Below are 288,358 nucleotides of genomic sequence, written 5' to 3'. Positions count from 1 at the left end.
GACTTAATGAAAACCACAGGAATATAAGCGACAGATAGGTAGGCAAGTAAAGTAGAAATACAATCATATCGAATATATTTATATAAAATTCTGATAGGTCCTTGTATGAATAAGTATGAAGTCGTACCTATTAGATATGTGTTAATAATGACAGTTCCATTATCAGATATTTGGTACACCAAATTAATTGAATCTATAAAATTTGCTTCACGAACAACGCGTTATTTTTTTGTAATTTCAATGTTGTACGGTTATCTCTTTCCAGTAAGATAGCTCACGGTGAATAATTGTGCTACGACAATATGTAATACGTACGAATTACATATAACCTCCTAGTGTACCACTTTGTGAGTGCATTTGTCCACCAATTATCCTCTCACATATAACTATTATTGTTAGTTATTTTGATTAATACAATACGTAGTATAATAAGTTGTATTAACCACAGTGTAAATTCGTAATTGGATACGTCACTAGAAGTTTCTAATACATTTACACTCACCCTTAATAATAGAAAGCACATCACATGTCAGCAATTTTGAAGACGGTTTTCCACATTACTATAATATTATAATAATCGTTGACGTATATTATAGTGAATATATATTTAACGCAGGGGTTGGGGAAACTTCTAAGGTATTATACCAAAATATATTCATTTATTCTTCTTATTAATCCATGCCCGTTCCTTAGTTGTTGCATATGGATACCACGTAGCGTACCCAAGTAGTATCCATATCACTCATCAGTCTTCATGCATGTTTTATCCAGGTATTTAGCAGTTTTTTTTAAGTAATAGAAGAAGTCCTGGTTGAAATTCTTATAAGACATCCGTAGTATATTCTAGAGATAGATCCAACATTGCTTCTTCATACTTAATGTGATGAGAGGCTGTATATTTGTAGTTTATAAAGATATTACCACTTTTTTTATTACTTTCATGTTGTTTTGATTTTTCTATATTCAATCATGCACATTTTGTTTTTATAATCATTTATATATATATTTTTTTTCGACCATGTCCGATCCTAATAGGATCAGGGCCTCCACAGAGTAGAGGTTTGTATTAACAGATTTTGTTTTTACGAGTAATGGATGTCACCTACTTGCTCAACCTATCAAATTGAAAAACAATATGTGTACTTGCCAGTCCCAGGATTTGAACCTAGGACCTACGGCATGATAGTCCAACGATTAAGCCGCGCGGCCACCGTGGGCGTATAATTTATATATATATTATATATAATAAACAGTTATATAATCATTTATAACTGATTACAATAGTGTAAACAGATATTTTAACCAGATACACAATTTTTGCCTGTATATTATTTTGATTCACATATTTAGACTGCAAAAAAAAATAAGAAACGGAAATCACACCCTTTAACCAAAATTAATTACCTATTATAAAGTTTTCATATGCCCCCGTTCAACGTTAGTTTTAGTGATTTTGTAATGCTGCGGGTAATAATCTTATACCTAGGTACTCAATTTGTTGGGGCAACATGATGGTCGAACGACTAGCCCAGGTTCGAATCCTGCGTCTGCAAATACACAAATATTTTTTTTTCAATGTATGTTTTGAGTCACAGTATGGACCTAATATGTTGAGTAAGTGGCTAACTTCCATTTATAGGAAAAACAAAACAAATCTGTAAATACAAACATCCGCTCTATGGAGACCCATATCCGGAAATTTGTACGTAAACAGTTCACCGCAGGACACTTATTCGTGCGCCACAGTACGTGAAACATGAGTTCGTATGACATTTAATCAAATGACGAGTTCTTCGTTAAACATTTCAACGTGGAGTATATTTGTACGTATGCTACAACATGTGGTGAATTTTATGAGATGTCTTTACTAGGTTAGGTTAGGGTTAATCTAATTGGAACAGTACTATTTGCAAACTATCGCCGCATTTTGTAAGATACGTACAAATATATTCCACGGTGAAATGTTCAACGAAGAACTCGTCATTTGATAAAATTTTATACGAACTCATGTTTCACTTACTGCGGCGCACGAATAAGTGTCCCAAGATGAACTGCATACGTACAACTTATATGTAACCAGTGGCGTAGCAAGCGGTGAGTGCGCATAATTGGAGTTTGTTTGAACGTGCAAAAACAAAACTTGACAATTTTTCGTCATGTCAAAACTAGTTATAATTTAATATAATGATCAACGAAACGTTTTTCAGAAAAAATATTAGTACTACCTACATAATTATTTTGTGCTCATATTTTGCTTTACGAAATATTATTGCACGCATTAGGCCAATGTTTCTCAAACTGTAGGGACTGCAAAATTAAATCTTGTCCATTATATCTGTAGTCAGATGGCAAAACATGATAATATTTCCGTTTTTTTTGGCAAATTGAGTTATGTATACCTTCAGACTCGACTCAGTGCGACTTAAAAGATATTAAAATATGGTATGTCTAGGTACTCTATAGGTTGTGATAAATAAGCTGTGTCAATGTGTGATTTGTTCATTGCTTGAATGTATTTCAAAGTTTAAATTTGCTCTCCTGAATATTTAAGAAAAACTGATATAATATTGTGTTTTGCTAGTCGCCATAGACCAAGGCTTTGAAGCTGTGTTGTGCTGTGCTATGTGCTATGATAAAAATTGAGAAGCATTGCTTTAATCCAATATATTAAGTATTAGTAGATTTACTGAAATTTCAGTAAACATGGCAACACTGCAGTGTCATCTCTCCTGTTTGAGGATTGTCGGTAAGGGTATTTTGATAATTTCTTACCGTGTCCGAAAACTTGGACGTATACAGTACGCCGTAAGTATCACAATTCACCGTGAAATGTTGTATCGGAAATATATGGCCGTACATTAAAGACCGTCCAACCTCTTTGAGTCGTATATTACTGACATAAAATTCATTTCTAAATAAAACACGGTTTTTGTCGGTTTACATTTCACAGGGAGACAGCAGCAAACAAATTTTGAAAATAGCCAATATACTGGATTATTTGTTAGGTTAGGTGTTTATTCTTGAATAATTCATGAATTTTGCCAAAAACAACTATGAAAATTGAATTAATGTTCATATTGAATCTAATAAAATTTGAGTCCGTATAGTGTACGGTCATCTCTTTCTGATAGAAAGCTCACGGCGAACTGTGCCACGGTGAAATGTTTTATGTACAATTTGCATGTAACCGTCGCGATCAGTGCTTTATAATAATATGACAAATCAGTGCCGATAACTCTCAATAAATCAACTGGATTTATGTAAAATTCTAAGATAATCTCAAGAGCATAATTCAGTGAAACGGCAAATAGTTTTCAACTATATGTGCGACGAAATTTCGGACTGGCTGCCAATTGGAGACCGAAAGTCGAGCTGTGAACACGTCAATTTGTTTCGTGATGGCGTTGGGGGAATAATTTTGAAACCGTTTAAAGATGTCTAAAAAACGTTACACATTTACTTGAAAAAGAAAACATGTCAATGAATATATTATTATTATTATTACTAATAGAACAATAAACATAACATTAAATGGACGCATGTTGAATTTTTATGACAAATGATGTGTTGTTTTACACGCGTCGTTTGCACAATCTTCGCGTCGCGTAGTCGCGATCGTTTTAGACCGTGCCCCAGCCTTAATGCTGGGGTTCCGCGGAAACCATTTGACACTACTGTCGAAAATCACAATGCCCTTATCTTAGCGATATGTAGGGGGGCCCTCTTTAGGATGTGGGGGCCATGATTATCAGTTAGAGTTTTTAGATAATTTCTTACAATAAAATTGTTGAGTTTTACTTTTGACAGGTAAAAGAATCTGATGGTAATCAATACGCATACATATCAGTGGCGAAGACTCCATACTAGGCGATTATTTAAAGCCTACCTTCTTAAGAACAATATTTTTTAATTTTAACTTGACATACTAAATAATATAATCCACCGGCCACTATAGCGGCCACCGTGGGCGTATAATTTATATATATATTATGTATAATAAACAGTTATATAATCATTTATAACTGATTACAATAGTGTAAACAGATATTTTAACCAGATACACAATTTTTGCCTGTATATTATTTTGATTCACATATTTAGACCGCAAAAAAAAAATAAGAAACGGAAATCACACCCTTTAACCAAAATTAATTACCTATTATAAAGTTTTCATATGCCCCCGTTCAACGTTAGTTTTAGTGATTTTGTAATGCTGCGGGTAATAATCTTATACCTAGGTACTCAATTTGTTGGGGCAACATGATGGTCGAACGACTAGCCCAGGTTCGAATCCTGCGTCTGCAAATACACAAATATTTTTTTTTCAATGTATGTTTTGAGTCACAGTATGGACCTAATATGTTGAGTAAGTGGCTAACTTCCATTTATAGGAAAAACAAAACAAATCTGTAAATACAAACATCCGCTCTATGGAGACCCATATCCGGAAATTTGTACGTAAACAGTTCACCGCAGGACACTTATTCGTGCGCCACAGTACGTGAAACATGAGTTCGTATGACATTTAATCAAATGACGAGTTCTTCGTTAAACATTTCAACGTGGAGTATATTTGTACGTATGCTACAACATGTGGTGAATTTTATGAGATGTCTTTACTAGGTTAGGTTAGGGTTAATCTAATTGGAACAGTACTATTTGCAAACTATCGCCGCATTTTGTAAGATACGTACAAATATATTCCACGGTGAAATGTTCAACGAAGAACTCGTCATTTGATAAAATTTTATACGAACTCATGTTTCACTTACTGCGGCGCACGAATAAGTGTCCCAAGATGAACTGCATACGTACAACTTATATGTAACCAGTGGCGTAGCAAGCGGTGAGTGCGCATAATTGGAGTTTGTTTGAACGTGCAAAAACAAAACTTGACAATTTTTCGTCATGTCAAAACTAGTTATAATTTAATATAATGATCAACGAAACGTTTTTCAGAAAAAATATTAGTACTACCTACATAATTATTTTGTGCTCATATTTTGCTTTACGAAATATTATTGCACGCATTAGGCCAATGCTTCTCAAACTGTAGGGACTGCAAAATTAAATCTTGTCCATTATATCTGTAGTCAGATGGCAAAACATGATAATATTTCCGTTTTTTTTGGCAAATTGAGTTATGTATACCTTCAGACTCGACTCAGTGCGACTTAAAAGATATTAAAATATGGTATGTCTAGGTACTCTATAGGTTGTGATAAATAAGCTGTGTCAATGTGTGATTTGTTCATTGCTTGAATGTATTTCAAAGTTTAAATTTGCTCTCCTGAATATTTAAGAAAAACTGATATAATATTGTGTTTTGCTAGTCGCCATAGACCAAGGCTTTGAAGCTGTGTTGTGCTGTGCTATGTGCTATGATAAAAATTGAGAAGCATTGCTTTAATCCAATATATTAAGTATTAGTAGATTTACTGAAATTTCAGTAAACATGGCAACACTGCAGTGTCATCTCTCCTGTTTGAGGATTGTCGGTAAGGGTATTTTGATAATTTCTTACCGTGTCCGAAAACTTGGACGTATACAGTACGCCGTAAGTATCACAATTCACCGTGAAATGTTGTATCGGAAATATATGGCCGTACATTAAAGACCGTCCAACCTCTTTGAGTCGTATATTACTGACATAAAATTCATTTCTAAATAAAACACGGTTTTTGTCGGTTTACATTTCACAGGGAGACAGCAGCAAACAAATTTTGAAAATAGCCAATATACTGGATTATTTGTTAGGTTAGGTGTTTATTCTTGAATAATTCATGAATTTTGCCAAAAACAACTATGAAAATTGAATTAATGTTCATATTGAATCTAATAAAATTTGAGTCCGTATAGTGTACGGTCATCTCTTTCTGATAGAAAGCTCACGGCGAACTGTGCCACGGTGAAATGTTTTATGTACAATTTGCATGTAACCGTCGCGATCAGTGCTTTATAATAATATGACAAATCAGTGCCGATAACTCTCAATAAATCAACTGGATTTATGTAAAATTCTAAGATAATCTCAAGAGCATAATTCAGTGAAACGGCAAATAGTTTTCAACTATATGTGCGACGAAATTTCGGACTGGCTGCCAATTGGAGACCGAAAGTCGAGCTGTGAACACGTCAATTTGTTTCGTGATGGCGTTGGGGGAATAATTTTGAAACCGTTTAAAGATGTCTAAAAAACGTTACACATTTACTTGAAAAAGAAAACATGTCAATGAATATATTATTATTATTATTACTAATAGAACAATAAACATAACATTAAATGGACGCATGTTGAATTTTTATGACAAATGATGTGTTGTTTTACACGCGTCGTTTGCACAATCTTCGCGTCGCGTAGTCGCGATCGTTTTAGACCGTGCCCCAGCCTTAATGCTGGGGTTCCGCGGAAACCATTTGACACTACTGTCGAAAATCACAATGCCCTTATCTTAGCGATATGTAGGGGGGCCCTCTTTAGGATGTGGGGGCCATGATTATCAGTTAGAGTTTTTAGATAATTTCTTACAATAAAATTGTTGAGTTTTACTTTTGACAGGTAAAAGAATCTGATGGTAATCAATACGCATACATATCAGTGGCGAAGACTCCATACTAGGCGATTATTTAAAGCCTACCTTCTTAAGAACAATATTTTTTAATTTTAACTTGACATACTAAATAATATAATCCACCGGCCACTATAGCGGCCACCGTGGGCGTATAATTTATATATATATTATGTATAATAAACAGTTATATAATCATTTATAACTGATTACAATAGTGTAAACAGATATTTTAACCAGATACACAATTTTTGCCTGTATATTATTTTGATTCACATATTTAGACCGCAAAAAAAAAATAAGAAACGGAAATCACACCCTTTAACCAAAATTAATTACCTATTATAAAGTTTTCATATGCCCCCGTTCAACGTTAGTTTTAGTGATTTTGTAATGCTGCGGGTAATAATCTTATACCTAGGTACTCAATTTGTTGGGGCAACATGATGGTCGAACGACTAGCCCAGGTTCGAATCCTGCGTCTGCAAATACACAAATATTTTTTTTTCAATGTATGTTTTGAGTCACAGTATGGACCTAATATGTTGAGTAAGTGGCTAACTTCCATTTATAGTAAAAACAAAACAAATCTGTAAATACAAACATCCGCTCTATGGAGACCCATATCCGGAAATTTGTACGTAAACAGTTCACCGCAGGACACTTATTCGTGCGCCACAGTACGTGAAACATGAGTTCGTATGACATTTAATCAAATGACGAGTTCTTCGTTAAACATTTCAACGTGGAGTATATTTGTACGTATGCTACAACATGTGGTGAATTTTATGAGATGTCTTTACTAGGTTAGGTTAGGGTTAATCTAATTGGAACAGTACTATTTGCAAACTATCGCCGCATTTTGTAAGATACGTACAAATATATTCCACGGTGAAATGTTCAACGAAGAACTCGTTATTTGATAAAATGTTATACGAACTCATGTTTCACGTACTGCGGCGCACGAATAAGTGTCCCACGATGAACTGCATACGTCCAACTTACATGTAATTGTATGACTGATTTGAACTATTTGTAATTTTTCTGACGAATCGATTATGTTATCTCAATAAAAAAAGCTCTGTTTAAGGTATTGAAAAACGTTTGATTTAATGCCCGACGATAAAATTATAAAGAAAAAAGAAAAAAGATACGGCTTTTCCAAGCTACAAGCTAACCAAGAAAAACGCTAGGCTGCCAGAGCTTTGTTTTGTTAATTTATTTTATTTTGCCATTCTTATCATTAAGTTCTATATTATTTTCCTCTCTTTTACGTTCACTAAGTGCATGGTATCATGCGATTAATTTCCGGGCGGTTTCTCCGGGAGTCAATTGCACACTCTTGAAGCCAAAGGATGCGGACCATTAATACGGCTACTTGACCTAGTATCTAGGTAAGGGGTGGTATTATTATGACGCCATAGTTGAACGAAAGTACAATTTACCGTTCATTTTTTTAAATTATGACTAATGCTCATGTGACGTGATATTTTCCGTAATGTATTCCATAAGCTAAATGTGTATAATAATCAGTGTTGCCATCTTTTTAAAGTGGAGTTATAGTACAGAGCCTCCAAAATTATAGTATTTGGGGAAAAAATATAGTACGCGTTGTCATCTGTTGAAAATGTATTGGTTTTTTTTTCTCAGAAAAAAATAACGCAGAATTCGAGAAACTCTGAGACCCCTTTTTATTTAGGTACCTCTTCTGACAATGCTTACCGAAGAATTCAAGAAATTTTATTTTAAACTAAATTCAAGGAATTTTTTTACGTCTTTCGAGCAATTTTTTTTCAAGTTCTCCAAATCTTATTATATTGCAAAATTATAGTACTTTGCACCAATTTATCGAACGGAAATATCTAAATTTTAGTACGTCGTTTTACATATTTTTTCCGATATTCAAAATTATAGTATGTTGGGCCTACTATACCTGTTTTATATCGTATATAGTACGCGTACCAAAATTATAGTACAAATACGATAATTATAGGATGGTTGGCAACACTGATAATAATACATATTTAGCCTGTGCACGTTATATTGTTGTTATTTCGATTTCACATAACTTTATATTCCATGTACACAGTACATGTAACTATATGTATATTTCATCTACAGAAGAAATAAACAGGAAAGATAAATCTTGAATCTTGAGAATAAAATTTTCCGATATTTTGAGAATTCCCATTGACAAAATAGTGTAATATGAAAAATTTGCCTAAAAAGTTCTCAATTCTGAACGGAATATCTGAATTTCGTCGGTCAAATTGTATTTTAGTAAAAATGACAACAAAAAAAAAATCTCGAGAAATCAATACACCAATCTTCGAATACTCGAAAAACAAATATTCTTAAATTCAAGAATTTTCCAATCTCGAGAAATAAAAAAAAAAAACGAGAAATCAGAAAACTCTTGTCAAAGCTCACATTGAGCTAGTGTGACGATGATGGATATGAAATAATTATTGGTGTATTACCTACCTAAATAATAGTTATTATTTAAAATAAGGTTTATTGAATACCTACCTTCTTAACCGCTGCCTGAATTTGTTTGTATTTTTTAAAATATTATAAATTTAATTCACGGAACATCCATTATAGAATATTAAAGCTGGAAATATAGGAGATACAGCTCGCGAAGAAAGAAAATGCCTAGTGTCATTTTACATCGCAATTTTTTTCAGACGTGAGAGGAATACCTTGCCTGTGAAAAAAAACAAAAAATTTTCTGTCGCGATATTCTTTTTAACTCGTGTATTGAAACAATTCTCTTTCACTGAACAAAAAAAAAAATATTAATCATCAGCCTACCTACTTTATTTAATATTTTTAGGCATTGTTTTTATTTTGAAATAGACCTGCGTATTTTTATTCATCATGGTAGGTCGCAAAATTCTCGGTAATTATATCTTAAAAAGTGTATCATTAAAATTGCCTAAAACTAAAAAATATAATACAATAACTAATAAAAGAGTGCAATGTTAAATAATTAATTGGTCGGACTGCCATTTGTAATAGGTACCACCTTTAAATATCACACTAATTATATCTAATGCCCAACTAATGCAAACGCGTCAGTCGCGTTGTCAGCACTAAATGAGTTAATAAAGTTCACTACGTGTGCTTCAAGACCGACTATATTAAGGCCGCTGATCGCGAATTACGATGACAGTTGATTGATTGTATTATGATTATATTAGAATTTAATGCGATAATCTATTTTAATAAATGAAGATTTTTTATTGTATAATATTTCGTTCAAGTTATTACCATTTATTTCAATATGCAATAACAATCATTTCAACAGTTTACCATGTTGCATTGGAAGTTTACAGTTTCGTGTTACGGCCTGACTATAATAGTGGGCCTTGGGCGTCCTTATATGTACTTTTCAACTCATTATAATTACCTGAATCATAATATGTATATATATATATAGTTCAGATTCAAATTGCAGTTCGTATTGGTTAGTTTTTTTTAAATTTAATTAAGCACTACCTTAAGTAAATACATAAAAACATATATTTCTATCTATAAAATAGCTAAAAGCATTCCTAATAATAAGATAAATAACCGATCCTAATGAGATCACAATATGGGCCTCCACAGAGTGGAGGTTTGTTTTAACAGATTTTTGTTTTTACGAGAAATGAATGTCAGCCACCTGCTCAACCTATTAGGTCCATACTTTGACTATTACACAAATTGAAAAACAATATATGTATTTGCCAGACCCAGGATTCGAACCTGGGACCCGCGACGCTATAGGTCGACGCTTAAGCCGCGCGGCCATCAAGGATGCTAACTCATTTAGTGCTAACAACGCGACTGGCGCATTTGCAGTAGTTGACCATTAGATATAATTAACATGATATTAAAATGTGGTAATTAAAAAGTAATTAACTGGTCGGCAGTGAATGTGTTAATGTTTTAGGCGGGGTTTAATTGAAATTTAAAAAGTAACGAACACCATTTGCAATCTTAGTTCAATGAAAACATGAAGTATGACTGACAAAGTTTAGTGTGTCGAATCTCTACAGCCTACCTCCACCCTTCGCCACTGCTCAACCCACATCCCATTATTTTTGTGTTTTCTGATAGGTAATGATATTTTATTATGTCTTTACTATTACTCCACAGCCAATATATAATTTTACTCTTATGTTAGTTTTACGTAAAATTATTAACTCATTTTGTATTCAACACCTACTGCGGTAAGTAAACTGAACACTAATCCAACAACATAATAATATTTGCTTACAGCCCGCTTTACACGGTGCGACGTAAGAAAAGTGGAACACAACATTCGCGATTATTAAGACGACGTCTTAAAGGATTTCAGCGTACGGTACACATACAAAGATTCATTTCTAGACGTCTGCCAGGATTGGCGAATCAAAGCGAAGTCGCGACAAGACGGAGCAATCTCGCTTTGTGGGGATTGAGTCGGATCTTTTTGCTCGATATCAAAGGTACAGAGATATGAGACGGATTAAAAGATCAATGTCATCTTGTTGAATATTTTATCTTTGTTACGTCATGTTATGTGTAACCGGCTTTCAGCTACATATTATATTATACCTGTATATTATTTATTTACTGTAGAACTATTATATTAATGAATTTTTATTAGTAGCAACACTAAATTACCTAATACAACGGTTATATGTAAATTGTACGTATTACATTTTTCATCGTAGCACAGTTCGCCGTGAGCTTTCTTATTAGAAAGAGATGAAAAAATGATACGTTATTCGTGGAGCATTGCAAACAATAATGTTCCATCGAGAATGTAAACGTAACCTAACCTAACCTAACTTAACCTAATCTAACAAATAATCCAGTATATCGACTATATTCAAAATTTGTTTGCCTCTGGCTTTCTTTAAGCCGACAAGAACCGTGTATTATTTAGACATGCGTTTTATATCAGTACTATATGACCCAAAGAGCTTGGAATATATGACCATATATTATTTTCGATACAAAATTTCTCGGTGAAGTGTGATACGGCGAACTGCATACGAAAAATTTCCGGACACGAATACAACACGGTGCGAGAGTACTGGGGCTCATGGAGGTCCTTTTACAAAAAAGCAAGTGACAAAAATAATATAGTCATAATATAAGCATAAGATAAGTATTTTCTTCTAAGAGGTCGGCCATCATCAAGGAGATCCGTGGAGTTACACTCATACAAATCACAAAAGTTTTTACGCCAGGAAATGTGGCGTCGTCTTCTGCTGGGTATAACATTGATCTTTTTAAAATGACAAGTTGGAAATAATATAACTCTTGTCCGCTGACAATGCAGCCTATGATCTTACGTTATGGTTTTGATAGTACGCAGAACTTTTTAGTCCTTTTCCATTCAATTGAGAACGTCAACATTAATTATTGTCACCATGCCTTTACTCAAGTCTATAAGGCTGGGAGGGCCTTCCAAAGGGCGGGCCGTATGGCTGGTGATGGATGGGGCTTAAAAGTAAGGGCGCTTAAGATCGCCTATGATGCCATTTATATGGGGTCGCCGCCTACGCTGCTAGTGCGTGGTGCTTGCGTATCCCGAAAAGTGTCAAACTTATAAGCACTCTTTTAAGCGGACAGCGCAGCGCGCTGCTTTCCATAACCAAGGCCTACCGAACAACTTCTACGGGCGCGCTCCCGGTCCTGGCCGGCATTCTCCCACTAGATCTGCACATACAGGTCAGCGGCGCGTCAACGATGCTTTTCAAAGGCGAGGAGGCCGTTGTTGGTGACTTTCACCTAGCCCCGCCTCCTCGGCTTGTTGCTGAAAAAGTAACCTCGTTGAAGCGGATAATACGTCTCATGACGCTTGACGTGGCGTGGAAGACCTGGAAGCGACGGTGGGATGAATCAACCAAGGGCCGGCACACATATATGTTTTTTCTAAATATTAAATGGCGATTGGAGATAACCAAATATCTGACTCCCGACCATCACACCAGTCAATTTGTGACTGGACACGGTGGGTTCGCTGGCAAGCTCTTTGAGCTTGGACTTGTAAGCCGTCCGACATGTCCATGTGGAGGGTAAATTCAGGATGCCAACCACATCGTCTGAGAATGTCTTAGAATGTGCTCCAAACGGGAGGAGATGCTCAGGTCGGTTCAACCAGCTGTTGGGCCCATCGGAAGGCCAATTATCTTGCATTTAAAAAAATTGCGGCATCTTACCGCGGGCGTGAAGATCTCTTCACATAATTTTTGCTGTCCGTATGATAAGCTTCATTATTTTGTTTTATATACACTAGAATCATTTTTATTTTCATAATTCCCCTGTGCTCTTCTCTCCCCGGTACTTTGCATTAGAAAGTAACTTTAAATTCAGTCAGAGGTCACTTTGAGCGTAGCAACCTTAGTCCTGGGTATCTTCTCCTAGGGCATTCCCGGCCTAAAACTTAACTAGATGCTTCACATCGCCAATGTGTAGGGCCACGTGATACGCTCGATTAAGACCGGGTGTGGTGCGTGGCGGGTTTTGGTTTGGAGGGATTAACTTCAATGTCACCAAGCCAGTCCAAGGAATTTTAAGGATGCGTCTGCACAGCCAAAACCTCAATCCTTCGTGATAACTTCTAGTTAAGCGCTTATATCTCCATTATATAGAAAGATATTAGATTAAAATATTTTAATATAGTAGCATACTGAGTATATGGGTTTCCACATATTAGAGGTTATTTTTAACACACATTTAGTTCGAGGAATAGTATTTAGCCCAACCTATTGTGTCCATGTTCTGGATTGAAACACACGCTGAGAATACAATTTGTTAATTTTGATTCGGCTATAAGATTTTAACCCGTAGCTCACGTTTTATTAATTGTGTGTTTAATGCGGAGTAAGATCCCATTGGGTAGAGTGAATGGATATAGTGGAACAATGGCTAAGGCGACGTACGCTGTTAATATCCAAGATAAATAGTACAATTAAATTTCAATTACTACTTAACCAGTTTGCAATTTGTATTCTTAGTTCGATGAAATCAAATAAGTATGACAAAGAAAGTGAAAGTATAGTGTTGCACTATTTATGTCGGATCTCCACAGCCTACCTCCACCCTTCGCTACTCTTTTATAATAATAATTTTAATTTCTTTTTCTTTCGACCATGTCCGATCCAAATATGATCAAATATGGGCCTCCACAGAGTAGAGGTTTGTATTGACAGATTTTGTTTTTTACGAGAAATGGATGTCATCCACTTGCTTAACCTATCAGGTCCATACCCTGACACACACAAATTGAAAAACAATATGTGTACTTGCCAGACCCAGGATTCGAACCTGGGACCCACGGCGTTATAGTCCAATGCTTAAGCCGATAGGCCACGTGGCTGTTAAATAATAATTTTAATATTAAAAATAATCTAAAAATTATTAAATTTATTGTTAAATATAGAGTTATGATTTCAAAAAATAGTTTAATTTAAAATAATACTTTGGAGATTATTGATAGATTTTTAAAAATTAATTTATTTTTGATTTACAAGATCAGAGTTTTTATGTACCTATAAGTACTTATGTATTTCTTCATGAGACACTATAAAGCGGCAGTTTGGAGCTCATTTTCAAATGCTTTTTGAAATTCGATAACTTACTACTATATCACATTATAAAAAAAAATATGTATTACTATTTTAGACGTAAATCTATGGACTATACCTAAAAATGCGGTTTTTTTATGTTGGTTTATCTTTGTAAAACTAAAAAACATACATCGTATCGGTTGATTTATATTATTTTTAATTTTAGTGGCACACGTAGACATCAGCTCTAAATGAATTTTGGTGACATGCTAAAGAAGAAAAATCAAGGTTTATCTAAAAAACACTCTTAGAACAGAACGTCTTAATTCTACTCAGACCCATTTTCCATTCAGCTCCTCAATATTATTATTGTTGCCATAAAAAAATATAAAAATATTTTGTCTGAAATAATTTAACCGCAAAATAGATTAGCCGATATGCGCGGCGGGAGCTAGCTACTTTTCCGGCACCGTTCGTTGTTTTTAGCGGTGTAAATAATTTGTTCCTGAAAATTCATAACGAAATCTCGTTTATATAAATCAATTAATCCTGCGAGTGAAGAAACAAGTCTGCGCCGGTACTAAGAATATCAAAATGTTGTTTATAACCAACATAATTATTACATTAAAGAATTAACGCGATTTTATATTGTGGACATTGATTCATGCAATCAATAAGATAATTAACACATATGAAATATGATATTACCAAATAATGTTATAAATATATTGAGTAGACGAGGGGCTAAACGAGGATAGTGTACAAAAAACGAAAAAATAATACAATGGAAGTCTTTACAACTATTGAAAAGAGGGACGGGGGTGCTTCTTACATGTGATGGGGAGTGATAAATATAAAATACTGCCACTGAAAAAAAGGAGACAATAAAATACCCGCAGGACTATTTTAACATATCAATCACGAAATTCTTTCTCAGGACAGATGTGATGTTTCATGATGCTATGTACCGTGTGATTAGTCTATTTTTTGATAGCACCATAAAGCTTGCTTTATTTTTTATAACTTTATAATGTCTGTGGACGTTTTAAATAAGTTGAATATATAATTGTTTTTATTATTTTAATACATATTTACATAAAAAAACTTACTGTCTCTTCGCTTTTTTTTACAACGTTTTACTTAGCTCGTATTCTTATTTATCCGGTGGTTCTTTGTCCGATACAAATCTTGCAATCGATTTTTAACTAACTTTCCAACTAGCTAGACATTTCAAACTTTTAGAATATATCAGAACACGATGCCAATGCATTTTTTTAATACTTTTAGCCATCTTTAAGTAGAATTGAATTCATTTTCAGTTAATTCTGTTTTGTATGAAAAGTTATTTTAACACCATTATTGGTTGCTAGTAGTCTGGGGTCCTAGCAACTAAAGTATTAATATATTATACGTGCGTTACTGTGGAAATCAATATGAATGTCAAAATGTCATTTCAGTATTATTTCTATAAAGTACATATGTATATGATTCAACAGAAAATTTAAAAACGTGAATCGTGCAGGTGTTGCAATACATAAACTTTTCACCCTCAATATTTTAAATCTATAATTTTTTATGAGTTTAAGCTATTATTACAACGTTTTTCTTAGCTCGTATTCTTATTTTCCGGTAGTTCTTTGTCTGGTAAAAATCTTGCAATCGATTTTTAAGTAACTTTCCGACTAGCTAGACATTTGAAACTTTTAGAATATATCAGAACACGATGCCAATGCATTTTTTTATTACTTTAGCCCTCTTTAAGTAGAATTGAATTCATTTTCAGTTAATTCTGTTTTGTATGAAAAGTTATTTCGACACCATTATTGGTTGCTGGGGGTCTGGGTTCTAACTAAATTATTAAAATATACGTGCGTTACTATGGAAATCAATATGACATGTCAAAATGACATTTCAGTATTATTTCTATCAAGTACAATTTTTTTTGATCGTTTAAGCTAGTCAAGTCAAGTTTATATGATTCAACAGAAAATTTTAAAACATGGTATACCTATAAAAAGTTCTTTTTATCTTGTAATTATATTTGATATTGCTTGTAATAATTAGTTATTAGGCGTTTTTTTATTTATAATTTTATACCGTTTATTATATTATTACAGCGCATTGGCAAATATCTTCAAAATCAATAAGAAAAAGTGATAAAATGCTATGCTGAATTCCGAGTGTTAAACATCCCGGGTTCTGAATATTCTCAAGTGTGATGTTTTCGGCGTGGGCCCGTATGGGAACGGTAACTTTTTACAACACAAAAGTGGACCTCCAAACAAACCGACCCGCACCACACTCGGACTTAATCGAGCGTACGTTTCGATGTAAAGTATCAGCAGTAGAGTGAGGTTGCGACGCTCTCAAATGAGCTTCGACTGAGTTTAATGAAAAACTTAATTTAATAAAAAGTGCCATGAGAGAGAAAGGTACGGAAACTTGATAAAAATAAATTAATTTAATGATATATAAGATACAAAAAACAAAGCTAAAATAACACGGACAAACAAAACTATGTGAAGAGATCTTCACATACGCAATAAGATGTGTAAGTTTATTTTTTATTCAATTTAACTTATTTTGATAAAATAGTTATTCGCAAAGTCTCTTCTATTCATCAGCCTCCATTTTTTTGTATTTTTCAAATTTTTGGTCACAGTATCGCATTCGCATTTTTTAATTATTCACTGTGTTTGCAAAAAAATATATTTGTAGCCCAACTGTGATTTTTTGACGCAGGTGACGCAACCGATTCGTCAAAAGATTTAAAATGGGGCCTCGAAACTGTTCAAACCAGTCATATAGTTGTTAAATTATATCAAGTATTTCGCACAAATTTTGTATAAAGTATATCCCAATGCATAACAAAATCCCTGCAACTAACCATTAAACAGATAAGTACCTATGTACTTGTGAACAAAAAATAAGCCACTCATTCTATTATTTGTGTCATAACTGTCGTCTTCAATATCTAATGGTTGGGCCATTTATGTTACCATTCTACTCCTTATCTCTTCGCCCACCTCGTAATCCCCAGTGTTATTGTCACCAGACAATCAATAATCAATTACAGGTCATGAGAGACGGTGTTACAAAGAACATCGAGTTGGTTCTCGATAGCGGGCGTGAGCGGGCTTCTAATAGCTTTTCGTCGCTTAAGTGATTGATTCAATACATACAGACTCATTCAGAATCTATCATCATCATTCATACACCCTCACATATACTCCATAAAGTGCGTGAGTGTACGAACCGGGTGACCTAAAACAACAATACCGCGCGAGCGAAAGTTGAAACCAGACCACGGAGCTATCATGCATCATCACAAAGGTCAGTGTCTGGCATTCTGTTCCATCGCCCCCCACCCCTAGATCCGACCTCCTCATCTTCCCACAAAATAATTACAGTCCACTTAATAAACTCAACCACCTAATATTTATAGTAAAATGATATGATCCTAGGAAAAAGATACATTGAGATTTGTAATAGGTTTTTTATAGTTTTTAGTTTATTTTTTATAATGGGCGACCTCAAAATCATTCAGTGCGACGGGCCTCCCTTAATTTGTCACTGTCCTGAATGTGCTTTGCGATATTTTACGTTTATTATTTGATACCATGAATATTTCCTTAGAATAAATTCGTACAATTAATGAATAATTAATATTATATCCTACTGTAATTTGAGAACCGCTCTTCACGAAAGCCCAGGGGTCTTATTAGGCCCCTGCTCCCTTTTGTTCGACTTTCTAGAATCTTACCCCCCCCCCCCGTTATGTTTTGGCCTCAGTTTCTTGAGGTTAATCCCACGGCCTACCCTCTGCCGCCCCTCTCTCTCATTTTGCGAAACTTTTGTCATTTCAAGTGGGACGTTAGAGTTCGCGATAAGAATTAAAAAGAACGAGAGCCTTTTTGAAGCTTTTTCGGTATTTGGGAAAGTGATTATTTTCAGTATAAATAGTTTAGATATATTTGGTTTTACTAAATGGTGATGTTTAATAATAACATTTTATTTAATTCTTTAGTTCGAAGCAGACTTGAGAGTGGGTCTATTGTTTGGACACCGCATCAGTTGCAGTATGGCCTTATGGTGGAGAGGGTTCACAAGAAATTCTTGAGACTCCTTACTTAAGGTCGTATGGATACTATCCGTGGCTTTATCCAACTGACTTTCTCTTAGGCATGCTTATATACTACAGTCTGCAATTTAGAAGAAATCTTTATGTAGCTACGTATTTTTTCGACTTATACGAGGTATAAATGAGAAGTCTGCCATTCTGAGCAGTGTTGACCTATGTGTCCCTGATAACTATCTTAGAAATAGAGACCATCAGCTGTTTATTCTCCCAAGGTGCAGAACCAACCTGCCACTGGTAAAGCCAATTGGGAGGGCGATAACTATGTTCAACGAAATTGCTTCGGGTGTTGATATATTCCACCTACGTGAGGATGAGTATAGGTGGACGTTGTTTTATAAATTCTTAAAATAGGGTCTGCTTAACTCATCCGGCGTACTTCCTTGTACCTATCTAATTTATATTTTTTGTATTTACATATTTCTACTATTTAATAACATACTATCTATCTCTATACTGATCTATCTCTGTTTTTATGTAATACTGTTTTATATTTCTTTGTTTCTAAATATCATGTTGTGAACGTCTTAAACTTATAATATGTAATATTCACAATATGTTAAAAATAAATTAATCGAAATGCTTCATCATTCAATAATTGTAAAACTTAGATTGAAAGTATATTATTTGAGGTGTTTGCAGTGACTGACAGATCCGTTTTTATAAACTTAATTCTGTCAAAATAGGGTACTGCAAAAACTTGTGCGTATGCAGTTGGCCGTATCGCAAAAAGTTTTGTATCGGAAGCATATCGCCTTATAGGATTGCAATCAAATCATGTCTAAATAAGTCACTTAAAATACGTAATGAAAACCATCGAAATGAAAGGAACACAGAAGACGATATAGATAAGTAAGTAAATTAGAAATACAATCATATCGTATATATTATTTTATATACAATACTTTTGAATGAATCAAAAAAGTAGGATAGCAAGTAAGTGCTCGTATGTATTCATATAATACAATAATTAATGTTCTTATTGAATTAAATAATATTACTGTCGACAATTATTTATTAAGTGCCCTTGAGTACCACTGTACGACGTCATTTGTCCAGCGGTTATCCTCTTGTCGAGCGCCATGTCCAGTATATTTGATTAGCGACATCTATCACATTGCGAATTCTTGTCTGCTGCCTTATTTCTTCGTGGTCTTTCCACGTTATGCCCAACATGCGACTTTGTGGTACTCATAATTTTTGGATTTCTCTTACATTAAGAGTCTACGTTTCACACGGATATTATGTGAGCACTGGTCGCATACATTGGTTGAAAACTTTACGCTTAGGCCACAATTATAATAATAGGAGGTCATTTTTGTAGATACTATTCAGGTATGTATATGTCATTGCATAAGGAAAATATTCACCTAACATTCACTATATCATTAACTCCCTTCAAAGATAGGCCGAAACAGGTTTCTGACGATCTTATAACAATACGTTGGCTACAATCTAGATAAATATAGTGGCTCTCGTGGTGCAGTTCATTCGGATGCTATAAACATATATTTATGTGATTGTTTCACTTCTATTACTAATTAATTTACTATTTCACTCCACTACTGTCATTGGGCTTCTTGTTGCTTGTTGTAGTTTTAAAGAGAATACAATATTATATGCATATTAATATATTTTTATATTATTATTATATTTTATTATTTTTATTTTTTATATTTTTATTTATTTTTATATTTTTATTTATATTTTTTATATTAATATATTTTTCTTTTGTCAATATTAATATTATGTTTTATTAATTGTTGTATAAAATATCAAAACATTTCACCTGTCCCCATATTCTGAGAAGTCAAGGCTGAGATCACGCCGTGCGCCGAGAAAAGCAAATGAAGACATTCGGACCTCGTCGTCGATGAGTCGCTTGATTTAAAAATTCTCGAAAATTAACATTCATAATTTATACAAAAAATATTGTAATCAGACGCTATCGTACGTGTGAGGCACTGACTAATTTTTAGGCTCCCTACGATGGGTGCCGGACGAAACCCCGAAGGCCGAAATCCCGAAAGCCGAAATCCCGAATGCTGAAATCCTGAAAGCCTAAATCCTGAAAGCCGAAATCCCGAAGGCCAAAATCCCGAATGCCGAAATCCCGAATGCTGAAATCTCGAATGGCCGAAATCCCGTTTCTTACTGTTTGTATTTTTTTATTTTTCGGGATATCGGCCTTCATGTTTTTTTTTTCTTTCTAGATGCCTTTATTGCATTCATTTATTTGCCACGCAAACTACTCTACTTGATGCTAGTCAAATGAAAATTGTGCCGGCTGAGAGAATATATCTTATTGAAAACTATTCTTCTACCCGCATTGGGTATTGTTAATTTGAATTCGGCCAGGGCCTATGAAACCGCCTTGCAAAAACCCTGGAAAATTCTTTGTAGCGCAAGGCGGTGATGATTCTGATGAATATTTTGTCGTATTCATTGGGAACTGAGGACTGCGATTTGTAGTCGAGTTTTTTTCCCGTGGTAAAAGAATGTCGTATAGGACTGATATTCTGAGCATATACTTATCCTGCCTTATATGATTGCAGTCACTGGATCTGAAAGGCACGAATCATCATTACATGTTAACATTTATTATTTTTATTCTTTTTATTACATCATCAATACAGAAATTAGAAAGTGCATCTCTTCCGGCCTCGTTTGCCATGGTCCCTGGAAGGTCTCGAATGTGGCCTTCAGGATTGCGGCCATTCGGGATTCCGGCCATTCGGGATTTCAGCATTCGGGATTTCGGCCTTCGGGTTTCCGGCCATTCGGGATTTCAGCATTCGGGACTTCGGCCTTCGGGATTTCGTCCGGCACCCATCGTAGGGAGCCTAAGAATTAGTCAGTGCCTCACACGTACGATATTTTTATATTTTTTGTATAACTTATAAATGTTAATTTTCGAGAATTTTGAAATCAAGTGACTCACCAAAGACGAGGTCCGAAATGTCCTCATTTGCTTTTCCCGGCGCTAATTCTGTTTTGTATGAAAAGTTATTTCGGAAAAAAATCGTAAAAAGTAAAAAGGAAAATTTAAAAACGTGGTATAGAAAAAGTTCTTTTTATCTTGTAATTATTTATAAATAGTTTCGAGTGCCATTTTCTTTCGGATAAATCAATTGCATCATCCGAGTCAAAGAGAAACGTTGCTTATCAGTAGATGTTGAGGTACGACCGAATAAATGAGCAAAAAGACACCCCTAACTATTATCTAGCATTCTTACAACTGACATATTAAAGTTAATAACAAGGGTCAACATTGTACAATATGCAGATAATTTCGCACTCTTTTGTTCGGGAAAAAGAGTACATGAATGTCAAAGGTTAATGCAGAGAAGTCTTGACGAAATGAAATTATTATTGGAAACTCGAGGCCTCAAAGTAGCTCCCAACAAAACTAAGGTGGTACTTTTTGCCAGAGGCAAGAGGCAAAGCAAAACCAGCTTAATTTAAAAATCGACGGCACTATAATAGAAAGAGTAGACACTTATAAATTTTTGGTATGAACCTGGACTATTATAGACTAACGTGGAAGCATCATAATAGTCATTGCGCGAACAGCCTGACACAACCTCAGAACATACTTAAAGTACTGGCGGGAGGTGGGTGGGGTGTGCACCCCATTCATATGAGAAGGTTATACACGGCACTCATTAGAAGCCGATTAGATTACGGGAGCATGTTTTACCACTCCGCTGCCGAAACTAATTCGGTGAGGCTAGACCGCATCCAGTCCAAAGCATTAAGAATATGTGGAGGATTTATCAGGACAACGTCCATTCACGTGCTACAAGTGGAACTCAGCGTACCTCCACTGAATGTCAGGAGATGGGCACTGGCTACCAAGACATGGATGAAGTGGAAATCTATAATATATAACCCCATATTGGCAAAGGTGAAACTCCTAAAACGAGCTCATGGAAAGCAATACATACTATGAGAAACGAAAGCTCCCACTACTGGTAGGAATCCGTAAAGCCACAGAAAGTTGGGAGGTATTGAGTACAAAATGCCTAGGTATGTATTTGCTGAGGAGGCCAGTTGGTACCTACGACCTCAGCTCTGTTATCAAACTAGATGTCAAAGGAATAGACAAACAAAAACGGAGCATAGTATACGATAAAGCAAAACAACTCGTTGAAAAAATGCTGATAGAGAGATACGCAGGATGGATCCACCTTTATACAGATGAGTCCAAAGATGAGAATAGAGCAGGAGCAGCTCTTATGATACCAGAAGTAGGTATAAACAAGAGTTGGAAGCTAAACCCAGCAATAACAATAATGACAGCGGAGCTCATCGCGATAAACGAAGCAATTAAATACACTTTAAGCGCAATCCGCTGTTATATTAACAGACTTCAAAAGCGCTTTACATCATCTTGCCGCAGCAACTCGTTCACATAACAGTAAAACCATATCATACCACATCCTTGACCAGATCGATGCCAAGAAAAATAGAGGAGGAGATCTATGCCTTTAATGGATCCCATCGCACATGGGTATTGAAGGCAATGAAAGGGCAGATGATATGGCAAAGGAAGCCGGCCATTCAGGGTTACCATATCAGTGGATACCAGAAAACCTGGACTAGAATGAGGCTATAAAGAAAATGTGTCAAAGTATGTGGATAGATTTTCACCATAGGGCATCATTAGAGAAGAGGAAATGGAGTAAGTCTATTCTACCATCACCATGAAAGGTGACAGCGAGTCACAGTCAAAGCCTCGGTAAAATCACAAAAAAAAAACTAATATCTAGTAGGTACGGAGAATTTTGTTTGTCAGTGAAACTTGAGTTCACTTTAGATAATTATCTGATTATTTCTAATGTATAGTACTAATGATGTGGTGTGGTGGTGAGGTAATATAATTCGATGTCTTAAATAACATGTATCTAAAACTAAACGCAGTTTAGTAAGCTCAAACCAGTGTAGAAGTTCATGGTTACTTAATCGGATATAAGCCATAATCTCAACAAAGGTTTAGTGGTAAGTTGGTTGGTTGCATTATTAGATAGGTAACTAGATAATACTTGATGTCGATGTTGTATTTTCCTATTAGGGTATCGCGTGTAGAATCGCTATATTGATATGATGGGGTTGAAGCCCTAGCCTAACCAATATTTCGGAATTAAGATTTCTTGGAATTCTAGTTGTTAGGATATTGATTTGTGGAATTTATTTGACACATAAATTTAACGGTAAATATAAAAAAATCAACAGTATCCACCGACACATTGTTGTAATAATAAAAAGTATCGGTAACTACGACGTGACGTGACGTTTGTAGAACGTCTGATTTTTGTAGTGAGGTATTTATTTGAAAAATAAGATTACAGCTTGATACAATTATTATGATATAAGTATTATGAAAATAAATATTTAAGAATTAGCGGGTAAGAAACAAGCTACGATTGTTCGCCATTTTCTGCGCGCCGTATTTAGCTAGATTGGTTCATCTAGGCAAGACATCAGTCACAGTTTACACTGATTGTTAAAATTAATCATACCATAAAACACAACAAAATGATAATATCTTTGCTAAATTAAAATTAACTCCTAATTATAAGACTGTCTTAAGTTCTGGCTTAATTCATCAAAAATCTATTCAAATAATATCTCTATAGATTTTTCATATTATATCGCTCTTCTATAGTAGAGTTTACAACACTTTTCGAATTGCTAACCTCTTTTAGGGCACATTTACAGTTAGTAAAAAAAATTAAAATAAAAAAAAAAACTATTTAAACTATGATGACGTCTGTTCTTATAGAAGCAGAACATAACTACACGTATTATTATCATGTCACGTAGATACTGATGAAATATCATTTAAATGCGATGTTTATTCATTATATACAAGCAGAGAGTTGGACCACATAAAATTCCAAACAAAATTATACGTACTGGAGAAATCCTATATAAATTCGATGTTTGTTCTTTTACGTTCTAGCTAGAGCCGCATGACTCTAAAATTTAAGAATGGTCACTGTATGGAAATTGTAAGATGTATGACGGTGAATCACGATCATCCTAAAATTTGTTTTCTCAAATTTTCCTGATTGTCTGCGTGCCTTGTGGTGGAACGGTTTTCTAGTGAACTGTTTTACTTCTTCACTTTACCTGACCGGTGTTTGTCTTCTACACCTTTTACGAAGCTTTCTGGGCTACGGAAAACATTCTGTCTGAAGAATCACGTAATTCACTGGTATTTATACAGAAAGTTGTTTTAATGGAATGCAGTTTCCTTTGATTTTCATCATTATAAAGAAATAATCGGTAAATCCATAATAAAAAAAATCGAAATAAAATATTCAGGACTATGATGATGGCTGTCTGGTAAGATAATATTTCGTGATAAGAAGATATAGATAATATAAAGAATAACAAAGAAAAAAGTGACAAAATACACTGAAGAATGAGGAAATGCTTACAAGTACGACGCATTTCATCATGTTTAGGGGATCCCAAGGGACTGATTCTCTTGTACCAAGTCTCCGTGTCACCTAATAATTCCGGTGGAATTTATAAATGGGTTAAGTATCACTAAAGAATTTGAACTATAAATATGAGTAATATGCTTCAACTACATTATCATCACGTTATGTGCTGTCACAATAAGCTGCCGCTACGGGGAAAAGTGTGTAATGCTATTTTTATTGTTATTTAAAATGTTATCAGACTGATGCTCCCATTCCGTAGCACATTTTGAATCTTTAAATGTAATATTGTCAGTTAGCAAAATCTTCCGAAATCACACAGAACAACAATGAGGTCACCTCACGGGTATCGCGCTACATCATGAACCGCACTAGTCGGTGATTTTTTTTCTATTTTCTGCAGGCCTATACATTTTCGACTTACGTCAAATTGTTGTTTGTTTTTAGTGGTTTTCTCTGTAGATTTTCTATTAAATTATTATCTGTAGTCTGCTGGTTGGGTTTTGTTCAAAATATTATTATCTATGGATGCAATATCGCAAGTAATTTTAACATATACACACGTAGAAACTGTTAAAATTAATTGAAATTACAATGAATAATTCAAAATATTAATACACTATCCATCATTGAATTTATAGAGATAGTGATCATTCAAAATATTCTGCGGAATGACGAAACCTTAAACTAAATTTGTCGCCATGCCAGCATGTGACAGTACGTGACGTGATCATAATGTAATCGCAGTATTATACGTTAGTTCTGTTATGACATTCGACATTATTTTGCAAACACATGACTCCAACTCCAAAAATATTAAAATCGCTCAGTTGCCATTCCAATTTTCTTGCTATATATATGCTTGCTATGTATATTATTGTTTGATTATCTACTCATCGTGACAAATTGACTTTATTATATTTCCTGCAAATTGGTAAATAAAAGGAGGAACTCCGTTTACAATAAAGAGAATGTAAATTAATACAAATAATTTTATTAATGGTGATATCACACACTTTAACTTTTAACTTTGAAGTAAATTTTATATAAGAGAAAAATCGACAATTTAATTATTAAGGAAGAATTTTAGATATGGTGGAATTTAAGAGTGACAGGAATCCTTGTGTGATGCGCTCTGTATTTTTCTCGGAGTTGTGTTGGTCGATAAACCCTTTGTATACCTCTCGCCAATTACCATGTAAATGGTGTTTACTTTTTTCTTTTGCCATTTTTAACACATTCAGTACGATTGACAAAGTCGTACACTAAGTGATTCTTTAACTTTAAATGACTGCCCGCTGGAGATTTTCAATGTAGCAATATCATCTTGTTGAACTTATTACTTAGTGAACTTTATAAATAATATGTAGTCCTTAAAAGAGTAGTGATTCCTGATGTGGATAGTGGAAAACGAGAGGGCAATAGACTGGTCAAAAGCGTCAATGATTATAAATAAATACGTCAGGTGTTTCACTAGTACCCGTATTTATTACAACGTTTTTCTTAGGTCGTATTCTTCTTTGCCCGGTGGTTGTTTGTCCGGTCTTGCAATCGATTTTTAACTAACTTCCTGACTAGATAGATATTTGAAACTTTTAGAATATTGCAAAATACGATGCCAATGCATTTTTTAAATACTTTTAGCCATCTTTAAGTAGATTTGAATTAATTTTCAGTTTATTCTGTTTTGTATGAAAAATTATTATGATACCATTATTGGTTGCTAAACTACTACTGCTATCTAAATTATTAAATAATATAGGTATATGTGCGTTACTATGGAAATCAATATGAATAATGACATTTCATTATTCAGTATTTCTATCAAGTACAAATTTTTTGATCGTTTAAGCTAGTCAAGTCAAGTTTATATGATTCAGCAGAAAATTTAAAAACCTTGTATATAAAAAAGCTCTTTTTATCTTGTAATTATGTATGTTTTAAGTGTATAGTTAAATATTATGCTTCAGTATAATATTGTTATGTTTTGATTGTGTAAGAAAAAATTGCATTTTCAAGGTACGGGTATAATGTTTGACATGAAATGTACAAAGACGGTAGTCATAGAAAGTTTGACTATCTTTTTTTGTTTTTCCAGATTTGAGAATTCTCGAATTCGAGAAAAAAAATCTCAAAAATTAGATATCAATAATTTATTGATTTCTCGAGAATGTCAAGAATTCTCGAGGGACATGTGATTTCTTTTTTTTACTCATTTGAGCAAAATTTTCTGAAATGTATTCTGAATTTTGTATGAATGATAAAATATCCGTCCCATTTCGTATTTACCATTTCTGACCAAATATTTTTTTTCGGTAACTAAGAAATTCCATTCTGGTCCAAAGTCGGTAGCTTTCTTTTTCCGTTTCAAATTCCATATCTTATTTTTCTACTTATTTTATTCCAGTAAGTAACAATTTCTAAAATATTCGAGATTCACATGGATGCTTACTCGATAAATAAGAATTCTCGAAATTTAAAATATTTATTTTTCGAGATACGAGATTCACATTTTCTGATGATTTTTAGAGAATTCTCACAATCTCTATTGTCACTGCGTAGGTATATCATTTTAAATAACTTGTAATAAAATTAGAGTCAAAAATACTATTCCAAGCAAAAACTAAAATTAAAACATTTTTTCTTCTTTTTTCATCGGTAGCAACGTTTTTGGATATGCTTTTTAATATTTTTTTACGGGGCACGGTTTTCAGTCATTCATACAGCGCATATTCATGTCTATGCTCTGAACCGAAATGCGTAATATACGACATGTGTATTTAGTTGCCAGGTGTGGGATTGAAACTTGGGACGCACGGTTTCAGAAACAAACATTTTACCATTCGTCTAATGCGACACCTGGATAAGGTGATCATTATAGCATTCATTGGCAAATAAAATAATATATTTCCCATCTAATACGCTTTATATTATCACACCTGATTCGCGATATTATTATTTACAATAATTCCAGACGTCGTGTTCTAATATCAGCTGTTTGCGAAATTTTCGCGCCGTATTTTCGCGCGTTAAAATTATGACACGCCTTAATAAAGTTAACACCAACTTTGACAGGTAACGCTTCAAGGCTATGCTAGAGAAAATGCTATAACTAGCGTTTACTGAAATTTAAATGTTCATAATAATACAAAGGCTTTGCGCGTGCTGTATTTAGTAAAGCTATTCTGTATAATGTATAATATAGCTGAAATTATTATTGGTGTGCTATATACCTATACTAATTATTATTTTTCTTTATGTCTACTCTGGTTATTTAAGAAACTCTGTTTTTCAAGTATATTTCTTTCAGAGTTTGTCCTCTTCGCCATTTAAGAAATCCATATCATGCACCTCCAACCATCTTAAATGTTTAAAATAATATGTATTCCGTATTATTTTTTCTTTATGATCTAAATCGCAATGCTATAAAAAAGGATAGAGAAGATCAAAGTCTTGACCACACTATAGTTGATAATTTTTCATATATTAGAATATGTACTAGTTTTATAAATTATTGTTTCCTTTGTGTATATTATTTTTATATCGGTATTCATATTGCTAGAGTAAAGATAAACAGAATTGTCAACAGTATCCAGTTCTTGAAGTGTGTATTTATGAGCTTCGATATGTAATAAAAATAAATAATGATGATGAAATAATATATAATAATATAGCCATTTTACGATGAAAACCTTCCGGATGCCTTTCGAGCCCTGCTGTCGCTCGTAAAACAGATTTGCAACGCATTTGGTTAACGAAGCGGATCCCAGATGCATGCAGTTGATTTTATTTGAGTCTATTCTATACACAGGGCGGCTATCGGCGGCTATCGCCGGTAGTTTGTTATATTTATGTTTTAAGGAGGTTAATTATTACAATAAATTAACCGTCTAAACTTTCAAAAAGTGTCATGTTTTCACAGCCCTTTTCTTGGGTGTGTTTAATTTTAGAGAAATATATACAATTGATAGTTTCCTCAGTTACCTCAATACATAAATACGATAAAAAACCATCAATAGCCGCCGATAGCCGCTTTGTGTATAAAATAGACCCACTTATAGGAACAATGAGTTTCAGATCAATACCGACCTTCTTGTCAATTCAGTAACAAGCTCTCCTAATACTTTTCCACTTACACGCGATGTGTAAATAAAATATTTTACACAACTTTGTAGTTTTTCCCCTGAACATCCACACTTTCCCACCAAAAATAATCCATTATTTGTGATTCTACATCATATTCGTCAAAAGTAAGAGGGCGGTTTATTAGTATTACAAGAATAATTATAAATTAATTATTGTTATCCTCCCTTATGTATCTACCCATTAAATACCTTATTACAAGCCAATCGCCCAGTAAAAAAATTCCCTTTTCAAATGTGTTAAAATAAATTCCAAATGTGTATGGTTTCAGACTAAACCTAAGACTGTGAAAACATACAATCTTTTTATTCTGAACGATATGTTTTCAATGACACTCCAACAGAGAGGAAGACAAAATAATATAATACCTACATTTCGTTGGAATGCGGATAAGAAAATTGAGAGCGACACAAAAAATTTGTACTGAATAAAAATACTTTGAAATCCAAAACTATCTGATGACAAGTGGTAGGTAGGCACTTTTTTATTCTAGTAACACTATTATAAATATATAAACATATACATACATGTAAGTCATACTTTTTAATATTCTCTATAATCATTATTTGAGAACTACTGATCATTAATACCATGGCCCCCACATCCTGAACCAGGCTAGGATCTTTGGCGGGCCCCCCTACCTATCGCTAAGGCTAAAGGCAGTGTGACGCTCACAGTAGCGTTTTCCAGATGGTGTACGTAAGCAGTAAAATTAATGTGTATATTTAGTGTTTTTTTGCATATTTTAATACATCCATTTGAATCATGGAGTTGTCGAGTATCGATACACAATTAAAATTTTTATCGTATAACCACATAATTTTAAATAATAACATTATCGAAGGAAGCAGGCGACTTTTTTAATATTAAAGCAAATTTGTGATGTGTATTTCACTTTTTGGTGTTCTCGCCTCACCGGGCCCCCAAACTAGAGCTCTGTCAGACCCCCCTTGTGGGGGCCATGATTATTACATTATGTAATTGTCTTGATTTATCAATTTGTCGTTCTGTAACGCATGAGAGAAAACACATGTAAATGTGTAAGAGACAACGAAACAGGGAGAAGATAATATATAAAAAGGGGTAATACAGAAAATACACTTAAACGTGTGTAAGAGTGAAAGACATGGTTACAAGGAGAATAATTGTATTAAAACGGCTAATGTGTGAGAAAACATATCTTCGACTCATGCGAATACACGATGTAAGGTTACTAAGTATCAGTCGGCAATTTCCGTTTTGATAATGTTGAAATTTCCATGAGCGTCGAGCTATTTACGTGGTTGGCCGGCTGATACGAAATTAAAGCAATTGAAAAAAATAGTGTCAAAAAGTTTTCTTTAAAATTTTCACATTTCCCGGAGTCTTAATCTTGCAATTGTTACCAAGTTAGGGTGTAATGAATCAGATGTGAAGGTTTTTGGTACACGTCAACCGAATTCACTTTACCGGCGAAATTGTTGCACCACATTTAAAAGAGTTTCACAAGACATTTCACTGTGTGCAGATTTTCTTATAATATATTAAATTATGAAGGGAACTTTCAAAAACATACCATCTAAGTGCTTTCATCACAGAAAAAAACTAAACAGTATTAGTAAAATCAATATTTAAATTTGGCATTTACGATTTTTTTAAGCAGACCAGCAATAATTAAAATACTGACAACACAATCCACTTGTCGTTTGGCGCCATAACCTAAAAAAATGTTCGTTTTCATGCTGAAAGTCGAAAAATAGGCCACGTGCCAATTATAATTTAACACCTGTTTCGACTAAACGTGCATCATGTATATCGTTTATTTTTTTGAAGTTATACTTCTTTTGGCGCGTTTGGGAAATCAGATCAGAGTGTATTTTTGGCGTGTGACATGTAACACATAATTTATTTTTTCACACGAAAAAAAAACGCACTCGATTGGATTCGAACCACCGATTGTTCGGTTATCAGCCTAACGCACTACCTTATCGTACTGCTGATGATATTATACGTCACAGTATGATGCTGCACTAGTGACGATTAGACAGTATAAAATTATAGTTTAGAATTGTTCCGTTCCGGACTTTATTATTGTCGGCCATTGGCAATTCCTTACGTAAACAAATGATTAAACGTCAGAGTGACAGTTGGTACTTAAAAACAACGAGAAACCATTATATAATTTAGTAATATAAGTTAAAGTGCATAGAAATAAACCAACGGCGTTCCAATAAGCGGTCCTTTTTCTTGAGTGTGTAATTTAACAAGATAATTAAGAGCTAGTCCAAGAATCTAGTTTATCACAAGTTTTGTTTTTGTGTTGTTACGCCAAAGAAGAATAACTTCTAACGCGCGTACATAAGTACACACACCGATTTTTTTTCATTTAATCCAAGTAAAAGTCTAATAGTAACACATCAGAATTAAATACACCTATTACAAAAAATAGTGCATTGGACAATACTCAAACCTGCATCTATCAGATTCCGCGCATTTCGCTTTACTAATATAGTCATATACGCCTTACCGAATTACAACGAAATTAACTTATAACCACGCAATTTACTAACATACTTATTTTTCGTCAATATTGGCTACTAGCTTTTACGGTTGGTTGAATTTAATGGATATGATGAATAGCTAACATCAATCTATAATTACCTCCTATCGATGGAGGCACACGTGTTACGTGTGGATCTGCTAAAGTTTTAAATTAATATTTATTTTAATATTATATTAAAAGGCAGTTCAAAAATATTGTTTTCAACAAATGTATATAATATTGATCGATCACTAATTTGAGATAAAGCATTTATTTTTCAATCAATTACATAATTTGAAAAGAAGCAGAAAGGAGGTAAACGAAATTTCATTTCCACGCCCCCTCAACAAAATTTTCATTCTTCATTTTTACGGGACATTTTCCCGTGAAAATGCAAAGAAGCTGAACTACTATAATTATAATAAAATAAATAGAAAATTAAATTTAATAATACATTGGTATTAGAAAATGTGCGGTATATTCTCAGAGCTCTGTGTAGACAACGTAAACATGAAATTGACCAAACACCTCGTGAAATACTAAACAACAAAATAACACAAGAACACTATGAACACTCTCCCGAGGAGCAGAACTAACCTGCCATTGGTGATGCCAATTAGGAGGGCAATAACTCTGTTCAACCAAATCGCTTCGGATGTTGATATATTCCATCTACGTGAGGATGAGTATAGGTGGACGTTATTTTATGAATTCTTAAAATCGGGTCTGCCTAACTCATCCGGTGTACTTTCTTGTACCTATATACTTGTATTTACACATTTATACTGTAGAATAACTTAATACTGATATATCTCTCTTGTGTTATGTACATAACACTGTTTTATTAATATTTCTTTGTTTCTAAGTGTCATGTTGTAAACGTCTTAAACTTATAATTTGTAATGTCCACAACATGTAAAATAAATAAATTGAGATTGAAATATCTAATTATGGCAATTAATATTCGCTGCGTCCAACGCAACTGGTGCGTTGCTCATCAGGTGGCCATTAAATATAATTAGCATTTTATTTATATTATTATAATATTATTTAAAAGGTCCGCAGTAAATGGATAAAAATACAGTGAAAGATGAAAGTTTAGAAATAGGGTTTGCGTTATTATATTGTTTTAGCATGTTTGATCCCAAGAAGATCAAAAATAGGCCTTCACAGAGTGAACCTTGTAGTACCAGGTTTTGTTTTTACGATAAATAGATGTTGTTCAATCTATTGGGTCAATACACTGAGTCCAAATGCACATTGAAAAATAATATGTATTTTTATTTGCCAGACCTGTGATTCAAACTCGGGACCCACGATACTATTGGCCAATACGTTACCGATCTACCATCGTGGTCATAATTATACTACTTTAGGCAATAAAATTAAGGAACACAAAGAGCGCCAACTATCCTTAAATAATATTAAACGCACGTTTCGTTTACGTGAATTTTAATGCACATTATGAGACACTTTAACATGTATTAAGTTTATCTCATATTGTTCCGCAATCGAGATCTGTACGCTGTTATACCACATACAGTAAGGTAAGTCAGTTCTTGTTAATTGTGTCTTCCTTGCCTATAAACTATATCATAATATATCCCTTCAACAGGTACTTTTTGCAACTGCCATTAAATAAATTTAGTGAATAGAAATAGTTGAGTAAGAATATAAATAATATTTAATCATTAGTATTAAGGTTAGTCGACGCATTGTTTACCACGTTTTTCTTAACTCGTATTCTTGTTTGTCCGGTGGTTGTTTATCCAGTACAAATCTTGCAATCGATCTTTAACTAACTTCCCGACTAGCTGGACACTTAAAACTTTTAGAATACTTAGACTTTTATAACATATCAAAACACGATGCTAATGCATTCTTTTAATATTTTTAGCCATTTTTAAGTAGAATTGAATTCATTTTCAGTTATTTCTGTTTTGTATGAAAAGTTATTTCATAAGAAATCCATGATCCAATCCACTATAATTGGTTGCTAAGGGGGTTGTCTTAGCAACTAAATTATAAATATATATTTGTGCGTTACTATGGAAATCAAAATGACATTTCAGTTTTCTACATTTGTTTGTTTGTTGCAAAATAGCAAAAAAATGATTTTTTGACAATGGCCTTATTTGTCTTAAATTATTAATACATAGAATGGTCAAGTTTATATGATTCAACAGAAAATTTAAAAACGTGGTATATAAACAGTTCTTTTTATCTTGTAATTATTTCAGCATATCTTTTATAATCTCTATATATATAAAAATCTCGTGTCACGATGTTTGTGGTCGAACTCCTCCGAAATGGCTCGACCGATTTTTATGATTTTTTTTATGTATATTTGTAAGGTATGAGAATAGGTCAACAAGTATATTTTATACCGCTAAATGATTAGGGTATCTCTATCCAGAAAAATTTTCTTTTATTTTTTTGACAATTTTTTTTTTGTATTTTTTTTTATTAATTAGCATAGAAAAATACCTATAAGCCAAAATTTTCACTCTCCTACCCTCACCCTCCCATTTTTAAATCGCGATTTTATTATTTTTGTATGAACAAATCGTATTTCAAACAGAACGAAATTATTTATGTTGTTGAATGACAGATGGTGCTACGTTCGAGAAGAATTCAAGAGAAGCGTCGCGTCATTTTGACATTTCATTTGGCATATCACAACGCAGTGCGTGCAAAATTTTGTACGATTTATTTTAATTTATCTATTTTTATGTGCATGTATTACAGTGCACAATGCCAGCAAGACGCAAGGGGGGCCATTTGGGCCGTCGAACGAATAAAGCAACAAACATGTGAAATAGTAGAGCAGAAAGAACAGACAAACAAATCTAACAAGATAACAAAAAACGTGCGTGTAAGCATGTCACAATTGCGTGCATCTCAATCACAAGAGGCACGAGCTGAACGAAATCAACAACGACAATTGGAACGGAGCCAAGCGCGCCGGTTCGTAGTTGACACACGCAGAGCAAATGACCGACAACGCCAACAAGTACATCGAACATTTACATCCGCTTCGTTCCTTCGTCTCGCATTCGAGTACGAGCCAGATATTGAATATTCCGCTCATCCGAAAGTGCTGATTGGTGTATGGACAAAGAATGTCCTCATTGTCATGCGCTCAAATTCAAACATGAGTCAGTCGGGATGTGTTGCGCATCAGGAAAAGTGCAACTACCAGAAATTGAGATACCACCAGAACCATTGAACGGCTTGCTCATCGGCACGGTTCCAGATTCAAACCTGTTCCTGAAGTCCATTCGCACATTCAATTCATGCTTCCAAATGACTTCGAACGGAGCAACAGAAATAGTTCACAATACTGCGGCAAATGGTCAACAATTCCATTCTACGTTCAAAATCAACGCGGCGGTGAGGACATAAATCATGTGGATGCACGTTGCGGCTACAAAAGCCTCAATTCGCCTAATGCCAGGCGCATCTTCGGCGAACTGGACGCCCTGTTGAATGAGCACAATGAATTATTGAAATTCTTTAAAGCACACATACACGAATTGCAAAGTGACAATCACGCTATTGTCATCAATCCTGATAAAACACCAGCTGGAGAGCACGTACGTCGAATCAATGCGACTGTTGTTGACGACATTGCTGGAATCATGGTTGGCGACCGCACATCGATGCGAGAAATCGTGATTCGAAGAAGAAACAATAATCTGGAGTTTCTGGAAATTTTCTGGAAGGGACAAGACGGATATTGCATAAACATTAAACAACGAGATCCTGTCACAGGTAATTCATTCATTATGAACATCATTACTCATTTTGAATTGAGAAAATGAATGGTTGATGTTTTTTGTTTTTATCGACGGTCATCGTCTACAGCGCTCTATTCCTCTTTCTGTCATAGATCCCATCCCCACACACTTACAATAGATTCGTTATTTTTTTATTTAACAACCAAAATATTCACTAGAAATAATTTATATGGCAGAACAATGTTTGCCGGGTCAGCTAGTATAATATAAGTTACATATGTATTATAAGTATTTTTTTTCTACATCGTTGTGAAAATACAATATTTAAGTGGTCAATTTTTTCATCCCAAATTGGTGCCCGCGCAAAAAATAACGATACAGCGACGACACAAAACCTTAAGACATGTCATATTCAATATAGTTGTCAAAAGCGCTTAAGGTAAAAAAGAGCTGCGACCACTCGAAACATTTGTGTTTTTTCTCCAATTTCGCTGGTCTGCCGATCTTGACAATAATTTACGAGGACTGAAAGACGTTTAGGGGACCCTTTTCAATTTTCTAAGATGATATTGTACGCACGAGAAAGGAGGTTTGATTGCAGAAGAGCGCTGCAAGAATAATACGTATCGTACGCATTTTCTATTGCTTTATGTCCACCTTTGATTGAAAACTTTTGAAATATTGTGACAATATTATTATTTTATACATAATTTTACGTTTTCCAAAAATTTGAACGTATTTGTGCAATTCCAATTTTAAAAACATTAATATAAGTCTATGAACAATAAAAAATGAAAATACATTTAAAACAAATGAAAGTCATTCGCATGACTTAATGAAAAATAATAAATGTGTATATTATTATAATATATTGTGCAGTTTTCTTAAAATAATGGAGATTATTTTGCAAGACAAGAATCAAGTTTATTGGAAGGTTTTAGAAGACAATTATTTGCTTATTTGGATGACCTCTTACTTATTATTAATTGTGGAAATAATACTATTACGGATTTTTCTTGAAAGTTGTAAAATCACGATTTTGGTGGGGAGAATTTTATTTAATATTTTTCTATTATTATAAAATTTCGAATAATAATTGTATTTAGATATTTTTAGTACTTACGTCTTTGCGTGAGATATCCATCTATTCTTATATATAATTTTACATTTATCCTAGTGAAGTAAATAGAGTGTCAAGTATATTATTATGATGCACGTTACGTACGTCACAGTAAGCTGCCACCACGGTCAGTGTGTCATGTCGTTTTTCTTGGCGTTAAAAATGTTATCAAACTGATACTCTCAACCCGTAGCACATTTTAAATCTTTAATTTTTACATTGTCAATTAGAAAATTCTACCAAAATCTCCAGAACAACAATGAGGTCACCTCACGCGTACCGCACTGCATAGACACCCGAATGATCAAATGAAAGTTTTTTTTATCATTTTCTATATGCCTACATATTTTCGACGCATGTTTTTTGTTTTTAGGGGTTGGTATTTTCTACAAAAATTTTGTCTATTATCTATGGTTTACAGGTTGGGTTCTGTTTAAAATATTGTATATGGATGCAATATCAAGTAATTTTAACGTACGCATAGGTAGAAGCTCGGCGAGTAAAATATCAAACATGTTTGAAATCCAACGAGCCTGGTCTGCGGATTAAAAAGTCCGCAGACCTGGGGTGCTCCACGCGAAAAAAAAGTCCGAAGACTGTAAATCGTCTGACTTGCGTGCCAATGGAGCGCCGGCATTAAAATTAATTGAAATTAGCATGAATAATGAATAATAATTATTTAAATATTGAGCAAATGGCCAATAATGATTTACCCTAAGAAATCTTTTGTCAAGTTGTGTTCGCAGTTAAAAAATTCTAATGTAATGCATTTTGATTTAAGTGTAGCCCTGAAATTACATATTGGAGCGCAGATATGTAGCGTAATATACGGTGTGAATTGATATTCAGTTTCACGTTCATAATATTATATTATTTGGGCTTCACCAGGATATAGAATTTTTCAATGTGTTAGCCCAATATAATTATTTATTAGTAGCATTGTTCTATCGAAAACCAACGCTTCTAATATTTGGGTTCCGGGCGGCCGCAGTGAAAAGAAAAACACTTCACAACAAAAGGTTGGCGTAGAAATAAAACAAAACAGAGCACTAGGGTTGCCAGTACACTTCAAATAATTCCCTTTCCCTAATGAGAAAACAGCTTTTCCCCACCTTATGCCAACATTCAATTATTAAGTCTACTGTTTGCAGTGGACCTTGCTTTGTTTTATTGACCGCATTTTTTTCCATTACGTTCAAACAATAATAATTATTATTAGCCAAATTAATTTTATGTCATGGTAATCCCGTAAAGTAATTTGATAAAAGTTTTATTGAATAATATTTAATTATCTACGGTCATTGTCTTTAGAAAATATCAATTGATTGGGAATGGGGCGATTCGACGCCAAAAACTGAATAACAGGCACCTGGGCGTCGCTACAAAAGAAATATATAGGATTGGAACTTGAAACAGTGAATAGACAAGTCAGTCTAATGAAGATTCAATATTTATTTATTTATTTATTTATTTATTTATAAAAAAGAGTATTACGGCATTACAGCTTTTGGCCAATGCGCCATAATACATAATACATACAAATATATAAAAATATGTTAATTACAAATAACAACTAATATGACAAGAAAGAGGAAAAGACAGCATGTGTAAATATTAAAGAAATATGATAATATATACAATTATAAATTTATCCTATTTAAAACGTCTACAAACATTATATAATTAATAAAAAACAAATCAACCTTTATGGTGCCATCAAATAAGCTAATTGCACGATACACAGCATCATGAAACATAACATCTGTCCTGCGACGAGGTATCTTGAAGACCGTGGAGCTGCGAGTGATATTGGTGGGAACATGAAAATTAATATTTGCCAGTATATGCGGATTGTAAATGAACCCACGAAGAAGTAAAAAGAAATGCTTTAAAAGAACAATCACTCTTCGGGTAGACAGGGATTGCATTGATAGCATACCCAGAAGAAAACGAGTCGGGAAATTCATTTTATTGTCATTATCATAAGGAAAGAACCCGTATGTTCTTAAGTAGAGAAATCTAAGAAATCTATTGTGGACTCGATCCAGCTTAATTGTGTGCATGAACCTATTAGGACTCCAAATAATGCTGGCATATTCAAGAATACTCAACACAAATGATACGTATAATGTACGTAGTACTCGGACGTTTTCGAATGATTTTGAAACCCTCATAACAAAACCAAGCATTTTGCTAGATCTAGTACTGATGTTAAGAATATGCTGATTGAAAGTGAACTTTGTATCATACAATACTCCCAAATCTTTTATCTCCGTTACCCTACTCAATATTATACCAGACAATGTGTATGGGAACAATAAGGTGTGCCTTGAACGATTGAATGAAATAATATTACATTTGGAGGTAGCGAATTCAAGTTTATTTAAGATAGACCATTGCGAGATAGCATCTAAGTCAGACTGCAACATCGCACAGCACAATGGGGTTTCAATAGTTCGAAAAAGTTTAAGATCATCTGCGAATAGCAAACAAGAAGAATTGGTTATAACTTTGACAATATCATCAAAAAATATTAAAAACAAAATTGGGCCAAGATTTGAACCTTGAGGAACACCAGAGTTTGTTCTAAAAATCCGCGATTCATTCCCATGGTAATCAACAAATTGACGGCGATTTTTCAAATAAGAAGCAAAAAAACATATTATACTATATGACGCGCCAAATGTACAAAGCTTTTGTAATAAAATATCGTGATCAACACGATCAAATGCCTTGGAAATATCTGTGTACACAGAATCAACTTGAATTGACTTATCCATAGAATTTGAAATAAAATTATTATACACTATAAGATTTGTTACTGTGGACCGCCTAAGTCGAAAATCATGCTGCGAATCGGAGAGGCGAGAGTCTATTTGACGGTTGATGTGTATATGTAATATTGATTCAAATAATTTACATGGAGCCGAAAGAACTGCTATTGGCCTATAGTTAGAGATCTCTGATCTAGATCCCTTTTTATGAAGCGGCCTTAGGCGGGTTATTTTCCATGCATCAGGAAAAGTGCTGGATGCTATGATTAAATTAAATATATGTTTAAGCGGAAAGGATATATGTTCGTAACAGCCCTTAACCACATAAGGTGGCAAGCCATCTGGACCAAATGAACTTTTGGGAGACAAATTTGAAAACCCATATTCCATATCTTTCTCGTCAAAAGCTGAGATTTGAATATCTTGCGTTGCAGACGAAGGACCAGCAGAATCGGGGTCAAGTAGCGGTTCTATTGAGCTATAAAGTGATTCAAAATGCTTAGCAAATGCATCAGATATAACATGGTTCTCTATAGGATCATTATTCAACGTCATCATGGCATTGTCTTTTGTAGTACTACTGGAACTAAGCGAATGAATATATTTCCAAAAACAATTAGGATCTGAGACAATATTTCGACCAATCGACGTTAGATATGATTTGTGAGCCGAAGAGATGTCACACTTCAATGAGTTTCTAAGACAGGAAAATTTACTATAATCTGCAGTCCGTCTATGTTTTTTCCACAGTGCATGATAATATGCCTTTGACCTTAGATTATAAATAATTTCTGGCGTAAACCACTTAGGATATGAGTACTTCGGTAGATGAACGAGCCGGCGAGGGAAACAGGAGTCCAGACTATTATAAAATGTATTATAAAAAATAGCTAATGCCGTGTTTACATCAATTTGTTCATATAAAGAGGTCCAATCTGTAGTACTCAAAGAATTATACAGCGCTAAAAAATTTCCATTTGAAAAATTCCATTGCGGATTATGCCTATTCAGTGGAGGAATCGACGAATCATTTCTGTGCGATACATGCTTAAAAGATAAAATTGTGCAAGTAGAGGGATGATAGACATCTTCAGGAACGAGAGGCTCATCACACGCGCTGACCACCGTGCAACCAACGTTAGATAGCACCAAATCAAGCGTCCGACCGAGACTATTTTTCACAGAAGAAAATTGTTTTAAATTAAATAAATTATTAAAGCTGGTATAATCAGATTCAATTATACCAGCGGAATACAAATTAAAATCTCCCAAAATAATTAGTTTTTTGTTGGGCAGTACCAAATTTTCTATTATGTGAAAAAAGTCACTGTATGTAGTCGCTGAGCTGCCGGGAGGGAAGTATACAGCGGCCAAGTACAGTGAACAAAAGTTAAAATTAACTTTACACAAATTAAAATCAAAATCATATTCAGTTAAATTTGATCTGGTTGGATATAAAGTTTGTGTGGATAATGCTACCCCATTTCTAATTGCCAGCAAAACGCCCCCACCTCGTCTACCATTTCGACGGTCTGTTCTATGCACAGAATATTCACTTCCGAACAGCTCATTGGCCGATATGGTGTCGTCGAGCCATGTTTCGCTTAGAGCAATTATCGATGGTCGGGCACACAATATACCCTCTTTAAATGTATTTACTTTAGTTTTTAGGCCTCTTACATTTTGATAATAAATCTCGCATGACCGAGGTGCGGAAGTTGTTGAATGATGCTTATTATCAATATTATCAGTCTGTCTTCTAGAGTTACCGACAAAAGTTGTTAAGTCGATAATTTAGGTATTTAAAGTTATTAACGAATTAGTTGTCTATATATAAATATGTATGCTAGAAAAAAAATCAAGGTCATCCGATATATAGAACAAGCACAGATATATTATTAGCATTATGCCTGCTTTTAGAGGGCATCTCTAACTTTCAAATTACAATTGCTCCATAACATGATTTCGAGACTTAATAACTTTTGGCAGTAACCTCTGTTTGATGAATGACTCTCCTAATTGATTTCACTCATCTCGATCATGTACCTACACTGCATTACTACGCACTTTCGTATAACTTAACTATTACGTCAATTCAGTGAACTATAATGTCTACCATTCAGATTTGTTCATGGATTGTAAATTATTCGAAGTATGTGCTAAGTCCATTTTAATTTGAAATTTTTAGCGAGCGATTATTTGTTTCCTTGTTAAATCATTCCATTTTCTGTCCTTTCGCGTTATGCCAAGCAAATATCTTTCCATACCACACTGTTATATTCTAAGTTTATATATCTCTGAGTCTTGTAAGAAAATAACAATGTTCCTACTCTCCATTTTTACAGATTCCTTTGTCATTCCAATCAGTTACCTGAATAAATCTTTAAAGGAAGCCGTAAATATTTCTAGTGAGATTACGTCACCTTGTACATTTTTATTGATTGATGTAAGATATGAAGCGCCTAGTTTCAAAAGCTCCTAAAACAATTTGTGAAAATTTTTGAGTTAGATAAATGTATTTAGATGGATATTTTTGTTACCTATATGATGGCCAAAGATTGAACTTTAAAAAACGCCAAAAACCGTCAATACGTATGATGTATTATTGGTGTAAATTTCAAAACCCGCTAAAATGGTTGGGTGTCCTTTTCAAATACCCCTAAAATGGAAAACCAAAATACTCTTTAGAATGTAACAAATTAAAAAATAAATACATAAAGTTCACAGATTTAATAGATACGATTTTTTCTCATGTTTCTCAAAACTACCTAAAATTATTTTTATCATTTATCTCAAAACTACCTAAAATCGTTTTAGAGGCTTTTGAAACTAGGCGCTTCATATACGCGATGGCTAATAGAAGTTGATAGAATTCCTTGATACCAACTTCATTGGGTTTAGAATTAATTTATGGAATCGAACTCCTATATCTCTATGTGTTATCTGATCTATTAACTTCTTTTAAATTTTGGATATTTTAGTGGTAGGTGACTAGAAATACAGACAATTGTTGAATTTTTCGTATTTTTTTTGAAGAAGATAGAGATTACACTGGACACAAATTTCCCAGGTCTTCTCTACATCCTTTTTGTAAAGTGTGGTAATGCTGGAATTTTTATAAGCCTCTGTTATATCTTATTGTACATATTATGCAGACTGTGACTGTCTTTAAAAACACTTCATTTGATGCTAGGCATCGTCTTTTTTTATCATACGTATTGAAAAATAGATAACAGTTGAATAATCCATTAAAAATATTTAAGTTGTATATATTATAGTTAAAGTACCTATTTGGATTATGCGTCTTATTCATATTATGAACTTGCATTGCGAATGGTTTACTATTTATTTTACAACGTTTTTCTTGGCTCGTATTCTTATTTGTTCGGTGGTTCTTTGTCCGGTACAAATCTTGCAATCGATTTTTAACCCTTCTTCCCGACTAGCTAAACATTTGAAATTTTTAAAATATATTATCAAAACACGATGCCAATGCATTTTTTTAATACTTTTAGCCATCTTTAAGTAGAATTGAATTACTTTTCAGTTAATCCTGTTTTGTATGAAAAGTTATTTCGACAATATTATTGGTTGCTAGGGGTCTGGGGTCTTAGCAACTAAATTATTAATATATACGTACGTTACTATGGAAATGAATATGACATTTCAGTATTATTTCTATCAAGTACAAATTTTTTTGATCGTTTAAGCTAGTCAAGTCAAGTGTATATGATTAAACAGAAAAATTAAAAAAGTTGTATATAAAAAGTTATTTTTATCTTGTAATTATTACTGAATATGATTGCAGATATTATATAGTTTACAATATTAGATATAGAGTCGGGTTAGAATAAGTCTCCTAATATCAAAAGGTCATCCATCATTGGATCGCTTTAAATTTAAATTCTACTAAATAAATTTATTTGTATTATTACTCAAAATATTAATTACATTTTGGTTAAAAGATTCAGGTAGGTAATGAAATTATTTCGATTAGAAGTCAAGGTAGATGTTAAACATTTGTTTACTGTGGATTCTGTAGTCCTTGACACAGGTCGGTAGCCCTAAATAAAATGGCGAATACATTGAAAGAATTTATCCTTATCACAATTCAGCGAAGGACAGGAGGATCTTTTCTAGTACTCTCGTGATTATCCATCTCTATGTGGATTATCTGAATTCTAAAGAATTTTTCGCTCCTTTGTTTTGCCGATTCCAGATAAGAAACCAGTAAATTGTTTTTTTTTTCCTCTACTGTTTCCTTATCGCCTTCGGCAATGATCAAGTCTTATTAGTTAAGCCCAGTCCAGACCAACATACCTACATCTGAACGCAAACAAATCATAGAATTGATTGTAAACTTTGCCACTTCACAAAAAATGCACGTCCGCAAACATTTGTTTGAAAGTTAACGCGTGTCTACACTTGAAAACATTACTACCTATCAATATATGTAATAGATTAAACAGTGTGCACTGTATAAATGTACACACTCTCATCAAAATTTCACGAAACCATGCGTCAAAACTTCTAATGAAATGGTATAAAACCACACTACTTGTTAGAATACAAAAAATGGGTATTTATAGAAAACATTTAAAAGGTGACGCATCAGTGAAACGCCAAATAATTTCCAACTGTAGGCGCGACGAAATTTGGACTCGCTGCCATTCACTGAGAGAATCTCGAGCCAGAAGCACGTCACTTTGCTGCGTGATGGCGACGGGTCAATTAATTCTAAAATCGTGTAAAGATGACTAAAAACGTTACCCATTTACTTTAAAAAGAAAACATGTCAATGAATATATTATTATTGTTACTAATAGAACAATAAACAGAACATAAAATGAACGTATGTTGGATTTATATGAAAAATAATATTTCGTTTGACAGGTGTCATTTGCACCCGCGACTCGCAGTCCGCGCATCGCCTAGCAACGATCTTTTTAGACCGTGCCTCAACTAATGCATGGCCTTAATCACTGTTTTTGGTGACTAGTTTTGAATACGAAGTTTTTTTTTGTTGCTTTAATGGTATAATTATTGGTAGTGTGCTCGGTTGTTAACGGAAAGGTTGGTGGCTCGTGATCAACCGTGACCGTTTTTTATTCTTCGATATTATTGAATCGGCTGTGATCGTTTTTTAGCTACATATTAAACGAATACACTCTACAACAAAATTGGTGTACTTGTATACTTACTTCACCCTGATACGTCCCATGATTTATGAATATGGCAAACACGAAGTCGCGTCACTTCCCTCGGTCTATCGCCACGTCTTAGCGTCCAGCGCGTAGATTGAGTGTCCTAGGTACTATAATCGTATATTCGTAATTGTATATCACGCGTGAAACATTTACAATGATATGCAACATTAGAGATTGCATAATATGCATGCCGTAAATCTATGCAAAAACTAATGACTGCACATTGCACAGTCGCCATGACGTATATACAGTGAACGTAGCGTATGTGTGTTTCTACACTTCATCAGTCTATATTACTTACCTACGACCAACAATAGTAAACATTTTCTAGTTTTTAGACATTAATTTTACCATGAATATTGCCATGATGGAGTGACAGGTGAGTTAACTCAATACAGATACATACATGCAATAGGGTATATATGTCAAAAATTCTATATACCTAGCAACAATCTTAATTTGAAGTTCGAGAATTTATGTTATTAAAAATAAATACTCGCCTAGAGTTCATAACAGTGAGTCATTTAAGACAAATTTGAATTTTTGGGTTTTCCCACGTTTTTTAGTTGTGTGTCGAATGTTAAAATAATGTGTGTGACAATTATCGCGCAAAACAAGTAGAACTTATCAATTACTATTAACGTGAAAATCAATTATGTGATACATATTATTGTTAATTAAAATACGAAAAAAATGCAAGCCGATCCTAATAAAACCTATTTATTACTTTAGAAGAATAATAGAAAAAAAATTTACTAGAAAATCGTCTTGTTCTCATACGGCAGCTTTATGTAAAAACTATGAACACTTGTAATGTAGGGTCGCGCAATGAAAGTTGAGGCGATCACAGATACGAAAGATTATGTGTATTGGTGAATTTATGAAGAATACAGTATTCCTTTTTTGAATGTGCTGTGTGAGTATTCCGTCGCCTCAGCTTTCATTGCGCGACCTGTACGTAACTAGTCAATTCACTTATCTCTCATAAAAATGAATTTCACTTGTTTCGAATGTACCTATACATTATTTAAAAATTGTCTTTTTTAAGTTTATTTTCTTGAAATGAATAACACTTTGCAAATGCAATCGTTTATACTTTAGAGTAACCAGTAATCCCGTCGCAAAATATTCCACTCCCGGTGGGTACAATGGAATAAAACCACTATAACGTCTTTATGATATTTCATTACCTAATTTTGGTCTGACGTACGTTTTATTTAGACGATTATTATACTGTACAGTGGCTAAACAATTGGAAAACTATCGCAATAAAAAACTCAGGGCTCGAAGTGAAACGGAACAGACCGAAACGCAGCACCGATTTGTAAAATCTTTGAGACCATCGTTCCGTTTCCCGGAAAATTTATAAATTCCATTTTGTTTCGTCAATTCTTAAAATATATAAATAATTCATTTACATTTATCAGTCGCAAGGGGTGAAGGAAGGCTGTTAAGCTTCTTCATAGTTCATTCACACTAAATTTTGTCAGTCAGACGTATTTGTTTTTAGTGAAGTGAAGCTACAATGTGTAGATAGTGTTAGTAATTGTTAGTTTTTAAAATTAAATGAATATATACATTTAATACAAACGTTTAATACGAAACGCGTGATAGCGTGTTGTTACATTTCAAATTGAGTATTGTGCTGCCGAAGTAAATACGCATGGTAGGTGTGAGTATATAAATTAGGAAAATCTAACTCATTTTATTATTTTCGAAAAGTTATCGAGCGCTCCGGTTCGTAAAATTTTCTATTTCGAGTGCTGATAAAATCTTAATAATATACTTAGAAATTCATAGTTATAAGTATTGTATAATAATAATAACTATAAAGTCAAACTTTTAAAACTCAATAAGTCCCCTTATGTCGGATTTCTACAACAAAACTTCTTGATACATTCCAGGTGTAAAAATATGCGCTTCAAATGGCTGAGTAAACTCTCAGCTAGGACACGCGAGCCATTGTATTGTCCACACGTTATCTCACGTCACGACTCTGCCGTCGATTGCAAGTCACGTCACGCCCGCGTCATATGCTTCCTCGGTTTTTCCACCGTATGTCCTGATCTGCGGGAAAAATGACCCGGGCTGGGCGATAGCATGATCAATCTATCTTTTTATTCGTGTGACTTTTCTTAGCTTTGGTAAATGACCATCAGATTAGTTGTAAATATAATACATGTAGATTTATTACTCAAATGTATTTAATTTCACTAAGCAAACGTTAAAAATTATAAGTTAAAGTCATTTTACAGCATGGCATGAAAGAAAGTAACATTTATTAAATAAGAATATTATACTTTCCTACGTAAGATTATTGCGTCGATAACTGAAGTTAACAACGCCAACAAATACAACTGCCTATCACCAAGTAATACATATCTCTTGGGTTTCGAAACATTTGGAAAAGATAATGATATCAGAAATGGTCGTCGGTTGGCAAATGAACAAGTGAATGCTGCTTAGTTGACCACATTTATTTTCATAAAAAAACATTCCACTACGAGGAGGGTCACGTAACGGCTCTAATTCAACCAGTCCGTGATAGACCTCAGGACAGAGCACACGTAGGTACATTACATATTCACGCACACATTTCCAAATTAACACCTGTATATAAATAACTCAAATAAACCTAATATCAAAAGTGCATTCACCTGTTTCACTAGGTCACCTCAATTCCACACATGTACATCCAACGGCCGGTTACATGTAAATTTTACGTAAAATATTTCACCGTGGCACAGTTCGTTTCCTTCTTATCGGAAAGAGATGACCGTATACTATACGGTCTCCAATTTTCATAGCTGATTTTGACAAAATTCATGAATTCATGAATGAAAACCTAACCTAACATAACCTAACAAAAAATCCAGTATATTGGCTATTTTCAAAATTTGTTTGCTGCTTTTCAGGAAGCCATAAAGTGTAAACCAAAAAGAACCGTATTTGATTTGAACATGAATTTTATGTCAGTATTATACGACCCAAAGAGCTTGGACACGGTCTTTAATATACGGCCATATATTTCCGATACAATATTTCATGATAAAGTGTGATACGGCGAACTGCATACGTACAAGTTTCCGGACACGAAAATATTATTATATATTAGAGCTACTTCTAACTTGATTATTTTCAAACACTAAATCACTCAACTTTCACCGATCACAATGGTAGCCACTTTTCTATAGACGTCGGCATGGCGTCGTCCAGTTGACGTCGTACTTCGGAAAAGCGACGCGTCCCGACGCCGCCTGATTAAATAATTTCATTACTTATTCTTGTTAGCAGAGTTTAACGTTAACTTTTATTATTACGGTCACATTGATAAGAAACTATTTTATTTTATCGGTGGATGCTACTTTTTTGGACATGTTGAATCGTTCCTGTTAAAGAATATACTTACATATTATTGTAGTCACAAAAACACGCTGTATCCATTTAAAATTTTGACTGTAGTAAGATTTAAACTTATTGTGTTTGTTCATTTATTATTTAAAATGTTTAAAAAGCTGCATTCATTATATTGTTGACTGATTAAACTATTTGCACCAACTTAGAAATATATTCTATACTTATTAGAAAACAAATTGGTACATCAGAGTGGGATTCAAACCTTTGCTTTATCAATTAAGCAACTTAAACTATAGTGGATCATATTGAAAATAACTAATAACCACGTCTCCTTAGCAATCGAGATCTTAACCTAGGTCTGAGACTGCGTATGGTACGTTGTTATGTGCTCTCAATTCTTTTCTATGGTATGGAAGTATGGACGCTAAACCAAGAGATGTCACGGAGACTTGAAGCTTTCGAGATGTGGCTGTATAGACGCATCCTCAAAATTCCTTGGACTGACCGGGTGACAAATGTTGAAGTTCTCAATCGAATGGGGAAGGACCGAGAAGTTCTATGTAGTATCAAACCCAGGAAACTACAATACCTCGGCCACATTATGAGAGGACAAAAATACAGCATTCCCCAACTTGTCATTCAAGGAAAGATCAATGGGAAACGTAGCAGAGGACGGCGCCGCATTTCGTGGCTTAAAAACCTCCGTGATTGGTACGAGTGCAGCTCCACCGAACTGTTCCGGGTACCAGACGACAAAGATAAGATCGCCTTGATGGTGGCTGACCTCCGCTAGGGGATGGCACAATAAGAAGAATAACCACGTGTCCGATGTCTTATAAGTTCGTTAATATTGCCGATCAATTGATTGCAGTTATCAGCAAGTGCATTGAAACTACAGTTTTATTTGTTAACTTTGGCGTTAACTAAGGCACATTAGCTCGAATCCAATGTATGCTTATTTGAGTTCCCCATCGGAATACATTTCTTTGTACTTTATGTGCATGCTCTAGATATCAAGTATATAATATATACACTTAATCCATTGTTAACTCTAAATACTAAATTATTACAAACTTATCAACTTTTGACAGCCAAGCCCACGATATTATGTTTAACCCGACTGTAATATTGTATTATTATTGTTCTGTAAAGATACTCTGTTTTACCATTTTTGTATTATTTTTATAACATTATGTGTGTCATAATCACTTTTTCTATAGGTTGTATAAATTTATTCATTTTTCGTTCATATTTCCAAATAAAGATTATTGAAAAAAGTTAGAAAAAATGTAATAGATTTTTGAGTTTCCACCGCGTGTGTTTCTTCTCTCTTTCCTCAACGTATCTCTTGATAATGGCCTCTGCAACGAGCTTAAAACGTCGAGGAACGAAGAAAAAAGTACACGCCGTGGAAACCCAAGAATCTATTACGATAAAAAACAAACGTGAATGTCTCAAACATTATATTTCATAAAATGATTCTGAATGCATGTAAACTGTAAAAAAAAAACACACAAGTCAGTTAGTGAATCATAATGAAAATAATATGCAATCTCCACAAGTATGCTGATGTTTGTAAGTGGTATTTAATTGGGTCATGAACGTTGTAATAATTAATTATTATTGGATGAGCTACATTATTTCTTTCATTTCCTTGAATCTTGGAAGTAAATATTTATAATTCAGATAGGTATCCTGCAGAACATTTATTAACATATTTGCTCTTAACAATTTTTTGCGTGGTTAATGTTATGATCTTTTCCAATTTCAACTGTTTTTTACGTCAAACTTATGAGATATTAGGTTCAAGCGCTGTTCGACTGATAAACGCACAGTCTGAAAATATAAACATATTCAGTGAACGAATCGTATTGTATATACAAAATGATAATCTAAATAATAAGGATTTTTTGTTCTTATCTAATATAATATTACGTTTGTCTTGAATTATTTGTAATGCATTTATTAAAAAAAAAACAAATGAAAACCTGTAAGAGACAGTAAGAAGATGTCTTATTAAACATACACGCATAAACGCAAATTCTGAAATAGGAAAATCGGAGATCGGTTATTTTAATCGGGTCGTGAAAAAGACATATGATACTCACGTAATAATTTGACAGATACTTACGGTGAAGTAACAGCATATCGAGTAATTAGAGGATCGAGAATTTAGTGTGTTATCCAAGTGATTTAAGGTTAATTATAATAGGGACAGGGTACTGTAACCTTATGCAACATACATAATCAAACAAAAAATAGCAACATTATGGATGAGGAAGAACCTCCGTCATCCACCATCAGCTAAGCACTGCCGTGTGACAAATGAACGAATTCAGCAATGGGGTGCTCAACAACATCAGAAGACTAGACTCCACCATACTGATGCAGCAGCTCACAGACAAATAATTGAGTTTGGAATACCAGAACAAGTACAATAAGATCGAACATACACGCAAACGTGTAAGAGAGGGAGAGACAAGGAAAAGACGTATGAGAAGTTGACAGGTATGTTATGTATCCGTAACTCCCCTCTCTATGATATCTTCCCAATTAAAATAAAATTGTCTTTTGTTTAATTCATCGATACCCTAAGTTATTAATTATGTACCATTGTTAGGAATATTCTATCGGTGGGATTTCGACTATTGATATTATACCTACTCAATATTATATTATTTATCAACCCCAATTTATCCACCCTATCGCACTGTGTTACTACACACATATTACTTGCTTAATATTTCATAGTTATGCTATTGTAAATGATTCTAATATCATTCAACTCGGACCATTTAACTTGTACAAACTTAACTCAACTCTGCTCACCGAGTTGTGTCACTGCGGATCAAACTCTCCTGAGTTCTTTCCTTTTTATTTTTACAGCATGTAACTGTAAATTGACACATGACGAATAAACATAATATCTGGAAATTTATTGAGTCTTATTACTGACATAGGTACACCTTCCACTGGACCACGTGAAGGATCGGGACCCATTGGTAAGGATTTCCGTTGCCGAAAATATAACAAGTAGTACTGCCACGTGGTAATATTTGCTAGTTCTAAAATGTTTGTCTTAACGTCAGCTGTGGTGTCATATGCATTGTAGATAAATTTATGCTAGAATGTATGTGTATAAATAATGAATAAATGAATATTTTTTTGGATCAAGCTGGATTTTAGGTGGAAGTATAAGACATTCAACCAGCGGCAGATTGACTACGAGTGATGTTGATGACCTGAATTAAATTACTACATAGCCTGGACGTTTGGGTAATTGCAAATTTTATTTGAATATAATTACAGGAGCGGCTGGATATACAACAGGTATGTTAGTTAGCTGACAATTACTATGAAATATTATTATCCCATATGTTGATTATACAATAATACATAAATATGTTTCAAAAAATATTGTTATACGCCTACTTTGGTAGGCTTAATTTGATTACATAGGTATACCCACAGTAAAAGGGCGCTCTAGTTTTTAAACAATGCCCGTTTCCGTAGCGTCGGTGGCGTCGGTCGGCGTGACAGTAGGCTGATAATGCGCAAAGCCTCCGACACTCATTTCAATCGCAGCCGCCAAACACACAATGGACGTTGGAAAAGTGACGCTAGAGTTAATCCAAACTTTGCTATACTATCGTGGTAATACTGGAAAATAAAATGAAAATAACGTATACAGATCAGTAGGTAACTTTAATACACTATAGTAGGTACATATAACGCGTCGATCGCAGGATGTTGTTTATTATATTATTACACGGAGTTTTAAAAGAATAAGCCAAAGCATTGACGATTCCTATTTGTATTTACCTAACCAGCTTACGTGAAAGTCGTTTTCAAATTAATCATGAGGTAGCCCGAGTGACCCCATTGTATTTCATTACTCGCGACCTGCTGCAAGAATTAGAGAAAGATAATATGACGCGAATCCTCGCGTTTTAAGCTGATGTGTAGTTTTTTTTACCGTCACGGAGTATGCTGTTTGGAGAGTAAAATAATAATTTGACAATGATTGCAATGAGTCTCTAGATTAGAAGAAGACCAAAATTTATCATTTTCACGACGAATAAGAGATCGAGTAAGTATATGTTTTTGATAGTGAAAAATATGTGTTATCGTTTAACTCTCTCGCTACTGTAATGTCACCTTAGGTTGCCAAAATATAAACTAAAAATATGTCAGATAATATGCACTTCGTTTTATTCATATTTCAGCCATTTCTATCTATCATACATTATAAATGCACATTACAAATACAACGTCGCGCTCTATTACGAACAAAAAAGATAGATGTAAAAGTAGAGTATGCAACAAAATGAGACATACTGAATTATTAATGGATTAATTCATTTATTTATTATCTTTTATTACATTTTTGATAATTTTATAGATGTAACAAAAAAGTCAAATAATGATTATGAAACCTTATTAGACTTGTATACCTACATATATTACAAAAATAGGCATTTCCAATCTTGCAATATTGTCAATCTCGTACGGAAACCTAAGGTTACATTACCGGAATGGATGGAATTTATTAGCATTATTTAATGAGCGTTAATTATTTTTAGCTAAATATAATACGTTCATTCAAGTTAAAGAATTAATATAAGACATTGTGGCAGATCACTGTCAACACAAACATAGACCTCTACAAATGAACCTACCCTTAATCTTAATCAAGCATATTTCGAGTCTCTTCGTTTGATTGTGAAGCATCAATTTTTTTTACTTGGAAATGTATCAGGTGTAGATACCCAAAACTGACGTCGCCACGCACTCGAATGAGTATAAATTTACTTCATGAATGGTCACACCTGATAAAGGGGCATGAAATACTAACAAAAAATATACAAAACAAATGTTGATGCTTCAGATTTAAACGTAGGACCTCGTAATACACTCGATTAAGGCTGCGTGCGGTGCGGGGCGGATTGTTTTCGCTGGTCCACATTTTTGTTGTGTAAAGTAAATACGTTGGACTTTAAGTAGTGTGGTCTTCTGGGCTCAGGATTCGATTTCCGGTGAGGTCACAATATATTTATGTGATTTACTAAAAGCCTGTGTATTTGTGATTAATTCATTTATATTACTAACTACACTACAGTTTCACTACACTACTGTCATTAGGCGTCATAGCCCGTATTAGTAATAAAAAAAAGAAAAGAAAGTCTCTAGTGAGATAAGACTGGGTTTTTATGGCGATCTTAAAACTGGGTCAAATCACAAATTGCAAAGGGGTGGAACATTAATATCTTCATCGGGTAACAGTAATATATATCTAATAGTAATATATAAAATAGTACATAATATATATGTGTAAATATTACGTTATACGTAACTTTCATATCAATGTCATTAAAGATAACATGTGAAAATAATAATAAAAGGAAGTGTAAAACAAAAGAATCAAAATTAAACGTCACCCTTTTTATTTTTGGAAAATGTAATATCTCATGATCAAAGATTAGCGGTTGGATAAAAAAATATGTATGTCTTTCCCTAATGTAGATTTTCGCGGTAATGTTATGGGGAACACGAGCTATCATTCTCACAAAACCAGCCGCTTCTTGGAATCTAAGAATGAAGTCAATGTTTAAGTAGATAATGATTTCGTAAAACACAAAAAAAGAATATTGACTAAATTAATGGATAGCGTGAAAGAATCTAAAATGTTTATTTAAGGTGGAAACCGCGTTGTATATTTTTGACGTTCCAATTATACACCGTTTCTAAAACTGTATAACTTAGAAACGATAAACGTTGGCTAGTTAGTCATTCAAAGGCCGCCGAAACATTAAAACCCGATTCTAAAATAATCAAGGAAGTGGAGGAATTTAGCGTAAATAACTGGCTGATGTATTTTATGTGTAGCGTTTCGGACAACAGATGTTGACCACTGTTTCTCTTTCGTAATATGAGACTAAAACAAAATCTAGTCACGAAAACCAATAAACATTGATAATTGAGAATTTTCTATACTTGGCTGTAAATAATTAGGAACCGAAAGGCTTTACCTCAGAGTAATGAATGATTTATAGAGAGGGCCTATTTTTCGGCAAAATGAACCCGTGTTTGTAGCGTATAACCTACAGTAGATCAACGATTTTATTATTATCAACTTAACTATGAAACGTTATACGAGTACCATCGTGTTACTTCTTAGTATGACTACCAAATTTAAACAGAACATAGTTAACCATAATAATATGTTCTATTAAAAGAACTAAAAATAATTACGACTAGAGTTGGGTTTCGGGAATTTCCCGACGGGAATTCTCGAGAAATTTTCGAGATTTTCAATCCCGAATTTCGAGAATTAAAATTTTTAAATTTTCGGGAAATCCCGAATCTCGAGAATCTTTTCTCGGGAATCGGGATTTCTTTATTTTATTCTTATTTACTATATTCTATATGAAAAAAGTAGACAGAAAACACAAAACGTTCACATACCTGATCGGGGCATTTAGCACAATTAAGCCAAATTCGACTCAAAATGAGCGCAATTTTTCAACGTTAGAGAATTTTGTGTCTCAAAAACTTACGTGATTGTCAGACGCAGCGATGTTTGCAGTTTGTGTTTTTGAAATTATATTTTAATAAGTAATGTTTTAAATTATTTTTGTTTTCCTACTTCTATTATTTGCTTGTCTTCTTACATAAATAAAAAAAATCATATTTTTTGGAATTTGTCAATTTTACACTGATTTTAGGACTTTTTACAGGTTTTTTTTTTTTAAATTTCCTGATATCTCGAGAATTCTCGAGAACTTTTTTCTGGAAATCCCGAATCTCGAGAATTCAAAATTTCATCATTTCGGGAAATCCCGAATCTCGAGATTGAGATTTTCTCAGGAAATACCCAACTCTTATTACGACTAACTTTATATTTAATACAAAAACAATAAATTCTCGCAGTTCTTAAATGCATGGAGTCAGCCAAATTAATTTTATTCCGGCGACGTTTTCAATTTTTTTTTTAAATTCAGCTGTAGAAATTCTATCTTACTCTAACGCATAAAACGGAGATATAAGCATGCTGAATGCTTACTCACTCTCTCTTATGGTTTGTTTTTGTTCAGGCCTTGGGGCTTTACCTAGTAGTGGTTCACCCTTGGCTGATAGCGATGAAAATTTCGTGTTTGTTATATATTTATCACGAGTAAATAGTGCCCGAAGATGACGAAAAGTAGATTCCGGGTCACGAAGCACGATTCAAATGAAATAGTACATTATTTTAATAAACTAGAAGTTTACTTGAAATTCAATCATCGATAGTATTAATTTCTTGTATAATATCTCATTAAAAATCAATAACAATTGTAATACTATACTATGACGTATTCCAAAAGTAAGGACTGTCAAACGTAACGTTTCTTAACGGTACCGAAATAGAGGACAGCAATTATATCTTGGGTTGCGGCGATTTGGAAAATCAACACTCACATAGCGACACTAGTGCCACTGCGCCGCACGCCCAGTTACAGTTGTCGTATTACACACTTGCAGGCTGTCAAATGTCATTGTTACATAAAATATTTTTAACAAACTGCAAACGCACTGTACCTTTGTGCATTATATAATATAAAATGTTATATATATAATTAACGCGATATATTATATAACAATATTAATTATTTACCGCAATATAGAGATTTAACGATAACCGCCTTGTGTACAGAATTGATCCGAGAATTATCGGAGTTATCTCGTATCAAGAATAATAACGAAAAGAAGTTAGGTATAATAGAGTTCACTAGTTGAAGTAGCCCTGCAGTAACATTAAAAATGGTTGGGATATCTCTATTCAGGTATAGTCGAAAGGTCAAACTCTTTAGTTCGTATAATATAAATACCATTATCTGTATTTTAAATTAGACAGAAAAAGATGTTTCACATCTGGTGTGACTTCATACAACATAACATGAGCTAGCCATTTGGGGAATAATGTAAATAAAGGTGGCATTTGACGATTATTGGTTCGTTCTTTTTAGTTAATTGAAATAAAATGTATGTAAACTTGGCACAGTTCCCCGCATCAAAATCATTTACACAAAATAAAATCCAACAGCATTGTTAGTTTTATTTAAAAGAAAAAAATAGGAACGTATAATATAATTAAAATAAAACTGAATCACCGGAAGTTTGGTCAAGACTATTTTCTTTACGAATACATACAAAAAAAAGTCATGGATTATTTATTATTTACAACCGAGATTTTTATTACGAAAGTATTTGTATGTATCAATTCGAATTTTGAATACCTCAATAGTAATATCTTGATTTATGTAGCATGCTTGTGAGACTATTTATAAGTCTGAGTTCCTTCTCAATGTAGTACACGATAAAATAAAACGTCTCTTTTGCAATTGAGACATGTCTGGGCATCCGATTATAAATGAATGTTAATGCATACAGTGCTATACATACTATATTTCATTGTAATATAAAAATATATATTATACCAGCTGTCCGAAACAACTCTAATTAAAAACGTATCATCCACCGAGAAAGTACATTTAGATATTTCTGAGAGCTTCCAAGTTATTCCACTGAATCAGCACAGCATCACTTCGATATAATTACATATTATGCTGGTGTAGTTCATTTAAATTTCTTTGAAGCAGCTTGTTTACCTTACCCACTCTCATGCAGTTTTGTTAGATAATCAATAAGGCCAGTTTCAGACGGGACACCGGTGTCGCGCTCGATATACTATGGGAGGCCTTTGTATTCGAATAAATGGGCCTTTGTATTATGTTTATGAACACCAGAGCTAATGAGTCAACGCGTGTCCGGTACACTATTTCGTCGGCCGATACATTCTCAGGCCGCCGATACACCGCTTTTATTACCGCAGCCAGTTATGTGTTCTAATTTATAACGCAAAATTATGCGTTGACTCATTAGCTCTGGGCGTTCATAAACAATACAAATGCCCCTTTATTTGAATACAAAGGCCTCCTATATTATATCGAGCGCGACACCGGTATCCCGTCTGAAACGGGCCTAATATTTAGGTCTAACTAAGCTCGCAAATAAACAAAATAAAAAATTATCATTCGTAGACAGAGAAAATACATTTCAAAATTTATCAAGCCACCCAAGTTGTTCAGATAGATTTTAAAATTTATAGCACTCAATAAACAAAAAAAATACGTTTTAAAATGACATTTTCTGACAGTGGAAAATAAATTGTCAGATAGATATTCGTTTATCTTTCGTTTGACAGTATTTGCGACCTTCTTTTGTCTCTTTTGAAAATCTTTATAAAATGAGAGGATATCAAAATAATTCGTTATAATCGATTCATATAAATATAAATCGGAAAATACCCTTTACAAATTTAATGTATATGATAAAGCTTTTTATGATAATTTATATGATAGAGATTTTAAATACATACCTATACACCGAGATTAAACAGATACAGGTAGAATTTTTTATCTGCGTTATCTTCGATTGAGTGTATAGCATCTTGCAAATGGACATATTTATCTTCAGTTTCTTAGATTGACTTATTCATGGAAGATCGAGTTATTGCTTTTTTTTGATGAAATTAACGTTTATTTAGTATAGTTATTAACTTAACTGTATCATCAAACTCAGTGTAGTGAACAAGTGACTAATATTGACGATCTCAGTTGAATTGGAAAGGGCCGAAGGATTTTGCATTGCATACAAATACAATAGTATGTCGAATACATTGTGATACGACACAAGTACAACAATCGTAGGAAAGAATAACAGTATAGGTACAATACATATATTGATTTCGGTATTTTAAAGTGCAGAATTAACCTGCCATTGGTAATGCCAATTATTGTGAAAGCAGTAACTGTGTTCAACCATATCGCTTCGGATATTGATATTGTATAATAATGAGTTTAGGTGGATGTTGTTTTATAAATTCTTAAATTGGGTCTAATTGGTGCAATTGGTATACTTCTATATACGTTTTTGTTAATTATTCTAGTGCGCAACGTGACATGAAAAGGTGCATGTTGGGCATAACGCGGATAGACCACAAAAGCAACCAATGGATTCTAAGGGAGACAAGATACGCAATGTGATTGTGGTCGCTTAGATGATGAAACTAACGGACATGTCGTTCGTCAAGTGGACGACCTCTGAACAAATACCGTCATGCTGTGGTACTCAAAGTGCACTAAACGAGAATTAAAACAAAAATATATTCATCGTATAGTCATAGACACCATAATAAAGGTAAGGATGGTTTGCTGTGATGAAGCATAATGAAATATATTTAAAACAACAAAATAATATTTTAGTAGATTGAAATGATAAGTAGTTTATTAAATTAGATGTTATATTCTCAAACTCGCAAAATGTCAATCAATCTAGGAAGATAATATGCCGTTGACTAGTTTCATAGGCAAAATAATAGATGTTGACAAAACTAGTGACCAACTAGTTTCCCTGACAGGTCATTAAAGCGAGTGTGGCTAACTAAAGTTGGTAATTAAGATATCATACAAATTTCTATCTCTCCGTCTGTCTATCTGAATCAAGATTGTGCGAAATGTGCTGACCTAAACCGTAGAGATGGTAAGAAATAACGAAAGTATTGGAATATATTATTATTCGTTACTTATTATTGGTATTAGTCCAACGGAACAGCAAAAGAATTATGAATTTTTGTATAAATAAAGCATTAACGTTATCATGATAAATAACTAGTTATATCACACAGGTATTTTTTTAGATACTGAAACACAAACTTACCTAGAATCCCCTAAATTGCAAGATGGCGACTAAAATTTAAATTATTATTATCATCTGATTTAATTGATTTTCAGTTTGAACATGTATTGTGTAGTGCTAAATACAAATTAAACGTTAAAATAATTAATAGTTTTTGAAAGTATTTGAAAGCCGATAAAATACCAAGATGGCGGCCAAAAATTGTGTGCGTTTGTGTCTGATTCCAATAGGAATATTTTTTACGCAGTTGTTGAGTTAATTATTGTCAATGGCAGCCGCGCCAATACATTGATATCAGTGCATTCTTATTTGTGAATATTTATAAACATTATGATTCGATACTCAAATACGGATCTAGGACGATTTGGCGGCGACACAACTGGACGCCACGCAATTCGAAAATAAATAGACGTTAGGTACTTATAGGCACTTTTAAAAAAATATTTGATATTAGATATTATTTATATTTAAATTATTAAGTATATTATGATTTGATAGTTGGTGAGAATTTAAATAAATGCACACGTAAATAATGATTTAATCGTGCATATATGTTTAACTTCTAACGAAAAAAGAGTTTTTTATTTTTATATAAAGCCATAGGCATGGTAATTCTCAATCCGCAATAAAAAATATTATGTTAAGAGTAAAGTGAATTAAAACTACTAATTATTAGATAGAAACTGATTACAATTCCTCGGCTACGCTCTGTTTACGTGTCTATGACAGTGCGGGGTCCAGTTGTCCTGGCGTCCAATTGTCCCATTCCCTCAAATACCGTTACCGATCGCAAATATATTAATTTGTATATTTTAGGGGATAATCCAAATTTTATTAAGTGTGAAGATGGTTTTAGTTTAATGTGACTTATAGTAATAGAGCCCTATGCACAATCTATCGTCTTTCATAATTACAACAAAATTACAACAAAACACTATCCAGAAAGCCTTTCATAGTTATGATCGAGTTGTCTATGGTCCACCAAATCTGCAATAGCTTCGTTCTGTTTTTCTATTGAAAATATTACTATATATAAAAATTCTCTTTTTCATAATTTAGGTAAATTATTTTGTAATTGTTAAACGATGACAAAAATATGAAAAATATACAAAATTAATTCAATAACTATAAACACACAATTAATATTTAATAAAAATGATTAAATGTCTCCGCAATTAGTGAATAATATAAGTTATTTTTTGACTATGTTTTTCCCGATACGGTAACACTTGCCGTTGAAATGTCAGATTTTGTCATTTACAATTATTACAAATATATGCCATGATGTGAATAATTATATAGAGTGATTAAAACTAATATTACCATGTTGGTGTGTAGGTAACTAAGTACTTATATATTTCAACTACCTATCTATTGGTTTAATATTACATAAATATACTAGCTGACCCGGCAAACGTTGTTCTGCCATATAAATTATTTCTAGTGAATATTTTGGTTGTTAAATAAAAAATAACGAATGTATCGTAAGTGTGTGGGGATGAGATATATGACAGAAAGAGGAATAGAGCGCTGTCGAAGATGAGCGCCGATAAAAACAAAAAAACATCAACCATTCATTTTCTCAATTCAAAATGAGTAATGATGTTCATAATGAATGAATTACCTGTGACAGGATCTCGTTGTGTTTATGCAATATCCGTCTTGTCCCTTCCAGAAAATTAGCGGATATTGGAGAGCGTCGTATGAACGGTGTGTGTCAGCGATGAACTCCAGATTATTGTTTCTTCTTCGAATCACGATTTCTCGCGTCGATGTGTGGTCGCCAACCATGATTCCAGCAATGTCGTCAACAACAGGCGCATTAAATCGAAGCTCGTGCTCTCCAGCTGGTGTTTTCTCATGATTGATGACAATAGCGTGATTGTCACTTTGCAATTCGTGCATGTGTGCTTTGAAGAATTTCAATAATTCATTGTGCTCATTCAACAGGGCGTCCAGTTCGCCGACGATGCGCTTGGCATTAAGCGAATTGAGGCTATTGTAGCCGCAACGTGCATCCACATGATTGATGTCCTCACCGCCCATGAAGTAGATTTCTAAAAATTTATATGGTTCGTTTGGCATTGGCAGCAATGAGCCTACTTTGTGGTATACTTGGCCTTTGATTTTGAACGTAGAATGGAATTGTTGACCATTTACCGCAGTATTGTGAACTATTTCTGTTGCTCCGAACGAAGTATTTTAAAAACATGAATTGAATGTGCGAATGGACTTCAGGAACAGGTTTGAATCTGGAACCGTGCCGATGAGCAAGCCGTTCAATGGTTCTGGTGGTATCTCAATTTCTGGTAGTTGCACTTTTCCTGATGCGTAACACATCCCGGCTAACTCATGTTTGAATTTGAGCGCATGACAATGGGGACATTCTTTGTCCATAGCACCGATCAGTACTTTCGGATGAGCGAAATATTCAATATCTGGCTCGTACTCGAATGCGAGACGAAGGAACGAAGCGGATGTAAATGTTCGATGTACTTGTTGGCGTTGTCGGTCATTTGCTCTGCGTGTGTTAACTACGAACCGGCGCGCTTGGCTCCGTTCCAATTGTCGTTGTTGATTTCGTCCAGCTCGTGCCTCTTGTGATTGGGATGCACGCAATTGCGACATGCTTACACGCACGTTTTTGTTATCTTGTTGGATTTGTTCGTCTGTTCTTTCTGCTCTACTATTTCGCATGTTTGTTGCTTTATTCGTTCGACGGCCCAAATGGGCCCCCCTTGCGTCTTGATGGCATTGTGCACTGTAATACACGATAAATTAAAATAAATCGTACAAAATTTTGCACGCACTGCGTTGTGATATGCCGAATGAAATGTCAATATGACGCAACGCTTCTCTTGAATTCTTCTCGGACGTAGCGCCATCTGTCATTCAACAACATAAATAATTTCGTTCTGTTTGAAATACGAACGACGGTTAAATTTGTTCATACAAAAATAATAAAATCGCGATTAAAAATGGGAGGGTGGGGAAGGAGGGCGATAATTTGGGGTTATAGGTATTTTTTGATGCAAAATAATAAAAAAAATAAAAAAAGAAATTTTCAAAAAAATAAAAGAAAAAATTTTTTGGATAGAGATACCCTAATCACCTAGCGGTATGAAATATACTTGTTGACCTATTCTCATACCTAAAAAATATACATAAAAAAAAATCATAAAAATCGGTAGAGCCATTTCGGAGGAGTTCGACCACAAACATCGTGACACGAGATTTTTATATATATAGAGATAAATCTGAATAAGAAAAGTTAATTCATAATTCATTGACACTGACATTTCAATTCGATAATCGGTTTTACTAAATTAAGACATGTACAGAATCAAGAAAGTAAAGGAAAATATGTCGTATTAAATGTCACGGATATTAATAGTTGTTCAATACCCATATTGAGATCAATTGTTAAATGAATTTGAGTGTATTGGCCGTTTTAAAGACACGTCAATTTATTTTCAGTGGTAAATGGCAATACGGAAGGGGGGCAAGGGGGCGAGTTCATAACAAAAGTAGTCTATGGTTAAGGAGTCCTTATCTCTATAATCTATAGTTAACAGATGGATTTCGGCTACTTACAATTTTTACTGTTATTTTATGGTAAGTACGAATTGAGCATCGCGCTCATAGTATTAATGAAATGATTGATATAGATAATATGAGATTTTTTCAGATTTCAGCAGTTAAATTTGTGTAAACAAAACTGGAGTAATTTTAGGATGTACCTTGACATTCTAGCAATTATTATTTGGAAAAGAAAGAGATACTAAAACACGAATTTATAAAACTTCCCGCAAGGCAATTATGATAAATGGGATGGAACCTAGAGAAAATAATTATAGTAAAAATAGGTGTATAATATTGTAGTCTAGAAATGAGGAAACTAAGATATATCTTAGGCAAAACTCACATAGGTATATAATACAAGGAACAGATTTGAGAAAATTGTCAAATTGAGGATGTGATCAGATAAGTAGAATTAGATAAGTAGACCCACGTATGACTCGATGGCAGTGGCGAAGGGTGGAAGTAGGCTGTTAAGATCCTCCATAAATAGTGCGCACTAAACTTTGTCAGTCATACGTGTTTGTTTTCATTGAAATAATACTACAGTTTACAGATGGTATTAGTTAGTTTTTAAAATTCAATTAAATCCTGCGAAAACCAAGCCATAATAGATAATAGTAAAAAAATACTTGTCTATCTATAAAATATCTAAAGTTATGCAATTAAATTATATGTAACTTTGGATATTTTATAGATAGAATAATATTTTTTATCTATTATAGTTCGGTTGAGGCAGGACTCAATGAAATGAACTAACAATATGTGTAATATGTATTCTTAATCTAACGAAAACAAATAAGTATTAATGAAAAGGTGTGCACAATTTTGTCGTATCGCCCAAAATATGCCAAAACTATTATGGTTTGATTTAGGCAGGGCTTTATTTATTTTTGTAAGTGAAAATAGTAATCTTAGTTTAATAAAAACAGAAACGTGTGAGTAACAAAGTTTAATGTGCACTATTTATGGCGGATCTTAACAGCCATCAACTGGTGAAAAAAAAGGTTCAGACGGTTGGGCGAACTAACCCTTTGCGATCGGGTAGTCATAATAATGTTGGTTTTTAGTCAAACCTTTCTTGCACTAAAACTGCGGGAAAAATAAAATAAAAATCAAATGGATTAGTTTATAATAATGTTAGTAATAATATATATAATATGATATATCGTGTGGCGTCTAAGGTTACTATTAATTCTTTTGTTAGCAGTGAAGTACCGAGGAAAATACCGAATATTTGTTAGCGATTATCACATCGATACTAACGCACATGGCACCAATTGCGAGCATGTTGTCTGTGTCTAAAAATACATCTGAATAACAATTAGCGAAGAACTGAGATCTCAACAGACGGTGCATAGTAAGAGGAAAGTTGGACCCGGTGCCAAAATTCGAACCCGGATGGAAAGTCGGAAAACACAGGCCAGCGTGGACGAACTGATGCGAACTGCAGTGGTCTACTCTTACATGTCAGTGAAAATTTATTATTGTAGGTCATAAGAATTTTTGTACTGTTATACTTGTATAAAGCAAAAGACATTGTATTTCAATCGTTTTATATTCATAGGTGGTTATATTCAGTATGGTTTATACATATTATATATAAAATAATTATAAGCCTAAAAATAGTTTTTTCTTCTTCTTTCTTTCTATACTTATAAGTAGGGAATCCAATCCCGAGTAAAAATTCTGATCCCGGGATTGGCCTCGGGGTTGGCATTTTTCCATAATTAATATATATTTTTTATATTCACAAATAACATTGATAAAATCGGACATTTTTATTATTAATATTGTGTACGTTCAATCTTGAAAATATATAAGTTTAATGGAGTAAATAATATTGTAATATAAATAAAAATGTGAATTTAATATTAGATTGCTGTTTCTGATAGTAAAGACTTAATGAGTGGGTTAGCGAGATTTAAAATAGTAAAGCAAATCGTGGTGTATGGCCTTTCCGCTTCATAAATCTAATTAGTCAGCCAAAAATGAAACTGCCGTAAAACATATGAGATAATGGTGGAATTACTTTGTTAAAAGTGCAAAGCATTGTTTTTTTTCCCAATATTTCTCATTTTTATCAATTTATGTGAAAAAAAAATGAATCGGCAACTTACATAATATGGGTATAAATCAAACTTCATTCAAACTCAGTTTATTTCTAATTTAGTTATTTGTTATTAAAAGAATTTTTTCAGTTATATTTTCATTTTTATTTTATTTTCCATAAAAATTGATAAAAAAAATCAATGCCGAAATCTTCGGGATTATGTTTACCAATCCCGGGATTCATAGGTATCAAAAATAGCTCTGGATCCCAGGATTACTTTTATAATATATTTTAAATTTCAATATTTTGACGGATAGGTGCCAAAAATATCGTAACGACGGTGTCAAAGATTATCGATAGGTGCACGAAAGAAATCGAAGCGACGGAATGTTAAACGACAATACATTTTAATATGATAACTTAAGAGCATACTTCAGTGAAACGGCAAATAATTTTCAACTATAAGTGCGACGAAATTTTGGACTCGCGGCCAATCGGAGAGCGAAAGTCGAACTGTGACCACGTCAATTTGTTTCGTGATGGCGACGGAGGTATTAATTCTTAAATCGTGTAAAGATGACTAAAAAACGTTACCCATTTACTTGAAAAAGAAAACATGTCAATGAATATATTATTATTGTAACTAATAGAACAATAAACATAATATTAAATGGACCCATGTTGATTTTTTATGACACAATATGAATATAGTGAGTCTCAGACATTTCGCATCGAGTTGAATACTGCACAGTAGATGTGCACCCAGCAGCCCTATGTTGAAACTTGTGACATGAAGTCACCCGGCGACATCATTGTGACGTACTACCGGAGTGAGTCAATAGTCTTCGCTACTCTAATACTGGCGTTATTCATTATCCTCATACACAAATAGGTGTTTCAGCATAATAATATCTATCGTGAGCCGTGTGCATTGGGCGGCTCGCCTCGATGCGTGTATTGAGCATACGTCACAATTACGTCATGCCGTCGGGTGACTTCATGTCACAAGTTACAACATAGGGCTGCTGGTATTTAAAGCCAAAGTCAGACTAAAACATGATAGTAAGATAATGCATTAGTATGTAGACTAACTACTTGTTAATTCAAACCATGAATAAAATGCTTTTTCATACAAAGAAAGAACATATTAATCGAATCCAGATTCACGCACAAATATGTATGTAAAAAATTGGTGCAAAGCTGATCACTACAGTCTTACGGCATCACTGGCTCGTTTAGGTATAATAAATGATCCTAAAATGTCAATGTGGAAGCAACAATGAAGATATAAATCACGTTATTTAGCATGTTCAATTTATTGTGGTCAAATACGAAGGTTTCTTGAATATTTGAGAAGTCAAAATTATTATTTAAATACTACTTAATGTCAAGGTGTTTATAGCTCAGCCAAACATCAAAGCGGTTTTGCGTAAGTATCTAAATGTTTCTGAGAGAACCTGCAAGTATAAATTATAACACCACGCGGTTGAAGCTAATGCTATGTAATACTAATGTAAATAGAAAAAATATTGTAAATAATACTAATGTAAATAATGTACCTACATACCGGTGGCGAGGGATGGAGGTAGGCTGTTAAGATCCCTACATAAATATTGCACATTGAACTGTGTCAGTCATACTTATTCGTTCTCATTGAACTAAGAATACAATTTGCAGATGGTGATGGTTAGTTTTTAAAAATCAATTAAACCCTGCCAAAACCAAACGACTATAGTTCGGGTATGCTATCATAGGCAATCTGGCTAAAATAGTGCACACTTTTTTAGTCATACTTATTTGCCTTCGTTGAAATAAGAATACATTACAAATGGTTTTTTTTTTTTTAGAATTATTAATAACCATGTCCTTGCTTTTTCGTACAAGGTGGTTGTTAGTAATTTTGAACAATCACAAACACCCAGGCTTTAAGAAATCCTGAACGGGAATCTAACCCAGAACTCCCGGGTGGAAGGCAAGCGCCTAACGCACTGCACCACGAGAGCCAGCCACAAATAGTGTTGGTTTGTTTTTTTTAAAGACTATAAATACTAAACCATTGTCGATAAAAAATATTCTTTTTCTATAAAATATCTAAAATGATGCCATTAAAAATATACGCGTAATTTTGGATATTTGATATAATATATTGTAGAATATTTTTTTTATCGATTATGGTTTATTTATATTTTTAATGAATTTTTTTGACTATAATTATCTACTTTGCTTGGATAAGGCAGGGTTTAATAATTGAATTTTAAAAACTATCAAATACTATCTATACATGTTTACTCGTTTAGTGTGTACTATTTATGTCGGATATTAACAGCCTACCTCCACCCTTAGCCAATGCTACTTACCCAATATATATATATATATATATATGGTTTTGTAAATGTACAACTAAATACGTTTTGGTTTAGACTTGGTTGTAACTAAATAAAAATAATATGAATGTAAGTATGTCGTGGTGATGTGAAAATTGCTCTTAATTCATTTTTTAAATTTTATGTATAATATGTCACTTGTACGCATTTATTCCTCATCACTTCAATTATTTTTTTATGTCAAAGGCGTGTAAAAAATGTACTATTATGAATGCTTTTTGTATATTTTCAACCGATACACATATTATTAATATGACAAGATTAATCAACGTAAACGCACATCTCCGCTTCTTCGAGCTAGGTTTATCCTGATGTTCACACCTGTCACTCACAAATTACGTACGCTTTCATCCATCAAAATGATACGTCAGACCAAACTTGTTCGTCCATAATGTATGTTAGTATTTATTTTATGAAATGTGTTTAATGTATCATATCTAGTAATTATTGGCAAACTGTCGAGAGTCATACGATTGTAGATTTTGATACTTCTCCCGTGGGTAGATAAATTCACTTATTGTTTTACAACTAATGGTGTAAGCCAGTGGTTCCCAATCGGGTTACGAAAATTTGTAAGATCTTCCGAAAAGAAAGTACTATAAAGCAGAGAGTTGGAGCCAATGTCATTATTAATGGACAACGCACTCAATACAGCTGCTAGCAAGTAAATTCGCGCATAGCGACATTCGCACATGTTTAGGTAGACGTCACGCAATTTCCATTATGCGATATCCCGCATCGGGAATTTATAGCAATATCACTTTTATTGTAATGGCGTTAGAACAGTGTTTCTAGTGTCAATTTTCATTTGAGCAAACCCGTTCGAACTGAACCATTCGGCAGACCCGACAAAAAGCATCGGGAATTTATAGCAATATCACTTTTATTGTAATGGCGTTAGAATAGATTATGCCATTCGGCAGACCCGACAAAAAAGTGAGTGTCATTTTTTTCCAGATGCTTCGTCCATATTAATGTCATTGGTTGGAGCGGACCCTTTTTTGGGTTGCTCCGCTCCGGGTAAAAAGTTTTAATAAGTAATACATAGAAATATAAAAAATAAGTAGTTTTGAAAAAAAGGTTATTATTCATCCTTTTCATTATTGATTCTATTAAGCAAAATTTCCGGCAGAAAATCGTCTTTCAGTATCTGCCTCTTCTGTAAAAAAAGTGTGGTTATTTATCACTCAGCATTATTGACGTATTTCAAATAATTCCAGTGTTGCAGTGTCAAATATAATATTTTCATTGGATTTTAGAACGAAAATTTAATAATAAAAAAAATATCCGGAGCAACTGAGCACTACAATTTTTCGGTGCTCCGGCTCCGTTCCTGCTCTGGGTAAAACCCCATTGCTACACTGCACCGCGCTCTTGTTCCGAGCTCCGCATCCAATGCTCTGATGTGAAGGTAATAATGTAATCACAGAACTTAACGTGACCTATTTCTAAAACTACAGTATTTAATAAATTTAGATTAGATATTGCACCAGAGTTATTATTAAAGTAGTATTATATCCAAGGAACATTGTTGTAGCAGTAGTAGTTAGTAGTCATTATTGAATTCAACCGCCTACTACGCACTGGTCATTTTGTTTCTCATAAAAATTTAAAAAATCACACGTTAACGTTACAGGTATATTGAAGTATTGATTTGTTGTGTAAACCTAATAATTATTAATAAAAACAGTAAAATTTCCCATACGTTGAATATTTTAGCAGAACACTAAATTCACGGAGAAATACTACTAATATAACTCTTTTGAGTAGATTTTGAGGGCCATACAAAAAGATTGGGAGAACTACAAGGTTTTAAGTGTCAATTTTTGGCTCAACTAAAGTAATAATGAGGCAGACTTCCAAGGAACATTATCTAAATGCTATATTAATATTTGTTAGAATTTTTAATTAAAAGCCAATACTATCTAAATATGTGTGGTACCTACTACATAGTTCTATCGTTCTACAAGGTTATATGTGTCGCTACATTTCAAAATCAGCCAAGTCCACCTTTATGTATTTTTGATTTTTTTGTGAATTGCTGAAGAACTACTGCTTTCTAACATTTCTGCATTATCAAAATGTGACGTTTATTAATTTTAAACATTCTATACTCGAAATAATAATATAAACTTTCACCCTTGTGACTGTGTATTTGAGAAAACAAAGAGCTGTTTTTCTCCTATTCATATATATTATGGACTTGGGTGATTTTGAAATCTAGCGACACAATATATGTGCTTTGACATTATTCGCACAGTGCCAATTTAATATGAATACATTTTAAAGTTGTTAAGTTGGTTTTAATTGCAACTAGAAGAGTAAAATCTTATTGTGTTGTATTTTAAATTTATTATTAATACTTCATGTAGTATATTTAACTATTTATAAACTAGTATTGACATAAAATACTTCTACAATTATTGACAACAATACATTATTGTTCGTTACAGCCTGAGTAAAATATCTTTAACTCTCTAGTGGTCATAATAAAAATTTAATTAAACAAAGTTTTAATTTTTGTAGAACGAGGCGTTTATAACCTGAAATAATCCATTACTACGCTTCATTAACAATACATTAAGATGACGTATGTTTAGTTGTGGTATTCAAAGTGGGGTGCGCAACTTGGTCTGAACAACTTTCGATATGGTCTTGAGATAGATTACTCTACGAATTAAAAAAAACTTTTAATAATAAAATTGGATGGTAGGTACTGAAAATTGAGTATATTAATTAAATAAGCACGGCAACTGTTGCACTCCTACTGTTTGACTATACGTACTTGTGTCAGATATGCTTTTCTGCGATAGCGGGTATTAAAACCAATAATTATTATCAAAATACATTTTACATGGAATCCAACCTTCGTACTGCGATGTCAGAGAACTTTCTACCAGAATTTTCAAATAATATTAAACATATAATTCAGTGTCATTATTCAAGTTAAATTAAATCGAGGAAAATAAATATGCTGTGCTGTATGTATAATTATAAGCTATATATAAATACATAATGACTTTCGTCTTCATGAACGTCATGTTCAACTGCTTTGCGGACCAAAAATAGATCCTCATCAATGGCACTCAACTCGAACAGGTGAAAAACTACGCTTATCTAGGATAACAAGTATCTATAGTTGGATGTACATTTGATGAAAATGTTTGCAGAGTAAAGCTGGTTGGAGTGCTGTTGGCCGCCTGAATAATGTCTTCAAAAGTGACCACCCACTGTGCCTAAAACGCAAAGTGTTCAACCAGTGTGTGCTTTCCCGTAATCACATATGCGTGTGAAACATGTACCCTAAGTAAACTAGATATCCAGAAACTTAGAGTAGCACAGCATGGTATGGATAGGTGCATGCTGGGCATAACACGAAAAGACAAAAATAGGAATGAGCGGATAAGGAAACTAACGAGAGTTTGCGATGTAATAGGGTTTGCTAAAAGTCTCAAATGCCAAAGGCCTGGACACGTAGCTCGAAGAAGGGACAATCGTTGGACAAATCCAGTCATCCAGTGGTACCCAAGAGGTACAAAACATCCGCAAAGTAGACTTAGAGGCCGCTGGATCGATTAAATGAATAAGTTCTGCGGAAGTACGTGGAAACGCAACGAGAGAAGTGGACTCAGCTTGGAGAGGCTTTCATCAAGCAGTGGATTCAGGTTGATGATGGGAAATGAAAGAGCGACAGAGAGCTACGTAATATGAGATAGAGAAAGCACGTAATTTTCCAACTTAAAATATTTTTTTTGAGGTGTTAGATTTTTTTTTGGAAAATCGTTACGGGTGAGGAGCAATAAGGATTTAAAATGTTGTTATTAATCCGTTATTACTATTATCATTTTCTTTTATTCCTAGTAAATCTAAACTATTAATTATTGTAAGTCTCATTCATTTTCACAATGAGGAATTTTAAATCGCTTTTTAATGAAGTTTTGTTTGTGAATATCATTCAACTTTATTTTGAATAAAAATTCTTTTATGTATTTTTTACAGACTCCACATGACGCCATGAAATGTGTAAGGATACATTATAAAATAGTTATGCGAAACCGTGGTATATAATATTATAACTATATAAACAGTGTAGTACGGGTTTTCTATCATTAAATAATATGTAATAAAATTAGGAAATTATTATTAATAGATTTATCACAGAAATATACGCATTTTTTTTAATTAACTATTTTTTATTAAACGAATAATTTACAAGATTTAAGAGTCAATTTTGTCGTAATTAGGTAAAGTACATTCGCTGAAGTTTGACAAATGCGGTTTCGTGTCCCAATAGGCACCAGGTGTTTTCGAATTATGTAAGTGCACATAATTTATATTTCACATGACATTTTATCTGATTTTCTAAATACTGAATGATGGTTTTTACTATAAAAAGCTGCAAAAATCTTTTTATGTATTATTAGTCTAATTGGGTAGGTACCTACGTAATTTTAATGCTATTTATTTGAAAACGAGTGGCGCAAACAGAGAATGAGGATGGTGGTAAGTAGATATTTTGAGCACGTTTCGGTGGTAAAAAACAAATTTTACTTCAGTCGTGGAAATTCATTTTGAAGAGCGGCAGACACTCTTTACTCACCTTTGACTTTCGTCTACTTTCGACTCGATTCAATTAAGATTTAACGCGTCACGTACCGCCACTGCCTCGAATGATATTTAACTAGAGCCAGATGCGGACTGGGGACATATTTCTGATAACTCGTTCAATAAAGGGTATATTATAAGTATTTGCACGAACGCCCACGATAGCCGAGCTATCAGTGGCGAAGTGTGAAGGTAGGCTGTTAACATCCGCCATAAAAAGTAATAAAAGTAAAAAAATAATATTCATTCATCGTAAAAACAAAACTGTAAATGCTTCATTTTAAAGATATCAATTAGATATTAATGTGTAGCGGGCAACGACCTTGGACCTTGTCAGGGTTATTTCGACAACGTTAGAACCAACAAGTCAGTTATCGCACAATCGTGTGACATTCTTCCATGGATTCGACTACCTCGGGCTTGGTCATCAAAATGCTTCGAAGTTGCAACAATGCAGAGGTCAGCAGACTTCCCGATTGGAAACTATATCATCAACGACTCTAAAAATTTACTGAATTTTTATGTACTTATGTAAATAGCGAGTCATTGAGAAGTTATTTCAGTCTGTTCAGTAATCACAGCCCTTTAACATAGTCAGCCTTATCAGTATACCAGAACACTATATCATAACTTTTCCCTGTCATTTTACCATTGTACTTATTTATTTGTCAGCAATAAACTCTTTCCTCGATTGATTCGAGCCACTCTAAACAGGCTTTCATCTCTACACCCTTCATCACTAAAAATAGATTATTCTAATTACAATATTAATTATAAGGTATTACGATTACAATCTTTTAGTCACAAAATTTATAATAGAATATTCCGCAAAATTTTACTGTCTAATTATTTAAAAAAAAAAACACATGAGTAAATATTATTTTTAGAAGTGGGTAAATTTTCTTCTTAAATAATGATTTCTTTGCCACAATATGCCTCGTTAGCAAGGATTGTATTTTTGTAAACTATCATTAATTATTTATCATGATGAAATTAGTTCCACCCTGGATTGAATATCTACGTAAAATAAAATCTCTGAAAATTGACGACACACTACGTGAAATTAAATTTCGTAACTAGGTAATTGTAGAATACGTATATTTTATAATATTACTTAGGGAAAATAGCTAGTCGTAACAATTATCGTAAGGGTAACTTATATTTAAATTATGCAAAAGTATTTAATTACTTATAATACTATAATACAGGTAATTAATATAACTGAATTGCCATAAGATTTAGGTATAATAGATTCTTATTGATTTAAAATACATATTTTGAAAAACCTCAGATACCTACTTTTATGTATGGAATAGAAAAAAAACATAGAAAACAATGCATGATCATAATTTATTATCATCAATTGTCAATGAGTCATGGAAATAATTATAACAAATATATCGAGATTAAAGGAACAGCACCTCGTAAGTGAAATTTTATTCTAAATACGTTTTTTTGTGTTGAATATATTGGTAGTATCGACATCTACCGACGAAAGCTGAAAATTCTTAAAAAATAGTTTACTCCTAAAAACGTTTGAAACGATATCTTGTATCTACTATAAAACTATTGAAATGTATACTCGTAAATGCAGTGATGTCCTTTGGGGTAAGCAGATTGAGCGTCGCTTAAGGGCGGCAGTTATTTGAAAGGCGGTAAATCGAGGAGAATCATTTGGTATATTTTATAGAAATAGCTACTTAAACTTAGTAATACCGAAAATATTTTTACATTAAAAAAATCAGCTCACTGGTTGAGTATATCTGATTTTCGTATAACCTCACGCTGTTTTTAGATCTGCTTTCACATTTCTACCTGTATGCCTTATGGTCAACACAATATGTTATAGGTGCTGAAAATAGCTAAATGAAAACAAAAAAATGTCGAGAACTTCTTCGAGGACGGTGATACCCTGGAGCGCCGGTGGCCGCAGCAAAATCCTCTGGTGGCCGCATGCGGTCAGTACATAGTTGTTTTAAGTCGATGTCTTAAAATTATCCAACCCCCGCAGTGTTATCAATAACACATTTTTAAATCCATAATTAGCGCCTGTATACGTGCATGGATTTACTTTGAGCAATAATGTGTATTTTAAATTATCACAATAATAACACAATTTACTGTTTACTCGTGAAAGTGCTGACTGTCTCGCCAATCTCATTCTTCAAGAGTAAGCGAGACGCGATGTTGTCATTTTATGGTGATATTTGACAGATTCAGACAGGATCGGACAAGTTTGTAGATAATCACGTGTACCTATTACGGGGTATAATACCCCGTTTACATGTGCATGGATTTACTGCTGACAGGACATATTATCACGGCCATAAGAAGAAAATGCACGTGTAAATACGGATTAAGATTGCATGCATGTATCGAGGCAGTTCAGTAGCTTTTGAATTTTCACGCAAAAATTGGTAGGTACTTGCATGGCGCTGGGCATGTGCAGTAGAACGATAGTGGCGGACCTGCCGTAAGAAATACGAACTACACCACACACAATATTTTGACGTTTAGCGATATCTACGAACCTGAATCTGTCAAATAGTACGATACGATGACGACATTGCGTCTCGCTTACGCTTAAAGAATGAGATTGGAGAGACAGTCAGCACTTTTACGTGTAAACATTTATTATCGCGATAAAATAAACACTATCGGTGCAAATAAATCCATGCACGTGTACAGGCGCTATTACGAAGTAAATAATATGTACCGAGATTAAACCAATGCTAAATTTAAAATATATTTTCCAACAAATTATTGTTATTTGTCTCAAATTTGTTAGATAATGCATTCTATAAAATATTTAGTATTAAAATAATGTTTATTGTTTCTCTATTCACCGTCATTTCCATTCACTTTTATATACAGAAGGTCATAAAACCGGAGTCGAGGAGTGCTCCAGTAGTCCCATCATCAAAAGGTTAGTGCCTGGAATTCATCCCACTATCCAGCTTACTCCACTCAAAGTCAACATATTCAAATGCAGTCCATTTATTATTACCGATATGTACTTATTCTTTTTATATGTCGGCCATAATTACTAGTCGATTAATAATAAAAAATAAAAGTATGTTATCGTAATCCTGAATCAATTCTAATATATTGTATTCCTTATAATATGTACTTAATACAAAATATATTATTATTTCTTGACATATTGTTGTTGTTTCTTTAAATGAACCGAAATGAAAATCAATTGTTCGAAAGCAAACACATTGTATTTGAAATCATGCGAGATTCCCAAGTCTTTAATCATCAAACCAGAATAACGAAGCGTGTATGTCGAACAAAATTTCTTTTTGTTCTGCAAAGATGGCCCACTTAAGAAGACATTAGTGGAAGTAGGAGTGGGGTGAAATAGCTTCTTAAACGACATCTAACTTTTGGGAGTGATATGTTTTGTTTGGCTCAGTAAATGCTGCTCACTGATTGACACCAACTCGAATAGCATGGAAATAGACTGCACAGTGACCTAGTCGGCAGCCCCATGAAAACATTACATTATTATTTATACTTTGTCTTGTCTTTATGTTATAAATTGAATCCTCGTGAGGTATCTGGGAATGGGCTCATTTGGTACCGTCGGCTAGGCGCCGGGACAACTTGATGTCAACAGAGATGAATGAAAATGTTACATGTAAATTGTAATCATTTTACATTTCTTTATATATAATATGGCTGTATAGAATTTAGATAATAAAAAAATAGCAGTGATTGGTAGAGCATTACACACAATAATATTTCACTTTTAATAGGTTTAATAAGTACATTAATTCGGTATTGATTTGCTATCAAATATCTGATAATAACGCTGTGTCGGAAGCGAACAAATACAGTCTGCATTCTTTCAATTGACTCGTGATTTCAGAAAAATTGCAACATTTTGTAGTCGCGATCTATTATGTATTTTATGATAGTTTAATTTTATATTATTATCTGTCCATTGTTCTCCATTAAAAAAATACTAAAATAATTAGAAAAACGAATGCTTTTTATGCTTAATAAAATATGATTTTATTCATCGACAAACCGAAATTGATAGTTAAATTTTGATCTTTGCATTTAAAAAAAAAGAATGACTGAACTTTCAGGTAATAATATTATATTAAACTGTTTTATTATAATACGTCATATTCGTGGCAAATTTAGCACGGAACACAAATTGTTGCGATTTTTTCGAAATTACGAATCACTTAACTAAACTGAAAACTTTACTTTAAATTATAAATTTAATATAATGGGCGTGTTAACAAAAATAGTAATAATTAAAAAAAAATGCTATAACCACGAACTTACAATGTAGAAAATATTGCTTTATTCTCAATTTTAACACGAAGACGTTCACAATAATACTCTTTTATGGTAGGACTAGGTATTCATATTATATTCTATGACGTGGTCATTAAATTAATGTTTCTTAAAGCCAAATTACAATAGCAGACTGAAATGAAATGTCACTCAACGGATCTATTCTATACACAAGGCTGCTATCGGCGGCTATTGAGGGTGGTTTATTATATTTATATATTGAGGTATTAGTATTGTTACAATAAGTTGGCCGTATATACTGCCTATCTCGCTATAAAAAATAACACAACCAAGAGAGCCAACCCGATCACTACCAGGGCCGAGTTAACTCATCAATGCATGTATGTAACGTCAGGCCATGGACGAGTTAAATCGTGCGTTTTTGTAAACGTCATAACTTCTGAATAAACTGTTTGTGTATATTTTCTAAACAATATTATTTATTATTTTAGTGTGGAAATATTCACGATAAACTCGAGATACCTACATGTTGATAATATGGTAAGTTTTTCACAAATTTTTATTATTTTGTTCCTATTTCATATTTTTTAAGAGATTTATTTTATTTCAAAAATAGCTGACCTACAAGACAGTGTCCACCTGGTAAAAATCGGCTGGCACTTTTTGACAGTTCAGACGGTTAACTTATTGTAACAATTACCCGTCTCAATACATAAATATTATAAACTACCCTCGGTAGCCACTGATAGCCGCAAATAGCAGTATTGTGTATAGAATAGATGCGCTGAATCATTCACCAAAGCCGTGGTAAAAATATAATTATTCATATTTTTTGCTCACGATTCAATCGAAGATCAGTGACAAATATTATTGGGCTGAGTATATTTTAGGTACAGTATGTTCTCGGTAATCGTCGACTCAACTGTCACTTATCGTCGTTTGAGTTATTTGCGACAAAAAGTAATTGTTCTATTTGATCACGATTCTAGGAGACGATCCTAAATGACATTTCAAGAACTGGGGTAATGGGTGCAGATGATCGGCGCAAGATTCTGCAAGTGTAATGTGGGCTTAAGGGTAAGCTCTACAGAATTGCCCTTGAGAATTGAAAATATGATTTTTTTATATGTGGTCCGGAATTGTTGGTCTACTAGCAATATACAAAGGTCGCCGACAATGCTTGTGTCAAATGTAAATGGTCTCTAAATTAAATTTAAATCATAAACACGGTCGACGTGAAGACAGAATGGGGTGACCAAAAAATAATATCTTCTAATATAGGTAGGTACGTAAATGTTACTAAATTCAATTTGTTAATCAACTGTTTGGGAGAAAGTATTGAAAGCAATATGATGGTGACATTTTCAATTATGTGGTTACCACAATATAAACTTAATAATATATTAATAACTTTTTAACCTGAAATTGTCCGAGAATTAAACATACGAAGGATGTTGAAATGCATATCTACCTACATTTTTATTTCATGTGCTATCCAAAAAACATTAATAATGAATAGTATTTATTTTTAATGTTTAGGACCAACATATTAAAAATAATAGGTACTTATTGCGCAATTTTACTTTTATACAACTAGTGAAACAATAGGTAGGTAGTACCTACCATTATTTATGTAAAGCCAATGGACGAAATAATTTATATCATGAGTGCCTAAAAATAATTATTAACATACAGTCACCACACACATTTACTTTTTATTCGCCAGTCGGACTGGCAGGCAAAAAATAACGTCAGGGCTGTCGAATAATTATTTTGTACTTTTTAAGTTTTATTTATAATATTTATATTATTTAAGTTTTGTCCATCTAATATCCACTGCGGTTCACGTAGTGGCATGTACCTGTTTTTCTGGGGTCAACTAATTCAAAAAGTAAACACCCATAATAGAATTTTTCCAGTTTTGGTTGCATTATATTCCAACTCATTTCCGATTTTATTAATGGAAATTTCTCGGTGTACATAGTAAACAAACCTACGAATAAAAAAAGACGGGAAGGAACACATTGATTCATCGCAGTAAAAACTGGCAACCAAATTCGCCATTTTGGAAAGCGACGATTTTGCGTAAATAAATATCACGTGGTCTGCACGTGTGCGGTAAACTTCGTATGTGTTTGTAATTTTGTGTATTTTATATTTGTGTATCATGCATTGTCGGCCATATTTTCCGGCCTTTCTGATTGCCGTGATTTTTTATTCGTAGAAACAAACAGCATTTTTTATTAGTTATATAAAGTCAACTTTGAGCTTTGAGCCGTGCTCACTCATGAATGTAATTCTTCATTTAAGTAAGTCTATATAAATTTTGATGTTATCTTGCAGAGAAAACAGTTATCTGACCTTTTCACTATATTATATACATGCAAATATAATGTTTTCAAATAATTGATATGGATTATATAATATATTCGATCGTATTATTTTCTCGAAATCATAAAGATACTATAATAGTATTTGAGTATCAACCTATGTTCAATTTGAATTGGGTTATAATAATAATATACCCGTAGATATATCAATAGTATGTTTGCCACGATATCCACCCAAGTTATCAGTATGTACTTGCACAGGTTTGATTAAAAACTATGATGAAATTAACATTTTACAAATATTATATTATTTTGACAGCCCTGTTTTCTGATCAGCGGACACGTGCAGCTGTTTATAAAATAATAATGTAAGATTGTCCACAATAATAATAATGTAGAAGGTCGATAATAGTAATAATAATATATTTTTTAAATAAAATCTCCGATGATTAGTGATTTTTGCCAAAAGATCGATTTAAATTAACGTGCGTACGACGCCGAGGTCCATTTCATACTAAATTATATTTGAATACCGAGCTCTTCAGCCGCCCCTTAAGATGAGAAAAAACAAAATATCTTAATGCCATAATATACTGTAATGAAATATTATTAGATATATTATGATGTGAATCAATATAATATATATATATATATTAAAATTCAATGTAAGTCAATAAATGACAAAATTCTCACAGTAATAGGTGATATTGCAAGGGATGATTTTCTATCAATTTAATAAAGGATCCTTTTAGATTACATTTATTGTGTGATTTTAAAGAGTAGGTATGTTCCCACAATGTTGAGAAAAATAATAATAGATTGCGATGTAATATCATGGGGTCGATAGTTATGATACTTTTCTGTAAAATCGATTGATTAGATTAATGGGATGCTCCCCTAATCATTGTTTGTGTGAATATATCGCAATGAATGTCTATTGAGTATCTAACCAACCTATATAAATATTGAACACCTAGCCAATATAACGGGACTATTGTATCAGATCCCATACTGTTAACGTATTAATGTTAAATACCTCTTTATACAATTGTCTAATAAAGGAAGTATTTTAATAAGATTATATTGTGAATTACTAATTTGAACTAATTATAGCAGCCTGGTCAAAGAGTGCTATAGCAAAACCTACGTATTTTCTACAAAGTCTGGTATATAGACTAAGCCAGCGATACTCAACCTGCGGCCCGCGGGCCACATGCGGCCTTTTAAGCTTTTATGTGCGGCCCGAAACACATTTATTATCAGGAATATCGTATATCGTGAGATTCGTTTCGACTTTGACGCACAGATAGTGACACCCGAAGAGGATTGTCATTATGGTCCACATCAGATCTGGTATAAGAGTGTTGCTATTGCACACGATTAATTTAAAAAACACGCATAATTTTTAAAAATCAAAAATGTTTTGTAGAAAATGGGGGGTTTCATGATTTTTTTCGTCACACCAGTAGTGATGCGGCCCGCGTTACTTTACAAATATATGTATTTGGCCCGAAGAAAAAAAGGTTGAGTATCATTGGACTAAGCTTAAAGAGAAATTCCAATTTCTTCATTCGACATCTGGGCCTAGGGATATCATATCGAGAGAAAGTATTATTACTTTCTGACGACCCTACCTAGACCTTCAATGATGTCAATTAAATAGACTTTCGATAATAATTAGTTACTTATATTGATATGTAAATAAATATTTGAGTAATTAATAGAACCACACTAAAATAATATTCTGGAACCGTGACCAAATTAGAGGTTTAATACTTAAGTTTGAATTGTTAAGTTCTCTATTTTAACAGTACAATCTCTTTGGTATAATCATATTATTATTGTGACTGTTGTCTGGATATTGAAAATTGACGCATGGACGCGGACCCTTTTTAGGCGCGTGATACTGCGACAAACACGTGGAATATTCACAATATCACGTGTGCGAATAATACTTGAATTTAGGTCACGTGTCGCGAACGTTGGGATCATAGAATACCAATGACCGGCTTTTGTTTCGGAATAGAAAAGATAGTTGACCAAGGACTTTTTTAACTCTTTCAATCTATTGATAAAAGTTTTTGTTTTATGGGGAAAACAAAAAAGTGCTATCTGCGAATAAATACCCAACGTAGAACGAGATTAGAATCGATGAACGAACTGAATATTAGTTTAAAGTTCCTGTCATCATTATTATAAAGCAAAATCGCTTATGCTGACTGCACGGCAATCTGATGTGGATTTTGGGTTCATGAATGGCTTCCTTTAAAGAATTAATTGTTGAATATTTACACAAAAAATAATAAGTTTATGCTCTGAATCCAAAGACATATTTATAAACCAAAACGTAATTTGAAAACCGCAGGTTTCGAGCACGCGATCCACGGCTTTAGAATTGAATAATCTGTCACTAGTTCACGGCAGGGAAAAGAATATTTCAAGGTTTATTGTAGAATGGATAGGTAATAGGTTGTAAAATGCATTGTTTTTTTGTTGTTTGTTTTTTTAATTAAGTAAGTACCTATTTCTAATATTTTTTATAATATAATCGCGCGATAAAAACATTTTCTGTTGAGGTTGAGCGCTTGCAGTGAAGCGGAAAACTGCATAGAAGCTTTCACGTTATACGTAGGCAAACAATATAATAGATACATATTCACGCGGTTGCTTATTGTTCCATATATATTTAAATATTAAGTATATTACATTATGGCATTATTATTTTGGTAGATCAAACACAGTATGCGAGGAACTATTATTAAAATTTAGAGATTATTAATGAACTGCTTGATTGAAAGGTTTGATATCGAATAGTCATTGTATCTAATACAATACAATAATACCCCGACTTATGGGAACTTGGAGTTCCGCGAGTGTTTATTCAGACACTTCATGCCGGTTCCACCCGAAAAGCACATGACAATTGCATGCTTGATAGAAGGTCTCAGCTCAATTGAAAAGGGCATTAGAAAACATAGGCTCCGACAAAGAACGCGTTATAGCTACAAAGCAAGGAATACAAAAAAATATTAAAATTTTGCGTGAAAAAAAGGAAGTCATTGTATCGTCAAACAAATTTGTTAGATTTTATGAAGCTATTGACATCGAAGTAACCTTTTTACGTAGTTCATTTATTTTTTCATGTTTATCGCACCCCCAGTAAAATACTGTCGTAAGTCTGAAATGGGCGTTTTCGAGTTATGGATGTGGTTGGATTCGTATTTTTTTTTGCTATTTTAATAAAATACTATCGTATCTCAAACTCAAATAGTGTCGGAGAGAAAGCACTTAATACAGTACATTACTTTCCGAAAACTGTTGAATAGATAATAAAATAGTGTTGTAACTAAGTTACGACAGTATTTTACAAGAAGCTTTCTAAAAAACTAAAACAATACTTTTCAAAAAAATACTGTTGTAACTCTGTTACTACAGGAAAATCTTGAGATACAGCGTAATTTTCTCACTAATTGCATGGATATTATTGTTCTAAAGTATTCAAACAAAAAAAACTGGAAGCAGCAGAGGCAACAATTTTTGCTATCAACAATTAAATGGAAGTAAAATACAAGAAGTATGCAAAAAATACTTTATCAACACATTTGGGGTGAGTGAAAGGTACTGCTCCACTGCATGGAAAACAAGAGATCTTCTTTCCGGAACGCCAATTCCAGAACAAAGAGATCACAAAAATCACAAAAAAATAGTGATGTTTAAAAAAATGATATAAGAGCTCTCATTAAGTCTTTCCCAGTGATCGAGTAACATTATTTGCGTGCACAGACGTCCAAATTGTATTTAGATGGTAAATTAACAATTGCTGAAATGTATCGGTTATACAAAAAACAACAAGCTGACAGCAATATGCCATTTGGAAAAGAACACTATTATACGCATCTATATTTAATGACGAATTTAATATTGGCTTCTTTAAGCCTAAAAAAAGATTTGTGCGTTGAATGCGACCTATACATTAATTCTTCACCACCAGATGAAAAAAAACAACTTCAAGAAAAATATGAGACACATCAACCTGGAAAAAAGAGGCAAGGGATGAAAAGATCAAAGACGTAGCAGAGTCCCGAACTAATGGCCAAAATAGCGTCATTAATGTAGCTGTATATGATTTGCAGGCTGTTTTACCGCTTCCTTGTGGAAATGTGTCAACTTTCTATTATAAACGAAAGTTTGGCAATGTACAATCGTACAGTCTATAATTTCACTGAAAATATTGCAAACTGATACATGTGGGACGAGAGTCAAGCTGCATGAGGATCCAATAAAATTGGTAGCTGTGTACTCGATTACAATGCATGTAAAAATATCACCACAATGAGCATTTTATTTTTTACAGTGACAATTGTGCCGGGCAGAATAAAAATAAATACATTGCTGCAATGTATTTATATGCCACCGGGAATTCACAAAAAAATACAACGATCTCTCATAAGTTTTTGGTCACCGGGCATAAACAAAATGAAGGCGATATCGTCCATTCTACAATTGAGCAGCAGAAAACCAGGGTTCTAAAAAGTGGACCAATATTTGTGCCCAGCCAAATGATTACCATTGTACAAACAAGTAATAAAACAGGACAACCATACATAGTTAAACCCATGACGACAAATAATTTTCTCAACATGAAAAAACTAGCAGATGAAATCGGTAAAAATTACAACACGGATGAAAATGGAGAAAAAGTTTTGTGGCAGAAGATTAAAGTTATAAAAGTAGACAGAGACTATCCATACATTATTTTTTTTAAAACCAGTTATCATGAAGAATGTAGGAAATTGAATGTTCGACAACAGCAAATAGGCAAACCGTTTCCAATGGATGGTCTCAATATATCCAAAGCATATCAAGAGTGGCCAAAAATAACGACAATTAAAAAGAAGGATTTGCTTTCCTCTGCACCGCTAAACATCGTGAATTTTATTATGATTTTTTGCTTCTCTTCCAAGTGATGTTTAAAAATTAAAAATCGTATGTAAAAAAATTATTTTCCCATTAAATTAAATAATTAAGTATTTTTTTGTTGTTTTGAACTAATAATTGTATTTTTCTTTTTTTTTTCAATAAATCTTTAAAGATTGTACCATAACTTAATATTTTGAAAACCTTCCTTTACAGTGCCCAACAAATTAGTTGAAATTATTAGAGTGATGGTAGGGAAATTTACATAGAAAGTATTGAGTTGATTCAAATTTTAACATGAAATTGTCAAATATCCTAATAAAATACAGTCGTAACTCAGAAATATTCAAATATCTCCGTTTGTATATGTTTTAGAGAAAAATGATGAATACAGTTGAAAATAGATCATGTTTTTCCATAAAAATAAGTAATAATTTTTACATTCAGACTTTTCCTGTATTTACAAAGAATATTTGAAACTTCAAATGGCTCTCCTGCAAAATGCCAATTTTTGACTTACTACAGTATTTTACTGGGGGTGCGTTATGTACAAAGAAATGCAGTTTTATTAAATATTTCTATTCCAAACTAGTGTTTTTGTTAGTCCTTGGTTCAAATTAAACAAAATTTATATATGCAAAGTTGTACTCCGACTTACGCAAATTCGACCTAAGCGATTTTGGTCACACCCACCTATCGCGTAACTTTGGGGCATTACTGTGTAATATGATAAATTCAAAGTACTTCATTATCGACTGAAGTCGTTATTTCTATTTCTATTTTATTCCGAAGCGGGCCCTCAGGCTAGGATCTTTGGCGGGCCTGCTACAACTTATATCTACTATTAAAGCAAATTTGTGATGTGTGTTTATCTCACTTATCTGGTGGTCACTCGCCGGGCCCCTCCACAGCCGTGTTAGCCCCCCCCCCCCTTGTGGGGCCATGCGATAGATATTATTGTGAATAGCTGTAAGCATTTTTTTATGTTCATGGTTATAAGCGACAAAAATCATCATACCAATAACTTTATTCCATTTTTAGGCCCGTGGGCAAAGACCCTTCATAAACATGTCTAACTAAATGAGTCATTTAGCTAAATGCATCTTTAACGGGGCTCTTTGCATACAAATTATCTAAGTTGGCTTAATTCTGAATAATTTATTATTTAGTTCTAGGTTGATGAGACAACGAAGATTAGTTAGTTCGGCGGTGGTATTGCGGGTCGTGTCTCCGAATCTTAATGCACTGGAGACTGAGAGAACTGAGAGTGTTAGAGCCAGATAACAGGCCCCAGAGCAGAGATCTGTGCATCCTGATAAGGAAACCCTCGTATGCGATGCTGGAACAAGTTAACAAATATTCATTTCTGTACCAACACTGGTTCTATGGTATGTTTTACACAGTGGCGTGTTTTAAACTTGATCGGACACATTTTATATTATAAATATTTTTTTTATTGAAGTTGACTGACCTGTTTACAAGATTTAATGAGGCCAACTGAGCATCGAGTAGGTATCTTATGTATTATGTTAAAACATTATTTTGAAGTCGATGACAGATAAACAACACAATTAGCACACCCCATTTGAATATCCATAATTTGTATAGCGAATGAAACATATTTTAAATCTTCTACATTTTCTGCGTTTCGGAATCTTCAGCTGCTAATACTGAGACGACGCCACCACGAGGTGCACTTCAAGTGGATATGGGGACACATCGGGATAGAATTAAATGAAAGAGCCGACAAATTGGCTCGGCATGGTGCCTCTGAACCCAAGACCGCGATAGCTTATCACAAATTTCCTTTCAGCTACGCAAAAATTACAATTTAGGATATGGTGAACAACGAATGGAACTCACGATACTTAAACTCTTCGACAAGGGAGTTGACCCGTAAGTCTTTACCTTCAATTTCAACAGCACGAGACGTCAGGGTGCATAAGGGGTTGTGTTTCGAGATGACTCAGATCCTTACAGGTCACGGAGTTATGCGAGTATACCTGCACCGGTTTAAAGTAACATCTGACGGAAAGTGTCCATGCGACGACGGAAGCGACCAGGACATCCTACATTTACTCCTAGATTGTCCAATTTTTAGCAAGGAGCGGCACAACCTGAACTTTTTATTACAGATGGCAGATGCGGACATTCGAGACCTTCCGGGGACCATGGAAAACGAGGCCGGAACAGATGCACTTTTTAATTTCTGTATTGATGTAATAAAAAGTATCAACATAATAAATGGTGACATATTGTAATGATGATTTATGAATTTCAGATCCAGTGATTGCAGTCCTATTAGATAGGATAAGTATATGTATCAGTCCTATGTGACAATTCTTTGTAAATGTAAAAGTAACCTCGTTTTCCTCAGAATGAAGCGTCTCATCGAAGTTGCATTTCAGTGGGCCTGCTTTGTATATTAACAAATAATGTTCAATATTTTGCATCTTGCCGCGCGTATAGCTGAGCCATCAAAGATCCCTCATTTCACCATATTACGCCATCTTTAGTTCGAAATCTGTTAAGGGCTTTCCATGCATGGTACTCGAGACCGGTGTCATAACTCATAAGGTAATTATTGGTCTGGTGGCCTTAACCACTTTTCGAAGCCCTCGATTCAGTTTCCCATGTAGACAGTGGGTCGTCTTTGGGTACGACGATCAGAAGTGGTGTTGTTGCTCTGAAACTTCTCCTGGATTTAAGCCATGTTAACCGTTAACACGTTGAGAAGATTGCCCAAGAAAATTACCAGTGGCATACTATGTTGGGTACAAGGAAAATCATGGCTAACATCCAGATATCATTTAGAAAAATCTTAGACCGAGTTTGTTTCGAACACACACTTTTTACTTAGATGGCAAGAGCTCTAGCCAATACGCTGTTGTTTTTCATCACTTTCCATCGGGATCACCATTTGTTTGGTATGTATGATGTCCAACTTCTAGGTTTAATTTTATATGGAAACATATTATTTAATTAATAAACACAGAACTGTTTTAATAGTTGTTCATTATTTCATATTTATTTCGACATTACATGATTGTTTGGCTTTATTATTTTGGTGGTTCAATGTCTATTGCGGACAAACACAATATTCAAGGAACGATTATTCAATAACTGAAAGATTATTTGGGAACTGCTTGATTAATAGGTTCGATATTAACTAATCATTATAATATCTAATACGATAAGTTCGAGTGACGAGTACTTAAATATCGTCTGAGATCGTTTTTATGTCGATAGATATTACTATAAAGCTACTGACCCAACTATACAACGTCATCTGAAATATTTTTAAATTCAGAAAGAAATTGCGCCACATACTGCTATTATCGTATAGTAAATAAAATTTGTGGGAAAGATTTATTTCACCTTTTACTAGATACAATTGAATTACAATCTAGAAGTGATGGAATGATCTTCTCAATCTTGTTACCATTAGGGGCCTATTGAGAATCATTTGAATCCATGAATGTCGCGTTGTTTATCCGAAGTGTACCTACGCCATTACAATTAGTTTACTAATTTTAAAAACTTTTAAATTTTCATTTAAGTAATAGTGAAAATATTGTAATGTATGTGAACATTGCACGCCACTGATAGTGTGTACCGTTCTTGGTGTTTCAGCTTAATTAGAAAATGTTTTATCATTTTGGGGCGTGAATTTTACAGGTGTAATATGAGAAAATTACTGCTTTATGTGTAAAAATCTAATCTCAAAAATTATCAAAAGTTATTATGTAGGATGTAGGTACGCATACTGAAACTGAAATCTAGTACGGTCGTTTTAAAGTATTTATATTATAAACTGCTATTAAATAAATAAAGTTATATTTTTATGAAAACTTAGTTAATAAAATAATATTATGAAAATACATAAAATATTTTGATACCATATGCAATTAAAATGTATAAAATACAGTTGGTACCTACGCGATTGTACTTCCTTCTGATAATCACGTGGGGACCGCAGTTAAGTGTAACGCAACTGCAGTTTGCGGCTCAAATACACCAAAACTGTGGTTCATGTGGCACTGGCCTAATAAAGTATAAACTTCAACCTTTAGGGCTTGCGCAGACAGAGCGCGGTCAGGCGGTCTGCGTTCCGCGTTCGGAGTTCGGCGTTCTTTGTACTGTATGGACTTCATACTGTATGGGTACACAGCCGGTGGTCAGACCGCGCCGGTCAATTGGAACGCTGGAGTTCTGGAGTTCTATGCCCGGAATTACAAAGAACGCCGTACCTCCGCTGAGCAGTCACACAACATAGAGCGAAACCACACGGGGGAGTGAGTACGCAACAGCGGTGCTTTCTCACTTCCACTCGCAGTCGGAATATAGCGGTCAAGCATTATGCAGCGCTTGTGTCAGTACAACGTTTGTAAACAAATGGAACGCTTATTGTTGACCGCCACCTGTCTGCTGTCCCTGAACGTTAGCGGTCAACGGTCGGTTGAACGCAGAACTCCGACCGCTCTCTGTCTGCGCAAGCCCTTATTCAATTAAGTTCAATAAAAAAAATCTATTTCAGTAGAATCAGCGTTTACGATGGTCATTTATATCAATTATAACATTATAGGTAGGTAAGTAGATATAAAATCAAATCAGTATTATAAATACTTACCTTAATTGGACATAGTTATCCAGAAAGTAGCCAGTCCACAAAAAATAAAAAAATGAGATATGATATAGATCAGATGCGAGAAGGTTTTCTCTGAGTTCTGCTGAAAATAGCCAAGCCGCAAAAAAATATTCTTGAAATAAAATAGATACTATTTACAATTTTACATACATTTTCAATAATTATCATGTTGTTGCTAAAGTGCCATTATCTCAGCTCGACATTATTGTGGAGTGGCTACATTCTGCATAACTACGTTCAATTTTGATTCAGCGAAAAATGTGAAATAAATACAATATACCTAGTCAGTTATATTATTACAATTTTTCGTCAAATATGCACAAAAATACTAAAATTTCGAAGGATTTAAAACAAAAATGCTCCGTGTTACTATTTCAGAAAAACTATATTTTTTAATGATTCGTACTTACTATTATAATAATTAACATATTATAAAAAGATGGCAAGACTGCTCAATCATAAACTTTGGTACTTACTCATACTTGATACAGTTTAAGTGTGGTTATATTTATAAATATGTGATAAATGTGAAGACAATTTCGGCCTATTTTAAAAAAATCTGACCTAAGTTGTAATAATAACTTATTACAACTAAGGGTGTTCATTTATCAGAGCTGTGCTTATCAATAATTAATGAGAGTCATTATTATATTATTGTTAGTGTCCATTTATGTCCTCCGCGCTGTCTTGACATTAAGACATGTCGCATGATGTCCTGGATAATAAATTGCACCGATTTATGAATGCCACAGTTCTTCCAGTGGCCACAGGCTTTGGTTATCGTAGAATACCGAGAGGAGTGGGGATAGTCCGTTGAGAAGGCTGTTGACAGAAAATCATCTGGGTCACGGTCTTGACTATGTCCGGATCCATGAGGTGCTGACGAAAAAGAATAAGTAATTTGCCACTCTTGTAAACATATTATTGTGATTATTAATTTTCTTCAATATTGCAGTGAGTAGTAAGTAGGTACTTACATAATACTTTTTTAAAGAGGCTTGTGAAACTTTTGAAAATGTGATATTATACCTACCAACGAATTCCACGCTTCATATTAAAAAAATAATGGTTTTCTGAGATAACTTTTTGAGATTTTAGTGTATTTCTGCAGTAATCATAGCAAGCCAAAGTAAATGTTGTTCAAATACAAATATTTTTACTTACCTATCTAATAATTATCGAAAGTTCAAAGTATCAAATTTTCTTATCATTATTATTTACAATATTGTATTGCTTTTATTGAAAAGCGGTAGACAGAAAGTACATTATTGTACTTTTGGCAGCTTCGCCCACAGCCCGGCTAGCTCAGTCGGTAGAGCATGAGACTCTTAATCTCAGGGTCGTGGGTTCGAGCCCCACGTTGGGCGAAATATTTTTATTTCAATCATCTGATTACTATTTTTTTCTTTTAAATTATATTTTATTAATGAAAGAAAATATTTAAGTAATATTTCAAAATAATATTTATTTATTTTTTTCTAACAATCATATTTCTTCATAATATCATCAAAATTTTTCTGGCCTTAATAATATAAAAACATGTGCACCTGATGAAAGATATATTACTGATCAAACTAATGATTAAATTATCTATCATTTCGCATTGCATATATCGTAGGTATTCTGCGAAAAAGCACTAAGTCTAAATTTTGCTGTTTTGACTTAATGATGAGGTAATCTTATTAAGAGTACGCTCTATAGTCTACAAAAACACACATAGTCATATTTATAAAACTGGCGAAGATAATTTATATTATAAGTCAAAAAGACATAATTACATCTATTCAGAGAAAAAACACTAAATGGACTTAGTGCATTTACTTCTCTCATTCTCAGGCTATATTCACAAAATTCTGCGTGCAAAACTGCACTAAGTCATACTCAAAGCAATATCGCAGAAAGTAATTTGCCTTTTATATATATAAAAAAAGTTAGGACCGTCCAAACTTTCAAACTCGATTATCTCAAAACTAGTATTTATGCTTATTCGCAGAATACCCACGATATTATATGTGTCGCTGTCATCAAATTAGTATGCTCTGCCAAGGCTGGTTTAAAAGAAAAACATTTTTGAAGTTATACTTCTTTAGGCGCGTTTGGAAAATCAGATCAGAGTGTATATTTGGCGTGTGACATGTAACACATAATTTTTCACACAAAAATAAACGCACTCAATTGGATTCGAACCACCGATTTTTCGGTTATCAGCCGAACGCACTACCTTTACGCCACAGTGTGATAATGTTAAAGTGTCTAGAAATAAACCAGTGGCACTTCAATAAGCGGCCCTCCTTTATTCTATTTTTTATTGATATGGGGCTGTTAAAACGTCGATTCTATATGATACTTTATTATTTGACAGATCTGAAACATAACGTCTTGCACAATGATGTGATCATAGCCGACCATAGTGACCATAGAATAAGGAGTAGGTATAGATTATTTTGCTTGGTGAAAAATATTCTTTCGCGTTGTAAATTGTACCTACTCTTTTTTATATGTGATTAGCTGTCAAAACTAAGCTTAATATTTTTAAGTGTGATAGGCACGTTACTTTTATTTGGTATTACATAATATTTAGTTTATGTGAAAACTATTTTCTGTTTGAATATTTTTGGTTGATGTGAATTTTGACTAACGCGGTGTGCGATTATTTTGTTACGCTAAAGAAGTATAACTTCTACCGCGCGTACATAAGTACACACACCGATTTTTTTGATTGCGTATGTGTGAGTTTTCGGCCGCATCAACTCTAGTTGTGCCATCTATATACCGCACAGCATAGTGTTAAAACAGGCCGTCAAATTGTTTATGTCATTTGTAATGAAAAACAAGACCAATTTTATTCAAAAAATAACTAGACCAATAGTTTTATGGATTTATTATCAAGGAAAATGTACCCGCCAGTGTAGGTATCGTATAAAATATTTGTTTTTTTAAACCATGATTGCCTTTAACGCCAGTGCTCGAAGTGGTGAACTAGTAGGAATTGTCTTTTTAACTGAATCAACATTTTACTTTGTATCCAAATACCTAGATCCTATTTAATTCGCCCTAACTTGAAAATTTTAAAGTCTTCGTGCATAGAGTAAGCATATTGCACCATTTCCCTCTAAAGAGTGCAAAATATCGCACCCTTGATTTATGTCACCTCTGTATCGTGTAGATCACTTCGTAATGTAAAATATAAATACCTTCTACCCTTCTCGATCCTCTGCTTCTCTTGGGGCAGAATGAATGCTGCCCACAGTAAGTTTCTTCACTTGGTCGCTCCAGCGCGCCGATGCAGTTCCTCTGATTCGCCTTCCCTCGAGGCCGCCCAAAACCACCAGTCTCTCCAGGTTGTCCAAGCCGCGCCAAACAATATGTTCAAAAAAACTGCAGAATGCGTCTCAGACATCATGAATTATCTGTTAAACAGGGTAGAAGCCAGTAAACGCGATCGTGTACCAGGAGAAGAGTAAGTAACGGGTAAGGAAGGTTATAGTGAAGCAGTTTTTTCTACTTCGTGAATAAAATTCTCAAATCAGTCAGTCGATTCATGAAGTACAATTGACGCAGACTCATTTTGCATGACTAGCATTATACTAGTTTGGTTTTGTAAGTAATCTCCATCATACATAGTAAAATTATTATTGGTATAATAATTAGTATTGTTACTAGCTTTGTTTCTTTCATAATTGCCCTGAGCGTATGAAAATTTTCCCCAAATATAATAATATGTGTAAACAAAGGTGTTCGTTTTAGTATGTAGGTATTAATGCCACAATAGGGATCTTATCGCAATTGGCAAAAGCTTAAGTAGGGCAAAGCAGCACTCTGGCTTTTATGATGCATCCCATATAAACTTGGAATGGCAGCCATTTGCATTTCAGTTAAAGGCGTTAAAATGGCGGCCCTAAAACTGTCGTCGGTCGCATTAAAAAGCACCAAGGGAACAATGGATTGCCTATTATTCTGACAAGTTGATTGTCTGTCACTTGTTCACAAGTGTTCCAATTTTAGAATCTGAGGTCTTTTTTCCGGGAAATTTCAATGAGTTTTACACTTATCTCACAACGTATCTCTTCATATTTAAGTACTTTATGACAATAATTCCATTACGTTTTTAACATAGAATTGAAAAATGAATATATGAGAATCCAAATTTTAAAGTGGTTACCTCTGTATTACGCCATTTTGCGATAATCGCAAACAACCACCAATTGCATTAATTTAGGACTGCAAGTAGAATATTTTCTATTTGCAAACATATTAGTAAGTATTCAGAAAAGGCAAAATAGCGAAATAAAATAACCTGAAGTAATTAAAATGAATAAAATAGCATGTTTAAAGTTGGTAAAAACATATAAAAAAGGAGGCTAATAAATAATATAACCAACTTTCCAATCAGCCTCCAGTTAAAAAATACCATTTTACTAACAAATTAATAGAGCTAGTTTTGATAGTAGTTTATACACACGATGGAAAAGTGCTTACAAAACCAGAAGCAAGAAAAATAGAGATAACCAATAGTAAAGAAAATAAGCTAGATGGCAGATAAAAATGCTAGATTTTCTCAAAATTCAAAACGTGTTTAAAATTAGTAGTTAAAATTCCACAAGTTCTATTCATAAAAAAATACTTAGGTAAGTACCGATCGGTTTCCGATTATTTCAATTAACAATAGAATTTTCATATTATATATTATTTATTTATATTTGCAATATTATATTTACTATACAAATAATGTCTAAAGGTCGGTGACATATAATTTATTTTATTTTTCACTGGTCCGTCCACCCACGGGCGCAATTGGTCACAACCTAGACTATAGATACATCTAGACGTCACCCATTGCATTGCTAAATGAAGCTGCGTGCCGTGCGTTTGGTTTTGGGCGAGCGAACGCATTCGTATACAAATGTTCGAGACCATAGACTATTTCGCTAGTGCTCGCACTAGACGCTCAGAATTAAAATATATTTTTCCATTTTTTTACTAGTATTTTTAATATATATATTTATATAGTATTTTTAAGCGGTCAAAATGCAACCATTAGGTAAAAATATCCATAATTTAAGTTATTTTAAAGATACACAGTCACGTGATATTAAAATATATAATAATATACAAATAAATTATCACGAACATGTATCAACTTACCTATGAAACGTAATACCTACCATCTTATTGCTTATCAGTGCGGCTACCACATTTTAATACATCACACAGAACCATCTTTTCTATTTAATTAACTAAAAATATCAATTTTAGCAACACGCGCTCGCAGGTGATCGACGCTTAGTTAAGCAAAAAACTAAGATATGGCGGCTATGCCAACAACAAAATCTTCTATACATCTGTAAACCTTTTATCTAACTCTAGCGCGTGCGCAGAAATTATAAGGGTGCCGAATACTTTCTCACTCGCACTTATGCATCGTTTTTGTTCAGGCCTTGGTCACAACGATTTGATATCAACCGAGGTCAACTTTGGAGGAAGGAATAATTCCGACCCTGCTATAGTAAGGTTAGGCTCATCTTTTCCAACTCCTGACTCTTCCAGAGTTTCAGTACACGAGTACAGAGGACACTTCATGTCACGAAAGATAAATGACGGCAGAGCAAGTCAAGATTATTTTTTATTTTCTAAACATTTTTTTGAGTGAATGGTTACTATATCAGTCTTATGCAGCTTCATTTTGAGACAAGAAAGTGTGGCGTTTAAATCATTAAATTTCATTCTAACACGTTATCGTATACCTACATGGCGCAGATTTAAAAAAGTTGAGGAACACTGGCTACACTATTGATTTACATAATATTAATTATACACGGAATGGAATTTAAAAAAAGTAACGCACAAATAATGTTAGATAGATTAAGGGTGGACGTGCTCAGCGTGGGTCCAAATGGAGCTTTTATTCTATTTTCAAAGCATGATCCTGGACATTCCTTAAACGTTGTAGATAATCTATTTATATAATTTTGAAGCCTTATTATCCTTTATATTTATTTTAAACATTTGATGACTGCATAAAGTATTTTTATTACACAATGTCGACATAAATATTATACTGATGGTTTTATAAATGCACTTAAAAATTAATAAATGTAAAAAATCTTAACACCACTGCACATTTATGTACTGAAATATGACTATATTCTAAAACATTAGAGCGAGAGGTTTAAAAGATTACTATTTTATGTAGTAAAAATACTTTATACAGTCATCAAATGTTTAAAATAAATATAAAGGTTAATAAGGCTTCAAAATTATATAAATAGATTATCTACAACGTTTAAGGAATGTCCAGGATCATGCTTAGAAAATAGAATAAAAGCTACATTTTGACCTACGCTGAGCATGTCCCCCTTAATGAATTATACAACCCTTAACTGAATCATTGTTTCATTTACAACAACAATATCACGTTATGCGATTCGAGACGTATTTAAGTGTGGCTTAATTAATGCATGAAGTTCATTACAACACTTGAACATTACAGTGAATCAAAGTGATACAATAACTATTTCATTGACCATAATAATTCAAAGTGGAGCACCGAGCACTTTGCACTATCAGAACAAAGACACGATGAATCGTTGAGATATTTTTCCTCCTTTTGCAATTCACTTCTTTCAGCGCATTAAGAGACAAAGCCGCACTTAGATCTGTAAAATAGAGTCCAACAGATTCAACCTTTCTTGGATTCACATCAAATATTTGCTCGCAATAGGAAGCGAATAATGACAAGCGGCCGATAACTCCAACGGTTGGATAATTATAAATTGTATACATTTCGCAGTATCACTAGTTCACCGGAAACAGATAGCCGCATGCCCCCACAAAGGAGGGGCTGACAGGGCTCTAGCCTGAAGCTCGGGCATAAAAGGTGGCGGGTCGACCAGCTAAGTGAGATTAACACACATCATAAATTTATTCCAATGGTTAAAAAATGTCGCCCGCGGCGCTACTTTACTTCAAAGTATTTTGAATACTTGTGTGGTTGTGCGTTGCAATTTGGTATTATATTTTTATTTAGTAATTATTAAATATTTACTATATTGTGAAAAAGTGACTCGAAATCCGGAAATATTTTGCGTTTCACTCATGCTTCCCCGTCAACATCTACGTTGTCATAGTTAATAAAGCGGCCGCCTCTGAAGCCATCATTGCTTGTTGGGTCATTCCTGCTTCCGGTAAAAATGCATGACATGATTTTTTGAATGTGTATTGGTGGCGGAGTACACTGTAAGAGACCGGGCGATACGCGCACGACGTAGGGGACCTGAACGCAACTTACTAGTATGCCTCTCGCGTATCGGATGGCTACAGCTGACAGCATGGTTGGCCCTTATATCCAGTACGAGTATCCAATATCCAATATTTTGGGAAAATACAAAACAGTATAAATATAATATCCATTTTGTAGAGGTCCATTATAATATAGGAATGAAGATGGTGATTTACACGCAATATTGCATCGTATTCTTGCATTCTATCTTGCCCACAAGTTGGAATTCATATGGCGCCTTGTTTACCGGGTGCTCGGCTTCACTTGAAAATCATTCGTCTTGGGAATAAAGCCACCGTTGCAATGGCTCTTTTTATTCCTTCAAGTTCTTTTAGAGAATTTTTATTGTAGTGTTTGGACTTGACTACAAGCATACTTTTGTATTGTTGGCTTTCTATTAGTAGTTTATTTTGTAAATAGAAAGATCTAATTCCTTTGATAAATAATTGATGGGATTGAACGCAATTATTTATCTAATTAGAACAAGGTTAAGTTAAAAGTTCTATTAAAAGTACGCTGGAAAATATCACGGAAAGTTGAGGCCTTTGAGATAAAGCTGTATGGCGGAAATATCTTTCACATATCGATACCTTAATTTGTAAACCTTATAAACTCCCAAAATGTAAACTTTACAGGACACAAGAAACTACATAATTATACTAAATTCAGTTTTATTATTATTTATTTTAAAATAGTGTTTTTTTTAAAGTGTTTTCGATAGTCTTAGACTTTTTCTATATAAAATAGTAAATATTTCTAGTAATTACTTTTTATTGAAATAACACTGTACATCATGGCCCCTACAAGAGCAGGGCTCTGACAGGGCTCTAGCCGGCGAGGCGAAAACACCAGATAAGTTGAGATAAACACACATCACAAATTAGCTTTAATATTTAAAAAAATCGTCTGCTTCCTTCAACAATGTTATTATTTAAAATTATGTGGTTCTACGATAAAATTTTTAATTGTGTATCGATACTCGACAACTCCATGATTCAAATGGATGTATTAAAATATGCAAAAAAACACTATATATACACATTAATTTTACTGCGTAGATACACCATCTGGAAAACGCTACTGTGAACGTCACACTGCCTTTATCTTTAGCGATAGGTAGGGGGCCCCGCCAAAGATCCTAGCCTGGGGACCCGGGCCATGCTGTACATAATAATATTTTGAAGAGATGAGTGCTTGAAGATATTTTATTACAACATCAAAGTATTTAGTAAATCAATTTATGTTTAGTACAACTTGAGCTCAGTATAATTCTTAAAATACACAAAGCTTCTTTGATATATAAGATAAAATTTCAAAAATTGCGAGATGTTAAGCACACATTTAAATCAAATCATGGAAGATTTGCAGAATTGCCTATTTTACCTGTCATAAAATTTTATTGTTCCATTCATCTTGTTAGTAGACTCTACGGCCTCACAGTTCAGAATTGATAATAACAATTGAAAATGTTAATGCTTTAGTTAAATCGTAAAACAAGCTGGGTAAAGAGAAACTATATTTCCACGGGTCGTAAGTAGTACTAACTTTCAAAGTTATCTACCAGAACAGCTGTCGCCAAATCTCATCAATAGTGAGTGCCATACATACATGTGGACATTTTTGATGAGAAGTGTTCTTTTACAATATCCACTTAATCGCTTTATATAAAACAATATATATTATTATATGAGTACTACAACATTTCATGGGGCCCAATGATAGAGTATACGTTTTATATATTTGAACTTTTTTTAGCTCTTTACTGTACTATAAGGTTAGTCGGTAAATTACTAAGTTTTATAACCATATATGAAGCATAAACGCGTTTTGTTTAGGTTCATAGAATAAAGTATTTTCCTCTACATGATTCAAATGCCACGTCGTGGGAATGTGTCGATTTTTGTCCCTTAACCATCTGTTAAATGACAGATGGCATCTTCATGCAACAAGGTTTTAAAATGATTGAAGTAAATGAACAAATTTACTTGACGCCATATTGCTTACGGTCATTGATTCAATTTCAACTGCTATGTGAGAACGCTTCGACCAATTTATCGTTCAGCATTTATTGATCAATAAAACTTGACATCTAGAAACGCGGCATAAGCTAGCTGTCTGCAGCAGACACCGCTATTTCCATGTGCATTATAATAATATGTAGGTTCTTTGGAAAAGCTGCTATCGCCGGAAAACATGGCACATAAGTATTAAAACCTGGTCACCATCTCGATAGGCAGACCGGAAACCAACAGCAGCAGCAGCAGAGTGCCGGCGTCAACGAATGCATGCAATGCATAATATACTTACTTGGTTTTGCCACATTCAAAATGAAAACCCACACGGTTCTAGTTCGTGGCTAGCCAGTTTATAAAATATACACATATTATAATATGTAAACCTAGAGATAGTTTATTTTTACCACGTTTTTTTTTTAGCTCGTATTCTTGTTTGTCCGGTGGTTGTTTATCCAGCACAACTCTTGCAATCGATTTTAAACTAGCTTCCCGACTAGCTAGACATTTGAAACTTTTAGAATATATCAGAACTCGGTGCCAATGCATTCTTTTAATACTTTAGCCATCTTTAAGTATAATTGAATTCATTTTCAGTTAATTCTGTTTTGTATGATAAGTTATTTCGGAAGATATCCGTAATCCAATCTACTATTATTGGTTGCTAAGGGAATGGTCCTAGCAACTTAATTATTAATAAATACGTGCATTACTAAGGAAATCAAAATAATATTTCAGTATTCTATATTTTTGTTTGTATGTTTATTGCAAAATAGCAAAAAAATGATTTGTTGACAATTGCCTTATTTGTCCTAAATTATTATTACATGGAATTGTCAAGTTTATATATATGATTCAACAGAAAATTTAAAAACGTGGTAAGTATATAAAAAGTTCTTTTTATCTTGTAATTATTATTGTTTAATTTATATTTTTAAACGTACCTACACATTAGAATGAAATGGAAATTTTGCTGGTTGCAATAACTTTTCATTATTATATTTTAAATTTTTGTAATCAAAATGTACCTAACTGTTTGTTTCCTAAATAAATAAAACAAATAATTTTTTTTTTTGAAAAACACATAAAAATGGTTGGACTCAATGTGACTTAAACTCACATCTTTCATTGTTCGGTTGAGTGCTATATAGATTAATCTATCGATACGTCAATGATTCATTTGAATTATTTCTAATGTATAAAATGCCATATAAAAGTGGTTTTATATTTGAGGGATTTTTAAATTAAGATATATTTCTTTTTGTTGCGCAATCGCATACATATTACACCCACGTTGCATCCATTTCATGCGCGCTGCACTTATTCGCTTAAAAGCATACATAAGTGAAACAGCAAATAATCTACAACTGTAGGTGGATCGAAATTTTGCAGTGATCGCCAATTGGAGACTGATAGTCGAGGTGTGAGCACGTCAATTTGTTTTGTGATGTCGTCGGAGGAATATATTCTTAAATCGTGTAAAGATGACTAAAAAACGTTCCGCATGTACTTGAAAAAGAAAACATGTCAACGAATATACTATTATTATTACGAATATAATAATAAACATAACATTAAAAAGACGCATTTTGAATTTTTATGACAAATAATATTTCGTTCGGCTTGCGTCATTTGCACTATCCGCGCATCGCCTAGTCACGATATTTTTATACCATGCCTCAGCTGAAGTATAGCCTTAACACGTATATGCATTTTGCTCACACGCATTGGTATTCAAATAGATGCGTTCGTGCATATTTTTACCATATTATACATATTGCTTTTCTTATGATATAAAAATAATATTATTATAAGCTAAATAGAATCATTAAGCACATCAACAAGAACGTTGATAGGTGATACTGATAGTTTTTTTAGTGTATTTATTAATTGCTATATCTGTTAATTTATATAAATCTAAGACGGTCACTACACGTATCTCATTTCATAAGGAAATCTGTTGTTGTATAGCTCGCACTGCTAAAGACTAAATGAAAATCCCGACTAAAATAGTGCAGAATGTAGAATGTATTTGGTTCCACGCCATGAACAGAATATAATATGTGCCTCTGTAACTCCAAGCTTCCATATCTACTGAAAGCTCCAACTTTAAATATCAAGACAAAGTTTCCCGTTACTAAAGCGAGAGTATGAAATAAAATTTGAATGAATTTTTATGAAAATATTTATGTGTTTTATATACAAATAAAACTTTTTTATTCAACTGGAGAAAACTTTCGTAAATAAATCAGCAAGCATAATCATAAATTAGTACCCAACGATAGTAAAGTGTGCTTTATTTTCATTAGCTGTATACCTATTTTGGTGTAAATTTTGCTTGTCTCATATGTAAATATCTTGACTCCTCTACTTTGGGCTATATTGATACTGTCCGTGGCGTTATCCAACTGACTTTTTTTGGGTATATTTACATATAACAAATCAGCAAGCATAATCATAAATTAGTACCCAACGATAGTAAAGTGTGCTTTATTTTCATTAGCTATATACCTATTTTGGTGTAAATTTTGCCTGTCTCTTATGTAAATATCTTGACTCCTCTACTTGGGGCTATATTGATACTGTCCGTGGCGTTATGCAACTGACTTTCTTTGGGTATATTTACATATAACTTTAATCTGTAATGGCCATGTATTTTTTCCGACTTATACGTGGTTTATATAAGAACTGTACCATTCTGATAACCGTCTTATAAATCGAAGGAATCACCAAATAATTATTCTCCGAGGTGCAGAACTAACTTGCCATTGGTGATGCCAATAATTGTGACGGTTTTTTTTTGAACAATCACAAACATCCAGGGTTAAAAAAAAATCAAATATTTTTTTGCGTTTTCACCGGATCGAACCCAGAACTCTCGGGCGGAAGGCCAGCGCCTTACGCACTGCATCACGAGAGCTGCGTGGTAGCACACATTTGTTGAACACTTACGATACAATGGGAGGTCACTTTTAAAAATACTATTTTGGTGCACAAATGCACTCCATGTCAGTTTGGTCAAATTATGTATATTCAATAATGAATGTAAACATTATAAAATATTGTGAATCATTAATTGTTGAATAAAAAAAAATTGTTTCTATGATGATGATTGTAATAATGATATTATTCATTTTATAAGAAATATATTTATACCTGTCATCAAAATAAATCTGGATAAAGGTATCCCCTATAAGCTCCATCCCAATATTAGTTCGTAGGTAAGTTTGCGTTCTTTGTCGTGGCACACCATGAATCTTCAATATTTCCAAAATCCTCAAAGCCTCGGGGTGACCTTTTGCGACCTTTTATTATTGAATAACGGTATTTCCCCCAAATGGTGGGCTGTTTTCGAGCTATATGTAATCCACACCTTCCATATCTTTTGAGGCTTTGAGACACACAGAGAAACAACTGTATAATTAAATTGGTCCTTTGACCAAAAAGGTCACGTAGATCTCGGGTACTCATGACTTTTAAATGATCGGTGAATAACACAGAACACAGATAATAATAAGAAGATTTTACATTACTTATATCAAATTGAATTCTCTTCTGATATTTTTATGCTTTGTTCTTTTATTGAATATGATTTTTACGTAAATTTTATTATCGTTCTATGTGTGAAATTTTGAATTTGGAATTATTTCGGTCTTTGGTTACTGAAAAAAATGACAATTCAAACCTTCACACGAACCAAATACCATTAGGGCGGTTATACTTCTTCTTCTTCTACCCTATCACGTCCCAACATAGGGCAAGCACAAGTTGGCGCCACTTCCCTCGGTCCATCGCCAACTCCTGCGCCTCCCGCCATGTCAGACCTGCAGCACGTTGCACACCGCTTCAGGGTGAGGGGAGGGGGGGGGGCGGCCACGGCAACGGAACCCTTGAGGCTGTGCCACAAGGGTACGAAGTGCCGCACTCTTTGGCGGCATCCGGAATACGTGTCCCAGCCACGTAAATCGTCTCTTCGTGATAACTTCAATCACCGAAGGCTGTTGTGTCTGCTCACAAACTCGGGTGTTTGTAACGCGGTCGTACCAATGTATCCCTAAGATTCGGCGGAGACATCGATTCCCAAAGCTCAAAAGCCGAGACTCTTGAAGCTTAGTAAGATGCCATGTCTCACAGCCATACAGGAGCACAGGTAGCACGCACGCGTTAAACAAACAACATTTGGTCCTCACAGAATACAGCCTTTACCTCCATGCGACTCCAAGTTGGTTGAACGCAGAGCCCGCCACACCCATGCGGAATCCAAGCTCACTAGAAATACCACCATCATCGGCAACCGTGGCACCCAAGTATTTGAATCTGGACACCAGCTCGACGGGAAGACCGGAAACCCGCAGGCGGTTATACATTATAATATAATTTTTTTTTTTACTAGTAAATTTTAATTTGATTCGAAAAGCAGTCGAGTTGGTTATGAATTATATTATATCTTTATAATTCGGAAATACCTCACAAATATACTTATTAGAAAATATGATGCCGGGTGGAACTCGAACCCGCATTCGTCGGATTCCGCTCAATGTGATTGAAATATTTATCAAATTACGTTAATATTTACGATTTGATTTTGTAGATTGAATTAAGGTTCGAATGGCAGACCTTGACTCCTAGCTGACGTTAGGATATCTCAAAATATTAGTTTAACGCAGGTAAAATTACAAATTAAAAAAAACCTTTTAATTAAACAAATAACTCTTAAATTCTAATAAATTTAGGTTTTGTACTATTCCAACTGAGTCGATTTTTGCTACCCTGGTTTCACCATTCTTCAGGTACTATGCGCACTCACCAATGGTAAATACCCATTTACAACGGAAATGGAATAGCAGGTACAAAAACTTAAACCCATTAGAAATTAAATTCAAATTCCATCAAGTACCTACCCTCGGTCGATAGTATTAATATAAAGTTCGTATCATTGAACCTGAACTGAACGAATCAAATGGCACCGTTGGATTTATTTGATTTGGAACCGTTTGGTAGAATGTCCACGGAAACGCTTTTCTGACAACTAATTGTTGCCAGTACTTAAAATTAATTCATAATATATTAGTCTCTAAAACAGAAACATATTTGAAACGTCAACTTGTTATGAAATTCTAACCTCCTATCGTGGTCTACTATAATACAAATTTAACAAACTGTCGTATTCATTCATTTTAAATATACAAAATATAAAGAATGCTTCATAAATAGGTAGCCATTTAGTTAATTTATAAGATTTATAGGTAAAATTACTTTTGATTAGAGCTTTTCAGAATTATTGACTACTTGTTCATGTCGACAGCATGATATTGTGACTTAGACGACAATCGAACATATTAAATTCGTTAGGTAATATAAAGATCATTCCGGGTTGATTTAACACAGTTTGTAGTTTAGAATCTCCGTTACAAAATATAAATAAAATAAAAATAAATTCTTTGTCTGACATAATAATTATAGTAATGATATTAAATCGAACTTGCACAGAAAATAGTGCTGGATTTTGAGATAATAACACCAAAAGCGGCGTCTTGTTCGCGTATGGTTACTTATAAATAATAGGTATTGATTATTAATCTATAATACATATAATTCAAGTGAACCCCTATGGTGTAAATATCTAACATATTAATATGAACACCTCACAATATATAAATGCCGAATAATGCTTATCAACACTTTGACAGATTGCCATTAGTCTATGGATCGTCCGAATTGGTTTGACGTTTCATGTCAAACCATTTCTGATGGTCCGAGAACGGTTTGATTTTCAATGATACACTGAACCAAACGTCAAATCTCAAACCATTTCCGGTCAACTACAATTTGTATGTATATTGTCAATGGTTTAATTTGATTTGTTTCGTTCATGTTGAAAGAAACGAACCTATAATAACTCTTAATATCATACAAGAATATAAAATTCTCTATTACAAATTATGTTTCATCAATACACAATGTTATATTCTTAAATCTTGTGAATTATTCGTTGAAAAAAAGTTTATTATGAATTATAGTTACGATAATTATAGAATTATAGTTTAAGTATAGGATCCTTTCGTCAGTACCTCGTTCAGCTTCTCTTGCTATGTCAACCCGACACTACGTAGAATGCTCTTGTGGCATCGTTGTAGGATGTGAAGGATTGGTCACGACGACGGATTCCATAAACTCAGCGTAGTGTTATTAGGGATGTCATTTCGGACGAAAATCGAATTGAAAAATAGTAAAAATAGTGTATCGGTAGGTATCAAAGGAAATTGTATAACGTATTGAACGAAAAGGTGTTGATATTATAATATAGATTTTTCAAGACATAAGAATCATCCACATCATATCCCACATAATACGCCCTTTTGATTCGATACAATGTTATGAATTAGTTAGAAAGTGATGGAAAACGTGATGTCACAAAACCTTCTTATCACTTACCGTGCCCTGGCGGAGGTCGGCCATCATCAGGACGATGTTTACTTTAGCATCTACTACCCGGAATAATTCGGTGAAGATGAACAGGTCCTAATCACGAAGGTTCTAAATCCATGAAATGCGATGTGTTCTCTGCTACATTTACCATTGATTTTTTCTTAGATCTTGGATAATATGTTGGGGAATGCTGTAACTGTTCCCTCATGTCAGGCTAGGCATCAATAGCGAGAGCCGTGTGGGTGGTCAATACACTTCCTAGAAATGTAGATATTTTTAGTGATGCGCCATGTATTTTGTTTTTAAAATTCCATTGTATTGTTTAGTTTGTATTTTTCTTGAATTATCGTTCTTTTTCTTTATTTCTTTACTATATATTTTTTTTTGGTTTGTACTTTTTATTCTAAATGCCATGTTGTGAACGTCTTGAATTAATAATTTGTTATGTTTTCACTGTGTCTTTTTTAAGTTTGTTTAAGGATGTCAACATTTATTTATCAACCAGTCAGTCAAAAGAATTTTGAATATGTGATTATAAAACCAGAACCATAGAGAACAACATCAAAAATCGCCTCCATCTGTCACCAAGGGAGGACTGGATGCAAATAATTGTGACATGTTAACATCTATCAGTATAATATAATATAAAAGTCGAAATATGTTTGTTTGATTTACTTTTCCTATTTGGCCTCAACTGACATCTACATATTATAAAAAATATAAAGTTTGTTTGTTCAAATAAATTTCTCTTTCTGACAATAAAATTCTGATTTCGAATTTCACGATAGTTAAAGTTTATATATTTTAGATTCGATTTTAATTTATTTTGTTTGACTTGTCTGTCAGAATTATTTTAATTTTGAATTTATGTTGTACGCCTAGATATAGGTATTTTAATATTAAAAATTGTAATTATTATCGTTTTGTTATACCTATAAGATACATGTATATCAACCATTAAATAAAACAGACTAGTTTTCATTTGTTTTTTTTATATTATCATATTATAACTCTTTATTTGACATTTTTATTTGTATAAACAGAGAACACATATTCATTTTGATATGTAAAAAAACTATCAATCATTATTTATAAATTATTTTAAAGGTATCGGGAACATTTTTCTATAACACATATTTAGTATTTTTGTAATATAATATTATTATTGTGTCAGTTGGTATAATATATACATTGTTGTTTTAAAATAACAACTAAAATATGGCAGTAGTCAATTTTTAATATATTAGTACGAATTTAAATTATTTAAAATTATAAAAATAATATTTATAATACAAAATCAATTAGTTATCTAATCGTGTTAATATGGCTATAAAATTTATATGATTAAGTTGTCGGCAAAGTTTTATCGCCAAGCTTTTAGGAATACTACAAAAATTAAAATCAAAGAATGCAAAAATTAGCACATCAAAATAAGTGCTCCATGGCCTATACAAGTGAATTTGTTATTTCTTGTGAGGCATGAAGCGAAAAAATGACAATGAAAGACATTTTAATTCCAAACATGAAAAAATACCTATATAATTTTAAAAACATGTGAAATAACTGTATTTTCAATAAAATATAAAGAAAAATCATTAAGTATATAAAATTTTTATCATTTGGTATTCACAGCATAATATAAAAATTGTGTAAGGACACATATCTCCCGTTTTATCCTCACCAACATGGTGTTGACAATGTAATTAATTGATGCTATTAGTTTCAAAGTCGGTAACCTTCATTTTTACTTTATTCATATTTTTTTCGATACTGATTTTATAAGTATTTTTCCATCGTATACATATATATTCATATTATGTTCAAAAAATAATATGAAATTCACCCCATTTGTTAGTTAAATAGAATTAAACCGGAGGTTAACTGCAAATTTACTCGTTTATATTAATTTATCAGCCGCCATTATTTATATTTTACGACTAACTTTAAACATGATTTTATATTTATTTTATTGACGTTAATAAGGACATTTTATTTCGCTGTTTTTTCTTTTACTTGTTCACTAAGTAGTATGCAAAAAATAAATATTCTCCTAAATATGGTTGACAATTTTTGTGATTATTCCGAAATGGTGGAATTTGGATGTTACCGACTTTGAAACTAATATCCTCATTTATAACATTACACAAATTTAAATGAAAGGTTTGGTATCTACTCATAGAAGCGTCTTGATAAACCAGATCTGTATGTGTGGTGAATACTAATAACCATTTTTTTCTAAATTGTATGATCTTCCACAAAATAAGCGTTGTGCACTAATTTTGTCAAATTAAAAAAAAAGTATAGGTACAAGTTCAATACTGATTATGGAAACACATTTGTAAATTAATTTATAATATTAAACAATATTAATAGTTAAATAACTCTGATGTTAATTTATTGCAGTATTTTTTTTAACAATAATTGACAATATTGATAAAAGTATACAGACTAAGGTATTGTAAAACAAATAGCTGAGATGATCACAAGCGTTTTTTTTAATAATATCAGTAGGGTATTTTTAACTTGTGTTCTACACAACTTTGAGGTTTATTATTTACATCATTATTACGTTATCCAATTATTTATTTTATAATCATTAGTGTATTTTCAATACACTTCTATAAACATGAAAAAATCATTAACTTCCACTACACCTTTCAACTGTAAAAAATTGAGCATATTCTCATTACCTTCTCTTACTATTCTATAAAATTGCTGTGTTTTTCAGCTTGATATTGTTTTATATATTTGTGCAAATATTATTGGTTACAATAATTCATAGTGCGTTACTTTTTAAATAATTCATATTATCGAGTACTAATATATTGTATGGGAAACATTTTTCACTACATATAAATAAAATTCACAGTAATATTAGATTATCAGTTGTGTGAACATGCGCTATGACAATTATTATGTTTTTTATCGCATCAAATTTGATGAAAATTCGAACGAATAAATTTAATTCAATCTATTCCCAATAATATTGTTTTATTAGATTACTCTAGTTAGCCACTCGGTATCTATTGAAAATGATTATTCATATCTGATTTTATTTTGAAATAACAAAAAATTTATAATAATTATATAACACATATACTGTATCAATTAATCACATTTTATTAAAATAATATTATATATTATAAGGAAACCAACTATTAATTCCGTATTAAGGTGTATTTTCATTGGGTGAGTTGCATGAAAAAGCGCACACGTATAATATGACAATCCTCAAGCAATGCAAATCAATCTTCTGGTGCTGACCAAAAATCTCTTCGTTGCTAATCATTATTTTAAATTGTGTTTTTATTTGGAGAAAAAAAAACAAAATTCAGAGACACGAGACACGAGATACAGCCGTAACTTAAAAAAAACTATCAATTTTCCTTTTTTAATGATAAAAAAGTTGACAAGATATATTTTTTACAAGATTTATATTTATAACAAGAGTTTGCGCCCAGGGTTTGACAGAGCTCTGTTGAGAATGACATTTTTTATGAATACCATAAAAATTTTCAATTAAAATTAAAAATTTACTAATTAACTATTTCTTTTATTCAAACGAATAATTCACAAGATTTAAGAATGTATCATTCTGATTATTGAACATTATATAATTTAGAAAAAACACTTTCTGAGAGAGTATTATAACCAATAGAAAAAATCTTTTTTGAAAAAAGTAAGCCACCCGGCCGGGAATCGAACCGTGCATCTCCACGGGTAAACGCCCCAATCGTCGCATTTATCCAATATGCTACGGTGTGACATACTAATAGCGACAAATTTAAACTATTGGTCATTTTAATACCTACTCATTAGCGCTCTTCGAAATCAAGCTACTTTGGCAATCTGTTTTTGTTGTGCGATTATGAACGACCACTGTGTAGTATGCAATATTGTAGCTATTCATTCAACTCGCCTAGTGAATGTGCACCTTCATACAAACGACCAATTTTATTACATTATGATATTATTACTATTTATAACAGGAGGGTGTGGATAATATTTCATTATAATTAATTAGGTAAGTATCTATATTTTATAATATTTAATCTTTGTCTAGATTATTTACTTTACACGGATAGGTTCAACACACATCAATAATATCGCAAGAATTAGTAATTGGTTTCCTTTAATACCCATTGAATTAAAATTTAAAAAAGTGTTTATTGTGTTAATATTGTTCACCAATAACTGCACATTTTTCGCAAGTCCATTAATTCACGTTAATTAAAAAGTCAGACAGGAGTCGTTCTTCTAAGCGTATCACTGCCACTGACATATTCTTTTCTGGTTGCTTGTAGTCCAATACTTACAATTCCTGGCCTCATTTCTATTGGCCTCTCTAGATCAAAAGTAACAAACTCATGCTCACGCTGAACACTCGGAGAAAAGTCCTCAACAAACGCAGTGTTAGAAGCGCTTTCTCCAAATCCGAATTCATCACAAGGATTTATTACATCTGCTGTAGTGGAAACAGTGTTGGTTGTAGCGTCTCTTGGTAGATTATTACCACCGACAACGTGTAAAGATCTAGTACTTCCAATGTTAGTTAAAAATGAATCATGACTGGTATTATAACTTTTAGACATATCAATAAAATCTCCATTGTAAGGATCTATATAAGATTCTCCATTTAAATGAGGAGGCGGTGGAAATTCATAGCAAGTTGACGCAGACACATCTCGAAGTGACGTTGAAACATACACGTTTTTATTTCTATGTAGACTACACGAAGGCGAAGCAGGAGGAAAAGAGTCCTTATCAAAGAAATATCTCCGTTGCTTTGAAGGACTTATATACCCTTTTGATGTAGAAGGTTCACAAGCCGCTCCGACGGGCTGCGTCCTTTGCAAAGTATACGGATGTCTTTTACAAGGATAAACAGGTCCTTGATCTAAATTGCTGTAACTAATACTCGACTGGCTGCCTTGTGCGTATTTCTCCCTGGCCATTTCAGATAATTTGACGACCCAGTCTTTTTGATACCAGTAGATGAAGAGGAAGACCGCTGAGGTCCCGGCCATCTCGATGGTGATGAAACCGGAGACGTACAGCAGGAAAGAGTATCCGTAGCGATACGTGAAGATCGGTGGCTGCGTAAAGGAGGGTTGGCGCAACTTGGAGCCGATCTCTGCTTTGAACACTGAGATGTACATCACCAGGCCAATGAGCATCAGGAGACCTGGAAATAAATAATGATGAATTTATTAGTATCCTACCGTCAATATTGTTTTTAAAAATGATAATGTTATGACAGTAAAATGTATACCTAATATAAATTACAAATTGAATTCCGATATGTGGGTTTAATATTATATTATTATAATGTAATCATTCTGAATAATACATATTAATACAGAGTATTTGCAAGTCCTTGTAACAAAATTTCGACCAATGCTCAAAATTGAATATGGGTAGACGACTTCAAGAATGAATAATGTTATTATTGAATCAAATAAGTAATTACATTTTCAAAGTAGCTTAACCACGTATTTTATTTCCTATTCATTCATTGATAAACTAAATTAAATATTTCCAAAGTACATATAGCTGAGTATATTTCATCAAATAATCCAGTCATAGGTATATCTCTTATGTAACAATATGTTTTTATAATATACTTTGGATTTTATCAGAAAAAAAGAATATGTGCTATGATTGACAATCTTCGATAGAATCTAATTTACATTCAGAATTAAATATAATATATGAATTCTTCCCCCACAGATTTTACAAAGGAACACAGACTTAATGGGAATTGAAATACCTAACGAGTGTGGAGTAACAAGCAACCAATCTCGAGTGTGAGCGAATATGGTATAAACTTAAACACGTGTCAAAACTAAGTCATTTTAATTTTTCATTTGTTCTGACAACTGCTTTTGGTTTATGCACTGAAGCTCATTCAATATTGGTGTATTTGAAGGTTGCAACGCACACTAGACTGCAAAAATTATAAGTTGGAGTGTCATGGCAGCCGTCGTGGCGCTGTGATATATTATGAAAGGATTGTCAGTATTGTAGTTCTCTAAACGGCCACGCTTCACGTTAAACTTGCCGCAGTATATATTGTACGTCTATAGTGTGTGTTTCATTTTCGTAGGACACTCATACATTTAAAACCCTGCTTCAAAGTGTAGTGTATAGAGGTATAGACTATCTAATTCTATGTATTATTCTTTTTTGTGGATTTTACACACATTTGTGTTTAAATACATAAGTCAAATATTTTTATAAAGTACCTATTATAAAAATATATAGCCATAACAATAATTATTTATACGATGTGTTATTAATTGTAAGTACATAATGAAAATAAAATGATGTTAAATATAATATATACAGTTTTCTATACTTTAAGAAAGGGGTTCTTAATGTTGTGCCCGCAGAGCTATTTTCATGCGCCCAAAGTATCAGCAATATTACTGATAGTGCTTCAGCAATGATGGGCCACAAGAATCTACTTTGTAGATATTTTATACAATACTACAACTGGCATAGACAAGAACACAACAGAAATGACACAGTTGTTGTTATAGAGCGCTCCCAAAATGTAGTCAACCCGAGCAGTTCGCCGTTCCCTTTCAATGTCTATTTCAAAAGTAATATTATAAACCTTTACTCAATACTTAAATTAATATATTGCTGTGTAATTTAACAACAAATCTATTGGTGTCATATTATAAACCATACAAATACCAACTTGTGTTATCATTCAACGCTGCCCATCACATGTCACACACACGACGCAACCGCCCGAACTATACATAGCTTGAGGGCAAGATTCTAACATCGAACCTCCCCCGATAAATTTACGTATGATCATTGTAGGTATTATTCATTAAAAGTATTATGTGCTAAAATATTATCCTTTGGACATGTCATGAATGTCATCCTGAAAATAATCAACAATATTCGAACAAATCCTTTGGCACACAGAATGTTTAAAGCCCTTGTACAGAAAGACAATTCCCCGCAAGCTGACCTTATTTTACATATAATTATATTATAAGGGCAAAACTTTTGGGTATTTTTTTATGTTTCGGAAGAGATTAAAAATTTACTCATTTCAAAAGGTCAAACTTTCGAACAATTAGGTAACATTCATAACTTCAGGGGAACATAAACTTTAATTTCAAGAAATGATTAGCTCTATAAAACATTTCAATGCTAAAATACAGTTTTGGATAAATAATTTAGGTAAAAATTATCTTGTACATTTTACAAGGTTGAAAAAAGGAATTGGTTAAATTGTTTTGTTCTAAAATTATTTATCAAGCCTAAGACGTAAAACAGCCTAGATATGTTTTCAAACATTTTTTTTATTGTCTTGTAACGGAATTACCGTTAGTGTTGTTGTAATATATTATAAAATATTACAGTACCAAATTTTTCCATATTTTTAAAGATTAATTACACCCGAAATAGTTCTATTGTATATTAATAACGTGTTATTTGCATTTGAAAATCAATAAGCAAAAACACAATTTTGTGCTCCCCGTAAACATTAAATTTTAAAAAAAGATTTCAATAAAAAGCATTTAAAAAAAAATTATCGTTAAATAACGAACTTCGCTACATAAAATTTTCACTGATAAGCATATGTACTGTATCGTATATTTATTAGTATGATGTTAGCTATTATTACAATTTATACTGTACCGTTTTTTTTGTTTCCCTTAAAAAATATTATAATATATGGGGAAAAAAATGATTTAAGTTTCTTGCCAGATGAAATTTAATAGGCTATCACAATATTTTATTCACTACATGATAATATATTACGTAATATTTCATATCTTATACGTGTTGTAAAATATGGATGATCTTCGGTTCAACCCTAGATTGAAAGATGGCGGCCGTAGCAACCCTCCAACCCTTGCAAAGCGCCCGAAGGAAATGAACGTGAAAATAGATTTATTCCTTTTCATAAGCGCCCCGCAAACGGAAATAATACAAGACCGCAGACTCCGCCTATGTCCCAAATAACTTTCATAATTTGATAGAACGCCTGGGAAAATGATTTGCGCAATCCGCACTACACCCATTTAGCGATTTTCTTTCGCCGGGAGCTTTGGTTGCGATCAATTATCATTTGAAGAAATGTCATATTAATTAAGCGGGAAACCTCAGAAGAAAAATACAACGTAATATTTTCAGAGATGTTAATGGCACACAGATCCAATAAATGTTACGTATAATTTTAAATGCTAGAATAATCTGAATCTGTAATGATTAGTGCTGTGATTACAATGCGCGCATCGAATATTTGCAATTATCTTATCAATTCAATATCAATTCAATTATCAATTATCGTATCAAAGAAGTACCAACATAGCGAGAATTTTACTTAGGAGAGGAAATTTTTAGTAACAACAGATCAAGCAATACATTTAACGAATTGAGTTGTTAGTAATGGACGTCACTACCTTCCAGTGGCGAAGTGTTAGCGGTAGGCTGTTAAATTTCGACATAAATATTGCACACTAAACTTTGTATGCCAATCGCATTTGTTTTCATTGAACTAAAACTACAAATTGCAAATAGTGTTTAAAATCAATTATACTCTGCCTAAACCAAACCATAAGAATGTTGGTATGCTATAGATAAGCGATCCGACAGAAATATTGTACACTTTTGTAGTCATACTATTTGTTTCGTTGAATTAATAATATGCAGGTGGTGTTTGGTTAGTTTTTTTAAAATTCTTTATGCCCTGCATTCGCCCAACTATAATAGATAAAAAAATATTATCCTATCTATAAAATATCCAAAATTATGTATGATTTAATGGTATAATTTAATTTTTTTTATATATAGACGACTATTTTTTTTACTATTTTCTATTATGGCTAGGTTTAGCAATACTCCACCTAACTAAAACCACCACGTTCTGTGAGTAGATTTAGTGGAAATACTTTAATTCTCAGTAGATACTGTGTAATTTGTTTAATATCTCTAATATTATTAGTAGGTATAGTCTGAAATTTAAAAAAAAAAGATTTTAATGAAATATTAAATTAGTTTGAAAAGTTATGTTTGAGGGCCTGATGTGTATTATCCAGCAAGAATCAGGCTCCATTATGTTTCGTATTTGGTATACATTTATTAATAATAAAAAAAACTAATAACTTATCTGATACAAAAAAAAATGATATTATTTGGATTTACTTTTTGGTATATTTTAATTAATATAATAAATATTAAATAAGTGGTAAAACAAACTCCTCTCGTCGGTTCTGTAAATTCACGATTGCTTTAAAGTTAGTTTTTTGCAAATAAAAGCACTAGAATACAGTGGGAAATTCTATCATTAAATCGAGCGTTCCGTCACATTTGCATTCGACTTCAAGAAAAGCGCACTTGCAAAAATAAGCTCTAACTTCAACAGTCAACTTTGCTAAGCTATTCAATGGTAAATAAGGCCGCATTCCAAAGAGGGAACCATAATACAAATAAACCGAAGAAGCTGAAGAAACCATTCTATATAATAATTTATAGAAGTGGCGAAGAGTGAGTTTTGAAAGTAAGTAAGCTTAGGGTCATAGTGCATAGGGATAGGGATATAAATAGTCCACATAAAACATTGTCATATATCATTATCATCATTATGCGGGATTAATTCACTGCTAGATGAAAGCTTGCCCTAGCTCCCTCAATTCTTTTGTGTCCCTAGTTCTTCCCTGCGACGTACATTCACAGATAATTATTATGAGTTCGTCCATGCAACGGGTTTTAGGGCGTCCCTGTGGACGTTTAGTGCTCTTTGGATACCACTGTATGACGAAATTTGTCCAGCCCATTTCCATTCCATCTGCTTAGTGTCTTTTACCATATACTTCATACTCTTTTCTGCATCCTTACTCATTGGTATATTTTTTGATGTTATCGCGGAATGTCCAACATGCACCTTTCCATGCCACGTTGCGATACCAATTTTATTAACATTAAATTCAATGATTTGCCCTGTTTCTCGTTCATGAACGTGGAAGATTCTTGCCGATAGCGATCCGTAAATCTTCCTGTCGGTTCTAGCCACTTCTAGATTTTGTCTTTGTGGTTTGGTTTAGGCAGTATTTAATTGATTTTTAAAAACTAACCAACATCATCTTCGATTAAATTAAGAATATGAATTGCAGATCGTGGTGATTATTTTTAAAATTCAATTAAGCCCTGCCTAAACTAAACCTTCATAGTAGAGATAGGCTGGGGAGATCCGACAAAATAGTGTAAACTTTGTCATTCATACTATTTTTTTCATTTAGTTAAAAGTATTAATTACAGGTCAGTTTTTTTTAAATTTCATATTACCCCTACCTAACCAAACCATGATCTATATAAAATAGTCTTCTATCTATAAAATATCTAAAATAGTTTTAAAATTTAACGGCATATTAGTTTAAGATATTTTATTAATATACGAATATTTGCTATCTATAATGTATTATGGCTTGATTTTCATAGGGTTTAATTTAATTTAAAAAACTAACCAACACTATCTGCAATTTGTATACTTAGTTTAATGAAAATAAATAATTATGACTGACAAAGCTTATTGTGCACTATATAATATGTTGGATCTCAAAAGCCTACCTCCACCTTTCGCCACCGGACTACATTGCATGTATTACGAGATTATTAAAATGAAAGTAACATATTGTCACATCGAAGGTTTTAATATGCCAATGCAGTATGTTTTTGCAATCATTTGAAATGAAAAATTTTTAAACTATTTAAATCAGTATTATTTAGATGTAGGTATATTAAAAATAATTTTTGCGTTTATATTACAATGAACACGATAGATATTCTACAAAATAAAAAGGCACGGAGTCGAGTCAAATTGCATAAACATGTCAAAAGATACTGACTTCGCAACTCGCACAGGAAGACGTTTTGCCCGACAAACCGAGAAAATTTCATATATTGCATTTTCAAAATGGATCCCCAAAACCAAAAGTGACAAAATAATACTGCGATAAAAATTTGAATACGGAATAACCGCATATATCTGTGTACGTGTGAGATACGGATTGGGAATATTTAGTTTATCTCTGAGAGAAAGAAGATGGCAATTATTATTGCCAGCAAGTTTTTGGAGTTTTATAATATTTTATGTAAGAGTTATTTCTATTTAAACGACTTTTAGGTATGCATCACTACAGAGGGTACAACACTATATTATTATACACATATTTACAAAACGCAACAATACAAGTCTGTGAAATAATATTATATTATTATTTATTAACGTGACCATTTTTTTCCTCAAACACCTACTAATTTTTAGGTAATGGGTAGGTAAGAAAACGTATATTACTTCATAGTTTGTATTAATTAATGAAAAAAACATGAATGAACACGTGAAAATAAATATTTTATGTGGTCTTATATTTTTCTGATGAAGTAGGTATATTTAGTTTTGAATTCAAATAATGATATTCTTGACAGGACTTAATTGGATAAAATTTACTTTGGTAATTCACATTGCTTTTTATAGCTTATGCTTAAATAAGAGAGGCCGGTGCTTTTCTATATTTTTTTTAAAAATATTTTTCGCACCTTTTTTTGAAATTGTTACCGTTGTTGCTCTCTTTCTGAAAACGGGACATTTCGGCGTCCCGAAACTGTAGTTGGGGACAACAGTATAGGCTACATAAAAACGGGACGTATGGTCACATCAATTATTATGTAAAACTTAAATAAAAACAGTTACCCATTACTATATAATATTACTATTATGGGTTTGTGGATATTAATTGATAATAAAAACCATATATTTTAATCTACTAATCACACAATCATGTTTTAAAATAAGAAGTAACGCCTGTTTCTGACGGGACACCGGTATCGCTATTGATATAATATAGGAGGCCTTTGTATTATATTTACGAACGCCCCAGAGCTAATGAGTCAACACATAATTTCGCGTTATAAATTAGAACATAAAACTGACTGCGGTAATAAAAACAAGTGTACCGAACATGAGTTGACTCATTATCTTTGGGGCGTTCACAAAAATAATACAAATGCCCCTTTATTCGAATAAAAAGGCCTCCTGCATTATATAGAGCGCGACACCGGTGTCCCGTCTGAAACGGGCCTAAGAATACAATAATTATTTAAAAATAATTTGTTGCCACGGCGTCAAGATCAATAGTGACAGTGGTTTGGTTAGCTTTTCAAGTCTGTTTCAGATATTATGAGCTTTGCGATAAAGATTAAAGAATTTTAATCACTTACGGTTAGCCAGTTGACAATCTGATAATAATAACTTTACTGATAAGAATACTTTTAACTGCTACCTGTCCGGCGATAATCCATGGCATGATAAGCTTTGATTCACTTATATGGTTGGTATTAGGTATTTGAATAGGTATACACAAAATATGACATTATTCAAAATATTAAAGTAGGTATGAATATTTATTTGATTGAACTGTGTTTGGCACTTTATGAAGTTTTTATCTACAATATGTGCAATTATTTTGCAACGATTAGATATGTAGGTAATTAGGACAGGATGTAGATCTCTTGCTTATTTACACGTAATTTGTACATTGAAAACTCAATAAAATTCACATTAGGTATATCTTCTTTTTGTTTTCAGCAGTATAACTCTATGCGAGTTTTGGCTTCATCTAGGATTCACTTTCATCCAGGCCTTTCCATGGCCGCTTCCCTCCAAATTTGGATACTTTAGATTAGAAATTCCTAACTATTGATTGTTTGATTGATTGTAAGATTGTTTATGTGACCATTTTAATCAATGAATCATTTTGAAAATATAGAGATTTTTATTTAATTTAGAACTATCCAAAATGACCAATCTCATATGGGTTAGTCGACACCGATACAGTGGGTAACCTCTTAATTTAAAATTTTCACCCTTTCTGTCATGTTAATCCATTTAAGGAACTAGTGTTTTCAAATTTTTAAAACTCACTTTTATTCCAAGAGTCCACGTAAAAGACACGTGCTTATTTTTTTTTTTGATATGTACCGAATATTCGCTTCACACCGTCTTTTGTAACTTATCTCGTCAAAACGTTTTGCTAACATACAATTATTGTAGCTATTTCATTTGTTATAAGGTGCGAAAGAAGCTATTAACGTAAGCTCCCGAAGCTGCAGTCTGTGATTCAGATTAATTTGTTTTCTTGGTTACCATAAAAATAAAGACGATTTGGCGGTATCATCATTATTTGAAAAAAATATGTATTACAATAAATTTCGTGCTCTCATAAAAGAATCATAATTCCTAGTAGCTGTCGTCCAATCAAAAGTGACCTTAAGGCTATACCTCAGTTGAGGCATGGTCTAAAAAGATCGTGACTAGGCGATGCTTGGATTGTGCAAATGACACGAGCCGAACGAAATATAATTTGTCATAAAAATTCAACATGCGTTCTTTTAATGTTATGTTTATTATTATATTCGTAATAATAATAGTATATTCATTGACATATTTTCTTTTTCAAGTACATGCGGAACGTTTTTTAGTCATCTTTACACGATTTAAGAATATATTCCTCCAACGCCATCACAAAACAAATTTCCGTGCTCACGGGTCGATTATCAATCTCAGATTGGCAACGCGGCCGAAATTACGTCCCACATACCGTTGAAAATTATTTGCCGTTTCACTTATGTATAACGTAAATAATATATATAACGTAAATAATATTATGACGTATAAAACATTCACCATATTGGATAATATATAAGCGTACACACAAAGGTCTCCATCAATGAATGGCATACAGAGGAAAATATTAGTAATTTATTCTCTTTGTGAAAAGTAGGCTCTGATTTCACAAAGGTTTTCCGGCAAGCTGGTTTGAGCACAATACGTTTCCCGTACCGGCCTCCTACATGCATTGTATGATAAACCAAACATGTCGAGATGCAATCTAATGCATCCCGATAGAAACTAGTAAAAGTTGACATCTGACAAGTGAGCTTTCGATAAAATATGATTTAATATTGTCAAGTTGTGGACAGAATGTTCGTCTCTAATGTGATGTAACGGATTCAAATATCGCACATGTATATTTTTTACCACGTTTTTCTTAGCTCGTATTCTTGTTTGTCCGGTGGTTGTTTATCCAGTACAAATCTTGCAATCGATTTTTAACTAACTTCCCGACTAGTTAGATATTTGAAACTTTTAGAATATACCAGAACACGATGCCAATGCATTATTTTAATATTTTTAGCCATCTTTGAGTAGAATTGAATTCATTTTCAGTTAATTCTCTTTTGTATAAAAAGTTATTTTGGAAGAAATCCGTAATACAATCCACTATTATTGGTTGCTAAGAAGATGGTCCTAGAAACTAAATTATTAATATATACGTGCGTTACTATTGAAATCATAATGACATTTCAGTATTCTATTTGTTTGTTTGTTGCAAAATAGCAACATTTTTTTGTAGACAATTGCCTTATTTGTCCTAAATTATTAATAGATAGAATTATCAAGTTTATATAATTCAAGAGAAAATTTAAAAATGTGGTATATAAAAAGTTCTTTTCATCTTGTATATTTTTAGTTTTCCATTCCCAATAGCAACGTAAAATTTTGCTATATAGGATGCAGTCATAATCCATACCTTCAAAAATTGTAGAGCCAAGTTAAAAAGTTAAAGTTGGTTAGGTAGGTAGATTTTCATGTAAGTAAATTAGACTCTTTGGAGATGTTTTCACTGAGACCAGATGACATTACACCTCTTTTCCTTTGAGTGAGTATTCATTTTTCAGGCCCTATATATCAGCATTAAAGAATTGTATGATTTTTCTTCTGCCTTCTTCGATATTAGGATATATTTCAGTTCATCCGTTCTTAATAAGGCTATACTTCAGCTGGGGCACAGTCTAAAGCGATCGTGACTACGCGACGCGAAGATTGTGCAAACGACGCCTGCAGAAAAAAATATAATTGGTCATAAAAATTGAACATGCGTCCATTCAATGGTATATTTATTATTCTATCAGTAATAATAATAATAATTATGTTCAATGACATGTTTTCTTTTTCAAGTAAATGGGTAACGTTTTTTAGTCATCTTTACACGATTTACTATACCACCATGTTTTGAACAACAATCTGACTGAATTAAAACGATATAAATTATGTTTGTCTATGACTAAACTAATCTAAATAATTATCACGAGATACAATTATTTGTTATTTTTAAAATCAATTAATAATTATATCTGATTGAACCCAATAGACATTATTTTTTTAAATCATCTTATTTATTTATTATTATTTAAAGCGGCAGGCATAGACAATAAACTTTGCAAAAAGAGTTGGAAGGCGGTCACTCGAACGCTTCCAAGATGTGATAAAATTTGTAGACTTGCTCGAAGACATGAGTCATATAAGGTATAGAAAACCATTTTCGATTATGAAGTCAATAATCGACAATCGTCATTCAAAGAAAAACAACAGATGTCGTCACTCGCTTGTAATTTTTTGTTTGATTCTAAACTCGGCTAATTTACATAGTCTACATTCAAATTCACACAATAGATGACTCTTAATATTTTAAAATTTTCTATATATTTTTTTATTGCAATTTGAAATAAATACTTGAAGATATAGTTTTCTTAGAAGGTAGGCTTTAAATAATCGCTTAGTATGGAGCCTTCGCCACTGATGGATACTAACCGTGGCTTTATCCAACTGGCTTTCTCTTATGTATGTTTACATACTGTAGTATAAATGCTAAAAGATATAGATATATTTTGGCAAAGTATTTTTGTTGACTTATACGTGGTCTAAATGAGAACTCTATTATTCTTAGTGGTATTAACTTGTGTGTCCCTGATAACTATCTTAGAAATCGGGAGCATCAGTTTTTTGTTCTCCCAAGGTGCAGAACTAACCTGCCATTGCTGATGCCAATTGTGAAGGCAATAACTCTGTTCAACCAAATCGCTTCGGATGTTGATATATTCCACCTACGTGAGGATGAGTATAGATGGGCGTTGTTCTATAAATTCTAAAAATAGGGTCCACTTAGCCCGTTCGATGTGCTTCCATGCTTTATAATTTTTATAATTTTTGTGCCTTTTAATTTATTTTTCATACTGTTTTTTGTGATTCTGCATATATTTATTTCTTCTTAATACTGTTTAATACTATGTCTTTGTTTTTAAATGTCATGTTGTGAACGTCTTAAATTTATAATTTGTAATGTTCACCGTATGTTAAAAAAAAAAATACTAGATCCATACTTTAGGTCTTAAATATAGGTACATTAAAAAACAGTATTATGAATTTTCCAGACCCAGGATTCGAGCCCGGAAACCATGATATTATTGGTTACATGTAAATTGTACGTATTACATTTCAACGTGGCACAGTTTGCCGTGAGATTTCTTATCGGAAAGAGATGACCGTATACGGTCTCCAATTTTAATGGATTCAATATGAATTTTGGCAAAATTCATGACTTCAAGAATGAAAACCTAACCTAACCTAACAAATAATCGGGTATATCGGCTATTTTCAAAATTTGTGTAAAAAAGTGTAAACCGACAATAACCGTGTTTTATTTAGACATGAATTTTATGTCAGTTTTTTACGACCCAAAGAGGTTGGACGATCTTTAATAACCGGCCATATATTTCCGATACAACATTTCATGGTGAAGTGTGAGACGGCGAACTGCATACGTACAAGTTTTCGGACACGAATATTATTAGCCAACATGTTACTGCTTTGTATACAATACATTAAACCTAAGTTATGTTATTAATTTAACCATGCATGGTTAATAAAATGGCTCATCTCTTGAAAATGAGACATCATGCCCTGTGACGAAATGGAAGTGCAGGTAAAACTCAATTGCATGTCTTGGCTTGGCAATAGACTAGTAATAAAGCCCTGGATGCAATTTGGTTTATGAAAGGCTCTCTATCGTATGCGGCTGTATGCACAGGTTTAAGTTAACTATACCTACCGACACGAATTCGGGAGAGTTTCCAGAGTCCAATAGTCGATGTTTTGTATGAAATTTTGCAGTCTGCGCTCGCCTGCTTTCGCACAGGTGAGTCTAGACATAAAATGTTTGTAGTTTTGTTTGTAAGTATTACGTCAGTCGAACTCTCAAATTGAGAATTTTTATTGCGATTCATTGTCAATGTTCGTATTATATATGCTCGTGAAGAAAACAATATAATTTTTATGCTTCGTAGTAAAATATACGTGGAGTAGAATAATATAATTTGATGCAGGAACATGCCTACTGAGGTACTTTTACATTCTAAGTTATTTCGATGCATGCAAGCGATACAGTGCATTATAAATGCATTTGTATATTGCTATTTTTTAAGTATAACGAACAGGATCAATAACGAAAGTACCTATACAATCTTGATTATTTTAAGATACAAAATTATTGAATACATGATCGTCACTGTTGATGTATAGCCGTCTAATATAACAACATAATTAAATATTATAAGTAATTAAGAATAAAATAAATACGTGTTTAACTCTAGCACTGGCTGCGCGACGCTGCTAAATACTAATTACTGTTTTATGTTCACTTCTGTGTACGGCGTGACACCAATTAGTACTTCAAGGTCAATTGTAACGCGCGCATAATAAAATGTAATCTGTTATAATAACTCTGTATATTATTTATTATTCATGAAGTTGATAATAAATAAAGTTAATCATATATATAAAACTACGTTGATAATTCACGATCCTTAAACGATCCACTATTCCCAACAGCCGCAATAATTATTAGAGGTTGTGACTGAAAAATCTTGTCCCGAGAAATAATTTTTCAGAAATTTTGATGGTACCTACTCTATTCTCGAGAAATTATTACTTAATGAGGATCTCGAAAATTTATTACAAAGTGTTCCTAGAAAAAAATAAAAAGAATTTCAAACGGAAAAATAAAGCTGTCGAACAGATTTTTTAAATTTAATTTAAACTTGGGCCAGATTAGTTTAAATAATAAATAAACATATTTCTCGAGAAATCAATAAACCAATCTTAAGATATCAAAAAATACTCATATACCTACATACATTACATTGACAAAATTAAATAAAAATGATTTTCTAAAACACTATCCTTATAATAAGGACTCTTTTTTCGGTTGTTCTATCGTGGTTGATTGATTGTGACCTCTCAAAAATGAAGTAATCGTCTGAGCGACAAAGATTTCCACTTTTCAATTTTCCGTGAACCGCCATCAAGTGTTATAACAGAAATACCTATCCTCGTAGTCCAATGTATTATAGATACACTGGCACCATCTCTAATCATTTCGGATTCCATTCCAGATAACGTCACAATACATATTTATTTACGATTTTCCCAATCCTGGGGTTATCTGTAATAATTGTTTCACTACAATTAATACACTACTTTAATAAGCCCTTACGGCATGTTATAATGTTCAAAATTAAAAAAAGGAACAGTTCATAGTATAGGGGGTTCTGAACATTTTTGTGCCGCGGACCAGTGGGTCTATTCTGTACTTATCGACACTAAAGTGATAAAGTGATAAATATTATCAAAGTTAGGGTAGGTTTGTATCAAAGTATTAACACTTATTGTAACAATTACAATATGTTGGTTGTAATTGTTGCAATAAGCGCTACATTTTAACAGCACCTCTCTTGCTGCTGTTAAAATATTGCACTTATTGCAACTATTACAACAAATTTATTATAATTGTTACAATAGGTGCTAATACTTTGATACAAACCTAACCTACGTTTGATAATATCTATCACTTTATCACTTTAGCGGGCGATAAGTATAGAATAGACCCACAGGTAACCCTAACAAACAATACCGCGCGAGCAATAACAGCAGCAACAGCAATAAAGTTAGTGCCTGGCGTCCTAACATAACCTCCCCCAGCATCTAAAATCTACATCCACCATCACAAAATTACAGCCCACTATGAAAAGCGCAACCAGTGTTTTTATGGATTTTTCTTATTTATCAAATAAATCACAATTAAAATCCAAATTAAAATTAATAATTTTATTGTTATTTAATAATTTACAGTGAGCGCAATCAAACATTACGTGCTGCCATGTTGAGTACCTCTTGATTTGTCCACGGTTTTTTAAATTAAACAATATTAAAGCTAAAAGTCAATAATTGAGGCGTCTAATTACAAAAAGCGACAAGTCTACAATTCAATATTCTCGGGAAACAACGTTTTTATGTTTCAAGCTTCAATTATTTGTTTTAACGTGAGATTATTTTTATCCGTTGTATTCTATGTCGATATTAAAACCAAATGGCAATTTGTTTCAGCCGATAAACTCTTAAATGTAATAAATATACCAAAATAAAATTGGACGTAGCGCTACTTGCACCTCACTTTTTAATTTATTCCGCATAAGGCACATATTTCCGTGGCACTGTCATGAGTTTACCAGATGCCACAGCATGGGAGACGCCCTTTTCAATATTGAACGTTCCCTTATTGGTTGACTTAAACACGCGCGAAATAAACCAAACTTTAAATAATATGAAACACGGACTAAAATATTTTTTTTCGTAGGGTTATGTCGCGTTTTGGAAGTTATAGATCAATACATATTGTGTAAAATACAAAGAATACGTGCGAATTTTTTTCTCGATTTTGACCAAATGTGGACTTATCGCTTTTTGGAATTAGACGCCTCAATTCATTTCTACACACATGGGAGTATTGACAAATTTTTCCTGTACCTTTCCTAATATAAACAGTTCTTATAGAATAATATAACATTGTACACGTGTTATGGAGGTATCTTAGTATTAGGGGTTTAGATGACAAATGCTTACTCATGGATAAACATTTCGTATGAAACGATTTATGGCTGGCTGGCGTATGAACTTTACCGTGTATAATAACAACCCCGCTCCAATACATTCCAATTTAGTAAATCTGATCGGAGAAATATTACGTTGGAGTTTATAACATAAGTATAGTAATATAAGTGGGGGTTGAGAATTCTTGTAGATAAGCAATTTTGATGTATTGAGATATTAATATGAATTAACTGATCGTAAGATAGCTATGAATGAACCTTTGGTTTATATTTGGTCCGCATTGTTTCTATATGTATTATGGGGTATAATTAGGTATATTATTTTGATCATTTTAAAAATCGTACTGTAAAAATTTTATCATTCACACAAAATTACCAACATTTCTAATAAACATTTTTTTTAAACAAGATTTGAGAATGTAACATTCTATATTTTATTGAACATACATAATTTGAAATACTTCAGATAATATACCTATTATATAATTAATTATAATTATGATAATATACGGGATTTGCTTTAACCGATTAAGTTACGGGCCTCCTACGTAATTACGATAACTTTAATTAGTCACACATGAACTGCTTATCAAATTGCGTTACTTTTGACTATCGGTTTTTTCGTGCTTTAAAATCTAGGAACCATTAATTGCCTTAATTACTAACCGACCCCTGGCTCTCGCTAAATATTTAGTTATAACGTCTACTTGAACTTGCTAACAATTTTTATGAAACAATTTATTTTATTCAACAAATAATTCACAAGATTTGAGAATGTAATATTCTATATAATTATTGAACATACACAACTTGTAAATACTTCAGATATGTATGTACTACTAGAAAAAATCGATAGTAAAAAATAAGGCAATATAAACATTTTTTCATGTATGACCTACTAGTTAAAATTATCGTAATTAAATAGTTATATCTAAGGTGTTTTCAAGTTATGTATTACTAACATTGCAAATAGAATTATTTAATTCAGCATTATTTACTCATTTTTCAATCGAACTAGCTTTATTTTGGTTGCATTATTATGTATACTATACGGGCATGTCTATAGCACCGAGATGAAAAAAATACGCATTGTCAGATATTAAATTTGGTATGTTCGATTTGATATTTTGTATTTCTAATTTAATATATAATTAAATTCTAATTTCTAATCTAATTAAATCTAATTTAGTGTTAAGTGTTTTAGGTACAAGTCGATTAACAGGAAGTCAGGCTGGAACCACGCCAATTTTCATAGCCGATTTTGGCAAAATTCATGAATTCAAGAATGAAAAACTAACCAAACCTAACATAACAAATAATCCAGTATATCGGCTATTTTCAAAATTTGTTTGCCGCCGGCTTCCTGTAAACCGACAACAACCATGTTTTATTTAGACATGCATTTTATGTCAGTACTAATATTTCACGGTGCAGTATGATATGGCGAACTGCATAGGTACAAATTTCCGGACACGGTGTTTAAGTTTATCACATATTTTTCTATGCTCGAGATCTGCAGTCTTATGTTATACCATACCCGGTGGAATAAGATAGTTTCTATTGCGTTTCTTGCAATGATCTAATGTTTACTTAGTTTACTACTTCAGAAGTGGAGTTTTTCCCATTGCTACACTGACAAAATCTGTGAGATAAATAAAATTGCATGGAATAATATATCGTGTCAGCTGAGTTATCTCAATTTTTCTCACACCTAGCCTCTGGTAAGCTACCCAGTTTTGATCTCCAATACGTGTATGCTGAACCGAGTAATTTCTGAGGTGGAAAGCCATGCAGCTGGTGTACGTGACTTGTTAAGGCACGCGAACGATTTTCGCTTAAGCTAAACAACAAAACTTTAAATTGTAATGCGCGATAACTTTTACACAATGAATAATATTATTACCGTCGATTCATAGCACTCAAGGACATAATTCATCCCTGCCCTACCCTTATCTACATAATATAATGTTTTCAAATCTCATTATAAATAGGATGGTACGTCTGAAGTTTTTTATGTATCGTTTTAATGATGATGAAATTACACATTGGATTGCTGTATTCTGTTTGTCTTACGCAGTGATATAATTTTTGTTTCGCTATGTTTATTTCTTCAAAAGTTATAATCGATTCAAATGTAAATATTTTTTAAATATTATTGTCGAGCGAGTACAAAGATCTATATTTATACCAGTGGCCATGGCCCCCACAAAGGGGGGGCTGACAGGGCTCTAGCTTGAGGACCTGGGCTCAGGAGGGGCCCGGCGAGACGAGTCTACCAGATAAGTGAGATAAACACACATAACAAAAATATGCTTTAATAGTTTTAAAAAAAGTCGTCTGCGTCGCTATTTTCCTTTAGCGGTGTTATTATTTAAAATCATGTGGTTGTTTAATTGTGTATCGATACTCGACAACCCCATAATTCAAATGGATGTAAGTATTAAAATATATTAAAAAAAAAAAAAACACTAAATATACACATTAATTTTACCGCGTACACCATTTCGAAAACGATACTGAAGAGTCTCACACTGCCTTTATCCTTAGTAGTGATAGGTAGGGGGGCCCGCCAAAGATCCTAGCCTGGGGGCCCGCTTCGAAATGTGGGGGCCATGCCAGTGGCAAATGGTGACTTTTTTGAAAAGAGGTAGGCTGCGGAGATCAGAAAAAAGAATAAACTTGTCAGGTATACTTAGGAAAATAAAATGATACTTCTGATGGATAGGTACACACTAATGACAACGACACACCAATTCGATGAAATTTCAATAGCTCACTGACGACATAAAATTGAGCGATGAGTTTAAATTTTGTATTTTCCTAAACATTTATACACATCAAAAATCATTAGATAAATTTATTTTTATTTTTAAAAACAAAAGGTCTATTTATTAATTTATTTATATGTGATTGCATGCCATATATATTTTTTAACACTTATCTAATTATTATTTTTTGGACAAAGCTGTAGACATAGATAATAGAATTACACAAGATTTCTATTTACTTATGCATCCAGAGCCTATCGTTTTGCATAATTATTATATTGCAATAGACATGCTGAGATCACGTGACATAAAGTCCGTGAAGTCGATAAATACGTTAAAGACGGACTTTAACAGATGGTGCTGCAATCAGTATTTATTTATAATACATTATTATATTATTTTATTACAAATTAAATTATTTTATATAATATAAGTGATTATTTCAACATATCAATATGCGATTTAAAAAAACAATTCTTAATAAGGTAGGCTTTAAATAATCGCCAAGTATGGAGTCTTCAGCACTGATATATACTTATATACATACGTCAAAAAATAATTAATATATTAAAGACTACAGATTATATTGGTCGATAGTTTCCATATGATGTCCCTTTGGTTAGGCTAACGTACCGCTTACACCGAGTTCAAGTGCAGTGTATTGAAATAGTTCAAATGTCAGGCGAACCGTTCGAGGTATATTATACTAGACAATAGCTTGTTCGATTCCTGAATGGTTCATCCCCTCGGGGAAACATACATTTCCTGTGTCACTGCTCTGCCGTTTAAGAGGATTTCAAATAACGACGATAATTCTCTGCAAATTCACTCGTATAATGTTATTTTCAATAGGGCAGCAATTATTTTGAGGCCGTTTTAAAACTACTAAATGAAAATAAACCTCAAATTCCAAATTATATTCGAGATAATAGACTCATAATATAATAATGGAATAATGACAAGATAAAAAGAACTTTTTATATACAACGTTTTTAAATTTTCTGTTGAATCATAATATAAACTTGACTTGACTAGCTTCAACGATCAAACAAATTTGTACTTGATAGAAATACTGAATAATAAAATGTCATTTCATATTGATTTCGTATATATTATTTAATAATTTAGTTGCTAGGACCCCCTAGCAACCAATACTGTTATCGAAATAACTTTTCATACAAAACAAAATTAACTGATAATGAATTCAATTCTACTTAAAGATGGCTAAAAGTATTAAAAAAATGCATTGGCATCGTGTTCTGATATATTCTAAAAGTTTCAAGATTTGTACCGGACAAACAACCACCGGAAAAATAAGAATACGACCTAAGAAAAACGTTGTAATAATAAAATAGAAAAATAGAATAAGTCTCGAAATAAATTGAAGCATGACATTCCAAAATGGGCTTAGTTCAAAATGACAATAAATTTAATTTTTTTAATGATTACATATTTTATAATATAATCTCAATAATAATTCGTTAGCATCAAAAATTCTAAAGACCTTTTAATTGAATGTCAAAAAAATTGTGCTGTTTCTTAAAATTTGATAAGTAAATATTAAACTTTATTTTTTGGGGACAGAGATATTTTTGCTCAATGAATCAATAATTATTATGTTATCAAAATTAAGACAAATTTTAAATTTAACACAACAAAGTCATCATCATAAAAAAAGGCTTTTATTTCAGGTATATACATAAAGTTCATATTGGGCATACTGGTTCTAATTTGGTGAATGGTATTAAAATTTGAGAGCGGTCCGATCCTCTATACTCGGAGATCCCACATTGCAGTTAATTTTTTTTATGAAATACATTAATTGTATAAACATATTTTTTATTCAACGAATAATATAATTCACAATATTAAAGAATGTAACATTATTTATTGAACACTTATTATTAGAAAACACCTCAGAAATACACCTTTTCGAAAAAATTTAGAAGTCAAAATAGGTAGACCAAAATTTGGATTCATCCTGACATCAGCTAGGAATCAAGATAAGTAAGTACCTTTTATTGGTATCTTGATTCAAACTACGAAAGCCGTTTAGATTATCACTTAATTTTTCATAATTAGTTAAGGTATGGGTGGCTAAATTGGTAAAGTGCGCTGGCCAGAATCTAATAGATACGGGGTTGAGTCCCACCTGGAACATTTTTTTTTCACTACTGACATGTGCAAAGAAGCAGCCCTCACCTATGACGTTGACGTATGATGATGGGATTTCATTTAAAATGTATTTATATTACCCAAATATAATGTGTTTATCATAACCAAGCCCTGTCTTATGGCCTCACGTATTGTGGGGTCTCGCGTCTAAAGTTGGACTACGATGGCTACACTTAAGGGCTTCGCTCACATGCTCCAATCATGCGTCGTACTTACAAGCACCGTCCCTGATCATAACGCTACATATTGATTATATTAGCAATTTTAATATAGTTCAAGTGGGTCTATTTTATACTTATCGACCGCTAAAGTGATAGATATTATCAAACTTAGGGTAAGTTTGTATCAAAGTATTAGCACTTATTGTAACAATTACAATAAATTGTGTGTAATTGTTGCAATAAGTGTTATATTTTAAGAGCAGCAAGAGAGCCTCTGTTAAATGTAGCGCTTATTGCAACACTTACAACCAACGTATTGTAATAGTTACAATAAGTGCTAAAAATTTGATACAAACCTACCCTAAGTTCGAAAATATTTATCACTTTATCACTTTAGCGGTCGATAAGTACAGAATAGACCCACAGGTTTATATATTATTTTAATTTATATTTTAATGTCAATTTTCATTCCTGTTATATATTATAATACAAAATTTTTGGCAATAACATAACAATTCGCTACAAAATATTCAGCACACACTCGTGCTGGTTCGGTTGGCCGTGTCTATCCAAGAGACAGATCGCCACCGTTTATTTTCCTTCGCCCAGCACGTAAAGATTGCGGAGCATGAAACCTACTCCGTTATCAATGTTGTCTGGGAATCACATTGGATTTCGACAGTGGTAGCAAAGCAAAACAGAATAAACACACTTTGTTATTGTGTCCGGAAAATTGTACGTGTGCAGTTAGCCATATTTCGATTCATCGTGAGTTATTCTATCGGACACAGATGACCGTATTGTTTTCATATCAAATTCATGTCTAAATAAAACACTTAAAAATACGTAGTATATAACAGTACTACGCCTAACGTACTGTAGCTGTCAGTATGTTAGCGATCAAATATCTATTTTTAATGTATCAAATAATTCGACCGCAATAATAATTTCTCAGCGACTCATATAACGGTAAACAAGTTTACTGTTTAGCTGGATCAGCAGATTGATTGGCGATATGAAATGCGGTGTCGCAATGGAAAATTAGTCGAATAATCCTTTCCCATAGTACCATATTACATGACTGCAATAATAAAGACAATTCACAAGCTACTCGTATTTAAACCGCTGACTCGTTCAATATGATTATGTACGGGAATATAATGTTTATGTATTACTTTTGACTGCATAAATAACGAATAATGATTTATAAAATGTCACTCGAATCTAAGTACCTGGCTCGTAACTATCTCAGTAAATAATATGTACTGTCATTGTATTTATACTATTGTACCGATCGTTACGCTGCAAATAAAACTCGCTCCTTTGACGTCTTCACACATCAAACACCACAGTGGTGGACACCAATAGTACTATAGGTAGAAGTATTAGAGGTTTTATCTCACAAAGAACCATCTTCGTACAACTCGCATTATTCATCGGTGCCCAAAATATACTAAAATACAGACAAGTGACCGATAATCTGTTGGCATGATGAAGAAATCATGTTGAACGGAAATTGGTACGATGCAACGCATAGCCTGCTAATGACCGGTAAGAATGTAGACAGAAAGGAGATGTTTTATCCAGCAATAACTGAGAGTGTCGAGACCATGCTTCTAGTAAAATAGTCTACACCCAAAATGATATCTCCAATTAAGTGAGAAGCAAGTTCGAAAATTTATACGTATGCAGTTGGCCATATCAGAATTCACCGTATGTTATTGCATCGGGAACAGATGACTGTATAGTATTGATATCAATTAATTCATGTCTAAATAAAATACTTAATATAATGAATTAGAAGAAAATAGGTAGGTAAGGAATTATTTAAAATATAATCATCATATGGGTGTTCATAACTATCAAGTCATACCTATCAAATATCTGACAATAATAACAGCGATATTATCAGATATTTGATACCAATCAATATAAAATTAATGTTTTAATTAAATCTAATAAAATTTGAATATTACTATCTGCAATCTTCCACAAACAACACGTATTTAATAAAATCTAAATGCTTTACGGCTGTTTATTTCTGATTCGATAGCTCATAGTGAATTATGATACGGAAAAATGTGATAAATATGTACAATTTACATGTGATATTTAGTTTCGATTGATTGCTTCCCTAACCTTACTTAACTTGTGTCAAACAGATAGTTTATAAAATATTGGAATATTTCACGGCGTCCCAGGACTCTACGGTACACACTTGAGTAACCCCTGTTCTATTGTATAAAGAATTATTATTTTTCTACTTCACTGCATCACAAGTGCATACGTATTTGAATCAGGCTGTACGGAGAAATGCGGCGAATGCAGTGGCGTCACAAATAAAACAGCAGGCATCGAAAGCTATTGACTTCGGCCAAATAAATTGAATGTGTGGGCACTTTAACATCACCAATATACTGCATTGTATTGTGTTCAGGACGACAAGAAACCACATAAGATATTATGAAAATTGTTCGTGCACGTCTTTACAAAACTTCTATAAAATATTTATGTATATTTTGACGAGATTTCTCGCAAAACTAAAATGACATGGAGAGCATTTTTGGGCGCCTGAATAGTATGTTTAAACGTGACATATCTTTGTCTCTTAAACGTAAAGTGTTCAACAAAATGTATGCTATCATAAGTGCTCACGTATGCATGTGAAATATGAAGCTGTCGTTTCAAAGTCGGTAACTTACACATTCCGTTATTTTTAGATAACCACACATTTAGGACTGCAAATGTAATATTTTCTATTTGCAAACATATTATCAGTAAATAATTATAAAAAAAATGTCTTTAACGTCGTTAAAATTAATAAAAACAACATTTTTAAATTCAGTCGTAAAACATATAAATGACTTTGTAATCAATCATCAGTTTAATTCTTTTCAACCAACAAATGAAACTACATTTCACATTTTATAAATATCTAATATACAAATGATGAAAAAGTACCAATTACAGAATAATAATCAATAAAAATATTAACAAAATGAAAATGGAGGTAAACCGACTTTGAAACTAATGGCCTCATATAGCTTCCTAATGTAAGTGTAATAAAACTATAAGTAAAATGGAAAGGTGCATGTTAGATATATCACGATAACATCACAACATAAAGTAATGGGTAAGGAAGCAGACAAGAGTACGAAATATGATAAAGGACACCAAGTACATGGAATGGCAATGGCTAAACCTTGCTGGATAAACGAACTGATAAAGTTCGATGGGTATTCGTAGCAGTGAAGAACAAGGGACTGAGAAGAGTGTAAGGGTATAGGGGATATATTCATTTAGTAGTGGGATCAACCCTGGTTGATGGTAATATTATAAGTTTTTAAATTAAAAATCAAAAGTTTTGTCAAATTTCTTGGATTTTACAGAGTTCGTTTTCTAGAGATACAGAGATAGTTCAAATGTGTTGGCAAGGTATTTTTAAGTGTAATCAACTACAACAGAACTACAAAATAATAAACTTAAAAAAATATTTGTGATAAAAAGTTATTTTAATACTGTGTTTTGATATATCTATCAATAATAATACTAAACATCTTTTTCGGCAGAAAATTCATTCTTAATAAAATTCATATTACATTTTATTTATTTCGCGTCAAATTTTTGTATTGTCACACTCGATCAACCTCGTTGACCAAAAATAGGGGGAACTTACGGCCTCAGTATGGAATTATTAATAAATTTGAATATAGAACAGACGATACATCCACGAACCATTAAAAGTCATTTACCAGTGGAAAAGATAACAAAATTTTTCAAAGACTAGAAAAATTTTGACATTAACAGACTCATTAATAATAACTGATTGATAATCCTCGTGAAAGAAAATAATATGATGATTTTGATTTCACGTGTAAACATGGAGTGTGTTGGGGTTTTCCTCAAGTTCCATACACTAATTTTCTGGCAGAATTATCATGTTAGTATTATTATAGCTGGATGGGAGGAGAGTCTAATCCACAAAGACTTGAGGCGGAGAAGTAGGTATGTATTATTCATTTAAAAAGGACGATTACAGTGTAATACAATAATTATTAATATAAATTTTTATTAATGCAGCCAGCATGAGGTGCATCAGTCTGCTAAAAAGACAGGAGCCGAGTGAGATAATAGAACCCTTTCCGCTTTATCATTTATCTGAAGCCATCAGTGCCTGTAATGCTGTGATCATATCATAAATTTGATGAATGCAGCCTCAAAAGTCTTGCTTTTCTAATACTCAATGCATGGCAGAGTTATGTTACAAATATCATCTGTAGAAGACCTTGGCATTACGTTTGAGAGTAAACTGACATTTATTAGCCATATAGTTACCATTTGTAATAGGGCGCTTAACATGTTGGGCTTCGTCATGCCTACTTCCCGGGTTTTTAGTATGTTACGATATTAAAACTTTTGTTTAATTCCTTAGTTCGAAGTAGGCTTGAAAGTGGGTCTATTATTTAGGCACTGTATCAGTTGAAGTATGGCCTTATGGTTGAGAGGATTCAGAAGAAATTCTTGAGACTCCTTTACATAAGGTTGTATGGATACTATACGTGGCTTTATCCAACTGACTTTCTCTTAGGTATGCTTACATACTGCAGTCTGCAATTTAGAAAATATATTTATTTATCTACGTATTTTTTTCGACTTATACGAGGTATAAATGAGAACTCTGCCATTCTGGACAGTGTTGACCTCTATGTTCTTGATAACTATCTTAGGAATAGAGAGCATCAGTTGTTTATTCTCCCAAGGTGCAGAACCAACCTGCAACTGGTAATACCAATTGGGAGGGCGATAACTATGTTCAACCAAATTGCTTCGGGTGTTGATATATGAGGGTGAGTTTAGGTAGACGCTATTTTATAAATTCTTAAAATAGAGCCTTTTCAACAAACTTGATGTACTTCTTTAAATTTCTATAGATGTATAATTGTATTGTCAGTATTGTCACTGCTTTTGTACGTTTATATAATGTTCTCTTTTTATATTTTCATTTTTATCGCTTTTATTACTTTTTTTTATAATAATGTTTCATGTCATGTTGTGAACGTCTTTAACTTATAATTTATAATGACCACAATATGCTAAAAATAAATAAATTGAAATTGAATTTGCTAACATATTATAAGTGACTACCTATAATTTACCATTCTTAAAGCCAATCAAATTTACAAAGACACATAGAATACAAAATAATATTCATATTAGCTCCTAGTTATAAAACCGCTAGAAGACGGTTGTGGCCTAATCCCTAAAGAGGCGTTATGTTAGTAGATGTAAGTGTGTATGTATATCTATACACTTAGTGACAATTATTGATCATTATATATTAAAAAAATATCATACAACCCTGCACAATTAGTATTCAATGCTACTTAACAATGAATAAAGGCAAAATAATGATAATAACGTCTTATAATGACGTATAAAATGAATCATCATTGATTTATCATATATATTACCATAACAGAATCAAGATATTATAACACCACTTTGTAAGTATCATGGAATCACAATAAAGCAAATAATAGCATAGCCAGAAAAAAAGAATTACTGGCAAGATGCCAGATTCTATAAGAGGAGGTTACTCTTTTGCTTCACTTCCTACAGACAAATTGACGTTCGGAATTTTCCCCTCCGGCGCTGAAAACTAAAATATAAAGTGCACCCAAGAATAATTTAAACACTCTTCCGGTACTGTTAAGGTTTGAATTTTTCATTTTGTGGCTGGTTTTACAGTAAGAATGTGGGTATTAAGTAAACGTGAACATTTTAAGTTGATTAAATTATTTCTGTTAGTTGAGTAAGTGATTTCTAAAAATAATTGTATTAAAGCCGCACATGCCTGAAGTGTTGAACATATTTTAACCAATGCATGGTACCAGTGAAGTATGCACGTGAAATATAATATTATACCCTAATATTATACGATAAATCCCAAACAATTATTATTGCAAAGTTGCATGGAAACGTGCATGTTGAACATAACGCAGAAGATCACAAAAGAAACTATTTGATAAAGAGGCAGACAAGAATATGTGTTGTGATAAGGTATGTCTACATTTGATCACTCTATCTTCCAATTAACTTCAACTTTTTAATTTTGGTTTTAATACCGAGTAGTTTTACGCATGCTTTACATGCGTTCATGCGTCAACTGTCTACATTTGTACGTCAAGTATTTTTTTAAATTTAACGGGAAGCAATGTTGTCATATTTTTATAATTCTGATTTTAATGCAAAGATGTAAAAGTTACAGTATTTTTAAAAAAAACTTTAGTACACAGAACATTTTTCCTTTTAGTATTTTCAACTTATTTAGAGTAAAATTATAGTGTAATAATACACTATTAAACATTTTTGCGATATCACTCAGTTGGCAACACTACGTGTTGTTGAAAAAATGTCCATGGACTGTCATCACAAAAAACGGCCACTTTGAAACGGGTTTGCGGCAGGCAATGCGCAGGCTATGCATGCACAGTGATGCGTTCTTTTAGGGAACGAAAAAATGCTCGAATGTTGACAAGGCTTTTAAGGTCGCCAAGCTGATGCAATGGAAATGGTCCAGACGTATTACTCACGGGCGGATAGCTAATGAAATAGTGCTATCATATTACAGTCACAAGGAAAAATAAATGACTACAGGGTCGCCCTAAAGTCTGTTGGATGCGTGAACATTTATCGAATTTGTCACGGTGTCTAGTTGACGTGTCCATTTAGTCCAATGTGTGGAGAGAGTATAAAAACCTAATGGGTTGATAGAATCTTTCACAACCAATTCTTGCGAAAAGTCAATTAATAACACATCCACTCCACTCCATACAAATTCAGGTACACTTGGAAATGTACTGTTATATACTCAGTATGTATATAAAAATGACGACGACGATATTTTTAATCACGGATTGTATTGTGTATGTGTTAGACAAGAAATCGAAAAAATTAAAAAAAAAAAAAAAAAATTCTGTTGAGTGGATAATGTTTGAAAAAATGATCATCGAATTGCATAACGTCAACAAAGCTAGAGAGACGGTGGAAAAACGAAGTAGAAAAGCATCTCCAGATTCTTGGTGAATTCAACTGGCGATCCGGTACAGGGGAGATGAGATAGTAAGTTGAAAACGTAATATAATATTATATGCAACCAGGGCGTGGGTTGATAATTAAGTACTAGGAATAATGAAGAGGCCATTTCTTCATGTCTGATGTAGGGTATTAAAAATATTTTTATTAGCACTTCAACTTATTGTTTAATCTCTTTATTGTATAAACTCAGATTGTGGACTAGTTATGTGCTATGGACGGATTACTACGGCGAAGGGTGGGGGTAGGCTGTTAAGATCTGACATAAATAGTGGACACTAAACTTTCTCTGTCATACTTTTTTTCACTTAACACTCAAAAACTAAGCATGTATCTGTAAAATATCTAAAATTATGCCATTAAATAATATATAATTTTAGACATTTTATAGATATAAGAGTATTTTTATGTATTATGGTTTGGATTAACCACGACTTAATGAATTTAAAAAAAACTAACCAACACCATCACTGTAATATTATGTATTCTTTATTCAACGAAAACAAACAAGCCCGAAAAAGTGTGCACTAGTTTTGTCATATCGCATATAACATACCAAAATTATTATGGTTTGGCTTAGGCAAGGTTGAATTGATTTTTAAAAACTAACCAACACTCTGCACATTGTGGCCTTAGTACAATGAAAACTAATACATTAGTGTGCACCATTTATGGCGGATCTTAACAGCCTACATCCACCCTTCGCTACTTGGACATACTGGAAATATAAAATTACTTATCCAGTGAATTTAGTTTTAATAGTTTTCTGTCACCACGGACCGACTGTATCCTTGTAAATTGAATGTGTTTGATTATTGACTGACTGATATTTAAATTTTCTGCTCATTTGCTGCTTCAATAGATGTATCTATATCTTCATCTAGTAGTGAATCAATCTTGGTCGATAATGGTGATCACTTCAAAATATTATGATTCTTTTTTCATATCTTGTTTCTTGTAAAATGGTACATTGTAATATAATATAATACAAAGTTTACCATACTATGGTAGGGAAGAAAGCAAAAAAAAACACAATAAACGTCGAAATGCCTCGCGGCATAGGAGAAAGATTTTTAAATTAACTGTTCTGCATGCGGAATCCTGTCCGTAATACCTAATAAGATTATATATACGGTGTCTTTACGTAGCAGCTTTATAAAAATTCCGAAAACACAAAAACCTACTTTGCACAGAGCAATAATTTTTTATCAACCCTATAGCGGGCGGAAATTTTTTTGAATTAGATAATTATAATAATTTTAGAAAAAAACCACTAGATCATAAATATTTTTATATTATTAAAAGGATTTTAGCATTTATTCTTATTTTGATGTAGTGAGTTAAAATTAATGGCTTTATTATAAGTATAATAATAATTATTTTGTACCCACTACCGCTTTTCTGTATTAACTCACCCTCATTTTTATTTAAAAGTACGAAATGTTTATTTATACTTTGAAACAAATACTTCATAAACAATCAACTTTAGCTAAGACAATATTTATTGTTACATCTGGGGTGGACGAATCTAATAAATGGCAACTTTCAGTAGAAAGGTATTTATTTAAAATGGACGAAAAACAGCGTAACCAATAATAATTAATAATAAAATAAATTTTTAGTTGCACGCTGACACACAATGCCAGCGTGCTAAAAGGACAGGGTCGGACTTTTGGTTCAGGACTAATTACCAAATAGGAGGCATTTTGGTGGGGATTCTTTCAAGCCTCACTTCTGCCTCATCTTATAAGTACATTTGTAATGACCGAATTTGGTTAAGACACACGTCAATATTGTGACCACAGAATAGGTTATAGACTACATTTTGAACCAGGGTTTTGAATATGTGAGTGCCATATGAAAATGAAACACACATAATAGTGTGTGTTGCAACCTTCAAGGCAAGGAAGTGTAAGAAGAAAAAATGAATCATATGATTTTAATTATCAATGGTAAGAGAAGGCAAATATTTGGTCAATTATAAAATATGAATACATAGTCATCAACAGGGAAAGATTCATGGCCAGGTGAATACCTGTAAATTCATAATTATCGTAATTTTTCAGTATAAAAGATTACAAAAATATTATGAATGTAAGTGAAATATTGACACAAAATAATCAAAATTTGCATTGCACAAGGACATTTTTTAATATATTAGGACTTAAGGTAATACTTTAAAAATAATTACATGATAAAAAGAACTTTTTATATGCCACGTTTTTAAATTTTCTGTTGAATTATATAAACTTGACAAGTCTATGTATTAATAAAAACTTTTTATTGTACTTGATAGAAACACTGAATAAATATTATAGAATATTGAAATTTCATTTTGAAATTTCATATTAATTTCCATAGTAACGCACGTATATATTAATAATTTAGTTGCTAGGACCCACTTAGCAACCGACAATAATAACTTTCCATACAAAACAGAATTAACCGAAAATGAATTTAATTCTACTTAAAAATGGCCAACAGTATTAAAATAATGCATTGTCGTCGTGTTCTGATATATTCTAAAACTTTCAAATGTCTAGCTAGTCGGGAAGTTAGTTAAAAATCTTCAATCGTCCAATAGAAATCTTGGATAAACAAGAAAAAAATGTACTGGACATACAAGACAAAATCTGTACCGGACAAACAAGAATACGAGCTAATAAAAACGTGGTAATAAAATAGCGCCTTTTTTAATATTAGGGAAAATTTGTTTTGTGTGTTTATCTCACTTGGTTGATCAATTCACCACGCTGGTACCCCCTAAGCCTGGGCCACCAGGTTAAGAGTCCTGTCACCCCCCGTCTTTATGGAGACTGTGAGTATTCACAAGTAAAACTTTTCCAAAAGACGTATCTACATATTATTATTACAAGATCAAATAATATTGCATCCTAGTAGTATGTTTAAGAAGATGCAATCTTGCTGACGCCACCTGCCGGGTTAAGGCGCAACGGTTAGTAAATTTGACTGACAAAAAAAAATAAAACAAGCCCATGAATTACCCCCCGGGGACTGATATAACAAATTTAATAAAATTCGCAAATATCCCCCGGCATACAATAAAACCCGTTATTTGCCTTCTTATTGGCGGTCCGAGGCGATATTTTTTCATTGTTGACACGGTAGAAACCTCTGACTTCCGTATGCCTAGCTACAGAGTCAAACGGAAGAGAAAATAATAGTGAAAATATACTCTACCATCATAATAATAAATTAAAGTATGTCTTTCAGTGACATCGAAATTTGCAGAAATAGAGTCGTCGAGACGTTTTTCATGCCATTTTATTATTATATTTTAAAATAACAAAAAAAAAATATTCAACGAATAATTTACATGATTTAAGAATGCAACATTATTTTATAGAATATACATAATTTTAACACTTAATAATCATATATGACCACTCGAAAAAATCTTTTTGAAAAAAATACGATGCTAGGCAGGATTCGAAACTACAACGATGTGGCCTGGCCATTAAGTTAGTTAGTTAATAATATTGCTTTGCTAAGTAAAAAGGCAGTATTTTTGGTTTTTAGAGACAGTATTTAGGGATTATGTTTATATTATCATTTCACTAAGACCAAAAACTTAGCAGGACAGTATAATACGTATCATAAATCTAATTGCGTGTAATATAAATTATATTAAATTCTAATTATTTTTGTTTTTAAGTTGACAGCTATTTCGGTTATAACACCATTACCAAGACTACAAAAATAAATGACTTATCGACGATTAAATATAATATATTAAGAGAGATTATCACGTATCAAAAATGAGACGTGGTGATCTCTCTCCCTCACCCTTGGACAGTTCAATAATAATACATACTTATTTGGAAACCGTATTAATTCAAAATAATTAAGTTACTTTCCAGGTTTCCAAGTAAGATTATTTTTTAACTTGGTTCAACTATTTATACTAAAGCTTTAAAAAGTGCACAAACTGGCTTTTCTAAGTCAATTCGTAATAAAAGTGGAAAAAAGGCAGTTTCCATTTCTGAAAAATGTTGGCAAGTTAATACAAAATATGTCTTTTAGCTTTGTATAGCTGATATTATACTTTCTATAAAAATTATTACAAATTGTACCTATATATTATTAGTATAAAAACAATATTTAAAAATACCTTTGTCAGAAATTATATCTAAGTAAGAAAGAAATGAGGCATTTTTAATGACTCACCATTTTACGAACGTGGAAACTGTCGTTTTCGTTTTTAAACCCCTCGTCCCCTCATATAGAAAGGTTTATTAATAAAATAGAAACACTATCGGTTTTAGTATTTAATCAGAGTTCACAGAGATTAATCAGCAATAACAGAGAATACTTCAAACGGTACACGAAAATAGATTAAGACGATAAGGTGACTCGCTCGACCCAATAACCAGATGAACTTGCCAAAGAATTAGTTCAGTTCAGGAAGGTATCTCATTCGACAACTAGATAACCACACTTAACACTGTAATGAATTTCGATAGTGTAAAGTGCTTAGTTTCAAAATAGACAACCTGTATGAACAAAAAGTTCAAAGCTAATCAGATTAAGCTCAGGCTGTGAGATTGTGAGTCAAAATTACGGATACACATAGGGTTAAATGCTGATCCGTCTACATAGCGCTTGCGATATCCAGTCAATGAGCAGCGCCATCTATGGGTCTCTTTTCGAAGTCATGCCTCTACACTCATTAATAATGCCATTGTTAACCAAAATGATAGTAGATATTATTTAAAAATAATAAAAGTAGGTGGTGGTAGTTGACTTTGTAAGTAAAGTTTTTCAATCGTATTATTAAATTGTGTTGCAAATACTATAGTCTTGAAGCAAAGACTATATAATATATTATAACATATTATGTTTAAAATAGTATGAATTAAGTCATATATAATATATTATAATAAAACACTTTGCCATTTTGAATTAATTCTGAATGTATCAAAAACTGCTTACAACTTTTTTCTAGAAGCGATATTATTAATTTAGTAAACACCGTGTACCGTGTATAAAAAAAGAATGTAAAATATTTTGCCTTCACGCTGTTTGACTAGCAACCCCGGCTCCAAAGATTCATTTATTTGCGTTATTTTTCCGTGTTTTTCCTCAGAGAAAATATTAATTTTTATCACAACCTTGTGTCATTAATTAGGTTTGTCTTAGCATATTTTTTTTATTATTGAATTGCTCTTCACAGAATACCGGCGATCTTTTGTATCGTAAGCGTTGCTCCCTTTTTGTTTATCGTCTTCTTCGTTTTTGCAGGGGCGGTTCTAACTCAAGGGTTCGTAGGCACCATCCCCATATCGTTATCGTGTCAAAAATATACTTCCGATATTTTTATCATTGTCATAATATACCTACATAATTACATGAATAAATTAACCATTTAATTTATTTTATCCATCTAAACTCGTCGCAAATTTATAGAGATTTTTATTTTTATTATAAAAATAAATAAAGCAATGATGGTATATTTAATAAAATAATGATGATTACGTGGTATTGAAATAAAATTAATTAAATTAAATGCACCTTATTTCACGTGACACCTATGTATAAATTAAGAAAGTTATGGCGTATATTTTTTGCTTACCGGGGTGGGGTCACTTAGTCCTATCCCGTCGTCGCTACGTTACAAATCTCGTTCTACTAAGGATGTGAATGCATTAGCATTAGTTACCGCATACTAGGGAGCGAATAAAATAACCCTTAGGTGAGTAAAAACGCTCGCTGTATGTTGTTGTTCAAAACTGATAATGATAAGTCTATAATAATAATAATTATTAATTAAGTTTATATTTTTAAGCATGACTTTTAGGTGTGATTAAGTAACGATTCAGATAATCATATTATTTATTCTGAAAAATTACTTATTTATTAATAAAATCATATTATAAGTAGCTTGGTACATAATATTATATAATATGAGACAGCAGGTAGGTAGGTATGTATATTTAATCATTAATGGCTAAACATCACCAGTTAAAAAATCGTCGAGCTGCCACTGTTTTTTGTATATTTTTCTTCTTTAGATGGAGCACATTAAATACGATGTGCCATCTTAGAATACGTATGTCTCCTTACTTGTTAAGCAGTCTTCTAAAATAGTTGTCTTTACATACTTGCTCAACGGTATGTTACTGTGGCAAATTGGAGAATAAATCGTTCCTAAGTAAGCATGCCGAAAATTGCTGGCAACACCGGACCGAGACTAGCACCATGTAACGGCTGCACTCGTCACTTTTTTATTTGCTCTTGTACTCAATAGTCAGCTTTACCTTTTCTTCAAATTGCAGATAATTCTTGTGTTAGCAAATTGTTTACCCCAAAATTATATTCAATCTGCTATGATGTAAACGTTTATTTATATACGAATAATAAATAATTGAAGTACCTAGTTTGTTCCAAAGAACTCCCTTCTGAAATATTTTAAATGTGAGTTAGAATAATTCTGCATTCTACTGACGATAATGTATGTATTCAACAAATTTAAATGGTAAGAGATTATTTGAAGTATTCAGAAAAAGGAGAGGGTGGGATTAAGAAAATCTATCAGGTGCCACTAGCTTCCACATTTACTCTGTCTATACTACTTATAGCATCTCGTCGCTTTATTAACTGACCTTCACATTTTCCAGGTATATTTCCCATAACCAGATACTCCAAGCTTCGAGTTTGACTATACAAACCTTGCCTTTAGGTATGTATAACTAAGATACTTCACATTTATGAGTTGTTGCGAGCTGTCGCGTTATTGAATACGCGTGGCTTAACGGTTAAAATTATTATTAAGATCGTTAATGTTCGCTTGTGTTGTCCGCCCTGTATTGTCTTTTAAACATGCTGCATCGGAATACATTTGATGCTCCAGATAGTAACATGATTACCACGGATCTTCCAGACTGTAGGTACCACAATTTAATCATTCGGTTCACGATACTCAGTCAAGAGGTCTTGATGAAAAATGAGTGAAGTAATATTCGTTTATATAAATTATTTGTATTTATTCCGTTTCTAGGAGAGGGGAGGTCCATGGACGATATTTATATCTGGCCACGTATTTTTTCCGACTTATACGCGGTGAAAATGAGAATTCTGCCCTTCTTGGTAGTATTGACCTGTGTCCCTGATAACTATCTTAGAAATCGGGATCATCAGTTATTTCTTCTCCAATGCCAATTGGGAAAGTTGATTATGTTCAACCAAATCAATTCGGATATTGACATAATATTTCATTTGCGTGAGAATGAGTATTATAGGTGGGCATTATTTTATAAATTCTTAAAATAGGGTCTGCTTAGCTCATTTGGTGTACTTACTTGTATCTAATTTATATTTTATCGTATTTATACTTTTCTACTCTTTAATTACATAATACTGACCTATTTCTCTATTTCTAAATGTCATATTGTAAATGTTGTGAATTAATAATGTGTAATGTTCACTATTTTTATACAAAAATAAATAAAATTTGAATTTGAGTTGAAAATTATGTAAAGTTCATTTGCCTTATTAAAATATTTTTTTTATTTATATTATCACTACTTGTGAATAGAACAATGTTTCCTTCAATATCTTTTGTAATACTGTTAACATGTAAAGCTTTATATATCAGCAAAGTGGGTGTTTAAGCCCTTTGCTTGGTTGAAACACCCCGAGCATGTGTGAAACTGACCGTAAGTCATTAAGATAATAAATCTTCTTGACCAACTTCGGCGGCGAGTTTTCTGCAAACTTGCAAAGATATCCATAGCATATTATTTCTCATGGAAAACGGACCTGCAAGATAGTATTAACTTGGCTTCATTCTGTTATTAGAATGTAATAATGGATCAGTAAGTTATATAAGTATAGAATCTACTTTCAAACATAATTCACATTCAAAATTATTATTTATTTTTACATATTATTATTGTGAACTCTACAAATTATAAATTTAAGATGTTTACAACATGACATTAAAAAAAACAGTATAATGAGTAAATATTTACAACAATTATAATGTAGATATATGGAAGTAGTACACAGAATAAGCTAAGTGGACCCTATTTTAAGAATTTATAAAATAACCCACATCTATTTATAATACGCATCCTCACGTAGGTGGAATATATCAACATCCGAAGCGATTTGGTTGAAGCCAATTGGCATCACCAATGGCAGGTTAGTTCTGCACCTATGGAAAATAATAACCTGGTGTTCCCGATTTCTAAGATAGTTATCAAGGACATACAGGTCAATACTACCAAGAAGAAAAAATACGTTGCCTAATATAGATATAAATATTACCTATATTATATACAGTCATTTAAAAACTGCGAGCACCTATTGCTGATATTTATTATTTTTGTGTTAAATAAAATTTTAGTGGTTATTATTTTTAGTTAATTTAGTAATAGATATGGTTAATAATTATGTTGTGTTTAAATTTGGTAACCGTACTGAGAAGCAACATGATGGTATAACCGATAACGTTTCATAGTTAAGTTAATAATAATAAAATTGAGGTTATACTGTGTGTTATATACGCAAGAAATACGGTTTCATTGTCTCAAACAATACCCACTCTCTTTATAATATTACTCTGAGGTTCGGGCCCAAAATAAATATAAGGCAATCAATTTATTATTAAAAAATACATCTCCACACACTCAATTATTGTTATGTAAGTTTGATACTACTTGTGGATTCAAATCCAGCGCGTTCCAAAAATTTAAGTGTATTAATTTATTAATATACAAGCTGAAGTACCCGGCTTCGCACAGGGTCTATTTGTGAATGATTTGTGGATACATTTATCTTAGATATTTAAAAAAATAATAAAAAGTAATTATCTTTTTAATATTAAAATATCTGTATAATATAATATGGCAATATGAAAATAATTCTAATAGGAGTAAAGGTCAAACAAAAGAACACTAAATTAAAATCGAATCCAAAATATGCAAATATTATTAGTATTGATATGTAGTAAAAAATTCAAAATTGGATGGAACAAACAAATAAAACTTTCTATTTTAATCTAATTTAGAAACCTTCGCGGGTGTGCGCACAACAACTGACGAAAGTTTAATTGCAATCGGATGAATGGTATAGGAACCATACGAATAAAAGAAGATATAATGAAGAAGAAGAAGAAGATGGTTGTACTAATTCATAAACCTTTGCGGGCGTGGGCATAACAACTGACGAAGGTTTCATCGCAATTGGATGAATGGTATAAGAACCATACGAATAAAAGAATATATTATAATGAAGAAGATGTTTTTCTAATTCAAAAACTTTTGCTGGTGTAAACACAACAACTCACTAAAGTTTCATCGCAATCTGATGAATGGTTAGGAATGCACACGGGACAGACAGACAGACATTCATTTTTATATATATGATATAGCCTATAACCTTTGCGCAAGTGCAAGCAATAAGTTGACAAAGTTTTATCGCAATCGGATGAACGGTATGGCAGCGCATAAAATACGAACAAACAAATAAACAAATATTGATTTTTATATATTAGATAATGTTTTTAAGAATCGAATACTTTGTCAATTAAACTATTCACTATTATTTGTTATGCCAATGCAATTTTATTTAAAGAGTTTTCATTTTATACAAGTGATTAATGTACGGGGGGGAGGGTATTTGTCCTAGAACCTAAGTATATGAAATCAATTCCATTACACTGCTAATTGATGAAATTAATCCGTAGTTGTTTAAATTAGGCATATTACAAGTATTGCCAAGATCTTCTAAGTAGTTTTTAATATTTTTGAAATAGTAACTCTGCCAGATTGTATATTTAAAACACCAATAATTTTTTCCTGATTTTTTTTTATTAATGTGCATTTGATTCAGATCGAGAATCTAATAGGTATAATAATAAATATCTTTTGCTGGAATGAAATGCCAATAGAAATGGCATATTTCAAAAAAATACTACCTTATTCTTAGGTCAATAATTATTATAAAACAATAATTATTCGTAGGATGTTTTATTACATTTGAATGGTTAAAAACATAGCGTATAATCAGTATCTTTAGAATTATCTTCAAATGTGTTAATTGTGCCCATTTTTTGAATAATAAAACGCCTAATTCTTGTCAAATTTGGGATCACAAAGATTATAAATATAGTTTTTTATCGTAAATATGTCTATTATTTAAATAGTAAACGATTTTATAAATGGTTTTATAAATGCGTTTAAAAATGAATAAATCTAAAGAATCTTAACGCACACGGATATTCTGAAATATGACAATATTCTAAAACATTAGATCGAGAGGTTTAAAAGAATACTATTTTATGTAATAAAAATACTTTATGCAGTCATCAAATTTTTAAAATAAATATAAGAATAATAAGGCTTCAATATTATATAAATAGATTATCTACAAAGTTTAAGGAATGTCTAGGCTCATGCTATGAAAATACCATAAAACCTCCATTTTGACCTACGTGGCGCATGTGGGCCCTTAACTCGGAGGGACTTATGTTTCTGCTTAGGAATGAAAATTGTCTTCACTTCAGTGATCACTTTCAGTGATTTCCTACTTATATTTGTAAAGATTACACATAATATCACTATACAAGTTATAACAAACCTGATACTATGAAAAGTACGCCGGAAGTAAACGTGTAGATGCGCCGATGGCGTGCGCAGTGGCCCACTGCGCAGCAAACATATCCGGCGAAGAGTACAGCAGTTGCCAGTAGTAAAAAAAATGATGACTTCGTGACAGCATCTGGAAAAAATCATGATACCAGTACATACATAAACTAGTGGTGAAAACTTTGAACCACAAAAATGTTTAACATCAACAATGAGCTGTAAAGACATAAATAAAAAATAATAATATTAATACTATCGACCGAAGGTAATTGATGGAATTTGAATTTAAATTTTAATGGATTTAAGTTTCGTACTATTCCATTTGAGTCGTTTTTTGCGACGCGGGTTTCGCCTTTCGGCATCTTCTAGCGCTGTGTATACTCACCAAAGACAAACACACACTGACATATTATTATGGATGTGAATGTACAGATGTGGATTTAGGTATGTATACGTGTGTATAAATATAATATAAATTAGGTGGGTTTATTTGTGGATTTGTTATATTTAAAAAAATAATATTAAAAAAAATTTTAAATAAAAAAGTTGGTAGCATGTAAGAATACTATTGAATATTAATTGTTTAACTAATGACTTTTAATGACTGATATCGTAGATATAATATCTCATTAGTTAACTCCATTAATTTCCAAAATGTTACTATTGTTCCTAGGATGGACGATTTTACACCTCTTGAGTGTAGTATTTTTATTGTTTTATTGAACCTACTAATGATCTATTATTAGGTTTTGACGATTTCTTATAGTATTATGCTTATCAAGTGTATTATTATTTATAAGATAGGGGTTTTTTTATTAACACTTCAACTATTCATAATTTGTTTTTTATATTTTTATTGTGACCCTTGACTTGATAGGTAGATAATTCTACCTACTTTATTGTATTGATTTATTATATAAATTAGAGTGAAGAGTGTTCGTTGTCAGTGTGTGTTTGCCTTTGGTGAGTATACCAACAAAGCGTCTGAAGATGCCGAAATGCGAAACCCGGGTCGCAAAAAAACGACTTTAATGGAATAGTACGAAACTTAAATCCATTAGAAAAAAATAATACTTAGTTATTATAGTAACAGGACAATTACCCCCGAAACAAAAACTCCCCGGGTATAAACCCCCTCCCACTATACAAAAATTACAGACAGTTAACTTCATCCATTTAAAATGCCAGTAGATTAAATAAATAAGAAAAAAAGGACCACCTAATTGGTAAATAAAATGAGAAAATTTAGGATAGAAATTCAAAAATTCTGCCAGTCATTTTTGTGGCGCTGGTGAATTTTTGTAATTTGCTTCGTAATATTTTTCCGACTATATTTTAAATAATATTATTAAACTAAGTACATACATTTTCTTTTGAAGATTTAAATATTTTGCAAACATTTTTTCTTCCTCTCTCTACATTTAAAATGTGCATATTAGATGTGAGTATAATTATTATTATATACTTGTATCCATATTTATTGTGTCAAATATTTTTTTTATTTTGTAAAATTTATTTTAAAACATTTATTTTATCAAATACTATTCAATGAAATTTTATTTAAAGAGTTTTTATTTTATACAAGGTGTTAATGTCCGGGGGGAATCTAGGTACATGCAATTAATGCCACTACACTGCTAAGTGATGAAATTTGACCGTTGGTTTTTAAATCAGGCATACTAAAAGAAAACAAGTTTCGTTTAAAATAATATAATTACAGTATTGCCAAGATATTTTCCAATCGTAATTTAAAATGTTTTTAAATTACGTCACTCTGTCTGATTGTATATTTAAAAAATCAAGAATATCTTCGTACGGCACACTGAGAGTTTTTGGGAAGAGAAATATTCTGAATAAATAAATGAGCATTTCACTATTACGTAATCTGTCGATATACCTAATTGCTTTTTTTAACCTTACCTTTACGATGGTAATAAATTTCATCGGATGCGGTGATGTGACCTTAGGTTACCGTACGAGATTGACATTGGTAGGTACAGTACAAAGTACAGTACACCTAATTTTAATATTACTTATTTTTAATTATGGATATGGCATAACGTTATCTTTACCATTAATATTTATTTTATTAAGTTTTCTATCATAAAAAATATTTCTGAATAACTCATAATTTTATTGTATTTTAATTAAAAAAAAAACATTTTTTTTCTAAATCATAAAAATGCGTACCTAAGTATAACTTGAAATCCTTTTTATATATATCGAATGTAGTTTTCATACGGTCACAATATTTATTGCTCAAATAACTGTTTAGTTATATATTTTTGTTTGATCTTCTTTTTATTCAAGATTTTTATAAAACATGTAATTTTATTGGAATTAGTTATTATTAAACTGGCGCTAGGGGCCGTTCAGGTCCATGGCCGACTGCACAACGTTTTTCCAGGCATCTCTGTCCAGCGCTCTCTCTTCCCAGTTGACTATCCCCAGCCTTTCCGCATCCCTTTGAATGTTGTCCGCCCATCTCCGTCGAGGGCGGCCAAGAGGTCGAGTGCCAGCTGGTGTGCCTTTGTAAATCCTATAGAGAGTTCTAGATCGTTCAGATCGTACAACGTGGCCCGCCCATCTGAGCCTTCTTGACCTCAGAATATTAGTGATTCTAGGTTGGTATCGGTCGAAGAGCTCAGCGTTTGTGCGGATGCGCCACCGGTGGTTCTCATTGACGGGTCCAAGTATTCTCCGGAGGATTCTGTTTTCAAACACTTGGAGCGCCTTTTCTTGTTTTTCTGTTAAACCCCACGTTTCACATCCATACATGACGATTGGCTTGATGACCACGTTATACACCCGGAATTTCGTTTTGATGGACAGCATTTTGGACCTGAACAGACGACTCAGCGCGAAGTACGCTGCATTTCCACTTCTCAGTCGGTCAGAGAGCTCTAGGGACATTTCATTTTTAGAGGTAATGTTGGAGCCCAAGTACTTGAAGAGAGAGGTTCTCTCGAACGAGGAGTTTCTTATTCCAATGTTTCCAGAGGGTTCAATGCCTCTTGTCATTTTCAAATACTTGGTCTTTCCCACATTTACTCGTAGATTCAACCTTTTCGCTGTGTCCTCCAGAGGAGTGAAAATATCTCTGACTTCTACTTCAGATTCTCCGAGCACCACCAAATCATCTGCGTAGCCCAATATTTTATGGGACCCATTCAGGGTAACTCCACCTTCTCCTAACATGACTAAGTAGTTATTTAATATGCCTACTAAATAATAATAAAAAATGTATTTTCGTCATCGATATTGAAACGGATTACTACATAGGTACACTGACATTGAAAAAAATGTACTAAACTTCACCAATCTGGGATTGGATACAGGAATAGTAATCCACAAATCCTGGTACCTACATAAAATTCCGACAGCGATTTTCACCCCCACATATTATAAGCATAAGTATAATAAAATAGTGTGGTGCTTTTAGATTTCATAGCGAAACAAGGTGAGCCATTTAAATATTGCACGGTCTTGCACTATATCTCAGTAATATGTAGTATTCTAGAATATGGCTTCCATTATCTGTTTACAAAGTTTGTTACATTCTGTTAGAGCACGTCAAAAAGAAAATTTTGAGAAGTTTCCTTAAAACTTTCAACTATTTCACCTTTGAAAATTCTTCCAATATAATAAAGGTATTTTCCAACTAATTTCCTTCCAAATATTATGTTTTCGTTTCACTCGCTTAAATATTGGAGAGTTTTCGCTTTTAAATTATTTTTATACACTACTAAAGAGTAATTTTTTTAAATTAAGATATTCGTAGGAATATATTTTTATTATTATTATAAAACTATGGAGTCTCCAGGTGAGGCTTTTTTATTTGTACTTTATTAAATTTATATACAGTTATTCGATCTATATAAGTAAGTTTAATGATTTTATAAACAAAGAAAAATATATATTATTTACAACGGCCGGGTACAAGTGTTTCAGAAACATTTGGATGCACATAAACACATTGATATTTGGCTGAGCTGTAAACGTCTCAAGTCTACAATAAATAAATGATAATTATAACTTCTTAAATTTTTAAGGAGTCATCGTATTTTACCATCATAAAACGGAAATTGCGATTTATATCTTCATTATCGCTCCCGTATTGATATTTGGGATCCTTTTTTATACCTAATCAAGCTAAGGATGCTGCATGATTGTAGTGATAAGTCCTGAATCGATTAATCAGCAGCCCTCTTAGTCTAGTGTGTAAGACGCTGGTCTTTCATACGGGCTCTGAGCTCGATCTCGGTGCGGTTACAAATATATTTATGTGATTTTCTCAAAGCATGAGTGTTTTTTTTCCTTTTATTACTAAATACACTACTGTCATTGAGCTTCTTGGCCTCTTGTAGTATTATAAAGAATAATTATTTATTTATATACATATTTAAATTAAAAAAAAAATACTTAAATAGTTACAATAATAATTGTTTCTCTATCAAGCATTTTATTGGCGAATCAATGCTTCGTTTTACTACTGTAATATGATTTAAAATACGTTTTGAGTTTTCTTATACCCTAACATAAATTTTTCTGTTTGGTTTTGGCGGTTTTCTTAAATAAATTAAAAAAGTCTGTATAAGGAAGGAATATTAATCATCCATATTACGATATAATGTGGGCTCGAGTCTTATTCGGTACAATTATTATTTTCTTATAATATGTATGTTTCTGAGGTCACTCTTAATAATTGATAATAATATTATTTATATCATATATTCCTAATAATCATGTATGATGTCGATCCATCACGACGTATGTTAATTATTCATATTGATTTTATGATACCAAACATGAAATTAACTACTTAATATTATAAAAGTCAATATTTCGTTTTTTTTTCAATAGTGAACATGCATCAGATTTGAAAAGCATTCTTCATTAGCATTATTTATTGAAGAAACTTGCTTTAAGCAAAACTAACAGAATGAATGCCTCATAGTGCAATTATTATTATGTAAAAAACAGTATTTTCAATTTCGTCGTAATTAGGTAGGGCACAAGTAGCAAAATTGTTAAAAGGCATTGGTGGGAATGCGACGGATATTATATTTTTTTGATTTTTTTTATAATACAGTAGGTACGTTTAATATTAGACTATTACAATATTATCAAGTTTTTTTTTAAATAATCTTAAATGCGTTTGCATTGTGTCAAATTAGCTAATCACTGTTATGCCATACTGTATACTACTGTTAAATCGGAGTAAATAAATAAAATAATAAATAAGAATTGTCATATGTTAAACGCTTTCAATTATTTACAGCGTTATGCCCGTTTCGGTATATTAATGATTTCGCGTGTACGTAGAAGCTTTTTAAAAGCTACTCTGAGTCTATTTTATGTCGTTAAGCCTTTTCCTACAATTTCCTGTTTTTTGTGTATTTTTCAAGGCGGAATCTTGGCCACAAAAGGCAAAGGAAAAAATCTCGCCGTATCCAGAAAGTCTCCTAAGAAAGGTCATTATTTATTCTCTTGCTTTTTTATATTTATATGACAAAGTACTTTGGCGACGTGAAAAACTATCCAATGTTTTATAGAAAAATAGTATTTATATATATTATGTATATATTATTTCCGCGGTTAAAAAACAAATCTAGACAAATGTACTTGGCAATAAATTATTTATGTTAGTGTTTTTATTTGAAAATTATTCTGAATTGTTTTACGGATATTATTCGTATACGTAAAGAAAGTATACATTATTTTTTTTATTGAAAAAATATTGAAACCAAAGATGTTTAATATGTGAATATTATTAGCTGCGAGATACTAAAGAAGTAGTCCAGTGTTTAATGGTCTATTTTTACACATTCGGTAATTTTGAATTCGATACAATATATATTATACGTAGGGATTTCAATACCGGTATTTAAAAACCGATACTGTAGTATTTATCAATACCGAAATACTGGGTTTAAAAATCCAGAATTTTTGGTATTAAGAAACCACACTCGTTTATTTTTTTTTTAAATGAATTTAATGTTATTTTTCATTATTTTGTACTGTCCTTTTTGTACTTTGTTGTACTTTTTGTACTTTTGTAATTGAGTATAACTATAAGTTATGTGCTGTTTAAATGCAAATATATCGACTGACTTCAACACAGGTGAAATAATAATATAACAAAATCCATCAAATATACCTATTTATAAAATTATCGCGATTAATTAACGTAATATATATTTAAAAATAAAAAACATCCGTGACAAATGTTCAATTATTCTATAATAAAATTATTGATGACTGTAGGTATTATGTTGAATTGAAAAAGCTCTAAGAAGCTCTTAATTCACTAGCCTTTTTGAGGGCTTTATAGGCCATCCATGGATTGAAACCGTATGCGGTTTCGAACCGTGTGCCATACTAAGCTTATCTTTTCTGGTCACGGAAATATATTTTCACAAAGTATTTATTATAAGCATCTGATCGTATCCGTTTATACCATACACTTACACTTACACATTTAGTGAAAATATTATAATATAGTTTAAATTATCGATATATTCAATCATTCGGTATTGCAACCCTTAATTATTATACGAAGAATTTACGTGATCATTTCACCTTTGTTTCATTATACTAGTATCGTTGAGCATCACTTCTATAACAGTCTTATATACAGATGGAGTATATACATTTTTTTTAGATATAAAAATTCCACTTACAATCAGGGAATATAGAAATAATGAGAAGTGCGTTACCTTTTGTAAATATAAGAGAAAAATAATAAATAAACTTAATATGTAACACGTTTAATAGAATATATTATAATATTCAATATTTACGTCTGCATCTTATTGAAATTTTGTAACATAAACACAACGCGCATTCAATATTGACATTTTAATGACTTGGCCATCATTAAGTCACAAACTAAAACTATTGTCAAAACATTGGTCTATGCCGACTGGTTTTCATAATTATTCTATATTATTAATCTGAACAATATATTACATCATATTAAATATGTACTGATCATGGAGAAAAATATACTAAACGTATTAATGTGTCTGATAAATAGCTTACCCAGTTCAAAACACTTTGGATTATGTATAATATTATAATGAAAATGTGCCATGTCATTACTCATATTGATGTAATTTGCCTAAGTGAAAAGTAGTGTGAGTGACTTACATGGTATTGCCATTGTTGAGTCGTTGGGATCAGGTGCGTATTCTTCTTTCGGAAAGTAATCAATCTTGCTGCATTCAAAGTTTTTTTCGCCGGCTGAAAAGTAAAATAGCACGTAACCCATTAATCGAATTTCAGTCAAAGGTAGCTTTTATCAAATGAGACAAGTAAATAATATATATATTAAAATACCATAGTTTATTATTAGAGAGTATAATAACATCCCTATTATAAACCAAAATAAATAATACATAATGTAGTACTAGTGTAGTCTACTTTCTTTTTTAACACTCAGTATCATGGAAAGGATTATTATATCATATAATGACAAAACTATGATAATATAAACCAATATATTAATAAACATTCTGATATGAATAATTTTATCTAAATATATCCATTTATTTGTCATATGTACCTGCATTTTAAATTTCGCGCCATTCTACGAAAAGTAAATAGGGTTCAAAAAGCAACGAAAGGAGCCTGTCCAATCGTAGAGTGATATGTTGTCAGAATATCCACCTGATTTGAGCTTCCCCATCTCCACCCGCCATGTATATGGTATATAAATGTGTTAGAATGAAAAAAATTTAGTGCCACACTTCCTTGTCCCGATGCGATGGTGCACGGGACTGATGTGGCAACCATGCACCTTAGTGCTTAAAGAAAGAGTTTTATTTGGTTGCTCACTTAAAAAAGATACTTAAGTTCAAATTGCATCGGCAGATTAAGGCTAACTGGTTGGCCTGACTATTGGCCGCGATTGCCCTGAAAGTGAGTCGTTCCCCGAAGTCGTGATCGAATTGGAACAAATCCTATTTTTTGGGTATGATTCACTTGAAGATTACCGTAAACGTACGACAATATGTGAATTAACCTTGAGCTTCCATCTATGGCCGCACGTAGCGTGTCCTGGCACGTATTTGACATAGCAACACAAATTTGACGTCTACATGATGAAGGCTGCCTTACTTTATTTATTATTTTGACAGAAAATATTAATACAAAACAAAAATAATATCCTATTAAATACAATCAGTAACTCATTACTTCTCTAAATGACATCTTCAATAATTTCCCTCGAAATTTAAAATAACAACATATTATGAGGGAAGACTGTTTAGTGTTGCCACTAAGCTGACCAATATATATTTTTTACTTTACTTATAATAATTATTATTCGCACTAGCAACTGGGCGAATATTATGCACCAATTAACTCAAGCGTTAATACGATCAAGTTTCAGCTAAATCTTTTTAAGTCATTTTCTATTTAAAGTTGACGATTGCTCACGATATCATTGAATCTGTTTGAGTCTGCCTTTACAATAATCTCATCTGGTACCTAGAGAGATATAAAATATTTAAAAAACGACGCGAATTTTGCTTTACGGAAACTATGGAAAATAATATGTATTCATACTTCTAGCCTCCCGACACCTGAAATTATATTTAAAATGTATAACTATCTAAAAAAACATAGTTCGTTGTGTTTATATATAGTGATTATACATTTTTGGAAAGTTCCATTTTTAAATACACAAAACTGTCATTATAAAATCTTGCTTGACCCCTACCATCATAAAATCATAACGTCGCCTCGATACTACAACTAGATAACTCTGATTTGATCATTGTTGGAAAAATTAAATTTAAACTTTATTTCATTAACATAAATCTTTGCTATAATTATTATTATGCTTGTCCAATTGGGAACAATTAAATAATGTTCAATTGTATGAAAACATATTGTAGATAAATTATTTTATTTATTTAATATATTAAATGGTTTTACAGTTATCTAATATTTTCAAACACAAAATTAATACAGTTCCCATTAACTTCTGACTTAGATACCTAGTTTTATCATTTTGTAGAGAAAAAAAAAACTATAATCATTTGCAATAGCTATCTCAAAAACAGTGAAGATCAAGTTATCTAGTTGTAATATTGAGGTGACGAAAGCTTGCAGTAGTCATTAATACAAAAATGTACATTTTATTAGGCGTACGTTTAGAAACTTTGGCATCATACATCGAGAGGATCAGGTGTCTTAGAAGGCGCTGCATTTATTTTTTTGAGTGAGTAATTTATAGTACAAAACTTTAATCGATGAGAATAATGAAGACAATTATTTTAATTCAAATACCGTCCCTCCTCTCGGTCGATAGCATTATTTTTTAAAATACATAAATTCAAAAAAAAAACAATATTCCATATATTTTCAACACAAAATATCGATATATCTATTGAAAAACACTTTTCCCTTTGGTTTCCTTTTGTGTGAAATATAAAAATATTCCCTAAAGCGCACCCATGTTGCCAGCAAACAGCTACGGTTAGTGATCAATCAAATACTTTACTTTTTGCCCATATGATGCATGAATACTTCGCAATATACTATCGTCATTCAGTAGCATTCGGCTTGCAATATAATCCGCGTATTTATATTACGCTTTGACAATATAATCAATCAAAATATACACCGTTATACTTTGTTGAGTGCTGTTTACGCAGAATTTTTTTATACATCATTATATGTGATAATATTATTATACCTACCGAATAATAAAAGTATGATGAAATGAATTATTCTGTATTATTATTTTAAAGGCTTTTTAGGATATAGTTTTCCACCTAATGTATCATGATGCATATAATATATATCTGTATACCAGAGGTAAACTATTGTAACTCCAAAAATCTTGAAATGGAGTTATTGTTATATTGTTACTTCATTACTTATCCTGCATACGTGGTAAACAGCTCATATTACTCTATTACTCTTATTATAAAAGTTAAAAATTAAAAATGTCATTGTAACTCCATAACTATTAGAGGTAAACAACAGTAAGAAAATATACAATTCTTTTGATGAAACTTATAATCGAACTACAGCGGTAAACAAACAAAAAGGTTTTGATAGATAGATAAATTTTATCTTTTTTCCATTCACGAATGCCACAAGTTGAAAGTTCCAAAAATCACAAATTCGTCTCTCCTGTGAAGTTGTCATTTTGGATTTACCGTAGTTTACCTCTGGTATACAGATATTATGTAGAGATAACAAACACTTTAATATATTTATTAGTTATTATTATTTTGTTTTTTTACCATTTACATTTTTTTTTAATTTACCATTATACCAGTTTCATCTTTAAACATTTCTGATGGTTTAAAAAAGAAATCTATCAAGAAATAAAAGTAGCAAAACTAATACTGCCCCATTAGGAAAAGGGCAGTTTTCGAGAAAAATCACAAATTGATTTAGTGTACAGATAAAATGAAATTCTGAACCATAGACTATAGATACATCTAGACACCACCCGTTGCATTGCTAAATGAAGCTGCGTGCCATGCGTTTGGTCTGTGAGCGAGCAAACGCATTCGTCTACAAATGTTCGAGACCATAGACCATTTCGGTAGTGCTCGCCCAAAGTGCTCGCACTAGACGCTCAGAATTAAAATATAATTTTCAATTTTTTTACGTTATATAGTATTTTTAAGCGGTCAAAATGCAACCATTAGGTAAAGATATCCATAATTTAAGTTATTTTAAAGAAACACTAGGTCACTGATAATATATATAATAATATACAAATAAATTATCATGAACATGTATCAACTTACCTATGAAACGTTATACCATATTCTTGCTTATCAGTACGGCTACCATATTTTAATACAACACACAGAACCATCTTTCCTACTTAATTAACAAAAAATATTTACCATTGACTTTATGTCTAACACAAAAAATAGCAATTTAGCAACACGAGCTACGATGCTACGTGAAGCGATTCTCCACGATTTGTTGGCGATACTTTTGGAAACTAACGAAAACATATGTAGACCTTTTATCTTACTCTAGCGCGTATCGCAGAGATTATAAAGGTGCCGAATACTTTCTCACTCGCACTCATGCATCGTTTTTGTTCAGGCCTTGTTCTGAACCATTTGACATAAAGTCAAAAGCAGTACTTATAAAATTTATTTCAGTATAAAAATCGACAAATCGTTTTTTTTCACGAAAACAGTAGTTATTCTAATCAAGAAGACACTATAACGAGATTCCTAAGCAAAAACACAACATCGACTGAAAATATACTGGTTTTTGCTTATACCACAAATCTAAAGATTCATCTTACATTATTGAAAAAAATCTTAAGAAAAGTTGAAAAAAAAACATGAATATCTCATTATCTCATAATATGACTTTGGAAATAGCTGCCTTTTTGCTTATGGGGGCAGAATATTAAAAAATATTTATTTAAAAACAATCAAGAAGGTATGTAGGTATGCTAAACCTGAAATTTTGATAGATCGAGAAACGCTCCATCTGGACAAGCTCTAACAATAAAATCAGATAAAACCTTTTGAGATGTCGTCGCTATAGGATTTGTTTCCCGAATAGATCAATTGTCAATTTTACAGGAGACGAAAAACAAATTTCATTGTCGTATATTTAAATATCAGTAGATGTATCAATCATTCTTTCTACACTGTATGATTGCAACATTATCTAAGAATAGATTCCAAGAATAATATACTGGTATAAATCATTAAATGCACAGAAAATGCGTTTTATTTACAAGTACTCACTGTGGACATTCGGGAAATTTTTAGCGCTCTCTCAGAATAATGGATATTCGGGATGAAACAAGGACATTCGGGATTTAAGACCGAAGCGTATTGCTGTACGGCCCACGGATTACTGAGTGGTCAAAAAGTACGCGCCTCAAATGTTATATTTATTTACACGATAATTGTTAATAATTAATTCTACTATTTAAATACTTGATGATCGTAATTACCCAAGTTCGTATGTAATAATACCATGCGGCAATCGCTTTTTCGGTTTTTTTCGGATTAAGTAATAAAATAGTTTTTAAGTAATTAACTATTTTTTTATTGAACGAATAATTCACAAGATTTAAGAATGTACCATTCTAATAATTAAACAAACATAATTTTTAAAATCACTTCTAAGAAAATATATTATAACCAATAGAAAATATAGTTTTGAAAAAAGTAAGACACCCGGCAGGAATCGACCCTTCGTCCCTGCATCTCCTGGGCTTATGCTACAGTCCACGCATTATCCACTATGCTACGAGGTGACATACTTCTGACGACAAACTATTGGCCTTTTAATACCTGCTCACCAGCATTCTTCAAAATCAAGCGACTATCGGCGATCGGTTTTTGTTTATTAAATTAAAGTAGGTATCTACTACTTCAATTACTAACCGACGTCACAGATTTCTCCAATATTTTATGATTGTACTTACTTGTACTTGCTAACAATTTTATATTAAAACTTTTTCCAAAGAAAAAATCTATGTATATATATCTGTATATTATTATATCTATATAGTTCTATAATTAACAATTAAACTTATTGCAAACCACCAAATAATAGCATGTATAAATTAATTACCATCGGCTGCTAATATTAGGTAGGTACCAATATCCTAAGTATATAATATTCACCAAATAAATAGTTACTAACATACATATTAAATTAAATTAACTATCAGCGCATTCAAAAATAAATAATAGCATCGCCTTTATTTTCATAGAAATACCTAGATTAAAAGTAAAATAAAGACAAACAATGTTTGATCAATAATAATTTGAAATAATAATTATTTTTACGTCATAGTAGTTTCCGGGTCGCACTGTAGAATTCATATAACCGTTGGGATTTTGTGTCATTTATCAAAACAAAATGCAGTTATTTAGGTTAAAATACTCACTTCCATAACTCTACTTTAAGTTCAGGTTGAACTGGTGATGTATTAGCTATGAATGATCTCTTCAAATTTGATGAATTCACTATTAAAACAATAGTAACTTTAAAAACAATATCAATAAGACGAAATTTGACGGACGGCCGAAAAATATGAAAGTGGGCGTGATTGTTTTAGAGCTAGACAGCGTGAATGTGGGAGCGAGATGCACGGCGTCAGCGCGGTTTTATTGGCTGAAAGTCATATTCGGGAAATAAAAACTCAGCCAGAGGTATATTTCGACCGAAATTAACTTGGATATTCAGGTACGAATAGTTGGATATTCGGGAGAACACCACGGAGTAATTGTAACTTAACATGGCGTATTCGGGTTTTTTTAAAAAATATCTCTGTTCCTAGATAAAAATATATTGTTTTTATAAATGATTTCGGTAGAGTTCGGTAAAAGAAATTGAACTGCATTAAAATGTCGATTTCGACAAAAATGGATATTCGGGAAACAAATCCTATAGCAACGATGTGGTGATGGGTGCACATTACAAAATCCCTCTTTCTTAAGTGGCGATCATCACGTAAGTGAAGTCACTGCAATTTGAATGTACATATTCAATTGTGTTAAAAGCAATTATCGCAGACATAAATCATCTTATAAGTAAAATCTATATTTCAGGAATATTTCAGCCAAAATTCATAGTAAAATACATAAAGATCACTGCTATTTCTATACACTGAATAAATTATGATAAAACTTTATATATCATGCGATCATCGCAAGAGTCAAATCAGTGACATTTAAATACCCGTACCTCTTTAATACGGATGCAGAGATCGCATAAGTAAAATTACCACTTATTACACTTATTTTTTGCGCCCACGGTGGCCGCGCGGCTTAAGCATTGGACTATCACGCCGTGGGTCCCAGGTTCGAATTCTGGGTCTAGCAAGTACACATATTGTTTTTCAATTTGTGCCTGAGGGTATGGACCTAATAGGTTGAGCAAGTGGCTGACATACATTTCTCGTAAAAAACAAAATCTGTTAATACAAACCTCTATTCTGTGGAGGCTCATATGATCTCCTATTAGGATCGAACATGGTCGAAAAAAAAAATAATGTTGGATCTTAACAGCCTACCTTCACACCTCGGCATTAGTAGGATATTTATAGATATTAGAAGCAATTTGGTTAAATATTTGCGCCTACCAATTATTATAGTGGAACAACTTAACCTTGAAATTGCGCCGATTGCGATCTCTTCTACTTCCTATCAACAGTTAAATAATATGTTTGCTTAATAAAAAATAAACATGCAGTTATAAAATTGTTCGTATATTGTTTCCTCGCTGGGAACATATTATGGAAAATCTAATGCAAATATTAAAAAATATCCATTGGTCACGTTATGTATGAAGGGTGTAAAATTTTGATAACAAAAGAATTGAAATTTCACCTTATGCGAGAGACAGATGCGTGTATGCTTGAAAGTGACTGGTGGTGTTGAAAATACTAAAACGTAGAGCCAAACCAATACCTAATAATTGAAGTCTTATTTTACGGTTGACGGTTATGTTGCCGAACCACACTGAAGAAAGTTAGAATTCCGAAGACCTTTAAAAAAGTATGCCGACAGATAAAAACTGAATCATGAATTGGACATTCCAACTTAACACTAAATTAGGGTGGCTAGCCTAGCGAAAGCTATCTATATAGCAGCCAAGAATGAGATGGAATGGCTGTAAGGAAGAGGACTGTAGAAGGATGATACGTCATGGGAACTGGCAAGAGTAAGAGCCAGTGAAGGAAGCAAATAATGTAAAAAAGATGTTTGCCACCCTCTTCTTAATCATAAATATGCTCCTGATCAAAATCCAGTCGGAAACCTGTACTTTAGTTAGTCGAAATTATTATTTTTCACAGCACTTCTTACTAATTCATGCTATTTAATAAACTCTTCTTATTTAGAGCAAAAAAACGAATTTCTGAGAAAATACTTTTCTCGCGTTTTAATTAAATGCAAGACGGTTGTGCTGAAATCGTTCTGTTTAATGAATTTTATCCAAAACAAAGGAAAACCATCCTTGCATCTTTGAAGATAAAAACAATCTCCGCTTAATTAAATGGCTCAGGTAAAATATCTATATTATTTATTTACCTTGAAAAGATTTGTAAAAATCCATTATTCGTATTACATCACATTGTTCACTAGTATTTATTGTTCATGCTTTAAAAATAATTATTTGTAAATATTATAATATTAACTATTCTTAATTAACTTAATTAACTATTAACTAAATTCAAATAATGACAATAAAATTAATAGAATTGTTACAATTGCTCAATAGAAAAAAAATATCGCGTAAGCCCCACGATTTTTAATTGTCTAACACAGTGTTTCCCAAACTTTTTCTGCAATGGAACACTTCGCAAACCCGGAAATTGTAACGAAACACTTTGTAGGTACATTTTGTAGGTTATTTATTAGCGCAGCTAACCATTCTGACAATTTTGGCAACTGTCGTTAAACTGACAAGACTTGTCAACCGGTCAGTTAAAGACAATATACCCCATCTTTTTCATGCGCACGGTGTAAAAAAGATGGTCCTCCGTCTGTACCTAGATCATGGCCCCCGCGTCCCGAAGCGAGCCCTCAGGCTAGGATCTTTGGCGGGCCCCCTACTTATCGCTAAGGTTAAAGGCAATGTGACGATCTACAGTTGCATATTCCAAATGGTATTCGAGGTAAAATTAAGGGTATTTTTAGGGATTTTTTGTATTTTTAATACACCCACTTTTATGTTGATATGCACAATTATGGACATGTCAAATATCGACAATAATCAAAAATTGTAAGTGTGGCAAAACCACATATTTTTAAATGTTAGCATGCTTGAAGTGAAACAGTGCCGTAGGCGAATTTTTTTTACTGTTAGTGCATGTTTGTGATGTGTGTTTATCTCACTTGGCTGGTCGATCTCTCACGCCGGGCCCCCCGTAAACCCAGGCTCTCAGGCTAGAGGCCCCTTTGTGGGAGCCATGACCTATTTAGATTCTTGACGTCATAAACATCAGTGGAGATTGTCTCATCATGGCGATCATCACTCGTCTTTCAATATGAAGTATATTCTTTAATTATTTTAGTTTTACTTATTTTACTTCTATTTAGTATAAGATTTTTTAAATATGTTTATATAATGGTTATAAAACCTTTCCAAAATGGTCACGGAACACCTATTCAGGTTTGACAGAATACTGGTGTTCCGCGGAACATAGTTTGAGAAACCCTGGTCTAACACATTGGCATACATTTATAAATACTTGCGTGATCATGTAAAAAGTACTAATTAATTTCATCGTAATTCGATAGGATGCCCGTAGCTTAATTATTGGCGCAAATCTAGTGGCTACAAATTCAAGTTCCGTCGGGCTTGTATTCTTTTCAATTAATTAAAAATTAATTTTATGAAGATTGTGGGAGAGGTTATTATTTAAAATATTATATATCTTATAAAAATTCTATTTTATAAACAGTCACACGGAATATATTGCTTCCTGTTCACTTTGAGATTTATGAAACGCATGATTTAATAATATAAAACGTATACAAAAAATATTTATATGTAAATTGAGAATTGAGGTCTTTTTGATGGTAATACACTTCAATCTACTCCAAGAAAAAATGTTTCGTAGTCATTTCAAATATATGTATTTATCTTCTTTGTTGACGCTTCCCAAAATAATAACAATAATATACTTCACTTCTTGGTGGAAAACATAACACCAAACGGGAAATATATTGCGGAGAAATGTTCATAATATGTAAAATATGTATGTATATTACACTTATAATCTGTATATTATTAGGACAATTATTATATTATACCAGTGAATAATTTTGTGGCGGTCAACAACCCCAGGCCATGTCAGCGTTATTGCAACGACAACAAGCGAGTATCGCACAATCTTCTACGGTCAGCACATTCTGCAAGTGTGATATATTTCGATGAGAGTCAATGACAAAACATGGTTAGGAAAATGCTGCGAAGTTGCAACGATGCGTCAGTCAGCATATTTCCAATGGTGACCTACATCAATAATGACTTACTTAATTTATCGATTAACCATTTTTTATTTAAAAAGTGAGTGGATGGAATATCAGTATCAGTATCAAGACCATAACCAGTAGTAGTAGTACCCTCTATCATCATACCTCGGACTGAGCTGATCTCACCGAATGAGATACTCGATGATAACATCTCAGTCTCTCAGTATCTCAGTAGCAGTTCACTCTATTTTCATGCTACGGACTGAGCCGATCTCACCGAGCGACACACTCGATCGTAACATCTCCGACTAAGCATATCTCACCGCGTTAACCTGATACACTGATTACCTAAAATTCTATTATGTTTTGAATGTTGCAATATTTTCATTAAAACATGTAAAGTGTAATACTATTTAGTGTTACCACACATAAATACCTACATCGTCAAGGCATGTATTGCGATGTGATAATAAGTTTGAAAGTAATTAGTTACCAAAATATTATATTATTGTTTCCATTTTTTGCCCAGTTAATAATCTTTTATGTTAAAAATTCATTATTTTCATGAAATATTTTATGTGCAAATATTGACTATACGATAAATTCCAAATGATATGCTGCATGTTATGCCGATTGAACAAAAATTTTTAAATTTTTAAAGTTCCCGCGACTTTAAAAACATTGAGAATTAGTGACATAGAGGATTGATTAAATATTTAATAACATGTGTAATTATTAGTAAAATATAACTAAAAGTACTTCAAACTATGAAGATGAAAATTATTAAAAAAAGCCACTTTGACTCCACCAAGTGATTTGTGACTGAGTGATTTATCCGCATATTAAAAATATGTCAATAACTACACAATTTCAAAGTAAATATTAAAATTAAACATTTATTAATTAAAAATTTTTACCATTTTTAGCATACTCTTGACTACGAAATTAAATCTGGCTGTTGATTCATCTTTTTTCTCTTTTAAATCTTCAATCGTTGAAAGAACAGTAAATCATTTTTTGATAGAAATTCAAGTCCTATGCACCATAATTGATTATTATTTAGCATGTTTTCCAATCGTTACATAATATAGACATTTGATTGAATTAATTTTATCTCTTTATTAATTTTACTTCTTACTTATGCTATTAAATATATCTAAGTAATATAGGTCTTGATAAATGAAACTGACATATACTATGAAGGGATAGAAATAACTTACTCATTGCTTATTATAATATTAAACTAACGTTATCCTCTTCAATGGACATTAATGTTTTCTAATCAGTAAATAGAGAACGCTAATGTCCAATACAGAACAAGAGCGTCCGTTAATGTCGTCGCTCTTGCGGCGGCTTGTTTCCTCTCTAACGACATTTCCTATGACAAGGCGCCGCGGCGCTGGCGGACGCTCTTCGAATCGACGTCGCTATTTTTCCCGTAGTACTGGCACAATTTTAACGTTCAATGGAATATACAGTACCACATAAATGTAATTGGATTGGTTCGGTCTTTTCAAATGACGGTAGTATAATATTATATTGGTACCTACGTATTTATTTGTATGTATTTATTTACGAGTAACTTTTAGTATTTTATACAATATTACTCACATTACTCAGTAAATTGGTACTATTAATTATTAATAATTGAACTAATATTTACGTCGTAGAATTTTAAATAGTTTTCAAAAAAAGTTTGTATTAACGTTATTAATGTTTTAGTTATTTATGTACAGAGTTGTTTTGGAAAAAATATCCCACCTTCAGAGCAATCTTAAGATCTAAAATATCTTTAGAACAACCTTAGTTATCTTAATATCAATTTATGTCAGATCAGCTGTCAACATAAATAACTCTAATATCAATTAAAAAATAGCAAAATCATCTATGAAACCATGAAACTCTTTGTATATTATTTACCTATGGCTATCCAATGGTTCAAGTATAAGTATTAGTTCAAGTACAAATATATTTTTTTTATCGTGCCATCCCCTAACGGATGTCGGCATTTATTATCCGGAACTGTTCGGTGGAGTTGCATTATACGAATCATGGAGTCTTTTGCTATACATAACGAAACTTTGATTATTATCAGTACAACATGAATATGGCAAAAGGCAACCCCTTGTCAAAAAGGAAAAAACCCGCAACGATTACAATATTTGAATTCAATTATTTACATCAAGTATCTACCCTTAGTCAGAAAAACTCTCATAACATTATAACGAACTATATATTATATTCTACTAAAATTACGTAATCTCATAAACATATAAATCCTGGTTCGTCTTCTAGGACCTAATTAACTTCTTCATCAGAGAAAAATAATATAATAATAAAATAAATTCAATGTACTTCAGATGCGCACACAAAAACATTCTTTGTAGGGTTCTATTTCGAAAAACTAACAGTGGTAGGGGCGGAGTTAATAAAATCTAGCAGTTTTTTTTTTAACTTTTGCATTAAATTTACTCTTTATCAGACATTCCAAAATTTGAGTCTAGCTATGAGCACTTGCTGCCTGCAGCTATAAACTATGGGTGTTCGCCTACAAGTTATTGCAACTGCAATTAAAGGGTTATCGAATGCGTGTAGCCTAACTGTAAAAATTATTAAAAGTGTTAGTGTCTGTTTGTATCGTACATGCTGTTTTGTACCTTTGAAATGCCGCATCAGAATATTAAAGCAGAAATTAGATGAAAATAGTTTGCATCATTTCATGAGTGTCACAGGTCTTTCACTGATACAGGTCTTGCGTGCTATTGAATGCCGAATGGAATGGAGCCAATCCTTTGAGAAGGCTGTTTGAAAGCCAAAACATCCAGGCCATGATCCTTAATCGTATGCTCTTGATGGAAAAAATCGGTGTGTGTACTATGTACGAGCGTGAGAAGTTATACTTCTTTGGCGTAACAAAACAAAAGAAACCTAAATTGAAAATACGATAAAAGATATTTAATACAATCAATAAAGTTTTGATTATAAAGCATAATCAAATTAGAATGATATGTATTCATACACAGTCATTGTTGTTGTATTGTTAAATAAAATTATTATAAATAATTTGAAAATGGTAATATTTGTTTTAATCATTCTATATTTTATGTAATATTATGTCTAATCTATTTCCCATGATGGCATTTCTGAAAATTGTAAACATTATCTGACGTTTACGACGCTTAGTAAGAAAATTTTAATGGCGGACTAGACTCCAGTGATAATTGCAGAGAAATTAAATTATATTAATCCTGTTTTTATAGTTATTTAATTTATTTTGTATAGTTTTCATATTTTTATCATCGTTTAACAATTACAAAATAGTTTACCTAAATAATGTGAAAGAGAAATTTTAAATATGGTATTATTTTCAATGGAAAACGGAACGCAGCTATTTATGACGAGGTAAACCATACGCGGCGATGTCATTTTCACTTCCGTAACGGTTTCTCAATACGGTTTCTCAATTTCACTACGTCACAAAAGAAGTATAACTTCAAAAAAGAAGTAATATTTCATTCAGCTAAATTATATTTATTTAGTTCGGAACTAAATCTCTTCCCCTCGCCTGAATGTAATAACTATAGAAAATATGTAATAAGTACCTTAAATCTAGATTAAATACTGCACCGATAATGTCCCAAAACTGTAAGAAAGACTAAGTGAACGTCATTATTGATAATACATTCACCAAAGATATATTTCGTATGACACAAAATCAAAATGATTTTTAAAAAGAGTAGATTTTCATACAACAGTGAATAGATTCAGGCTGATGATGTCAAATTTTAAAATGTAAGTTATGCTTATTCATTATAAATGTACAGAAAAAACTTCCAATTTTGACAATGAACAATAATTACGTGTGCATTTTATGATGGAAAAAATGTTATTTTTTCTTTGGTTACAGTATTAAACCATTTCCTTCATTGTGAATTCCCGAAAAAAAAATTAATAAAAACGATGTCAAATTTGAACAGAATTACTATTACGTAAATATTAATAAACACAAGAGACAGGCGAATATAAAAATAAAATATCTCTGTAACATTTTACATTATTATTTTTGATTGACGTCTGCGAGCTGTGCCGAACAAACATCCCATCAAACACGAACAAAAGTAATGTATTTACGTTTGATTCGAATGTATTGCTTCGATCTTTCTCGTTTTCAATACGAATAAGTAGCGGGAGACGCCGGTGTTGCCAGGCTTGAGAAAAATTATTGACACGTATGCCAACTTGAATAACGAATTGTGATATGTAACGGGAAGCAGTGTTGCCACGTGAGAAAGGTAATTCTCAAGGCGTTCCAGGAAATGTAGGAGATCTAACATTCATTGTTTGCTATTTGTATGAAATAGGTTTAATAAATCTATTCATTTATTGAATGAAGAAACAGCTTAATTTAAAACTGTTATCAAAGGTAAATGTAATACTAAAATTTAGAGAGATTCTGATGCCATCTACAAATTAAGGTTAATTTATTTCTATTATTAATGGCGCTTTTTTAACATAATTTCATCCTTGTCCTAAACGGAAACATACCTAATATTGTAAATTTGCTAAACCCGGGATTTGACCCCGAGACCTAAAACCCTAAAAGTAGACATTTTGCCACCCGTCCATCACGGGTGATGGAGCATATAAATCCTTAAAATTATGAGAGCTAACTAAACAGAGTTTCACTCGAGTATTAGTTGTAAACCATTCATCCATCTAACGCCATGCTCACACTTGTACAGCCACTATTACAACCAGAGTCGTGACGATCACCGATGCTCATTATTTAATATTAAATCGTGCTAGTCAACACGCATGTTGTGGCCAACCGCGTTTCAGATGCGCGTTAAATCGGTGGTCGCTACGACTCTGGTCGTGGCCGTGGCTGCAATACTTCTTCCGAAGCCATAATAGAGAAAGTGATTATACAGATTCAATAGAGGTAAATCAATATAAAAAATCGGTGTGTGTACTTATGTACGCGCGTTAGAAGTTATACTTCTTTGGTGAAACAAAACAAAAATAAAACTTGTGGTAAACTAGATTCTTTGACTACCTCTTAATTATCTTGTTAAATTACACACTCAAGAAAAAGGACCGCTTATTGGAACGCTGTTGGTTTATTTCTATACACTTTAACTTATATTACTAAATTATACAATGGTTTCCCGTTGTTTTTATTTTTAAAGTACCAACTGTCACTCTGGCGGTTAATCGTTTGTTTACGTAAGGCATTGCAAATAGCCGATAATAATAAATTCGCTGCCTAGGCAATGGAACAATTCTAAACTATAATATTATACTGTATAATCGTAACGATTGCAGTATCATACTGTGGCGTAAAGGTAGTGCGTTTAACTGATAACCGAACAATCGGTGGTTCGAATTCAATCGAGTGCAAGGCCTGAACAAAAACGATGCATGAGTGCGAGTGAGAAAGTATTCGGCACCCTTATAATCTCTGCGACACGCGCTAGAGTAAGATAAAAGGTCTACATATGTTTTAGTTGATTTCCAAAAGTATCGCTGACAAATCGCGGTGAATCGCTTCACGTAGCGTCGTAGCTCGTGTTGCTAAATTGCTATTTTTTGTGTTAAACATAAAGTAAGTGGTAAATATTTTTAGTTAATTAAGTAGGAAAGATGGTTTTGTGTGTTGTATTAAAATATGGTAGTCGTACTGATAAGCAAGAAGATGTTATTACGTTTCATAGTTAAGTTGATACATGTTCGTGATAATTTATTTGTATAATATTATATATTTTAATATCAGTGACCTAGTGTTTCTTTAAAATAACTTAAATTATGGATATCTTTACCTAATGGTTGCATTTTGACCGCTTAAAAATACTATATAACGTAAAAAAATAGAAAATTATATTTTAATTCTGGTCTCGAACATTTGTAGACGAATGCGTTCGCTCGCTCACAAACCAAACGCATGGCACGCAGCTTCATTTAGCAATGCAACGGGAGGCGTCTAGATGTATCTATAGTCTATGATCGATTGCGTTTTTTTTGTCTGAAAAAATAAATTATGTGTTACATGTCACACGCCAAAAATACTCTCTGATCTGATTTCCTAAACGCGCCAAAAGAAGTATAAATTCAAAAACTACTTTATGGATTCAGATATCTATATGATGATCTTTTTAGCGTAGATTTTTACCTTTTTAATAGTCCTCTCCTTAACCTGTGTTGAAAACTTTCTTTTCATGCCATTCCCTATCGGAGGTCTGCCACCATCATAGCAATCTTTGCTCTATCAGCTTACTTGAATCAGATTGGTAGATCTGCTTTTGTACAAATCACGGAGATTCTTAAACCACAAAATGCGGCGTCGTCCTCTGCTACACTTACCGTTGATCTTTCCTAGAATGAAAAGTTGGGGAATGCTGTTCCTTTATCCTCTCATAATAGCGTGGTATTAGTAGTTGTCTGGTTTTGATACTACGCTTAACTTCTCAGTCCTTTTCCACTCGATTGAGAATATCAATATTTTTCATCCAGTCAGTCAAGAGGGTACGTCTATACAGCCACATATTGAAAGCCTAAATTATTCGTGACATCCGCAAAAAGGATTGACAGAACTTATAAACAAACTATACAGTCTCAGACTTAGGTGTCTCGATAACGAAAGAGGCGTCACATTCTAGTTTTTATTTCTTGAGACTGGTCCCATTTCTCATTGACCCATGATCCTAAATACTATTATAGTGCATCACAAGTTCAATAATTATATATTTTTTTGTCCGTCTAATCCCATTGGAGACCATTGGTGTCAATTTGGCGCCGCTGTTACAGGGTGCGGGACATGGTGTATATTAAATATTTTTAATCATATTTAAAAAAAATTTAAAGTTGGATTTACTTAATAATCGCTGTAACTATCATTTTATGGTGTTAATTATATAGAATCCATTATATTTTTTAATAATTATTTTGTTAATAAAATCTATTTTTATTTAAATTTGCCAAAATAATGATCAGGTTGGTAAGTATAAAGTGTTTAAGTCAGTAAAAAACATATAATGCCCCTCCATCTTCTAAATATTTTAAAGAGTATTATATTTAACTTCAGTTTTAGTATATCTTTATTTTGTCATTTTTACTTCTATCATGGACTTTTTACCTTTGTCATGTTGTATAAAAAAAGCTAAAAATACACATAAACCTATATTTGACATTTTCTTGATTCCACTGATTCCACACAAAATTAACTTAAAATATAAATAAATAATAGAATAATATTTTAAGGGTTTATTTGAATTAAATGAAAAACCTCCACTCTTTATCACTCATAATATGACCTTATTAACAGATTTTTGTTTTTATAACTATTTTGTGCTCAGCTTATAATATCGTGAGTTCCAGATTAGGATTCTGAGTGGGGCAAGAATATCAATAAATAAAAAACATTATTATATTTTGTTTAATTTATTGATAGTTTTGAATACTCCTGGAAGTGTAGGTGTAAATATTCTAAGCCAGAGAACAATAATTCGAATCGACATGGTTGAATACGAATGGGAAAGACAGAACGGTATAAATACAAAACAGAGTCGTTTTTCAGAGAAAAGCTCACTTTAAAATATTACATCGGAAGAAAGCCCACAGCAGAGTTATTGTAGAATGTAGATAGAAGTCTCATTCAGAATAATATATTTGTATAGGTACTTACTCGCATACTTATATATATTTTAACGTAGAATACGTTTATTGGCGGGACCTACATCGAAAAATCGTAACACGTATCATGTTTTTTGTCAATTTTATTTTACAAATGAAATATAAGAATTCTTTTGTGCAATCACCGGTGTTAGATATTAAGCTGTTTGAGATATCACGCCCCAATATTGGGACATAGGGAAATCGCAAGGTCGCACCATTTTTTTCCGTTCATCGCCATGTGAAACCTGCAGTCCGTAGATCGCTTTTGTAACACCGCTGAACGGTGAGGAAGGTTACGGCTACGGCGATGAAAACCTTGAGATTCTGCTACAAGGGTAGGTAGTGTCGCACCCTCTGACAGCGTCTCCTCGTGATTACTTCAATCACCAAAGGATCCGTGTCCGCTTACGAAATCGAGTATTCGTAACGCGGTCGTACGAATGTACCCCTAAGATTTGACGGGGACTCTGCAATGATCCACGAATATTTTTTGATCTCAATGCTATACTGCCATCTTTTTCCAGTACGACGCTTATGGTGAACTATAATAAATAAAATAAAAAAAACCTTTTTATTTCTTACAAACAAAAAAAGTAAATGACAGTGAATTGACTATATCTAATTTATATGGTGAACTAATTTACATGTAACCTATTTCATCAACTAAAAATAATGATATTACTCATGACTTCTCTTACAGATATGTTTTATGTTAAATCGAGAAAACGTGCCTAAAATTAATATGTTTCGTACATATTTTGTATTAACTCAACATTAATATGTTTTGATAAACGAGAGTTAAGGCTTTTTTATGTAATTAGATCTGTAGATTAATTAGACTTAATCAATTTTGTCAGGATCTTCTTTCAGGGTGTATACGAGAGGTTATACAAACACTTTAACTAACGTGAATTACAAACAAAATTATGGTAAAGGTTTGTCGCTTAAACATGTTTTGGAAAAAAATGTTCCTAATTTAAAATACAATTCGTCTTTTTGCGCAAAAGTTTTTAGGTGCCGGAAATGTGTTAGTAATAGTATTTGATATACACTATTCCCCCCACCACTACTGTTTGTTGGTGACACGACAATTCAGTTTTGACAGCCAGTTCCAAATGATTCCCCGACTCCATCGGGTTGTTACGTATATCTAATATATAAAGGATGTGTGTATATATGCGCTCAAATCAATACTATCATACTACTTCGTATAGTAAATTTTCACAGTGATTTCATTTTTTAATAAAGCTGCAGGTATTGATATATTATATATATTTTTCCCCTCCATGTCCGATCTTAATACGATCATATGGGCATCCACAGAGTAGAGGTTTATATTATTAGATTCGAGCCTGGAACCCACGTCGCTATAGGTCGACGCTGAAGCCGCATGGCCATCATGGGTGTCTTACTATATCTCAACATACTGATTAAATTGAAAAGACACTTTGATATTCTATTAATAGTATCACTTCACTGTAGTAGACATCTGTCAAACTATTATCAGAATATCATTTGTTTTCCTCCGATTTTTCAAATTTAGAATTTGCGTTTATACCTACGTGTATGTTTAATTTCTCCCTGTCTCGCTGTCTTTTATACATTTTAGTATGTTTTCTCTCATGCTTTATACACAATCCAATGCAAATATAGGTATACAAGGTAGGTTCGGGTCAAGTCAGTGTTATTAATAGTAGGTATATGTTGTAAAAATACATGTTATCTTAGCATAAACTGCAATGTCATAGGTATATTTTTTATACATGTAGATAAATAAATATTGTGTAAAAAATTAATACTATCGACTACGGGTACTCGATGGAATTTTAATTTAATTGATTTACGTTTTGTACAGTTCGATTTGAGTCATTTTTAAAAAAGTTATACTTCTTTAGGCGCGTTTGGAAAATCAGATCAGAATATATTTTTGGCGTGTGACACATAATTTATTTTTTCACACGAAAAAAAATCGCACTCGATTGGATTCGAACCACGATTGTTCGGTTATCAGCCAAACGCACTACCAAAGAAGTATAACTTCTAATGCGCGTACATAAGTAAGTAGGCACACCGATTTTTTTAATTTATTTTAGTCTTTCGTCATCATCAGGCACTGTTCGCACTCACTAATGGCAAATCCATACTGATAAGAACATAGTTAACTCTATAAATTTAATATACCACATAATCGTGAAGTTTGATAGTTTTGACAGAAAATATGAAGTAGTTAGAGTGACGCCAAGTGGGAAAAAACAATGCAATATGCATCATGTAAGAGCAGTCAGAAATAATAATAGCAACAATATATTAAATTCACCCCATGTAATCGAAGTCAGCGCAATTTCAAAGTTTTTCCAATATAGTCGATAAAACACATTATTAATACAATAAAAAACGTATAAACCTCGTTAGGTACTAAGTAAAGGAGAAAGTGTATAAACTTGCCTTGGAAAAACCCATAGTCGATACATTACATACTCACTTTTAATTATTATTTATTAACCGATTCAATTAATTAGAATTTAAATACATGTGTTCCAAAAAGTATATCGGAATATTAATAAATGACCTGAAAACAATGCCATACATTCTAAATGTATTGGTATACTCCCATCTATATCCTTCAAGTAAAAGTTTTGCAACGGTCTGCGGTTTATGATAAATTAAACCTTAAGTCATCATTGAATAAAGCACATTGTTCAACCAATAATAAATTATGAATTATCAAGCAAACTGTAAATCAGTAGATTTGAAAACCATATTATAGAAGGTACGTATTATATTGATTAAATTATAAGTAATCTAAGCCAGTGTTTCCAAAAGTGAGTTAAAAATACCCTTACCATCTGCATAATGAAATTATTAGGTAAGTATATCGTTAGATTTTTTACAAAGTTTTTATAAGGTCGTATTTTTTATTATTTGTCCAGTGGTTGTTTATCCAGTAAAAATCTTGCTATCGATTTTTAACTAATTTTCCGACTAGCTAGACATTTGAATTTTTTAGAATATATCAGCACACAGTGCCAATGCATTCTTTTAATACTTTTAGCCATCTTTAAGTAGAATTGAATTCATTTTCAGTTGATTCTGTTTTGTATGAAAAGTTATTTCGGAAGAAATCCGTTAAAAGTAAAAACTATTATTGGTTGCTTGGGGTCTGGGGTCCTATCAACTAAATTATTAATATATACGTGCGTTACTATGGAAATCAATATGAAATGCCAAAATGACATTTCAGTATTCTACATTTATTCAGAATTTCTATCAAGTACACATTTTTTTTAATCGTTTAAGCTAGTCAAGTCAATTTTATATGATTCAACAGAATATTTTAAAACGTTGTATATGAAAAATTCTTTTTATCTTGTAATTATTCTATTTTGAATTCTGAAATATATGCATGACACTCGTGGCAGATTTGTTTACTACCCTATGTCCCGATTATTTAATTATTAGTATTTTTGTTTCATTTAAAGAATGCAGGTAATGTATATGGTTAAAGCACTTTTTAAAATTATTGTACTGTCAAAACACACAATATAACTAATTCATGTTTTACTAATTTAACAGATTATAGTTAAATATATTCAACAAAGTTTGTAATCTGAGCGTAATTTTTGGAAAAAATGCAACATATTAAATTCCGTATTTGCCTTGATACTCTTATATATAATAATAATATATTATGACATGTTTATATTATTTTATTATCATCTGAAGGTTTATTTTTTCCTATTCATAAAATAATATACTTAGTCACGGATATCTGATGTACAAAATAAGGCATTGCTTTCATTTTTAACGTGACGGTGCTTATAATAATACTCTTTTATGGTATTATTATATTTTATATCAATAAAATATAATTTATAACATACATAATTTGAAAATTCATCAAAGAATTATTATTTAACTACTATAAAAATTCTTTTTGAAAAAAATATCACATCCAGTAGGATTCGAACCTGCGCCTTCCAGGATTTGCGCCAATCTGTCCTTGACCACTGAACTATAAGTGTAATATTATTTAATTGCGACAAAATTATTGACTAGTGGCTTTAACAATATTCTCTGAAACGCTTCCTAAATATTGTTATTATTGGCAGTCAGCTTTTGTGATTTAAATCTAAATATTAATTATGTACCATAATTTTTATTATAACATAATTGGGCTTGCACTAGTAGCGACGAGCACATGGGCGCGAATCCCGCGGGGTGCACGTTTGAATACTGCTGTTTCTCGAATTTTTTCAAAAAGATTTTTTCCGGTGGTTATATATTTCTCTGCCGTGCTTTCAAATTATGTATGTTCAATAAAGAATCTTACATTCTTAATTTTTGTGAATAATTAGTGTAATAAAAGAAATAGTTTATTAGATAAATTCTGTTTCGAAAAGACAAGTTATAATAGTATCGCATACGTACTAAGTCTACAGAGCATCTAGGATAAAATCACAAAGATACATAAAATTTTTAATTTATTATTTCAATGGATTTTAAAATTGGAATATCCGGCGTGTCAAAAATGTTTCATACTATCAATATAATGTAAACTTAATATAGGTATCTGAAAATACCTTTTACGATTTTAATACATCTAATGTGTGACCTTCAGAGTACTCTAAAATAAATAGTGGTATGTTGACGTTAATGTATTCGAAATTTAAATAAGTTGCTTGAGTTCTAAATATAATATACGTATATTGTAGAATACAAAACGATATCTAACTAAGTAATCTAGTAAATAGTTTTCAGTGTGTACCATCTTGTTTCCGACAAGAGGGTAAGGTTATGGTTTCTGGAGTCATTGATATATGCTTATTAGTTTCCAAGTCGATTGTGGAGACAGAATGAGTGTTTTGTTAAAGTACGTACTTCAAATAAACGTTTGGATTAAATGTAATAGTGAACAATTAGAAATAATACACAGAATTAAGATGACCGCGAAGACTATGGTGTGTTCACTTGTGAAGTTTAAAAGAGACATATTCATTTTTTTCCGACCATTAATTATTACGATAGTCTTTAAAAATAAATCGGTGTGCGTACTTATGTACGCGCGTTAAAAGTTATACTTCTTTGGCATAACAAAAACAAAACTTGTGTTAACATAGATTCTTCAGCTGGCTCATTAAATTACATACTCAAGAAAAATTACCACTTATTGAAACGCCGTTGGTTTATTTCTATACACTTTAACTTATATTACTAAATTATATAATAATTTATCGTTGTTTTTATTTTTAAAGTGACAACTGCCACTATGGCGTTTAATAGTTTGTTTACGTAAGGAATTACAAATGCCCGACAATAATAAATTCGCTGCCTAGGCAACGGAACAATTCTAAACTATAATATTATACTGTATAAATATAACAATTGGAGTATCATACTGTGGCGTAATGGTAGTGCGTTAGGCTAATAACCGTACAATCGGTGGTTCGAATCCAATCGACTGCGTTTATTTTTGTGTGAAAAAATAAATTATATTGTGTTACATGTCACACGCCAAAAATACACTCTTATCTGATTTTCCAAATGCGCCTAAAGAAGTAGTATGATTTCAAAAACAGATAAAAGAAATAATGTAACATGACCAATTGAGGCTGTTAATTTCAAAGACGTTACCTTCATATTCTACCACTTAAAAATAATCGTAGAAAACTTGTCGAGCACATTAAAAATTGCAAATCGAATATTATATATTTTTTCGCTAATATTATGTTAGTAAGAAATTAGAAAAGTTAATAGAGAAATAAAAATTCTTAACGTCAATAAACTTAAATTTAAAAAAAATCGTGGTTTAAGTCAGTCGTAAAATATAAAAAAATACCGGCTAATTTAATTCTATTTACTAACAAGCGGAGCTGAATTTTATTATATTTTATGAATATACGTACGATGGACAAGTGCTTGCAGAATCAAGAATCAGAATCAAGAAAAATGTCACAAAAAGTAAAAAAAAGAGGATACCGGATAACATGCTCCGCCCATTTTTAACCGCACTTCCATTATAAACTAACAAGCTCCTCCCATTTAGTAAACAGCGCTTAGAAGCGTAGCCGACAAGATGTTGCAGAAGAGTATGTTAGTAACTTATTTAAAAAAATCAATTAAATACCGTTTGACTTCGTAATGGCCGCTTCATTCAATGCGTCCAACGCAACTGGTGCGTTGCCCATCAGGTGGCCATTAGATATAATTAGCATGTTATTTAAATGTGGTAATTAGTCTGCAGCGAATGGGTTTTGATTCAATGTTTCAATTCAAATGTATTCAATTTAGGCTAGATAATTTAGGAATTGACGTTCGGTGTTGAAACTATATCGAAACATTTTTTTATAAAGCAAGATCATTTATAATTTCTTCTCCAACTTACAGCTAGTAGTGCTACATGTATTGATAATGTAACTAATGCTAACAATCAATAATGCAGTACCTAGTAGAAAAAACTCAGTGTGAGGCCTCAGTGCCAGCGTTCGGCGCAGCGTTGAGCGTTTTGCGTAACTCAAAAGTATAACCGTATAAATTTATAACCAAAAAAAGACATTGTCTACGAACATTTTCACAAACGGTTATACGTTTGAGTTTCGCAAAATGCTCAACGCTGCGCCGAACGCTGCCACTCAAGACGTACACTCACGCGTAAGTCAGTCGCATCTCAATAGTCAATCAATAAAAACAGTTCTGTCTGTTGATTACTTAATAATTGTTATCCACAAGTTATTTTTTTTTATTTATTACTTACAATTAGGGAATCCAATCCCGAGCCAAAATTCTGATCCCGGGATTTCGGGATTACAATTTGACAATCCCGGGAATGGCATTTTTTTCCATTGTTAATATAAAATTTTTATATTTACAAATAACATTGATAAAATCGGTCAAAAATAAATCTAGTATAATGTATACTATTTAAGACATTTATTGTTAATATTGTATACGTTCAATCTTGGAACTGTATAAGTTTAATGGAGTAAATAATATTGTAATATAAATAATAATGTGAATTTAAGATGAGATTGGTGTTTTTGAAGACTTAATGAATGGATTAGCGAGATTTAAAATAGTAAATCAAATCATGATGTACTTATGTACTTACTTTTCCGCTTATCTAATTAGTCAGCCATAAAACGTATGAGATCATGGTGGAATTACTTTGTCAATAGTGCTAAGCATTGTTCTTTCCAATCTTTCTCATTTTTATTAATTTATATGAAAAAATAAAATGAATCGGCAACTTACACACGGGTATAAATCAAATTTCAATCAAACTCAGTTTATTTCTTATTTAGTTATTTGTTATTAAAAGTATTTTTTCTGTTATATTTTCGTTTTTATTTTATTTTTCATAAAAATTGATAAAAAAAACAATCCCGAAAGCTTCAGGATTATGTTTATCAATCCCGGGATTCATAGGTATCGAAAATAGCTCGGGATCTCGAGATTAGAATCCCTACTTACAATCAACTACAATGATTGTAGTATCTATACAATAATGATTTACGTACTGCAGGATTGACATAGAAATTGTATGACACTGTACTCTCATATGCCCCTATGTCAGTGTGTTAGAGTAAATAAACTAAAACCAACGTGAAGTTAATTATATACATTTGAAAATAAAGTATTTTGATATATTAATTAAACAATGATCTCGACGATAATCATAGCAATGAATCAAAGTGAATTTCTTATACCACCCGCTCATAAATAAATGACCATCCGGACTGACGCGGGCTGAATTGAACTTATTTTAATTAAACGCATCCACGTCAGATTGTAGGGTCTCGGCTTTTCCTGTGGGAAATTTTCCGCCGAATCGGTTTTCCGGCAAAGACTAATGACACGCACACAGACGCGCTATCAAAGGCTGCGCTGCCATTTTTATTTAATCTCTCTTTTTGCAAGCAGATCACATGGAGGTTTTTTTTGCCACTGAATGAAATATTATACATTCGACAATTTTTTGCGGTCTATTTGAGAAATTTTGTTTAAACTACAATATACCACTGGCTTATTTACAATTATTTAGTATTATCAATTAAATAATCACAGAAGCACTTAGGCTTGACAAATTCATATAGTAAATGAATTATGACCTAATTGATAATCGAATCTGTAACCCCTGATGAGAAGCCAGTATCTTACAAACTGGAATACCAGGTTTACCAATATGTATATTATACCTGAATGTAGCTGTAATGAATACTGGATTACTTTGGAGGGGACACGAGTAAATCACAAAAGTTTTTGAAATACTTCTGTTAATAAAAAACAGTATAACTCTATTGAATGGTTGATAATAATATTATGTTTATTTGAATATTAAGTAATAATATCGTCGGTGTTTTGTAAAAAGGGCGAATCAATCATTTTGGCGAAATTGAGATTTTAATGAAAATACAATATGTATCCCACTAGCTTTGTTGTGTAAAAACGGCAAATTTTTATCTCTACAGGAAAGTACTTAAAAACGATAATCGACTAAAATTAAATTAATTAAAATTACGAAATAAAAAGCAAATGTGACATATTAGGCCTTTTAAAATATTATATAATAATACTTATAATAATGACAATATTCTTTCTAAGCTTAATTATAAACTTTTTAGATATTTATAATCATCTACAGGTAAAAAACAAATACATGTCCAAAGTTAAAAATCCTCCTCCTGTAAAGTAGAATTTTGGTTAATTCGCTCTTTTTACAAAACACCGACGATATTTGTATATTTATCAATTTTTTAACGGTTATTTTTATAACTCTGCGTAAACAAGAAATCAAAAGTGTGAATCAAAATATTAAATAGAAAGTGGTAATATTTACTATATTTTATAGTAATTTTTATTTATCAATTGATAAATTACATACTTTGTTTTTGATTCATTTGTTCATTCATATTGAACTTGGCAGGACTATTTACAATTTGAATGTTACTCTGTTTATCTAATATTGTTTTAGATTTATCAGTCATGCGACGTCTCGTTAAGTGAAAAAACTTTCTTTCCACAACATAATGTATTTAAACAAAAAAATACGAAAGTATGACAAAATGACTGTATTTTTTCCCTTGAAAAATTAAAAATTAAAAAAATATATAATAGTTTCGTATATTTTTACACCTGTACGTAACAACACCGGATCACTTCATGACTAATGTACAGCAATGAGAGAGAATATACATTTTTTAAAATGTTTAATTTATGTTAAATTGACGTCAAGTCAGTCTTCTTCAGTACCTAAGTATCAAGAGGTAATAGTATTTTGAATAAACTTGTAAATCTAGCCACATGTGCAGTTATCGTAAAGGTTCTGGTTTGTGTCCCGTTTAATTTTCTAGTTTTTAATTAAATATATTGTAATATATTATTTTAATTTGTCAACCTGGCCCATTATCTAAAAAAAATCCCAATCCTTTCCCTGTGGTTTCACTGTGAAACCAAATTTTATTATTTATGGTTTTGGGTAAAAAGGCTATTTATTATTATAAAATATAAAACCAGCATGCGTAATGAAGACATTTAAACAATGTTTTTTTTTAATACTGATTTAGAATTTATTTAGTGTTGTTTATAATGTTATATTGTTTGCTATTTTGTATGCCGAGTAACAAATGCGTGTAGATATATGAAAATTTACTACCAATTACAAGTTAAAATATACATATTATTTTTTTAAATTTTCTTTTATTTGAAATATTTTAGGTCTTGGACTGGAAAGGGTTACCTAGCATTGGCTTAATTGTTAAGAGTGTAAGTTGTATTAATCATTTGATTAGGTACGTTCATATGAGTCTATTGTATGTTGTTAACTGATTCACTTATTTGTGAGTAGGTCACAGATTAACTGAGATAAATCACTTTAAGAAGTAGAGTTATCCGAAAGTGACGTGAGACTATTAATCCTTATAAATCTTTTCTATTTACACTTAACCTAACCTATTCATCATTTATTTGAATCAGGTTATTAGATAAATACACATTATGAACTAATATATTATTTTTATCGTCAGTAAAATATTATAGAAGCAAACTTAACTTTTACTTAACATTATTAATTAAAAATATGAATGTGGTATAATAAAAATATGATAAACAAAAAGTTTTTAGTTGTATTATTTTCTGTTCTAAAGATAGTTATAAAGATAAGTAATCCTAATAAATATGTTTTTATAATTCAAAAATTTAAAATAAATATTAACATGTAAAATGTAAACAGATGTTTGCATCTATTATGAGTCTGACGATGTGCATGCAGAACAAAAGAACCAAACTGGGAAATAGTGCATTTGGGCACCTAACATTGTGTTTAACTAATGCGTGCTACCACTGCTCACGTATGATGTAGGTATGTGAAATATGTACCTACCATAAATGTTAGAGAAATCGTAAAATTAAAATCGACACAATGTTGCATAGAAAGATACATGTTGGTCATAACGCAGAAAGACTACAAAATTAGTCACCAAGTAGGTGAAATGGCAATAAGCTGATACCTACCATCACGGTTGTGTACCCAAAGAAAACAAAATGACGACCGGGATACCCTAAAGCAAGGCCTTGCCCACATGGCGCGTGTCTCGCCGCGAGTGCATGTGGACGGCTCAATGAAGTCACATCTACCTGCAATGCGCGCTAGTCAAAAGGCGTCATGTGGACAAGGCCTAATACCCACTCTATCGACCAACTCATTAGTTCAGTGAATGTAAATAGCAGCAATAAGAGTCAGATAAAAAATACAATAAGCTGAGGGAGGCCTTTATCCAGCAGTAGATCGACGGCTGATGATAATGATTATAACATGTAAAGTAATTTGTTTTTATTATTTTTTTAAATTAATGATTACCATGTATTGTCTCTTCCAGTGTGACATTTGGTCACCCAGATACAAGGGTGCTAATATTATCATATATTATTAGATTTTGATTTATCCACCATTTTAGTTATAGTTTTATAAAAAATAATATTTTATTATACGCTTTAATATTGGCACTACTACTTGAATGTAATGATTTAACAATAATATAATCAGGAGAGAAAGGTCAGAATAAATAAAACGCGTAGAAAAATTGAAAAAGCTTACAATGTATGAACAGTATGGTAAGCATTCACTGCATCTCTTTGAATATATTTATATATGTACATGGATATATTAGAATCTGTGACATTTTATTCATCAGGATTTTACAAAAATCGCAACCAATTTAAATAACGGAGCATTGCGGATAGCCGAGTCGTGATTAAAAATGTGATCAAAACTGTTTTTCATTACACGTACTGATTTCTATGCGTATTTTAATACTCCGTGTGTTTTTTGTTATTCATATAGATGGCACTATGCAATACCTTTATTATTGCATAATGTCTCGGTGATGTTCATTTTTTTTTTTTTTTAAATTTTAATAGTGAAATTATAATGCCTAAGCAATTTAGAGGATCTATTTTTTAAAACTGTCTTTGTATGTATTATAAATAAATAATACAGATGCTGTACCAAATAATTGTTATAATATATTATGACGAATACCTACCAACTATATTAATTTTATTATTGAATAAAATTTGTTACTACAACATAAACGCTCAATCTCACAAAAGAACTTTTTATATACGTTTTAAAATTTTCTGTTGAATTATATAAGCTTGACGTGAGTAGCTTAAACTTTAAAAAAAAATTTGTACTTGATAGAAATAATTCTGAAATGTCATTTTGACATTCATATTGATTTCCATAGTAACGCACGTATATATTAATAATTTAGTTGCTAGGACCCCAGACCCCTCTAGCAACCAATAATAGTGGATTGGATTACGGATTTCTTCCGAAATAACTTTTCATACAAAACAGAATTAACTGAAAATTAATTTAATTCTACTTAAAGATGGCTAAAAGTATTAAAAGAATGCATTGGCACCGTGTTCTGATATATTCTAAAAGTTTCAAATGTCTAGCTAGTCGGAAAGTTAGTTGAAAATCGATTGCAAGATTTGTACCGGATAAACAACCACCGGACAAATAAGAATAATACCTAATAAAAACGATGTGAAAAATGGTCAGAATGGCATAAAAGCGATTATTTCCGAAAATAGACTCAAATACTTGTTAATGCATAAACAATATTTGAGGTCATTTCCGAAAATCGATTATCACGTATATTACATGGTTAAAATCTAATAAAAATGCGTACATATTCAATGTGTAATTTCATACAATATGTAACTATCTATTTGCTAACAACTACCATAAAAATATGCGAAAATAAAAGCCACGTTTATTAGGTTTATATGATTTTTGTATCTTTAGATAATAAAGTAGTGAGCTATATGTTGAAATACGTTTTATAATATAAATATTTTATTAAACAGTTGAACGTCAATATAAATCCATTATTTGAATTCACAGAACGCAATAATCTGTGCTTAAAATGGAATGGGTTTGGAAATTTATTTGTATGCATTTCGTGGAATTATTAATTATTGCATAATATTTTAATTGTGTAAATTTCTCGTAGTATTGTATATTGTATCTTTTTTATGAATATAAATAATTATATAATTGAAAACGGTAATGAAATAATAATACAATTTATCAATCTGTGTATTATATTACCGCACACTATAATTAATTAAAAAGTTGTGTTTCTAATCCCATACAAATTTCTAACATACCTCCCAACCGTCCAGGCGTGTTATAGACAATTCAGTCATTGTTCCTTCCTTCCGTCCATCATAATATATATATATATATATATATATATATATATATATATTATTATATGATCTACCGTTCTTGGTGGGTCTTGGCCTCATTCGCCAACTATTTTATTTATTTGCAATTATTATTTTGATAGAGAGTCTTCCATTTTTTTGAGTTGGAAATAGAAGCTTTCCAGGCCAAACGCTTTCACATTTGAATACTCTCAGGGAACACAAAATTAATGGAAACTGGCTGACCCTACTGGGTGTGGTATAACAGGCTAAATATATCGAGTGTGGAAAAATATGGGTTAAACTTAAACACGTGTTAAAGAATATGCTTTTTTCAAAGGATAATATTAAGTATTTTAATGTGTCACGTTTACGTAACGCGCTTTAAATCTTTGGGAACAGTCGACGAGGTTTTTTTTAGTAAGGTTTTATGGCGGTCAGGCCATAAACTACCCTGCTTCAGAACTTTGGTCCATGGCGATGACTTTTACGTTTCTATTTACTTATTTGTTCTGTGAATACTCCTTATTTCAAATTTCAATAGTATATAGTGAACATGTTAATAATTAAAAATCCAAAGCGTTCATCTGAACTGTAACGAAGATTGCAACATTATGTTTATGACGTCGCACCTGGGGAATAATAGTGGCATAATTCGAAAATCTTGTTTTTGCGGGAGAGCAGTTTGAATATTTTATTTTGATGTGTTAAATCAGTTTTTTTTTTTTAAATTTTCTTTATAATAGCGTGAAGTTGGCACACTTGAGTCATCTCATTTTGAATGTTATCCGCAATACCAATGGCACAATGATCATTGTGCCACTATTTTTGCTTGAATTCAAGTAAAATATTATAATATGATAATGACAAAAATGCTTACAAGGCCACCATTATATTTTTAAGAATTATGCCGCTATTTGAGCGGATAGAAATAATATCTTGGAACATTTCTGCAAAATTAACTCAAAAATGATAAATTTGGACTTGTGCCACTGTTATTCTCCGGGTGCAACGTTATCTCTTGAACAAGTGGATTGGGTAAGTCTATACTGCGTGCACCTGTCAAAATTTCCACTGACATTTATATGTAGTGTTTTTGAAATTTTCCCAACACAGTGATCTTTTTCATCGTTTACTTATAAATTCCATCAGGTACGTAACTTCTCATACGGGAGAATGAGTATTATCCCAAATTGTTTTTTTTTACATAAAGTTAATGCAATTCACTATTAATTTTTTATACATCGTCTACTTAGCTTAGCTACTTTATAATACAGTTGTGTAGATATATATTATGTTGCGTATGTGTTCACAATATAACATTTTAATGTTAACGTTTATAATATTCACTGATGTTAATAAATAGCGTAAATAATTAAATTGAATTTTTAAATCTCTAGTCGATACAATTATGGCAATTAAAATAATACAATCTTTCACATCTCGCGAGATCGTGTCATTCCCCTTATTAACCTCTACGAAGTCTCACCTGGGGATTATTGAGCTATACATGTATACACCTGTTAATATATAAGATTAATGATTATAAAAACAAAAAAAAAAGTAAAAAAATATATTATTCTGAAAAATACAGTACCTACATATTATTACATATTAGCTTTAACCATGTGGTATTATAATTTATACTTTTAGGTTACATTATCTCAGAATCATTTGAATAATACATACAGTAAATGTGAACTCTGCCATCCTTGGTGGTGTTGGCTTGCGTGTCTCTGATAATTACCTTAGGAATCGAGGGCATCCGTTGTTTGTTCTACCACGGTGCGGAACTAACCTGCCATTAGTAATGCGAATTGGGAGAGCAGTAACCATGTTTAATGAAATCGCTTCGGATAATGATATATTCCACTTACGTGAGGGTGAATTTAGGTCGACGTTGTTTTATAAGTTTTTAAGATAGTCTATCAAAGTTCACTCTGTGTGCTTCCATCTACTTTTATTTTGTTACTTATTTTATTTATTTTCTTATTTTATTATTTATTCTCTGTATTTTTATTTTTAAAAATTATTAAAACTTATTTTATGTCATGTCATGAACGCTTTGAATTTATAATTTGTTATGTTCATAATATGTAAAATAAATAAATTTGATTTGATTTGATTTGATTTGAACATTATGGTATACACACAAACACTTTGATGTTTGGCTGAACTATAAACATATTATTAAGATTAAGGGGTGGTTGATAATTTTGAATCATGACAATCAACGTGTAAATATATTAATATGTTTCCGTATCGACATTTAGGATCATTTTTATTATACCTAAGCAAGCTAAAGATATTGCAAGATTGTAGGTATAAGCTCTGCAACGATTAATTATTGTTACAAATTATATCCTCTCATTTGTAACTACTTGTAAGCTCCTATTTCTGGATCTCCAAATACTTTCCAACATTTTCTTTCATACTATTAGATTATTCTAGTATTCCAGTATTCTGAACTAAGCTCAAGACAGTTTATCATCATACTGTCGTCGCTTTCTTCGAGATAGCTATATTAATCAGAAGCATTCGTTATTTAATATTAAAATGTGATTATAGAAAAGAATTTAAAATTGACAATGCTGATAACAACAATCTCATCAATAGATATTGTGTATGTCTTTCGGTCTGTGGTATTATTTCTGTACTTGATTTTGAATTCCATTCTGCACCGGATTGTGATATACCTTGTTATACACCTAACCGATTTTTTTATTTATTTAAACGGTACATATTCAAACACGCGCGTTAACATGATCTTACTGCCTACTTCATTTTTCATTTGTCAATGTATGGCTACGGCCGTATGTTGTAGCTTAGCCACTGGGAAATGCCAATAGAAATGGCGTATTTCAAAAAAATACTACCTTATTCTTATGTCAATAATTATTATAAAGCAAACATTTTTCATAGAATATTTCCCACATTCGAATGGACAAAGATATAGCTTATAATCAGTATCTTCAAAATTATCCTTAAATGTATAAATCTTGCCCATTTTTTGAATAACAAAATGCATAATTCTTGTCAAATTTGGGATCACAGAGATTATTAATATAATTTTTTATTGTAAATATTTCACTATTATAATGTCTACGTAAATTTTACTAATGGTTTTATAAATGCTTTTAAAAGTTAATAAATATAAAAAATCTTAACACCACTACACATGGACGTACTGAAATATAATATATAACTATATTCTAAAACATTAGAGCGAGAGGTTTAAAAGAATACTATTTTATGTATTAAAAATACTTAGCATAAAAGCTCCATTTTGACGTACGCTGAGCATGTGGGCCGTTAAGTTGTGCGGTTATTACAACAAATATTTAAATTGAATTTATGTGATAGAAAATAACATATTTTTTTATAATTTCCTCAGTATTATATTATAAAATTTACATCAGAGTTTATAAATTTAAAATTGCTTTCCTAAAAAGTTTCTGCTATTGATTTTTATATAATATTATATAGGTAGCACGATAGAACTATATTTGAAGTAAAAGTATTTAGCATTCCTTTCACAACTGTCTGTTAGCTACGCCACTTTCCATGGGGGGCCCAAGGCATCCCAGTGGGACCCCATCCATTTCCTGGAAGAGGCTGCGACTGTTTTAAAGTTATGAGCCACCCCGCGACCTCTACGCCTCCCCCAGCATCCTTTCTCGGAATGCTTCCGTCTCAGATTCGGGTCGAATCCCGGATGACCGCGTTCAGAATTATTGCAATTTCGTCTTGAGATAGGCTTGGAATAAAATAGTGACATCGATTGGTGAAGTGTAACATTTCGTCTTCTTCTATTTGCCAGATCGATACTTCTATTGAGTGAGAATGGGTTTATGGAAATATGCATAATCTCCAAGGGCTTTTTCTAAAAAAACTTAGGGAGTAGATATGCTTGCTAGGACTTCTAAAAATGTATATACCGACAATGTTAATATCAATTTAAGCACATAAAACCTTACTATACACAATTATATTGTATTTATTATAAGTATAAAAAAGTTCAAGTAATTAAATTAAATTATATTACCACTAATATTACTTACGTAATACATAATATGTTATTATTTAAATATCTATAGTATACTAATACTACGCTTAGGAGAAAGATACGTCTTTAAAATGCTGTAAAGCGAAATTCTGTTTAACTATCCTAGTATCGCTTCTAATGTTAGGAAAACTTCACTTAGATGAACTTGCATTAATTATATTTAAATAATTACAAGATAAAAAGAACTTTGTATATACCACGTTTTTAAATTTTTTGTAGAATCATAATATAAACTTGACAATTCTATGTATTAATAAAAACGTTTTTTATTGTACTTGATAGAAATACTGAATAAATATAGAATACTGAAATTTCATTTTGACATTTCATATTAATTTCCATAGTAACGCACGTATATATTAATAATTTAGTTGCTAGGACCCCCTTAGCAACCAACAATAATAACTTTCCATGCAAAATAGAAATAACTGAAAATGAATTCAATTCAAAAGTATTAAAAGAATGCATTGTCGTCGTGTTCTGATATATTCTAAAAGTTTCAAATGTCTAGCTAGTCGGGAAGTTAGTTAAAAATCTTCAATCGTCCAATACAAATCTTGGACAAACAAGAAAAAATTTATACTGGACACACAAGAAAAAATCTGTACAGGACAAACAAGAATACGAGCTAATAAAACTATAAAGCCGTGGGTCTCAGGTTTGAATCCTGGGTCTGGCAAGTGTCAAGGTATGGACCTAATAGGTTGAGCAAGTGGCTGACATCCATTTCTCGTAAAAAACAAAATCTGTCAATACAAACCTCCACTCTGTGGAGGCCCATATGATCCTATCAGGATCGGACATGGTCGGAAAAAATCAGATTTCCATTTTATACTCGTAAATAAATGCAGTCGAACTAGAATTCTAAATTCAAAAACGCGTTTGACAATAATTAATCCATCGATAAAATGTAGGCTAAGTATTTTTGTAATTTTAACATTTTTTTTTTTGATGCACGTGTTCATGACTTGTTATTTTTCTGCATACGGCTTTACATTTCTAATTGTTTATTTGCCCAATTATATGCATAGTATATACAGATAGTATTTAAAAAAGTATTTTTTCATCGTACATGGTAATTCTAAAATAATTAAAAAGCCTGTAAAATATCCGTGGATGTATCTATAACAGTGTTCCGCAACCGGTGCGCCTCGAGACGATGCTAAGTGTGCCGCAGTACATCGCTTCCAAAAAAAAAAGATCGCAAGTAAATTTGTATATTATACAATACGTACTTAGCCAAATTTGCGTGCATGTCTGGTAATATATTTAAGCACCTGAATGAACTTAATAAAACAATGAAAGGTCAGAATGGAAATATATTGACATGCTCTGATAAATTCGAAAGATTCAAAAATAAACACAAACTTTCGTAGAAGGAGTTAAGACAAGGATATCTACACATGTATTAAAGGACCTATCAGACCACCATTGAAAACAAGCAATTAATTTTGGATCCAGCTCAAAAACATTTAACTTTGCTGCAAAAGAAATTTCATCATTGTTTTCATACAATCAATATGACTGGAATCGAAACTCTTTTGCAACCAATGCCAAAAATTCTATAGAAGCGCTTTCCCTATAAATTCGAGAGGAATTTGTTGTTTAGTGAGATAAATACAAATTATAAATCTGCTCTAATAGTAAAAAAAGTTGCCTGCGGCGCTATTCTACTACGCTGATATTAATATTTTTAAATTTGCGATTATGAGACGCATTTTTTTATTATTATATCAATCATGGTCCCCACATCCTAAAGCAGGCCCCCAGGCTAGGATCTTTGGCGGGCCCCCTACCTATCGCTAAGGATAAAGGCAGTGTGACGCTATACAGTAGCGTTTTTCAAATGGTGTACGCGGTTAAAATCATATATTTAGTATTTTTTTTGTATATTTTTATACTTACATTCATTTGATTGCATTGCATCGTTCAACCACATAATTATAAATAATAACATTATCGAAGGAAAATAGCGGGCGACTTTTTTTTACTATTAGAGCAAATTTGTGAAGTGTGTTTATCTCACTTATTTGGTTGACTTGCCACGCCGGGCCCCTCTTGAGCCCGGCCCCCCAGGCAAGAGCCCTATCAGCCCCCCCCCCTTGCGGGGGCCATGAGTCAATACTCAGCAACTAATTATTCTTAACCCGACAACTTACTATAATAATTCAAGTGGATGTATTAATAAATACAAAGGCCCGCTTCAGGATGTGGGGTCCATGTTTTGGTGTATAAATTGTTTTACGTGTGGTGTGCCGCGGAATTCTGGGAACACTTTTAATATGCCGTGGTTGAAAAAAGGTTGCGGAGCACTGATCTATAACAATATAAAAAAGAAATCATATTGACAGAATCTTTAAAATAGTTATGTAGAATTTACAATTGCATTTTATATCAAACTTATTTTTTTATTATTTATTTTCACTCCCTGCCCTGCAGTGACTTTACTCTACCTTGAGTGAATCAGAAAACCTAAATGACAGGTGGATAGTCTTGATCGCACAGAATATTACTGAATGTAAGAATCTCGCTCCGCAGCAACGAGGAAACGACTAAGCCGAAGAGGAGTCAGCTTTCTATATAAGAATGCTTGATTTTGTTATGCGGATTTTAAGATCATTCAAAATGACTACTAAAATGCTACGTATATTGTAATATATTATTCTATCATTTGTGTTGAGTATTCTCGAATATGCCAGCATTATTTGGAGTCCTCACAGGTCAGTCCACATAATGAAGTTGAATCGTGTCCACAATAGATTTCTCAGATTTCTCTACTTAAGGACATACGGATTCTTTTCTGATGATAATGACAATAAAAAGAATTTTCCGACTTGCTTTCTTCTAGGTATGCTATCAATGCAAACCCTGTTCATCCAAATAATGGTTGCTATTTTAAAGGATTTCTTTTTACTTCTTCGTGTGTTCATTTGCAATCAATAGCATAATTTTCATGTTCCCACCAATAGCACTCGTAACTCTGCGGTCTTCATGATATCCCGCGGCAAGACGGATGTGATATAATGAGGGTTCTGAAATTAAAAACGGCAGTCTCTATTTTTGCAATATGTTGTTGAGTCATTAGAAATGTCTTACACATTTCTTATTGGTAAAATTTCTTAAAAAAGTATTTTGAAATGTTGTTTGTATACTAATAATATATAACATGTTATAGAGAATAATATAAACGGAGACTACCGTTTTTGTTTCCAGAGCCCTCTGTTTCATGATACTGTATATTGTGCGATTAACTTGTTTAATGACACCATAATGGTTAATTTATTTTTTGTGAACTATACAATATTTATAGATCTGTTAAAATAATGGATTATTGTTTTTAACATTTTACTTTTCATATTTACTTAAGAACATATTACTTTCTTTTTTACTGTATTGTTATATTGGCTTTTAAGGCGCATTGGCCAATTGCTGTAATGCCAATTTTTTTTTCTAAATAAATAAATAATTAAAATATTCTTGGTCCATTTACTATTTTACCCTTTAAAAGTTTGCTGACCTTTTGCTCCATTTCAAAACTTTAATGGTTACCTTTATTATTATAATAATAACCGTTTACACTACAACTTACTGTAATCATAAATTTTCTGAATATACAAACTCTCCGGCTAAGTACAGGTATTTATTCTACACAAAGCAAGGAGATAGCCGAGAGATTTTTCATTTGAACATATTGTCGGAATGTTTGTTTTGGAGTTGGTATAGCAAAGTTTGTTTAGATCCGAAGGTTTTGTTTTCACAATGTCTCTCCACAGTCAAGCGTTAATGTCCACACAATTTCACGGAAGGTGCGCGGACATGCTCAAACACGAGACAGGTGCTATGCATTCAGGGGGGATAAACAAAATGGCCTGGCTTGAGAATTAAATTAGGATCGCTTTTATGCTATCCATTATTTGCAGGCTTAATTAAACTTGGTATTATATGACCTAATAAAGGAACGTGTTATTTCGGTAAAACACGATAACTTTGTGTTTCAATTGTACGAAAGAAGCATCTTATTTTGTTAAGATATATAATTTTGAAAAACCTAACATACTTTAGTATTAGAAGACATTGTTATAACAAATTGACCATAGTACCTGAGTTGAAATGAAAAAAATATGTATTTTTAATAAAAAATAATCTAATATTCTTAGATCTTGTATATACTTAGTCAATATTGTATGAAAAATCATTAAATTTATTCTTAAAACATTATTTTATCAGTCTATTGGTTTCAAAGTCAGTTACCTCTCTCTCTCTATATTTTTTTTAAGCATTTTTGATAATACTGGTTCCCCAAAGTGTCTTCAAATAGTCAAATCCTGCTCGGTTTGTTAGTAAAAAGTATTAAATTAGAAGTGAGCTGAAAAGTTAGTAATATTCATCAGCCGCCATTTTTTACAATTTTCAATCATGGTTGTTAACCCATTTTTAAAAAAAAAAATTTTTTAATTAATTGAAAATATAATATTCTATTTGCAGTCGTAAATCTAATATGCTTGACAGTTTTTGCGACTATGTTGAACAACTGGAATATGGAGGAGACTAACTTTTTAACTTTAAAATTTATAGCCTCATTGTAATACATCTATATTGATATTAATATCATCATAAGTATCGGAAAGGTTGATTCCTTGATAGATAAAGGTGTCCCTTAGTCATATTCAATCTTTTTAGTCCCTATTTATTCACATCAAAACATGATAGGATACATGAATAATTTAATAATTCAGATATAAAATTGGATGTATTGCTTTTTACCGTTTTATTTAATTTTGTTAACTGAATGAAACTAAATGCTAGTTCAATTATTATAAAACCTATTAAATTAAAAGCATAATTCAATTTTTCACGAATTCACAAAGCTCGATTTCGGAACGGCGAGTAGCTAGTGGCAATAAATACCAAAAAGATTTAACTGCCGTAGGTAGATTGTTGTTATCATATCATAAATTTCTTTTCCGGTTTATCATTGGCTTCTCAAAAATTGCCTGCTTCGCCAATACACTCAGAAATATTATTTGTGGTGTCATCGGCGAATTTGTTGATTTTTTGTATGCTCATAAAAGGCTGCGATAATTGTGAAGTTTCTATGATTCACGCCTAATTTGAGTAAACAACATACTTACCTATTTTTTATTATTTATTCCGTCATTAATAAAATGGGTAATGAGTTTTTGTTATTAAATGATTTATTTAAAAATCAAGGTAAACATTATATGTTGTTATTGAGTCTTTCCCACTTTACATGAATAATTAAAAACTGTGTTTAATGTGTATATTAAAGTAGTATACTCATCTAGTGTAGAGCCTTCGACAGATATTATGGCAAAGTATCATAATTATTATTATAATTATATTATGGTTAAATAAAATCGTTGAGTCGCTCGTTTGTACCTGAGGAATGCTTTGTGGCAGTCAGTGGGTTTAAACGCGGGCAGCTTTTGTAAACAGGAAGTTAGACGACGGCCGTTTCCGGTTTCAAGAAAAGCGCGGGAATGTAATGTGCTTGCGGCAAAGTTTGACTCCTTGTTTTAAGGGATAGCACTTAGTTGTTTTTAATAAATTCTATCACTTACTGTTTGATTTATATATACTAATTTATGACAATTATTATTGAGACAGTCCGGTCATATAGAAAATTATTTCATAATTCTGTTATGCTATTATGTTGTTATGGATGCTGTTGATCAGTGACAGGAGACTACACAGTCTCTAATCACATTCACTAATGGTTACCACACAGACTGCATTTTGTAGCATACGCCTAACGCAACATCTCACTGTGAGAGTGACCACATGTCCACCTTATTGCACCTCAGTGCTTTCGCTGTCGACTGATTTTATCGTGTAATTTTCTCTCGTATATATATACATATATATCCGTAGGTATACTCACCAGCTCACATATTAGTTGTTACGACCTATCGCACTTACGGCCGCAAGCATTAAGGTCGAGCACAGACATAACCACCGGAAGCTGCCACTTACTACTTGTATAGGAATGTCAGTGGCTGTGTGTATTGGTTGTGTTTGCATGTCATGGCCTATTTGTTTTGAATCATGTAAAAATACAAATAAGAGGTTTGATAAAAGAAAAATATTATTCAAAATAATATGATAGCTTTTTAGTATGGTTCTAAAGTAATGCCTGATGGAAGGAGGTAAACGGTCTGTAACTGAAAATTACAATAAAATTTACTATCGGTCAATAATATTTACAAGGTTTGAGTTGGTATTAAAAATAATATTATATTAGGTACTATGGATAAATATTTAGATTAAAACGACATGCGAAATTGGCAAAATTTCAAAAACTCGTTTACGATATAAAATTTAGTGATGTAGGTACCTATTCAAAATGCGAATTTTTGTTTTAAAATAATTTACAAAAATGGCCCTGTAGATTGCAGATATTTTTGACATTTACGATACTAAGTACTTCATATTAATAGATTTTTTTCATATAAAATATATTAAAATTTGGGCTATTCAATTATAGCTCTGGCTTATTTTACCGAAAATATAGCTAGTATTCCCGATCATGTCCGATCCTAATAAGATAATATGGGCCTCCACAGGATGGAGGTGCATATTAACAGATTTTTTTACGAGAAATGGATGGCAGCCACTTACTCAACCTATTAGGTCCATACTCTGAGTGACACACAAATTGAAAAACAATATGTGTACTTGCCAGACCCAGGATTCAAACCTGGGACCCACAATGCCATAGGCCGATGTTGTGAAGTGTATTAGTATAGTATAGTATAGTGAGTTAGTATAGTATATCCGTATATTACCGATAGCTTACCATAATACTATATAAGGTAGATATATAGCAAGTAAATCAAAACATATTATTATATTATATACTAGAGTTTGTACGCAGTTTTGCTCGGTGTTTTACTGTTCCCATTTTATATTACAAAAAATGTGTTGTAAGTAATATTGCCCAGTGTCAAGAATTTATAGGTTCTGATTATGCATTTGTTTGATTAGATAACATATACACAGCCTTCAACCCTTCGTCTTTCAGCCTCTGGCATAGATAAGTCTTTTTTGAAATTATTTTCACCTGCCAGAAGGATTTACATTACCCACTCATTACATTGCGCCATAAAATTGACCATGGGAAAAGCATTTAATATAATATAAGTTATTTTGTGTCACCTATTTTAACGATTGAATCTGCTATAAGGCCGTACAAGTAATAATAAGCCTATACGTAGGATTATTCATGTTAATAACTTTTTATTGTACAGAGATGACAGTTACGATCATGTTGGTAATTATCTACTGATAATAGGTAGAAACTACTTTTATGAATTGGCGTACATTATCGTTTTTAAGTTTTTCTAGCTTGTTGGTTCTTAAATTAAAATAAATTTGCAATTTTGAGAATAACGTCATCCATTATTATTTGATCTTAAAAATGTAGATACTATCAGCGAATAATTCTAAATTCAAATCAATATATTTTAAACACCGAATAAGTAATGTCTTAAGACAATTTTATTGTTCCGTTACCAACGTTACCGATTATCAATGGAATATAAAATGACGTAGAAAAGTCCATAAATTCAAATTCTGATAATGTATAGAAAACTTCAAATATTCATTCATAGTGTATAGTGAATTAAACACACATCTCAAAATACGTGCGTTGAACCTAATTACGGCCAAGAAATCTTTATTAAAACTTCAGCGTTTTAAAGCATGCCGTTTCGAAGCTTTGAATTAATAATTCTAAGTACCTATATGTGGTATTTGAATATTATGTTACGATTCGATATTATTTTCCAAGCTAAACGACCAATGATCATTACATTAAGAAGTCTTTGAAAGAGCTTAATGCTGGGAATGGGAGGTATCTAGTAAGTGTATAATATATAGAAGCCTATAACGTAAGCTCATTAGAGCGCGGTAATGGTATTTGTCAACCCGCATCAAACACCAAACCATCAATATTAAGGGGGTTGCACATAGACTAGATTGATAAGCCTATTTGAACCTAAACCGTGTAAATGAGTAGATACTTCAATTTCCAAAGGTACGTAATAATATTATCGACCATTTAAGACAGTTAATTTGGTGCCGATCTATTTTGGGACTAACTATAATATTTATGATTATTAGTTAATTAACCATGAAGAAGGTCACGTGATCACATCGTATCAATTGATTTATATTGCATAACTTACGGCCTACTTCAGAGAAGATGTGAATCCCAGCAAATTCATTTTAAAAGTAGTTTTCTTTTATCGTAGTAGGCTTTTGGGTTTCCACCGTAAGTCCTTTTTCCTTCTTTACTCGACGTTTCGGGTTCGTTGCAGAGGCCATTATCAAGATATAATATGTTTTATGATAAAAATGTAGTGTATGTATGTGAATGTAAACGTTGCTCTAAGAATATCAAAAGGAATCCGAATAGCTAAGAGCAAACGTTGCTCAGAGTAGTCTGTCAATTGTTACGACCAAGGATACCGGCTCGAATATTGGATTTTGCTGATAGTGCCGGAAGCCATGACGTTTTTAACCGTAATCCATCATCCCTATTAATATTTTCATGGTTTCTATGGATTTTAACGTCGAGAATTTCAACGTCGAAACGTCGAGTAAAGAAGAAAGGACACACGGTGGAAACCCAAAAATCTACTACGATAAAAAAACAAGCGTGAAAGCCTCAAACATTATAGTTTTCCTTAACCATCGCGCAGTGGGTTTACACAGTGAGAAAATAATTTGACGATGATATCAATGACTGTCTTATAAACTTATAATTTTCACGACGAATGTAAAATTAAGTATTTATTTATATTAGTTAAAGACAAAGTTAGTGTTGTTTAATTTTGAATGCCTTAGCGTCCTAAGCTAAATTACGTGGGTTGCTGCTAGAAGTTGGTAAGACGATAAATTATGTATTTAGAGCTAAAAACGGATTACGTGTCTATATATATAAATACGTAAGCTAGAAAAAAGTCAAGGCCATCCGTTATATAGAGCATTCACATAAAATACAAAGAAATTAGCATTATGCCTGATTTCATGGGGCATGTCAAACTTTCAATTTGAAATTTCTCCATAACATGATTTTGAGACTTATCAACTTTTGGCAGTAATCCCACAATTAAATTTTGTTCAGGTTAAAGAATGGTAAAGTAAAAGTGTGGTTGATTGCTGTTAGTTTTGATATTGATTATATTATCGCAGTCTACTTTGAGTTGGAGATGCCATTTATATTATAGTGTGTAACTATATAATATATGAAATAAATTCAAAATTGTATGCATTGGCACCGACACAATCTCCGGGTTTCTGGTCTGCCCATCGAGCTGGTGACCAGGTTCAAATACTTCAGTACTACAGTTACCGACGCAGTCTTTCAGTGTACTTGGAATCCGCATAAGTGTGGCAGGACCTGTATTCAGCCAACTTGGAGTCGCATGGAGATCAAAGTTTATTTTATGAGGACCGAAAATGTCGTTTGTTTAACGTGTGCCTGTGCTCCTATATGGCTGTGAGATGTAGCAACTTGCTTCGAAGGTCTCGGATTTTGGACTTTGTAAATGGATGTCTCCGCTGAATCTTAGGGGTGTATTGATATGACGGCGTTACAAACACTTCGTTCGTGAGCGGTTACTGCATCCCTCGGTAATCACGGAGAGATACTTCACATGGCTGAGACGGATGCCAATAGAGAGTGCGACATTCCGTACCTTTGTGACTTTCCCTTACCGTGAAGAGGTGCTACAAAATCGATCTGTGGGTTGCAGGTCTCAGGTGGGAGGCGCGAGTTTTAGTGATGGACGGAGGGAAGTGGCGCGACCTTGTTCTTTCCCTATGCATTAATACTAGGGCGTAACAGGATATTCAACGATTTGTCGTCAACTAAATTAAAACTGTACAGAAATGGATACTGAACGTCTTAAAATGGTAATATTATTACACTATAAGTTCAAATTATTATGGCCAAACAAATCTTTCATCCCTATTGTTAACGCTCACTTGACTTGCAGACGATGCGAAATTTAATTATTATTTCTCTGGTGCATTTCAAGTTATATGCATTTCCCGACATGCTTTCTGCAAGTGGCCGTATTACACTGTGTGACACGATTCCAGTTTACTATCCAAGGAAAAAGCGAAAAAATAATATTTTTATATGAGAACAATTATTGTGGGTATGTGATATTATAGAGTTTGCTAAATATCTTAAATATAATAAGTCAAGACACAAAGCTAGAAAAATAGTCGTAATACTATCTAAAATAATCGATGAGTAAACTTAAAGCGAGAAATGGGTCTAAAGGAAATGATGCCAAGGAAATGCTGCTATTGAATGACTACATTGAAGCAGAGGAGGAGTATTATATGAGTCAAGATGGCAAATAATTTAGGTGAATAGCGCCATCAAAAAAAGAAAAAAAAACTCATAGAAAATTATTTGTGGGCTGAAATTGGATATAAGTGAAACCACGGTAACCAACTAAGATCTGGAGAATCTAAAAAAAATAACACCTATAAGTAAATATAGATCCCTATTCAATATATAGAGAGTTTTAAATTAAACGTCATTATTTCGTCGATTGCGTATGTTATAAAATTTAATAAATTACAGTTTGATTTCTTTCTTTATATAATTTAAACGATTGTCGCATTGGGTTTAATTAAGCTTTAATTCCATGGTGTAATATTACTTCGGATGGCATTGCACATTTTATGTAACTGCGCACATATAATTTCATGTAACTGTATGAGATATATGTGTGCAAATAATAATAATAATATGTAACTAATTCCACTGACTGCACATACGAGCGTCATTTGTTTTCCATACAATAGACTTTAATATCGTTATTAATAAAACAAACAGTAGAAATTGTGTTGGTAATAAAATATCTTACAAATTTACAACTAAGAGCAGCTTGCACATATACCTACTCGTACTCAAAGTGAACACGTGTTTATTTTAACTTTTATTAAAGATTTATTAAACTATCTGATAAAACCAGGGGTTTTCAAACTTTGTCGGTTCACGGCGTCTTTTATGTTTAAAGATTTCTTTACAGTGTTTTGAAAAATAACAATTATTATTTGAACATACATAATTTTGAAAAACACTTTCTGAAAAAATATATTATAACCAATAGAAAAAATCTTTTTGAAAAAAGTAAGCAACCTCGGCAGGGAATCGAACCCTGCATCTCCTGGGTTAACGCCCCGTCCGTTGCATTTACGTCTATGCTACAAGGCGACGTAGTAATTGCGACAAATTTTAACTATTGGTCTTTTTAATACCTACTCATCAGCGTTCTTCTAAATCAAGGTACTTTGGCAATCGTTTTTGTTTTTATTAAATCAAAGTAGATACCTATTACTTCAATTACTAACTGACGTCATGGATTTCTCCAATATTTTTTACAAGATTTAAATCTTTTAAATTATTCGTTGAATAAAAGAAATAGTTGATTATAAATTATTATTTGAATGGGTAAGTCTACTGTCTCCCATGTGTATCACAATTTTCGAATCGAATTAAACATACCCAGTTAAAGTGCCACTCAACCAAAGAATTTTGAATATAAATTGTATTAATTGGTTAGTCTTCATCATTTTAGTCACATCATAGTCATTCAAAATCAATTAAACCCATTCTAAAACAAGCCATAATATTTATTGGATAACTATTAATAATCTAAAATTGTGCCATTAAATCATACATACTTATAGAATATTTTTTATATTTTATGGTTCGGTTGGGCAGGGCAATCATTTTTTAAAAACCATTTGCAATTTGTATTATTGGTTCAATGAAAACAAATAAGTATGGCTGACAAAGTGGACTTTATTATTTTCAGATCTCCATAGCCTACTTCTACTAATATGGTTTAATCATAAATTTGTATTCTTAGTTCAATGAAAACAAATAATTATCTATGGCTAACAACACCAACCCACGGTGGCTGCACGGCTTAAGCGCTAAACTATCCCGCCGTGGGTCTCAGGTTCAAATTCTGGGTCTGGCAAGTACACATGTTGTTTTTCAATTTGTTTGTGAGTCAGGGTATGAACCTAATAGGTTAAGCAAGTGACTGACATCCATTTCTCGTAAAAACAAAATCTGTTAATACAAACCTCTACCCTGTGGAGGCCCATATATGATCCTATTAGGATCGGACATGGTCAAAAAAAACAAGTTAATAATAGTGAATATTTTCATAATTAATTATGATACAAACGTTTGATTTAGATAATGTCAGATATTAAAACATTTTAATTATTATTCAACAAGTGTTAAATCATTAAAGGCGAGTGGAGTTGTCCAATTTTGTGTAAATTTCAGCAGAATATTCCACGATAACCAAACAAACTAAATTTACCCGAAGCAGACTCTTTATAATGCAAGCATTATATGTAAATTTTAATTAATGCAATCAACAGAATGGAGTTAATACCAAAATGCTATGCAAAACCACCGTATGACAGTATCAATATGGGATATTGAGTTGTTTTGTTTGACAAAGTTCCGTTTTAATTAATATTGGTAATATATCATTTCAGCAAAATAATAACACTACAAGTTTAAAACCCGCACCATATATTAATTGGAATATTATAACGTTGATAAAATAACGGAAATTTTAATTAAATCGTTTAGTTTCACACGTTTGAATGAATCAACATTTTATACTACTTTTCATTCATCTGCTCTGACCTAATATTCTTGGTTGCGCTAATTATATTTTATCTTCTTACTCTCTCCATTCCATCCTTTATTCATATGCAAAAATAACATACAACTATACGTTTCATTATCGTGACCATGGCCCCCACAAGGGGGAGAGCTGACAGGGCTCTAGCTTACGGGCCCGGGTTCAGGGGGGCGGGTCGACCACATAATTGATAAACACACATCTTAAATTTGCTCTAATATTATAAAAAGTCGCCTGCGGTGCTATTTTTCTTCGGTGTTATTACCATTTTAAAATATATACTGCGTTGCAATTTTTGGTTATTGTGTGTCGATACTCGACAACTCTAAAATTCGATGTGTTCAAAATCACTGAAAATACAATGAATTTTTATTGACCTTAAACGCCACTGTAGAACGTCAGATTGCCTTTAACCTTAGTGATATATAAGGGGCCCGCCAAAGATCCTGGCCTGGGGGCCCGCTTCAGGATGTGGGGGCCATGATCGTGACCATACTGAAATTATATTCAATATAAATAAAAACGATTTAAAGTGGTCGGTACACATCTGTATTTTTTAGATAAATCGATATATATTTTTTAATACTCGCAAAAACACTAGAAAAAAACTATGAATTAAACATATATACGTAATAACATATATTGAAAACACCTAGGTAATAGATTTTTTTCCATGAAAATTATCCGACGTCTGACGGGACTTGAGCCTGTAGCCACTAGAATTACGCAAAAATAAATATATCTCGGTATATTTGATCTAAACCAACCCACAAATATACCGTAGGTCTTATGATATAATGCATTATAATACTTTTTTTTTAAATACGTGGGTGTATATTAGTCAGCCAATTTTTTAAATAAATATAATAATTACAAGATAAAAAGAACTTTTTATATACAACGTTTTTTAAATTTTCTGTTGAATCATATAAACTTGACTTGACAAGCTTACACGATCAAAAAATTGTAATTGATAGAAATACTGAATAATGAAATGTCATTTCATATTGATTTCCATAGTAACGCACGTATATATTATTTAATAATTTAGTTGCTAGAATCCCCTAAAAACCGATATGGGTATTAAAAAACTTTTAATACAAAACAGAATTAACTATTAATGAATTCAAGTCTACTTAAAGATGGCTAAAAGTATTAAAAAAAACATTGGCATCGTGTGCTGATATATTCTAAAAGTTTTAAATATCTTGCTAGTCGGGAAGTTAGTTAAAATCGATTGCAAGATTTGTACCGGACAAACAACCACCGGACAAATAAGAATATGACCTAAGACAAACGTTGTAATATAAAAATAAGGTATAACGTATTGAAAACTACTATCGAATAATTATGTTTTGTAAACATAATATATCAAGTTAATATATTTTCGAACAAAATACGATTGTTTTAAATACGATTATAATAATTATATTAAGCACAATTCAACAAATAATGAATAATAATTTGTATGAATTTAATTTTTCAAGGTAAAATTGGCATTTTCTGTACATTTAAAAATCATCAAATTAACCAATTTTATATTATTATCTAAAATTACTTTGACATGCTTGCGGTATTCGACAAATGCAGCAGGTAACAGTGAGATGCTCGCAACAAATGAATCTGCATTGCAAAACGACTTAAAACTAATTTAATCAGTGGATAAACTGAAGGTGAGTTTCTGAGGCAGTGGATTAATATTGAAAGGGGTATTTCAGCCGCTGTCTTGGATATACTAGATGTGACAAGGGGTAAAGGGAGGTATTATCCCTGTTAAGACATACCTAGCATATTATTCATATATGGATCTGCTAGGTGAGCTTCCTGGCTTTAGGCTTCCATGCACATATGGCGAGTGTCTGAACTGAATCCGGTGTTGGCATCGTAGATGTGCTTATATGATGAATAAGTCTCCACTTTGTGAGTGGTGAAATTCAGATCACGGAGCAAATTGTGGGGTATGCAATATGTATGACTTCCTCGGAGGGGTTTTAGCCATACACCAGGCCAGATCAAAATGCACCATTGCGTGGATTGATGCCTTGTTTGTTCCACTATGATGTATTATGTGACTTGTGATTTCACTTTTGTAATTATGATGTCTAATGTATTTTTAGTACTATCACCATATGACTACATAATCTAATAATATTTATATAATTCGGTACAAGTTGGTTTACGGGAAGCCAGGCGGGAACCATGCTAATTTCCATAACCGATTTTGGCAAAATTCAAGAATGAAAACTTCACCTTTTCTAATCTAACAAATAATCCAGTATATCGGTTATTTTCAAAACTTGTTTGCGACTGGCTTCCCTTAAACCGACAATTCTTGTATCATACAATGATTAACTAAAACTATTATGTTTGTATTCAACACTGAATTATATACATAGATAACGTTTTTAGAATGCTTGATTGTGTATTATAGAAAAAAACATAATTTGAAAAAGCCCAGAAGCAAACATAATAAATATTAGAAAACATCCTTCAAAAAAAGTTGAACCGAGTGGGGGCATCAAACATTATATCTTTTACATTCGGGTGAGTACTGTCGCATCTAAGCTATCGATCCGTCTATTATTCATGCGAATTATTTCTTATAACTACGTTAAAACTGATATACTACAAATACCACCAATCAGGAGGCAATCTGCGGAATGGTTGATCAATTAAGGGAATGACATCACTAACTTATTTGTAACAGACGTCTGGCACTAGCCAAATTTAATTATTGAAATTCTTGTATTTACAATATTAATGATTTTTTTTCCATTCAATACTTAGTATACATAAAGTTTAAAATGTTATTATGTTTGTTTATTGAGTTTTACAAAATTATTTTTATTTTAAATAATTTAGCTTAAAACTAAATATTATATTTATAATTTTATGTATACGTCGTGTCTTTTGTGATTATTAACAAAGATTTCTGAAAATTATCATTAACATGCTTTAGGCTCTGTCTATATGGAAAAGATTACTTCAACATGTTTGATAATATAGTATATAAATCTTAAGTAAAGAATCAGCTTCGGGGAACTACAGACTTGTAATATAATATTATGTATGTTATTATAATGTGCGAGAAAAACGATTTTCTTCTGTTCTTTGTTCGCTATTAAAAAACAGCAACGTTGAGGGAATTTTGATTGAAAACAAATATTTTTTTTTATGTACAAAATATTGCGTGATATTTTTTACGAGGGTGTATTATTTATTTTGCTTTCATACTCTTTATCGATTTCAATCTGTCCATAAGGCATGCATGCGTTGATGCGTTGGTACTGTGTGATGGTATCTGAAGAATGGCAAACTAAAAATAAGGACCCACTACAATGTGACAGACACAAATTTTTAACCACTGTTAACCCTCCCGTTACTTTAATGTCACTTAAAGTTATCAAGCCCATTAAACTGTAAATATTTCACTATGCACTTCGTTATCTTCATATTTCGGCTATTCGTAGAATCAGCAATATAACATCTTATTAAAATGTTATTATTTTCCAAATCGATAAATACACGTAACTGATATATATCCGTAAAATTACATTTATCTGTCATAAATTATAAGTGCATATTGCAAACAGAGCATCGCATTCCATTACGAACAAAAGAGGTATATCTAAAAGTATATGCGACAAAGAGAGACATGCTCAATTCTGAGAAAGAGAAATGAAAATAAGGCGTCAGACCAAGATGAATAATTATAACTTGTAGACTGTAAGAATTATGATTAAGTTTTGATACCTTTTTGATCATTTTCTTGCTCAGACTCCTTTCACATTATACGGTTTTGACCGTACGGCAAAAAACTGAAAGGCGACATTCTTTTAGTGGCGTGAAGAACTTGTTGTCGATTCGGATTTTAACCGATTTTTGCCGTACGGTCAAAACCGTTGGACGCTGAAGACGCGTAACAATTAATGTGACCATTCGATATAATTAGCATGTTATTTAAATGTGTTAATTAAAAAGTATTTATCTAGTCTGTGAAGCGACCGTAATAGACTTATTTATGTTAGCAAAATAGTCATTTCCCAATTATATATTGTAATATTTTCAATCTCGTATGGTAACCCAAGATGACATCATTGGAATGGACAGAATTTATCAACATCGTAAAGGGAAAGTTAAAGGAAATTGTTCAAGTTAATTAAGAAAGAAATGCGAGTAATATAACTTTTGAAAGTAAATTCAGTGAAGTCGATAAATTTTTCGCCTGCAGCGCTTACGATATTTCGTTGCGTGTATCTTGATTTGAATTAAAAAATATCATTATGTGTATCCTGTTAAAATAGCGAAATAATTAAGTTGAATTAGTTGATAATTTCATTGAGTTTAGTTATAGGTGGCACTTTGCCTAGAATCGCCACTGGGTAGCTAAAACTAGTTTCATTCGTATATTTGAAAAACTGAGTGTATTAAATCAAGCTCATCCATACCACTAATTATAAATTTAGGGTGCCGTAATAAAACGTGTAGATGCGAAGGCTGCCACGAGATCAAAAAAAGTTCAAAAACTACCGTAATGATTAAACAATAATAAATAAAGAACAAGATTGTTGAAGAACAGAATGTTGAATTTACAATCAAATTCATCTGTATTGGTGTTGTGATATAATATTTAGTTTAATCCTCGGTAACCGATTATTTGTCTTTACTTAAAAATACAATGTATGTATACGCTAACCGAAGTCTTTTATTTCAACCTTTCCTAGCTTTAACTATTCAATTTCACTTTGGAAACATTCATCCGTAAGTAACATTGATTTCAAATACTATTAAAATATATCCGGCTTGAATGCCGTTTGGGTGAAAAGTTAAACTATCAGATGGGATATAAAGATTCCTCCACCGCACACTTTATGTGAAATCATAAAAAAAGAAAAGGGCGGATTAAGTGAATCCGCAAGGTATACGTTCGACTACATAGCCCCTAAAAACTTTGTGTATTTTTGCTGAGCATTTAATGGTTGAAAATAAATTTGAAGAGCACTCCGTTTGGCTTTTGAGCGTGCGGACTCGATCCCTCTCTAGAGATTTTTAATGGATTTTCTTTCATTCATGACGGTTTAATATGGCGTAGTATAAATTCTATCTTTTGCGTCTTATATAGAGAACCCCTTTAAAACTATTAATGTTTTCAAAAGTCAACTAAAGGGGTTTTCGAAAAAGGCTTTAGATTTTTATCGGAAATGCACACTTTTAAACTTTTTATATCAATGGTGGTCGAATTACTATTATATGAATACTTCTACTACCACCTTCACTAGTATGGGTCCCAGTGGCGAAGGGTGGAGGTAGGCTGTTAAGATCCGCCATAAATATTGCACACTAAACTTTGTCAAACATAAATGTATTTGTTTTCATTGAAATAATACTACGATTTACAGATGGGGTTGGTTAATTTTTAAAATTCAATTAAACCCTGCAAAACCAAACCATAACAGATAAATTAAATCATACATAACTTTGAATATTTTATAAATATAATAATATTTTTATCTATTATAGTTTGGTATAGGCAGGGCTTAATGAATTAAAAAAAATGAACCAACAATATGTGAAGGTAAGATGTATTCTTAATCCAACGGAAATAAATAAATATAACATATCGCCCAAAGTATACCAAAACTATTATGGTTTGGTTAGGCAGGGTTTTCTTGATTTTTTAAAACTAACCAACACCATCTGTAAAGTATAGTCTTAGTTCAATAAAAACAAATACTTATGCCTAACAAAGTTTAATGTACACTATTTATGGCGAATCTTAGCAGCCTACCTCCACCCTACGCTACTGAATTGAGTCCCTAGTTCATGACAGCCTCATCGATTTAACGGATTTTAGCATTGGGTATACCTATCACTATATTTGTATAGCCCTTGCCCTACCACCGAGCAGCATAATACAGTTAATGACGTTGTCACGTTATTTACCTAAACCAAAACTAGGAATATTCTCTTTCACACAAAATGCAACGCCTGGAACCAGAGAACAGCCTTTGATCGCTTTAATTGATTGCCTTTATACGTGGACGGATCTCCTAGGAGGTATTAACGCATTGATGAACAATTTACCTTTACAGCTGCCTTCGGTCGGCATCCAGTTTGATTACATGTAGCTTCTATTTAAAACATCGAAGAGCCAGCTAAGTACCTACGTATAGTATATTTGAATAGATTTACTGTATTTACAAACAAAAGATCACAAATATTAAAAATACCATATCTTTTTTATTATTCTCTTCTTTTTGCATTGATTTTAATTAATTTATATTTTATATTTCATCGGAGCTGTAGTTATTCAAAGCGCAGCAAATATGAATCGAAGAATATTTGTTCGATTGATCAATTTAGCTTTCTGTTATTAATTATCTGTGGACAACTATTGTTAAGAGACATTCCCAGATTTAGATCACATAATACTATTTAGAACAAAATATAGTCCGAGTATAAACAAGTCCATTTTTTGGTCAGACGAAAGTATTACACTTGTAAATGGTATTTGGGTCAAAATTCCAAAGCCAAAATATATATTATCTTTTTTTGGATTTTGTTAACGCAATTTATTAAGCTCTTTAAAATGTTAAAAATTCGTCGTAATTAGATTTTTTATAGTACGTAGATGTTTTAAAATTATGTATGTTTGACTTCCTGAATTGTATAAAAAAATACATAAAAGATATTGTCGAATTTCGAACTCTAAATATTGAAATATTATGATATTTCCGTATAGAATTACTATAATTATTATTATCATACGTGAGTTAGTTTAAACACCAAGCTGCCGCGGCAATGGCAGTCTTTCGAGTGATATTGCAGGCTCTGTATTTTTGAACAAATTCAATTACAGAATATATTATTTCACCCAGTCGAAAATAAAAAAAATAATAATATTAAAATAACATATTTTTATAAAATACTCACGGTTAGTATAACACAGCTTCCAGAGTCCAGACACTGTCAATTTTGACAGGTAATCCTTATCACCAGTGCCATTATACGAAGGATTATTCATTTTCTCCTCCGTATGGAGCCACTGATTAGTCGTGATGGCCACCAACACAATGACTGCACTCAGCGTGGCAGTCAGAGGGGTAAGAACCCAAAGGCAGGTCACCGTAGCGTCCAGCTGGACGGTAGAAGGAACCCCAGGGATAGAATGTGGGACTATAGAACTAGAACTTCCACTATACAAATTAACCCTACAAGAAGCGGAGCTTTGAGGTCCTGGAGATAGCGTGTTTCTACGATTGCTACTCGGATAAGGCTCTATTGAGTCTGTACACTCAAATGTTGCTCTATTATATGCAGAATTATCGTAATGTCTTCTTTGAGTGTAGAAAGATGGTGGACTTATTGTTGAGTTTCCGACTGTTCTTCTGTCGATCGTGGCGCTTACTGAAGGGGGTGGTAAGTGGTGAGCTTTGCTATGCACGGGTGTAGGGGATGATACCACGTGGTTTAACTGCCGGAAGTGGTTCGACTGGACCGGATGTTGCTGGTAATATCGCTCTGCTTGCCCTTGCATAGGCACTCGTTGCATAGTTCATTTGATTTGCAACGAGCGATGTGATAATTAAATGCTCGAATATTGCTCAAATGATGTTGACTTTGAATCTCTTACCCATTCGCTTTCTAGCAATATCGCCAAGCCAAAATTCCACCTTCAGTAAATTTGATCCGTTTTAATAATATATCGTTTAGTAATATTCTACTCACACTATGTAAATTTTAAATTGTCACGATATTTCACAATGTTTATATTAGGCTTACTATATTAAGCACACACTTTTAGATGAATTAATACTTTTTAAATCTTTCACATAATAAACCAAATAATGTATGTTTTCAAAACAATTTATTATAGTACACTAACTACACGTTATTATAAAATTAAATTAAATTGCGTATAAAACACTGTTTTGCACTTAGTAGATAAATAATAATAAAAATATATGTAGTAATAACTATATTTTTTCAATTATTTAGAGAAATAAAAATTACTCTATTCGAACGTTTTTAGTTACTTTTAAATTATTTACTTTTCTTCTTTACGGTCATCTGAAACAAAAGAAAGATTTTGATTAATATAAATAATATAGTAAATACCTGCACAATACAGAACTCTTTAGTAATCGAGACTTTAACCCAGGGGTTGCCAACTTTGTTTTCATCAGGAGCACATTTATATCCAAACAATGGAATGGCGGGCACATATTTTCCAATAAAACTTAGACAGGGAATAATTAATACTACATAATATAATATATTTGACAACTAAAAAGTTCTAACTTTTAAATAATTTATAATCAATATTCTTGTTTTAATGAAGTTTGCAATATTATTTTAAAACATTATTAAATATAACGAAGCAGATAATTAGAAACGAGTAATTTAATTTTTAATGATTCAAATATATATGAAGGTCGTATGAACAAAATAAGTAACCTAAAATAATGAATCTTTGGCTTTGAATTTTTCACAGTTACGAATGTAGCTATGTGAATAGTCATATTCTTAAACAGTCATGCCAAACAAAAATGTTTTGAAAATAATGAGTCGCATAAGTAAATTCAACCAAAGCATAATTATATGCTTAACTTTTTAGAGATCCACCAGGTTGCTTGTTTGACAATACATATACGATATTTTTAATATATTTAATTAATCAATACAAAAATTCAATTGCAATATTTTTTATTATGTAGTCGATTTATATTATTAATAACAGTTACATAATAAATTTTGTTAAATATTGTGAACACAAATTTGGTTGATGCGAGATGTTGATATAGCACCATTGTCGGAAACCTAACTTCGTCATTTTTCATGGTAGAGACCTAAAATTTTTACAAGTCATGCACACAACAAATTTAGTATTATAAAAAGCGAACAAAAATTATAACGCTATTTTCATAATTAGAACACTTTTTCTGGTGGCCGTCGATTTATATTAAGTGTAGAAAGGAGTCAATGGGCATACGCAAAAGTGATATCTGCTTTAACCTAAACCTGGCATTGTATATTATTTTAGTTATAGTTTTATATTTGAGTCATTTTTATAAAATTATGAATGAAACAATGAAACAAATGGTAATAATTTGAACGAATTATGCAATCACAAATCTTTATTTATTGCACACGGGTTGCTGTATTGCATTTGAAGATAATCAATAACTAGAACCACTATCGTTATTCCCAATTCAATGCCACGATTTCAATATAATAGGCATTAAGTTCGCTTTTATGTTTTCCCAATCCTTTTCTATGCCATGGACGTATGATCGCTAAACTAAAAGATATTACGAAGAATAGACACTTTCAAGATATGGTTGTATACGTATATCCCTAAAATTCCTTGCGTTGATAGCACTGCCGATGGGTGGGAGGTAAGCTGTTAAGATCCAACATAAATAGTACACAATATTAATTTTTCTCAGTCATAAATATTTTTTTCATTAAACCAAGACTAAAATATGCGGGTAGTATTGATGTGATTTATGAATTAATTAAAACCTGCGTAGATCAAGCCATTATTAGATAATAGTCACAATATAATTGTCTATCTATAAAATATCTAAAATTATGCCATTAAATCATACATAGTTTCAGATATTTATAGGTAAACGAATATTTTTTATCTTTTATGTTTTAGTCTAGGCAGGGCTAAATGAATTTTAAAAAACTAGCCAACACCATTATTGTAATAATATGTACTCTAAATTCAACGAAAACAAAATAAGTATGACTGAAAAAGTGTGCACTATTTTTATCTGATCGCCCATAGTACACCAAAACTATTATGGTTTAGTAGAAATAAGATTTAATTGATTTTTAAAAAAATAACTAGCACCATCTGCAAATTGTTGTATCAGTTTAATGAAAACAAATACGTATGGCTGACAAAGTTTAGTGTGGACTATTTATATATAATCTTAACAGCCTACCTTCATCCTTCGCCACTAGCTGATAGTATGACAATTATTATCGATGTCTTCAAACGAATTAGAAAGGACCGAAAAGTTCTGAAAACCTGAAAACTATAGTACCCTACGTACATTATGAAAGGACAAAAATATAGCATTACCCAAGATAAATTCAATGGTAAACGTATGAGAAAACGACGTTGCAATTGCGTGGCTAAAGACCTCGTGATTTGCACGAGTGCAGTTCCACTAAGCCGTTTTGGATAGTAGATAATAGGTATGTAGTAAAAAGTCACCCCTATGGATGCCATTCTCCGATAGGGGATGGCATGGGTATTAGAAGAAGAAGACAGGAAATACGCATTTAAGAGTATTATTCATTTGAACTTTGAATGTATTATATTGCATATTTATTAGTGGATTCAATACGAATTGCACACAGTGTTTCAAATTCGATTAAACCTTGTCTAAATCAAAATAGATATTAGATAAAAAAATATTCTTCTATTTATTATGGTTTGATCAAAGCAGAAATGAATTTGGAAAACTATCCAACTCCATCTGCAAATTATATTCTTAGTTCAATGAAAACAAATAAGAATAACTGATAAAGTATGCAATATTTATGCCGGATCTCTACACCCGTTTTCTACTATTATGGTTTGGTTTAGGCAGGAATTAATTCAATTTTGTAAACTAGTCAACTACAGACTATCTCCACTGTTGTGGTTTGGTGGATGGCAGGGTTTAATTCAATTTTAAAAACTAGCCAACACCACATGCAATTTGTATTCTTAGTTCAATGAAAACAAATAAATATGACTGATAAAGTGTGCACTATTTATATCGGATCTCTTAACGGCCTACCCTTACTATTATGGTTTGGTTTAGGCAGAATTTATTTAAATTTTAAAAACTAATCAATACCATCTGAAATTCGTATTCTTAGTTCAATGAAAACAAATAAATATGACTGATAAAGTGTGCACTATTTATGTCTATTCTTAACAGCCTACCTTCACTCTTCGGCACTTATTGGTATGTTAGTAGTTATCTACTGATGACTGTAGATACCACTTTTATGAATTGGAGTAAGTAATTTATGACATTATTTTTTCATACCTAGTTATATATGACATATCTATATAGATAGTTTTAGATAGATAAAATATTAAAACCTAAAGAGATTTTTATATCTATTTATTTTAGTAGGTATTTCTATTATTTTCATATATTTCATGAATACCGATTTTTATTAAGTAATACTGAAATACAGGTATTGGTATTTTACCACGTTTTTCTTAGCTCGTATTCTTGTTTGTCCGGTAGTTATTTATCCAACTTGCAATCGATTTTTAACTAACTTCCCGACTAGCTAGACATTTGAAACTTTTAGCCATCTTTAAGGGGGGACATGCTCGTCGAAGGTCAAAATTGAGTTTTTATTGTATATTCAAACCATGATCCTGGACACTCCTTAAACGTTGTAGATAATCTATTTATATAATTTTGAAGCCTTATTATCCTTTATAGTTATTTTAAACATTTGATGACTGCATAAAGTATTTTTGTGACATAAAATAGTATTCTTTTAAACCTCTCGCTCTAATGTTTTAGAATATAGTCATATTTCGGTACATAACTGTGCAGTGGTGTTAAGATTTTTTACGTTTATTAATTTTTAAACGCATTTATGAAACCATTATTATAATTTATTACGAGATAATTTTTGTAAAATATTCACGATAAAAAATTATATTGATAATCTCTGTGATCCCAAATTTGACAAGAATTAGGCATTTTACTATTCAAAAAATCGGCAAAATTAACACATTTGAAGATGATCCTAAAGATACTTATTATAAGCTATGTCTTTGACCATTCAAGTGTGATAAACATTTTATGAATAATGATTGCTTTATAATAATTATTGACCTAAGAATAAGATAGTGTTTTTTTGAAATACGCCATTTCTTTTGTCATTCCCTAGTGGTTAAGCTACAACATACGGCCGTAGCCATAAATTGACAAACTATAATTAAAATAGGGAGTAAAATTATGTTAACGCACGTGTTTGAACATGTACCTAACCGATTTTTTTTTATTTTTTTTTTAAACGGTACATGTTCAAACACGCGCGTTAATATCATTTTACTCCTTACTTTAATTATAGTTTGTCAATTTATGGCTACGGCCGTATGTTGTAGCGTAACCACTGGGGAATGACAAAAGAAATGGCGTATTTCAAAAAAACACTACCTTATTCTTAGGTCAATAATTATTATAAAGCAATCATTATTCATAAGATGTTTATCACATTTGAATGGTCAAAGACATAGCTTATAATAAATATCTTTAGAATCATCTTCAAATGCGTTAATCTTGCCGATTTTTTGAATAATAAAATGCCTAATTCTTGTCAAATTTGGGATCACAGAGATTATCAATATAATTTTTTATCGTGAATATTTTACAAAAATTATCTCGTAATAAAATATACTAATAGTTTTATAAATGCGTTTAAAAATTAATAAATGTAAAAAAACTTAACACCACTGCACAGTTATGTACCGAAATATGACTATATTCTAAAACATTAGAGCGAGAGGTTTAAAAGAATACTATTTTATGTAACAAAAATACTTTATGCAGTCATCAAATGTTTAAAATAACTATAAAGGATAATAAGGCTTCAAAATTATATAAATAGATTATCTACAACGTTTAAGGAGTGTCCAGGATCATGGTTTGAAAATACAATAAAAACTCAATTTTGACCTTCGACGAGCATGTCCCCCCTTAAGTAGAATTGAATTCATTTTCAGTTAATTCTGTTTTGTATGAAAAGTTATTTCGGAAGCAATCCGTAAACCAATCCACTATTATTGGTTGCTAAGGGGGTGGTCCTAGCAAACTACATGATAATATATACGTGCGTTACTATGAAAATCAAAGTGACAATTCAGTATTCTATGTTTGTTTGTTTGTTTGTTTGTTTGTTGCAAAATAGCAAAAAAAATGATTTGTTGACGCCTTATTTGTCCTAAATTGTTAATACATAGAATTGTCAAGTTTGTAAATGATTCAACAGAAAATTTAAAAACGTGGTATATAAAAAGTTATTTTTATCTTGTAATTATTTATTCTGTATGGCAATTCATAGTTAATACATCATTGAAAATTTAAATACATATCCGGATCAGCATTATTCAATAAAACATTGTTAAATTGGCCCAATAATAATATTAAACTCTGATAGAGCAAACAACATCATGTAAGACTAACACATGTTTCTTAAATTAATTAACACTCTAAACTTCTCCTTTTTATTACAAAGAAAAACGGCATTTTCTTTAGCATCCGCGCGCCGCCGTCGTCTGGGAAAGATAAAATTTCTTTTGTGATTTTTCTCGTTAAACGGAAAACGTTCGTTGTATTTTTTTGTAAATTGCGCGGAAAAAAAATCACAGTTGTTTTACTTTATTGTTTGCTTTACCTTTTCTTTTTTAAAAGGTGCCTGTGGTAGCATTCCCTTGAAATAAAGTTCTTGCCCTACTTGTAATATATTTGTACCTAACAATGGCGAAAGCTCGATTTTCAACGATTATTTAAAATATATCTTAAATTGCAAAAAAATAATTTAAACACGGTATGTATTTAAAAAGAATATGTATTATACGCAGGTATGTATATTTAGGGATCGATAGGAGAAGGTGATATTGATTGAAGCAGCAGTAGTGTAGATGTATGTAGATATTAATTTTCCTGAAGCAGAGTACAGAGAACCGTGGTGACTAGGTGTTTAGACCAAGCCGCGATACTGTTGTGATCATGATCGGGTTGAGCTCAAGAGACGAATGTCGAATGATGAATGTCGAGTGACGGACTCGAGTGGAGTAGTAAGCGTAACTGTTATCAACCGTTCTTCATTATTTATATAAAACTTTACGCAAGCCACCGTTTATCTAGGTTAATATTACGAAAGCTGTTTTGATGAACAATCATGAGATAGCCAATAATTGATATGTCATTGCCTGTAATAAAAAATGCTTAAGCTAGATGAAGCAATTGATAGTTAAATGATTTGTTTATTTTACGTTGTCAAAGCTCATGCTGACTCGGTATATGGTCATTGATCGCTATAAAATTTATATTTAATATATGTACACAGGTGCCTGAATTTTGTCAAATTTTTCAAATTCTATATTAGATTTTACCAAATTTTAATGAATAATAGATTTTTACCTAACTCATTATGTCTTTTATAGCCAAAATACTTTTAAATTCATTCATTACATATACCTAAAATTCATAAACGGAAACACTGAAAATCCATTTAAGTAGGTATGTTTATCATGGAAAGGAAGTAAAGATGTTATACAATATAGAAGTTATGATCGATAAATCTCGAGAAATTATCAGAAAATACCAATCTCGAGAAATTATTACTACGCTAAGCTGCCGATAGCAAAATGGAATTTTTAAAAGTTTTTAGAAAAACAAAAATGAAAACTCTGTCGACTTTGATTCTGAATGGAATCCCTTTCCTTAATTTTTGGGTGAAAAAAAAGTTCTCGACTTTAATTCAGAATGGAGTTTTTGGGATAGATTCTTTTTGACTGATGAAGCTAAAAAATTAATAAAAAAATGTCAGTTTCTCGACAAAACAAATTTAGAGAATTTTTGAAACTCAAAAAATCATAAGCTCTCGTATTGTATCCATCTATATAATCATAAATTTGAGAGCCATACCTTGTGAGTATAATATAGCAAAAACCAACATGACAGTTGTACCTGAATTGCACGTCTTCTAGCTCTAAATTTATAATATTTACTTATATAGATTTCAAAAATTATAATGTATAACGTTTACGTTGTTTACGAATTCTTATAATATAATTACGTCTAAAGACTAAAAAAAATAGTTTAATATCTGTGTTATTGGCCTCACCAAACCACACCCGGTCTTAATCTGGCGTTTCGCGAGACCCTACGTTTATATGTAAAGCATCGGTATTTTTTATTGACTGAGAATGTCTCAAGAGCAGTTATTCAAATTTATTTTACATATAATAATGGACACGACATAAATTAATAAATTTAAAGCGTTCACAATATGAAATAAAGTAAGCTTTAACTATTTTACAATAAAAATAAGGATAATAATATGAGTGAATAATACAATAATAAAAATAAAAGTACATGGAAGGACGCAGAGTGAACTAGGTTGATAGACCCTATCTGAAAAACTTAAAAAACAATGTCCACCTAAATTTACCCCCACGTAAGAGGAATATAGTTTGCTTTGATTTAATTTACATAAATTTAAGTTAAAAGTGTCCATGAGAGAGAAGAGCATATTATAGAGTCAAAATAAAAAAAAATCGGTTTGTGTACTTATGTACGCGCGTTAGAAGTTATACTTTTTTGGCGTAACAAAACAAAAACAAAACTTGTGATTAACTAGATTATTTAACTAGCTCTTAATTATCTTGTTAAATTACACTCAAGAAAAAGGGCCACTTATTGGAACACCGTTGGCTTATTTCTATACACTTTAACTTATATTACTAAATTATATAATGGTTTCTTGTTGTTTTTATTTTTAAAGTACCAACTGTCATTTTGATGTATAATAGTTTGTTTACGTAAGGAATTGCAAATGGCCGACAATAATAATAAATAATAAAGTCGCTGCCTAAGCAAAGGAACAATTCTAAACTATAATATTATACTGTATAATCATCACGATTGGAGTATCATACTATGGTGTAATGGTAGTGTGTTCGGCTGATAACCGAACAATCGGGGGTTCGAATCCAATCGAGTGCGTTTTTTTTCGTGTGAAAAAATAAATTATGTGTTATATGTCACACGCCAAAAATACACTCTGATCTGATTTCCCAAATGCGCCAAAATGATAAAATATTTGCATTAGTTGAGGTTTAATTAATTAAAAGTAAATTTATGTATTTAATTATATCCTGTCAAGCACTTACTATTTATCTTTCATTACGTTAACCTTCTCAGCAAAGGATATATCAATAATTTCTCTCGTCTTCATAAACTACTTGGAATGACGCGTTAGTAGTTATAATCAAAATGCATAGATTGTTTATATAATAAATGTGTGTTATTTGAAATAACTAAACTCACTTAGTCTGCTTATAATCAAGTGCCTAATATTATTATATATCCTAATTCAAGAGAAACTCACTTGCACAGTACGAGAATATACGTAAATGAAAATGTTTTCTAATTAAGAGCTTCCCAATCGGTGTGCCACAAACGGTTGGAAAGTATGCCACAGGATTTCATTCCATTTTCATTATAAATTAAGATTACTCTAATAAAAATAATATTTAATCACAAATATTTGTCCTGATAGCGTAAAGTGGCTAACTTCCAGAAAGAAATCCCCGTATAGCATTGAGATTTTAAAAAAACCCGTTGTTCGTGGAACATTACAAACAGATAGTACAGTGCTCGAAATGGAATATTTTCCGAACCGGAGCGTTTGATATTTTACGAAAATATTAACATAGTTATCTAATTGCATGTGTATTTTATAAAAATAAGTGTGTTAGATTTTTACATTATATGCAAATCTAGCTCAGACGGTCAAATTAATATGTCCACGAGACAGAGCGATAATTTTGGGGATTTTACAAACCGGAACGGCGCTCCGGTGTGTTCCGGTCCATTTCGAGCCCTGAGATAGTACTGTTCCAGTTTTATTTTATTTATTACTCTTTAACAAAATAAGTCACCAAATGTGTTAGTTATAAACAAGAGTTTATAATCGACATCTTTCAATGTACCAACTAACACTCATTAAATTGACCATCTGATGATCTTATTACCATTCGTCGGCTGCAATTTAACTAAGATCTATGATTATTTCTGAGAATATTGTATTACATTTTACATTTTTGAAGATATTTTATTAGATTTTATAATTATTGTGAAATGTAACGGACTCCCTACTGAGACAAAGTGTTCTGAGAATCAGCCGTTTATGAGAAGAGCATACGGCACCTCTGTTTCAACGCCTTCAGATACATATTAGTTATCTATAATCGCTATTTGTAAAATATAAACCATTCTCCAAACAAATTATTGTATATTGGATCCCCCTACCCATTCGTCTAAGCTTAATGCAGTGAATATTTTTTAAGGCTAACGATAAAATTCACCCACACTAAAACGTTATGAAATCGATAAAAAATCTTACACAGTTTTTTAAAGTTATACTTCTTTAGGCGCGTTTGGAAAATCAAATCAGAGTGTGACATGTAACACATAATTTATTTTTTCACACAAAAATAAACGCACTCGATTGGATTCGAACCACCGTTGTTCGGTTATCAGCCGAACGCACTACCATTACACCATAGTATGATACTCCAATAGTGATGATTATACAGTATAATATTATAGTTTAGAATTTTTTCGTTGCCTTGGCAGCAAATTTATTATTTTTAGCCATTTGCAATTCCTTACGTAAACAAACTATTAAACACCATAGTGGCAGTTGTTACTTTAAAAATAAAAACAACAATAAATAATTATATAATTTAGTAATATAAGTTAAAGTGTATAGAAATAAACTAACGGCGTTCCAATAAGCGGTCCTTTTTCTTAAGTGTGTAATATAACAAGATAATTAGGAGTTAGTCGAAGAATCTAGGTTATCACAAGTTTTGTTTTTGTTTTGTTACGCCAAAGAAGTATAACATCTAACGCGCGTACATAAGTACACACAGCGATATTTTTTTTATAAATGATACGTTTAAGTTACTCGTATTTTACTTGTAAAAATCGTAAAATAATATGCTTATTTATTAAGTGTAAAAAGAGTGATAGTTATATAATTAGTATTCTGCAGTGTGTCTAAAAATATTAATAATTTGAAAAGTGTGTCGTGGTGCAAAAAATATTGCGAATTACTGTTCTAATATATCCGAAATAAAGTCGGTTGATAGCTTTTACGAATTTATTTCCCTGCCTGAAGACCTGAGAATATTTCAGCAATTCACTTAGCAAACTAAATTAGTACATATAAATTTGTACTCGATTTCAGCATTTCTCAAATCTTCAAAGTCAGCCGTAAATGTAATATATTATATTACATTTACGGCTGACTTTGAAGATTTGAGAAATTTATTATTGACTATCGTAAAAGTTGGTAAACATTATTTTTTACTACCAAAGCTAAGGTTACAGTATACTTATAGCTTATTTTTTAACACTCCTGTAATGTCACTTTAGGTTATCCGTTCCATTAAACTGAAAATATTTAAGTCATCATTTTTATATTTCAGATATTCCTATAATCATCAATATTACCCTTAATTAAAATGTTATTATTTTCAAACTCGATACCATTGTAGTCCAGAACAATCCAGTAAATAGATATAATTAATATATATTAATAAGATTTCATTTACCTGTCATAAATAATAAATGCACAATGCAAACAGAGCGTCTCATTCTATTACGAATACATTATATGCGACAAAGAGAGACACACTCAATTTTGAGAAAGAGATATGAATGTAATGAGCGAGATCAAAATAGTATTATTAAACTTATTTATTTTGCCAAAATAGGGATTTACCTTTTACCTACAGTAATATTGAAAATCTCGTACGGTAACCCAATGTGAAATCACCGTAACGGACGGAATTTATTATCATCGTAATGGGAAGATTATTAGTGTCAGAATAGAATACACATTCTTTAACCCAAAGATGTTGCAAAGAACCTTATCTTTAAGCAATATTCACTATTAATGTATAAATTAGCAATTTGTCATTACCGATACCTTAATATTATAAACATAATATCTTCATTTCGGCTTTTGGGATTTCGTCCGGCACCCTAAGTGGCATTCGTTAAAATAATTAAGTAAATCACTACATTTTTACTTTATTGCAATCAAATAAGCAATTGTTTTATATATACGTATGACTAAGAATACGACACTTTGATTTTTTTCCGCTTCACTTTAATCTAATATAAAAAAGCTCTGCCCGTATATACATGAAGGTTTTTCATCAACATCCTTGCGTATTGTAGTAACTATTGAAAAAAGCTTTCATTTTACAAAACAAAAACGGCTTTGGAATGGCAGCAAAGCTTACTCTTTGTTTATGCAACAGGCTAACAAATACTTGAAATATGATATACGATATGCGGCAGAGCCTTAAAAAGCTCGTATCGTTTCCGCAGCTTTCGTTGTTTACTGAGCGATTGTTTTAATTGCATAGATAACAAATCGCTACGCAAGCGGAAAATAAATACGAGAAAGCTCGAATAATAAATGTCATGTGATGCTAAATGCATACCTAGTTGAATAATTTTTCGTGTTTGCCTTTACGAATATAATAACATTATTGGTTAGGTACGCATGAGTAAAATGTTTTTTTAATTTGACTTTTCTTCGTTATGTGTTTGTCTTTCATTGTTCCACCACGTAATATTTTTTTGTGGTTTTGTCTATTTTATCTCTTAATTATTTATACTTTCTAATAAACACCAGAATGTATTTAAAATAATAATTAAAAATAGTTAACGTATCCTTTTTATAATTAACTATTTCTTTTATTCAACGAATAATTCAGAATATTTAAGAATGTACCATTCTGATTATTGAACATACATAATTTTGTATTTTTTATTTTAGAATGGTATATTCTTAAATATTGTGAATTATTCGTTGAATAAAAGAAATAGTTAATTATAAAAAGGATACGTTAACTATTTTTAATTATTATTTTAAATACATTCTGGTATTTATTAGAAAGTATAAATAATTAAGAGATAAAATAGACAAAACCACAAAAAAATATTACGTGGTGGAACAATGAAAGACAAACACATAACGAAGAAAAGTCAAATTAAAAAAACATTTTACTCATGCGTACCTAACCAATAATGTTATTATATTCGTAAAGGCAAAAAGTAGTTTGATTAACGTACTCACACGGCAAGCGATAGACATTTTTTTAAATCTCAATCAATACATGTAATTTTTCTTAGTATTAATTAAAATTAAAATAATATATAATATCGTCGCCCTAAAAGCAAAAGGGCATTTGTGAAAAAATGGAATATTGAGAAAAATGCATTTTAAGTTTTTTTTGTTAGTGAAAATTTTAATATTTTGAAATGAAATTACTCAAGATTGATTTTTTTGAAGATTCTTGTCACAAGGGCCCTTTTTTCTACAACAAAATCTTTTTTTCTGTACAAAAGCTTTTACATATTTTAAAATAATTACACATAGTACCCTTTTCCTATATCTTTATAACCACTGCACATAGGATCGCAAAATTGTTTACTTGTTACGTTTTTATTATACGTTAATTGTGTTTTCTTGGGCTCTACAAATGCCATTTTGCCTATAATGTAGAGAAAAAAATACGAAATGTCACAAGTGCACTTTTGCTTTTGAGGCGAAAATATGTAGTATTGATTCAAATTAATTTAATCATAATCAAGATTGGATTCATCCACTTCAAAGAGACATTTTCAACTCATACAAAATCAGGTCTTTAAAATTACAATTAGAATTTTCGCAAAAAATTCAATTGCCATTATTTGAGAACAAGGTTTTTTAAGTTGTTTCCACTAAGTAAAGTAAAATAAAAAACTTTTTTTTTCTTTATTAGTAAGGTTCAGTAAAGGAAAGAAAATATTTTGAATAATTTAAAAAAATAAAGTACCTACCCACAAAAATACTGTCATCAAAATAAATAATCGTTTACAATATGGAATGTTACTTTACTGCCGGGAGCAGTTTAAGCACTCTATTAAACGCGAATAATAATGATAATCATCATCATCATCATCAAAGCACTCTCCGCCACCCCTCACCCCCACCCAACCCCCTTCCTTATATCAGGGCGCCGAGACACGCGTAATCACCGACCAAAGCAGGAACCAGAATGCATCAAGCTTAAAAAAGAGTGGTATGAGGGGAGGGCTATCACCATGAATAAACACCCCATTTGCAAGACGGGTATCTTCCCGGCGACGGGATCTCAATTTCTTTTTAGTGGAGGGAATTCTTAATACAAAAAATATCTTGAAAAAAGCAGTCTCGTATAAAATATTTTACATTTTTTTGTTTTTTTATTATTATTCACGAGACTGTGATGAAGAAATGAATTACATACTACATAATATTATATTTAAGAAGGCAGTTCTTGAAATTTATTACGCTAATTATATATTGTTTACAAAACTATCTATAAGTACACATAATTTGAAAACATCATATATATAGCCATACTCTGGGCTCAAAAATACTATAAAACAAATTGTGATTTTTTGCCAAATCCAGGATTCACAACATTATAAGCCTGACATATAACCACTCAGCCATTGTAAGTGTTAAATACAGATAGTTTTAATAAACTATTGTTTTTTATTCAGCAAAATAATTATACACAAGATTTGAGAATGTAACATTCTATACATAATTTGAAAACATCTCATGCATAAAATATTATATTTATTATACACACTATAAAAAATCATTTTGTAGAAAAAAAAAATACGCCACCCGACGGGACTTGAACTTTCATCCGCTAGATTTGCGTCAGTATGCTTTTGCAATTTAGCTACAAGCATCTTAGTTAATTACGACGATTTTAACTAGTAGTAACCTTTTCTACAAAATGATGTATTCTAGTGTGTATACGCATGAGATTTTTTCAAATTATTTATAGAATGTTACATTTGCAAATCTTGTGTATTATTTGCTGAATAAAAAAAAAATGTTTATTAAAACTATCTGTATTTAACACTTACGATGGCTGAGCAGTTATATGTCAGGCTTATAATGATGTGAATCCTAGATACTGGAAAAATCACATTTTGTTTTTTAGTATTTTTGAGCCCAGAGTATGGGTCTGATATGTCTAGAAAGTGGATTATACCATTTTTCTTAAAAATAAAAATCTGTTACAAAAAAACCTCCACTCCGTGGAGGATCATCTTATTTATGTGATTGAACATGGTAAAAAATCTATATTACTCATTCTTTTACACGTGTACTATGAATAAAGAATTTTATTGGTGTTATCGTAATATTATGTTTTTCACAAACTACTAAAAAAATGAAACTTCGTCACGATAAAAATCTTGTTCAGATACTGGTAAGGTGAAGGTGATATTCTTTGACACTTTGTCAGTGTGTGTTTGCCTTTGGTGAGTGTACACGGTGCCTGAAGATGCCGAAAGTCGAAACCCGGATCGCAAAAACGACCTAAATAGAATAGTGCAAAATTTAAATCTATCACAAGATTTGAGAATGTAACATTCCATATATTGAACATACATAATTTGAAAACATATAGATATTAATATAACTACTAAAAAATACGATGCCCAACGGAACTTGAACACCGGATTCGCGCCAGTATGCTTCTCCAATTAAACTACGGGCATCCTACTCAATTATGATAATTTTAATCAGTAGTTCTTACATGAAATGCTTATCAAATTACGTTACAATATTTGCTTTTTGTATATTAAATTGTGGTAGGTAATGCACGTTATTTTTTAAAAATTTTGTGTTTTACGACAAAACGACTGTCATATGTGCATTTTATTTATAAAAAAAAGTCTATAAGCATTATTATTATCATTGTCTCAAATCATAGTCGTAAAGTTTGAACGTCTAGCTTTAATGTAATATGACAGTCAGCAGATTCTACTGGTTTTGGACCTGGATAATAAATATAGATGTGTCTATCGAGAAAAAACTTCGTCGTATATAATGATCTATTACGTTAATTGTATATTTTATATTATATATTACTAAATAGTCAACTGCCGATACAAAAAGGTATATAGATGAATGAAAGGTGGATAGATAAATAATCTTCGATATGCTGACGACATAATGATACTGGTATATAAAACCGATGACCTTTAGTGTTTGCTGGTTAAAGTGAAATAAGAAAAACATACAAACTGAAATCGAAAGGCAGTTCGGGTATGTCAACGGAAAGCGTACTGGTCTACGGAGTCGAAGCCTAGAACAAACGGACAATACGAAGACCAGAAGCTTTTCACATGTTGCTGTATTGGAGTATCACAAAGATATTATGATTTTGGACTGATCAAATTACCAATAAAGAAATTCTAAGACAAATCAATAAGACGATATATCTCATTTAGGGATTGCAATACCGATGAAATATATCAATACCGGTATTTCTTATTGAATACCGGTATTAATACCGGTATTTACCAAAACTTAGAGAAAAAAAGAAGTAGGTACCTATCAATAAATATAACTGAAATACTATTTTTTTGCAATTTACCTACATTTATTTTATTGACCTTTATAAATATGTATAGATGATAATATTTTAGAACTGATAATTTTTACAAAATACTAGTCCGGGTACACGAAAATCTCTCTGAAATACAACGTTTGTTGGATGTACTACTCGTATCAACGTTGGATCAATAGTTATAGAATAATTGGAGACATTTGTCACGAATGTCTTCTTTTTCGAAATATGTTAATTCATCACGACAAGTATATTTGAGGAATTTTGTTTTAATATTATTATGTAACTTTTGTTGGTTTCAGTCAATATATTTGCGTTTTGGCAGCATACAATTTATACACTATATATTTATACAATATAGTAGTAGTAAATACTGAAAAAATAACATAAATCATTTTCGAAATCATAAACGTGTATGCTTTCTTAATACCGAAAATACCGGTATTTCGGATTTTTGGAACCGGTATTTCGGTATCGATAAATAATTGTATACCGGTTTTAAAATACTAGCATTGCAATCCCTAATCTCATTGCTATGAATTATAATTGTATATTAACGCTTCGGTTCGTAAAAAATTCTGAAAATATTTATCTGTAAATAATATCTACGTTTATGTTTACTCGATAAAAATAAATGTTTTAGTTTTTATAGCCTACCACGAGACACAGCAATAATCTCGACGATTTTATGAACCGGAGCCGCGCTCCGGTGCGCTTCATCCATTTCATGCCCTGCTGTTATCAAGTACAGAAAATATGCATACATCTGCCATATTTTCCGCAATGAGAAGTATATTTTACTTATATTGTCGGGTAAAATAGAAAAAATTAGAAGGTGTAGTTTGGCTACCCAGCCTCTGTGTAGTCTCAATTATTGTCTCAAGTGTCTCAATGTCCATGGTGTAGTGATCTGATACAATTCGGCAATACAAGACGGCATCAAACGAAGTAGGTATTATTATTAGTTACATGTAAGTTGTACGTATGCAGTTCATCGTGGGACACTTATTCGTGCGCCGCAGTACGTAAAACATAAGTTCGTATAACATTTTATCAAATGACGAGTTTTTTGTCGAACATTTCACCGTGGAATACATTTGTACGTATTTTATAAAATGCGGCGATAGTTTGCAAATAGTACTGTTCCAATAAGATTAACCTTAACCTAACCTAATCTAGTAAAGACATCTCCACATATTGTAGCATACGTAAAAATATAGTCCACGGTGAAATGTTCAACGAAGATCTCGTCAATTGATTAAATGTTACACGAACTCATGTTTCACGTACTGCGGCGCACGAATAAGTGTCCTGCAGTAAACTGTTTACGTAAAAAATTCCGGATACGATTATTATTATCACAAATAATACTTAACTTGTTAAAAAACATAATTATACTAGTTAAAAATAAAATTTAAAATGGTTCATTATTTACCACATTTTTTGTTTTAGACAATATCTAAATACCATCATAATATTGTATAAAAGCTGATATGGCGACATAAATAAATAAAATCCAGTGTTTTTATTTTTCTTGCATTATAATAATAATATTATTATGAACTTTCAACACAACTTTTATAGATTTATGGCCCACTGTTAGATAAAGTTTCTTTTATCAGTCGCGAACTTCTTTTTTCTTTTGTGTCCTAAAACTTTTCATCGAAACGAGGTTTTTGTACCTACACGATAAGCTACGATAAAGAAAGAACTGTTTTATTCAATTTTAGTTGGAATCTGTTGATTTTCAAAAAGAAACTAAGTCGATCTTTGGTAAGGTATACATAGTGTTTAATCTCTAGACTTATCTCCAGATGACTGAGGATTGTGACTCAGATAATTTTAACGTCTTTATAATTTACATCATTTAAAAATAGATTAAAGATTCGCGTCTATGGGCCCATATGCGCTGACAGCTAAGCTATGTATGTCTTATCTAATTGTGACGAAATTAACTAGCAGTTCTTACAATTCTCACTGAAGTACTTTCTGAATTGCGTTATTGTTTTAACAATCGGCTTTTATGATTTGAATCAAAGTAATAACAATTTACCCTAATTACTAAGCGATGGCAAGATTTCTCCAAAGTTTTGTGATAACGTACTTGCACTTGTTAATAATATATTTTATTATATATAACTATTTTTTTATTCAAAAATATTTCACAAGATTTAAAAATGTAAGATTTTTTCTTGAACACACATACCTAATTGAAACAAAATAATAGTACCTACACAAAATAAAGAAAAAGGCTAATTTTAAAATCAATGAAGTAGAGTAAATAGACAACTGTAAGCGGCATTTTACTTCCAGTTTACCTCACCACTTCTCCAATACTATCTGATCACTTTACATACTCATGTTGAATGAATGCATGTACGCTTTTCGACAATATTTGGATCTAGGCGAACCTGATCAATTCCGTATCCGGAAATTTGTACGGAAACAGTTCACCGCAGGACATTTATTCATGCGCCGCAATACGTGAGTTCGTGTAACATTTAATCAAATGACGAGTTCTTCGTTGACCATTTCACCGTGGAGTATATTTATACGTATGCTACAACATGTTGCGAATTCTACGAGATATCTTTACTAGGTTAGGTTAGGTTAGGGTTAATCTATTTAGAACAGTACTATTTGCAAACTTTCGCCGCATTTTGTAAACAAATGTATTCCGCGGTAAAATTTTCAACGAAGAACTCGTCGTTTGATAAAATGTTATACGAACTCATGTTTCACGCACTGCGGTGCACGAATAAGTATCCCACGATGAACTGCATACATACAACATACATGTAACCGATCAATTCACTACTCACACTCATTCAAAGACAGATACCTATTTCAATTTTATTATTAATATAGACCGAACGATAAATTTAGTTAATACTGATGCAATGAGCAAAGAAAACGCCTGCATCTATGACGATGACGTATTTATAATTATTGATTTAACTTACTCTGTGATCATAATCATGCATTTAAATCATACAATATGTAAAAATGTATTTGAATATTATGCACGTTTAACTTTCGGATATCTTAGCTATTTATAAAGTAATAATGTTTTAAGAAAACTATTTAAATTTACACCCGCGGTGGCGGCGCGGCTTAAGCATTGGACTATAACGCCGTGGGTCCCAGTTTTGAATCCTGTGTCTGGCAAGTACACATATTGTTTTCCAATTTGTGTCTGTCAGGGTATGGACCTAATAGGTTGAGCAAGTGGCTGACATCCATTTCTCGTAAAAAACAAAATATGTTAATACAAACCCCTACTCTGTGGAGGCCCATATGATCCTATTAGGATCGGACATGATCGAAAGAAGAAAAGAAAACTATTTAAATTTAATTTTTATTTTCCAAGCTTTACTTAGGCATAGAAGTCTTACGAAAACATACCTTCAAAATACAGTACCATTCTTTATCAAGGGTAATCCATTTCACGGTGATATTCCCAGCCTAGTGTCAATTTATCAGCTTAGAAACCGATATGACATCCCATCCTTTTGTCTGTCTATGGGTTTCTTTTATGATAATTCCACATTATTGAAATTTCTATACTACTTTGCGTTAAACATAATTTTTTCGATTACTCTTTCATTTAGGTAAGATGTATCACAATATGCATACATATTACATAAGCACTGGTAATACACATTGCCCAAGATATATAATATTATTATACATATTATATCAGTGGAGAGATGTGGATGTTTACTGTTAAGATCCAACTTAAATAGTACACACTAAACTTTATCCGTCAAACGTATTTGTTTTCATTGAACTAAACTATAATGTGTAGATAGTGTTTGTTGGTTGTTAAAACTCAATTGAACCCTGCCTAATCTGAGCCACAGTAGATACTAGTCAAAAAATATTCGTTTATCTATAAAATATCTAAAATTATCACATTAAACCAGACATATTTTTAGATATTTTATGGATATAAGAATATTTTTTATCGATTATGGTTTTGTTTAGGCAGGGCTTAATGAATTTAAAAAAACTAACTAATATTTGTAATATGTATTTTTAATTCAACGAAAACAAATAAGTATGACTGAAAAAGTATGTACTGTTAAGTACAGTTAAAACAAAATATGTATGACTGACAAAGTTTATTGTGCACTATTTACGTCAAATCTTAGCAGACTACCTCCACCCGTCACCACTAATATATTATTATGTGTGTGTGTGTATGTGGGTAATCAATGAGTACAATTTGAGCGGTATTGACAATTTTTTTAGGTCAGCTAAGCAAACAATTGCATCATTACTGTTGCCTTTGAAACAATTGTCTTTAAACCTACTTTGTGGCATGCATTTGAAAACTCCTGCATTGTTTATAATACTACGGCTTGTAGATATCTACATACTGCGGCCGTTGCACGCTGCGTTCGAACAGATTATTTAGCCCATCAACACTGCGGCATCAAAATTATTTCAATTTCAGGTTACAATCATCGGCTCACCTAACACTTGCACGTATGTACCGGTCATTAAGTACGCTAATCAAAATTGTAGTTTAAATACTTTAATAATAAATTAGAGTGCAGTTGGAAATCAGAAAGCCTTTACCACTAAACGGAGCCTAAATATTTAACAGTAAAGATAAAAAAAGACTAATTTATTCTTCTTCTTGTACTATCCTACTATCCTCATCAAGAAGTTATCTTTCTTTTCTACTACCTACCTATAACAGTTCGATGAAGCTTAATATTACGCCACAAAATGCAGCGTCTTCACATGCAACGTTTACCATTGATTTTTTTTTGGATCATTACTCGGGAATGCCACAGTTTGTGTCTTCTCATAATATGGAAAAGTTTCTGTAGTTTTCTTGTTTTGATACTACACATAACTTTTCAGTCTTTTCTCATAAAAAAAATATTATACGTAGAAATTAAGGTCGACTATAGGAAGGCTAGAGCACTGAATTGAGAGCTAAGATGGTAGTGCTACTTATTGATTATTTTTGAATGTAAAGAAGGACCGGACCTACTTTGTTCGCCATAAATGAAAATTTTCGATTGTATCTTTCGTTCAAATCAAATGTAATTACCATGCATTTCAATATATAAAACTACTGTATAACACTAATCAACAGGATAATTAGCTCTACGATCGTTATTTATAGTTTGATTTCATGGCCTCAATATTATAGTCGGTTTTGATAGAACCTATAAATCACCGAACTATAATTTATTTATATATATATATATATATATATATATATATATAGATATCTCTTCTCGTTCTAAGTTGATCTTACGCGACGGCACACCAGGTATTTGTTGAACATTTTGTAATTGTTGATCTACCCTGATTTGTTGCTCCATTGCCAAAGATGACATACGAAATTGATCCATTTGGAGCAACAAAAGTCTCGATCTATTAATAGAAGCCCCGCCCATTTTCCCCTCCCATATACATTTTACTCTTTTAGCTTCTGTTGATCCAATTTGAATGAACCAATCAGAGGGCTTCTTGTTCGGCATTGGTTTGAATGCATGTGACGCATTTGTTTACTCCTAAAAGATTCGTTCAAGAACATTTTTATGATTTGCACTCTAATGAAATCAATACAACCGCGCAACTAATAAATAGATATTTGCGATTGCAATTTTCAAGAGAATCTTCGCTGAGATTTATTCTATCAGGGGTCATCCATATATTATGTCACGCTCTAGAAGGGGTCTAATTTATTATAATGTGATGATTTCTGACGAATGTGGCGGGGGAGGACATAATAAAAACAGAGTGGTAAAGGTTGTGACGATAGGCGGGGGGGGGGGGGTGCTAAAATAGCTAAAATCATGTGACGTCGTATATGAACGGCCCCTTACAGTTTACTTGATAATTTGACTTGGTAATTGTTCTAAGAATAAATGGGAAAGGCTGATGTGGGTTGACACCAGTAGCGAAGGGCGGAGGTAGGCTGTAAAAATCCGACATAAATAGGACATATTATATTAACTAATAATTGTTCTAAATATAAATAAAGTAGACTGATGTAGGTTGACACCAGTAGAGAATGGTGGAAGTAGGCTGTTAAAATTAGCCACAAATAGTGCACACTCAATTTTGTTAACTAATAATAAATTGTTCTTAATACAAATACGGTAGACTGATGTGGATTGACAACAGTAGCTAAGGGTGGAGGTAGGCTGTTAAAATCCACCGTAAATATTGCACACCGGTAGCGATGGGTCGAGGTAGGCTGTTAAAATCCACCATAAAGAGTGCACACCAATAGCGATGGGTGGAGGTAGGCTGTCAAAATCCACCATAAATAGTGCACACAATTTTTTTTTAACTAATAATTTTTCTAAATATAAATAGGTAACAAACTGTTTTGAATGTAAATAGGGTAGATTGATATGGGTGGACAACAGTAGCAAAGGGCGGAGAAAGGCTGTTAATATCCGCCATAAATAGCGCATATTAACTTTTCCAAAACTAATAATTGTTAGTAATGGTGTAGCGATGGTTTCAGGTAGGCTGTTAAAATCCACCATAAATAGTGCACACTGGTAGCGATGGGTCGAGGTAGGCTGTTAAAATCCGCCATGAATAGTGTACACTAAAGTCTGTTAAACTAATTGTTCTAAATATGAATAGGGTAGACTGATGTAGGTCGACATCAGTTGCGAAGGGTGGAGGTAGGCTGTTATTATCCACCATAAATAGCAAACATTAAATATTGTTGAAGTAATTGTTCTAAATATGAATAGAGTAGACTGATATGAGTTGACACTAGAAGCGAAGGGTGGAGGTGGGCTGTTAAAATCAGCCATGAATGGTGCACACTAAATTCTGTTAAACTAATTGTTCTAAATATGAATAGGGTAGACTGATGTAGGTCGACACCTGTCACAAAGGGTGGAGGTAGGCTGTTATTATCCTCCATAAACAGCACAATTAAATATTGTTAAAGTAATTGTTCTAAATATGAAAAGGGTAGACTGATATGAGTTGACAGCAGTAGCGAAGGGTGAAAGTAGGCTGTCAAAATCCACCATAAACAGTGCACACCAATAGCGATGGGTGGAGGTAGGCTGTCAAAATCCGCCATAAATAAATAGTGCACACAATCTTTTTTTAACTAATAATTTTTCTAAATATAAATAGGTAATAAATTGTTTTAAATGTAAATAGGGTAGATTGATATGGGTGGACAACAGTAGCAAAGGGTGGAGAAAGGCTGTTAATATCCGCCATAAATAGCGCATATTAACTTTTCCTAAACTAATAATTGTTAGTTATAATGTAGCGAAGGTTTGAGGTAGGCTGTTAAAATCCACCATAAATAGTGCACACCGGTGGCGATGGGTCGAGATAGGCTGTTAAAATCCGCCATAAATATAGTACACTAAAATCTGTTAAACTAATTGTTCTAAATATGAATAGGGTAGACTGATGTAGGTCGACACCAATCGCGAAGGGTGGAGGTAGGCTGTTATTATCCGCCATAAATAGCACACATTAAATATTGTTAAAGCAATTGTTCTAAATATGAATAGAGTAGACTGATATGAGTTGACACTAGAAGTGAAGGGTGGTGGTGGGCTGTTAAAATCAGCCATAAATAGTGCACACTAAATTATGTTAAACTAATTGTTCTAAATATGAGATAGACTGATGTAGGTCGACACCTGTCACAAAGGGTGGAGGTAGGCTGTTATTATCCTCCATAAACAGCACAATTAAATATTGTTAAAGTAATTGTTCTAAATATGAATAGGGTAGACTAATATGAGTTGACAGCAGTAGCGAAGGGTGAAGGTAGGCTGTTAAAATCCGCCATAAATAGTGCATACTAACTTCTGTTAAACTAATTGTTCTGAAATATACCCTATAAATATAAATACCCTATAAATAGTGTAGACTGATGTGGGTTGACACCAATAGCGAAAGGTGAAGGTAGGTTGTTAAAATCCACCAGAAATAGTGCACATTAAATTTTGTTAAACTAATCGTTCTAAATATAAATAGGGTAGACTGATGTTGGTGGACACGAGTAGCAAAGGGTGGAGGTAGGCTGTTAAAATCCTCCGTAAACAGTGCACACCAGTAGCGATGTGTGGTGGTAGGCTGTTAAAATCTGCCATAAATAGTGCACACTAAATTCTGTTAAACTAATTGTTCTAAATATAAATAAGGTATATGAATGTGGGTTGACACCAGTAGCAGAGGGTGGAGGTAGGCCGTTAAATCCACCCTGAATAGTACACACTAAATTTTGTTAAACTAATTCTTCCAAATATGAATAGGGTAGACTGATATGAGTTGACACCAGAAGCGAAGGGTGGAAGTAGGCTGTTAATTCCGTCATAAATAGTGCACACTAACTTTTGTGAAACTAATTGTTCTGAATATAAATAGCCTAGACTGATGTAGGTTGACACCAGTAGCGAAAGGTGGAGGTAAGCTGTTAAAATCCACCAGAAATAGTACACATTAAATTCTGTTAAACTAATTGTTCTAAATATGAATAGGGTAGACTGATGTTGGTCGACACCAGTCGCAAAGGGTGGAGATAGGCTGTTATTATCCGCCATAAATAGCACACATTAAATATTGTTAAAGTTATTGTTCTAAATATGAATAGGGTAGACTGATATGAGTTGACACCAGAAGCGAAGCGTAGAGGTAGGCTGTTAAAATCCACCAGAAATAGTGCACAATAAATTTTGTTAAACTAATTGTTCTAAATATAAATAGGGTAGACTGATGTTGGTGGACACCAGTCGGGAAGGGTGGAGGTAGGCTGTTGAAATCCACCGTAAATATTGCACACCAGTATTGATGTGTGGTGGTAGGCTGTTAAAATCAGCCATAAATAGTGCACACTAAATTCTGTTAAACTAATTATTCTAAATATTTATAGGGTAGACTGATGTAGGTCGACACCAGTCGGGAAGGGTGGAGGTAGGCTGTTATTATCCGCCATAAAGAGCACAATTAAATATTGTTTAAGTAATTGTTCTAAATATGAATAGGGTAGACTGATATGAGTTGACAGCAGTAGCGAATTGTGAAAATTGGCTATTAAAATCCGCCATAAATAGTGCACACTAACTTCTGTTAAACTAATTGTTCTGAAATATACCCTATAAATATAAATACCTTATAAATAGGGTAGACTGATGTAGGTTGACACCAATAGCGAAGGGTGAATGTAGGCTGTAAAATTCACCAGAAATAGCGCATATTAACTTTTCCTAAACTAATAATTGTTAGTTATAGTGTAGCGAAGGTTTGAGGTAGGCTGTTAAAATCCACCATAAATAGTGCACACCGGTAGCGATGGGTCGAGATAGGCTGTTAAATCCGCCATAAATATAGTACACTTAAATCTGTTAAACTAATTGTTCTAAATATGAATAGAGTAGACTGATGTAAGGTGGAGGTGGGCTGTTAAGTTTAGACATAAATAGTACACAATAAACTTTGTCAGTCATGCTTATTTGTATTAATTGAACAAATAATACAAATTGCACATAGTGATGGTAAGTTTTTAAAATTCAATTAAACCATGCATATACCAAACCATAATTGGAGGTAGGCTTTAAAGATTTGAAAAAATAATGCACACTTTGTCAGTCATTTTTATTTGTTTTCATTGAACCAAGAATACAAATAATTACAGATGGTACCTACCTTTTGGTTAGTTTTTAAAAATCAAATAAACCCTGCCTAAACCAAAACATAATAGATAATAGTAAAAAATACTCGTCATATGGACAGTGTGGTAAAAGGTTGTGACAATGGGGGAAGGGGGCTAAAAAATAGCCCCAATCATGTGATATCATAGGATGGACGGCCCTTTAAGAGCTGTAAAAATATCCCGATCACTTGATAATAATTTTGTAAAAATAATTGTATCTAAGTACTACTTAAATATAAATAGGGGAGCGTGATGTGGGTTGACACTAGTAGCGAAGGGTGGAGATAGGCTGTTAAGATCAGCCATAAATAGTGCACATTAAACTTTGTTAGTCATACGTATTTGTTTTCATTGAACTAAGACTACAAAGTGTAGATAGTGTTTGTTACTTTTTATTATCTTTTCTGTGGTTTTTAATATTCAATACATTCCATACAAATTATTACGTATTACAGAACAACTCCAATGGTACTGTTCGGTTATACGGAATACAGCGGAAAACGCATTTTGAAAATAGCCGATAAACTGGATTATTTGTTAGGTTAACCTTAATTAACCTAACAACTAACCTTTAATATTACATTATTGTAATGAATCTGTGATCTACCTACATTGACACAGAAACTTAAACATGTGAGCTAGAATAGATTGGTTCTAAACAGGCGATATGTACCGATTCTGTATTCAACGTAAACAAACATGTATGACTGAAAAACTGCAGTATTTTTGTCGGATAGCCCATAGCATACTTAAACTATTATGGTTTGGTTTTGGCAGGGTTTAATTGAATTTTAAAATCTGACCAGCACCATCTGCAATTTGTATTCTTAGTTAAATAATTAAAACAAATACGTTTGACTGACAAAGTTTACTGTGCACTATTTATGTCAACTCTTAAAGCCTACCTCTACCCCTCGCCACTATAATACACCCATGGTAGCTGACTTGGTAGAGTGGTTGTATGTAAAAAATGGGTTCAATTCCGTGACTGGACAAAAAATACATTTTGTTTTTTAAATGTGTGTTAATCCAACGTAAAGACCAAGATTGGCTAACAAGTAGTAATATTCATTATTCGTTAAATGTTTGTGGATAATCTCCATTCTGTGCAGCCAATGTGTTCCGGACTGGAGCAATAATGTTAAGTACTAGGTACCTATATAAATAATATGCTGTTTATTAAGAAATACACTCAGTTGTATTATTAATAGTTAAGTAATAATATTTTTTTAATGTCTAAGAGGTTTGTTAAACAATAATTTTTGTGCACATATTAATAGAACTAAGTGAAAGTGGGTAGGAGTAAAAAATAGCCAAAACATTAAATTGTGCTTACAAAGCATTTCTTGTCTACAAAAAGGTCGGCAGTAGGTATAACACCTAATAATTGTTTATGTTTAATGAGTTTTATGACCCATTTATCAAAAATGGTCCGCTTTTATGACAGCTCGGACATTTCAAGGAACCATAAAATTAAAATAAAACCAATGAATCAATCGACACAAAATTTGTATAACTTTATTTATTAGCATTATATTCTTCATCATAAAACATATTATTATTAAGTGGTTGTATACAACATGTTTATGCTTATAACTACAATAATTAAGCAGGTAAACACTTATTAACATATTTTTATTGAAGACAATAGATAAGACCAATAATTAAGAATCCAAGACTCTGTATGTATGATACACAAATTTATAATTTATAATTGTAACTGGACTTAAAAAGGAAATGTTGTTGAAAAATTATCGCATGTAACTAGACTTGCCAAGATGAAAACTGATAAATTTTGTTTATAGGTACTAACTTATTTGTTTTAATCAACATTATTTTTTAGATAGCCGTTAAGAATATAATACTTATTATAATGGTAAAAAACAGCAATTACCTACTTACTACATTGTCATAGAACATAAAATATTATTATAATCAAGCTTTATTTTAATTTGTTTTTGTAAATGTTATTGACATAAGTATTTAACTGCTCCCAGGAGCGTTTATGTAGTGTAGGTTCTTTCTTCAAAACTTCTAAGCATTTTGCTTTTCCTGGATTTTTTTTCTTTAAAATATTTTTTCACAATTTGAATTTCTTCTTCTGTCCATTTCAAGTGTACCTTTTTCCTTCTCTTCGGTACTTTTTCTTCTTCTTCAAAGTCATTGTTTTCACTTGTGTCAGAGATCAGGCGTAGACGTTTTTTTTTATTGAATTAAGTCTACAATTTACAGATGGTGTTGGTTGTTTTTAAAAACAATTAAACCCTACCCAAACCAAATCATAATAGCTTTAGTATAGTTGTTTGATTTAATAAAATACAACATTTTTTTGTAGTAAGTACTTATTCCACTGAGTTTCAAAATGTCCCTCTGAGGCGGACGAAACCGGTCCAAATTTATTTATTAAAGTGGAATAAGTACTACAATTTTTTTTAAAAAACAACAATACAATGCAGTTTTACCATGCATTGACAGTTAACAAAATAAAAGCTTTAGTATACTTTGGGTGATACGAAAAAATTATGCACATTTTTTCATTCATACTTATTTGTTTTCGTTGGATTAAGAAAACATATTACAGATATTGTTGATTAATTTTTTAAATTTATTAAGCTCCGCCTAAACCAACCTATAATAGAAAAAATATTATTCTATCATTAATATTAAAAGTTATTTATGATTTTAATTGCATGATTTTAAATATTTTATAGATATACGAGTATTTTTTGACTATTCTCTATTATGGCTTGGTTTTCGCAGGGCACCTATAACTGAACTTTAAAAACAACTTAACCAACACTATCTGTAAATTTTAGTCTTATTTTAATCAATGAAAACAAATACGTATGACTGACAAAGTTTAGTCTGCACCATTTATGGCGGATCTTAACAGCCTACCTCTGACCTTCGCCACTGCTAGGTAGATACTTCTTAAGTGGAGGGATCGTGTGTTTCATTGACAGTCTGGTGAATAAGTGTGTTTGAGATATTGTTTGAAATAAATAACAATACGTATTTAATTTAATTAATGAATATAATTACTCACCTCATTTTTTTTTCATTATTGCTCAAAGTATCATTATTCATTCATTATTATTGCCATTGGTTTTGAAGTTCGGCGAGGATGTTTCAGCGCCTTGATACGGCGTCATATTTCGAGTTAGAATAATAATCATGTACCTACCTAATAGATCTAATATCTATATTGTCGTTAATTTTCTACAAACACGTATCTCAAAAAACACAACTTTTCAGGAGAGGCAAATAAAAACTTTATTCACTCAGTTTTTAATTCAGAAATAAATTTTCTTCTATGAAATATCCATTTAGAATAGTTACAGATATTTTCCTGAAAAAAAATGTTATGTTTCTTCAATCTATCGCACTATACTTTCGACCGATCAGTCATATTGTCGGAGATACGAGAATGCTTTGCAAATTTACTGTGAGTCATTCCACAATATTACTGCAGTAAACACGTATCTTGACGAGAAAGTGCTTCTGTATAATCATCTGTCGGAGTTCAGTATTCTGTATAGTTACAAACACCTAACTCAGGATACGAGTTTATAATATTTATAAAAGTCTTGTATTGTGATACGAGTTTTTTGCCATTGCTTCAATCTATTAGTTTATAAATAAAGTATGTTTTGAGATAGGTACGTGTTCGTGGAATATGTACGTATTCAAGTTCTGAATTCACTGCATCAAATAACTCAAAACTGAGATACGTGTTTGTAGAAAATTGACGACGATAGTATGTTATTCTAATTATAAAACGCGCGTACGGGAGTTCACCGCGATAAAATAGCATTTGAAAAAAAACAAAAGGGATTTCCCGACCGAATTGCAGATTTCTTGCCGTAACCCTTTGTCTGCTACGATTTATTCCAACGTGTATGTTTCTGAGATTTTTCAAAATAATGTTATTTCTATAATAAAAAACCTTGTGTGTATTCTATATTGATTAAAAAATATAATTTCATCATCATAAGTAGGTACAATAACGTATGATTGTTCGACATGAATATTGTAGGTTAACCGAAATTAAAACACTAATATATTATATTGTAAATAAATAGTAATTACATTATATTTACAATTCCTTGTGTATACTATATTGTTATTTTGAATTGATAATATTTATAAGTAAATACCTATGTCTGACTAAACTAAGTCACCCGCACGCTGTGAATGGCTTTGAACCATGGATTGAGGAAAATAATGATCCTAGCTAATAAAAAATTCTATACATAAGGGTTTTGGCTTTAAACTTGTATAAATAAAATGCTTTTGGGTTTAATATATAGACATAATTTAAAAGTATTTTGGAAATAGTGTAAATAATTATAATTAATTGTTATTCGAGAAATGGATACAGTTAAGAAGGTTCTAATAATTGATAAACTGTAAATTATTCTCATCATTAATGTTTGAGACTTTCATGGTTGTTTTTTTATCGTAATAGATTTTTGGGTTTCCACCGTGTGTACTTCTTCCTTCTTTCCCCGGCGTTTAGGGCTCGTTGTAGATAATGCATGATAATGGCTTCTGCAATGAGCCCGAAACGTCGAGGAAAGAAGGAAGTACACACGGAGGAAACCCAAAGATCTATTACGATATTCTCATCATTGACCGGGTTATCCTTTACTACATTAGTATCAATTGAGCTAGCTATGAATAGATTTTGATGTCCGCTTACAAAACCACTATAAAGTTTAAGCGATACCTATAAAAATTAAAAAAAAAAACATTTTTCAGAATTAGGCTTTGTCTAAAATGAAAACCTGAAAAATGAAAGTGCGGAAATAATTTTTTTATCGTTTTTAGGTAAATTGCACTGCAATACAATTGCAGTGTATTCACGTTCTTTTAATGCTGAAATTTTGGGAGTCCAATGTCACATAGTTTTCGAAATACATACTTCTTAAACGACGGTAGACCAATTTATACTTTAGACCTGAAAGAGTGGATGTCCATTTTAAGTCATTTTTGCTTTGAGCTATAGCAAAAAGACTTGCAAAAGTGCGGAAGTCCAATATACGGAGTTTTAGTCCGAATGCGAGGGAGTATTTTTTTAAAATAGATTAGGAATGCTGAAGTGACACTTGGACTGCATTATTGGCTATCACCCGCCTCGTCGAATATTGTAGTCTGTTGAAGGTTTAAAAATTAAACTACAATCAAATATTATTTGGCTTGGTTACGCAGAGTTTAATTATTTTTTTCAAAACTAACTACCACTATCTGACAATTAATGGAAACAAATTCTTTCGTATGGCTGGCAAAGCTTAGTGTCCACTATTTATGTCGGATTTTAACAGCCTGCCTCCACCCTTTGCCAGTCTCAAACAATATTCTTTCAAGAAGGGCATCCCTTATTCGGGAAGTGAGGGAAAAACTTAATAAAGGTAAGTTATCGCCAAGAATTCCTACATTTTCAATCATTCGTTTATTATCATGTTCCTAACTTTTGTTTACAGATAATGCTAATACTAATAACCAACCTAAAAAAATGGTGTAATATTTCATGAACTAATCAATAAGGATGGTTTACTATGTTATACAAGTTTGATTAATCAAGGCTTGATTCTATATTATATAATATCATACACCTTTGTCTTTCTATAGTGGTGAATGGTGAATTTAATTTGTAGCTAGCATCTCAACTTCGATGCAGACTAGCGATTTGAATGACAAGACTACATTGCTCATTGCAATGATACTGAAAAGAATTATCAGATTCTACGTAGTCCGAACTTATATTTATTTTTTTGTTTTATAATACTAAAGCTTGTTTTTACGTCTACTGATAACTTGCACTTACAGAAAATCTTTCTTCTTTGACACCATCTCTCAAAATTACTAATGGATTACTATGCTTAATTCAAATGAACATGAATCGATGGATTTATAAAAGTGTTTGCCAATACCACTGCTAAGCAATAGTTAAAGTTTCTACAAAAGAAAGCTAATAAATTCCCAATAGGTACGTTGATATTGTTCACAGTATTGACGATTTCACACCTCTTGAGTGAAGTATTTTTATTGAATAAAATATTATAATCCGATATCTGATATTATGTCCGTGGAGACAAAACATTTTGGTTGAAAGCACAATACAATAATATGTCCTATACCTAAACTTTATAATGCAAAAAATTTCTGCAAATCAAAATAAATCAAATTTATACAATATTACACAAGTGTTTTGTTATTTTTTATTATTTTTATATTTGCATTGTGTGTAATGGCTTAAAATATACCTATGATGATTATTATTACAAAAATATAATTTTAATTGATATTATTTTATCGTTTTATTACATATTCAAAAGCCCAAGTCTTAGTATAGAAATTATACAAAAGACAACTTAGAGCAGCTGAAGATAATTTCCCAATTATGAATTAAATAATTAAAAAAAGTCTAACCTTGAATGGCCTTTACAATTTACTAATTTAGCAAAATAATCAGAGATATCTGAAAAGTTTCATTTGTAGACATTAGACTGATTTTTTTGTTTTGTTGATTGATTTGTTTTTGGTTAAAACTGCTCTCCTGGAAAATATTGAATATGTGATTTCCAGACTTTCAGCTCTAATTTACAGTTACATTATGTATCATAATATGCATATAATTTTCTAACGTAAATGAAACGCGCATATTTATAAAGTATGTATGTGTTACTTTGTAAACGAAATACAGTAGGTAGCTAAAATAAATAACATTTTTGCTCCAAACTGCAACACATTGGGCTAAACAGAATAGAGATTTCATTAACAGACCTTTTACGAAGAATGGTTTTAACTTGTTAGCCATTCGCCCAACCCATTTTGTATTTTCGTTGTATTAACAAACATTTAAATTGATTGGGTCCACTTTTTGATAGACAATCGCTCCAACAACTCGGGGTCACCAAAACACCAAACACAATCACTGCTGAACTTTTAATTACCCTTTAATTATCACATTGAAATAACACGTTAATTATATAAATATACCTACCCTAAATAACTGGATAACTGCATTTATTTAATTCATTTTGGATATAATTGACGTTTTAAACTTTATAGAAAGGTACGTACTATATGTACAACTTAAACATATTCTGATAATACACCGGTGGCGAAGAGTGGAAGTATACTGTTAAGATCCGACATAAATAGTTAAGACTAAACTTTGCCAGTCAAACGTATTTGTATTCATTGAACTAAAACAACGTGTAGACAGTGTTGGTTAGTTTTTAAAATTTAATTAAACCCTACCTAATCCAAGCCATAGTAGGTTTTAGTAGAAAATATTAGTTTATCCATAAGACATATAAAATTAAACCATACATAATTTTAGATACTTACCTATTTTATAGATAGAAGAATATTTTTTTATCGATTATGGTTTAGTTTAGGCAGGGTGTAATGAATTAAACCTGATTGAAATGAACTAACAAGCACCATCTGTTCCTAATATGTATTCTGAATTCTACGAAAACAAATAGTAAATATGACTGAAAATGTGTGCAATATTTTTGTCGGATCTCCCATAGCATACTTAAACTATTATGGTTTCATTTAGGCAGGGTCTCATTGAAATTTAAAATCTAACCACCTCCATCTGCAAATTGTATTCTTAGTTAAATTTTTAAAACAGATAAGTTTCACTGACAAATTTTACTGTGCATTATTTACGTTGAATCTTAACAACCTACCTCCACTCTTCGCACTAGTGTCAACCCATATAGGCCTACCCTATTTATATTTAGAACAATTAGTTTAACAATATTCAGTGTGTACTATTTATGGTGGATGTTAATAGCTTACCTCCACACTTCGGTACTGACATCAACCATCATGAGTCTACCTAATTTATATTTAGAACAATTAGGTTAACAACATTTAGTGTGCACTATTTATAGCGGATTTTAACAGCATACCTCCACCCTTCGCTACTGGTGTCAAACCACTTCAGTCAACCCTATTTCTTCTTCTTATTCCACCCTGGCATGTCCCAACATTGGGGCATAGGGCAAGCACAAGTTCGCGCCACTTCCCTATTTATATTTAGAATAATCAGTTTAACAAAATTTAGTGTGCATTATTTATGGAGGATATTAGTAGCATTCCTACACCCATCGATACTAGTGTGCACTATTTATGATGGATTTTAACAGTCTACCTCCACCCTCCGCTACTGGCATCAAGCCACATCAGTCTACCCTATTTATATGAAGAAATATTATTTAACAAAATTTAATGTGCACTATTTACATATATTTAGTTTAACAAGTGTGCACTATTTATTTTGGATTTTAACAGCCTACCTCCACTCTTCGCTAATGGTGTCAACCCATATCAGTATACCGAATTCATATTTAGAACAGTTATTAGTTTAAAAAAAATAATATGCCCTATTTATGGTGGATATTAACAGCCTACCTTCACCCTTCGCTACTGGTGTCAACCAACATCACTCTACCGTATTCATATTTAGAGCAATTATTGGTTTAACAAAATTTAATGTGCGCTATTTATAGTGGTTATTAACAGCCTACCTCCACTCTTCGCTACTGGTGTCAACCCATATAAGTCGACCCTATTTATATTTAAAACAATTAGTTTAACAGAATTTAGTGTGCACTGTTTATGGTGGATTTTGACAGGCTACCTCCACCCATCGCTACTGGTGTGCACTATTAATGGTGGATTTTAAAAGCCTTCATCCAACCTTCGCTACACTACAACTAACAATTAGTTGAGGAAAAATTAATGTGCGCTATTTATGGCGGATATAACCAGCCTACTTCCACCCTTCGCTAATGGTGTCAACCCATATTAGTCTACCGTATTCATATTTAGAATAGTTATTAGTTTAACAAAAATAATATGTCCTATTTATAGTGGAATTTGACAGCCTACCTTAACCCATCGCTATTGGTGTGCTCTATTTATGGTGGATTTTAAAAGCCTTCATCCAACCTTCGCTACACTACAACTAACAATTAGTTGAGGAAAAATAAATGTGCGCTATTTATGGCGGATATAACCAGCCTACCTCCACCCTTCGCTAATAGTGTCAACCCATATTAGTCTACCGTGTTCATATTTAGAATAGTTATAAGTTTAACAAAAATAATATTTCCTATTTATAGTGGAATTTGACAGCCTACCTTAACCCATCGCTATTGGTGTGCACTATTTATGGTGGATTTTAACAGCCTTCATCCAACCTTCGCTACACTACAACTAACACTTAGTTTAGGAAAAATAATGTGCGCTATTTATGGTGGATATAACCAGACTACCTCCACCCTTCGCTAATGGTGTCAACCCATATTAGTCTACCGTATTCATATTTAGAATAGTTATTAGTTTAACAAAAATTATTGTCCTTTTTATGGTGGAATTTGCCAGCCTACCTTCACCCATCGCTATTGGTGTGCACTATTTATGGTGGATTTTAACAGCCTACATCCAACCTTCGCTACACTACGACTAACAATTAGTTTAGGAAAAAATAATGTGCGCTATTTATGGTGGATATTAACGGCCTACTTCAACCCTTCGCTAATGGTGTCAACCCATATTAGTCTACCGTATTCATATTTAGAATAGTTATTAGTTTAACAAAAATTAATATGTCCTAATTATGGTGGAATTTGACAGCCTACCTTCACCCATCGCTATTGGTGTGCACTATTTATGGTGGATTTTAATAGCCTTTATCCAACCTTCGCTACACTACAAATAACAATTAGTTTAGGAAAAATTAATGTGCGCTATTTATGGCGGATATAACCAGCCTACCACCACCCTCGGTAATGGTGTCAACCCATATCAGTCTACGGTATTCATATTTAGAATAGTCATTAGTTTAACAAAAATTAATATGTCCTATTTATGGTGGAATTTGCCAGCCTACCTTCACCCATCGCTATTGGTGTGCACTATTTATGGTGGATTTTAACAGCCTACATCCAACCTTCGCTACACTACAACTAACAATTAGTTTAGGAAAAATTAATGTGCGCTTTTTATAGCGGATAATAACAGCCTACCTCCACCCTTCGCTAATGGTGTCAACCCATATCAGTCTACGGTATTCATATTTAGAATAGTTATTAGTTTAACAAAAATTAATATGTCCTAATTATGGTGGAATTTGACAGCCTACCTTCACCCATCGCTATTGGTGTGCACTATTTATGGTGGATTTTAACAGCCTACATCCAACCTTTGCTACACTACAACTAACAATTAGTTTAGGAAAAATTAATGTGCGCTATTTATGGCGGATATTAAAAGCCTACCTCCACCCTTCGCTAATGGTTTCAACCCATATTAGTCTACTGTATTCATATTTAGAATAGTTATTAGTTTAACAAAAATTAATGTCCTCTTTATGATTGATTTTGACAGCCTACCTTCACCCATCTCTATTGGTGTGCACTATTTATGATGGATTTTAACAGCCTACATCTAACCTTCGCTACACTACAACTATAAAATAGTTTAGGAAAAATTAATGTGCGCTATTTATGGTGGATATTAACGGCCTACTTCAACCCTTCGCTAATGGTGTCAACCCATATTAGTCTACCGTATTCATATTTAGAATAGTTATTAGTTTAACAAAAATTAATATGTCCTAATTATGGTGGAATTTGACAGCCTACCTTCACCCATCGCTATTGGTGTGCACTATTTATGGTGGATTTTAATAGCCTTTATCCAACCTTCGCTACACTACAAATAACAATTAGTTTAGGAAAAATTAATGTGCGCTATTTATGGCGGATATAACCAGCCTACCTCCACCCTCGGTAATGGTGTCAACCCATATCAGTCTACGGTATTCATATTTAGAATAGTCATTAGTTTAACAAAAATTAATATGTCCTATTTATGGTGGAATTTGCCAGCCTACCTTCACCCATCGCTATTGGTGTGCACTATTTATGGTGGATTTTAACAGCCTACATCCAACCTTCGCTACACTACAACTAACAATTAGTTTAGGAAAAATTAATGTGCGCTTTTTATAGCGGATAATAACAGCCTACCTCCACCCTTCGCTAATGGTGTCAACCCATATCAGTCTACGGTATTCATATTTAGAATAGTTATTAGTTTAACAAAAATTAATATGTCCTAATTATGGTGGAATTTGACAGCCTACCTTCACCCATCGCTATTGGTGTGCACTATTTATGGTGGATTTTAACAGCCTACATCCAACTTTTGCTACACTACAACTAACAATTAGTTTAGGAAAAATTAATGTGCGCTATTTATGGCGGATATTAAAAGCCTACCTCTACCCTTCGCTAATGGTTTCAACCCATATTAGTCTACTGTATTCATATTTAGAATAGTTATTAGTTTAACAAAAATTAATGTCCTCTTTATGATTGATTTTGACAGCCTACCTTCACCCATCTCTATTGGTGTGCACTATTTATGATGGATTTTAACAGCCTACATCTAACCTTCGCTACACTACAACTATAAAATAGTTTAGGAAAAATTAATGTGCGCTATTTATGACGAATATTAACAGCCTACCTCCACCCTTCGCTAATGGTGTCAACCTATATCAGTCTACGGTATTCATATTTAGAACGGTTATTTGTTTAACAAAATTTAGTGTGCACTATTTATGGTGGATTTTAACAGCCTACCTCCACCCTTCGCTAATGGTGTCAACCCATATTAGTCTACCGTATTCATATTTAGAATAGTTATTAGTTTAACAAAAATTAATGTCCTATTTATGGTGGAATTTGACAGCCTACCTTCACCCATCGCTTCACTACAACAAACAATTAGTTTAGGAAAAATCAATGTGCGCTATTTATGGAGGATATTAACAGCCTACCTCCACCCTTCGCTTATGGTGTCAACCCATATTAGTCTACCGTATTCATCTTTAGAATAGTTATTAGTTTAACAAAAATTAATGTCCTATTTATGGTGGAATTTTGACAGCCTACCTTCACCCATCGCTTTTGGTGTGCACTATTTATGGTGGATTTCAACAGCCTATATCCAACCTTCGCTACACTACAACTAACAATTAGTTAAGGAAAAATAATGTGCGTTATTTATGGCGGATATTAACAACCTACCTCCACCCTTCGCTAATGGTGTTAACCCATATCAGTCTACGGTATTCATATTTAGAATAGTTATTAGTTTAACAAAAATTAATATGTCCTAATTATGGTGGAATTTGACAGCCTACCTTCACCCATCGCTATTGGTGTGCACTATTTATGGTGGATTTTAACAGCCTACATCCAACCTTTGCTACACTACAACAAACAATTAGTTAAGGAAAAATTAATGTGCGCTATTTATGGCGGATATTAAAAGCCTACCTCTACCCTTCGCTTATGGTGTCAACCCATATTAGTCTACCGTATTCATATTTAGAATAGTTATTAGTTTAACAAAAATTAATGTCCTTCTTTTGATTGATTTTGACAGCCTACCTTCACCCATCGCTATTGGTGTGCACTATTTATGATGGATTTTAACAGCCTACATCTAACCTTCGCTACACTACAACTATAAAATAGTTTAGGAAAAATAATGTGCGCTATTTTTGACGAATATTAACAGCCTACCTCCACCTTTTGCTAATGGTGTCAACCTATATCAGTCTACGGTATTCATATTTAGAACGGTTATTTGCTTAACAAAATTTAGTGTGCACTATTTATGGTAGATTTTAACAGCTTACCTCCACCTTTCGCTAATGGTGTCAACCCATATTTGTCTACCGTATTCATATTTAGAATAGTTATTAGTTTAACGAAAATTAATATGTCCTATTTATGGTGGAATTTGACAGCCTACCTTCACCCATCGCTATTGGTGTGCACTATTTATGGTGGATTTTAACAGCCTACATCCAACCTTCGCTACACTACAACTAACAATTAGTTTAGGAAAAATTAATGTGCGCTATTTATGGCGGATATTAACAGCCTACCTCTACCCTTCGCTAATGGTGTCAACCCATATTAGTCTACCGTATTCATATTTAGAATAGTTATTAGTTTTACAAAAATTAATGTCCTATTTATGGTGGAATTTGACAGCCTACCTTCACCCATCGCTATTGGTGTGCACTATTTATGGTGGAATTTAACAGCCTACCTTCAACCTTCGCTACACTACAACTAACAATAAGTTTAGGAAAAATTAATGTGCGCTATTTATGGCGGATATAAGCAGCCTACCTCCAACCTTCGCTAATGGTGTCAACTCATAGCAGTCTACCGTCTTCATATTTAGAACAATTGGTTTAACAAAACTTTATGTGCGCTATTTATGGTGGATATTAACAGCCTACTTCCACTCCTCGCTACTGGTGTCAACACATATCAGTCGACTCTATTTATATTTAGAACAATGAGTTTAACAGAATTTAGTGTGCACTGTTTGTGGTGGATTTGACAGCCTACCTCCACCCATCGCTACTGGTGTGCACTATTTATGGTGGATTATAACAGCCTTCCTCCAACCTTCGCTACACTTCAACTAACAATTTGTTAAAGAAAAAATAATATGCGCTATTTATGGCGGATATTAACATCCTACCTCCACCCTTCGCTACTGTCCACCCATACCAATCTACCCTATTCACTTTGAAAATAATTTGTTTAACAGAATTTAGTGTGCACTATTTATGGTGGATCAAAATTTGCGCATATTGTTTCATGAGATACACACCTACAAATTAACACATTGGCATTTATTGCAATATCAACTAAAGATACGAGATAAGAACTAGTCACGCATGTATTTTTTTCAAATCGCCTTCCACTACTCACAATTAGGTAGGTACCATCAATTTCTGATTAGCAAAGTTCATATTATTGTTACTGCATTCTTTCGGTCGTCGCAATAAAAGTGTCTAGTTACCAATTTATTTTGTTGTTGTCTACCTACTACACACACATTCCATTCTGGATCATCTTTAGTTTGGTTTTGTGAGAATATAAATAGAGCCACGAAATGTCAACCTTCATACCAGATACATAATAAATATATTCATTTCTGGATCATCTTTAGTTTGGTTTTGTGAGAATATAAATAAAGCCACAAAATGCCAACCTTCTTACCAAATACATAATATATATTAACTTCTGGACCAACATTAGTTCAGCTTTGAGGATATAAATAGAGCAACAAAATGGCAATCTTTGTTAGAAAAATGGCCGTTTCTAGAACAATTTGAGCATATTTTTATGGCGAGTACATCGACTGGAATTAGTGGCAAACTGGCAACCTAGGAAACTATTGAAGCGATGTTGTCAATTCGCGCAGACGTATTCTATTTCAACGAAGATAAATGGCTATAAAGGTGGATCAACACCTCCTCTAACTTCTTACACGATCAACAAACAACGGGAAGAGTTGATTATATATATATATATATAAATGAATAACATCAAAAACCTGGTTTGTCATACGCCTCACACATCAATGCCTAAGATATAATGCGATCTGTTTCAGCAATATTATTAACATAAATGTAGCCCAATGACATATTGCAGTGTTGATATATTACATTACATCACCATTTTCAATTCTAAAAGGATTAACCTATTAGGTCCATCCATACCTTGAATATATAAAATATCCATACCCTATAAATAAAAAATAAAAAACTTTTATTCTCAAAGATACTGACTGTAGTCAATATCGTCATGTTTCAATGCGCACATTTACAAAATATATTATTATAAAATATATAATATATAGGTATTGTCATATTAAAATTTATTATAGGTTTGCTGATAACTAGTTACATAATTACCTAGTTACATAATTAAACACCTTAGATATACCTACTACAAAAAATGTTTTTCTAAAAAATATAACGCCCATCGGGACTCAAACCCGCAACCATTGGTTTTGCGCCAAAGTGCTTTACCAATCGATACCATGTGTGTCCTATTTAATTACGACAAATTAACTAGTAGTTTTTACATCTAATCCGAGTGAATCCAGTGGATTCGGGGTCCCGAGTCGAGTCCCGCTGGCATCGTATTTTTTCAAAAACATTTTTTAATAGGTTTTCTTAAATTTTGTGAATTACTCGAAGAATAAAAAAACAGTTTATACATAAGAAAACACTTCAGATATACCCATTAGAAAAAATCATATTTGAAAAAAATACGATGCTCGACGGAATTTGAACCCGTATAACCACTGGTATCACGCCGCTGTACATTAACGACGTGCTACGAGCCTCCTATCTAATTGCGACAATTATTTAAACTAGTAAGTCCTGCATGAAATGCTTATCAAATTGCGTTATTATTGACTATCGGTTTCTGTGTATTAAATCAAGAAATGTTAATTACTAATCGACGCCCGGTTCTCATATACCTATACCCGGACTCATATAACGGTAAACAAGTTTACTGTTTAGCTGGATCAGCAAATTGGATGGAGATATGAAATACGCTATCGCAATGGAAAATTACTCTTAGATCCATTCCCATAGTATCATATTATATTATGACTGTAATAATAAATAAAATTCACAGCTACTCGAATTTAAACCGCTGACTCGTTCAAGATAATTATGTACTAGAATATAATGTTTATGTATTACTTTCGACTGTATAAATTACGAATAATGATTTATCAAATGTCACTCGAATATACGTTTCCAGTCTGTTACCATCGCAGTCTCAATATCGCTTTGCCCAACATCTAATTGTACCGAGATGCGTACCTTGGATCCGTACCTATCATAAGTTTAGTATTGTAACATAATTACTGTAACCTACTATTGTACCAACCATTACGCTGAACATAAAACTAGCTCCTGCATTCATCTTCGACTTCTTAATCATCATCCTCAACACCATAACCCACACATCGAACACTACATTGGTGAACCTGACGTGATCAGAAGGCATATTCTCGAAATCTTGTTGAATTAAATAAATGGTTTATTATTAATTATTTTATTAATATTAATGTCAAATTCTAAGTAAAAAAGTCAAGTACTTTAAAATTAAATATTTCCTTGGTATATGTCAAAAAAATACATTTTGTTGCTCTCTTTAATCCGTATTTTATTCATGAATTCACGACTCGTTAATTTCGACCCATGCAATACAAATATTTTCAGTGTTGTCTGTGTTTATTATTTCCCTGTTTCCGCATGCGCCACTGAAAGGTTGCACCCTGGAATGATTTAATGGCGGGGGGCCAGAGACCTCCTCCGTGCGGTTGGGGTGGCAAAGGGGGCGGCGTGGAGAAAGGGGACGCAAAATACGGAGACCGAATGCGGGTTCAACTGCGGAGACCCCGCCGCAGAGGAGGCTGAGAAGGGAATGAGCCATGAAATTTCGTTGAAGAAATTTTCGAGATACACTTTGGTACTGAAGATATTTTGAAAAAGACATTCTTATTTTTGATGGGGTCATCAATTTTATAACAAGACAGATAACCCTACTAATACGACGAAGTATAACTATTAAGGGAGAAAGTGGATTTAAAAAAAATGCTAAGAGTTCAGATCGTCCGTGCTTTATGTTTATTACATATTACAATAAATTATTGTCAATATTGCTAATTTATGATGTAGTACCCATTGGCGAAGCCAGCTGTTTTCGCTAGTCAATAAATTTGGATTGGCGATTGGCGTCCTAACTACATAGTGGCTGGTTTTAATAAATTATTGTAGTGTTATTTATTTATTTATTTTATTTATTAAGGAAAACAAACAGTTACATATTGATAACAGAAATTTATAATATAATAATAAAAAGTTAATGCAACCAGCAAAGTTTCCATATATACATTATAATATAGTTAAGCCTAACAAGATAGAGAGTAAAATAACATAAATATAAAGAAATTACATGAGAAGATTACATAAGAAAAAATGAGAAAAATGAGGAAGAATAATGAATAATTAAATAATATACAAAAGATAAAAAAGAAAAATAAAAAAGTAACATAAAAAATAAAAGAATTAATATAAATATATATCTATTTATACAAAATTTTTGAGATAGCATGTTTAAATGAAACAGGTGAATTATTAAAAGGGTCAACGGTGGAGAAATACATATTATAATTTAAACAAGAGCGCCGAATAAAGGAGTTTTGTGCATAATTAGAACCGCTACGACTGATATGGTACATAGTCTGGTTTCGTGTAAATCTTGATGGACAATGGAAACCCACCCTTTCGAGTAGGTTTGGCGAGTCAACAAAACCATTGATAATTTTAAAAAGAAAATATTGATCAGATATAGAACGTCGACTTTCCAAAGATGGTACCATAAAAGTTGCAGCGGTCGAAGTAGAATTAGATAAATCATAACAGTAGGCTTTAAAATTAACGTGCTTGCAAAATCGCTTTTGCACCGCTTCGAGCCGATTTATATAAGTAACGTACTGTGGATTCCACACGACAGAGGCATACTCAACTAAGGATCTAACATAAGAGAAGTAAAGAACCTTCAGAACATCAGGTGATCTGAATGGTTTAGAGATCCGAAGGATAAAACCTAGTAATTTTAATGCTTTATTGATGGTTTCATTGATATGAGCGTTAAAATTCATTTTATTATCCATTATAACACCCAGGTCACGTATTTTTGAGCTGCGTTTCAAGGGTTCGACTCCTAGTTTGTATGGTGTGATGACGGGGTTCATACTTCTGGAGAATGTTATTGACGAGCATTTGTTGACGTTTAGATAAAGGTGATTCAGTTGACAGTATCTATACAGTCTATCTAAGTCAGATTGTAACTCAATACAATCATCAACTGAAGAGATATTTTTATATATTTTTGTGTCATCTGCATAGATGGAAAATTGTGAGTTAAGAAAACAGGTGCTCATATCATTAATATATAAGATGAACAATAAGGGACCAAGGTGGGACCCCTGCGGTACTCCAGATGGAATGTGTATAAAACTGGAGACGAATCCTTTAATTGCAACAGCTTGCGACCGATTTGAGATGTATGAAGAAATCCAACGGAATAAATCCCCGTGAATCCCCAGGGCCCAGAGTTTTTTAAGTAAGATGCAGTGATTGATTTTGTCGAAAGCTTTAGAAAAGTCCGTATATATAGCGTCCACTTGTGTTTTACTGCCCATTGAATTAAGTATGAAATCAGTGAATTCGAGTAGGTTAGTTTCTACGGAGCGTCTCCTAAAAAAACCATGTTGATTTGGTGTGATGAAGTTACGTAGAGCTGCAAAAATATGGTCGGAAATGATCTTTTCTAACAATTTTCCGAAAAAAGGAAGTTTGGATATCGGCCTGTAGTTAGTAATGACGCTTTTGTCCCCACTTTTAAATATTGGAGTAATTAATGCTTTCTTCCATACATCAGGAAAACATCCGCTATTAACAGAAAAGTTAAATAAAATTGATAACGGGGAGGCCAATTCTTCTCCACAAGAAGCAATCAAAATGGGAGGAATACGATCAGAACCGGCGCCTTTATTTATGTCTATGTTTTTGATGTATGAAAGAACTGATGACGGAGTGAATATTATTGAATTAATTATCATAGTGCTAACATCTTGCAAAACAGGTGTTTGTAAGGATGACGGAATAAATACAGATTTAAAATAGTCATTGAATAAATTACATATAGATTTGCCATCCGAAACAATTTTTTCATCAAGGAGCATTTCACCGGGAATATTGGACCCATTGGATTTGGATTTAACGAATGACCAAAAAGATTTTGAGTTTCGCTTAATGGATTTTTCTGCCCGTAAGATAAAGTCTTCATAACATTTTTTAGCAAGGCGTTTTTGCCTTTTTCTTAAAATGACAAATGTATCGTAATCTATGGGGCTACTGTACTTTTTCCATTTCCTATGATACTTTAGTTTTTCATTTATAACTTTTATTAGGGGTTTGGAAAACCAGGGAGGATAACGATGAATTGGAGTTATGCATTTTTTCGGTACGTTAGTATCAATTAACTCCCAAAGTTTAGCATAGAAACAAGCCGAGGCCTCTTCCAAATTCATGTTTGGTAACATAATAGTTTCCCAAGATACTGCAGAGAGATCCTTTTTGAGTTTGGTATAATCGCAATTTTTAAATAAATATGTCTCACGAACAGCCGCTTGTAACGTTTTCTTTTTGGTTATACTAAAATTAATAATAAGGGATTTATGATGTGCGTCTTCTGGAGTAAGGGGTGTAATGCACGAGGTAACCACGCAGTTACTAATGTCAGAAATTACAAGATCAAGAATACGATTATTAATATTACAATTAGAGTTAAATTGATGCATGTTCGTGAAGGATAAAAAATCAGTTAAACTGGTACAAAACGGATCAATGTTGTAATCAGGGTGGAGATAGTTGACGTCATCAGATGATGTCCAGTCTAAATTTGGAAGATTGTAATCTCCTACCATAATAAAAACTTCATCAGTATGAGAATGATATATGGTAGAGCTTTTTTCCAAGTGCGCGCTAAGATTGGTTTTAAAATCGGTTCCGCGTGGATGGTAGGAACAACATAGATTTATAATTTTAGCGAGACTTTCAGTCTTCAGGGTGACCCAAAGATCCTCGGCACTACTATTCCATTGAGGTTGAAGGGATGCACTGAATTCCAATTTCACTGCGATTAATACACCACCACCCATTTTTTTCCCAACTGATTTATAATCGCGATCTCGGCGAAAAATGTTATACCTAAAGTCAATTAGTTCGTGATCCCTAATTTCGTCCAAAAACCAAGTTTCAGTAAGACAAATTATATCATAGTCGCAGTTAAGGACACTATTTAAAAAGTCGTGCGTCTTCGTGCGGACTCCACGTACGTTTTGATAATAAATTTGGATATCAGAGCCTGAGATAACTTAAGTAATAAATAGTTAAATAAAAATATATCGTTGCACCAATAAAGTTAATTACACAAAATAATATGATATTCCTCGGTATCTCAAGATTAATAAAAAGTGAAGTGCTCACGAAGGTGAGTTTCATTGTATAGTTTATTTCATTTTCCCTAATTCTTCCTCTTTTGCTATACAAATAGCCGGGGAGGTATCGTTTTTCCTTGTGAAAATTCGACCATTTCTGACCCAGGTATAAGTAAACCCCAGATCTTTTGCCTTGGTTTTAGTAAGTTTTAGCAGTATTTTGTTTTGTTTAGTCAGATGTTCATTAATGTACACTGGGAGTGATGATCCTGGGATGCCGATATCGGCAGAATGTAGCATTTTTCCGCCGGATTTAGATTTTCGCGCTCCCGATATTATTTCAGCTTTCATATCCCTACGGCAAAGCCTTAATATAATTGGGTTGGGTCTGTTCGGAACGGGCGTGAATTGCTTAATTCTTGAGACATAATCGACATCGTTGGGAGGAATGGCTACTCCGATTTTGGCCCCTAGCATAGAGACAATTTTACGGAGGTCTTCGTCTTTTCTTTCTGGAATTCCAATTATCTCCACATTAAGGAGACGATCCCACTGAGCATTTTTGTTATTTTCTTCTTGAAGGTCATTTAATTTAATTTTGACCGCTTCTAAATGGGTTTCTAAATTGTTTATTTTGTTAATTTTGTTTTCAAGTTCTTTAAACTTCTTGTCGAAGGACAAGAATTTTTCGTCCATAAAATTTAAGTATTTTTTTATGTCTAAAATTTCTTTTTTTAGATCTTTAAATTCCAAGATATCAATTTGAATGCCCTTAACTACATTAAATATGTCAGTCAAACTGGGATTATCATGTGATTTCTGTGAACCGACGACAGATTTAGCAGGGGTATTAGTGGCGTCACACTTACTGCAGCTGGCGCACTTCCATTTTGATCGGGTGCTGGAGGTCATTTTTTTTAATGTTGAAGCAGGTAATCCGATACACTGATGATGGAAGGATAATTTGCAAGTACTGCATTCCAAGTCAGCTGCAGCTCCGGTCGTCAACGCGCAGTTTAAAATAGCACACGGCATCGCGAGTATTATTAATTATGGTAAAATATAGGTACTTGTAAATAATATCGTTGAGCGCGGTACAGTAATAATGATTATGGTAATTGGCTATTACTGCTAATTGATCACGGCACTGGCACAAACAGAATGAACAAAAATTGGAATCAAATTTGGGTTATGTAATGCACGGGTATAAAGTATTATTTATAAAATATTGATTTGTTTTAACACATTAATAATTAAATAAAGATTAATCAATATATTTATGTACACAAGTCACACACTATTGTTATTGTCTTCTATGGTTATGTAATATTAAAAGAATTTACTTTTTAAAATCAATTATCGAGCGGATAAAACAAATCGACCGTTCACTACGGCGGCGTACTAAGTGAAAAGTTAAAATGTAATATCAACTGCTTAATCCGCAAACTAGCTAACTGCACTTTTGACTAAAAATAAAATTTTGATGGCATTTTTCTATACGCTCACAAAATTTCTAACTTCTAAACTTTTAATAAAAATGCGTTATTGTTCTTCACACAAAACAGCAAACTGCTGCAACTCGACTCTTTATATAATTCTTATATATTATATATAAAAGGGAAGTTAAAATATCGTATTTATTCATAGTGCAGCTTATTATTTGTGAAGAAAATAATTTCCAAGTGTATTTTTGGAATTGTTAAATTCCGCTCGATAGTGAAATTGTGAAGTCTTTTCTCCTTCCTAAACAATTTATCCAAGTGGAGTTAGCCGGTTTGCAGATTAAATTTGTATAATATTGTATTAATTCATAGTGCAGCTTATTTGTAAAAAAAAATAATTTCCAAATGTATTTTTGGAATTGTTAAATTCCGCTCGATAGTTAAATTGTGAAGTCTTTTCTCCTTCCTAAACAATTTATCCAAGTGGAGTTAGCCGGTTTGCAGATTAAATTTGTATAATATTGTATTAATTCATAGTGCAGCTTATTTGTAAAAAAAAATAATTTCCAAATGTATTTTTGGAATTGTTCAAATTCCGCTCGATAGTTAAATTGTGAAGTCTTTTTTCCTTCCTGAACAATTTATCCAAGTGGAGTTAGCCAGTTTGCAGATTAAGCATTCGATATTGACTATCCAATATAATCAAGAATGGAAGATTATTTTTATTCAATATACTCAAGTACTTAGAAATTTGAACACAAGGCTATTATAAAATAATATGATATAAAAAAGTTAGACCGCCTCGGATTAGAATCGCATCATCGACAATCCGAGTAAATTAACGTTTATTTATTAATATTATTTGAGTAGTGAACTAAAATCACAAATTTAAGACGTTCACATCATGATATGAATTAAATATAAAATATACAACCAGTATTATAAAAAGAGTAAATACAACACTTTGTACAAACAAAGTACATGGAAGTACATCGAATGAGCTTATTTTAAAAATATATAAAACAACGTCCGCCTATATTGATTCTCACTTAGGTGGAATGTATCAATATCCGAAGCCATTGAGTTGAACAGGGTTATTACCTTCCCGATTGGCATTATCAATGCCATGTTTATTCTGCAACCTTAGGAGAACAAACAACGGATGCTTCCGATGAATAAGTTAATTATCAGGGACACATGTCAACACTACTAAAAAACACGTAATTCTCATTTACACCGCTTATAAGTCGGAAAGAGTCGCTATGTAAAATCATTCTGAAATAATTAATTGTTTTTAAAACTATGACGTACACACGTGCAGATGTAATAATTATTATTGTATTAACTGTGAGTTTATTTTTTACGGGTTTCATATAAAATGTATCATAATCTTTAGAAACGTTTGCTTGGAAAAATAAACAAATATTTGTGAATTCTTTACGCGGGTATTTAATTTATTATTCTGTCGGTAATGTATAAAAATATTTTTGCTTTGCACGCTTATAAAATTCCTTCATAGAAATGTCCAAAAATACCTTACACATAATTTTGTATTCGTGGTATGTCCGTAAATAATAAAGCGCGGCATTTAATGTGGTCCGGGGAAAGCCCCGACGGATTATCCTTTTTGATGTAAACAAAATAAACTATTCATTATTTTTCAAAGTAACGAAGCGCGTGGAAAACTTTTTTCGAAAATCACACAGCGAAATCTAACTCGTGCTATATTATCGCTAGAGCTTTTTGGTACGGTGCGTCGTTCTTTGTTCGTTTTGGTCGCGAGCTTTTGGAAGCAGAATTTACTGGAGTTTTATTAAATAACGGCTTTAAATCTGTCAGATATAATCGGCCAACATCAGTACTATTCTATTATTTTTGATCGCGTTTGTATTTTTTGCACGTAAGCGTTATTTTTGGGGCTGGTCATGTCCAACTTGGATAGACCAATACAATAAAATGCAAAATGAAGCCATCTATCTGGTCGGAAGAGTGATGTGCCAAATTGCGATTTTGGATGGCGTGGTCTAAGATTCTAAGATGTGTAAGAGATTGGGATCCTGGATTGGAAAAGGTTAATGGAATGATGAGATAGAATAGTCATCGTTGTTTGAAGGTTTCGAGGAGATAGTTTATTTATCGATACAAGAATAAATACAATAATAAAGATGAGAGAGTGATGTGATAATCGCGGGTACGGATGTACTACTGAGATTGATGTTATTGAGAGATTAATCAGACCGTGAGACTGGACTCTAGTGAGTGACGGTTGACTGTGTTGAGTGACCGGACTCGTGATGAGTAGTGAGCAGAGTGACGGACTCGAGATGAGTGACAAGTTAATGATCGTTCTTGATATTTATACAAATGCAGTCCATACATTACAAAAGACATTGTCGCAATTAAACATACTATAGTATATACTATTGATCTACGTTATGATAGAGAAAATGCTGACATTCACTTCCGTCACTTTGTTTTGTTTTAAAAACAAAATATGGTACTGTTCGGTTATACGGAATACAGCGGAAAACACATTTTGAAAATACCCGATATACTGGATTATTTGTTAGTTAGGGTTAGTTTAGGTTAGGTAGGCTAGGTTGGGTTAGGTTAGGTTAGGTTAGATTAGGTTTGGTTTGGTTAGGATAACCTAACAAATAATCCAGTTTATCTGCTATTTTCAAAATGTGTTTTCCGCTGTATTCCGTATAACCGTATAATACGTTGTTGTAAAATAAATATATAAATCGGCAAAGTTACGATAAAGGTATTTTATAAATTTTAATTTCAAATATATAACAGTAAGAGTGTTGTACAGGTAAGTATAATATAATTTCGATAAATCCCACTAAGTATAAAACATAAATCTACAGCTAAGAACACCAAAGGTTCTCAAACATGATTAAATGCAGTCTTCAAGTCACCTTTTCCGACAAAAAAAACAGTTCTCTAGATGTTCCGAGTAAGCACCTTATAATCTTGAGCGACTACGTTTGTACTATCTACACCACTGATCTACAAACTGTTTGAAGGCCGTGCCATTATAAGTTAATAAGTAATAATTTAGGAAAATAACCAGATAATATTACCGTTAAATCATTTTTTAGATTAGCATTAAAATCAATTTTTATGGTAGACAATATAGACATTATATATTGTTAATACCTTAATTTAAAAATTACAAAATATGGTCGACAATAATATTAATAGAATTTAAGATTACCAACACCTCAGATGTATAATTGTTAAAACTTTTTAGCTTGATTAATATTATATAATATTATGTTCCTAGTGTATTTAGTAATAGAATAGAAACAATCACAAATACCCATACCGGGTCCCCGGATAAAAGACCAGCGTCTTACGATTAATTGGCAGGTATCCGGTGGATGTATGTATTAGTACCGCTCTGTGCAATTAATGTTTATTTAAGGAATGTTTTTTATGTGTTTCCATAAAATGATGTAGCTATATTAGAAACTTTCTTTTCCTTGTATTTCGGTGCATTTTATTACAAATTTTGAAGTGTTTTATTTATATACGAATTTTAATTCTTTTATTTTGTTAACTGTCAATTTATAGTGGAAATGCATTGTATTTTTTATAGTACTTTTTTCACTTTCAATAATAAATCTGGACTGGTTTCGTCCGCCTTAAATCTGACATTTTCAACTAAATAATATTTATAAAACAGGCATTTAAACAAATTCAAAGGGTGACACAATTTTAATACATTCCAAACAAAATATTTTCGAACTATATGATAGATGTCGTTGGCAAATTATTTTTTTGTATAATATAAAATAATCAAGTTATTATTATTTAAATATTTTATGTTAATAAGCAATCAAAAATATGTTTCTTAAAATGGTAGGCTTTAAATAATCGCCTAGTGTGGAGTATTTGCCATTGACTTATAGAGTATAGAAATTCAGATACGTCCATGTCGTTTTTAAAGTCAGACAACTTATGTAATAGTATACACACGCTCATGAATACTTGTACAAAAAATGTGTAATAATAATTATGCAGTTATGTTTGTAGATAGCTTTATACATTAAACAGTAATTTTATATTTGAATGCCAAATAATATTATGCTAGTCAGATAGTGTATGAATTCAAACTTTCTGAAAGTATTTTATAAGATTTTACAACCAAACTCTCGTAAAGTTTCTTGGAATAGTTTGATAGCCTCTGAAATACACATAGAATTTCCTGACCGCTCTTATGTCCAGTCCCATAAGTCATAAAGTCCTGCCTATATATCACAAACTAAACAGAAAGGATAATGTTATGGGGTCTTATGAACGTATTTGTAAGAGATCCCTAGACTTGAGCAACATTTCATGGAACACTTTTTCTACTACCTAAAACACGATGTCTGAGCGTGCTTCAATTTTTCGAAAGCTTTTTTCGGAAGCTTTTTTCTTCTTTAAGTAATTTGTGTCATATTTTCAAAACAATATGTTATCTAAAAAATAGTTAACTGTTTATAAAATATTCGTTTTTTCAGTGTGTCTCGTTGTTGAGGATCGTGTCACGTTTTTAATGTTTTCTCCGCACGATTTCTGTATTATACTGTTCACATAACTAAATATATTGAGATGCCCGTAGTGTAATTCACTTAGACAGACGTACATAAAGGCCGAATCTGTTTCCCTTCTCGACTTTTGATGTTTTCGGTGACGATGAGCGTTTCGAAATTATTTTTTTCCTGCCACACATGTGACTAGGTAACTGATAACTCTCTAGAAAATATATACAATTTTAAGATAATCGCAAAAACCGCCATGTACATTCAGGATTGAAAATAGAATATTTACTTTTTGCATAGTATAAAATCATATAAGCAAAATATAGTAGCGAAATAAAATGTTAGTTATGTCATTAAATTTATTAAAAAATCGTGATTAAAGTTAGCTGTAAAATATAAAAAATAATCGGCTGATAAATTTAAACGACTTTGAAATCAACGTTCAGTTCAATTCTATTTAACTAACAAAAGGAGTTGGATTTAATATTTTACGAATATACACCATAGAAAAATTTTACGTTTTTTAAAAATTAATACTATACGTCACGGCTGTCGCCTCAACTTATAGTTACCCGAGAGCTGTCAAATATTATAGGTTATATTTGACGTTTGTCTACAAAATTTTAATAAGGGTAGGAAAATATACACGAGCACACACGAACTTGACCGAGCTCCACAAAAAAAGAGACGTATTTCATACGACATCCTTACCAACACCAACTGATATTTTTGCCATGTTACGAATTATCACTATGATACTAATTACTATTATAGATAACCGCATTGTTTATAGAATAGCTTCCGTGTTAACAAAATATATAGAAAATAACGGTAACGACTTTATTTCTAATAGCTTCGTATGATACTCGATGACAGTATTGTAGTACCTAGTATTTAAAATTTAAACAACCGGTGATAGTGTCATTAATTTGAAAATAAATCGCAGATGAATAAATAATTACATTAAATCTTAGATGTATATTTTTTTATTCTTTAAATTTGTCTATTTTTTCATTCCATATTTTACGCGTATGATTGGTCGCTGTATTTTACAAATAAATACATAATTAAAATGCAGTTAACATAATATATTATACAATCGACGAAGTATTGTGTATCAAATTCAAATCAAATTTATTTATTTTACATAATGAACATAACAAATTTTAAATTCAAAGCGTTCACGACATGTTATTACCTCCTTGACCATAAAACAAAGTATTTAAATAAAATATACATAAAAATACCCACAGTCAGTGTAATAATTCTTAAATAGGGCAAAGGGTCTAAAGAATTACAACCCTTAACATCTACATAAAAATACTTAACGAGTGCAAAAATACTTTTTTCGTTCTTTCATAATCTGAGATGGGGTTTCATTCAGCTATACGGGGCCTTTCTTGAGCGTTAGTATAGATTCATATTTGACTTACGGTACCCATATACTACGAGTTTCTATACTTATGTGCATATAAATTTAATAAAGTTGGAGTAATCATTATTTTAATAAGTAGTGTATTCTATTTATTTCTGTATTATTTTTCATGTCGTTGGATTTTTGATAGTATTTTGTTTCAATGTATGTTTGATCCAGAGCAAGGAATCAATGGATTGGAAGACTAGTTACAAACTTACTGTTTTTTTATTTAAAAAAATCTATTAATATAACCTTCACCCATATAGAGACAAAATTTTTCGGTTTTTTAAATTTGCTCTGACAATTATCACTCATTTTCACAGTTCAGCAGAATAACTTGGGTGCCCTCAGAATTTTTTAAATGTATTTTATCTGTCCACCAATGATACATTTTTATAAAGTTTTGATTAAATTGATAAATGTGTCGCTGAGTTTCAAAACCCGCTATAACACTTTTTTGAAATAATTAAGATATATATGTATCGTTGGATTCGTTATTAAAATCTCTATATGAAAATTCTATCACCTCTTTCAAAAGCCGCTACGATTAACTGTCATTTATGGAACAAAATCAATGTGTCTATCAAATCCCGCTATAACACTACTGAAACATTCAAAAACCTTTTTAGTTCAAATATTTTTGTTGATTTTCTCAACATAATGAAAAAGTGTTACAGTGGGTTTTGAAACTCAGCGACACAAATAGAGCCCATGATTGCCGCGCGGCTTAAGCGTCGGCCAATAACGTCGTGGGTCTCAGGTTTGACTCCTTGGTCTGGTAAGTACACAGTTTTTCAATTCGTGTATGAGTCAGAGTATGGACCTAATAGGTTGAGCAAGAGGCTAACATCCATTTCTCGTAAAAACAAAACCTGTCCATACACAACCTCCACTTTGTAGAGTCCAATATGATCTTATTAAGATAAAGTACTTGTTAACAGACATCAATATATTATTTCACATGTATGTAATATTAATGTCAAACTTGAATTTTCCACTATATCAATTTTATTTTTATTAGCAAATAACAAATCACACTCCATACCGCATTTGCTCCGATATGGATTAATACAGGATAGCGAAAATAATATTATATTAATTAAAAGATAAATCTTTTAATCACGTGCCCAAATAAAATATGGTTGGGCCAATAATTATGGTCGCTTTTTCCCACCTACCTCAAATTCCCAGATATTGTCGCAAGCGAGGGCGACTAGCAGTTACGGGCCATCAGTTTTAATAATATATTAGATTTAATAACGCCAGTTATCACAAGACAGCGGACGCGCCTAGAATATTGTTAAGGCTAAGCCGTCGTTTAATGATTTATTCGATTATACAGACTGATTGGGAAATTATTCGTAGACACAGCCGGGTCAGCTTGATATAGTATGACCGTCATCCAAGCGATACTTCTGAATACCTGGCAAGCCTTGACACCAGCTTTCGTCATTCATAAACCTCATTCATCAAAAGTGTTCTGTCAAGTGCCGCGCACCGAGTAACCCAACAAAAATACCATGCGAGCGATAGTGCAACCAGATCACGGAGCCAGCCTCAACAGCAATAAAGTTGGTGCTTAGCATCCTAACATAACACCCCTCCCCTAGCATCCACATCCACCATCACAATCATTCCGTTACAAAATTACAGTCCACTATGAAAAGCGCAACCAATATTTTTCATAGTTTCACATATACCTAGTACATTATTTTTAGTATACATCTTAGTTCAATCCCCATAGAAGAAAGTTTATTTTAAAGTGTTAAAAACTATATATTGCTGAAACGCTTAGCAATAGTCAATATACATAATAAAGGTATATTCATTTTTCAATGAAGGTTTATCCGTTATTACCGGCCATTTACGTTTGAACTTTGATCTATAGAGGAGGTTCAAAGCCGATCATCATTAATAAATATGTATTTTTGGCAAACCATTTTCCTTCAGCGGGGGAGCGCAGTAATCTTATTTGGCAGGAAATTGTTTCCTCTTAGTGCTCGACAAGAATAATTTATCAAGGGTTTTTTTTATTCTATTCCAACTAAAGTTTTCCCTTTTGCCAATGCTGTATTTACATTTTGAAAATTGTTGACTTGAAGAAAACTCTAAAAGCTAGAAAGTGAATATAAAATATAAGTTAATCTATATCACAAGATGTGGTTACAAATAGTTTTAAAGAAGAATTTAAAATTATCAAACATTTCATTGAAATTGGTGGAATATTTTACCTTTGAAATTTGTAGTGTGTAATGAAATAAAACCAGATATTTAAATTACTAAGTTTTAACCTTACCTTAAGTTACTTAACTCAAATATCTAAGTTTTAGTTAGTTTTTGATTGGATTTTAAAACGTACTTGATGTGCTTTCAAATTTGGTAAAAAATTATAATATATTTGTAACAATCATCTCAGTTCCACTCAGCATTAAGAGAGTGACAAATTTCAATGTATATTTTGTTGCCAAAATAAAACGATAATGATAGTCAGCATTTCCTCAATCATTACTAAACCAGTAGGGTCTGTTATTATTCATTAATTGCGACAATATCATTTGCAATATAATATGTAAGTACTGTATTTGTATAAATTGGCAGGACAATCCATGAATCTTCACTCACTCATTGAGTCCCTCACGCGACGCACTACTATTGTCACGAGTGCTTCACTCGACTTAGCCAACCGTCAGATCCCTCAAACCAAGTCTCTCAGTTCATTAATATAATCAATCTCTTGATCACATCGATCTCACCAGTATATCATTACTCGCGATTATAATCGCACGCTATCATATTTATTAAAGTATTACTGTATTCTTTTATCGATTAATAAACTCCCCTTATAACATTCAAGCAACAAACAGCGGCAATTTTCATAATTTCTTTTATTTTGTTAACTGTCAATTCATGGTGGAACTGCATTGTATTGTTGTTTATATTTAATAAAACGCAATTTTTTTGTAGTACTTATTCCATTTTTAATCAATATATAAGGAATATTTGTCAAACAAAATCCAAAGCATTATATTATTTCTGTCGCTTTTCATAGCTTATTTTGGCAAAATTCATGAATTCAAGAATGATAATCTAACCTAACTTAACTAGACCTGACCTAAATATTTAGCATGACAAGAACTAATTATTCTATTCTACTAAATGATCAATTGAATTTTGTGTCGTCTCCGTTGCTACATCCTATCTTATATTTATTGTTTTGATATTTTTTATTTTATTTGTTTATTTATTAATTTTGTGCCGTTTCCGTGGTTATATCTTATTTGATATTTATTGTGTATTAATTTGTTTTATTTATTTGTTTGGTACAGTTCAATAATGAGGATAACAGCGGCAAACACATTTTGAAAATAGCCGATATACTGGATTATTTGTTAGTTTAACGTAACAAAACCTAACTTAAACTAACCTAACCTAACCCAACCTAACCTAACCTAAACTAACCTAAACTAACAAATAATCCAGTATATCGGGTATTTTCAAAATGTGTGAACAGTACCATTTGTTTTTTTAAATTTAGACTTATTTCCTTTTATTCAAATAATAATTAAAATTTAAATCTAACTTGTATTGAATATTGACTAAACGTAAATATATGTGTCCAATTTATTGAAATGTTTTTTTGTAAATACTTTTTGTTTCATTTTATTTTATTATATTATATTTCATTAATTTTTAGAATAGTTGGTGCAGTTTTCTTAATATTATACGTTTCAAAAATTATTAATATCTCATTGCTGTAATTGTATTGTAATGGCTACTGATTATTATGGACGTTCGTTGCGATGTATTGGTAGTTATTTTGTCACTTTTATGATTTTCTTTGATAAATGCCTGTCTTAAGATTATTATTTAATTGATAATGTCCATTTGAAGAGGACGAAACTGGTCCAAAGTTTAATTAAAAGAGGAATAAGTACTATGAAACAGTGTTTATTTTAATTAAACAAATAATTAACCAAATAATAAAATATACTTCTTATTATTATATTAAATACACAAATTATGGTAAAATGATTTAACGTTATATATTTTTTATTAATTCACTAGGACATAGTACACCTCCCTTTGGATAGGTAGTAAATGTTTGTGGTTAATGTTTGATTTTGACTATCTCAGACACTCATACATCACGTTTGAGGTTGGCACAGATTCAAAAGAAAACTTTATAATATATTATTATATTATTTATATTATTAATTATTGATTACAATTTTTGAAGTGTTAAAAACAAAATAAATTTCGAAATTTATTACGTTTTTTGTGTTTTATTAGTTTTTTTAAACAAATTGCATAACTCTTTATCAACTGACCAACCCCTGCACGGTATCACGAGCGATGAAATAACATAATAATATAACAATATACGGCGATGCTGGGAGCACAAAGTAAACAGCGCGGGATTCTGTGCACTTAACCTCTAGAGCCATGCGCGGTCGCGATGTTTCTTTGCACAGCGAATATTTGGGAGGCCTACGAGTGCCACAGGAGTAAAATAGGGGACTTTACTGAGCCTCCAGGGTTTCGGAATATAAGATAAACGATTAAAAAAATGTTTATATTAACGGTTATTCGTTAATTACTGTTTTTAACGTATAATAATTACCACAGGTCGTATTAATCGGATATAAGTGCGAAAATTAGTAGGCATAAATCAAAACTTCGACCACGGTTTTGGTTTATGACTTAATGAGGAACAAGCAGAAATACGACCTAAAATTTCACCAATATTTAGTACACGCTGCGTTTACTTGACAAACTTTAATGCGTATTATGATAGTGTTATTAATATTGGGGATAACATATTATTCCTTAACACGTATTGGGTTTCCACCACATGTCCTTCTTATTTTTTCCTTTGACGTTTTGAGCTTATTAGAGAGACCATTCTTAAAGAATAATAAATATGTATGATCTTAGAGTGGCATTCGTAAAAATATTTAGTTGTTAATAGTATTTAATATCGATATGTTAAATTATCCTAATCATCATACTGCATCGGTTTATCAGCCATACCAATACATTATCACGATTGTGACAATACCTGCTTGTCATATTTTTGACCGAATAACCGGCGCCGCAAACCCTGCATTGGCCAGTAAAAGGTTGTATCCAGCAATCCTCCGGAAGAGTCGCTGTAAACAAAGGGGTTACCGTTTCTATATTAAAATAAATATGTAAAGGTGTGCAAGAGATTTATTTAATACAGCTGCCTACTTAACTTGAATAGAATGTACCTAATGGAAATGTACAATCAGTCTTATCCGCGCGTTTTCATTATTTACGATTTTAATAATACTCGTAACTTGTACAGGTATAATTTGTTTTGTTACATGTTACATAACGTAGAGGTATTCTCATGTTTAATCAAAATATACCTAAACATTTAAATGTACCTTTTCAGTATGCCAGTAGGGGCTTAAACTGCAAAATGTATATATATACCATTTGATATTTTAACTGAAATATACAGAGGGGTTGGATAATATTGTATAATAATTGATTGTTCAACAATCTGTGTTCAGTTGCCAAATTATAAGGAATATATTTATAAAAATCTAAGTAGTTAACATAGTATACAATATATTAAATGTGATGTACTTAGCAAATATTACCAGGTGGCAATATTATCATTCTGTCAACATTCTCATACGTTTACGTATATTTGTTCTGTTACAGTTACAGTCTTTGCTCTGGTGTTTCAGACTCAATAATTATGTGGATGTGAACTGTTGCATCAATCTAGCATAGTCTTTGTAGAGAAACATATGGCTATGCTTAGCTGATAGTTCTTCTTCATCCAAAATATTTATATTTGTTGATTGATTGTGTATGTTGCGTTAGGTTACAGTATTTTAGAGCATCGTATCTCAATTATAATAACCCTTAAATCTTTGGATACGACACTAATTTCTCTATACTTTAATCATTCGATATGCTATTACTGTATTTTAAGCATTTGTCAAACTATTATGACAACATTATTTGGTTTTCTTTCACGACCTGATTAAAATAAACGATTTCTATGATATTTCAAATTTAGAATTTGCGTTTATAAATGAATGCATAAAACGTATTCTTGTTTCGCTATCTTTTAGAAATTTTTATAATATGTTTTAACTCATATGTTACAGATGATTAAAAATCATTTTACTTCTAAATAAAACTTTTATTTTAAATACGAGTATTAATGAACTTTAATCAGGTTATATATTATAAGGTAATAGAATAGCATCACGTTCTGGATGTGGTTGTATGAAGATACAATTTTCTAGTGTGGATAGATATGTGATAAATTTGCTATTTTTTATATTTATATCTGTATCATAATATGCATTAAATTTTTGTTTATTGATTGCTACAAATTTTAAAACCTATCGAATCAACTTGGGCGCCCTGAGAATTTTATCCTATATTATTATATTATATTATTACTATATTATTATATTATTTTATCATATACTATTATATCCTTTATTTGCCTTATGATAATTTTTCATTCAGTTTTTTTCCTACCGTAGTCAGATCAAAGAATTATTGTTTTGCCAGTATAGCTTTAAAAATTTCCGTCTTAAAAAATGCGGTAGAAATAGGCAAGCTAAACGTTAAAATTTATTTAAGAATAAAGGGACACTATATTACTCCACCTTTATATAATTTAAAAAATAAACTTAAAATTTTCACAACAACAATTTTGTTTTTCATTATCAAATAGCAAATCTCACATCACATCACATTTGCTCCCATAGAGAGTTGTCCCTGGCGGCAGTACTATGTTAAAATCTAAAACGACAATTTATAATATTATAGTAGCAAAGGTCATAAAACTTTTTTCTCATCCGTTCATTCAAACTAATATTCACTAGAGCCCTTTTACAATATACTATTGAGAACTAGTCCCATAATAAGAAACTGGACATATATATATATATACACATACATCCTTCTATCTACCAGAATTCAGTCTTTCATCACGTTTCATATATGTTTTTTGCACATATCTCCCCAAAGGGAAAAGAAGGGTATATGATCTTTTATTTACACTCCTGTCCTCTGTCACCCGACAACACGAAATAGCCTTTAAAAGAACGCAGAAGCGTCTTATGTACCGTATTGGGTTTTGCGTTTGTTTTGGATAACTCGATTTTAATAAAAAACAAAATGCACACATAACCAGGGTTAGTCGGGTAATTCAATATTTGTGCAAAGCTTTATATTGGTACTTGCTTTTCTGAGTAACCAAGTAGTCGAGTAATCAAAAATTAAAATTTCAGGTAACTAACTAACTAGTTCATTGAAAATATACACAAGAACTCAGTGGCGAGGGGTGGAGGTAGTAATATTCGACATAATTAGTGCACACTAAGCTTTGTCAGTCATACTTATTTGTCAACTACAAGTTACCTTCGTAGGAGTAACAGAGGGTCTATCGGGAGAATATGTTAAACGGTGGTTAGGTGCAGTGGCGGCTCAACGAGTTTCTATGCGGTGGGGTTTAGCCATTAATACATACCTACCGTATAAAACCGTAATTTGCTAGTACACATTTCTCAGAAAAAAAACTATTTTTACGAAATACCTGTTTTAATTTTTACCATATTTTGTATGTATGCACTATAATATGCCGCTTGTGTTTTGTAACAAGGATGAATCTACCATTTTGGCGAAATCTAGATTTAAATGAATAAACAATATGTACCTACCTCACCAGCTTTATTGTGTAAAAACAGCGAATTTGTATCTCCACAGGAAAGTACTTAAAAACGATAATTGTAAGGGCAAATATCCAATTACTATAACGAAAAAAATGCGAATGTGACATATTAGGCCTTTTAAAATATTAGGTACCTACATATATTATAATGCATATTATAAGGGGTTCCATGACAAAACAGAATAGTCCGGGGAAAATACTTTCTTATATTATCATACATTATGTACCAAGCTACTTATAATAATATGATATTTTCAGAATAAACAAGTCGATACTTAATCACATCTAAAAACCATGCTTAAAAATACTAAAAATTAATAATAGTAATTATTATAATATATACTTACTACTATCAGTTTTGAATAACGACGTACAGCGAGCGTTTTTACTCATTATGGAGTTATTTGATTCGCTCCACAGTATGCGTATTATAATAATGCTAATGCATTCACAAGAATGAAATTTGTACCGCTGTGACGGGATGTGACTGAGTGACCCCGGTCACCAAAAAATAGACGCCGCAGCTTTCTACATTTGAACATAGATGTCGCTGTGAAATATGGCGTAATTTAATGAATTACTTTAATACCGCGTTATCATCATTATGTTATGACATAATTTACAATCACTGCTTTATTTATTTGTAAAATAATAATAAATATCTCTAGAAAATTGCAACAGATTTAGATGGATAAAATTAAATAGTTGATTTAACATGTAATTTAGTAGGTGTATTGTGACAATGATAAAAATATCGGACTTGTATTTTTGACGATTACATGTAAATTGTACGTATTCTATTTCACCGTAGCACAGTAGCACTTTATTTTCGGAAAGAAGTGACCGTATACTATACGGTCATCTCTATAGCACCGAGATGAAAAAAATACGCGCTGTTCGTGGAGCATTGCAGAAAATAATGTACATAACCTAACCTAACGTAACCTAATATCGGTTATTTTCAAAATTTGTTTGCGATGGCTTACTGTAAACTGACAATAATCGTGTTTTATTTAGACTTTAATTTTATCTCAGTACTATACGACTGAAAAGGAGTTGGACAGTCTTTAATATACGACCATATAAATTTCCGATAAACATTTCACGGTAAAGTGTGATACGGCGAACTGCATACGTACAAATTTCCGGACACAATTTTTGACATGATAACGATATGGGGACGGTCCGTACGAACCCTTAAGATAGAGCCGCCCTTGGTGACGTGTATTTAAAAACTAAATTTATCACGTGGTCACAAGGTTTTCATTCAAACAAAAAAATACATTGCGTATCAAATAGTTTTCCTTAGTAAATTATTTCCTACGAATTAATTCGTATACACAGTAACATGAAAGATCACAATGGAATGGGTAGCGATCCGTTTAGCATTAGATCTTGCCACCAGTCACGAAACGTAGTTGCACAATCTAAGATTTTGTTCCTAAGGATAAGTCGCCGAAAAACATGACTTAACTATAGACAATCCTGAGTATAGAGTTAAGGAATCCTTAACCATAGACTACTTTTGTTATGAACACGCCCCCTTTCTGTATTACCATTTACCACTGACAGTTGCTGTCAAAATAAATTCGCATGTCCATAAACAGTCCATATACTCAAATTCATTTAACAATGTATCTCACTATGGATATTGATAGTGTTAATTCGTTTGGCATGTACTTGCAGAATATTATTTTACTTTTATACGCCAGCCCGCAGAAATACAAAATGCCAGGTGAAGAATGACACTTGACGCTAGTGTTACCATGTTAAAAAAATATCTTGCGGTGCCTGTGGAATCACGTATAATGACTTATAACGGAAACATAAGAGTATTAATTATAATTACATATTAATATGTATTTATAGTTATTGCATTTATAAAATGCAGTTGTCATATTTTTGTCATCATTTAACAATTATAAAATAATTTACCTAAACTATAGGAAAGAGAATTTTTAAATATGGTATTATTTTCAATAGAAAAGATCTTAACTAAGGACAATGTTTCTGCATAGTGTTTTCTGCTAAAGAAATTTTAGTGTTATGACAAATTTTTCTGAATTCCGCTCTGAATTGACATTACGAGCAAATTATATCGCGGGCACATTGTTTACCGCCCATTCTCGACTGGCGAATCTAAAGGATCTCTTCAGGTACGCGGCAAAAATCTTCCTTTCGTGCGACCGGTAGGCTTCCTCCTTTTATCTTTCAGTTAATTTTCGAATCACGCCTCTTCCGAAAGAGCGAGATTTTTTATAACATATAAAATTAAACTTGGTCTTTTTAGGTTAAGCATATTTTGTTGGAGTAGTGGTTTCCAAACACCGGTCCGCGGAATTTTTTGGTGATAATTAAATATTAATTAAAAGGTCCGTAAATTATCGTCCATATTTTTGATTACCTTTTCATGTGAGAATACGTGTTAGACCATGTCAGTAATAAAACCGAATGGATATCAACGTAGTACCTACTTAATTTCTCTGAAAAAACATGAATCCGTAGTCGTAACTCACATATTAAAAAAATCGAGTTTTGAGATAAGTAATCGCAAAAAACCACAAGAGCACTGTTTTTTGAACAGAAAAAAAGTATTAGGCTCCCTTGAATATTAATGAGTGAGTGAGTCGATTTACATTATTTTGTTTAAAAATAATACACCTAAGTCTGCAGACATACAGTACAATATGAGAAATATAGCTCATTGATTGGTTAGAAAGGCCTTCATGACGGAACTCACATTATTCATTAAAAATGTGAGTTACGACATCAACAGTCTACTTTTTCAACGATTGGATATATTAATGCCTTTAAAATCACTTGGTATATTTAACTCAAAAATGACAAAATTGCAAAATGTGAGTGAGTGTAAGGTGCTGGTCTTTCATCAGAGAGCTCCGGGTTTTATCTTTATGTGATTTTCTCAAAGCCTTTGTACCTATTTATGATTGTTTCACTTCTATTACTAAATACACTACTATCGTCGGGACTCTTGACCTGTTGTAGTAATGCAGCAGCAGATTTCTGACTGTTCGATTTTATACTTTTATATATATATATAAATATATTATTTGCTATCAAACTGTTATATATATTATGTAAGACGTTTATTATTATATATGATTTAATAACTAATAGTTTTTTTGAGTTAGTAGTTCACGAAATATTTCTCCTAATTTTACCGGTCCGCATATGTAAAAAGTTTCGGAAACACTGTGTTATAATTTTTTTTGGCCGTTTAGTATTCGCTATATAGCTTCATTGTAATATAAAATATCTATATATATCTACCTATGTCATTATGATGCTCTATCTTATTTCAACTGAGAATTATTCAACATCGCAAGATCACCTAAATTATTTTAATACAATCGAAGAGAATTATTAATTTTAATGTAAACGTCATTTTAAAATTACATAAAGTACATAGTTACTCCATTTTGTTTATTGAACTTAATCTGTGGTCAAAATTTACATATTTACTTTCATATACTCGTGCTCACATACTTTTTTTATTGAAGCACAAAAAATTGAATGATTCGAAAGCTGAAAAGGTGGACTGCTATATAAGCATTATTGGTATATTTTTTTCTGAATGAATCTCACTTTTTCTTTTCATTTTTTTCATCACAAAAACCTTTAAGAATTTCGGACAAAATAATATTTTTTTTGCATTTGTATAGATTTGAGAAGATAGTGAAAAATGTTTGATCCACCGTCTATTATTTTCATGAAATATTTGATGTGTTTTATGAGGCAATTTTTTCTACAAAGTCATAAACAACCTTTGATGATAAAAGAGTCAAAATAAAATAACTCACACTGCTTAGTCTATTGAAAACGGATATTGATTATCAACGCGGTGCTGGACAATTTTTCTTTTGACTAACATTTTTTAAAGATAGCGAATATTATTATCCTGGTCTTCGATAATGATAACAGTGTAACCTCAATTATACGTGTCCGAAATTCACGTTTTTCCGCTATTCGGGTTCCCTAGAGTCATTTTCTCAGTGATTCGAAATGCATCAATCTATAAATAAAAAATAGTTGGATATGAAAAATCACTTTTAATTATGTAAAAACTAATTCCAAAAATCACTCTTGGTTAAATTATATTTTGGCCTTAAACTCTTTCTAACCAACCAGGAATCTGTATTTTTCTCAAACTGTTATGATTTTAAGAAGAAAACATATTATCGAATTTCGTATAATATACTAAATAAATAACTAATCAAACTGATACATAATGTTAGTAATTTATATTCATTGTATTTCGTTACTATTTTGTGATTACAAAAAATAGTGTTTTTTACGATTTATTCAAAACTTGATTTTCGGAGATTTTTTTTATACCTACCATGTTTGATCGTAATAATATCATAATACTTATGGGCCTCCATAGGGTGGTGATTTGTATTTGCCACTTGTTCAACCTATTAGGTCCATACTCTGACTCAAACACAAATTGAAAAACAATATATGTATTTGCCAGACCCAGGATTCAAACCTGGAACCCACGATGTTATGGGCCGACACTTAAGCCGCTCGGCCATCGTGAGCGTTCGACGTACATTTTAATACATTTAACTCCCAGTTTTATATTTTATTTCCCGCATTGTATGTCTGAAATACATTATATTCAAAATTCATTTAAAAATAAAAAATAAATTCCCCCCTTTCCAATTAAGTAATCCAAACCCATTTAATTATGTATGTTACATTAAAAGTACATAATGCGTCATATAAATGTACGACAATCATTGAATTTAAAATTACAGATGCATAACCGAATTTATTTTTATAAATACGCCAGCCGTCTATGTGCTGATGACGTATTTGTGCATTTTCTATTGGTGAGTACGCATAGTGCCTGAAGATGCCGAAATGCAATTCCCGGATTGCAAAAATGACTCAAATGGAATAGTACTAAACTTAAATCCATTAAAATGTAATTTTATTTTTTACTACGAACTTTTTCGGTAATTCTGCCTGGCAATGTTAAAATGCATTCAAACAACCAACCACCACGATCTTATTTCAGTACAATATAGAAATAAAATAATTACAAGATAAAAAGAACTTTTAATGTACAAAATTTTTAAATTTTCTGTTGAATCATATAAACTTGACTTGACTAGCTTAAACGATCAAAAAAAATTGTACGTGATAGAATTAATACTAATAAATGTCATTTCATATTGATTTCCATAGTAATGCACGTATATATTAATAATTTAGTTGCTAGGACCCCCTAGCAACCAATAATGGTATCGAAATAACTTTTCATACAAAACAGAATTAACTGAAAATGAATTAAATTATATTTAAAGATCGATTTTTAACTAACTTCCCGACTAGCTAGACATTTGAAACTTTTAGAATACTATCAGAACACGATGCCAATACTTTATTTTAATACTTTTATCCATCTTTAAGTAGAATCGAATTCATTTTCAGTTAATTCTGTTTTGTATGAAAAGTTACTTCGGAAGAAATCCGTTAAAATTAAAACACTATTATTGGTTGTAGGGGTCTGGAGTCCTAGCAACTAAATTAATAATATATACGTGCGTTACTATTGAAATCAATATGAGTGTAAAAATGACATTTCAGTATTATTTCTATCAAATACATTTTTTTTTGATCGTTTAAGCTAGTCAAGTCAAGTTTATATGATTCAACAGAAAATTTAAAAACGTTGTATATTATAAAAAGTTCTTTTTATCTTGTAATTATTTACCTACTCAATTTATACCACAAATGTTGTGTATTATAAGCTGTAGAAACTTTTTTGAAAGATTTTTAGTAGAACTGTAATAGACAGACGTATGCACGTTAAAAGAAACGTAGTAACAATCGTATCATATAGTAAATAGTAATAAAAACGCTGATCAAAAAGAAAATATTTCAAAATCAAAAGCACATTTTATTTTCAGTATAAAATATGCGTATGTATTGTAATATTATAGGAAACATGCATATCATAATATTATTGTTGTGTAAATATTTGTTCTATTAAATTCGTATACAAATTCACATTAACAAACAACCTAATAGAGATACCATTATACTTGAATTGCTAACTCAGTCAATTCAATTTAACAAACTTGGGGATCGATTGCATGGGTTTCGAAAATGAACACAATAATAGCCAGTTAGCTAATTAATATGCGGAGCGCCCGTCTTCTAATTAATCGAATCGGAAACGTAATCAGCAGGTATTATTCGGAGAGACACACGCCCGGGATTTAGCTAGTTAGACATGGAATCTGTATCGGTCGCTGCGGTTACTTGTCAAACCCCGGCCCTTTTATCTAATCAGTATTATTAAGGTGCATTTACAGTGCTGGGATTACATAATATTTGAAACTAGATTTAAAGATAATGTTTTATAATAGTTATAATAAAATTGTACTTTTAGACTTTTATACTCGGATACCTAAGCGCCAGCGATGGACGAGTGATACCGTGTCCGATTATGAAGCCTTGGGTGTCATAAAAACAGCGCTCAAAATGGAAAAGTTTGCGAACCGGAGCGCTCGACATATATATTACAAGATATTTACATAGTTATCAAATTTTATGTGTTTTCTTATATAAGATTGTTAAATTGGTGTGTGTTGGTGGTTAAAAGTGTTAAATTTTCTATTATATGGCCTATCTTGCTCAGACGGTCAAAATATTTATTCCACAAGACGGAGCGATAATTTTACTGATTTCACGAACCGTAACGGCGCTCCGGTCCATTTCGAGCTCTGCATAAAAAGTAATCGAATTTGTGAGAGGTTAAGATATTAAACATTTGTCAGATTAAAGTTTTATTATTAGAACTGGCGTTTACATGGTTTAACTCTATTATAATGGTTTTTAAACAAAGTTATTATTTTCAACTCTACTTTAATTGAGTGATTTACGTTGAAAGCTGTTTTGGGCTATAAATCCATCTTCGGAATGGTCAATTATATTTATTAATTATATTTTTTGTTTTTTAAGTTTTCATAAAGTCAATTTTGTGATTATATCGTCTGCTTTGCTTTTTTTCTAGTATTGGGCAGTCGTTAATGACACATGACACTATTTGATAAGTGTTTATGTCAAATTAACAGCAGTCATCATTTTACAATTTGAATCTTTTAGATAGGCTCTTAATACTCCGTGGCCTGTTAGTACCCGATTGAGTTCGTGTGATTTTTTTATATTTCTGGCAAGAATACCTAACATCCCTAAAATCCAAAGTATGTAAATCCTCAGCAAAGAAGAAGATGCAAGATTGGTTGTGTCTTTCACACCTACCCCCACCCTGCGGCAGGACGAGATCCCACTTTTCCACTTTGGCGGCACTGGGGATGGACCTCTACTCTTTCACTTTTACCTTGGCGATCAATCTGGAAGGAGCTCTGCATTTAGCATTACTTTTGATGTCGGTCGGTTCGAATGCCGGTCAAGCTAACTCTCAGTCTTGATTTAGCTTCACTTGAACTTTATTTTGTTCTAATTGTAGACTCAGTGAGTGACTTCCTACGCACGATTAAGCAGATGAGTAGGTACCATTCTTGTATTATAATGTTTATGTATCTTCGCCAAGCATTGTCACAAGTCTCTTAAATTCCATTTATTTATCTTATTACTTTTTTTCATTAAATTCAATATGTCTTCTAGCTCTTAAATAAACATTTTTTATCTCTAAATATAGTGTTTTCTTTATTTATATGGTATTTCGTTATGCACACACTTAGAAAGCACTTGGAGCCCTAATCAATAATAATTTATCTTCCACTACCAAGTCTGGTTTATACACATTTTTCTCAGTTTCTACCTAAATTCTTTTTTTATTATATTCAATAGATACAAGTTCACTGATAGTCACATCCATTTGTCAGCGCGATCACATGCCCTGAACAATTTAATTATCCTATTTTACTCTTTACTTTTACTTCTTAATCATGTTCTACTCCTAACTATCAACTTCTCTAATATTTTTTATTCACATCTATACTTTACACTTATCAATATTACAGGTGGTGGCAGGTATTATGTTTGGGATACATTTCTGTATTATTCTTTTTATAGCGGATGTGGTATATCTGCTGTTTCATTGTATCTTCGTACAGTTTTTTTTATGGATAAGTTATAGGGAAATTCATCTGATTGTAGGTCCAATGATATAAATATACCACGACCTCTGCTGTAGTTTTCTTGGGTTTTATTGATACTACAGAAGCTGAGCATATTATGAAAGAGATAATCGACTATATACTTGCTTTGTAGTATGCTATTCTTAAAAAAACCATTTGCTGAGACCCATAAAGCCTTATAAAGATCATTTTTTATGTACTTGGAGTGATAGGTAAAAAGGGAGAGGGGGGCGTAAACTTATCATGAAATTAAATTAAATGTAAGCTAAGTACGTATATTTTTTACACGAACAACAGCTTTATCAAATATTGTAATGATATAATTTCCTTTTTTAAATATTTTTTTCATAAAAATTAGTTCTTCACAAATAAGTACACGGGCTTTGAGAAAAACACATAAAATATTGTGTCCTCAACGGGTTTGAACCCAGAACTTTCGGGTGGAAGACCAGCGCCTTACGCACTGCACCACGAGAGCCTCATACTGCAGTTTAATCACTTCCAAATCAAAGTTACGTAGAAGCTCCTTAATTATTAAACAGTCAAATAGATTTTTAAATATGGAAATATCTTATTCACTAGGAAACACTGCTGGTACTTTAGTTTTATCTCAGAAAATATTTTTACGGCAAATTTTTTGTGGAAGGAAATAAGACGTAGAGGTTTTACGTCTTATTTTAATTTTAGATATCATATTTTACATACCTATTTTCAGGATTAACAAAAAGTTTCTGGGGTTCGGATTTAGCCATTTGAATAAGACAAACGGGTTACAACAATATTATTAATTGTGAAAAATGTGTTAATATAACATCCACTCTTTAGATCTGCGCTATATTATAGGTATTCCGCTTATGAACGAAAATGGTAATCAACAGAATTTACATATTATGAGTTAAACACCAAGAAGATTAAAGTAATAATTAACGTCAGATATTAATCTCTAACAGAATAAAATGAAAATTTAAGGTGTAACTTACTGTGGGAGTTTCATATTAAAAAAGCACATAACATTTACTCTGAAGCGGGTGAATTTTGATACAAAGCTTTTAGGGAGCGAAGCCTTAATTTGAAATGAGACATAAATGGGTTAAAATAAAAGCTTGTTTTTTGTTGACGTTAGGCCCTTAGCGTGAATGTGACATTAAGCTGTTAATAGAATTACATGCGTCAACAGTGTTCATTATAATTATTACACTGTATGTGTATAATTAAAGAAAATAATTTTTAAGTATATTTTAATTTGAGTCAGTTATGTTTCTGATTAAAAGATTATCTGATTATATTTTTGAAGTAAAAAATAAACTTACAATTAAAAAAAAATACATTATTGCATCCACACGGATACTGTACTGTATTCGATATACCTACATACATAAAAAAGATTTAAAGTTATACACATTTTTTTATCTATGATGAATTCAATTCTACTTAAAGATGGCTAAAAGTATTAAAAGAATGCATTGGCATCGTGTTCTGATATATTCTGAAAGTTTCAAATGTCTAGCTAGTCGGAAAATTAGTTAAAATTGATTGCAAGATTTGTACTAGACAAAGAACTACCGGACAAATAAGAATACGAGCTTAGAAAAACGTTGTGAAAAGTATGTTTGGTTGTTTGGTAGGTAGTTGATTTTTTACCATAATGTTAAGATACGGCTTGTATATTTTCGATACAATTTCAACTCATTTAATGCAGACAACACGACTGGCGCGTTTGCATTAGTTAGCCATTAGATATAATTAACATGATATTTAAATGTGGTAATTAATAAGTAAATTAATTGATTTAAACAGTTATCTTGATCATACATAATTTATTTTGAAAACACTTCTGAGAAAATATCTAACCAACAGAAAAATATTTTTTGAAAAAAATCCGATACCCAGCAAGAATCGAACCTGCGTCTCTCGGGATTCACGCCCACACACATCGACCGCAATGCTATGGGCATCCTTTCTAATTGCGATATATTTTAACGAATGGCTTTCGTCTCTGAAGTGAATAAAAATAATGTAACATTCTTAAATCATGTGAATTACCTATTCGTTGAATAAAAATGAGTTAATTAAGTAAACTTGATGTTGAAAAACGGATTTATCTAGGAACCTACTATTGTTATGTAAAGTATGATATATATAGATATTAATAATGATCACGAAAGTGACCTCGAATAAATCCGTGTAGTTTCAGCTAGTTAAATATAAAACACATTACAAATATTACTTTTTTAAAAAAAAATTTACCTTTGACTTTTCCTTTTAAATGTTATTAGATACGTGTCGACGAATTAAAATCTACCTGGTCTGTCTATTCAGTTGACGTCAAGAAAGACCGCTAAATATTGTCTACTGAATATGGCGGAGCTACAGGACGCTAGAAAGACATGGGAAAACATAAAAAGGCTGGCGAGCGACAGGGATTCATGGAGAAGCCGCGTGATGCAATATGCCCTAACCAAGGACTTAGATTGCTTTGAGTCTTCGCATCTCACTCTTATTTGGCTGCCAATTGCTGTTTGTGGGTTGTTTTTGCGCCCAAAACGTTGGTATTAAAATTTTGTTAAAAAAAATTAACGCACAATGTTTGTGACTTTTATGCTTCTTTGTTATCAATAGTAGATAACGATGTCCGAGCGGCGAAAGCATCCGTATCCGGAAATTTGTACGTTAACGTTCACCGCAGGACACTTATTCCTGCGCCGCAGTACGTGATACATAAGTTCGTGTAACATTTAATCAAATGACGAGTTCTTCGTTGAACATTTCACCGTGGAGTATATTTGTACGTATGCTAAAACATGTGACGAATTTTATGAGATGTCTTTACTAGGTTAGGTTAGGTTAGGGTTAATCTAATTGGAACAGTAATATTTGCAAAAAATCTCCGCATTTTGTAAGATACGTTCAAATATATTCCACTGTGAAATGTTCAATGAAGAACTCGTCATTTGATAAAATGTTATATGAACTCATGTTTCACGTACTGCAGGGCACGAATAAGTGTACCACGATGAACTGCATAGGTACAACTTACATGTAACCATAAGCATCGGTCTATAATATTGTGGGTTTCAGGTCAAATTCTGATTCTGGCAAACACACATGTTGATTTCAATTTGTGTTTGAGTCAGAGTATGGACATAATAGGTTGAGCAAGTGGCTAACATCCATTTTTCGTAAAAAAACAAAAATCTGTTAATACAAACATCCACTCTGTGAGGAGCATATGATCTTATCAGGATCGGATATGGTCAAACATGTAATTGATCTATAAGTTATCACAATGAATTCTTCTTTTTTCGACATTTCAGGCTCGTTGCTGAAGCCGTTATCTTGAGAATGGCCTCTACCTGAGGAAGAATACACGATGACAACTCAAAAATGTATTGTGATCGAAAATTAAATATTTTTTTTTAATTTTGCTTACATGTAGATTTATCGATTGTTTAATGTAGATGCATATTATGAATTGTGTCGCTACATTTCAAAATCAGCCAAGTCCACCTTTAGGTATTTTTGAATTTTTTTGTGAATTGATGAAAAACTACTGCTTTCTAGCATTTTTGCTTTATCAAAATGTGGAATTTATTAATTTTAAATACTTTATACTCCAAATAATGTAAACACCCGTTTACCCTTTCACTGTGTATTTGAGAAAATAAAAAGCTGTTTTTCTCCTATTCATCATAGAATAGAATAAAATTATTCTATTATGGACTTGGCTGATTTTGAAATCTAGCGACACAATTATGTGGGTATGGTTTTGAAACTTTCTCAAGTTATGTAGTGGCAAAATTTAAATGTTCACACTAAGGTACTGTTTTGAATTCGGGCACGATATTCCAGCCATTTAGATATGAAATGTAAGTATTTAATTTTAATTTTTAAATCATTTAAAAAGCAAACGACTGTATACGAAAAAAACATTTAAACAATAAATAACGAAGTTTCACAGTACATAAACATCGAAAATTGCTTCTATGAGCACCCGCCGTATAAAATATGGCACGATTTAAATTAAAAATGACCTCTGCGCCGGCGAGCTTTTTGTTTCTAATACAAAGAGGACGCTTTCTTGGGGTCATATCGGAATAAATTTTCCCGAAATTATTCATAATATAATAATATTACTTAACGAAGCTTTTTGTTCAGAGGCCGGTCGTAAATTGCCTTCCTCACTTGTGGAGAAACACTGGGAAAATAATATGTATACTTACAAACTGTAATTGCCCATAATTTATGGCACACATTTTAATTAAATTTATATTTTCTTTACGTAACATATGAGTTTTTGGTACTGTTCGGTTATCAGGAATACAGCGGAAAACACATTTTGAAAATAGCCGATAGACTGGATTATTTGTTAGTTTAACCTAACCAAACCTAACCTAACCTAACCTAACCTAACCCAATCTAACCTAACTTAAAATAACCCAAACTGTCAAATAATCCAGTATATCGGGTATTTTCAAAATGTGTTTTCCGGTGTATCCCTGATAACCGAACAGTATTGAGTTTTCTATTTTCTTTGTTTTTTTTTTATATTTATTCGCAAATCTTTTAAATATGTACATTATTATAATTATTTTTAGGTAATCAAATTTGAATAGTGTACTACATAATGAGTAAGCTTCAATATTTTCCTAGTTTATTAAGAAACATTATTTCTTTAGATTATAAAACATAATATGATTATTCTATGTTTTTTGTTTTTTTTTTATTTATTATTAATGTTACTTTTAGTTGGTAAGAAAATTTAAAAATAAATTGAGTACATTTAGAATTTTCTATTTTTTTGTTTTTGAAAAAGATCATAATCAGAAAGCAGCATAGTTAAAAAAAAATAATCAAAATTAAAAATCCTGATAACATAACTATTATTGTTTTGTAATTAATACCCATTATAATACATATTTTAATGTCGGTTTATCATGCGGATAAATTTTATATAAGGTTGTCTCCAAACATTTCAGCACCTCAAACCTCCATGTACCTACGACCACCACTGTTTAAGAATATGTTTCATGGAAATATAATTCTCAGTAATGGAGTGTGTGTAAATTTAAAGATTAATACTGTAAGTATTTGTTTGTTTAAAATAGCCGAAATAATTTAATAATTCAATAAGTAAGTAGGTGCCTAGAAATTGCCGATAGTTTGAGACTAACTATTAAATAAGAGGAAACTGTAACTCTGCTTAACACTCCTCTTATTGAATGTCACCTCATGTTACCCAACCCATTAAACTGAAAATATTTCAGTTAATATGCACTTCGTCATCTTCATATTTTGGCTATTCTTCAAATCATCAATATAACATCGAATTAAAATGTTATCATTTTCAAAATCGATAGCATTATCGAGAAAATACATATTATAATTCATAAATATTCATATTTATCTGTGATAGATTATAAATGCACATTGCATACAGAGCGTCAATCTAAAATTATATGCGACAAGGTAGAGTCATACTCAATTGTGAGAAAGAGAATGATATGTAAGTAACGCGAGACAAAGATAGTGTTATGACTTGTAGTTCGTAAGAATGTATATATTATACTCGTATTATACTGATATATGATTATATTTAAGTTGTGATGATTAAACGTTATTAGACTTATTTATGTTGCCAAGATATGCATTTTCGTTTTACCTACTATAATATTGTTAATCTCGTACGGTAACCCAAAGTGACATCAATAGAACGGACGAAAATTATAAGCATCGTAAAGGGAAGGTGAAGGGTGGTACTTTGTTTAGTACGTCACTGATAATAATTATTACGATGTGATTTTTTTAACTCATGGATATTTGTATTATTGTTTCGCTTCTTCACTATTGAGTACTGCGTCACTACTTAATGTAACGACATGGACTGTTGTTTGTAGTAGTAAAAATAAAAAATACAATAAAAAAAAAAACAGGTATCTATATACTTTTTGAATATCATATACTCGTACCTAAAAAAACTGAGTGATATATGAATAATAAATATATATGCATAATATATCACGATCTTGAATATGCTTTACCGGCAAATTCAATAACAAATAAAAAACGGTACACGTCAAGAGCATGGCTTATGTAAAGATAAAAAGAGGCTTTTAAGGGCGCGCTACGACGGGCTTCCGGTGAAAGCTTTCAAAATTCAAAAAGCACGACTTTGGAGGAGAATTTCAAATTATCGACAAGTGAGACTGCTCCGCCGTCTTGATTATATAATTTTCAAACTCCAATTAAATCAAAAAGCCACTCTCTCTCTTCTGCTTTCTTGGCTCTACTTTGCTTGACTTCTTTGGCGAGGCATAATAGGTGACACTCGCCTTGTGTGTATGAGGAATATGAAACACGTACATCATATTGACAATAATTATTCTCGTCCTTAAAAATTTATTTCTAGTGGGCAAACATTTTTGTTCGTTATTTAATTATTCTTTGTTGTTTATTAGATAAAAATATAAAGATTTAAAATTAACGTTCCCTTTATGATGCTAATAAATTCAGTCCATTCCGGTGATGTTACCTTAGGTTACCGTACGGTGTTGACAATATTGCAGTAGGTAAAAGGTAAAAAAATCCTATCTTAGCAGCATAAATACATAAATATCTAGTAAGGTGTCATTATCATTATTTGCTATTTTTTTTAATCTACAAAATGATTCAGCTTTTGTGGTTTGAATCGGCGATAGGATCTTTAATTAGCGTGTTTTAGAATAATGTATGTTTAATAAGGTATATTATTTTCTTAAATCATTGCAAAAGAGTTTAATTTAAATACAAATATATAATAACAATAACTAAGATTTAAAGAAAACTTTCTTCTCTAGAGATGGAGCCAAAATATAAGAAATTAAGCAAAAAACGAACCACTGGTCTATTAATTAAGTTAACTACAAGTGATTTTGCCTTACAGATCCTTAAAGATCCATAAAGAACGTTATACTAAAATTATCCATTACAGATCCTTACAGATCCATAAAGAACTTTATACTAAAATTATAATGCTATGAAATTTACTTGCAAATCTGTAGAATGTATAAAAAGACAACCCGTCACAATGAGTAGATAAGCATACAATGATATTATACTAAATTCGTGATTTTTACTAACTTGAAAATCCCAATGAATTTGTGTAAAACTGTTTATAATGCCAACTGGGCGATCTTAATATTTGAGGGTCTTACCAACCTAACTATGCTTTATAACAAAAACATCGTATTTTTTATATAATGAAAAAAATATATAAATACATATAATTATAAACTTTTCATCACTACAACAGCCTAGTGGCCCGATGATAATAGTGTGGTTTAACAGTAGTGTATTTAGTAATAGAAGTGAAATAATCACAAATACCTATGGCTTTGAGATAATCACATAAATATATTGTGTCCTCACCGGGAATCAAACCCGGAGCTTTCGGATGAAAGGTCAGTACCATTCACATTGTATAATAGATGCATTCATATAAAATATAAGTATCAAGTAGTAGAATGATGTCAAATTCTTTTAGCAGTACAGGCCACTCATTTATGGGTTGGTACTCGTATTATTACTTTCAATTGAATTGCAAGGTGATTTCATCGTGGTCGCAATCCCAAAAGTATTTTCTCTTCCTTTACGTATAAAATATCTGATAATAATGATATATCATCATCATCATCAGCCGGGATCAATCCACTGCTGGATGAAGGCCTCCCCAAGCTTTTTCCAACTCTCTCGATCCTGTGTCGTTCGCTGCCACGTATTTCCGCCAAACTTTACCAGTTCGTCAATCCAGCGGCTTTTAAGGCGACCCTGTGGCCGTTTTGTGCCCCTTGGGTACCACTGGATGACGGCATTTGTCCAGCGGCCGTCCCTTCCTTTCGTAACCCAATCGTTTCTCTTACGGTCCTTTCGCGTGATGCCCAACATACACCTCTCCATGCCTCGCTGTGCGACTCTTAGCCTTTGGACATCTCTCGTGTTGAGAGTCCACGTCTCGCAGCCATACGTGAGCACGGGTAGCACACATTGGTCGAACACCCTACGCTTAAGACACAATGGTAGGTGACATTTGAAGATACTATTCAGTCGTCCGAAAGCACTCCATCCCAGCTTTGTTCTTCGAGCAATTTCATCTTGCATGCTTCCGTCTATGGACACCTGCTGTCCGAGATAAACGTAGCTGCTGACATGCTCGAGTTGGGTGCCATTAATACAGATAATCGCAGGGTCCGAAAAACAGTTCCTCATCACTTTTGTCTTTGACACGTTTATCTTTAGGCCGACCGTTTGACTGACATCTGCGAGTTCTTGCATTCTACCTTGGAGGTCTTTCGGGTCTTGTGAAAGTATAACTATATAATCTGCAAAGCGCAGGTAACTGAGGTGCTCCCCATTAATTGGAACACCTTTTTCCTCCCAATCAAGATATATATAATACATTATTATTTGTTGTGTGATATATATTCCATAACCGGTAAGTCTAAACCACCGGTGGAAATTGAAAATTTTACGAACCGAAACACTCGATAATTTTCCGAAAATGTGAACATATTATTTATCTAATTTTATGTATGTAAAAAAGAAATGTGTTTAATTTTGAGTATTTTTTCAATTCATTTCAGTTGTTACTCATCTTTAAAATTTATTCATTTCCGATGTGACTTTCATCTTTTTAAATGATGGCAGCGCTTAGTTAAAACAGCATAGTTAATATTGTTTTGTGCGAATATATTATATTCCCCTATATTAGCGATAGCAAATACGTGGCACGCGTGCTCAACTTGACATGCCAAAAAATATATTCCTATTATTTTTTAATATTCAAAACCTTTATAGCGGAAAACTATATAAAATCAAAGCAAAATCATGTGATGTATTATGTATATTGTGGCAACACTAAACAGTTGATGTTCTATATTAAATCATGTACCTACATTCAAAAACTAGAAATAGGTTGACAAAAGAAGATTCAGCAGCATGTATTAATTTGCAATCAATGACAAATCAGCCGGATATAAAAAGTCTTGCAAATAGTATGAAACAAAAATTAGTGTGTTATTCAATGTTTTTATATTTCCTTATTTTCTTTCATTTTATGTGTATTTTTTATATATTCAATAAACAATATAGTTATCAATGTACACATTTTTTATATTCAATAAATATGATTTAGATTTTAGGTTATATCATGACGAGTACACTTAATTTATTACAAGATAAAAAGAACTTTTTATATACAACGTTTTTAAATTTTATCATATAAATTTCACTTGACTAGCTTAAACGACCAAAAAATTTGTACTTGATAGAAATAATACTGAAATGTCATTTTGACATGTCATATTGATTTCCATAGTAACGCACGTATATATTAATAGTTTCGTTGTTAGGACCCCAGAACCCCAGCAACCAATAATGCTGTCGAAATAACTTTTCATACAAAACAGAATTAACTGAAAATGAATTTAATTCTTAAAGATGGCTAAAAGTATTAAAAGAATGCATTGGAATTGTGTTCTGATATATTCTAAAAGATTAAAATGTCTAGCTAGTCGGGAAGTTAGTTAAAAGTTGATTGCAAGATTAGTACTGGATAAACAACCATCGGACAAACAAGAATACGACCTAATAAAAACGTTGTAAAAAGGAAAGGCATGCGCCACGAATTAAAAAAAATCGGCATATTTTGGCACGCCGATCAAATCCTATTTGCCATCCCTACCCCAAAATAAACCATCTTCAATCTTAGGAATATGTATTTTATTTGAATAATTTTATGATCATAATCAAGGTTGAACATAATATACCTACTATTTATTTATATAAGCTGGAAATAAATTGTTGCTTTTCGACAATAATAATAAATAATAAATTATTATTCGTGTTTCAGAAACGCAATTATTCCTCTAATTATCTAACGCTTCCGTCTGGCTTCAGGAAGAATAATAATTAGAAATTAATATAACCTTATTTTCCGCCATCTGCCATTTTCGGTAAACGTTCTCATGGGAAAATGTATAAATTGAAAATTTAGATTTCATAGGAAACGATTATAATGGTATTATCATAATAAAGCCCGTTCCGTGGAAGTAATTCTTAGAAAAAAAACAAGTATTATGGTATAAGAAAAACTAAACTCTCTCAAAGAAGTCAAAATCAAACATTATTTTTGCATTGACTACCAAATCTACCACACTAAAAACGTTCCAGTGGGTCTATTTTACCACGTTTTTCTTAGCTCGTATTCTTGTTTATCCGGTAGTTATTTATCCAGTGCAAATCTTGCAATCGATTTTTAACTAACTTCCCAACTAGCTAGACATTTGAAATTTTTAGAATATATCGGAACACGATGCCAATGCATTCTTTTAATACTTTTAGCCATCTTTAAGTAGAATTGAATTCATTTTCAGTTAATTCTGTGTTGTATGAAAAGTTATTTCGGAAGAAATCCGTAATCCAATCCACTATTATTGGTAGCTAAGGGGCTGGTCCTAGCAACTAAATTATTAATATCTACGTGCGTTTCTATGGAAATTAAAATGACATTTCAGTATTATATTTATTTGTTGCAAAATAGCAAAAAAATGATTTGTTGACAACTGCCTTATTTGTCCTAAATTATTAATACATAGAATTGTCAAGTTTATATGATTCAACAGAATTTTTTTTGGAAATTAATTTACTTCTTTCACATTATTTTTTATTAAAAGCGTACATCAGTGAAACGGTAAATAATATTCAACAGTATGTGGAACGAAATTTCGCAGTCGTCGCCAGTCGGAGAGCGATAGTCGACCTGTGAGCACGTCAATTTGATTTGTGATGGCGTCGGAGGAATATATTCTTAAATCGTCTGAAGATGACTGAAAAACGTTCCGAATGTACTTGAAAAAGAAAACATGTCAATGAATATTACAAATATAATAATAAATATAACATTAAAAGGACGTATGTTGAATTTTTATGACAAAATATATTTCGTTCGGCTCGCGACATTTGCACAATCCACGCATCGCCTAGTCACGATCTTTTTAGACCATGCCTCAGCTGAAGTTATAGCCTTAACGTTTATTATGAAACTTTGCATTCGGAAGCATGGTAAAAAATATATGCAATAATGAGGTTTTGTGTTATTTTAATATAATATATGATTGTGAAAAGACTTAGCTTTTTATGAGGTAATAATAAACACGTCAGTTACATTAACGCCTGCTATCCAAAGTGGTACCGAGTACCGGTAAAGAGTCCGACAAAGTGATACAATCTCACCTAAACTATTTACAGCTACCCTTGAAGACTTATTCAGGCAACTTGACTGGAATTACAAAGGGATCCCCATAAATGAAGAATACTTAAGTCATCTGCACTTTGCCGATGACATAGTAATTTTCTCGCAAGACTCAGAAGACTTCCAAAGCAGAATGCAGGAACTCGCTGAAGTAAGCAACAAAGTAGGTTTGAAAATAAATGTAACAAAGACGAAAGTCATGTTCAACTGCTTTGCGGGCCAAAAAGAGATCCTCATCAATGGCACTCAGCTCGACAGGTGAAAAGCTACATCTATCTAGGACAACAAGTGTCTATAGATGGATGTATATTTGATGAAATTGTTCGCAGAGTAAAGCTAGGCTGGAGTGCTTTTGGCCACCTGAATAATGTCTTCAAAAGTGACCTTCTACTATGCCTAAAGCGCAAAGTGTTCAACCAGTGTGTGCTTCCCGTGATCACATATGCGTGTGAAACATGGACCTTAAGTAAAAGAAAGATCCAGAAACTTCGAGTAGCACAACGTGGTATGGAGAAGTGCTTGCTGGGCATAACGCGAAAGGACAAAAAGAGGAATGAGTAGATAAGAAAGCAGACAAGGGTTTGCGATGTAATAGAGTTTATTAAAAGCCTTAAATGGAGATGGGCTGGACACATAGCTCGAAGAAGAGACAATCGTTGCACAAATCTAGTCATCCAGTGGTATCCAAGAAGTACAAAACGTCCACAAGGTAGACCTAGAGGCCGCTGGATCGATGAAATGATAAAGTTCTGCGGAAGTACGTGGCAACGCAATACACAGGACCGAGTGAAGTGGAAGCAGCTTGAAGAGGCCTTCATCCAGCAGAGAATAGATTCAGGCTGATGATGATGATATATTATAACCAATGAAGTAGTAATCCGGAAGATTTATTTTTAGCATACTATAATTATAATATATTATAACTAAATGATCGTAAATAATACACGTCTCGTATGGACAGGTAAACCATGCATTGATTATTGACGGCAGTTAGCGTAAGACAAGAGAACTTTAACGATGATTACAGTAGGTATATTTTGTATAATTTATATTTTTTCGCCTTAGTCGCTAACAAACTTTCACTGCTAAAATCTTCAGATGCGCCATAAATAGTGCACACTAAACTTTGTCAGTCATACTTATCTGTTTTCATTGAACTAAGAATACAACTTGCAGATAGATGGTGCTGGTTAGATTTTAAAATTCAACTAAACTCTACCTAAACCAAACCATAATAGTTTAGGTATGCTATGGGCGATCCGAAAAAAATAGTACATACTTTGTCAGTCATACTTCTTTGTTTTCCTCAAACTAAGAACACATGTTATGGTGTTACACAAGGTGTTAGTTCATGCCCTTGCCTAACCAAACGAAAATCTATATCTATAAACAGAT

The 288,358-nt window shown here is 32.2% G+C and overlaps 2 protein-coding genes and 1 non-coding gene across 3 annotated transcripts; 1 reads left to right on the top strand and 2 right to left on the bottom strand.

Annotated features, from left to right (window-relative positions):
* Positions 1-85,895: 85,895 nt before the first annotated feature.
* stg1 (stargazin-like protein) lies at positions 85,896-234,641 on the bottom strand. The gene is made up of 6 exons (XM_085949916.1): positions 234,598-234,641; positions 206,487-206,737; positions 152,593-152,685; positions 145,433-145,573; positions 107,750-108,004; positions 85,896-85,903 (listed from the first exon to the last, which is right to left on the bottom strand). The coding sequence occupies exons 1-6, from the start codon at positions 234,639-234,641 to the stop codon at positions 85,896-85,898; spliced, it is 792 nt and encodes a 263-aa protein (XP_085806042.1).
* Positions 88,394-88,466, top strand: TRNAK-CUU (transfer RNA lysine (anticodon CUU)). Its single transcript has one exon. It is a non-coding gene; the product is annotated as a tRNA-Lys (tRNA).
* Positions 234,642-252,339: 17,698 nt separating the features above from the next.
* LOC147070145 (uncharacterized) lies at positions 252,340-253,149 on the bottom strand. Its single transcript, XM_085949850.1, has one exon. It carries the CDS (start codon positions 253,112-253,114, stop codon positions 252,491-252,493), a length of 624 nt encoding a protein of 207 aa, XP_085805976.1. The 5' UTR covers positions 253,115-253,149; the 3' UTR covers positions 252,340-252,490.
* Between the last annotated feature and the right edge of the window lie 35,209 nt (positions 253,150-288,358).

The sequence above is a fragment of the Rhyacophila brunnea genome, unplaced genomic scaffold, assembly GCF_057557595.1.
Source record: "Rhyacophila brunnea isolate RB1 unplaced genomic scaffold, BYU_Rbru_1.0 scaffold_22, whole genome shotgun sequence".
NCBI classification, from domain to species: Eukaryota; Metazoa; Arthropoda; class Insecta; order Trichoptera; family Rhyacophilidae; genus Rhyacophila; species Rhyacophila brunnea.
The sequence above is the reverse complement of the archived record's forward strand: the minus strand, read 5'-3'. Positions and strand labels throughout refer to the sequence as shown.

Bases quoted from the DNA above. Each gene is read 5' to 3' on its own strand.
- stg1 (XM_085949916.1), bottom strand. From the start codon at position 234,641: ATGACTTTGAAGAAGAAGAAAAAGTACCGAAGAGAAGGAAAAAG. The intron at 206,738-234,597 runs GTACACTTGAAA...TGGAAGTTCTAG, and splicing joins TACCGAAGAGAAGGAAAAAG to TTCTATAGTCCCACATTCTA. The intron at 145,574-152,592 runs GTAAGTCACTCA...GATTTTTTCCAG, and splicing joins CTCAACAATGGCAATACCAT to ATGCTGTCACGAAGTCATCA.
- LOC147070145 (XM_085949850.1), bottom strand. From the start codon at position 253,114: ATGGACGAAAAATTCTTGTCCTTCGACAAGAAGTTTAAAGAACTTGAA.